Source organism: Somniosus microcephalus, chromosome 7 (assembly GCF_052327205.1).
Source record: "Somniosus microcephalus isolate GS21.2 chromosome 7, FLI_Smic_1.0, whole genome shotgun sequence".
Lineage (NCBI taxonomy): Eukaryota > Metazoa > Chordata > Chondrichthyes > Squaliformes > Somniosidae > Somniosus > Somniosus microcephalus.
The window spans coordinates 32,133,335-32,421,692 of NC_140993.1; the positions used below are offsets into that span (position 1 = coordinate 32,133,335).

Here is a 288,358-nt window from a genome sequence, read left to right on the forward strand (position 1 = left end):
TCCAATCACCTCCAGGGGCGATAAAAGCCAAGTTTGCAGTCGGAGGCGGTAATTAGCGGCAGGCACTAAACTTTGCGCACGGTCAATAATCGCGCCCCAAACGGGGCGATACTGAATTTTTCCCTCTTTGTGTTCTTGGACAGATTTGTGTGCACCTTTGGAAGTGGCTTAGTGAGTTGCAGTGAATGGTGAGACATAACGGTAACCCCCCGCAATGGTGACGAGTGCGAAAGGAATGGCTTGGGCATTGTAGGGATGCTTTATAGTGTTGGTGTGGGGTGGTGCCAACCTGGCGCATCATGTGGTAGCCAGGCTGTACAGCATCAAGTGAAGTAAATCTGGCCATGGTGAGGCCATCCCTGGCCCCCCGGGCAGCAATGTGGTCGAGTGCTGATGCCCTGTGTCCTGTGCAGCATCAGTTGATTGCGGAGAAGGTTGGCGCTCTTGTTGTTGGTGCTGCTGGTGTGCCTGGTGCTGCTGGTGTTGGGGCTGATTGTGGTGGGATTCTGAGGACCATGGTGAAATAGTTTCAAGGGCAATGATGCTGATGTAATAGATGGCAGGTGAGGTTGAGATGACAGAAGCGATCTGTCAATGGTGAGAGAGGTTGTTCCAATGAGGTGACATTGGATAGAGGGTTTACTCCAAACACTTGCAACCTGCATAACGCTCAATCTGTCTTCCAAGTGCAGTAAGCAACAGCTTCTGAGCTTGGAAAGTGAACAGCTGTGAGATGGGAGCTTTTATACCACATTTGCAGCTGTCAAGTAAAGAGATCATTTCATGGTGACACATCTCCCGACCTGCTTACCTGACGTGATCCCCAAGCAGTGTGGAACCTATGGGGCGACCTCATAAAATGTTAAGGTCAGCTCAAAATTCTCTTCAACAGGCTGTTAACAAGCTCTTAATCACCTAAATTGCCTCCCCCGCCACTTGGTGTCGGGTCTGTTCAGTGATGACCCCCCGAACAATTCCCCCCAATTTGTTTACGTCCCTTTGTACTTCCTGCTCCCACCAACACAACTTACTGTGCCTCCTAACCTAGAGTCATCTGCAAACTTAGATATGCAACTCTCTATTCCTTCTGTAGGATTACCCATTAACAGTTCCGTTCAATTTACTGTGGTTAATTTATTTTTCATCCCTTCAAAGTTTGCCTTAATTAAATTTAAAACCTTGGTTTGTGACACTTCTTTCTCCCTCACAAACCTACTATCAAATTCAATCATATTATGGTCACTATTTGCAAGATATACTCTTACTGTCTGATTGTTAGCTAATTCTGGCTCACTACGCATCACCAAATCTTGTATGGCCTGTTCCCTTGTTGATTCTAAAACATATTATTCGAGAAAACTGTCCTGAATACATTCTAGAAATTCATTACCTTTATTACTTGAGCTGTTCTGCTTCTCCCAGTCTATGTGAAAATTAAAATTGTACATTCTAACCAAATTGTTTTTGCTACATGCTTTCCTGATCTCTGTATTTATACATCCCCACTACATCATTACTATCAAGAGGTCTGTAGGCAACTCCTACCAGACTCTTGCCTCCTTTGCTATTCTTTAACTCTATCCATAGTGTTTCCACTGTCTGATCGTCCTGACCGAAATCTCTTTCCTCTACTGCTATAATTGTGTCTTTTATCAATATTGCTAATTCCTCTCCTTTCCCAATGTCCCTGTCCTTTCCAAAGATCCTATAGCCTGCAACATTTACCTCTCAATCGTGCCCAGCTCAGTAGCCAGGTCTCTGTAATGGCTATTACATTAAAACCATTTCAGCTGAATCTGTAGTTCACACTCATGTATCGGGAATGCTGGACGAGAGAGCCAACAACACTTACGGAAGCCTCCATCCTGGCTGCCTTCCTCCTGACATCTATCTTGATGTCACAGCTCAAGTCCTTGGCTGCCTCTACTTCCTTGAGCCAGAGGTAATTGTATTCATTTTCACGTTGATCCATTGATTTATCAGTGACGGATTTCCTGGAGGTAGCTTGAACAATGTGTTTTGTCTTTCTACTCTATGCAGGACCTCAGACTGCTAGTCCGGCTTACATACCTCTGTTTGGGGTTGAGTAGCTGGCCATTCAGCAAGTCCCTGCCCAAAGCACATGTGAAGACTGGTTCTAGATAAGACACTGCATCTAGTAGAAAGAATAGAGGCAATAAATAAATTTTAACTCAATCTTTTTTCTCCTGCTTCCCCTTCCTCTTTCCTGAAAGCACAGAATCCTGCTGGGATACGGGATCATGGTGTAAGGAATGACCCAGATTCTGCCTCGCCTCGCCTCACCACCAGAGGGCTCCATGAACTCTCTTAATTGTGTCCTTCTTTATTCATTATTGTATTCACCTGTGCATTGTTAGATGCCTACTATTTAAGTGGTGTTCACTTTATGTTCATTGCTCAGGCTTGAGTTGCACTGCTTGGTGATACTGCTTGCTGGCCTGCGAGCCTGTATTCTGTGCTATTGTTATTTTGTTTATGTCAAGTAAAGTCTACCTTTGTTTTGCAACCTAACCTCTGCCTCAGTTTGCCTTACTGCAGTTGGGTCCACTGAGTTCCGGTCCTTACACATGGGTGCCAGAACCTTGATGGTACCTCACCCAAGTGGCCTGTCTTCATCCATGATGTAAGCGGTTTTTGATCCTAGCCCAATTGCTTGACAGACGGTTTGAATCGCCCCCGCCTTACGAAAGTTCTATACCCGGGAATTATTATTCAGAGTGTAAATGGAATAAGTCACGGACAGGAATGCTTCAGTGAAAAATCAAACTTATATTTATTTGGTCTAACATACACTGGCTAAAACATGCACGACTAAATGAAATCACTGTCTCTGTGGAGAATAAAATCCAGGTTACAAACAACATACATACAGTAAAAAGCTGGGGACTATAACAAGCAGTAATTCCCTTGTTGCTATGGTGGACTCTAATTCCACCCCGACCAACGAATTACCCAGTCGCATAAACCCCTTCGCCTGTCTGAACCAAACGAAGCTCCCACCCCAGAATAGCCCAAAAACTTCACTTCTGAGAAAACTCTGAGCCCTTACAGCTCACAGGTTACCGGCTTGGGACACTTGAGACTGTGCTTATCCCCACACGCGGTCGGGTTCGATCGCTCCGCTCAGCGGCTTCTCTGGTACCTCTTGTTAGGTCGATCTTGTTGGAGCGGGAGCGAGAGAGAGAGAGAATGGTGGAAAAGAATCTACCTTTATGGGAGTCTGGCTACCCCTATCTTTTCCCGCCAATCTTTAAAATCCTTTTGTTTCTAAGCACTCCGGTGCTTAATCAGTGATGGGTCATCATCGGACCCATGAGTATTCCGTGATTGGATTAATGGCCCTAAGTCTGGGACATATCTTTCGGTCTTTGTGTTGGGAAAAACTGGCTCCTCTTCGGCTGGCAGAGGCTAGTGGGTTCATTGTTCTGCTTCTCTTCTGAGATGGGGGTGAGAAGTGCTTTTGCATGTTAGAGTGGCTTCAAGGCCCCCTTCCTTTTTCCAGGACTGTCGGGCGAACCCATACATTGTGGATGACTGACAGTTCTTTTATCACAGCCAATTGCCATGCGTTCTCTGGAGTTTTAACAAACCAGTCCCCCACCCCCTGCATCTGCACAGGGCGATCCCACCACAGGGAAAATGCCCTCAGAAAAATCCCATAAAGTCCACAAAAATATTCTCGACTGAGTCCATTCTTCAAACAGAGACTTTGCGCTCTCTTCAATGATCACATTGGAAAATATTAATTGTAATGGACAGGAAACCACTACATCTCATTTTCAGGCCCCTCCAACCCCCGCCGACCTCCTACTGAACTCCTCCAACCCGGCGGGGTTCTCCAAGGTAGGGAAGCCTTCACCTGAAAAGGTAAAATGGGACTAATCCTTTTTTCTGCCTGTCAACTATCTGTTAACAGGCAGTTAAAAGGATTTAATCCATTTCCCACCTCGAGGAAATGGGACCCGAAACAGGACATCTTCCCGCCTGCTGGCAAAAGGGCACGGAGGGGGGAATGGGGCGGGTTTGCCATCTGCCCCCACTTTCTGCAACTTTACCGGCAGTCCCGCCTCCATACCTGCCTCCTCGGGGCTGACAAAATCCAGCCCATAGAGTCGTACGGCACAGAAGGAGGCCATTCGGCCCATCGAGTCCATGTAGAGGCCTGAAAGAGTGAAGTGGCTGACTCAGAGACTAGGGTCCTGAATTTAAATAAAGGAAACTACGATGGTATGAGGCGCGAGTTGGCTAGGATGGATTGGGGAGCGTTACTTAAAGGGTTGACAGTGGATAGGCAATGGCAAACATTTAAAGATCGCATGGATGAACTACAGAATTTGTTCATCCCTGTTTGGCATAAAAATAAAACAAAAAAGATGACTCAACCATGGCTAACAAGGGAAATTAGGGATAGCATAAGATCCAAGGAGAGGACATATAAATTGGCCAGAAAAAGCAGCAAACCTGAGGATTGGGAGTAGTTTAGGATTTAGCAAAGGAGGACAAAGGGATTAATTAAGAGGGGGAAAATAGAGTAATAGAGTAAGCTTGCAGGTAAAAACTGACTGTAAAAGCTTCTATAGATATGTGAAGAGAAAAAGATTGGTGAAGTCAAGCATAGGTCCCTTGCAGTCAGAATCGGGAATTTATAATGGGGAACAAAGAAATGGCAGACAAATTAAATACATACTTTGGTTCTGTCTTCACAAAGGAGGACACAAATAACCTCCCAGAGATGTCGGGGAACATTGGGTCTAATGAGAGGGAAGAACTGAATTAAATCAATATTTGTAGGGAAATGGTGTTAGGGAAATTGACGGGATTGAAGGCCAATAAATCCCCAGGGCCTGATAATCTACATCCTAGGGTACTTAAGGAAGTGGCCCTAGAAATAGTAGATGCATTGCTGGTCATCTTCCAAAATTATATAGGCTCTGGAACAGTTCCCATGGATTGGAGGGTAGCTAATGTAACCCCACGATTTAAAAAAGGTGGTTGAGAGAAAACGGGGAATTATAGACCGGTAAGCCTGACATCGGTAGTGGGAAAATGCTAGAGTCCATTATAAAAGATATAATAGCAGAGCACTTGGAAAACAGTGACAGGATCGGACAAAGTCAACATGGATTTACAAAAGGTTAATCATGCTTGACTAATTACTAGAATTTTTTGAGGATGCAACTGGTAGAATAGATAAAGGAAACTAGTGGATGTGGTGTATTTCGACTTTCAGAAGGCTTTCGATAAGGTCCCGCATAAGAGATTAGTGTGTAAAGTTAAGGCACATGGGATTGGGGGTAAGGTACTGACTTGGATAGAGAACTGTTTGGCAGACAGGAAGCAAAGAGTTGGAATAAACGGGTCTTTTTCCGAGTGGCAGGCAGTGACTAGTGGGGTACCGCAGGGATCAGTGCTAGGACCCCAGCTATTCACAATATATATTAATGATCTAGACGAGGGAACTAGATGTAATATCTCCAAGTTTGCAGACGACACAAAGCTGGGTGGGCGTGTGTGCTGCGAGGAGGATGCAGAGAAACTCCAGTATGATTTGGACAGGTTGGGTGATTGCGCAGATGCATGACAGATGCAATATAATGTGGATAAATGCGAGGTTATCCATTTTGGTGACAAAAACAGGAAGACAGATTATTATCTGAACCGCAATAGATTAGGAAAAGGGGAAGTGCAACAAGACCTGGGTGTCCTTGTGCACCAGTCGCTGAAGGTAAGCATGCAGGTGCAGCAGGCGGTTAAGAAGGCAAATGGTATGTTGGCCTTCATAGCGAGAGGATTCGAGTACAAGAGCAAGGATGTCTTGCTGCAGTTGTACAGGGCCTTGGTGAGACCACACCTTGAGTATTGTGTGCAGTTTTGGTCACCTTATCTGAGGAAGGATGTTCTTGCCATAGAGGGAGTGCAGCGAAGATTCACCAGACTGATACCTGGGATGGCAGGAATGACGTTTGAAGAGAGATTGGGTTGATTAGGTTTATATTCGCTAGAGTTTCGAAGAATGAGAGGGGATCGCGTTGAAACTTATAAAATTCTAACAGGACTAGACAGACTAGATCCAGGAAGGATGTTTCCGATGGCGGGGGAGTCCAGAACCAGGGGTCACAGTCTAAGGATAAGGGGTAAGCCATTTAGGACAGAGATGAGGAGGAATTTCTTCACACAGAGAGTGGTGAACCTGTGGAATTCTCTACCACACAAGGCAGTTGAGGCCAATTCATTAAATATATTCAAGAAGGAGTTAGATATATTTCTTAAGGCTAAAGGGATCAACGGATATGGAGAGAAAGCAGGGACATGGTACTGAGTTTGGATGATCAGCCATGATCTCATTAAATGGCGGAACAGGCTCGAGGTGCCGAATGGCCTACTCCTGCTCCTTTCTTCTATGTTTCTATGTTTAATCCAGTCAGTCACATTCCCCCGCTCTATCCCCGTAGCCCTGCAACTTTATTTCCTTCAAGTGCCTATACAGTCTCCTCTTAAAAACATTGAGTGTCTCCGCTTTCTCCATTTCCGTCGGCAGTGAATTTCACGTTCTCACCACTCGCTGCGTAAAAACGTTTTTCCTCACATCCTCCCTGTATCTCTTGCCCAAAACCTTAAATCTGTGTCCCCTAGTCCTTGTACCATCAACTACTGGGAGCAGCCTTTCCCCGTCTAGCCTATCCAAACCCGTCATAATCTTGTACACCTCTATCAAATCACCCCTCAACCTCCTTTGCTCTAATGAAAACAAATCCAGCTTCTCCAACCTGCCCTTGTAGCTAAGATCCCCGGAACCACTCTGGTAAATCTTCCCTGCACCCTCTCAAGGGCCTTCACATCCTTCCTAAAGTGTGGTGACCACAACTGGACGCAATACTCCAGCTGTGGCCTAACCAGCGCTTTATAAAGGTTCAGCATAACCTGTCCTTTTTGCGGGCTGAATTGCTTGATTTTGGCATCACCTTTTTGTCTAGACAACTTCGAACTGCAAAAATTGACTACCTGCAACTTAGCTTCTAGACCCTGGCCTTCCCCTTGCAGTCTCCTGTTTAAAACCTGACTGAATGCCCACGTGTCACTTTTCTCTTTTTCCCTTCCTGCATTCACAGGAAGTAGAAGAGCAGTGACTCCAACTCCTCCCCTATTCGGGGATTCACCAGTAGTCCTGTCAACCAAACTGATTACCGCCTCTCAAGAGCATATTGGGCTCAGATAAATAGAATCCTCCCAACTTTAAAAGATGTGGATGTTTGTTGGGCCACTTGTTATGAGACAATAAATTGTTTATTGCCCCTGGTCATTCTGGAAAACAATATAGATAGTTGACTCAATAACACGCCAAGCCCCTATTCTTCCCTCCGCTATCTCAGTGGCTGCAGACGATGGCTTTTTAAAACTGTGCAAACCCACCTAATTTTAAAACACAACACTTAAACATCATTCATTTCGAAACCCTTTCCATGAAAATAATGATCAAAAAACCTGAAATGTGACAGTCACCTAAAGAAATTTATGTCCGGATTATATATATATATAGAGAGGCTTCGGTCACTTTGTCCCAGGAGGTTGTTTTTGAATGTTGATTTGATCATATTTTAATTTAAAAATGTTTTTTATTCAACAAATTTGCATTTTCTTTGTCATGTCTGAGATAGATAGGTTTTCGGACTCTCGGGGAATCAAGGGACATGGGCGGGAAAGTGGAGTTGAGGTCGATGATCAGCCATGATCTTATTGAATGGCGGAACAGGTTCGAGAGGCTGCATGGCCTACTCCTCTTATTTCTTATGTTCTTATGTATTGTCTTCTGACCTCCTATTGAAATTAAATCAATAAATTAATTAATTTCTTGATAAATTAATTGCATTAAAAGAAAATAAATATTTGAATTTATATAACGCCTTTCATGACCTCAAGACATCCCAAAGCACTTTACAGCAAATGAAGCGCTTTTGAAGTGTAGTCTCTGTTGTAATGTAGGAAACGCGGCAGCCAAATTGCGCACAGCAAGGTCCCACAAACAGCAAAGTGATAATGACCAGATAATCTGTTTTAGTGATGTTGGTTGAGGCATAAATATTGGCCAGGACGCCCCTGCTCTTCTTCGAAATAGTGCCGTAAAATCTTTCACGTCCACCTGAGAGGGAAGACGGGGCCTTGGTTTAACGTCTCATCCAAAGGACAGCACTTCTGAGGGGAAGCACTCCTTCAGTACTGCACTGGAGTATCAGCCAAATTTAGTGCTCAAGTCAGCCGCAGCCCAGTTGATGGCACACTTGCCTTTGAATCAGAAGCTTGTGTGTTTAAGTCCCACTCCAGAGACTTGAGCACCACAGTGACTACACTTAAAAAGTACTTCATTTGCAGTAAAGCGCTTTGGGATGTCCTAAGGACATGAAAGGCACTATATAAATACAAGTCTTTATTTTTTTCTTTTCTTCTACGTCTCTGGAGTGGGACTTGAAGCCACAACCTGCTGACTCAGAGGCGAGACTGAGCTGAATGTTTTGCTTCAATATCAAACGGTAGTTGATAAGTGCACAAAACATGCTTGCACTATCTTCTCTTCTTAGGCAGTCCCTCGGAACCGAGGATGACTTGCTTCCACATTAAAAATGAGTTCTCAGGTGACTGATGAGTCCAATGCGGGACCTACAGTCTCTGTCACAGGCGGGGCAGACGGTGGTTGAAGGGGCGAGTGGGTGGGGTGCTTGGGTTGACGTGCGCTCCTTCTGCTGTTTGCACTTGGCTTCCGCTTGCTCCCGACGAAGAGACTGGAGGTGTTCGGCGCCTTCCCGAATGCTTCTCCTCCACTTTGTGCGGCCTTGGGCCAGGGATTCCCAGGTGTCAGTGGGGATGTTGCACTTTTTCAAGGAAGCTTTGAGGGTGTCCTTGAAGCGTTTCCTCTGCCCACCTGGGACTCTCTTGCCGTGTCAGAGCTCCGAGTAGAGCGCTTGTTTTGGGAGTCTCGTATCGGGCATGCGGATGATGTGACCCGTCCATCGGAGCTGATCGAGCGTGGTCAAAGCTTCGATGCTGGGGATGTTAGCCTGTGAGTGTTGCACTATACTCGTAATGCAGTTCTTCGCATCACTCCAGTCTCACTGTGCTAGTGCACTGTACACAAAGAGTATCACTGTGCTCCTGTGAACATGTGATGCTGTCACTTATGAGTCGCTTCACAGTTTCTTCAAATGCCGACTCAAAATGACAATGATGGAGATTTTCTGTCAAACTATGAAGGTGTTTATACACTGACAGTGTTCTACCGGCATTCGGCCCTCCGTCCTCCTACCACTGATGCCACATTACACTAAAAGGGAGTTGAATGTCTAATGCTTGGCTTTAGGTGGATCCTGATAATGTAGATTAGTGGTGTGTTAGAAGTGTGCCTCTTCCTATTGCTAAACGGGACATATATTTTAGCCCCTCAAACCTTCTCCCTTCCTTCCCCTGCCCTTTTGAAGGTGTTGGCTCCCTCACTGTGAACTGGTTCTACGGGCAGCAGTCATGCTCTGGTACCTCATCCAAATGGCTGTTGTTCATGTGTGAACTTTGACAGTGAATGCCAGCAGGCTATCTGACTATGCAGGAGATCACAACGGAGCCCAACCCTGTCTTCGCTCAGCTTACACATTCACACGGTTCCAGCAGAGGTTACGGTACTGTGATCAGAAATGGGAAGTCTGGTCAACTTTCCCTTCCTTAATTGTGGGCCACCGTGACCAGTAGTGGTACCCTTGCTGCGGACCCAGCTATCTCAGCACTGGTCAGACATCGAAACTGGGACTTTCCTGGTCTGTCAGGCTCACAGACAGGGACTTCACTTCTGAGCCATCGGAGGACGAAATCTCATCTTTTTGAAGGTCTTTGTGAAAAGCAGTGTTTTGCTGTATCACCGTTATTGGTGCTCCAACATGCTGCACCATAGATGGACTAATTGCAGCTTCTCTATATGATGGGTTTACAATCTCAACCATACCATACGGGGAAGCATAGAATGGAGGCTAGATAGTTACCTTGAGCAAGTGGAATTTAAAGGCCCATGGCCCCAAGGGTACTCCTTCCCACCACTGCCTCAAGAGCAGCACTGGCACAGGCTTAAGGCTAGTTTGCCTTTGAAGTAGGGAAAGATGTCATTGAATCATAGAATGATGCAACACAGAAGGAAGCCATTTGGCCCATCGTGCCTGAGCCGGCTCTGTGGTAGAGCTATCCAACTCGTCCCACTCTCCCGCTTTGTCCCCATAGCCCTGCAAATATTTTCCCTTCAAGTATTTATCCAATTCCCTTTTGAAAATGACTATTGAATTTGCTTCCTCCACCCTTTCAGGCAGCGCATTCCAGATCACAACAACTCGCTGTGTAAAAGAATGTTTCCTCGTGTCTCCCCTGATACTTTTGCCAATCATCTTAAATCTGTGTCCTCTGGTTACCAACCCTTCTGCCACTGGAAACAGTTTCTCTTTATTTACCCTATCAAAACTGTTCATGATTTTGAACACCTCTATCAAATCTGCTCTTAACCTTCTCTGCTCAAAGGCGAACAACCCCAACTTTTCCATTCTTTCCATCCCTGGTACCGTTCTGGTAAATCTCTTCAGCACCCTCTCTGTGGCCTTGACATCCTTCCTCAAGTGTGGTGCCCAGAATTGAACACAATACTTCAGTTGAGGCCTAACCAGCGTTTAGAGGTTTAGCATAACTTCCTTGCTTTTGTACTCTATACTTCTATTAATAAAGCCAAGGATCCTGTATGTTTTTTTTAACAGCCGGCTCAACTTGTCCTGCCACCTTCAAAGATTTGTGTACATAGACCCCCAGGTCTCTGTGTTCCCCTTTAAAACTGTATCATTTAGTTTATATTGCCTCGGTTCATTCTTCCGACCAAAATGTATCACTTCACACTTCTCTACTTTAAATTTCATCTGCCATTTGTCTGCCCATTTCACCAGTCTGTCTATGTCCTCCTGAAGTCTGTTACTATCCTCTACATTTCCAAGTTTCGTGTCATCTGCAAACTTTGAAATTATGCCCTGCATACCCAAGTCCAGGTCATGAATATAAATATCAAAAAGAGCAGTGGACCCAATACCGCCCACTGTGGGACACCACTATATACTTCACTGTGGTCTGAAAAACAACCCTTCACCACCACTCTCTGTTTTCTGACCCTCAGCCAATTATGTATCCACAGTGCTGCTGTCTTTTTATTCCTATGGGCTTTAATTTTGCTAACAGGTCTATTATGGGGTACTTTCCTACATTACAACAGTGACTACACTTAATTGGCTGTAAAGTGCTTTTGGGACGTCTGGTGGTCATGAAAGGCGCTATATAAATGCAAGTCTTTTTTTTTCTTTGTCAAACACCTTTTGAAAGTCCATATACACATTAATCGCACGACCCTCATCAACCCTCTCTTGTTACTTCATCAAATTACTCAATTAAGTTAGTCAAACATGATTCTCCTTTAACAAATCCATGCTGACTTTCATTTATTAGCCCATACTTTTCCAAGTGCCAATTCATTTTATCCTGGATTACTGTCTCTGAATGTTTCCCCACCACCGACATTAAGCGGACTGGCCTGTAGTTGCCGGGTTTATCCCTCGCCCCCTTTTCTAAACAGGTGTGTAACATTTGCAATCCTCCAGTCCTCTGGCACCACCCCCAGATCCAAGGAGGATTGGAAGATTGTGGCCAGTGCCTCTGCAATTTCAACCCTTACTTCCCTCAGTAACCTAGGATGCATCCCATTCGGATCCCCCCCCACCCGCCCACCATAGAGAAGACGATCTGGTGGTATTTGTAATGACATCGTAAACCTATTGACTACAACCAATTCTTAGTTTTGTACCATTACATTAAATCAGAATCTATTATTACATTTTTGAACGTTAAAATTCTGCACAGCTGGTTCCCAAAATAAGAACATAAGAACATAAGAAATAGGTGCAGGAGTAGGCCATTCGGCCCTTCGAGCCTGCTCCGCCATTCAATGAGATCATGGCTGGTCTTCTGCCTCAGCTCAATTCACCGGCCCTATCGCCATATCCCTTGATGCCCTTACTAGTCAGAAATCTATCGACTTCTGTTTTGAATATACCCAATGACTGAGCCTCCACAGCCCTCTGGGGTAGAGAATTCCAAAGACTCGCCACCCCCTGAAGAAATTTCTTCACATCTCAGTCCTGAATGGCCTACCCTTCATCCTGAGGCTGTGGCCCCTGGTTCCAGACTCCCCAGCCAAGGGAAACATTCTCCCAGCATCCACCCTATCAAGCCCTGTAATAATTTTGTATGCTTCAGTGAGATCCCTTCTCATTCCTCTGAACTCAAGAAAATACAGGCCTAGTTTACTCAAATAAAATAAATCCTGATCCACTTTAATAAGCGAAAGCTAAAACAATACCTCAACGCTCGTTAGCAGGTGTGTGGGTATTGCCCCGTCAAGCATCATTGAAGAGTGTCAGAATGCTGCACAGGCCATTATTACTCTGATGTGCTGTGCCGCAATGTTCCAGCTGACACGTTTCCAATCTTGGCTATGGTGCTAGCGAGGAGTGAAACCATGAACAGGAGCTTCCTTCGAGGGTTGGAAAATTGGCTGGTTGTGGGGGTTTTTTGGCAGAAGCTTGTGAAAAGGTTTCAGCTTGGAAATAGAGAGTGGCTCATTGAGATCTAAACAGAAGGGGGGGAAGAGAGCAAAATAAAAATATCTACATATGTTTTTAATTTAGTTTTGAACACTTTCTCCCTCTCCCTCCAGTTTTCCCCTTCTAGCCTGAAGGCAACGACTCATGATAGAATTTGGTTCCATGTTCCATGGGCACCCCCGGGACTTCCAATGCTTTGCCCGTTCTTCATGTGTGAACCTCGACCGTGAGTGTTGGTTGCTATTTGACTGTAGGAGGGGGCACTGTCAGGCCTGGTGACAGCCTCGCTCAATATCACATCAATTTCAGAGGACCGGCATCAACAAAGGAATTGATAGACATTCACATGTAGGGGGAAAATGTATAAACATGAGACAGTGCCACAGGCGACTGCTAATTTCCTTCATTACCAGTGATACTGCTAACCAGCAGTTGAGCCCAGCCCTGGAAAATCGCCTGCTGAGGTGGTTCAATACTCCTCCAGCAGCAGTCACACTGCAGCATTTATACTGCAGTGTCGTCATTGAAGTTGGAGCTGCGATTGGTGGCAGTGCTGCAATATAACTTAGAATTATATAAAGTCTACGGCACAGAAACAGGCCATTCGGCCCAACTGGTCTATGCGGGTGTTTATGCTCCACACGAGCCTCCTCCCACCCCTCTTCATTTAACCCAACAACTAGGGTACAATAGCAAAAATACTGTGGATGCTGGAAATCTGAAACAACAACAGAAAATGCTGGAAATACTCAGCAGGTCAGAGAGAGAAACAGAGTTAACGTTTCAGGTCGATGACCCTTGTCAGAACTGGAAAAAGTTGGAGCAGTGGGGCAGGGAAAGGCGGGAGGGGAGGAAAGAACAAAAGGGAAGGTCTGTGATAGGATGGAAGGCAGGAGAGATTAAAAGACAAAAGGGATGATGGTGCAAGGCAAAAGGAGATGTTAATGGGACAAGTTAAGAAACAAATGGTGACTCGAGATGAAGTGTAAATGGCAATGGCAGAATGATCGACAGCTGCCATGTGAGAGAAAAACAAAGGAGCCGAGGTTATGGTCTGAAATTGTTGAACTCGATGTTGAGTCCAGAAGGCTGTAAAGTGCCTAATCGAAAGATAAGGTGCTGTTCCTTGAGCTTACGCTGAGCTTCGTTGGAACAGTGTAAGAGGCCGAGGACAGAGAGAACTGTCCTCGGCCTCTTACCACCCTTAGTGGTAGATCAGAGTGGGAGTGGAGCGGAGAATTAAAGTGACAGGTGACCGGAAGTTTGGGGTCACCCTTACGGACTGAACGGAGGTGTTCTGCATTTACACCTCATCTAGAGTCATTTTTTGTTTCTTAACTTGTCCCATTACCATTTCCTTTTGCCTTGCACCATCATCCCTTTTGTCTTTTAATCTCTCCTGCCTTCCATCCTATCACAGACCTTCCCTTTTGTTCTTTCCTCCCCTCCCCCCTCTCCCTGCCCCTACACTTGCTTAAAAACCTGTTCCATCTCCAACTTTTTCCAGTTCTGACGAAGGGTCATCGACCTGAAACGTTAACTCTGTTTCTCTCTCCACAGATGCTGCCTGGCCTGCTGAGTATTTCCAGCATTTTCTGCTGTTGTTTCCTACAATAAGGGTGTTGGTACAACATTGTTGGTAACTAGCCAACCTAATACCTGACATAAAAAGAGAAAATACTGGAAATTCTCGGCAGGTCAGGCACAAACGGCTTCACACTTGTGGTGGAGGAAAGAAAAAAGACAAATCGGGATAACTCATAGTTGGATGTTGACAAGATAATTCAAAGCTACTTGACACCTCATGCATAACTAATTATATCAGGCACATTAGGCACGCTGTAAAGTATTGCCACTTAGCACCTTGCTTTCCCAGCCAAATCCATTCCTAGAGGTTACTTAACTATTTAACACTTCAAGAGATTAGCATTTTGAAACACGGCATTAATTGTACTGTACATTACATTTATAACAAGCGGTTCCATATAGAAGCAGTTCTGTGGGGTCCCTTGTGCTCCTAGAATGTGCGTCCTTTACATTGCAGGTTGGATTCCAGAATACCTGCAGCAGTAGAAAAAACAACTGCAACAGCCATTACCGTGGCCTTCATTTCTCGATACAGGACCAAAGTTTCCCTGCTGACAGGAGAGGATCCATTAAAAGAGAAAAAAGAAAGTCTTGCATTTAGATAGCACCTTTCACGACCACTGGATGTCCCAAAGCGCTTTACAGACAATGAAGTACTTTTTGAAGTGCAGTCACTGTTGTAATGTAGGAAACGCAGCAGCTAATTTGCGCACAGCAAGCTCCCACAAACAGCAATGTGATAACGACCGGATCATCTGTTTTAGTGATGTTGATTGAGGGATAAATATTGGTTAGGCCACCAGGGATAACTCCCCTGCTCTTCTTCAACATAGTGCCATGGGATCTTTTACGACCACCTGAGAGAGTTTAACGTCTGACAGCACCTCCGACAGTGTAGCACTCCCTCAGTACTGCACTGGAGTGTCAGCCTAGATTTTTGTGCTCAAGTCCCTGGAGTGGGACTTGAACCCACAACCTTTTGTCCCAGAGGCGAGGGTGCTACCCACATTATTGCCAGCAGCATGACACCTATAATTCTGGCCATCTCAGTAAATGTGCTGCACAGATCCACGCATATCCTACAGGTCACTTGTTCTACCTGGAGCCTGGGCTTTGAGCTTGTTTCTCAAATGGTAGCTCAATGGTGCATCCTAAAAACTGGATGGCCCCAGTAATTTCCTATCATCCGAGTCTGGGTTTTTGCATTAGTGCTCTCTCAAGTTCAAAAGTGGTCCGATCTGCTGCAGTATGCCACTTACCTTAAGGCTTAGAGGGTTAAAGTATGAGGGCAGGTTGCATGAACCTGGCTTGTATTCCCTTGAGTACAGGAGATTGAGGGGTGATCTGATCTCAGTGTTTAAAATGTTACAAGGGTTTGATAGGACAGATAGGAAAACACTATTTGCTCTGGTGGGGGGATCAAGAACAAGGGGACATGATCTTAAAATTAGAGCTAGGCCTCTCAGGAGCAAAAACAGGAAACACTTTTTCATGCAAAGGGTGGTAGAAATTTAGAACACTCTCCCCTAAAGGGCTGTGGCTACTAAGGGCTGGATTTTCATTCAGGAGTCGGGTTGGAGGCAGGACCACAACTTTCGGGGTTGTAGTCCCGGCTCCATCGAAATGCGGCCAATCCACGCAATTTTAACTTGATTGACCTTGTTGAGCCCGCCCAGCGGGCTCAGCAGGCCAATTAAGGGCCACCCGGCAACAGGTGACGTCACAGACTAAAATTTCATCTGTCAAGAGGTTTTGACAGATGAAATATCAGCGTTTCACAGCTGTTTGAAGCTGTCAAACACTGACAGTCTGACTTCTAACCTGAGTCCTTCTCCACAGACTCAGTTAGAAATCTCTCCTGCACAGTAAGCTGAAGGCTGTCACTTTTGACAGTTCGCAGCCATTCTGCTTTCAGTGCCGGTGAGATGAGGGACTCCCGGAACCTAAAGGAAGGAAGGCTGAAAAGGTAAGAAAAGGTATGTAAAACTTATTTAATCACTTTAGACACACCAAACACACTTACCTTTGCACTCATGCACACATCACTCACCTGAACACCGACATCTCGACCCCTCCAAGTCCTTCAACCCGACGGCCCGACTCCTCTAACTTGGCGTGGTTTGGAGCCATCGGGAATCCCACACTTCAGCATTAAAAACAGGCAGTTAATTGGCACTAATCCCCTTCCCACCTCGGGTAGGTGGGTCCCAGTGCGGGGCGGGTACCCGCCTCCTTTGAAACTGGCATGGAGGCGGTTTGGGTGCAGGAAGGGGTCGGGACCCCTGATTTCAGGATTTTAATCCCCCACATGCCTCCAATCCCGACTCCACGGCACAATGAAAATCCTGCCCTAAGTCAATTCAGTTTTCAAGACTGAGATAAATATATTTTTATTAGGTAAGCTTATCAAGGGATATGGTGCAAAGGCAGATAAACAAAGTTGAGGTGCACATCAGTCATGATCTAACTGAATGGCGGTCCAGGCTCGGGGGGCTGAATGGCCCACTCCTCTCCCTAATGTTCCCACCAGTCACTCGACTACTTCTGCTACTTCGTCCAGATCGTTTCTTGCGCAATACAGAAGAGCAAGAACTCAGTCTGCTTGTGGCTGTGCGAAATGGCAGTTGTGGGTGGGTGGCCTACACCACCGGGCAGAATGGTTTATGTTATTGGACCAGTTTTACTGCCTCTGACACAGCAGAGAAACAAAAAGCTGCTCTCTAGGTCGTTTTTTTTATCTCAGCTGGAGGCAGCAGTACCATCTCATTTATCAGAAGAAATTGCAATACAGAAATAGATCGTTTGGCCCAACCAGTCTGTGTTGTTTCAAGCAAGTATTCATCCTAATCTCATTTGCCTGTCCTGTTACCAAATCCGTTTCCCCTCCCTATCCTTTACCCACTTATCTAACCTATTGTTAAATGTTGACATGGTCTTGCTTCAAGCACTACCCATTCCACAAACGCACAACCCTCTTTAAAAAAGGTTTCTCGTGCATCCCTGATTATAATCGCTCAACCTTTGGCGGCCGTGCCTCCTGTTGCCTGGGTCCTGAGCTCTGGAATTCCCTGCCTAAACCTCTCTGCCTCGCTACCTCTCTTTCCTCCTTTAAGACGCTCCTTAAAACCTACCTCTTTGACCAAGCTTTTGGTCACCTGCCCTAATTTCTCCTTATATGGCTCAATGCCAAATGCTTTTGTCTTATAATACTCCTGTGAAGCGCTTTGGGACGTTTTACTACGTTACAGGTGCTATATAAATACAAGTTGTTGTTGTTGTTCTTACCCACCAAGCCATCAGAAGTATGAAGGTTCCAGTTAGAATGTTCTTATATTTAACAATTTTTTTCCTACATTTCCTTGTTGGTTTGCCAGTGCACACATTTTTCTGGGTCAAAGAGGTAGGTTTTAAGGAGCATCTTAAAGGAGGAGAGAGAGGTAGCGAGGCGGAGAGGTTTAGGGAAGAAATTCCAGAGCTTCGGGCCGAGGAAGCTGAAGGCACGGTTGCCAATGGTGGAGCGATTAAAATCGGGGATGCTCAAGAGGCCAGAATTAGAGCAATGTTCCCCCGTTTTTTTTTTGGTGCACGGTCCCTTTAAGTGGCTGCGCAGCCGATTCAAATTTTCGCGCCTGCACGATTTCTCCCATGTAAAAACCTTATGCGGCTCGGTGTCAAATCTTTTGTCTTAAAATACTCCTGTGCAGCGCCTCGTGACGTTTTACTATGTTAAAGACGCTATATAAATACAAGTTGTTGTTGTTGTGCTCTCGGTCTTAAATCTCTTACAATTAACTTTATAATCTATGTCCCCCTCATTCTAGACACCACCGGAAATGGTTTGTTTATAGCTGCTCTGTCCCACCCCTTTCATAACTTTAAACACTTTGATCAAATCGCCCTGTAATCTCCTCCAACCAACGAAAAAAAAGCCTCAGTTTTTCAGGTCTTTCTTTTCTTTCTGGCTGGGTTGCTGTTTGTGGAGGATCGAGCTCAGGAGACCAGCATTGTCCAGTTGCCTGCCAGTAATCACCAATACAGTAGGGGAGGGAGGTCGGCATCAAAGCTGAACCTGTCCTTTCCCTCACCTGAATTGCACGCATAACCCGCAAATTTTCAGTCAGGGTGCATTTTCTTCCTACTGGCCTTCATATGATTTATAGTTTCCCTCCAGTATCCCATTCTCTATAGCCGCCGCCTTCTTCTTAGGCAGTCCCTCGGAACCGAGCATGACTTGCTTTCACACTAAAAATGAGTTCCCAGGTGACTGATGAGTCCAATGCGGGACCTACAGTCTCTGTCACAGGTGAGGCAGACGGTGGTTGAAGGGGTGGGTGGGTGGGGTGCTTGGGTTGACGTGCGCTCCTTCCGATGTTTGCGCTTGGCTTCCGCTTGCTCCCGGCGAAGAGACTCGAGGTGTTCGGTGCCTTCCTGGATGCTTCTCCTCCACTTTGGACGGTCTTGGGCCAGGGATTCCCAGGTGTCAGTGGGGATGTTGCACTTTTTCAAGGAGGCTTTGAGGGTGTCCTTGAAAAGTTTCCTCTGCCCACTTGGGGCTCTCTTGCCGTGTCGGAGCTCCGAGTAGAGCGCTTGTTTTGGGAGTCTCGTATCGGGCATGCGGATGATGTGGCCCATCCATCAGAGCTGATCGAGCGTGGTCAAAACTTCGAAGCTGGGGATGTTGGCCTGAGCGAGAACAGACGTTGGTGCGCCTATCCTGCCAATGGATTTGCAGGATCTTGCAGAGGCAGCGTTGGTGGTACCTCTCCAGTGCTACACTTGAGAGAGAGAGAGAGAAAACAACATTAAATTCCAACACCAGCAAATCACACTGGCAGGCCAAGGGATTTCTTTTGGACAAAATCCAGTAAGTACATCAGGTGTCAGTCCGACAACCACCACAACCTGTATTACTGTAGTGCTCCTCATGTGCAGGAAAATATCTCAGAGCATTTTATATTAAAGAAAAAAATAACCAGAGACAGGGATGTGAGGCATAGGTTTTATTTTGCTCGCAGTATACCTGTGCAACCAACCGCCATCCCATGAATCGCACACGATGTTCTAACACTTGCTAAGGCTCCTTACTAGTAACCATATGTGATCATGTTTATGCTTTCACTGCTGGACCACTAGATGGGGCATATCACCATGAGGAAGAAACTTGTCATGTATGTTAAGTTGAAGGTGGAACTGCTTATAACAGCATAAGAATTTGGAGCAGGAGTCGGCCATATGGTCCGTCGCGCCTGCTCCGCCATTCAGTAACATCATGGCTGAACTTCTACCTCAACTCCACTTTCCTGCCCAATCGCCAGATCCCTTGATTCCCTTAGTATCCAAAAGTCTCTCGGTCTCTGCCTTGAATGTACTCAACGACTGAGCCTCCACAGCCCTCTGAGGTAGAGAATTCCAAAGATTCACAACCCTTGGAGAGGAACTTTCCAGATTTTTTTATCCAAATTGGCCTGAGTTTTTAATCTGGTTTTTCGCCTTTCCTGGGAGATCACATGGTTTTTGGGTGCGACAGAGACTGAATATATCGTGATACACAAGGTATCGCAATTGGGTGCGACAGGCTGGATGGACCAGAGGTTCTTTTACTGTCCATCATAGTTCGTATGCTCAAATTCCTGAACGATCGCCTGCCTCTGCCACTGCCTCAGCCCATCATGCCTTTGTTACCTACAGATGTCACAGCGGCCACAGACATGAGTCATAGGCCTAGAAATTCAGTGGCCTGCGCCACCAGTTTGTGCCCAAAGAGGGCTTTTGCGCCTCTGGCCACAACCACCGCGATATTTAGCGGGGCGCTAATGGCGGCGTTAGCCTGTAGCGCTGCGCCGCCACCGATGACGTCATCGGTGTGCGCAGCGCCCCGCTATCGCCCCACTGGCCATATTTGGTCGCTGCCGCCTCCTAGTGGGGCGAGTTAAGGTGGAGGTGTGGCCGGCCGCTTTTTCGGCGGCCGCCTGCCCGCACCTCCGTCCCCGGCCTCCTACACCCGCCCCCCCGCGGCATTGCCGGCTGTTTCCCGAGAGCCCGGCACTTCTCCTTGGTGCCGGGCTCATTTGCCGGCACTCGCGAGCGGGGATCGCGCTGTTGCAGGCACCTCCCCCTTAAGAGTGGGAGGAAGGCCTGCAGTACCGCAGGCTGCCGTGCCGCAGCGGGTGGCGCTGCGGCACTTTGCGCGCCGATATTCAGTTTCAGCGCCCCAAGCGGGGCGCCGAAACCCTTGTTTAGCGGCCGGCTTCCACTTGGGGCGCTGAAACTGAATATCCCGCTGGCGCAAGTGGCTCCGCGCGCAGCGGTAATTCCGGCGCCCAGGCGAGCTGGGCGCCCCAAACTGAATTTTTAGCCCCATAGAGTCATAATGGCACAGAAGGATTTCCATTCGGCCCATCGAGTCCGTGTCTCTAGGATGGTATGTTGCCTCCCTGGTGCCAGGGTCGAGGATGTCACTGAGCGGCTGCAGGACACTCTGAGGGGGGAGGGTGAACAGCCAGAGGTCATTGTCCATATCAGTACCAATGGCATAGGCAGAAAGAGGGATGAGGTCCTGCAGGCAGAGGTTAGGGAGCTAGGAGAGAGTTTAAAAAGCAGGACCTCAAAGGTAGTAATCTCCGGATTACTCCCGGTGCCACGTGCTATGAGTACAGGAATAGGAGGATAGAACAGATGAATGCGTGGCTGGAGAGATGGTGCAGGAGGGAGGGCTTTAGATTCCTGAGGCACTGGGACCATTTCTGGGGAAGGTGGGACCTGTACAAGCCGGACGGGTTACACCTTAACAGAGCCGGGGCCAATATTCTCACAGTGAGATTTGCTAGTGCTGTTGGGGAGGGTTTAAACTAGCTTGGCGGGGGGTGGGCACCTGCATATAGAAGTGGAAAAGAGGAATAAAGTGCATAAAAGAGTGAGTGCATTGGATAGTACTAGAGAAGAAAGTAGTACTAGAGGCAGTAGCAGTACCATATTAGATATGAGCAGTCTAAGAAAAACTACGAAAAATTCAAAAATGGGTTTAGAATGCATGTACGTAAATGCACAAAGTGTGGTGAATAAGGTTGGTGAGCTACAAGCACAATTAGCAGTGTGGCAATATGATGTTGTGGCCATAACGGAAACGTGGCTTAAAAACAGTGAGGAAGACATTGGTTAAGGAAGTGTCGGAAAGGGAGGATGTTCTTGAGGTGACAAGGTTAGAGTTGAGGAGCAAAAAGGGTATGATCACGCTATTGAGTGTATTCTATAGGCCTTCAAATAGTGAGAGGGAGGTAGAGGAGCAAATCTGCAGGGAAATTGCAGAGATACGCAAGAGCTATAGAGTGGTTGAAGGGATTTTTACTAGTCCTAGCCCCTTTAGGGCTACCCCGGATCAGGCGTATTTCTCAAGACGTTCACTTTCAACTAATGTTTGAGGTAGTCAAATCCTAAAGACGCTTAATTGGGTCTAAAGGTCCGGACTATCTCTCCCTAAAGGAAAGGAACAACCTGAAAATGTTACCATCCTCCAGATAACGCTTTTAATAAGTTTAGCTAGACTGTAACGTTCCGGATATTATGAGGGTCCAGAAAACTCCCCAGAATTCTGTAACTTTCCACCAAAGAGTGTACAGAGATTGAGATCGCAAATTTTTGATACAGAAGTCTTATGTGAGACAATTCTAAAAATATATAGATTTATTAAAGAACCGACATGCAATTTACAGTTGGTGAATCAATCGCAACATTAATCATTCTAAAAAGAGAAAAAATGCTATCTTATTATTAACAGAGAATCTTAGTTTTAAATCTTAACTTCACTACAGTATTACAGTTCTTAAAGTGTTCTACAGGATATCCCCCAATATCAAATACCTTTGATCCCCGAGGTTCAAAGAGTTGGAGACTACAGAGCTGCCTCTGAAACCGAGAATCCCTTTGCCCGATTAAAGCGAGTCTGTTATCCCATTTGAGAGTTCAATATTTATACCCCTTTCCAGTGGTATTTCCTTTAAGGTTTTCTGCTGATGCAAGCTAATTATCTCTAGTCCTCTTTCTGCCGACCCCTGCAAATCTTACTGCCGCCTCAGCCAGACTCGTGTCTCATCTCTAGGTGTTCTAAGTTTACCATATAAAAATGGTGTGACGGCAGGTGTTCCTTACTTTGTCAACATTACGAGGGCAGATGTTCCTTATCTTACGTGCTTCTTTACAAAGTGTAAATTAGAACACCTTATCTAGGGTGAACCATTGTTTCGTTCCCAAAAGTTCAGCCTGTCGGAGCCCTTCACCTTCTATTTCAATAAGGTTATTTATTCAGTGTCAACAACTGTCTTATCTCAATAGCCAGAATGCTTTCACAGCTATTTCATAGTTAAGTTTCTAAATTTCCAAACCCAGTTTGTCCTGTTTAAATAAGGCCAGAATTCTTTCATAGGATAGTGTATTTTTCTGAATCGGTTATATGGCTTATTCCTTCACATGGTGATATTGGGGGACTTTAATTACCCAAATATTGATTGGGATAATGCTAGGGTAAAGGGAAAGGAGGGGGAGGAATTTCTGAAATGTGTTCAGGAGAATTTCCTTGACCAATATGTTCTTGGCCCAACTAGGAAGGAGGCATTGCTGAATCTGGTGCTGGGGATTGAGGTGGGCCAGGTCGACCAAGTGTCTGTGGGAGAACACTTGGGTACGAGTGGTCATCGTATCATAAGATTTAGATTAGCAATGGAGAGGAGCAAGGAACAATCTAGAGTGGAACTTCTAAACTGGAATAGGGCTAACTTCAATGGGATGCGAAAGGATCTAGCCAGGGTAAAATGGAACCAAAGACTGACAGGAAAAACTGTAACGGAACAATGGATGATCTTTAAGGAGAAGATGTTCCGAGTACAGGCTAGGTACATTCCAACAAGAGGGAAGGCTAAGGGAACCAAAGCAAGGGCTCCTTGGATGACAAGGGAGATAGAGAAGATGATGAAACAAAAAAGGTGTATTATGCATGTCAGGTGAATTCTTCAAGGGAGAACCAGACCAAATACAATAAGTTGAGAGAGGGTGTGAAGATGAAAATAAGATTGGCAAAGAGAGAATATGAGAGTAGAATGGCGGTTAACATAAAGGAGAACCCAAAAATCTTCTACCGGCATGTAAACAGTAAGCGGGTAGTACGAGGCGGGGGGGCCCTATTAGAGACAAAAAAGGTGATATATGCTTAGAGGCATAGGGCAAGGCTAGAATACTCAATGAGTACTTTGTATCGGTGTTTACTAAGGAGGTGGATGCTGACAAAATATTGGTAGAAGTGGAAAAGTTGAAGCAATGGAAGGGGTGACAATTGATAGACAGGATGTACTAGAAAGGCTGGGTATGCTTAGAGTGGATAAGTCGCCTGGTCCAGATGGCTTGCATCCCAGGTGACTAAGGGAATTGGGGGAGGAGATTTTGCCATAATTTTTCAATTTTCCCTAGATGCGGGGGAGGTGCCTAAAGATTGGGAAGTGGCAAATGTGGCACCATTGTTGAAGAAAGGGTGTAAGGACAATCCTAGTAACGACAGGCTGGTCAGTTTAACATCAGTGGTGGGTAAAGTTTTAGAAACAATAATCAAGGAAAAAATTAACATGCATTTGGAGAGGTTTAAGCTAATTAAGGAGAGCCAACACGGATTTGTAAAAGGCAGATCGTGTTTGACTAATCTAATTGAATTTTTTGATGAAGTACCAGGGAAGATTGATGAAGGGAATGCAATGGATGTTGTCTACATGGATTTTTGGAAGGCATTTGACAAAGTACAGGAAACTCTCTTTTTACCGGCACCTAAATAACCAGGAAATCTCTCTTAACCGGCAAAATTCAGGAGTAAGTTCAGGTAAGTTTTACTTCATATTAGTGGCCCCGGGGTTCCTGGATCTGTGGCCGTGTACGGGGCTCTCGTACCTTAGTAAGTATACCTCTCTGTAATCCGGACTTTTTGATCAACCGGCACCACACCGGTCCCGTCGGTGCCGGATAAAAAGGGTTTCCTGTACCACATAGAAGGCTGGTTAACAAAATTGAGGCTCATGGAATAGGTGGATCAGTGGCAGCTTGGATAAGGAATTGGCTTAAGGACGGAAAACAGTGAGTTGTGGTAAATGGCTATTTTTCAGACTGGAGGATGGTAGACAGTGGTGTTCCCCAAAGGTCAGTGCTGAAGCCACTGCTTTTTTTGATATATATAAATGACCTGGATATTGGAATACAGAGTAAAATTTCTAAATTTGCCAATGACACCAAACTTAGGGGTGTGGCAAACAGTGAGAATGATACCAATCGATTGCAACAGGACATAGAAAGGCTAGCAGAATGGGCAGACAAGTGGCAGATGGAATTTAATACAGAGAAGTGTGAGGTGATGCATTTTGGCAGAAGGAACAGAGAGAGGCAATATACACTTAATGACACAGTTTTAAAGAGTGTGCAGGGACAGAGGGACCTGGGAGTTAATGTGCATAGGTCCCTGAAGGTGGCAGGACATATTGAGAGAGTGGTTAGCAAAGCATATGGGATCTTGGGCTTCATAAATAGAGGTATTGAGTACAAAAGTAGAGAAGTTATGCTGAACTTTTATAAAGCGCTAGTTAGGCCAAACTGGAGTATTGTGTCCAGTTGTGGTCACCACACTTTAGGAAGGATGTAAAGGCCCTTGAGAGGGTGCAGAGGAGATTTACCAGAATGGTTCCTGGATGGAAGATCTTAGCTACAAGGACAGGTTGGAGAAGCTGGATTTGTTTTCATTAGGAGGTTGAGGGGTGATTTGATAGAGGTGTACAAGATTATGACGGATTTGGATAGGCTAGACAGGGAAAGGCTGTTCGCACTAATTGATGGTACAAGGACTAGGGGACACAGATTTAAGGTTTTGGGCAAGAGATACGGGGTGGGCGTGAGGAAAACCTTTTTTACACAGCGAGTGGTGATGACCTGGAATTTGCATCCGATGGAAGTGGTGGAAGCAGAGACACTCAACGTATTCAAGGGGAGACTGGATAGGCACTTGAGGGAAATAAACTTGCAGGGCTATGAGGATAGAGCGGGGGAATGGGACTGACTGGCTTGCTCTACAGAGAGCCAGCACGAACTCGATGGGCCGAATGGCCTCCTTCTGTGCCGTTATGACCCTATGGGGGAAAAATTCAGTATCACCCCTTTTGGGGCGCCATTATCGGCTGTGCGCAAAGGTTAGCGACTGGCGCTAATTATCGCCTCCGACAGCAAACTTGGCTTTTATCGCCCCTGGAGGTAATTGGAGCGCTAAATCAGGCGCTTCACACCTGTCTTAAGGCGCAAAGGCCGAGGAGCGAGGCGCTACCTCAGAGTGCTGGCGAAGCAAGGAAGGGTAAATCAAAATGAACCTGCATAGTGCTGCTCAGTACCCAAAACCCCTTCACACAGCGTTGAATCTCTCCAGAAGGCTCTCTCTCTCTCAAAATGCGTGATGCAAAAATATCACCAACAAAAAAAGGCAGGAAGCAGTCGCCTTTAACTAGCGCTCCCCCAGTCCCTTCCTGACTGCAAACATGTCGTTGCTAGCGGCAGGCGGTAAGGCAGGGGGTGCCACCACTCAATATCCAGTCCGGGGCGCTACCGGGACGTTGCGCACTCGACTGACGTCACGATCTGCCGGCGCAGGAGATCATGGCGGTAGTGTTTAGCGCGCCGCAAAATGTCTAGTTAATTTCGCGAGCCGCGCGAACATCGCTGCGCCCGGGCGCTAGTTGCTTTGTGCCCCATTAGCGCCCTCTTAAGGCACTAATAGGAGGCGCAAACAACTGAATTTTTCCCCCTATGTCTCCTACCTATTCCAGTGGCTCCCGTCGCCACACCATTCTCCACCCTCTGTAAACTTCAAGTCATCCAAAACTCTGCTGCGTGTATCCTATCCCACTCCAAGTCCAGCTCACATATCACCAAGGTTCCCGCGAATTTCTTTTGGGTGCGGGCCCATTCAAATTACCGCACACGCACGGTTTTTCCATTTAAAAGCCACTGAGCGGCCTGCGCGGGATCTTAACGGGAACATTGCCTGTCACCCCTGTCCTTGTTGCTCTGCATTGGCTCCTGGTTCCCCCCAACACCTCAAATTTAAAATTATTATCTAAGGTATTGAGGGATATGGAAAAAGGTAATTAAATGGAGTTGAGATGATAGAATAGAATCTAATATAATGGCAGAACAGGCTCAAGGGGCTGAATGGCCTACTCATGTTCCCACGTGGTGTTTAAATCCCTTCATGGCCATGTCTCGTACTATCTTGGTAACCCCGGCCCTCCCGAAATCACAGTTCCTATGACTCCAGCCTTTTGAGCACCCCTCCCTTCGTGGTGATGCCCTCATCCTTCCAGGTCCCACGCCTCCAAATCGCCTCCTCCTTAAAACCTACCTTTGAGTCATCCCTCCCAAGATTTCCTTCTTTGGCTCAGCATCTATTTTTGGCTAATTACACCTCTGTGAAGTGCCTTGGGACATTATTCTATGCTAAAGAAAGACTTGCATTTATATAGCACCTTTCATGACCAGCAGACATCCCAAAGCACTTTACAGCCAATGAAGTACTATTTGGAGTGTAGTCACTGTTGTAATGTGGGCAACACGGCAGACAATTTGCGCACAGCAAGCTCCCACAAAGAGCAATGTGATAATAACCAGATAATCTGTTTTTGTTATGTTGATTGAGGGATAACGATTGGCCAGGACACCAGGGATAATTCCCCTGCTCTTCTTTGAAATAGTGCCTTGGGATCTTTTACATCCACTTGAAAGAGCAGACAGGGCCTTGGTTCAACGTCTCATCTGAAAGACGGCACCTCCGACAGTGCAGTGCTCCCTCAGTACTGCACTGGAGTGTTAGCCTAGATTTATGCGCTCAAATCTCTGGAGTGGGACTTGAACCCACAACCTTCTGACTCAGAGGCAAGTGTGCCTACACTGAGCCACAGCTGACACACTAGATAAAGGCACTACATACAAGTAAGTTGATGTTGTTGACACTGTTGTCATCACTGCTGATATTGTTCCAGCAGAGTTTAAAAGCAAATTCTAATTTGAACAGTTAGGGGGAGAAATTCGGGATCGCCCCGTTTGGGGCGCTAGTATTGGCGGTGCGCAAAGTTTTGCGCCAGGCACAAATTATCGCCACCTCCAGTGATATTGGGTAGCTGCGCCCCTGAAGGTGATTGCTGCGCTAAATCAGGCACTGCACGACAGTCTTAAGGCGCTAGCCCGGCAGCGCAACGCAATATCTCCGCGGGCGGGCGCAGCACAGGTGCTGTCAATAATCGAGTGCAGCCAGACACGCTGGCGCCGGACAGCTCTTAAAGGGGCGGTTCGATCATCATCTCCAGCCACACCCTGCGCATCGTAGGCCTCAAACTCGGCGGTAATCTACCTGTGGCGTCGACAACTGCCTGAACATGGCGAGGGCCAGGGAGAGAGCGCAGCGCTTCAGCGAGGTGGCATTGGATGCTCTGGTTGGCGCGGTGGAACGCAGGCAATCTGTACTCTACCCAGAGAATGGCAGGAGGCCTCAGCACAGCGACTATCGCAGAGCTTGGAGGGAGGTTTCCAACAGAGTCACCTCCAGCAGCATGGTTCCCAGGACTCCTGTGCAATGCAGGAAGAAGTTCAACGACCTCACTCGGGTCGTCAGGGTGAGTGCCTTTTTCAGAATCATCTTCATCCCTCCATCTGGACCTCACTTTATGGCCAGAGGGTGTGCAAAGCCCCAATGGCCAGCTGTCATCCAGCACCCATGGCCCTTTCTGGAAACACACACGCACATTCAGCTCTGTGCATAATGTAGGGGCTCTTGGACCATGGGAGGCATGTCATCCCAGATCAGGGCAGCATAATGTAAGGGCTAATCGACCATGGGAGGCATGTCATCCCAGATCAGGGCAGCATAATATAAGGGCTCCTGGACCATGGGAGGCATGTCATCCCAGATCAGGGCTGCAGGTTTCCTCACACCCCGTCCTTTCTCTTGCAGGCCAAGCTGGCCCATAATAGAAGGCAACACCATCGGACCAGAGGAGGCCGGCCTCACCTGCAGACCCTCACAGACCTGGAGGAGCGAGCCCATCGGATTGTGGCAAGCCGGATGATTGGACCCGTCGCCTCTGGAGATGCCAACCCCATTGTGGACAGCAATGGTAAGGTCATCACCTTTTTGACCTCTCTCCTTCCACTTGTTCCCCACACCAGCACGCTTTTTCACTCTCGAGCCAACTCAGAGCATTGTAGCACTCATGCATCCCTTGCTGCCACACTGTCCTTTCGCTAAAGCCACTCTTGAACCTCCCTGCTTTCAGATGCTGCATCACCAGCTCGGGAGGCGGGCCCTCAAGCTGCCAGTGCGAGTGACTCTGGAGGCAATGAGGAGGAGGAAGCCGGACCATCCGTGCCACCCTCAGGCGAGCCAGCCCATGTCCAGACTGGGGAGACGCCTTCCCTGAAGGGGAGCGGGGGGAAATGGTCTGAGGAGGGTGCAGCTCCAGGACCCAGCGGCCTGCAGCAACGCGAGGGGGGTAGGGAAGCTCGGGGGCTGTCTCCCCAGAGGGCGAGTCGGGCCGCGAGTGCTGCTGCACAGAGCGCAGAAGAGGTGCGTGCTCTCGCAGAAATGAGCGCTCAGGCTGGGCTGAGGCACACTGAGCTCATGGCTGCAGTGGCAAGGATGCCCGATTCCATTGAGACACGGGCAAGGAGTGTCCAGGACTTCGGCGCAGCACAGGCAAGGAGTGTGCAGGATTTCAGCGCAGCACTGGCAAGGATTGTCCAGGACTTCGGCGAAGCACTGGCACCTGCCACGCAAGTGCTAAGTGCTGCCACACAGTCAGTGGCTGGTCTCATGCAGACGCAGATTGAGGCCACGCGAGCACTGACTGCTGCCACCCTCGCTGGATCGGGCAGGATTCCCCGGGGCCCTCGCCGCACCACAGCAGGCCAGCAATCTGTGCTCCAGCCGATTGCTGCGCATGCTGCGGTGCTGCCCCGTCAGAGTGCCAGTGTGTCGGCCGACCAGGGAGCTGCTGTCCGCTCTCAGGATGACAGCATTCCTGATGCCACCACTGGCACTTCTCCACTGCAGCTGCCACCACCTGTAGGACAGACTGCTGCCGCCCATGCGGAGTTGGAGCAGTCAGCAGCCGGGCCCTCCAGGCCCAGAGCTGGTCCAGGCCGTACCTCAAGGGCATCTGCAGTCTCAGTTTCGGACAGTCAGCAGGCCTCCCCCAGCCTTGCTGCAGCCACTGGGGTCCCATTACGGAGGAGCTGCAGGGGGGGAAGGGGGCAATTCCGCAAGGGAAGCAGATCACCATCGAGGGGCAAAAAGTAGGAGGTGCTGCTAAATTATGTTATTTCTTTCATTCAAGGCCGAGGATGCTGGTCTGAATGTTGGTTATGTTTTGGACATTGTCTCCAGGGTGTGAGAGCCAGTTATGTTTTGGACATCGTCTCCAGGGTGTGAGAGCCAGTTATGTTTTGGACATTGTCTCCAGGGTGTGAGAGCAAGTTATGTGGCAGTCTGTTTGTTTTGCTGTTTGTTTCCATTGCTTTGTCATGCGGGAAGGATACACAGTTTGTTAAATAAAGAAGTTTATTTATTCACAATGTCCATGTCTGTTCTTTGCACAAATTGTTGCCTTGACCGGCTTTGGGGTAGCAGAGCGGTTCCATTCATGTTCTTGGAATGGCAGAAAGCATTCCCTCAGAGGGGCCTAGAAGCGACTTGCTATAAGCCTCTGATGGACGGCCCTTGCAGTTTGTGCCTCCCTCCCATCTTGGTGCTGCTACTCCTCCTCCTCCTCCTCTGCTGGTGCTTCAATGTCTGGTGGCATTGGCTGGGTCCTGAGGATTGCCAGGTTCTGCAGCATGCAACACACAACCACGAAGTGGGAGACTCGCTCAGGTGAGTACTGAAGGGCTCCTCCGGAATGGTCCAGACAGCGGAACTGTTGCTTCAGCATGCCGATTGTGTGCTCCACGATGTTCCTGGTCGCTTGATGGCTCTCGTTGTATCGTTCTTCAGCAGGGGTGCTGGGCGAATGGAGCGGGGTCAGCAGCCAGGGACACAGAGGATAGCCCTTGTCCCCGAGAAGCCAGCCCCCTGGGTGAGCCGGGGCTTCGAAAAGGTCTGCCACAGAAGTCTGGCGCAGGATGAAGGCGTCGTGGCTGCTGCCTGGAAAGTGGGCATTGACAGCAAGTATCAGCTGTCGGTGGTCACAGACCAGCTGCACATTCAAAGAATGGAACCCCTTTCGGTTGCGGAAATCCTCCGCATTCTCTAGAGGCGCCAGCAAAGCCACATGCGTGCAGTCAATGGCACCCTGCACCATGGGGAAGCCCGCTATCCTTGCAAAGCCCTCTGCGTGCTCTCGCTGCTTGTCCGGGGTCATTGGGAAGGAGATGTACTGCCGTCTCCTTTTAAAGAGGGCATTAGTCACTTGACGGATGCAGCAATGCACCGCGAACTGTGAGATGTTGGCAATGTCCCCAGCAGCGGCCTAAAAGGAGCCGCTGGCATAGAAGTTTAGAGCCACAGTGATCTTCACAGCCACCGACAGAGATGTCCTGCACCTTAGTTGAGGCTGCAGATCTGGCTGAAGCAGGTGGCAGAGCTCAGTGACCACCTCCTTACTGAAGCGCAGCCTTCAGAAACACTGCTCCTCCGACATGTTGATATACGAAAACTGTTGGCGGAAAACCCTGGCAGCGTAAGGTCTCGTGTGCCAATGTCTGTTGGCCCTCCTCCGTCTGGCCATGCCTACCACTCTATCCCTGCGTCTCTGTGCCCTGTCAATATGATTGAGAAGGACAACGTTCCCATCCAATGCAGCCCCTATAGTAAGTGCGCACTGAAAGTTATGCCGGTTGAGAAGCTTACCAACTGCAAAGTTATGTTCAGAAGGCTAAAGTTCATCAGCCAGCGCTGGCTCACTGCAGAAATGGATCTCCGTTTGTCTCTGAGCAACTCTTTCTCTCTCTCACAGAAGGTGTGGTCCAAAAATGGCTACCACTAATTATCCAGGAAGAGTCCCCTTTAAATAGCACCCCCCCAGCCCGACAGCGACTGGGAAACGTTCCAGGTAACCTGTCCTTGTTAGCGACAGGCGGAACGGAGGAGGGCACCACTGAATTTCCGGTCAGGGGCGCCCCAAGGGCGTTGCACACTGAAATGATGTCATGATCTGCGTGCGCCGGTGAGCGGGCGCAACGGTTTAGCGCCGGCGCTAAATGTCCGCTCAATTTGGGAGGAGGCGCAGGGTTCACTGCGCCCGGGCGCTAGTTGGTTAGCGCCCCACTTCTCGACCTCTTTAGGCGCTAATGGGTGGCGCAACCAACCGAATTTTTCCCCCTTAAAGTCCATAAAAAAAAGCATATAAAGCATTGGAAAGCATACAGAGAAGAGCAACTCAGGTGTAAAGAGGATGAGCAAGAAGGAAAAGATTAGGGAAATTTAAGCTCTACCATCTAGAAAGGAGATCAAGAAGGTGAGGCTCATTGCAGAAGACAAAGTAATAAAAGGCTTAGATTGGGTAAACGCTATTGTTACTTCAAAATAAACCAGGTAAGCAGGACCGGAAGACACAAAGTTAAATTAGTAAAAAGTATATTTAGAATCAATATGAGGAAGGACATCTTTATTCAAATAGTGGTAAATGTTTGGAACTATCTGGCAGCTTCTGGCAGTGTTAGAGGCAGTACATCAGGAACATTTGAAAAGATGGTATGATAGGCAACACAAACAGAAAATATTGGAAATATACACAATGTCAGTCAGTATCAGTGGAGAGAACCGACAAGCTCGTTTCAGGCTGGGCGCTCCCTCTGACCTATTGCCTTCTCTTGATTTTTTTTGTCCTTCCCCTATCTTCATTTTCCCAACATGCCATCTAAATATATTGTCAGCATGTCCTGGCTAGCAAACTATTCCAAAAAACTGATCATTCATTATCACTCTTTGAGTAAATAAGTTCTTTTTGATATATTTTTTAAATTAACCTTTCACTAATTTTCATTTAAGATTCCTGTTCCTACTTTGTCTGGTTTACTTGGATGTAATAATCTTGGTTTAGCCTATCTATATCATTAAAGGAAGATCTCTGTTGGAACGGCCATGTGTGTGTCAAGGAAGGGTCAAGCTCAGCTGTGATGCCTCCCAGATTGAAAGCCTGCCTTTAATCAGCATCTGGTCTCATGCGCGAAGAATACCAGAGGGTGCCCAGCATTCGTGCAATGATACCGCAGCATGAATCAACCTCTTCAGGAAAGGAAGGGGAGACACTGGAAGGGGAATAGATACTTGAGTTCTGTTGCATTGGAATGCCATGATCAATATGCAGGTACTGGAAGGGTGGTGATGGCAAGGCCTGAGCGCTCTTGAAGGCCAAATTGGTCGGTGTCAAGACCACACCTTGAGTATTGTGTGCAGTTTTGGTCACCTTATCTGAGGAAGGATGTTCTTGACATGGAGGGAGTGCAGCGAAGATTCACCAGACTGATACCTGGGATGGCAGGAATGATGTATGAGGAGAGATTGGGTCGATTGGGCTTATACTCGCTGGAGTTTAGAAGAATGAGAGAGGATCTCATTGAAACTTATAAAATTCTGACAGGACTAGATAGACTAGATGCAAGAAGGATGTTCCCGATGGCGGGGGTATCCAGAACCAGGGGTCACAGCCTAAAGATAAGGGGTAAGCCATTTAGGACTGAGATGAGGAGGAATTTCTTCACCCAGAGAGAGGTGAACCTGTTGAATTCTCTACCACAGAAGGCAGTTGAGGCCAATTCATTAAATATATTCAAGAAGGAGTTGGATATATTTCTTAAGGCTAAAGGGATCAAGGGATATAGGGAGAAGGCAGGGACAGGGTACTGAGTTTGGATGATCAGCCATGATCTCATTGAATGGCGGAACAGGCTTGAGGGGCCAAATGGCCTACTCCTGGTCCTATCTTCTATGTTTCTATGTTTCTATGTACTGAGCCATGACGAACAGGACAGTCCGAGGTTCTGTGACCACTCTACGCTGAGTTAGCTGATCTTAGCACGGGCAGCTTTAGGGCACTAGAATTCGGCCTGGTCGACGGAGGAGAGCCCTTATCCAGGACTTCCATTACTGATTGCTATTCAGATGAGGAAAGGATCATGGCTTGGCTGCGATGCCCCAGGGGCCTCCTGGCCCACAGTGTCAAGGTTTCCACAGGAAGAATTGCCACTTGGGAAAAGATATCTGAGCATCTGGGGAACCAAATCCAAATCCAAATCAACTTTTATTGTCATTGTTAGTGCACAAGTGCAGTACAACAAAATATAGGCTTGCGGCTCCTGAGAGTGTACATTTAGATTAAGACATTTAAACATTCAACATACATTTGGCTTGTAATACATTAACATAAACATAACCATAATAAAGTGCATTGGCAGATGTGCAGGCTTTAGAGTTTATTTGTGGAGTTCAGTAGGATGACAGCCCTGGGAAAGAAGCTGTTCCTAAATCTGGTCGTACGGGTGCGAATGCATCTGTAGCATCTCCCAGATGGCAGGAGGGCGAACAGACTGTGGCTGGGGTGGGTAGGGTCTTTGATGATGGACCGTGACCTCCGTAAACAGCGTTTCTGGTATATGTGCTTCTATGGTTGGTAGCCGGGTGCCGGTAATGCGTTGGGCAGTTTTGACTACCCGCTGCAGGGCTTTCCGGTCACAGCTGCAAGAAGAATTTAAAATGACAACACCGAGGAAGGAAAAAAACAGGTAATACTCAAAATATGATCTGAAAAAAGCAAAGTAGGTTAATGTTTTGGTATAACCTTTCAGGAGTAGAAGGGAGTAAATGGAAAGAAAAACAGAAACAGAAGCCGCCTGCTGACAGTACCGTTCCACTTGTCATGTCAGTGAGGACAAGGTCAAATTGGTTATGTTGTCACCCAAGATTGAAGAGCCTGCCAATATTCACTATCCAAACTCACACATAAAGAATGGGTACTTTGGAAAGGTACAGGTCCAATAACATTTTGATTTAAAACACATGAAATATCTCATCTCAGCAGAGATTCTAAACATGTTTTAAATTATAATATTATATGGGGGAGGAGAGGTGTTTCATTTGATAGTACAGTACTTCTCCCAGAGCACTGGTAAAAAGAGAAAAGGTTTTATTAAAATATTAACCTATCTTTCAGATCTGCAGTGGACCTTGACTATTTATTATCTGTGTTTTTTTCTCCTACAATATTTAAATCCTTCTCACAGAAACCCTTGGAAATTTGATAAGTTCTTGATGATCCTTATGGAGCAATGAAATAATAATTCATTCTGTTCTGTAGACTGTATGTAAGTAAGTATTACCACTCGACTTTCACATTTGCTTACAGTAAATAACCATTGACACAGCCTAGTGTAGAGGATAAGGGGTACTTGTAAGTGAACTATAGCATTCCTGGCTTTTAAGGGCTCAGTACCATATAACATGGTACACTTACTATTCCAACGCACTCCTGGCTGGCCTCCCACGTTCTACCCTACGTAAACTTGAGGTCATCCAAAACTTGGCACCAAGTCCCGTTCACCCCTGTGCTCGCTGACCTACACTGGCTCCCGGTTAAGCAACGCCTCGATTTCAAAATTCTCATCTTTGTTTTCAAATCCCTCCATGGCCTCGCCCCCTCCCTATCTCTGTAATCTGCTCCAGCCCCACAACCCCTCCGAGATATCTGCGCTCCTCTAATTCTGCCCTCTTGAGCATCCCTGATTATAATCGCTCAACCTTTGGTGGCTGTGCCTCCTGTTGCCTGGGCCCTAAGCTCTGGAATTCCCTGCCTAAACATCTCTGCCTCGCTACCTCTCTTTCCTCCTTTAAGACGCTCCTTAAACCCTCTTTGACCATGTGGTAACCTGCCCTAATTGTTCCTTATATGGCTCGGTGTCAAATGTTTTTGTCTTATAACACTCCTGTGAAGTGCCTTGGGACGTTTTACTACGTTACAGGCGCTATATAAATACAAGTTGTTGTTGTTACCCACCGACCCATCAGAAGTATCCTCCCAGTTGGAAGGTTCTTATATTTAACAAGTTGTTTTTCTACATTTTCTTGTTGGTTTGCCAGTACACACATTTTTCTGGGTCAAAGAGGTAGGTTTTACGGAGCATCTTAAAGGAAGAGAGAGAGGTAGAGAGTCGTTGAGGTTTAGGGAGGGAATTCCAGAGCTTAGAGCCCAGGCAGCTGAAGGCACGGTCGTCAATGGTGGAGCGATTAAATTTGGGGATGCTCAAGAGGCCAGAATTAGAGCAATGTTCCCCCCTCTTTTTTTTGGTGCATGGTCCCTTTAAGTGGCTGCGCGGCCGATTCAAATTTTCACGCCTGCACGATTTCTCCCATGTAAAAGCTGGTGAGCGGCCTGCGCAGGACCTCCAGACCGCTGCGTGGCCACGTGGCCTCACAGCTTAGCGGGAACGTTGGAGCGCAGATATCTCGGGGGGCGGGGGTGGGGGGAGTTCTGGGGCTGCAGGAGATGATAGCGATAGGGAGGGGCGAGGCCATGGAGGGATTTGAAAACAAGGATGAGAATTTTAAAATCAAGGCGTTGCTTAACCGGGAGCCAATGTTGGTCAGTGAGCACAGGAGTGATAATGTAATAACCTGTAATTCTGAGAGCTACTGCCGTATTTCTTAAGGAAAAACAATGCTAAATCAAAAAAGGGCCACTGAGAATCTCAGAGTATATGCATTTGAATCACATATCTTCCCAAAGCTTCTTAGCTGCCATTGGAGTTATTCACGGCCATTCTTAAAGCAGTCGCATACATTTTCCAACTCATGTCTTTGCTTAAATCCTGGATTTCCAATGGGCCCAGGAATTCTTACTAATCTTTAAGTACGGTTATGTTCACCAAGGCCGCAAATTTAATTGCGCTGAGGAGGCGGGTTTGGAGGCGGGTCCACTGTCAAAATTGCAAAGATTGACAGCGGGTAGGAAACCCGTTGTCAACCCGCCTCCACACGAGTCTCCCAGGTGTCGGGTCTGTCAGCGCAGAACTGACCCGACACCAAGCGGTGGGGGAGACAATTCACCTACTTAAATGGCATGTTAAGAGCCAATTTAAGAGGATTTTGAGGCTTATTTGTAATTTTACGTTCTCCCCCATGGGTTACCCGCTGTTCGGGGAGCACGCCAGCTCAACCTGGCATGTTGTGAGTCTGCTCTGATGTTTGTGAAAAGCTGACAGCTGCAGAAGTGGTGTCAAGGATGCCATGTTGCAGATGGTGAGTTTCAGAGCACAGAAAATGTTGGTTATTGCATTTTTTATACATATAGAGATTTCTTTAGCTTGCAAGTTTTCAGATCCAACTGTATGTCCAGTGCCACCTCATTGGGAGAACCTCTCTCACCAGTGACAGATCGCTTCTGTCATCTCACCTGCAGCTGCCATCTATTCCAGCAACATCGGAGCCAATGAAACAATCAGACCTTGGTCCTCTGAATCCTTCCACGATCAGCCCCAACACCAACATCACCAACCTCATCACCAACCTTCTCCGCCATCACCTGATTCTGCACTGGACACAGAGCATCAGCCCCTACAATGTTGGCATTACCATGGCCAGATTTTCTTCACTTGACACTGTAAACCCTGGCTGCCACATGATGCGCCAGGCTGACACCATCCCACACCAGTACCATGAAGCATCCCTTTAATGTCCAAGCCATTCCATGCATGCTCATCACTATAGCGTGGCGGGGGGGATGGCCGGGATGGGGGGAAGTTATGACTGAACAATTACTGGAACTCAGTAAGACACTTCTCAAGGTGCACTCAGATCTGTCCAATAAGGGGCACTTTTTGAAAAGAGATTTCACTGTATGACAACACATTACCAGGAAATTCACATAGACATTGGCTAAACCTCTCAAGTGCCTACCCTTGTGTGTTGTTAGTTGGCATGCTTGCAGTAGGATGAGGGTGAGTGCGAGGGGTGGCTAGTGAGATGGGGAAGTGATAAAGTAGATAGAGAGGGTTGGGTGGAGGTGCAAGGTAAGTTGGTCTTCTGGGGAGGTCTCTTCCGCCCTTGGAAGGGAAGAGAAACTCCCTGCATGCTGTGACTCCCTCCATAAGCATATGGAGGGAGTCATTGGAGAGCCTGGGTGCAAGCGTTCACCTTTGTGCAGTGATTGTCAGTGTTTGCAGCACCTCAATGCTGTAGAACACTGACAGAACAACTGTCACACTCCATGTGGACGTGGTCTCTTTAAGGAAACCGGCTGATGAAGCGCGTCATCAAATGACGTCATCAGACCCGCTTCCTGTTAATTGGCCGGGAAGCCCACAGGGCGGGCTTAACAAGGCCAATCAAGAGAAAATGACGTCTGCAGAGCGGACGCAGCTAGGAGTGGGACTGGAACCCAGAAACCAGCTCTCCCGCCCCCATCCCGCCTCCTCAGTTAAATTTGCGGCCCATATTTCCAAATCCTAAAACTGGACTGCGGATTTTTTTTTGAACTGCTGGAGTGTAGTTCATTTACAGCCTTGCAAAACACTCCCACATAAATATTGTCCTTACGAAAGACACTCCCTTATATTGCACACTGCTTTGCCAATAATCTAGTGTTGGGCCAGACAGTCTAGGTTTTATTGGGCACCAAAGGTCTAGTTTCTGAAACACGTTTAGTTTATCCCCACGCACCTCCGTGTTTTATGATGAGTTTTTAAGTTTTCCAATGAATTTTCGTCATCAATACAAAAAATATCAGAATTCAAGTCCAGATCCCACTTCTCTAACCTATCCACTGTTGATGGTAAACCAAGGCCCACTCAGGTGGATGTAAAAGATCCCAAAGTGCAGGTGTCCTGGCTAACATTTTGAGTAGATTTGAGGACTACTTCATGGGTCTGTTCCTGGCCTTGTGCATGCCGGGTGTCCCTCAAGAGGGATAATGCAGTGGTTTTTTTTATTTGTTAATGGGATATGGGCATCGGTGGCAAAGCCAGAATTTATTGCCCATCTCTAATTGCCCTTGAGAAACTGGTGGTGAGCTGCCTTCTTGAACCGTTGCAGTCTGTGAGGTGAACGGAGGGCAGCACGGTGGCCTAGTGGTTAGCACTGTTGCCTCACAGCGCCAGGGACCCAGATTCAAATCCGGCCTCGGGCGACTGTCTGTGTGGAGTTTGCACATTCTCCCCGTGTTTGCGTGGGTTTCCTCCGGGTGCTCCGGTTTCCTCCCACAGTCCAAAGATGTGCGGGTTAGGTTGATTGGCCATGATAAAAAAAAAAATTGGCCCTTAGTGTTAGGGGGGATTAAATACGTGGGGTTACGGGGTAGGGCTTGTGTGGGATGGCTGTCGGTGTAGGGACCGGGTGCTAGGGTTTGGATGATCAGCCATGATCTCGTTGAATGGCGGAGCAGGCTCGAGGGGCCGAATGGCCTACTCCTGCTCCTATCTTCTATGTTTTCTATGTTTCTATGTGAAGGTACTCCCACAGTGCTGTTAGGGAGGGAGATCCAGGAAGTTGATCCAGCGATGATGAAGGAACAGCGATATATTTCCAAGTCAGGATGGTGTGTAACTTGGAGGGGAACTTGCAGGTCATGGTGTTACCATGTGCCTGCTGCCCTTGTCCTTCTAGGTGGTAGAGGTCGCGGATTTCGGAGGTGTTGCCGAAGAAGCCTGGGCGAGTTGCTGCAGTGCATCTTGTAGATGGTACACACTGCAGCCACGGTACGCCGGTGGTGGAGGGAGTGAATGTTTAAGGTGGTGGATGGGGTGCCATTCAAGCAGGCTACTTTGTCCTGGATGGTGTTGAGCTTCTTGAGTGTTGTTGGAGCTACACTCATCCAAGTACTCATCACACTCCTGACTTGTGCCTAGTAGATGGTGGAAAGGCTTTGGAGAGTCAGGAGGTGAGACACTTGCCGCAGAATACCCAGCCTCTGACCTGCTCTTGTTGCTGGTCCAGTTAAATTTCTGGTCAATGGTGACGCACAGGATGTTGATGGTGGGGGATTTGGTGATGGTAATGACTTTGAATGTCAAAGGGAGGTGGTTAAACATTTGCTTATTGGAGATAGTCATTGCCTGGCACTTGTGTGACACCAGTGTTACTTGCCACTTATCAGCCCAAGCCTGAATGTTGTCCAGGTCTTGCTGCATGCGGGCATAGACTACTTCATTATCTGAGGAGCTGCGAATGGAACTGAACACTGTTACACGTGAGGCCTTCCATGACTGCAGTGCACCACTGGGCATTAACTGTATCAATGATGAGGAAACACGATTAAGGTTTATTTTATTTGAACATTTCTTAGATTGATTGGACCGTCTGTTGTACTAGTACTGCCTTCCTCTCGAAGGCGGCACTTGTAGTGCTGTCTTTGTCATCGTGGCACTGGTGTCCAGTCACCCTATAACTCGTAATAAAAATAGCCCCTACTAATGTTCCCTCTAATTTTTTGGGGGTGCTGCACAGCCCCTTTAACGGGCTGTACGGCCCATTCAAAATTCTGCGCGTGCGCGTTTTTTTTCCATTTAAAAGCCGGTGAGTTGGCTGCGAGGGAGCTCCAGAGCGGCCGCACAGCTTAAAGGCAACGTTGGTCCCTACCTGGTCTAGCGTTGCAAACTCTGGTTGAGTGTATTTCTGGAGGCTTCATCACATGACCTCCTGCTGTGAACCACTCCTGCCCCCACACTCCCAACATTGGTTCATCATCCAGGCACACTGCCTGCCCACGCCAATTGGTATGCAACCCAAGGAGCTTAATCTTGACTGTTAGTCAAAACAGCCTTACTTCCCCATCTCCAATATTTTTTATAACCAATAAAAGTAAATGTTCGAAGAAAATTATTAAAACACAATTTTGTTTAATGCCCCAATTATTTTTCTCTTGGGCTGCTTGCAGCAGTGCCTTGAAGATGAATGTTGCCAACCTCACGAGACACTTGCCAAATGATCTGTAAATTATCTCTTAACATACTAAGTATTGCTAATTTGGAGTCAGCTTTGCTTATTTTTGGAGTAAAAATGTGAGGTGATTGGATGTGATTTCATTTTTAAAATAAGCACAGCTCTATATGTATTGAAATGGGATTATGATTTATCTCTTTTCACTAATTCATATCCAAATAGAGGAGGTGGCCTTTTCTACCCTTATTGGTCGAGGAGGCTGACACTGGGGTTGGCCTCAGGTGCCATCAATCAAAATCGAAATGAATAAAAGTTATTACTTTTCTTTTTAAAACAATGAACACCAAATTATAAATAAAAACACAGGAAACTTATCAGATTAAATCAGAATATATTATGTTGGGCGTTGTTGACAACACAGGCCAGTGCCCTGCGGCGCGCAGGCCTTTTCTTCCGGGCAATGGGCACTACCCGGACCAATTCCGGTGGAGACGCACACAATCGCGTCGAGAGCGAGGATTCGGGGAGCGCTTTAAATGTAGGACCAGGGGGGCAAGATGGCGGGTAGGCGAGCGCTGGCTCCGAATTATTTATTTATTTTAACCGCAGCAGTCATTTCCACAAACTCGTTCGTTTTAGTGTTTAAAAAAAAAATCTCAACAACTTTATCTGTAAATGTCTTTTTTTTAATTTGAAAAGTTAAAAGTTTTTTTAAAAAAAAGTTGGTTGTGTCAACACCCTGTCATTTTCAGGAGTTTGGGGGTTTTAATTTAAATTTCGAATTTTTTTTTAATGGATTTTTTTTTGTTATTGCAGATTTGTCGCTGGTACAGGAGGAGCTGCAGGAGGATCTGGACGGATGTGAGTGGGGTCTGGGGTAGGGGCCCGGGCCAGTGTTTCTCCCCTCACTCCCTCTCCTCTCCTCACTCGGGCTTTTAATCCCCCCCCCCTTTTTTTTATTAGGAGTTTATTATGGCGCAGTCCCGAATGGGTCGAGGCCGGAGCGGAAATTAAGCCCCAGACCGTGGCCGAAGCCCAGGAATCGAATCCATAGACCGGGCGCCCGCGGTGATGGGGCTTCGACCCCTCGGCCTCACAGAGACAGACAGAGAAAGGGAGGGGGTGTGGGAACATGTTCGCCTTCCAAAATCTTTTGATTGTGTTGCTTTTTTTTTGAGTTGACAGGAGGAAGGGGGAATTGGGAGGTTAGGCTGGAGGGTTGGAGCGGAAATGAAGAAGCCGAGAAATTGGTTGGGGAAATATTTAAAAAAAGACTTATTTAAAAAAAAAGGAGGTTGGTGTTTTTGGGGGGGGGGAGGGTGGGGTAGTTTCTTAAAAGTAGAGGGAAACGTTTTATTTAAGGGGAGATGGGGACATCCGTGGCATTTTGTGCTCCGAGATAGTGAGGATCCTCTTAATGTTTCATGAAATTCCGTGCTGTCAGTGTGTCTGACACAGCGCCAGTTGAAAATGTTTGGAGGGAGTATTAACGTTTCACATGCTTTGTACAGCAGTAAGTTGGAGTTGAGTGATGTGTAATGAAAGCATCAAATGTAGTTGCCAAACCAATGCAGTCCAGTTGATTTTTTTTTCTCTCTCCCTTTTTTCTGAAGGTGCTTACTCCATGCTGGGTTATGATTTTGTGCGTAAGGGCGCCCTCCAGTACCTAGTCCAAGTGGCCATTTTTCATGTGTGACTTGGATGGTGAGTGGCAGCAGGCTGTTCAACTGCATCACAGCTGAGTCTGATCCTATCCTCATCTGATGTCCAAATGTTAGTCGTTTCCAGTAGGGGTTTTTGATAACCAGAGTAGGCATCCTGTCAGAATTGTTTTTTCCTTCTCTGGCCCAGGAGAGACCAATTGTAGCAACTCTACTGCTGCTGGCCAGACTTGTTAACATAATAAAGACCTGGGACTGTTGTGGTCTGTAAGATTGGGATTTTAACAGGCTTTACAGAAACAATGCAGGAAAACAAAGCAATTGTGAGAGCACCACCAATTCTTTTTTGAATTGTCTTTGGCCTATTCTGTTAAGTGTAGACTGTCAAAAATGCTTTTTTTGACAGTTGCGACAGCAGAGTTTGTGGCCCTCTTGAAAGTTCAAAAATTATTTTGAATGTGGGATATTTTAAAATGAATGACCTGTTTAAATTGAATGAGAAATGGTACAGTTGGACATGAAATCTGAAGCAGAAGGTGCACGACTTGCGTGCATTAGCCACTTGTTTCTGTATTCCTTTCCGATGTACGTTTTTAAGCGGTTGGCATCCAGTTTTGACTGTCCTTTAGACTTTTTGTTCATTTAGCACAATGTCTAAATTAGTAAGATGTGTGTGTATATATACTTGTAGGTCTTAAATTTTATGTGCACTTGTTGTAGATATTTTTTCCAAAGTATACGTTTGTATTGTATTGCTTTGGTGCTGTGATGTCTGCATCTGTAGTGGCTGATGCAATATGTACACAAGCTTTGCCCACATGCGTACACAATGACAGTCCAGTTGATTTTCTTTTCAACTGGACAGGGAATAGCTTTTAATTGGAAAATTCATATCTAGGAGCATAGGAATTGCTAGACTAAGAAAAAAAGACGAAGATCCATCTAGTTCGCCTTCTACCAACCTGGTAGTGACGTGAAAGATGGTGGTATGAATTTGTTTTTTATTTGATGTACAGTGGCGTTATTTGTAACACCGCCTCAGCCGTCAGTTATATCAAGATCATGTTTTAAGTACCCTTTTAATAACTTGCTGAATTTTTTAAAATGTAGGACATTAGAACTTGAGGTTGCACGTAATGAATCACCACTGTGCTATCCCACGGACCAGTACATTACAGATTTGCATCTGATTTCCCGACGTGCTGATTTCCTGGTCCAGTCTAGGCTGCTTGAGGGAGGCACGGAGTGTAAATTGAGGTGCTTCCCCGGTGGGATGGAAAACTAGAGGGTATAGTTAACTTGGTTTTCAAGTGGTATTGGCAGAAGCCTAAAGTAAACCTGTTGGTTCTTGTTTGTGAAATTTGGGTGAGGGAGAAGCGGACAGATAACCGAATTTCTAAGAAAAAGGTGTTTTTTATCCATTATAATTTGAAATATTTTCAAAAATAATAAACATACTTTCAAGATTATTGACTTTAGTGGATATTGCCTATAACGTGGGATTCAACAGTGTAATTGTTAGGGAAGTCTTAACCCTTTAGGTGGGTGAGGAAAAGAAAGGAAGAAATCGGCTCTCATTTTATGGCGTATATGTCTTGCAGAACCACTTCAAGAAGTGGTTCTGTAATCCTACCCGCAACTCCTGGTGTTGTAGCAACTGCCCCCCTATGTGTTCCAGAGTGGTTTCTACATCTCCAGACCCACATGAAAGCAAGCTTTTGCATGAGCACTTGTTTGAAAGTCACTATTTGCAGCCTTTGGTAGATTGCCAAGGAGGGTAATGTATAGGGCAGCAAGAGCATACTGCATGTATGGCTATCTCTGACAGCAAATGCTTTACCTTGTCAGATGGATAGACTAACACCATCTCTCTCGGTTGTACTTTCTCCATCTGTGAGTGCCATCTTGTTTATTGCTGACTGCAAAGTAGTAAAGTAAATGGGTGGTTTCATCGAGTGACATGGACAGCTTGGATTTCAGCATACAGAGGTCTTTCATCACAAGCACCAATACTTGGGTTTCTTATTACCAATTCAAACATCCTTGCTATGGGAGCTATTGGTATCAGTTCAAGTTGAGGTATATAAATAATAACTGAGATGCCAGCAGTGCAGACTACATTTTTTTTTGAACCATTGGCGTGAGGAGAAGAAATAATCCTCAACATTCAATAGCGTTTCCAAATCCCCTGTAGTATAATTGGAAATTGCCTTTCCAAGCCACACAAGGCCCTAGTGAAGTAACTTGAAATATTTTGGCTGATTTAGTTAGTAACTCCTATAGTAAATGACATGTTAGCAAAACAATTTTTTAAGAAATCTTTTTGGATTTTTGCTAGACAGTTGAAAAGAGATCCATGGTTAATGCTTTTAGATTATATAGGCTTCCTACATTCATATTTGGTTGGGTTGTATTTGCAGTACAATCCTACAGATAGATGGGGTCTGCCGGGGACAGGTTTCAAGTAATGAAAGATAATTGAAATAGTTGTGACACCCAGTGTGTGGATTTCTGTAGTCTGGTTTTCATTTCTCACTTGGATGCGTCAGTCCTATTCATCTACGTTAATGCTGCTCTGGTGCAGAGGCCCAGTCTGATGTGAGCGGACTATGATAACTCAAGGGGAGAAAATAAACTGCCAAGAGGTGACACAAAGCTGAAAAAGTAGAACAGGGGAGATCTGTGAATCTTCAGAAGAAAGGCACTGGAAATAGAAGTTTGCAATATAACAAAGATTGAAATTAATCTTTGTACCTAAATCTCAGGACTTTTATTTAAGGGAAAGATAACTAGGAGTAGGAGTTATATAGAAGTGTTTGCCTCTTGATTGAGATTAAAGTGAAACAGAACAAGGAGGCTTCTGCTAAATGTCAGGTTAATAATACAGTAGAGATTCAAGCATAAGAAATGGGAGCAGGAGTAGGTGATTTGGCCGTTCGAGCCTGCTCTACCATTCAATACGATCATGGCTGATCTTCTACCTCAACTCCACCATCCCCATATCCCTTGAATACAGCAAGTGCAGAGGGGAACAGACAAAATAAATAAGAGGGGCAAAGAGAGTGTATGAGAAGATTAATGGTAACAAAAGGGAACACTAAAGTCGTCTCTAAACATAGAGTAAAAGGGTAGACAATGGAAGGGTGGGGCGGATTAGGGACTGTTGTGGAGTATTTTAAACCAACACTCGACACAAGGTTTTAGATCGTTATTCAAGTGGTCTTTATTACACCAGTGGGGAGATAATCTCTACTGGTGCACCAGGAGACTTCTCCAAATTGATAGAGTAAGCGTTACATATTTATGCATTCAAAAGTCATGGTAGCGCCGTACACATTGCCATTACATTGCTTTAATTGGCTTAAAGCACACTTGCTGATAGGGAATTAGCCAATCTCGAGTCACTCAAACTTTCGCCTATATTTTATTGTTACATGATCTTTATGATTTCACCTGTTATATTTTGTAACCTTTAGTAAAACCACATGTCTGCATTTCTGTCTCGCTGTGCCCAGTGTGGTTTTACTTATCTCTAGGTTCCATAGTTTCTGGTTAATCGTAGATGGTGCTTCTGAGCTAATTTCATCTAATCTTGAAAAGCATCAAGACCTTGTGGTCAGCATGTCTGAGCTGTCTCCACTGGTCTCTGTCTCAACTGTTGTTGTTAGTGTGCAAGTGACATTGTTAACCCCTTAATTCCTGAAGGACGCCGATGTCCCACTTCAGGGACCAAAAGGGAAATCGTCTTGTAGATGTAGAGGGCATGGCTAAGGTACTAAATGAGTACTTTGGCAGCGTCATCTTTTGCGAAGACCGATGCAATGTCACATTAAAGAAGATGGGGTAGAGAAATTGGATAGGATAAAATAAAGAGAAGGTACTTAAAGGTTGGCAATGTTCAAAGTAGAAAAGTCATCCCGTCCGGATGGGATGTACCCTAGATTTCTGAGGGAAGTAGGGGTGGAAATAGCGGACGCTCTGGCTTTAATCTTTCAATCCTCCTTGGATATGGGAATGGCGCCAGAGGACTGGAGGGTTGCAAATGTTACACCCCTGTTCAAAAAAGGAGTGAGGAATAAATCGGGTAACGACAGGCCAGTCAGCCCGTGTCTACATTGCTGGAGAAAGTTCTAGAGACAATAATCCGGGAAAAAATTAATTTTCACTTGGAATAACAAGGATTAATAATGACAGCCAGCATGGATTTGTTAAAGACAAATTGTGTCTGACAAACTTGAATTCTTTGAAATAACAGAGTTGATGAAAATAGTGCCGTTGATGTGTACATGAATTTTCAAAAGGCATTTGATAAAGTGCCGTAAAATAGACTTGTAGAAAAATTGAAGCCTTTGCAAGAGGCAGTGGCAACATGGATATAAAATAGAGCACATTGGTGTCCCCAGGGGGTTGCTGTTGGGATTAGTGCTCTTTTTGATATTTTTATTACTGACCTGGACTTTGGTATAGGGGGCATAATAATTTTAATGTTTGTAGATGACATAAAACTTGAGGAGAATAGTAGCAGACTTCAGAACGACAGACAAACTGGTGAAATGGGCAGACACATGGTAGGTGAAATTTTATGCAGAGAATGTGAAATGATGCATTTTGGAACAGAATAAGGAGAGGCAATATGAAACAAATGGTACAATTTTGAAGGGGGTGCAAGGACAGAGACACCTGGGGGTTCACATATGTCTTCAGCTTTTCACTATATAGTTATAAATGACTTGGATGAAGGAATAGAGAGCCGTATATCTTCAGTTTGCTGATGCCATGTTAGGTTAGTAAATAGTGCTGATAGGAACAGAAAGTTGCCAAGGGACACTGATGGATTAAGTGAGTGGGTAAGTGAGAGGTCATCCACTCTGGATCCAAGAAAGACAGATCAGTATTATCTAGGAATTGTGGATGAGCAGAGAGATTTAGGGTTTCCAAGTACAGAATCACTAAAAGCGTGTGGACAGCTACAAACCATAAGGCGAATGGAATGTTGGCCTTTATCTGAAGGAGGCTGGAATACGAAGGGATGGAAGTTGCGTTTCAGCTGTACAGCGCTCTGGTTAGACCCCATCTGGGATACTGTGTTCAGTTCTGGGCACAGCACCTCAGAAAGGAGATAGTGCCCTTAGAGGGGGTGCAGCGCAGATTCACCAGAATGATATTGGAGCTAAAAGGGTTAAATTATGAGGACAGGCTGCGCAGACTAGGCTTGTATTCCCTTGAGTATAGAAGATGAAGGGGTGATCTAATTGAGGTGTTTCAGGTAATTAAAGGATTAGATGGGGAGAAACTTTCCTCCGATGGGAGAGTCCCGAACAAGGGAGCATAACCTTAAAATTAGAGCTAGGCTGTTCAGGGGTGATGTTGGAGAACTGTTATCAGTTATGCTCTGGAATGCACTGCCTGAAAGGGCAGTGGAATTAGATTCAATAGTAACTTTCAAAAGGGAATTGGATGTATACTTGAAGTTTTGAAGGGCTATGGGGAAAAGAGCAGGAGAGAGACGAGTTGGATCGATCTTTCAAGGAGCAGGCACAGTGGGCTGAATGGCCTCCTGTGCTGCATGGCAAAGTGTCCCATTTGCTTAAAAACAAATTATTTTATTCAGTAACACCATGAAAGTTACATTTCCTTTTAAATAATCTAAAATGTTAACTCTTCCCTCTTGTGTACTTTCAACATAATATGATAGTTTGTGATCTTTTAGGAAAGCATCTACCTTGGCTTGTTGGCTTAGCTGCGCAGCTGGTAAAAAGCCTGCTGTTTTGCAGAAGTCTCAAGTCAGCCTGCCACTTGATTTTTTGCAAGCTTCATTCTTCAGTTGGATTAAGTATTCTTTGATAACAATATGTAGACCTAACTAGTAAGAGAAACAATATAGAGAAGGAAAGATCAAATTGAGTTTAAAAAACAAAAAAACAATTAAAATAGGCTGCTTGGCACTCAGCCCTTTGTGATTTTTATAATTGTGACTGAGCTGTGCATACCAGAAAGGTCTTCCGTTCAGTCTTTGACCTAGGCCGAGTTTGGTCATTTCAGCTCGGACTGCAGTTCGCCACAGTGCCCCTGAATTAAGGAGGAAGAAATTAAGCCAGGTTTCCTACTCCCGATTGCCACCCAGCAACCCCTGTTGCAAGTGCGTGGGTGAAGACGGGATCAGGACAGGATCAATGATTTGGACTTGAATGTAGAAAGTATGATTTTAAAAAGTTAGCAGATGATACAAAAATTGGCCATGTGGTTGATCATGAAGAAGAAAGCTGCAGACTGCAGGAAGATATCAATGGACTGGTCAGGTGGGCAGAACAGTGGCAAATGGGATTCAATCTGGAGAAGTGTGAGGTAATGCATTTAGGGAAGGCTAACGAGGCAAGGGAATATACTATAAATGGTAGGACACTGAAGTGCAGAAGATCAGAGGGACCTTGGAGTGCATGTCCACAGATCCCTGAAGGTAGCAGGACAGGTAAATAAGGTGGTTAAGAAGGCATACGGGACACTTGCCTTTCCTTATTAGCCGAGGCATAGAATATGAGAGCAGGGAGGTTATGCTTGAACTGTATAAAACACTAGTTAGGCCGCAGCTAGAGTACTGCGTGCAGTTCTGGTCTAACATTACAGGAAGGATGTGATTGCACTAGAGAGGGGGTGCAGTGGAGATTTACGAGGATGTTGCCTGGGCTGGGGAATTTTAGCTATGAGGAAAAATTGGATAGGCTGGGGTTTTCTTTGGAACAGAGGAGGCTGAGGGGAGACCTAATTGAGGTGTGTAAAATTACGAGGAGCTGGTCAAGCAAGGGGAGGTTGGAAAATGCACTGCTTGGGGTAAAGCTACATTTGTAACAAACTTCAAGCTGCAAACAAAAGATGAGAGCTCGCTTTGTTAACTGAACATCTTTCGGTGGTCATTGTGGAACGTTTCTGCTATTAAATTTTCCTTTTAGACTACTCACTCTAGGTTTATTGAGTGCATTCAAGATAGTTTTCTAAAGCAGCATGTCTCCAAGCCAAGAGCACGAGTGATATTTAATTTAAACAGAAGCAAAATACTGCGGATGCTGGAAATCTGAAATAAAAACAGAAAATGCTGGAAATACTCAGCAGGTCAGGCAACATCTGTAGAGAGAGAAACAGAGTTAATGTTTCAGGTCGATGATGAAGCGTCATCAACCTGAAACGTTAACTCTGTTTCTCTCTACAGATGCTGCCTGACCTGCTGAATATTTCCAGCATTTTCTGATTATTTAATTTAGCTGAGCAAAGAATCAGAAATACTGATCTGGTAATAAGCAAGAATCTGGGGATTAGTGACTACAATGTGTTTGAATTATTGGGCTAGTAAATCAAGAAAGCATGGTACATGAGAAGGTGGCCTTTTATGAACATTGTGTGACGGTAGAGGACAATTTTACTCCGGTGGTCTTGGTGGAAAAGGAGGCTAGAGTTTTTGCAAGATTAGAGAAGGGATGATGCCTATATTCATCATTAGTATAAGAACATTGTACGGAATAAACTAGGGGAATTGAAAAATAGGCGAGAAAATTGAAAATCTTTCGTTCTTTGGCTCGGTGTCAATTTTTGTCTGATTCTGCTCCTGTGAAGCACCTTGGGACATTTTCCTACGTTAAAAGGTGCTAAATAAATGCTAGTTGTTGCATCATCCCAACTGCGCTGGATAATATCGAGGGATTGTAAATGCTACACTATTGCAAAACGGGAGCAAAGGACAATTCAAGTAACTACAGGCCAATGAATTACACATCAGTAGTGTTAAAATTGCTAGAATCCATAATCGGGGATATAGTTGGCATGATTTTGTGAAAGATAGGTCACATTTGTCCAAGCTATTGAAGTCCTTTGGGGAATTTAAATGACAGTGATTCCCTGCATTTCTGATGTGTGCTTCCGACAGGTGAGGCCCCTATCCAGAAGCTTGAAATTATAAAGTTAGCCCTTTAAATCTGTTAGTTCCAGGGTTAATCATGAACTATCTAAGATAATTTGAACAATTTCAAGGTGTTGTAAATTCAGACTCAAACAATTTCAATGCTGTAGATTTTGGTACAACACCAAAATGTGAAGATAGAAATAGGGCTGCATTTGTCGTTCATATTTCCTGCTCATTTCAAAGTGTTGCTTTTAAGATTGTAGCCTTGGGTGCCCTTTTCATAATTTTTCTTCCTCCCTCCCTGAAGGCTCTACACATTCCATGGCTGAGGTCAGATTGGAAGTCTGCTTCCAGGCTTCCTCCTGTGCTGTGTTCTCTCTGGTCATGGGCATTTACCAAGCGCCTGAGCCAAGAGAGGGAGCCCCAGTTGAATTGTGTTATGTAGCCAGCTGGTACTGATTGTCCCTCGAAGATCAATATTGAGGCTGGTCACCAGCGCTTGTTGCTGTGCGGAGTTGGTCACATGCACACGTAAACTGTCAACAGAGCAGCTCCCTGGTTAAAGATTGTGGGTATGGAATAATTAGAACTACATGTTCTACAAATATGTACTTTATAGATGGGCATTTGTGACGAGTGATTTTTGTTATTGCTCGGATCTGCCTAGAAGCTGGTATTTCTTGCTGCCAGTGGGACTTTTTATGCCAAATTGTTGTAGTCGGAGAGCTATATGTGGTAAGTGTAGAAATTTGTACGGTTTGTCATGGGATGTTGTACTAAATTGCTTGGTGTATTTATATTCTGTGTACTCTACCCTGGGCCTCCCAACACTTTTTTTCCACCAATTTTCTTCCACTCCCCATGTCACCTAAAACCCTTGGGACCAAATTTCCGACCACTTGCTCTGGTGGCAGAGTGGGTCGTAAGTCTATGATCCCCAAAGATGCAGACCCTCTCTTTAAATTGTGAGGACAGAGTTACTGGCATTGCCGGGGTGGCTGGCACATGCAAGAGTGCTTCAGTCGCATCTGCCATTTAAAGCTGGAGCAAAGCCTGCTCTGCCTGAGGCCCTTTCTGGGCCCAAGACAAAAGGGAGTTTAGAAATTCTTCAGCTGCTAAAGGAACCAGTTCCTTGAGTAGCATAGATAATTGATACCTTCTGAGAATTGATTATCTTTGAGAGACTATTAGTGGCTTTTCTTGTGCCTCATCGGTACTCTCGTCAGCTCGCCGGGCGTAATGAACGGGATTCCTGTTGTAGCCTGACTACTCCCCAGACGTGTCCTTTTAATGTTGGGCGAGTGGGTTGGAAGATTCGCTCAGGCACCCCCACTCCACTGGAATTTCTTGTAAGGGTGAAAAGGAGGCAGAATCCTGGTGGAACCAACTTCCACCTATTTCCAGTCGCTCGACTGGAGAGCCACTTCACTTGCATCTTGGCCCAGACTGGAATTTCACGCCCCTTGACTCCATCAGACATTGGGAGTCTTTTTGAAGACCCATTCAATTGGTCATTATTCACGTGACCTTTATGATTAATGCTGGCAAGCTATTTAACTGAGGGAATCTTGCCCTATCCTACTCTTACCCGGCATCTATGCACTTCCAGCTGGTGGTGAGAGATAGGAACCTTGGCTGATTTTACTCTCCTTAAGCCAGGGCACTTGGGTCAATTTAGCATCCCTACTGCAAGACCAACTGAGAGCTAACTTTTCCCAGACCAAGGATAAGTCCATGGAGCTGACCGAGGTGGAGCGCTCCCTTTTAAATCAGCTGTCTAATTCTGATACTTACAAAACTACAATAAAATCTTAGTGTTTCTGTCAGGGAAACTTGATGGAAGTGACACTACTGTGTTCAAGTGACATCTGTTCGTTGTCACTTTCCACCTTAAAAAAAAAAAGAGTCAGAGACTAGTAAATCAAATCAAATAGCAATGTGGCTCCACATTACTTTGTGAGCTGTGCTTTTGCAGTGGAATGTTTGGAAGAAAGTCTCATTTAATATCATTTTGCAGTTGGCTTAATGAAGTCCAGTACATCAAAGATGTATTTCAACTAGCTCAACTACAATGTTTATCAAAGCAGCGTTGTCCCGGAAGCAAATACTATTTTGCACCCTAGTGCCTTTAGCTACTGTATCTGCTCTGAACAGGCAGGTGATTTGTGACTTTATAGTACAGTACATCGATTTTCCTATTATGTCAGCACTGTGTATAAGGAGTCGTTCAGATTTATAGTTCAAATAGGTTGCAATTACAAATAACATTTCTGATGTCTCTGCCAGTTGGTGTGGATGACTGCAGCTCAGAGTCTGATGTCCTTATTATACCTTCAGCCTTGGATTTTGTCTCTCAGGACGAGATGCTAACACCGTTGGGCCGACTGGATAAGTACATTGCTAGTGAGAACACGTTTAACAGGTATGATGTGGCAAAGTACACTTATGCAGATAATCCCTGTGAAATAAATATTTATCTCTTCTATTTTAAACTACTAAAGATTAAAGTTTCTGTTTCAATGGTAAGCATATTTCATACCAAAATTTCTGATATACATTCGATGAATATAGTAAATCAGCTTATAAAATCAAACGGGACAATATTAGATTCATCCCATTGTTCTGAGAAAGTACAGCCACAATACATAATATTGCGATTTGATCAGTGCATGGTTAAGATAAAGCTTAATTATAAAGCACTTATTATTTGCATTTAAAACTTTAAAATACAGTATTTTCGCAAGTAGCCTGTATATTAGACTTGGTCTAGTACCATATGAATGTGATTTATAATATGCTCTTTGTTGCTAACTGGAAACATAACTAAAGTTTGCTGTTCCATGTTAAGATGTTTATCTTGTAGGTAACTGTGGGGTGGTACTGAGTCGTGTAAACCAGGCAGGTCCAAGTTTGATTTCTGGTCTATGCTGCGCTAGCTGATCTTGGCTTACGCAGTGGTGGAGCACTGCAATTGGCCTTGTCTTGACATTAAGGGAAGAGCAATCGCCAAATCCTGACCCTGCTGAAAAGTGTAAATGTGCGGACATTGAGTAAAGACGGGCTCAGTCTCGATTATGATGCTTGCCTTGGTCGGGTAACCTAAAGCTCACTGTGGTGGCTGTCATTACCAATGGAGCCTTACTCCAACATTAATTACTGCAATTGGGAGGGGAACTGGGAAAAGATAAAATTGATAGGAAAAGTTAATTGTGGCTTATTTCTGTAATTTTATTTTGACTTAAATTTTCTAGCACTTTGTAATATGGCAAACAACAATTGTAAATGATTGCCACTTTTTCTTGCATTTTTCTCCTCCAAGTGATTGTCACAACCCTTTTCTGGCCAAGAAGTTGGAATAGAGACTAGCTCTTAAGCTTGTGCAAGTGCTGCTTTCTAAACCGCTCTGGGAGGGGTGTGAATACAGACAGCGTTTATCTGCCTCCCTGTAAAGAATCACGTGGCCTACACTCTGAATTGGTAACTTGCTATATGGTGAATCTGTCATTGAGGCTGTATTCTTTCCACTCCACTCCAGATAATTTTGCAAGCCAATGCTTTATAATGGGTAGGAAGACCTAGCTGAATAAATAGAAGTTTACCGAGGCCGTGCATTGGTAATATGAGAGCTTTAGCTAGCTGAACAGCACCTCCTAAGAATGTTGAACTAGCAGGAAGAGGGTGGGGTGGCAGAAGAGAAGAGCGAGAAGAGCCAAGAGCCTTGGCTCTTGCCCAACTACACCTGACTTCTCTGGGTTGGGTAAATAGGATGTGTCTCTGTGGGGAAGTGTGTGCATTTCACATCAGGAGGATAGGAACTCTACTTGCATGATCTCTTGGAAGGTTGGTTAGGAAACGCTTGAGCATAGTAATGGGTTTCTGCCTTTATTAGACGCCCAGCTGACCCTGAGCAAAAATGTGGTGAATCAAGGGTACAAACCCATGTTCTACTGCATTGTGGCATGTAATACTGGCACCATAGTTGCTTGACTATGCAACTTTGTTTTTTTTTTTAAATGATAACTTCCTGAACATTTCTGAAATGAGATTTGAAATGTTCAGATGTACTGTACTTTTTTGCTTAAAAAAAAAAGGTAACCAAGTCTTGAGTATTGTGTGCAGTTTTGGTCGCCTTATCTGAGGAAGGATGCTCTTGCCATGGAAGGAGTTCAGCGAAGATTCACCAGACTGATACCTGGGATGGCAGGAATGATGTATGAGGAGAGATTGGGTCGATTGGGCTTGTACTCGCTGGAGTTTAGAAGAATGAGAGGGGATCTCATTGAAACTTATAAAATTCTGACAGGACTGGACAGACTAGATGCAGGAAGGATGTTCCCGATGGTTGGGGAGTCCAGAACCAGGGGTCACAGTCTAAGGATAAGGGGTATGCCATTTAGGACAGAAATGAGGAGGAATTTCTTCACCCAGAGAGTGGTGAACCTGTGGAATTCTCTACCACAGAAGGCAGTAGAGGCCAATTCATTAAATATATTCAAGAAGGAGTTGGATATATTTCTTAAGGCTAAAGGGATCAAGGGGTATGGGGAGAAAGCAGGGACTGGGTACTGAAATTGGATGATCAGCCATGATCGCATTGAATGGCGGAGCAGGCTCGAGGGGCCGAATGGCCTACTCCTGTTTCTATGGTAGGTGTGACGTTGTGTTTGTGTCTCAGTCGCAGTGATAGAATACAGTCGTACAGAAACCCATGCAAAAGCTGGAAAGCACTTTGTGCCAGCAGTCCTTTGTCCCGAGTTGTACAGAAACAATTCTGGGTGTGTCAGTTCCTGCTACTCTAGCATCTGCCACGTTTACATTGAGAAGCAAATTTCTGAGACAAAAAACAAATGTTCATTAACCCATGTTTAAATGTCAGAACTGCAACTTTTAATTTTTCTGCCTGTGAACTTTCCGCAGTATCGGAAGATCCAGACAGACCTGCAATGGGCTAAGCGCTTATTCTGTCCACGCCACAAATACAAGTGATATGTGGTGGTGTCCCGCACCTCAGCCCAGCAGCCAGTTGCTGGGAGAATACATTTTGAGGTGTTCCTTCGTGCTACCGAATTGCAATGCACCATCTGATTGCAGAGTAACGGCGCTGTCATATAATTGCAACAGAAGCAGCAAGCTTGGGTTCAGATTGCGTGAGAATCCTTCCAAATGTGGCTACATAATTTTTCCACAAAATAAATTCTGTGCTTGTGAAGCAGGAAATGACTTTTTTGTTCCTGGTTAGTTGAGTCAGCAATTGTCCAAATTGGCAGTGGTGTATATGGCTGTAGTGTCGGAGTGATTGAGTAAGATTAAGGGTAGGGTGTAGTGACATGAAGTGTACTTTAAACTAAATAATTTGCGGATCTGAGTATAAAGTGGCTGAGAGGTTATTTTGTGATTTGGTTACATTAAGAAATGTAATAAAATTCTGTATAGGCTTTTTTAAGTACAAATAAGGAAATAGGGCTATTTGCATTCTTTACATCTGCTTTTTCAATTGGGATTTTAAGTGGTATAAAAATATTATGCTGAAGATGAGGTTTGGGTTTTGTGAAAGACTGCTTTAGTAAAAGGTTTTGTTGATTTCTGTAAGGGAATTCCATATTCAGTAGCAGTGTGAAGAATGAGTAGTATAGAAGAAAAAATAGTTTGGTATTGGTTTCTAATTTTTTTGTGAACGTTTAATCAGTTTATTTTCTCAAGGAATTAAAATGTCTGATGTTTGTCAATTCACACAGCTAAGAGTGAAGTGTTGCCCACTAACTCTAAATGAGGGACAGCTTTTCATACTCGATGGGTGCTGGGATCCCCTTTGGCTTCTGTTGACTGGAATGTATCCCCAGGACTAATAAGTGCAGATTAAACAAATGTAATCTTAAATTGACTAACGAGACAGTACAAAGTGAAATAAGTAAGAATAGAAAATTCTCTACAGGATTTAAAAAAAAAAAAAAAAAAAAATTAGAAAGCAGAAGAGTGAAGAAAGATGTAAAAAGAGAGCACAGCTGCACAAGTCAACCAGAACAGAATTTGAGCACATAATCCAGGCTGAAGCTCTAATGCAACGTTGTTGGCTGTGTTGTCTTTTGATAAACCATTGCCTGTTCTGGTGGACAAAAAATATCCCATGAACTACTTCAAAGAAGAGCAGGGAATTCTGGTGTTCTGACCAACATTCTCAACGAACATGACCAAAAAATGGCTATTCATCTTCTTGATGGTGGGAGCTGGCTGCCTTGTTTATGTCTCTTGACTATATGATTTGGGGAGACTAAAGTGAAGGGTGAATGAACTCTCAAAGGATGGAGGAGGTGAGAGAGGATCACCTGCTCGGACACTTTTTTATCATTAGATAATGGAACAGACTACCAAATGAGTAGTTAATTCTGGTTTGAAACTTTAACAAAAAAACTGGATCAATACCTGTTGAAACAGAAACATAGAAGATAGGAGCAGGAGTTGGCCATTCGGCCCCTCGAGCCTGCTCTGCCATTCAATGCAATCGTGGCTGATCATCCAAATTCAGTACCTTGTCCCTGCTTTCTCCCCATATCCCTTTAGCCTTAAGGAATATATCCAACTCCTTCTTGAATATATTTAATGAATTGGCCTCTACTGCCTTCTGTGGTAGAGAATTCCACAGCTTCACCACTCTGGGTGAAGAAATTCCTCCTCATTTCTGTCCTAAATGGCTTACCCCTTATCCTTGGATTGTGACCCCTGGTTCTGGACTCCCCGACCATCTGAAACATCCTTCCTGCATCTAGCCTGTCCAGTCCTGTCAGAATTTTATAAGTTTCAATGAGATCCCCTCTCATTCTTCTAAACTCCAGCGAGTATAAGCCCAATCGACCCAATCTCTCCTCATACGCCATTCCTGCCATCCCAGGTATCAGCCTGGTGAATCTTTGCTGAACTCCTTCCATGGCAAGAACATCCTTCCTCAGATAAGGTGACCAAAACTGCACACAATACTCAAGATGTGGTCTCACCAAGGCCCTGTACAACTGCAGCAAGACATCCTTGTTCCTGTACTCAAACCCTCTTGCTACGAAGGCCAACATACCATTTGCCTTCTTAACCGCCTGCTGCACCTGCATGCTTACCTTCAGCGACTGGTGCACAAGGACACCCAGGTCTCGTTGCACTTCCCCTTCTCCCAATCTATTGCCATTCAGATAATAATCTGCCTTCCTGTTTTTGACAACAAAATGGATAACCTCGCATTTATCCACGTTATATTGCATCGGCCATGCTTCTGCCCAATCACCCAACCTGTCCAAATCATCCTGGAGTTTCTCTGCATCCTCCTCGCAGCACACACACCCACCCAGCTTTGTGTTATCTGCAAACTTGGGAGATATTGGCCCAGAAATTCGGGTCGGGGGCTTCCCGCGGGTGTAAGCCCCCAACCTGCACTTACCTTGCGCGCCGGCAGTTGAGCTGCAGGGCCCTGTGGAATTCCAATCTGGGGCCTGGCCCAGCTGCCGGCGCTCAGTGCTTGCGTATCCCAGGGGTGCAGTTAGTTCGATGCGTCCCCTGGGATCACGTGGGCCCTGGGCAGCCAATCGGAGCAGGGAATGCTCCATTCTTAAGTCTTGGCAGGAAGCGCTGTCAAGACTTGTAAATACTACGGCCCCAAAATAGCACTAAACCTACAAAAAAAAAAATTTTAATCAAATTTTTAAAATAAACTATAAATTACATTAAATAACTATTTTAAACAATTTAAATTTTTGAAGAATATAAAATTTTTTAACGGGGCTGAAAATAAACTTACCTTGCTTTAAAGTATTTAAAAATAATAAACCTGTGGAAAAATGTTTTAATTTTAATAAATTCACCACTTACCTTGTAAAAAGCAGGCCTTACGCCTGCTTTTTACATTTCTAAATTCTAAAGACTTACCCTCCCGGGAAAAACCTGTTTTTAAAAAAAAACCTAAGTTTGATGTGCACGCGCTGACTCCCCCGCGCACGCGTTCGACCTCTGAACCCCTGCTTTCAGAGGAACGTAAGTGCCGGTTTCCCGCGCATGCAGGAAACCAGCACTTCCTACGGGTGAGTACCCCGTGCGTACTTACCCGTGGAGACCCGAATTTCTGGGCCATTACATCTAGTTCCCCTGTCTAGATCATTAATATATATTGTGAATAGCTGGGGTCCAAGGACCGATCCCTGCGGTACCCCACTAGTCACTGCCTGCCACTCAGAAAAAGACCCGTTTATTCCAACTCTTTGCGTGTTTGGAGGTATTAATAGATCTGTTTAATTCACTTTAATTTTGATGCTCAATATCCATGAGCTTGAGGAGCGGAAAGAGTTCTCAGTTGAGATAGTTATGCATGGAAGAAGTGGGCTTGATGAGTTTAGTACACTCTTCTCATTCCAAGATTTGTTAAACACTATGCGGTTGTAGGCTTTCCTTTTGCAGTCTACTTTGCATGCAGCCATAAAACTACAGCACAGCAGAAATATTTTAATCTTGTGATTCCTTTACTTAAGTGTTGACACTTCACATCATCTTGGTTTGCTTAAATAAAATAACTTCTAACTACTCTCGCATCTAACCTTGCAGCCTTTGTAGATTCTGACTGCCGTAGCATTTTATGTTTTTTTTAGAACCATGTCTGTCCCTGAACAGAGGTATTCCCTCATTGTTGTTAATTCTGACCCCAGCACGTGTCATTTCACCAGACGATCCTGGCAAATTCCCCGTTAAGCTCTCATGAATTGGGTCATCTCAACCAGAATACACGATCAATGAAATGTCCAAACTAATCTAATGTGAAGCATGGCAATTCAGACACTGTCTGAATCTTAACTTGCCTCTTTCAGTTATGAAAATTTAACTCCTTGAGCTCCATTTAATTTTAGTAACATTTTAAATATTTATTACACCAAGATCCCCTTGTGGCAGCATAGTCATAAATCCCAAAATGTTAACAGTGGGCAAGGCCATGGTATGATTTATAAAAATCAAGCTTTTAAATTTAAGTTGTTGGAGATTGGGATGCTAATGTAGGTCAGCGAGTACAGGATATGGGCAGCAGTTTTGGACAGGGTGGAAGATGGAAAGCCAGCAACAAGAACATTGGAGTAGTGAAGTGTGGAGCCAAAGAGATGTATAAGCAATGAAGGGGGCAGAATCGGGCAATGTTGTTGTGGAAGTAAGTAGTGAATATGGGGTCTGCAACTGGACTCTGGGGTCCGACCGAATGTGAAGGTTTCAAACAGTCTGAGATTATGGCCCGGTGAGGGGGATGAAATCAGTGGCAAGGCTGTAAAATTTGTGGCAGTCGCTGAACATGTGGGTTTGGTTGAACTGGAGGAAGTTGCAACTCCTCCACAATATAGTGTCACCAAGGGTCATCGGTAGATGACAAAGAAGGAGGCCAAGGATAGAGCTCTGAGACACTCTAGAGATAATAGTGTGGCGGAGGGAAACCGCCATTCCTGTTGTTGCTCAGGCTGTTAAGATAACTAGTAATGAAACCATGCAAGGGCAATCTTCGAGCTAGTTGATGGAGGGGAGGCATTGGAGGAGATAAAGCATAATGAGAAAGTGGGGGGTGGGGGGGGAGATCCAGTAGTGAATCATGGGAGAAATGGGCAGAGAGCTGGGAGGCAGTGACACATTCACTATAAAGAGGAGTGAGGGGTTTGGTGAGGATGAAAAGGATCAAGGTGGGTTTTTGGAGACTGGGATGGTAATGGCAGTTTTGAGGGGAGACGGATGGTGCCTGGGGAAAGGGAGACTTGCACGCATGATCTCTATCTTTGTAATGGTGGCATGGGAGGGTTTAAGGAAGCAGTTGGTCACAGAAAAAAGCCTTGTGCTTTACTACCAGAAATATGTAGACGAAGCCTCCAAGAAGGTTAAGGACATCCTCGTACAGCCTGACGGGGTCTTGCTGGTTGCTGATCCTCGTTGTTGTGAGGCTAACAAATTTGGTGGACCTGGTGCCCATGCGCCTTACCAGAAATCATAACATTAAATGTGACACATGTAACTGTCAAATGAATGACCCTGGAGTGGTAGGTGGTTTTGGTTGAGGTGGGTCAAGTATGGTAATGCTTGACGTGGCCAAACCGGATCTGGAGTTTGCAGGCAAGGCACAGGTATGCTCGTGTTTACACGCCCTCCGATTTGGGGGAGTGAAGATGGGGCTGTACTGAGGGAAATGATGGGTGTGAGGCAGTGATCGTTTTGCTGTGAACAAAGGGATCAAAGATCGAAGTGAGGGATGAGCCCACAACTGCTGGAGAGTAGCGGGTCAACAGCCAGGGATGGAAGAGTGCAGTTTTAAGTGACTTGGCAAGTTTTTTGCATGGGTCAGTTATGAAAGTAGTGAGATAGGGGGGGTAGAGAATGTGAGTACAGGAAACTTTGTGCTATCCGGCACCGACGGGACCGAGCTGTTGCCGTTCCCTCAAAACTGCCGGGCACTCCAGCGCTAATGTTGAAACATACGGAGATTTTCAGCTTCGTGTGAATCAACAAACCCTGTTGCTTAGCAACAGCTTCTAAACAGTCGGCAAGTGTCTCTAGCTGAAGCTGTTGCTTAGCTACAGACCTTGCAGAGCTTGACTGTTGAGGAAAAAAGCAACCAAAAGAAAAACACGGCTCCTGATTTTTGCCGGTGGCTCGAGCTTGCCGGACATTTAGCCTCCGGATAACACAACGTTTCCTGTCGTAAGAGAGACAAGGGAGTGGTCTTTGTCTCTTGTGCATAACTGCAGGCTTTGTAAATCATTTTGATATTGACTTGCTCTCATTTCAAATGAATGGTATTGTGGGGCAGTAATTTAGGAATTTGTTAGTGGAGACGGCTTGCTATTACTTCACACAACCACGCACTGTTAATATTGACACACTCCTAGGAACCTGCTGTATAACTTCTGAAAGACCACGTCCGCACAGTTTCCCTTTGGGTTGCTATCTTTGCAGAAAAATATTTAATTAGTAATATGCAAAAGAAATAAAGTGCCAGGAGGTCAACAATTGTAGGAGAAATAACAGAATCGACATCTTGATGATCATGGCATTAAGTATGCTCAGCCGCAAAAATCTACTGATTTTTGCAGACCCTCTAAGATGTACAAAGCCCAATTTGAAAACTTGTTTAAGGCATAGCGGCACATCTACAACTCCAATTAATAATTACAAAACGTATTATTCAGTGCATCTTACTGAATTACAAGAAAGACAGACTTGCATTATGTTCATGACCTCTGGATGTCCCAAAGTGCTTTACAGCCAATGAAGTACTTTGGAAGTGTCGTCACTGTTGTAGGAAATGTGGCAGCCAATTTGCACATAGCAAGGTCCCAAAAACAACATTATGATAATGACCAGATAATCTGTTTTAGTGATCTTAGTTGATGGATAAATATTGTCTAGGACACTGGGAAGAACTCCACTATTCTTTTCAAAATAATGCCATGGGATCTTTTACATCCACCTGATGGGGCAGGCGGGCCTTCGATTTAACGACTCATCCGGAACATGATCTGAAATTGTTGAGAATGCCATGTTGAGTCTGGAAGGCTGTCAAGTGCCTAATAGAAAGATGAAGTGCTGTTCCTTGAGCTTGCGTTAATGTCTTGTGTGGTTAGCTGAATCCGCACTGTATTGTACTTAAAGTTTCTGTAACAAATTTGTTTCTTGTTGCAAGTAAATTCCCCCAGTGAGTAGTGATTAAACAACTAGAGTTTTTATTAAATGGAAATCCTATGTTAAAGATAGGCATTTGGGGCTCGTATTGCTGTCGTGAAGCAACAAGTGAGCATGTTGCTGATCAATAGCTTTCCTTATTCAAACGATATCAGGTGCACTTTCCTGTACATATTTGAGAAGCTGTAACTCTAGTTTTGGGGTAGCACAGCATGCCTGACTTCAGTGACAGTTTGCTACTGTGTCTCCTGGGCCCCAGAGAGTAGCTAAGTACACATCAGGAAAGACCCAAGTCCAAACCTTGTATGTGCCAAGCTAGCTGATCTCAGCCAGGACTCTGATGGGTGTACAGTTGGGTTCTTGCTCGCTATCCAGCGAGTCCTGTTGGAAGTGGGCTTCTCATGAGCAGTATTGGGCTCAGCTGTAATGCCCAGTACAGTTCAGTTACCTGTACACTCTCTAATGGTCACTTGGATGAGGTGACGAGAGTAAATGATGGCTGTGGAACTGTACCCCAGCAAGGAGTCAATAATACCTGAAGGAGAAAAATTGGCAGTGGGGGGAATAAGTTAGAATAAAATGTAGTTTTCCTGTGTTGACTGTTGAGCAGTCATTTACGAAGCCACATGTCATCTTTTGCATTTTGTTCACCTTTAATTCCAATCCCACCGTCCATCCCCTGGTGTCTGTGTCACGTAACTTCTCCTGCTACAAGGACAGGGTGCAGATCTGCATCTAGGCTTCTGCTAATGCCATTATATTACTGCCAGCGCGGAGGTATGCGAGGGCACTGGGCGACCTTCCCGAGTACAATTTTACACCTCTGGAATAGCACCCAAATGTTGATCTAGATTTCCCTGCATTGGTACAGCTGAGGTAAGTACTCATTGTAGGGGTGGGAGGCTGTGATCCCTTTCCGACCACTCAATGGCACAGCATGTTGGCATTCCAAGGCTGTGACTTATCTACGAGAAAGTAATGTGTGCTCTGTGTACTTCACCTACCAGCACAATACATGTTGACGTTCTTTAATGTTGCCAGGATTCTATGCAGAGTTGGAAGCATTGCCAGCGAAATATTTGTTTTACTCCAGTTTTCAAGGCAGCTGGATTTAAATTTTCCATTTTAATACAGCGCGTCACAATATTTGATTATTTCTGCAACTAAACCACTGAATGCTGATCTGTTGTACAGATTATTTGGGTATAGCTTTCATTTGCTAAAAGGAGAAAATAAATATTGACGGCAAGTATAATGAGTAATGATAATGTGCAAAGGGGTAGGACATTTAGAATCATACAGAGCAGAAGGTGGCCATTCGGCCCTTCGTGCCTGTGCTGGCTCTTTGAAAGAGCTATCCCCTGCGCTTTCCCCATAGTAGTGCACATTTCCCCCTTTCAAGTGTATATATTCCGTTCCCTTTTGAAAGTTATGAAGTTCAGTTTAGTTCCAGACCTTGGCAATGCTGTTGGGAGGTCCAATTCAAACTATTTGCTGCTGCAGCAGCAATGGAAAATAATACCTTGGTGTGATATTGGAAGAGTCTGTTTGCTTGCCCGCCCCCCCCCCCCCCCCCCCCCAGCCAGGGATTGGTGCTGGACATGGACTTTATTCCCCCACCGTGACCTCTTCTACCCTCCCCCAACCCCCGTCCAAAAAAAATTCTGTGATTTGTGGTGACAGCCCTCCAGCATCACTCAAAGTGACCATTCTTCCTTTGCTAGCAAAAATGGTGAGTTGGCACTCGGGCTGGTCAGCTACTGCTACCACCCTGGATCAACCAGCACAGTGCAGGAAACAAACTTTGGTCTTTCCTAGCTTAATCCCACACCGGGTAGTGCAGTTAGCTGCTGAGCTATTGGGGGAGCTTGGGTCAGTCTGGGAGACCTAACTTCAAGGGGAAAGTCAAGATTTTACAAAAGGCAACAAGATTATTGTGGAGAAGAATGAAATGTGTGTTTTGTCCCCTTTACAGTGCAGCCACTGATGCCAGCTGTTTTGGTAACATTGCTGTAAAATACTTGAAGATGTGCTATTGCCTTCTGAGGGACTATGATCCATACAAAGCAGTGGTATTCACCAGTGCCTCTGCCAACCAATACAAATGCTATTGCCAGAGGGGGGGGGGGGGGGCGCGGGGGTGCGTTTTTGGTGTGAGTGAGCTAAATGCTCAGCTTCCCATACAGGCAAGCAGTGTAGTTTCTTGAAGAAGTTGCAGTGACCTGAAAATGAAGTTGCAAAGCGCAGATTTTAAACCCAAGTGCTCAGTTTGCTTGTTGCTCCAGTACAATATAAAAGGGCATATTTTCGTACTCTGGTACCCTTTGTACAATATAAAGAATGCATTAGTGTGGTGCTGATAGTTGGGAGGGGTATTATTCCTAGGTTTCTACCAATGCTGCCATCTAACTAGTTAGCAGAAAGTATGAGCATATAACCTGGGGGTTCTGTCCTTCTAAAGAGACGTCCCTCGACACCTCAAATCAGAGTTTGATGCAATGTTGTGCCACTTATCTAATGTATGATTTTCTGTGACTGACTTTTGGCTAACAAAAACTAAATTTTTCCCTGGGGAGGGAAAGAGAGAATTATGCAGTGGTTGAAGTAACTTCTTCACAGCAGTTTGATGAAATGTTGACGCATTTTGAGTTTTAATTTTTTTTCCTTTTAACAGACAAATGGTAGCACGAGGTTTGCTGGATACGCTGCGGGCAGTCAGCGATGATGAAAAAGACTGCCTCGCAGTGCTCGAGAGAATAAGTAAACTAGCGGAAGATCCAGGTAACAACAAACACTTTTGCAGATCTATCCGTTTTGTATTTAGCCTGTATGAGTAATCTGTAATTTAGTGTGAAGTATTTGAAAATCCAGGATTGGAGGGAGTTGATCCTAACCTGATCTGACTGTTTGTTTGTAACTTCTGATTTTTGCCCTAATTGGCTCCTGGGTATATTTTACATTATTTGCTACATTTCTGACATTACATCTCACTCCTCCTTCTGCTGTGTGAAGTCCCAGCCTTACCCCTTCCAATTTGTGTAGGAAAATCAGAATTGGAAAAATTGTTGTTTGTCTTTGTAGATTTGCTGTCTACAATGGGGCTTTTTTCCCCTCCTTCCTTGTGCCTCAAACCAGAGTTCTACTGGTTAGATCAGTTTCTCTTTGTTTAAACTACTTATCCCTGCATGCTCTTGGGTTGACTACTGCAATGTTCTGCAGTGGAAAAGAACAATATTGGACTGCCTAAAGAACTTTGAAGTGCCCTCACAGTGGCTTGACTAGAGGTGAATGTGCAAAAGACAAGTAACTGGGATGGTGAGGATTGTCTGCCCACATCCCAAGAACAAATGAGGGGAAAAAGTACACCTACAAGTTGGTGTTAGAAACATTTATCTCGGTCGCTTTATTTCCCTTGCTTAATTTGCAGATCCCATAAAATTGGGAGAGGAGATGTAATTGCTTTTGCAGTTCAAACCTGTTGATTCTGATTTGACCATTGCACTTTTGATCAAAAGGGCTTCCTGATGGTAGTTCATAGGAGATAGCACTGTTTCTGGGGGAAATCATTGTAACATTTCATAAGCACATAAGAAATAGGGGCAGGAGTAGGCCATTTGGCCTTTTGAGCCTGCTTCGCCATTCAATAAGATCATGGCTGATCTTCTACCTCATCTCCACTTTCCTGCACTATCCCCATATCCCTTGATTCCCTTAATATTCAAAAATCTAATGATCTCTGTCTTGAATATACTCAACGACTGAGCCTCCACAGCTCTATGGGGTAGAGAATTCCAAAGATTCACCACCCTCTGAGTGAAGAAATATCTCCTCATCTCAGTCCTAAATGGTCGACCCCTTATTCTGAGACTGTGATCCCTGGTTCTAGACTCCCTGCATCTACCCTGTCACGCCCTGTAAGAATTTTGTATGTTTCAGTGAGATCACCTCTCATCTAAACTCTAGAGAATGTAGGCCTAGTCTACTCAATCTGTCCTCATAGGACAATTCCCCCATCCCAGGAACCAGTCTGGTGAACCTTCGGCTGTAAAGGAGCGAAAGATTGCAATTTACTTATTCATTCGATTATCTTTTTGAGCAGAAATGCACAGTAGCTAACTACTGACTTAGCCAATTCCATAAAAGATGGTAGAACAATATATTTGAGAAGGAGATAGTTAGATTTCTAGACACAAAAGGCATCAAGGGGTATGGGGAGAGAGCGGGAATATTGTATTGAGATGGTGGAGCAGGCTCGAGAATGGCCTACTCCTGCTCCTATTTTTCTATGTTTCTAATAATCACTCGTGAAGCAGCGGGATAGATTGAATTCTGCATTTTTATTCTTGAAGTTCATGTGATGAGGTTTCTTCTTGGGCAGTCCCTCGAAACCGAGGATGACTTGCTTCCACATTAAAAATGAGTTCGCAGGTGACTGAGTCCAATGCAGGACCTACAGACTCTGTCACAGGTGGGACAGACGGTGGTTGAAGGGGCGGGTGGGTGGGGTGCTTGGGTTGACGTGCGCTGCCTGCGCTTGGCTTCCGCTTGCTCCCGGCGAAGAGACTCGAGGTGTTCGGCGCCTTCCCGGATGCTTCTCCTCCACTTTGTGCGGTCTTGGGCCAGGGATTCCCAGGTGTCGATGGGGATGTTACACTTTTTCAAGGAGGCTTTGAGGGTGTCCTTGAAGCGTTTCCTCTGCCCACCTGGGGCTCTCTTGCTGTGCCGGAGCTCCGAGTAGAGCGCTTGTTTTGGGAGTCTCGTATCGGGCATGTGGACAATGTGACCCCGTCCATCGGAGCTGACTGAGCGTGGTCAAAGCTTCGATGCTGGGGATGTTGGCCTGAGCAAGAACACTGATGTTGGTGCGCCTATTCTGCCAATGGATTTGCAGGATCTTGCGGAGGCAGCGTTGGTGGTACCTCTCCAGTGCTTTGAGGTGCTTGCTGTACATGGTCCATGTCTCTGAGGCATACAGCAGGGCGGGTATCACTGCTGCTCTGTAGGCCATGAGCTTAGTGCCGGGTTTGAGGTCCTGGTCTTCAAACACTCTCTTCCTCAGGCGACCAAAAGCTGCACTGGCACACTGAAGGCGGTGTTGGACTTCGTTGTTGACAGTAGGCTCCCGAGGTATGGAAAGTGGTCCACGTTGTCCAAGGCCTTGTCGTGGATTTTGATAATTGGGGGACAGTACTGTGTGGTGGGGGCAGGTTGGCAGAGGACCTTTGTCTTACGGATGTTTAGTGTAAGGCCCATGCTCTCGTACGCTTCGGTGAAGGTGTTGACGATGGTTTGGTGTTTGATCTCCGAGTGAGCACAGACACAAGCATCGTCTGCACACTAATTCTGTTTGGCCTCCAAATTGGTGAACAGTGTCTCTGTGGAGAACAAGTCTTCAAAATATTTTGGTTAATAATTTAGTAACTGCTTCATTGACTTTTGTTTTAACTTCAGTGTATATTTAAGATCTTGAAATGGCAAATGCATGAGGCATTTGGGCTATAATGTAGTTGCCGTCCTACATTATATTTTGCTTTAGAAGTAGCAAAAAGCATGAATAAAATTTGTGTAGAGATTGGTGTTTGCGATAGTCTTAGACTGTGCTAACTGGAGTTAAGGATGTTGATTGGAAAAGTTGTCTGTCCAATAAGATGTTTTTGACTATCCATTGCAATGTGGGCCTATTCCATTTGAAGTGTGATCTAGAATGCTATAAAATTAGTGTCCAGCAACAAGTCATGAAGTGCCAGAGTTTCCTTTTGGGTCTGTGTATTATATACTTACCACTGCTCCAAGTTGGTATTCACTTGTACTACATTTAAATGTTACTTTACTGCATGAAATTGCTGATGGCTGATTCAATCCATTGTCATGATGGGACTCTTTGCAGGTTACAAGTATCCTGCACACTACAATTTTCTGTACGTTGCACTGCAGGTTTTGTACCTTGTTTCAAGAGTTGGAAGTGGATTTGGATAGTCAAATAACCGGAGGATGATGCCTGCATTTGTGACTGTTGCTAGGTGTGCGAATTTGTTTCTGGCCAAAGGGCTGGATCTCGGATGACTTTATCGGAGTGCCCATACACTCATTTTTGTATGTAATTTAAAAAAACAAACAAACATGACAATGAGTAAAAGTGAAACCCAGGAGAGTTGTGTTTTAAAAGCCACATAATGAGGGGACACTTTCCTCTTGCTAAAATAACTTAAAAGAGCTTAGAAGTATTTAAGAGCAGGAGATCCAAGAGACAATTGACTTATGTTAATGAGTAATTCATATTTTCAGCCTTGCCCTGCCTGTTAAATAAACAAACCTCATTTGGGTAGTGCAACTTGTGCTGCGATTGCCCCGTAAAGTAGAAATCTAATTGACAAGACTGGAAGTACATTGTGAAGATGCCAATTAAAAAAAATATTGTCAACTGTTGTAGATTGTGGGCAGCACGGTGGCATAGTGGTTAGCACTGCCTCACAGCGCCAGGGACCCGGGTTCGAATCCGGCCTCGGGCGACTGTCTGTGTGGAGTTTGCACATTCTCCCTGTGTTTGCGTGGGTTTTCTCCTGGTGCTCCGGTTTCCTCCCACAGTCCAAAGATGTGCGGGTTAGGTTGATTGGCTATGATAAATTGACCCTTAGTGTTAGGGGGATTAAATACGTGGGGTTACAGGGATAGGGTGGGATATGTGTTGGTGTAGGGGTTACGGGGATCGGGTGGAATATGTGTCGGTGCAGGCTCGATGGGCCGAAATGGCCTCTATCTGCACTCTGGGGTTTCTGTGATTTATTCAGTATACACGACCAGTTAAATCCTTTAATTTTTTAGAGTGAAATATAATGAAATTTGTAACATAGTCAGAGTTGCTTGTCACTGTTTTAATGGTGTAGTCTCTGTGTAGACAGTCTGTGCAATTAATACCTTGAAGTTCTGAACTGGTCCGAATGGAGATTTCCGTTAACCGGCAATCGAATGTAAATTCAAATGCCAAAAGCCCAAAGCTGATACGCATGAGGAAGTTGAGGAAAATAACTTCCAACGTTTTGCCATTTTCTCAACTTAAGTGCATTTATGGAGTTGGTGATGCAATGTAGGCCATATCGAAATGACTCAGTGCAGTTAGTTGTCCTTTTTTCTGGGCAGTGAAAAATCACTATTTCCTCCACAGTATCCAAAATGATGGCAAATGGCCACAATGTAAACTACTCTAGGCAAAATAGGTTTTGGTAGTTTTTCCTGTTTATTGCTAGTTACATAAAGCAGGCCATTTTCTTTACAGAACCGACAGTCCGTGCAGAGTTGATGGAACAGGTGCCTCATATTGCCATATTCTGCCAAGAGAACAGGCCTTCTATTCCTTACGCTTTCTCCAAATACTTGTTGCCCTTTATGGTTAGATGCCTTGCAGACCCCAACAACCAGGTCAGTTTTTTTCCTTTAAAGGAGTCTATCAATACTTTAGATTGGTTTTAGTTGAGAATATTTAATGATATTTTCCATTTGATTGTAAACGTAGGAAAATATATTTTATTTTGAAAACTTTGCTTGCTTGCTTGCTTGCTTTCTTTCTCAAACCAAACTGACTTGTGCTGAGACCCAGTTTGATGACTGCCAGCAGCCATCCAATACCTTCCACCTCTGGCCAATTTTTTCTAAAGTGAGCATTAATCTTGTTTCTGGAGGGCATCACAACCAAGCCTATTCCTGTTGCCAAAAGCATACTTTGTAGCAGGAGTCACTGACTGACTATCTCTCTAGGGCAGGAATTTGGGGGATTTCACTGCCCACCCCCCCCCCCCCCCCTTCCTTCCTTCCCTCCACTAGCACAGAACACTGAGGCCAGTTGCCACCCAAGCTAAGATTAGCTAACTCTGTACTGACTTGAGGATTGAACCTGAGACTTTGTTTTCTATGGCTTAACCTCGACCACTTGTTGACTTCAGCCACTGGGGCCAGAGTTGTCCAACCTGTAGCTCAGTGGTCACATGCAGCTCTTGAGCCCTAGTAATCTGGCCCTCAAAGCATAGGAAACTCGGTCTTACTTACATTTAGATTTCTTATTCGATGGTTTGCCCAGTTTGAATTTGGTGAGCCTGGAGGTTTGGAAAGAGCTGTTCTTCGGATTTATCCAAGATACCAGTGCTAACACCAAGATCTATTGGTTTTAGCAACTTGATATATATTTTAGTTAATGGGAAAATTATTTAAACTTCCCGCTCCCACATCATTGCCTCTGGTGTTCTCCAAGGATCTATCCTTGGCCCCCCCTCCTATTTCTCATTTACATGCTGCCCCTTGGCAACATTATCTGAAAACACAGCATCAGTTTCCACATGTACGCTGACGACACCCAGCTCTACCTCGCCCCCACCTCACTCGACCCCTCCATGGTCTCTAAATTGTCAGACTGCTTGTCCGACATCCAGTTCTGGATGAGCAGAGATTTTTTCCGATTAAATATTGGGAAGACCGAAGCCATTATTTTTCATCCCTGCCACAAACTCCGTTCCCTGGCCACCAACTCCATCCCTCTCCCTAGCATCTGTCTGAGGCTGAATCAGACTACAGGAAACTTTGTGAAATCCGGCACCGACGGGACCGAGCTGTTGCCGTCCCATCAAAACTGCCGGACAAACCAGCGCTAATGTTAAAACATACGGCGCTTTTGAGCTCCGTATCTAGCAACAAACCCTGTTGCTTACAGCTTCTGAACAGTCGGCCGTACCTTGCAAGCGTCTCTGTAGCTTAGCAACAGCTTCAGCTAGACCTTGCAGAGCCTGACTGGTGGGGAAAAAAAGCAACGAAAAGAAAAAAAACTTACTGAACTGACTCCTGAATTTTGCCGGTGGATCGAGCATTCCGGACAGTTAACCTCCGGATAAACCAAAGTTTCATGTATTTGCAACCTTGGTGTCATATTTGATCCTGAAATGAGATTCCGACCACATATCCGTGGCATAACTAAGACCACCTATTTCCATCTCTGTCTCCGCCCTGCCTCAGTTCATCTTTTGAAACCCTCATCCATGCCTTTGTTACCTCTAGACTTGACTATTCCAACGCACTCCTGGCTGGCCTCCCATATTCTACCCTATGTAAACTTGAGGTCATTCAAAACTCGGCTGCCCGTGTCCTAACTTGCACCAAGTCCCATTCACCTATCACCTCTGGGCTCGCTGAACTACATTGGCTCCCAGTTAAGCAACGCCTCGATTTTTAAAATTCTCGTACTTGACTTCAAATCCCTCCATGGCCTTGCCCTATCTATTTCTGTAATTTTTCTCCAGCCCCACAACCCCCTGAGATTTCTGCGCTCCTCCAGTTCTGCCCTCTTGAACATCGCTGATTATAATCGCTAAACCATTGGAGGCCGTGCCTTCAGCTGCCTAGGCCCTAAGCTCTGGAATTCCCTCCATAAACCTCTCTGCCTCTTTCTTTCTTTTTTGGAACTCTCCTTAAAACCTACTTCTTTGACCAAGCTTTTGGTCACCTGCCCTAATTTCTCCTTGTGTGGCTCAATGTCATTTTTTTTGTCTTATAACACTCCTGTGAAGCGCCTTGGGATGTTTTACTATATTAAAGGTGCTATATAAATACAAGTTAAAATATCCTCTCAAGGCTACATGACCTCCTTTGCACCCTCCCCTGCCAAGGCTCGACGGTATGCACCTATGTGACTATTAGACAGAAGCTTGGCCACCCCTAGATTAGGCCATTAGAGAGCTTCTGGATGGATTTTAACCAGTTCAAATTGGAATCGCAGGGAAAACTAAAATGTGAGCTGTCAAATCAAAAGCAGAGTGCTTTGCTGGGGAGCTACTAAGCAATTTTCATTCAATATAGAATCATACAATGGTTACAGCACAGAAGGAGGTCATTCGGCCCGTCGAGCCCGTGCTGGCTCTCTGCAAGAGCACTTCAGCTAGTCCCTTTCCCCGTAGCCCTGCAATTTTTTTCCCTTCAGATACTTATCCAATTCCCTTTTGAAAGCCACGATTGAATCTGCCTCTACCACCCTTTCAGGCAGTGCATTCCAGATCCTAACCACTCGCTGCATAAAAAAGTTTTTCCTCCTGTCGCCTTTGGTTCTTCTGCCAATCACCTTAAATCTGTGTCCTCTGGTTTGTATTTGTTTAAATGTTCAGACAGAATTTTCCTTGCAGTCCTCATAATTAAATTGATAGAATTTGCTTAACTGGGCACTAAACGTATGATTTTTTTTTTGGTAATAGTGCACAATACTTAGATGTTGAGTTCGGGTCACCATGCAGCGCTTCCTGCTAACTAAGACTTGAGTTTCTGGATTGAAAACTATGCTCGTCAAGTTTGATAAATGAGTAATTGAACCATGCAGAGCAGGAAAGTGAGGTTTGTGTCGCCATCTCTACTGACTTTGCTGATGTCAACTGAGTCAGCAGGCACTGCAGTTGACAGTAGTCTCTGGGTTAGGGAGGGGAAAATAGGTCTGGATACCTGTTTGTTTTTGGGATCCAGTGACTCCTGCTACAAGTTTGCCCGTGTTGACATCAGGTGAGGACAAGATCAGGCTTTGTGTGACATCCCTTGCTGTTGAATAGCCTGCTGAGACTTCACTTGCTTTCAGTCATGACCCTGGAGAAGGAGATAAGGGAAACTACATTTCTTCAATTCAGTCATATCTTGTAGCAGAAAAAGAGTCAGCATAGTGGAGGTCTCAAGGGAGCACACAAAAATGCAGCAACCAGAGTAATCAAAGAAAAATGGTTAAAGCACTAGTTTAGATTACCCATGAACTGTTTGTGTCCAATTTTATTTGAATCTCATCAATTTCTATACAATATTCATTTAACAATTGACTATTTGCTGTTTAACATTCTACTAATCCAGTAAATTGGATGGGTATTTCTTAACTTGGTGATAGAATCGTGGGATTGGCGTTTCCACCAAATGAAATAATTGTTAAGACATGAAATCCCTCCGGCCAGTTTAAAAAGTTAGTGAATGACTCGACAAACGCAGCTTTTATTAAAAAGCGTTTGATTTGAAGCAGTGGAAAGAAACCTAAAACTATCAGTTAATGAAATAACAACTTTGTAATGCATATACAGGAAACTTTGGTTTATCCGAGGAAACCTCGATCTAACGGCAGAAATCAGCAGCCGTTTTGGTTAGGTTTTTTTTCTTCTAGCTTTTTTTTTTAAACAGTCAGGCTCTGGAAAGCGTCTCTGTAGCTTAGCAACAGCTTCAGAGACACTTCCAAGGTACGGGCCGAGTGTTTACAAGCTGTTGCTAAGCAACAGTGTTTGTTGTCAGATACGGAGATGAAAACCCCCGTATCCTTCAACATTAGCGCTGGTCTATCCGGAAGTTTTGATAGATCGGCAGCAGCTCGGTCCTGTCGGTGCCGGACATCGCGAAGTTTCCTGTATTCTATTTTAAGCTCTTTCTGTTGAGTTGATTGGTTACAGACTATTTCACACCTTCATTTACTACTTGTAGGTGAGGAAGACAAGCCAGGCAGCGTTACTGGTGGTGTTGGAACAAGAGATAATAGAAAGATATGATGTGGAGACCAAAGTATGTCCTGTTCTACTAGATCTAACTGCTCCTGAAAGCAATGATGATCTGAAAACAGAAGCTGTAGCAGTAAGTGAATTACATATTTTTTAATTAAATGTACAGGAAACTTTGGTTTATCCGGAGGTTAACTGTCCGGAATGCTCGAGCCGCCGGCAAAATTCAGGAGTCGGTTCAGTAAGTTTTTTTTCTTTGTTTTTTTTTCACCAGTCAGGCTCTGCAAGGTCTAGCTAAAGCTGTTGCTTAGCTACAGAGACGCTTGTAAGCTACAGCCGACTGTTTAGAAGCTGCAGGGTTTGTTGCTAGATACGGAGCTCAAAAGCTTCCGTATGTTTTAACGTTAGCGCTGGTTTGTCCGGCAGTTTTGATGGGACGGCAACAGTTCAGTCCTGTCGGTGCCGGATAGCACAAAGTTTCCTGTAGTTGTACAGAGACTAATGAAGATTGCTAACGTTCAGTAGGATCTGGATACATTGAGTTCAGGCTAAAAGATGGCAACTGAAGTTTCATGTACAATGTAGATAAGGTAATGTGGGTAGTGTAGGAAATGTGTACATAATGAAAGTATATTAATAGGTGGAAAAGGAAAATGTTTAGCTGGTGGTAGAAATGGAGTAAATGTGTGTTCTTAAAATTTACTCTTCAAATCAATAGGATTCACAACATTGAATGTCAGATGTCACAGATTTATTAAGCCTGCAATAATTAAACACACACTTAACAGCAGTACCTAGGACAAAACCTTGAGCTTTAGCCGGAGAACTCAAACGTGTTAACTGTTCTGAGCTCAGTATATAGGTTGATCAGACCTTAATCGATTTCTAAAGCATCTGTTTCAACGCCCACTTTTTAATCCCTTTTTCTCACCCCTTCTACATGACAATTTGCAGTTTCTTGTGTATCATTCAGCACTGCTTTGATTACATTCTGCCCTTGCAGCCACAGATCCGTAACTCCCTTTTACTTGACTCTCATTCCCTAACTTTCAAGCTGCCGTCTTTTTCAGGAAGCAAAGGGAGTTTTTCCTGCCTATCCTGTTTGTGCTGAACCCTTTCTTACTCATTGCTCCTATTATCTTTTCTAATTAAGTCGGTGGTTACAACCTTGGACTAGTTGTATACTTCTCACTATTATTTCCCTACTTTGTTATCTTATTGATAGTTTCACTCTTGATACTATTCTACCAAATGAAACTTCTAATTATAAATCAGTGCCATTCCATAACAATCTTCTTCTGAAAAGGATGATGTAGTCACAGATGTTCCCTTCTGCAAAACTTGCTATCAACTAATTAAAGGTCTCTGCAGTATGCACAGGGATGTATTTTAATTAGGTTTATGGTCGAAGCTGACTATTGCTTTATGGTCAGTCTTCATTCAACAGTTTGAGAGGGCCATGAAGGCTCCAGCAATGATGGTCACTTTGTGTGTGCCAGGAGGAGTGTTAATGCTCCCTAGTCCCACAAAAATAGTTTACAAACCTTTTTTTCATTTTTTGAGAAATCTGCAGACCTCCCTTTTTATTTAAAAAAAAAAAAAAAAAACGCTGATAGACCGCTAAATGCCAGTTACCAATGGGCAGAGCATGTGATGTGCGCACTCTGCTCATTGGTACCTCCAAACTGCCCGAGTCCTGTTGACGTCCTAGAACCCCTATTCGGAAGGGCCAATGAGGCTCCCGTCCGTTTCTGCTGGCCACTTGGGCCTTCCATTTCAAGGCCCACCACCAAAATCATGGAGACCCGGGCATCAGTAGGAACAGTACAGCAAGTGCTGTGCTGTTTTTTTAATTGCACTGCCACCCCATACCCAGCCGGTGGAGGGAATGAAAGTTAGCCCCAGTGTATGTAAACTGGCTGTCCCCACTTTCAGGATCTGGATGAATTGGAGATAATTCAGGTCAAAAATGGTTTGCAGACTTGAAACTCTTAGTTTTCTAAGGAGTTGCAGAACTAAAAGGTTAAGAGGGGACATGTCTTAAATGTAGAAAGGCATGAATAGCACAAATGTAAACGGGTTATTTATATAAAATGGTGACCGTGGAGGATACAAGTGTAATCTTGAGCGTCAAGTAAGGATAGAAGTATTCCTTCCTGTACACCAAGCAGCAGGCATGTGGAATAGACAAAAAGTGGTTATTTCTGCATTGATACTTTTAAAGGAAAAGCTGAAGGGTAACTCCCCTGATCTTTTGGTGGGTACAGATAATAACTGATGCAGCATTAAACCATACTGATCAGGTATTCCAGGTTCCACTTACTGGCCTTTGCTGAGTTAGCTGTTCTTGAACAAGAAGCTTTGGTGCTACAGTTGGTCTCAGCCCTTGACGACTAAGAAGAAAAATCAGCCAGGTTTTGAGCTCCAGATGCACTGCCCAGTGACACTTAGGGAAACTGTGAATATGGACACTGGACGAGAATAGGTTTGGGCTCACCGTAATGCCTTCCATGGTGGAATAGGCTGCCGATACAGTGCTTAAGCGCAACATGAAGAATGGCCACCTCTTGGATGAGGTTCCAGAGAACCACTTGCACCCACCAAATCGTACCCCAGTATGCATATCAACTTCGAGGGTGAAAAGCTTTCTAGGACATGGAAACGGGAGTCCATATGTGGCACAGCCTCTCTGATGCCTTGAGTTTTTTTTATACCAATACCAATTGCGTTATGCTTTACTCATCTCGTGTGGAGGATGCATGTTATTTTAAGATTGAAGAGGACCAGATCAATACTTTAAAATAATCTTGAAGATTTTAACTGCTTTTTCTTCAAGCTAGTTGAGAATAGGACTTTATGTGTCAGTAGTGGGGGGTAAGTGCTTGTAGGTTTTGTGTTGTATGTCCTTAAATAGGTTGAGTGTAGTTTTTAATCACAGCAATTGCATGTGTGCCCAAAAGGGACATAACTCCTGTTTCTCAGAAGTTAGAAAAACTTGCTGCAGTAGTTTGGATTTCTATTTTACAGGTGATTTTTGGAAAAGTAATTTGACTGAGAAATTTATATGAAAGAAAATCCTTTTGTTCTGCCATTACTTCCATTGTTTGCTTTTGCCTTCATTGTAGATAATGTGTAAAATGGCTCCCATGGTGGGAAAGGCTATCACAGAAAGATATATACTGCGCCGATTCTGTGAGATGTGCTGTGATTGCCGAATGTTCCACGTTCGCAAGGTTAGTTTGTGATTATCACCTGTTGGTTTCTCCCCTCCCCACCCTGCTGTTTTTTCCTTATAATTTTGTAAGAAACATGACTTTCTTCTTCCAGGTGTGTGCTGCCAATATTGGAGATATCTCCAGTGTCGTTGGTCGTGAGGCTACTGAAGAATTGCTGGTAGGTATGCATAAAATGGTAATCAGCACTCCAGAGCAAATCTTGTCTTTGGCTATCGAGGGCTGCAAAGAGGGGGGGAAAAAAATCCTCATGTTTTGTTTATACGTTTGTTATCTTGCCATGGCGCATTCTTCTGAACAAGTAACATGGTTAATAGTTTTGCTAAACTTGTCAAGTACTGTACAGCAGTTGATCCTACCCCAAGAATAATAATTTGATCAGAACTTGGTTAATGAAAAAAGTGAGCAAGTGTATACATGTGCATTTAATAAATACCATTTTGTTTTCTGGAATTGGAATGCGATTAGCAATGCTTTATTGTACATCAACATGTGTTGAAATAAGTCTGTTGACAAACCACATCAAAACGGCAGGCACTCTCACTCACTCATGATGAGTGCATGACTCCATTAATATTGGGTCTGTTGACATTTGTTGCTTTGCTGCTCTCAAGGATTTCTTTCTATTTGTTGGTTGGCAATAAAGCTATATATTTCAACAAGTAGAACTGAGTAGGTCTCAGTGTTGTTTCCTATTATTTGTTTCCTATTTCCTTCTTTTCCTCCCTTTCCCTAGAAGGCTCATCCTGGGGTAAGGTTCGACAGGTGCCGGCAGCCTTCTGGTAATTCACCAAGAACCATTCTTAATGTATGAACCTTGACAGTGAGTGTCAGCAGGCTATTTGACCACGGCATCGCGGGGTGGTGGGCGGGGAAAGGTTATTAAAGCTGAGTCTGATCCTATCCCGACACATTCACTTTCCGGCGGGTGGGGGGGTCACTGGATACAAATCAGTGTAGGGACCCTTCCTGCCCAAGTCTAGAGTCACCTGAGACCAATTGTAACTGCAACTACTGTACTTGAATCAAAAAACTCAGACCAGGGTTTGAGTCATGGATCACTTAAATGTATAAAGCTCAGTATCGCAGCAGGCGGTGCATTTACTCACTTAAGCATCAGGGGAATTTGTATTTTGCTTTTCACCTATTGCTTCCAGTTCTTCTGAAAAAGAGTTCTTAATCTAAAGTAATTTAATGTTGAATTTTGAAGCAACAACAGTTGAAAGGTGATAAAATGTGGAATTGTATTTGATTTATGTTCAGTGTACTTCTCATTGTTCAGTTTTTTTCATTTTATGTTTTGGTTTCTGAAGATCCCATGATTGAAATACAAATGGAAAAAAAATCGCCTCAGGCACTTTACATTGAAATTAGTTTTCAATCCTGTGACTCTTCTGAACATTCCTGCTTGTGTTCTGACTTTCATTTTGTGAAGTGCCTTGAGACATTTTGCTGCATTAAATACAAATGCAAGTACTTGAAATTTTATTCACTACTTGGAATAAAATTAAAAATATTGTAAATACTGCTTTGAATTAATATATTTTTGTGTGTTTGTTGCAAAGGCCCAAGAATGCCACAATCCACATAAAAAAAAAAACCACTCCAGTCTGAAATGAAGTGTCAGCTATAATTGAAAATCCCATTTTCTTCGTTTTTTTTTGTGTAGTTACCCAGGTTCTTCCAGCTCTGCTCTGATAATGTATGGGGAGTGCGGAAAGCATGTGCCGAATGCTTTATGGGCATTTCTTGTGCAACCTCTCAGGAACTTCGGAGAACAAAACTGTCTTCACTGTTCATTAATCTAATCAGCGACCCTTCACGATGGGTGAGTTGCCATGTCTTTTCTATGTGTATGTTCTGAATCTTCAGTAGATGAGCAATGAAATTACCACGTTTGTATTGCTACCATAATTCTCTGTAGTGAATTGCACATACATCTAATGCCTGAGTTTCTAATTGGCACCAAAAAATGTAATTTTTCTTCCTAACTGGTGCCAGACATTGTCACACTTTTTCAGTGAACCATCAGGCCTCGTTATAGTTGCCAAGATATTTCCTACCCCCCAACCTCCATCCCAGTCTCTCCCATCATGATCGCACCTCCCACTAGCCTCCTGTTTTCTCAGAGCTCAGTCTGGCATCTGCATCTCTTGCTTTATCACAGAGTCCAGCTTCCTTTTTAGATTGACCACTGATTCCTCAGGCCTCCAGCTTGCTTTTCCTTTTCGGCTCATTGCCCTGGTCTCTAAATCCAGCATTCTGTATTCTACTTAAACATTGTCCTTAGCCTGTGCGCATCACTGGAGGAGATGTATGTAATCTAGTTCATTTCCTGTGAAGCTTCTCGCAGGCTGCAAGAGTGGGACTATGCGAGAAGATGCCGATAGTCCGATACAATTGTGCATATGGGATTAGGCAGAATTTCAAACAGTAACCGGGAGAGAGCAAAGGGTTCCAGTAACGGAGAGGAGAGAGTGAAGCATTCCAGTAACCGAGAGGCGCTCGACAAGCATATGAGGGAGAAGGGAATAGAGGGTTATGCTGATGGATTTACATGAGGAAAGACGAGAGGAGGGGAGCATAAATGCCGGCATGGACTGGTTGGGCCAAATGGCCTGTTTCTGTGCCGTATATCCTATGTTAAAAAAAAAATCTAATTTATGTGGCAAAGATGAAGAGAACAAGCCAAGAACAGGAAATAAATAAATTGGCATGTAAGGATAGTAGTTTTCCAAGATGTGTCCCAGTGTGCAGTACCACAAATGCAAATGGATGGGCAATGTTATCTATTTTAGGGCAAATTAACTTTTAAAAAAAAATGAACTTGTGTTTATACAGCTGTGTATATTCAGCTGGGACAAATAAAATGATGACTGCAACCACTTTGATCAAATAATTGTACCAATTTTGATTTGTTAAAATTGCAGCCTTTAAGTGTCCACTTTCCTGATCTATTTCAGCAAATCGGTATACAAGTTGCTTATTTGAGCTTGTGTTAAGTTGGCTTCTATTCTGCTACAGACAAATTTAATATGCTACCTTTAATATTGAATATTTGACATATGGGCCCAGAAATTTGGGTCGGGGGCTTCCCGCGGGCCTCCAACCTGCACTTAACTTGCGCGCCGGCCATTGAGCTGTGGGCCCACATGGGATTCCAATCCTGGGCCTGCTCCAACTGCCAGCGCGCAGTGCTTGTGTATCCCAGGGGCGCAGTTAATTCGATGCATCCCCTGGGATCACATGGGCCATGAAGAGCCAATGGTAGCAGGGAATGCTTCATTCATAAGTTTGACAGGAAGAGCTGTCAAACCTATAAATACTATAAGCCCCAAAACATCACTAAAACTTCAAATAAATGTTTTAAAAAATCACATTTTTAAAATAACTAAATTACATGAAATAACTTTTAAACAATAATTTAGATTTTTGAAAATTAATTACATTTTCTAACAGGGCTAAAAAATAAACTTAACTTTCTTTAAAATATTTAAAAATAATAAACCTGTGCAAAAAATGTTTTAATTTTACTTAATTCACCACTTACCTTGTCAAAAGCAGGCCTTGCGCCTGCTTTTTATAAGTGTAACTGCTGGAGACTTACCCTCCCAGAAAAACCTGGGAAAAAAAGTACGTTCGATGCTCACGAGCCGCCTCTCCGGCGCACGCGTTCCACCTCTGAACCCCTTCTTTCAGGGGAACGGAAGTGCCGGTTTCATGCGCAGTGCATGCACGAAACTGGCACTTTCGTTGGGCCGACGCGTGAGTAACCCCGTGCGTACTCGCGCGTTGGGACCCGAATTTCTGGGCCATTATGCACAAAATTTCAAATTACAGGAAACTTTGTGCTATCCGGCACCCATGGGACCGAGCTGCTGCTGTTGCCTGAAAACTGCCGTACTCTCCAGAGTTAATGTTGAGAGATACGGAGATTCTTATCTCCGTATTTGACAACAAACACTGTTGCTTAGCAACAGCTTCTAAACACTCGGGTGTGGCCTGCAAGCTCTGTATATGAAGCTGTTGCTATAGCTACAGACCTTGCACAGCTTGACTGTTCAAACCAAGCAAAAAAAACAAACAAAGAATAAAAAACGGCGGCTGATTTTTGCCGGTGGCTCCAGATTGCTGGATAGCTCACCTCCGGATAGCACAAAGTTTCCTGTATAGACATTGGTATCTTCTGTCTTATTTATACAGGAAACTTTGTGATATCCGGCACCGACGGGACTGGCGTGTTGCCAATCTATCAAAACTGCCGGACGTACAAAGTTAATGTTGTAGCATACGGAGGTTTTCATCTCCGTATCTGACAACAAACACTGTTGCTTAGCAACAGCTTCTAAAGAGGCAGCTGCAAGCGTCTCTAGCTGAAGCTGTTGCTATAGCTACAGACCTTGCAGTGCCTGACTGGGGGAGAAAAAAAGAACGAGATCTAAAAAAACGTAGAAAACGGCTCCTGATTTTTGCCGTTAGATCACGTTTTCTGGACATACAACCTCCCGGATAAACCAAAGTTTCCTGTATATAGCTCAATTCTGATGTGTGTCTGTGTGTAGATTTTTATATGTACTAGTCAATCTCCTCCCAAGGCATTTTAAACAGTAATTCAGAAAATATGGTCTCTTTGCTGTCTCCGTTTTCATTTTGCTGCCTTGTCCCTTTTTTTCTCCCTCGCCTTTTCTCTTTCTCTTTCTCGAGCTTAATCTGTCATTTTCTCTTGTTTTGGATAGTGTGGTGAGGAAAGAAGTCAGCAAGTGCAAGTTGTATTTGTGGTGGGGGTTGTAAGGAAAATGCAGTCCTCGGTGTCTCCCTTTCCGACCCCTCCTCCAATCACTCATGCTTTCTGCCCCCACTACCATCGTATTTACCATCCCTTGCACCTGTTACAATCCCTATCTCTTCCCCTTCGAACTATCTGCTAAGCCCTTGTATCTTCCTGCTACCCATAGGTTTTCATCCGCTTCCCCCAAGGGAGGGTGGAAAGGGGCCTGAGGCTGGCTTGCCCGTGATCTTTTTTCCTCCTATCCTTTTCCTTTTGGATGATTTGTTTGCTTTCAAATCTCAACTTGGGATTTTAACCAGCAATCAAATTAGAATGAGGGAAGTCTCTTCCTTGACCCCATAACTCCTTTGAAAGAACTATTGTTGTGACCAGTCTCCAATACTCCCAAACCCCATCATTCAAAACTCCCCTCTGATTACCCCTAGTTTAATTAATCAATGCTTGATGTCCCACACCTACCACCATGTCTCACTGCTTTCAGAACGCTGGATCATCAATACTGTTAATCTCTTTCCCCCCCACCCCTGGCCGCAAAACCCTTTCCCAGTACTGCTGCTTTTGTCCTAACTACAGAGATATGCAATGCTAGGACAAATATTTTGTGCAAATGCATGGATGTGTATATATTATACCTTCAGCTCCCACATTTCTGTCTTTATTACTCCCTGGCCACCTGGTTACACAATCATTTTAGAATTGTTTTGAAAGTTTCAACTAAGTAAGCATTGTTGAGAATAATGCACAACATCAGTAATGCAGATTCTGCTAACATTCATAAACTGTTTGAACTTCGCTCTTATTTATAGACCAAAAAACTGCTTTTAAACATTGTGAACTTTTAGCTATTCCACACTTGGTTACTAGGATTAGTTTACTTTCCACCTGTAAGAATTACTGCAGATTGTGGTGGAAAACTGTATTTAGAGGGTAGCATTTTAACATTGAAGTGTTCTGTTGTTTGCAGGTTCGTCAAGCTGCCTTCCAGTCATTAGGTCCTTTTATCTCAACCTTTGCTAGCTCTTCCGGTGCTGGTCATTACTTCAAAGAGGAAGACGTGCTTTCTTCCAAGAATGTATTGGCGAGTAAAGAGACAGAAAACAATAACAGGTGCGCTTTGTAGTCAATGGTTAATAGTACCTGCATACTTTTTTTGGACCATGCCATTTTATTATAAATTTTCGGGGTGTGGGCAAAGCTAGCTTTCATTATCCATCCCTAATTTCCCTGCACCACTGAGTGGCTTGCTAGGCCACTTCAGAGGGCAGTTAAGAGTCGATCATTTTGGTGTGGGACTGGAGTGACACATAGGCCAGGGTGGGCAACGACAGCATGTTTCTTTTCCTAAAGGACATAAGTGAACCACTTACGACCATTCAAATTCTAAAAGTGCAATAGTGTGATTTAAGCTTACGTTCTCTGGCTCATTAGTCCAGTCCTCTAGCTTGCTAGTTCAGTAGCATGACCATTACACTGCCATACCCCTGTCTATTTTGTTGCTGCAGTGTAATAATTTGGTCTGCACATGTTAAATTTGTTTCTCACCATTTTCCCCTCTGCTGCCTTTCTATGACACTTTCCCTTGCTAGCTGAGATCAGTTTCAGACCTTTTGCAATTAAACTGTAGCCAGCCATGAATGTGAATTTTTTTTTTTTTTTACAGTAATTAAAAGCATTCTTCATAAACCAATATGCTATTCATTAAACAATCCATGATAATTCTCTAGAATGGCCTTGTCCTTGGGAATCATTTTCACTAGTATTGTTACGTGTTCCTCGGTGATATCCATGCTGGGCAATGGGACACTAGCGCTTTGAAAATCGAGTATTTGGATTAAGCACTTCCAGGCTAGGTAGAATGAGTTAGATGCAGATTTTAAAACCTCCATCTCTTCCCAATATTCTGTTGCAACCTTAGCATTGGATATGATAGTATGATCAATACACTGCATATACAGGAAACTTTGTGCTATCCGCCACCTACGGGACCGAGCTGCTGCCGTTGCCTCAAAACTGCCGTACTCTCCAGAGTTAATGTTGAGAGATACGGAGATTCTTATCCGTATTTGACAACAAACACTGTTGCTTAGCAACAGCTTCTAAACACTCGGGTGTGGCCCTAAAGCTCTGTAGTTGAAGCTGTTGCTATAGCTACAGACCTTGCACAGCTTGACTGTTCAAACAAAGCAAAAAAAACAAACAAAGAATAAAAAACGGCTGATTTTTGCTGGTGGCTCCAGATTGCCGGATAGCTCACCTCCGGATAGCACAACGTTTCCTGTACCCTGTGTTTATATTTAAGCTTTGTAATAAAAACAAAAGCAATATTTTTAATCATTACAGCTACGATTTCTGTGGTGTCTGTGTATCCCAATGTCCACAGCATCCTGCTATGTTCAGTGAAACGACTTTCTAGTATTGATTGATGGCTTCAAAATGTTAAAACCATCACATTTGTTATGTAATCCTTGAAATGAGGATCCCTCTAATTGCACACGGTTTTAAAAAGTTGTCCTGTATTGAATATCAATGCTGTGCAGCATATATATATTCAGCATTGACGCAGTGCTTGGGTATTAAAACATGCTTCATCACTCTGAGCCTAATGAAATCAGGGAAATGGTGTCCAAGTGGCAGATCCAATTGAGATCTAATTTTATTATAAAAGAACTGTAGTGCTATGATTTTACAAGGAATACCCTTGGTTAATACCATTACAGGAAAAGTTGTGGAGTATTAAGAAAAACAACTTTAATTTATGTTGCCTTAAGTCTTCATGATGTCCTGAACACTTTACAATTGCTGGATTACTTTGGAAATAGAGTAAAAATATGTAAACAAACACGGCAGCCCGTTTTGTGCCCAGCAAGGTCCTACAGACAGTGAATAGTCTGTCTTTGGTGGTGTTGGGTGAGGAAGAACCTTGTCCTCTACTTTGAATAGTATTATGCGATTTCTTGAGTACATCTGAGCAGACAACTGGTGCTTCAGTTTACTAATGTCTCATCCAAACGACAGCATCTCCAACAGTACAGCACTCCCTTAATACTGCACTCGACAACAACTTGCGTGTCTGTAGCACCTTTTTAAATGTAGGAAGCGCTTCCTATAGGCCTAATCAAAAAATGGACGATTAGCTAAAGAAGTTTATTAGGAAGGGTGGTCAGAGGTGGAGTTTTAAAGAGGGTCTTAAAGGGGGAGAGGGAGGTTTTAAGGCAGAAATTCCAGAGCGTCAAACCTAGGCAGCTGAAGGCACGGCTGCCAATCGTGGGACAAAAGGAGGAATGCACAGAGTTAGAGGAGCGTAGAAATGGGGGAGGGTAGTTCTAGGACTGTAGAAAGTTGCAGGGGGGTTGTGGCGCGGCCATGAGGAGTTAAGAGTCAGTCAAAACGACACAGAAGGAGGCCATTTGGCCCATCGAGTCCGTGCCAGCTCTCTCGAGCAATCCAGTCAGTCCCATTCCCCTGCTTTATCCCCATAGCCCTGCAAGTTTATTTCCCTCAAGTGCCTATCCAGTCTCCCCTTGAAAACATTGAGTGTCTCCGCTTCCACCACTTCCGTTGGCAGCGAGTTCCAGGTCCTCACCACTCGCTGCGTAAAAAAGTTTCCCCTCACATCCCCCCTGTATCTCTTGCCCAAATCTGTGTCCTAGTCCTTGTACCATCAACTAGTGGGTACAGCCTTTCCCCATCTAGCCTATCCAAACCCGTCATAATCTTGTACACCTCTATCAAATCACCCCTCGACCTCCTTTGCTCTAAATGAAAACCAATCCAGCTTCTCCAATCTGTCCTTGTAGCTAAGATCTCCCATCCCCGGAACCACTCTGGTAAATCTCCTCTGCACCCTCTAGGGCTTTCACATCCTTCCTAAAGTGTGGTGACGACAACTGGACACCATTTGGCCTAACTAGTGCTTTATAAAGGTTCAGCATAACTTCTCTACTTTTGTACTCAATACCTCTATTTATGAAGCCCAAGATCCCATATGCTTTGCTAACCACTCTCTCAATATGTCCTGCCACCTTCAGGGACCTATGCACATTAACTCCCAGGTCCCTCTGTCCCTGCACACTCTTTAAAACTGTGCCATTAAGTGTATATTGCCTCTCCCTGTTCCTTCTGCCAAAATGCATCACCTCACATTGCCCTGTATTAAATTCCATCTGCCACTTGTCTGCCCATTCTGCTAGCATTTCTATGATCTGTTGCAGTCGATTGATATCATCCTCACTGTTTGACACACTCCCAAGTTTTGGTATCATCGGCAAATTTAGAAATTCTACTGTGTTCCAAAATCCAGGTCATTTATTTATATACAGGTAGACTATCCTTTATCCGAACTTCCAAAAACCGAAAGTTTTTTCATTCAGTGTAAGTTGTGCGCACGACATGACCAGAGTAGCGCACGACTTACGCTGAGCAGGGCAGAGGGTCACAGTTCCCTCCTGGGTAGGAAATTGCAGGCCGAGCTGGGTAGTGTGAAGGAGGTACCGGGAGAGTGAACCCAACAATACAGCGGCCCGTCCGATAGCTGCAGCGGCCCGTCCGATATTCTTTTCTCTCTCTTTCTTCCCCCCCCCCCCCCCCCCGACCCGACCCGCGGCCCGTCCGATATTCTTTTCTCTCCCCGACCCGACCTGACCCCCAACCCGTCAGATATTCTTTTCACCCGACCCGAACCACGGCCCGTCCGATATTCTTTTCACCCGACCCGAACCACGGCCCGTCCGATATTCTTCCCCCCCCCCCCCCCCCCACCGACTTCGGACCCCGTCACCCCGACCTGAACCGCGGTCTGTCCGATATTCTTTTCTCCACCGCGCCCCCCCCCCCCCCCCCCCCCACCCGACCTGATTTGCGGGCCAGCTTAGTAGGAGTCAGCCGATATCCGGCTTTCCAGAGAAGCGGGAAGGGGAATGAGACACGGAACAGTTGCAAGAGGTAGCCTGAACTTTTAAAATTTATATTAAATACAAATTTCCCAGTCTTATAATAATACCTTCTGAAATCTGAAAAATTCCAAAAACCGAAACTCAGCTGGTCCCAAGGCTTTTGGATAAGGGATAGTGTACCTGTATATCAAAAAAAGCAGTGGCCCCAGCACTGACTCTTGGGGAACACAACTGTCTACCATCCTCCAGTCTGGAAAAACAGCCATTTACCACAACTCGCTGTTTGTCGTTAAGCCAATTCCTTATCCAAGCTGCCACTGACCGACCTATTCCATGAGCCTCAGGATGAGAATTTTAAATTTGGGGAACCGGGAGCCAGTGACGACATGGGTAATGGACAAGTGCAGGAAAGGAAACTGGCACAAGAGTTGTGGATGAGCTAAAGTTAGAAGGTGGAGGATGAAAAGCCAGCCAGAAGAGCATTGGATTAGTTGAGTCTGGAGGTGCCCAAGTCATGGATGAGGTTTTCTGCATTGTTGGAAGAAGTAGGTGCTGTTTATGAAGGCGAGAGCTGGACTTGAAACTGAAGATGTGTGATGAGTGAATTTGGCCTTTCACCACATGACTTTCCAAGGCTTTCACCCCCAAAAAAGCCAAAACAAAACGAGAAAAGCCTGCCTCGCTCCATGATCACAAACCTTTGTTTATGGATAGCTGTAGTGACTAACACAGAATTGTGTAGTGTTAGCTAGGTGCAATAATGTACCCACTCATTTCAAACTAAAGCAGTGTGGCCCTCAATCCATTGCACAAACAAGAGTATCATGATTAAATAAGCCAGTGTGCAGTGCCACTCAACAGTAGACTGTGGGTTTACACCCATATTTCCTTGCTCGGAGTTAATTATTGAAGCAGTGCTGTCTTGGCTGCAGGAGCAAAAAACTCATGGGTAAAATGTCCCAGATTGCTTTAAGAAATTTGGCCTCTTAATCAAAACTAGTGTATTGCTTGAAAAAACCTAAACTGAAGGAAGACTGGCAATACAAAAAATGCATGTCAACTACAGATACTTAATAACTTCATTACTCATTCTACAAGAAACTAAGTGGTGAGCACATCTTCACTGACTGTTTGTTTGTTTCAAATGGCGGATTTAAATTCCAGGACTGGAAGGAGTACTTTTGCCTCAAATTTTGACTCTTAGGCTAGAAGTTCAATTTAATCTCTCAGCAGCCAGCGTTATCCGTGAGTTGATTTGTAAATCTGAAAGTTTTTTCCCCTACAATGACTTTTTGATTTATTTAATGTTTAAACTGGCCTTAAACTTAAAAGCTTAAAATTCTAGGGTGTGCTGCATTGAATTTTTTTTTGAAGGATTTAAGCATTGAATTAACACTTCTATATTTGACTTACTTAGGTTTTGGCTATTGTTGATGAAATAAAATAGCTGTTATGTTTCATCTTAGTGCAAAATGTGCAGCAGAACCAGAAAAAGTGGCAGATGGAGTTGTGGAACTTGTTGAAATGGAACAACAAACTACAGGCTTTAGCTGTTGTACTATGGAATCAGTAAATGCAGCCGCTGAACTCTCTCCAAAAGATGAACTAAACCATGACAATGAATGTAGAAGTGATGCCAGTTATGCCCAAGCAACATCATTACAGTCACACTCTGATTCTTATGTATGTACTAAATCTGGATCATCTGAAGCAAACACAGTTTTTAGTGAAAGTCAGTTGCCAAATTCAGACCGCACAAATACACCACCGTCTTCACAAGAATCTGGGTCCAGTTCAGAAAAGGCTGCCATTCCGGAGGACATGTACAACTCATTCCATTACTGGAGGACTCCTATTCCTACAATAGATCTTGATTTGGAACTGGAGCAGCCACAATATCCAGATAAGCAAGGAAGCAAAGATCTGACGCAGGCAGAAGCGCCATCAGGCTGCCCAAGCATTAGCACAGCTACCAGAAGAGAACTGGAAGAGATGCTGGAAAACTTAGAACCGCACATAGATGACCCGGATGTAAAAGGTACAGTGACTTTGTTCAACATCAGTCCTTTCAAACCTCTAGTGATACAACAACTTGGAACATTTCTGCTCCAGTCTTTTACCAACTTATGTGGTAAACATAAAATCGTAGGTGAAGTTAGTTTGTTGAACTTGTTGTTTTCTTAAATAAAATTATTAGCCAGCTCGCCCCAGTTAAAAATCCAGTTTGAAATTGAAGTTTGCAATGTAATATGATGGGGAGAAATGTTACAAGATGTTGGCATGCAACCAAAACAGTTTAACCAAAACAAAACCCCCCTTCTCACCTGCAAAACAACTTAAATATCTGATGCAACATAGAAGATAGGAGCAGGAGTAGGCCATTCGGCCCCTCGAGCCTGTTCACAAGTTCACCACTCTGGGTGAAGAAATTCCTCCTCATCTCTGTCCTAAATGGCTTACCCCTTATCCTTAGACTGTGACCCCTGGTTCTGGTCTCCCCTGCCATCGGGAACATCCTTCCTGCATCTTGTCTGTCTAGTCTTGTCAGAATTTTATAAGTTTCAATGAGATCCCCTCTCATTCTTCTAAACTCCAGTGAGTATAAGCCCAATCGACCAAATCTCTCCTCATACGTCATTCCTGCCATCCCAGGTATCAGTCTGGTGAATCTTCGCTGCACTCCCTCCATGGCAAGAACATCCTTCCTCAGATAAGGCGACCAAAACTGCACACTATACTCAAGATGTGGTCTCACCAAGGCCCTGTACAACTGCAGCAAGTCATCCTTGTTCTGTTACTCGAACCCTCTTACTACGAAGGCCAACATACCATTTGCCTTCTTAACCGCCTGCTGCACCTGCATGCTTACCTTCAGTGACTGGTGCACAAGGACACCCAGGTCTCGTTGCACTTCCCCTTCTCCCAATCTATTGCCATTCAGATAATAATCTGCCTTCCTGTTTTTGCCACCAAAGTGGATAACCTTGCATTTATCCACATTGGGCAGAAGCATGGCAGATGCAATATAATCACCCAACCTGTCCAAATCCTACTGGAGTTTCTCGGCATCCTCCTCATAGCACACGCGCCCACCCAGCTTTGTGTCGTCTGCAAACTTGGAGATATTACATCTAGTTCCCTCGTCTAGATCATTAATATATATTGTGATGAATAGCTGGGGTCCTAGGACCGATCCCTGCGGTACTCCACTAATCACTGCCTGCCACTCGGAAAAAGAGCCGTTTATTCCAACTCTTTGCTTCCTGTCTGCCAACCAGTTCTTTATCCAAGTCAGTACCTTGCCCCCAATCCCATGTGCCTTAACTTTACATGCTAATCTCTTATGCGGGACCTTATCGAAAGCCTTCTGAAATTCCAAATACACCACATCCACTGGTTCTCCCTTATCTATTCTACCAGTTACATCCTGAAAAAATTCCAGTAGATTAGTCGAGCACGATTTACCTTTTGTAAATCCATGTTGACTTTGTCCGATCCGGTCACTGTCTGCCAAGCCTTTTTATTTGCCAGCCATATATATATAGTTACCAAGGTGGCCTTCTAGTGCTTTTTGCAGCATGATCTATTAGAAGCCACTTCTAAAAGAAAGGGCAAACCTTTGTAGTGAAAAGTTGCAGTTTAGCTGTGATCAGTTACTAGTACAGGAAACTTTCTGGTATCTGGCACCGACGGGACCGAGCTGGTGCCGTTCGATCAAAACTGCCATAGAAACCAGCGCTAATGTTAAAACATACGGAGCTGAGCGCTCCGTGTGAAGCAACAAACCCTGTTGCTTAGCAACAGCTTCAAAACAGTCGGCGCAGCTTGCAAGCGTCTAGCTGAAGCTGTTGCTTAGCTACAGAGACGCTTGCAGAGCCAGGACTGGAGAAAAGAAGCAACGAAAAGAAAAAAAATTATCTGAACCGACTCCTGAATTTAACCTCCGGATAAAAAAAAGTTTCCTGTATATTAAAGCTTGTTTTTTATTTTACTTAACACCTTGCCTCCACCCAAAACTATTTGAAAATTATTTCATTTGGGTAGAATATAAAAATTGTGACATTTAATGGGAGTCAAGCAATTGACTTTTTTTAACTAATTGACTTGCAACAAATTTTAAATGAAAGATGGTAAATTTATGCATCTCATTCTGTGAAATCTTGAGTCCGGAGGTCTGACCTGCAATATTTGCCACTATAGTAATGTGTTGTGATTAACAGTTAGAAATGATGAATAGAGGAGGACAATGAGGGTCATGCATGTAGATTTTTAAATGTATTTACTAAGGTGCTGCATAAGCGATTGAGGGGTGTGGAGATGCAGCTAGGCTTGTGCCGTAGATATATTCACAAACTAAACTAGAAGGCAAGAATATGCATTTATATCATGCTTTATTGCATTCTCAGGATGTCTTGAGTGCTTCACAACCAATAGAAGTTCAGTCACTGTTATGTAGGCAAACATAGCATGGTCCCACAAGTGGCGAATCATAGAAATTTACAGCAGAGAAGGACGCCATTCAGCCCGTTGTGTCTGTGCCGGTCAAGAGAGCCATCCAGTCTAATCCCACTTTCCAGCTCCTGGTCCATAGCCCTGTAGGTTGTGGCATTTCAAGTACCTTTTAAATGCAATGAGGGTTTCCGCCTCTACCACCCTTCCAGGCAGTGAGTTCCAGACCCCCACCACCCTCTGGGTGAAAGGTTCTCCTCGACGACTCTCTAATCCTTCTACCAATTACTTTAAATCTATGTCCCCTGGTTGTTGACCCCTCTGCTAAGGGAAATAGGTCCTTCCTATCCACTCTATCTAGGCCCCTCATAATTTTATGCACCTCCAATTGGGTCTCCCCTTGGCCTTCTCTGTTCCAAAGAAAACAACCCCAGCCTATCCAATCTTTCCTCATAGCTAAAATTCTCCAGTCCTGGCAACATCCTCGTAAAGCTCCTCTTTACCCTCTCTAGTGCAATCACATCCTTCCTGTAATGTGGTGACCAGAACTGTACGCAGGACTCTAGCTGTGGCCTAACGAGTGTTTTATACCATTCAAGCATAACCTCCCTGCTCTTACTTTCTTTTATTAGCTGAGGCATAGAATATATCCCGTATGCCGCCTTAACCACCTTATCTACCTGCCCTGCTGCCTTCAGGGATCTGTGGGCATGCACTCCAAGGTCCCTCTGTTCCTCTACATTTCTCAGTGTCCTACCCTTTAATGTCAGAGTTTTACAGCACAGAAAGAGGCCCTTCGGCCCATCGTGTCTGCGCCACCCATCCATCCCTGTCCAGTCTAATCCCATTTTCCAGCATTTGGTCCATAGCCTTGTATGCAATGGCATTTCAAGTGCTCATCCAAATGCTTCTTGAATGTTGTGAGGGTTCCTGCCTCCACCACCCTTTCAGGCATTGAGTTCCACATTCCAACCACCCTCTGGGTGAAAAAGTTCCTCCTCAAATCCCCTCTAAATCTCCTGCCCCTTACCCTGAATCTATGCCCCCTTGTTATTGACCCCCCCACTAAGGGGAAAAGTTCCTCTTTATCTACCCTATCTATGCCCCTCATTATTTTGTACACCTCAATCAGGTCCCCCCTCAGCCTTCTCTGCTCCAAGGAAAACAACCCCAGCCTGTCCAGCCTCTCTTCATAGCTGAGGCGCTCCATCCCAGGTAACATCCTGGTGAATCTTCTCTGCACCCTCTCCAAAGCAATCACATCCTTCCTATAGTGAGGCGACCAGAACTGCACACAGTACTCCAGCTGTGGCCTCACCAGCGTTTTGTACAGCTCCATCATAACCTCCCTGCTCTTATATTCTATGCCTCGGCTAATGAAGGCAAGTATCCCATATGCCTTTTTAACCACCTTATCTACCTGCTCCGCTGCCTTCAGGGATCTATGTACATGTACACCAAGGTCCCTCTGACCCTCTGTACTTCCTAGGGTCCTACCACTCATTGTGTATTCCCTTGCCTTATTTGTCTGTCCAAAATGCATCACCTCGCACTTTTCAGGGTTAAATTCCATTTGCCACTTTTCCGCCCATCTGACCAACCCGTTTATATCGTCCTGTAGCCGGAGGCTTTCCTCCTCGCAATTTACCACCCCACCAATTTTCGTGTCATCTGCGAACTTACTGATCATACCTTTTACATTCTCATCCAAATCATTTATGTAGATCACAAACAATAAGGGACCCAGCACCGATCCCTGAGGTACCCCACTGGACACAGGCTTCCAGTCACAAAAGCAACCTTCGACCATCACCCTCTGCCTCCTGCCACTCAGCCAGTTTAGGATCCAACACGCCAAGGCACCCTGGATCCCATGGGCTCTTACCTTCTTGACCAGTCTCCTATGCGGGACTTTGTCAAAAGCTTTACTGAAGTCCATGTAAACCACATCCACAGCATTTCCCTCATCCACCCCACTAGTCACCCCCTCGAAAAATTCGATCAGATTTGTTAGACATGATTTACCCTTGACAAAGCCATGCTGACTATCCCCGATTAATCCTTGCCCCTCCAAGTGGAGATTAATTTTGTCCCTCAGAATTTTTTCCAATAATATCCCCACCACAGATGTTAGACTCACTGGCCTGTAATTCCCTGGTTTATCCCTGCTACCCTTCTTGAATAATGGTACTACGTTAGCTGTTCTCCAGTCCTCTGGTACATCCCCTGTGGCCAGAGAGGTTCTGAAAATTAGTGTCAGAGCCCCTGCAATCTCCTCCCTTGCCTCCCACAGCAGCCTGGGATACATCTCGTCCGGGCCTGGGGATTTATCCACTTTTTGGCCTGCTAAAACCGCTAGCACCTCCCTCTCGATGCTAATATGTTCAAGTATGTCACAGTCCCCTTGCCCGATTTCTATGTCTGCATCGTCTTTCTCCATAGTGAACACAGATGCAAAAAATTCATTTAAAACCCCGCCTACATCCTCTGGCTCTACACACAGATTGCCACTTTGGTCCCTAATGGGCCCTACCCTTTCCCTGGTTATCCTCTTGCCCTTAATATACTTATAAAACATCTTAGGATTTTCCTTTATTTTGCTCGCCAGTGTTATTTCATGGCCCCTCCTCGCCCTCCTAATTTCTTTTTTAAGTATGCCCCTGCACTTTTTATACTCCTCTAGGGCTTCTTCCGTCTTTAGTCTTTTGTAACTGCCAAAAGCCCCCCTTTTATTTCTAATGCATTTTTGTATATCCCTTGTCATCCAAGGTTCCCTTTGCTTGTTGGTCCCACCCTTGACCTTTACAGGAACATGTTGGCGTTGTACTCTCTCTATTTCCCTTCTGAAAGTCTCCCACTGTTTTGATGTGGATTTTCCTATAAGCAGCTGCTCCCAGTCCACTTTGGCCAGATCCTGCCTTATCATATTAAAATCGGCCTTCCCCCAATTTAGAACCCTTATTTCCGGGCCGTCTTTGTCTTTTTCCATGACCACCTTAAATCTCACCGAATTATGGTCACTGTCGCCAAAATGCTCTCCTACTGACACTTCCACCACTTGCCCGGCTACATTCCCCAGAATTAGGTCCAGTACCGCCCCCTCTCTTGTAGGACTTTCTACATGTTGGCTCAAAAAGCTCTCCTGGATGCACTTTAAGAATTCTGCACCCTCTAAGCCTTTCACACTCTGACTATCCCAATTTATATTGGGGAAGTTGAAATCCCCCACTATTATTACCCTATTATTTTCGCACTTCTCTGAGATTTGCCTACATATCTGTTCCTCTATCTCCCCCTGACTGTTTGGGGGCCTATAGTACACTCCCAGCAAAGTGCTTGCCCCCTGTTTGTTTTTAAGTTCTACCCATATGGCCTCATTAGAGGAACCCGCTAATATATCATCCCTCCTTACAGCAGTAATTGACTCCTTAATTAATATTGCAACACCCCCTCCCCTTTTACACCCCCCTCTGTCTCGCCTGAAGATTCTATACCCCGGAATATTGAGCTGCCAGTCCTGACCCTCCCTCAACCATGTCTCCGTGATAGCAACAATATCGTACTCCCATGTGTTCAACAACAACTTCAGTTCATCCACCTTATTTGCAAGACTCCTTGCATTAAAATAAATGCCTTCCAGCCCTGCCATATTCTCTTTTGCCTTCACATATTTGCTCTGCCTTCCCAGCTGACTTGTTTTTCCCTCTGTATTTGGCCGTAAATCACCCCCTACTATAGCTCCACTCTGTACCCCCAACCCCCTGCCAAGTTAGTTTAAACCCTCCCCAGCAGTGCTAGCAAACCTCCCCGCAAGGATATTGGTTCCCCCCTGGTTCAGGTGTAAACCGTCCGACTTGTACAAGTCCCACCTTTCCCAGAAGCAGACCCAGTGATCCAGGAAACTAAAGCCCTCCCCCTTGCACCATCCCTTTAGCCACGCATTCATCTGTTCTATCTTCCTATTCCTATACTCACTAGCACGTGGCACCGGGAGTAATCCAGAGATTACAACCTTTGAGGTCCTGCTCCTTAATCCTTCACCTAGCTCCCTAAATTCTTGCTGCAGGACCTCATCCCTCTTTTTACCTATGTCGTTGGTACCAATGTGGACCACGACCACTGGCTGTTCTCCCTCCCCCTCCAGAATGCCCTGCAGCCGCTCAGTGACATCCTTGACCCTGGCACCAGGGAGGCAACGAACCATCCTGGATTCACGTCTACGGCCACAGAAACACCTATCTGTTCCCCTTACTATAGAGTCCCCTACCACTATTGCTCTCCCACTCTTTTTCCCCCCTTCCTGGGCAGCAGGAGCACCCCCAGTGCCAGGAAGTTGGCCGCTGCTGCCTTCCCCTGGTGAGTCATCCCCCTCAACAGTATCCAAAGCGGTATACTTGTTTGAAAGGGGGATGTCCGCAGGGGTTCCCTGCACTACCTGCCTGCCTTTGTTGCTCCGCCTGATGGTCACCCCCTGTGCTGCCCTACCCTGAGGCGTGCACAACTCGCTAAACGTGTTATCCACGAGCCTTTCAGCATCGCGCACGCTCCAAAATTCATCCACCCACAGCTCGAGCGCCGCAATGCGGTCTACAAGTAGCTGCAGCTGGATGCATTTCCCGCACACATGGTCATCAGGGACACTGGCAGCATCCCTGACTTCCCACATAGAGCAGGAGGAGCAAAGCAAGGGTCTGAACTCTCCTGCCATGACTTACCCCTTTAATTACTTAAAAAATTTATTCAATACCCCAGTTACAGGTATGCTCTAGGGCGCTTTATTTACCAACTATCCCCACTACACCACAGAAATTTAACACCACAGAATTCAAGCTTGTATTGAAAAAAGAGAAATACTCACCAACCAATCACCTACCTGCTCCCTGGTGACGTCACACACTGATTACTTTTTACCTCCCCGCTGCTGAGTTGGTATGCCTCGCCTCTCTCCGGTTTTTATACCGGTCTCACCACACTGCTCCCGACTGGTCTCGGGCCTCGCTGGTCGCCGGGTTTTCTCCCGAGCTCCTCCTCACTGCTCCCGCTGGTCCCGACTGGTCTCGGGCCTCGCCTCTCTCCGGTTTTTATACCGGTCTCACCACACTGCTCCCGACTGGTCTCGGGCCTCGTTGGTCGCCGGGTTTTCTCCCGAGCTCCTCCTCGCTGCTCCCGACTGTGTATTCCCTTGCCTTGTTAGCCTTCCCCAAATGCATTACCTCACACTTCACCAGATTGAATTCCATTTGCCACTTTTCTGCCCACCTGACCAGCCCATTGATATCGTCCTGCAGTCTAAAGCTTTCTTCCTCGCTATCAACCACACGGCCAATTTTTTGTATCGTCTGCAAACTTCCTAATCATGCCCCCTACATTGAAGTCTGAATCTGATGTATACCACGAGAAGCAAGGGACCTAGTACTGAGCCCTAGGGAATGCCACTTGAAACTGCCTTCCAGTCTCTCAAACATTTGTTGACTATTACCCTTTGCTTCCTGCCACTGAGCTAATTTTGGATCCAACTTGCCACTTTCCCTTGGATCCCATGGGCTCTTACTTTTCTGACCAGTCTGCCATGTCAGAACTTGTCAAAAGCCTTGCTAAAATCCATGTTGACTACATTAAACGTGTTGCCCTCATTGACCCTCCTTGTTAGCTCCTCAAACAATTGATGAAATGAGTGACCGATTATTTTATCATTTTTGACGATGTTGACTTGAGGAAGGAATGTGTTTTTTATTCATTCATGGGATGTGGCCATCGCTGGTAAGGCCAGCATTTTTGCCCATCCCCAAGTGCCCTTGAGAAGGTTGTGCTGGGTCACCATTTCAGAGGGCAGTTAAGAGTCAACCAGATTGCTGTGGGTCTGGAGTCACATATAGGCCAGACCGGGTAAGGACGGTAGATTTCCTTCCCTAAGGACATTAGTCAACCAGCTGGGTCTTTACGACAATCTGGTAGTTTCATGGTCACCATTACTGATGCTAGCTCTTTATTCCAGATTTATTAGTTAACTAAATTGAAATTCCCCAGCTGATTTGAACTCCAAGTCTCTGGATCGTTAGTTCAGGCTTCTGGATCACTAGTCCAGTAACACAACAGCAATGCTACTGTACCCCCTAGGACTCCAGGAGAATCACAGAATGATATAGCACAGAAGGAAGTTATTCGACCCACTGTGCCTCTGCTGGCTCCCCCCCCCTCTTTTGAATAGTGGCCTGGATCTTACATAGGAACAGGAGTAGGCCATTTAGCCCCTCGAGCCTGCTCCGCCATTCAGTGAGATCATGATTGATCTACGACTTAACTCCATATAACTGCCTTTGGCCCCTATCCCTTAATACCTTTGTTTAACAAAAATCTATCGATCTAAATTTAAAATGAACAATTGATCTAGCATCAATTGCCGGTTGCGGAAGAGAGTTCCAAACCTCTACCACCCTTTTGTGTGTAGAAGTGTTTCCTAATTTCACTCCTGAAAGGCCTGGCTCTAATTTTTAGACTCTGCCCCTTAGTCCTAGAATCCCCAACCAGCGGAAATAGGGTAGATTGGGAAAAACTATCTGTTCCCCTTAATATCTTGAAAATGTCAATCAGATCACCTCTTAATCTTCTCAATTCTAGGAAATACATCCTAAATTGTGTAATCTCTCCTCGTAAATTAACCCTTGGAGTCTGGGTATCATTCTGGTAAACCTACGCTGCACTCCCTCCAAGGCCAATATATCCTTCCCATGGTGTGGTGCCCAAAACTGCTCACAGTACTCCAGGTGTGGTCTAACCAGGACTTTGTATAGCTGCAGCATAACTTCGACCCCTTTATATTTTACTCCTCTAGATATGAAGGCCAGCAATCCATTAGTCTTTTTGATTATTTTCTGTACATGTTCATGACATTTTACTGATCTATGTACTTGGACCTCCACTGTTTTTAGCCTTTCACCATTTAGAAAGCACCCTGTTCTATTCCTTTTTAGGTCCAAAGTGGATGCCCTCATATTTGCCACCATTTTGCCCATTCACTTAATCTATCAATATCTCTTTGTAATTTTATGCTTTCATCTACACTGCCTACAATGCTGCCTATCTTTGTGTTATCGACAAATTTGGATATGTGGCTTTCTATCCCATCTAAGTCGTTAACAAATAGTTGAGGCCCAACATAGATCCTTCAGGGGCACCACTCGTCACATCCTGCCAATTTGAGGACCTGCCCATTATCCCTACTCTCTGTTTCCTGCCACTCAGCCAATTTCCGAACCAGATCAATAATTTGCCTTCAATTCCATAGACTTCTTCAACCTTAATTGACAGTCTCTTATGAGGGACTTTATCAAATGCCTTCTGGAAGTCCATATAAATAATATCCATCACTTTAGTCACCTCTTCAAAAACTGCAATCAGTTTCGTCAGGCATGACAAACCTGCCCAGCTGATCAAGTAAACGGCACCACTTTAACATCTTGTCCTGCAGAGAAACCTGCAAGCAGTGCAGCAGTCCCTCGCCTGAAGGTGTAATGAATTCTGAAAGCAGAAAATTCAAAAGTTGAAGCAAACGAGTGGAACGATGATGGCCTATGCAGATCAACATGTGTACGATAGTATACTTTGAACATAAGAATTGCAGTTGGTAGTTTAATCTAAATGACAATCCCAGAGGGGATGGATGAACAAAATTATTATGGTTCAAGGTAGATAAGTCATGAAAATCAAACTCCTCGGAACAGGATTAGGCCATTCAGTCCCGCGATCCTGTTCCACCATTCAATGAAATCATGGCTGATCTGTGGCCTAACTCCATATACCCACCATTGCCCCATATCACTTAATACCTCGTGCAGAAAGTGGTGAAAAAGGCTAATGGGATGTTGTACTCTTATATTTTAGAATATATCAGCAAGGAGGAGTGTTGCAGTTATGTAAAGTGCCAGTGAGACAGCATTTGGAATATTCAGTTTTGATACCTTGGAAGATGGGACTGAGTTATGATAAATTGGGTAAACTTGAGTTGTATTCCCTTGAGTAGAGCGGGTTAAGGGGTGATTTGATTGCAGTGTTTAATGAAGGGATTTGCTTGGGTAGAGTGCGAACAGCACTTCCCTTTTTAGTAGGGGAATTCAGAACAAGGGGATGAAATCTTGGAATTTGAGCTAATGACAAATCCAGGGGAAACTTGTTTAAGGGTGGAAGTATATGGAATGCAGTGCCTCAAAGCCACGAATGCAAAGGCCACTGAAGTGTTTAAGAGCGAGATGGATACTCAACTGAACAAAAATTTAAACGTGCACTAAATAGTGTATATGCAATGTTCAAATTTATGTATTTTTATTGACACTAGGAAAAATTGCATCTTCAAATTGTGTTGTTTGTTCCTTAAAAGGTGTGCCTTGAACTGTTAAAGATTAAATTGTAAGCATGCACGTGCTGTACATGAACTTTGAAGTTTGACCTATGCTTTCAAAGTGCAGTGTCCCATAAATACGTGCCCTAACCAAGCTGTTCCCGTACAATTGCAACACTGGCATGTACTGGAAAATGTGGAAAATTGCCCAGATATGTCCTGTCTGCAAAAAAAAAAAAAAAGTCAAATCCAACCAGGCCAATTAGCAGCCTACTCTCAATCATCAGCAGTGTAATGGAAGGAGTCATCAACAGTGCTATCAGCAGCACTTATTCACCCATAGTTGCTTCATCAATGCTCTTTGGGTTCTGCCAGAACCTCTAAAGACCTCCTTACAGCCTTATTCCAAACATGGACAAAAGAGCTGAATTCCAGAGGTGACTACATTTGACATCAGGGCAGCATTCAACTGAGTGTGGCACCAAGGAGCAGTAGTATAGCTGAAATAATGGGGATCAGGGGCAAAACTCTCCAGTGCCTCGCACAAAGGAAGATGGTTATGACTATTGGAGGTCAGTCATCACAGCCCCAAGATGTTGCTGCAGGAATTTCTCAGCGCAGTTTCCTAGTGTTCCATTATCTTCAGCTGCTTCATGAATTACCTTCCTCCACCATAAGGTTAGGAGCGGAGTGTTTGCTGATTGCGCAGTGTTCGGCTTCATTCATAATTCCTCCGCTAATGAAGCAGTCTATGCCCGCATGCAGCAAGACCTGGACAACCTGCAGACTTGGGCTTATCTATAGCGAGTAACGTTCATGGCACATGAGTGCCAGGCAATGACCATCTCCAACAAGAGAGAGCCGAACCACCTCCCCCTGACATTCAATGGCATTACCATTGCCGAGTCCCCCAGCATCAACATCCTGGGCATCACCATTGACCAGAATCTCAACTGGACCAGCCACATAAATATCGTGGCTACTAGACAAGGTCATAGCCTAGATATTATAGGCGAGTGGCTCACCCTGCCTCACCAAAGCCTCACCTCAACAAGGCACAAGTTAGGAGTATAATGGAATGCTCTCCACTTGCTTGGATGGGTGCAGCTCCAACAACACAAGAAGCTGGACAGCATCCAGGGCATAGCAGTCTGCTTGATCTGCACCGCACCCACTAATCTAAATGTCCACCATCATTGTACCTTGGCCGCAGTGTGTACTATTTACAGGATGCACTGCAGCAACTCGCCAAGGCTTCTTTAGCACCTCCCAAAACCATAACATGGTTAGCAGGTGTATGGGAACATCATATTTTCCAGTTCACACACCATCCTGATGCAGACATGTGTATCGCGATTCCTTTAACATCACTGTGACAAAATCCTGGAGCTCCTAACAGCATTGCTTTTTAAAATTTGTTTATGGGGTGTGGGCGTTGCTGGCAAGGCTTGAGAAGGTGGTGGTGAGCTGCTGCCTTGAACCGCTGCAGTCCGTCTGCTGAAGCTACTCCCACAGTGCTGTTAGGGAGGGAGTTCCAGGATTTTGACTCTGCGACGATGAAGGATCGACGGTATACTCCTAAGTCGGGATGGTGTGTAACTTGGAGGGGAACTTGGAGGTGGTGGTGTTCCCATGCGCCTGCTGCCCTTGTCCTTCTAGGTGGAAGAGGTCACGGGTTTGGGAGGTGCTGCTGAAGAAGCCTTGGCGAGTTGCTGCAGTGCATCTTGTAGATGGTACACAATGTAGCCATGGTATGCCAGTGGTGGATGGGGTGCCAATCAAGTGGGCTGCTTTGTCCTGGATGGTCTCGAGCTTCTTGCGTGTTGTTGGAGCTGCACTCATCCAGGCAAGTGGAGAGTATTCCATCACACTCCTTACTTGTGCCTTGTAGATGGTAGAAAGGCTTTGGGGAGTCAGGAGGTGAGGCACTCGCTGCTGAATACCTAGCCTCTGACCTCTTGCCACAGTATTTATGTGGCTGGTCCAGTTAAGTTTCTGGTCAATGGTGACCCCCAGGATGTTGATGGTGTGGGATTCGGCAATGGTAATACCGTTGAATGTCGAGGGGTGGTGGTTAGACTCTTGCTTGTTGGAAATAGTCATTGCCTGGCACTTCTGTGGCACGAATGTTACCTGCCACTTATCAGCCCAAGCCTGAACGTCGTCCAGGCCTTGTTGCATGCGGGCATAGACTGCTTCATTATCTGAGAGTTGTGAATGGCGCTTAACACTGCAGTCATCAGCGAACATCCCCATTTCTGACCATATGTTGGAGGGAAGGTCATTGATGAAGCAGCTGAAGATGGTTGGGTCTAGGACACTGCCCTGAGGAACTGCTGCAATGATGTCCTGGTGCTGTGATGATTGACCTTCAACCACCATAACCATCTTCCTTTGTGCTAGGTATGACTCCAGCCAGTGGAGAGTTTTCCCCCCGATTCCCATTGACTTCAGTTTTACGATTGTTGGAGCTCCTTTACCACATGAACTGCAGCAGTTCAAGAAGGCAGCCGACCAGCAACTTCTTGGGTGAACTTGGGATGGGCAACAAATGCCAGCCTTGCTAGTGATACCCACATCCTGAGAATGAATTGGAAAAGAAAGGCCCACGCCTATGCTTTTTGTGGGATGTCACTCAATACTAGACAATATAGTGAATATTTGAATTTTTGCAGCTGAGATTTTCTTCCTTTTGGAACTGCAGCTTCCAATTATATAGTGCCTTTGAGTTGTATTAAAAAGCACAGCCCAAGGTGCTTCACTGAAGTATGGGAAGTGGATACTAAGCCAGAAAGGAGAGGTGACCAAAAGCTTGAACAAATACAGGAAACTTTGGTTTATCCGGAGGTTGTATGTCCGGAATACTCGATCTAATGGCAAAAATCAGGAGCCGTTTTTTTTTAGATCTCGTTTTTTTTTTCCCCAGTCAGCCACTGCAAGGTCTGTAGCTATAGCAACAGCTTCAGCTACAGATGCTTGCAGCTGCAGCCGACTCTTTAGAAGCTGTTGCTAAGCAACAGTGTTTGTTGTCAGATACGGAGATGAAAACCTCCGTATGCTTCAACATTAACTTTGTATGTCCGGCAGTTTTGATAGATCGGCAACACGCCGGTCCCGTCAGTGCCGGATATCACAAAGTTTCCTGTAATTGGGTTTTGAGGTTTCTAAAGAAGAGAGACTTTTTTTAAGGAGAGGGTAAAAGGCAGAGATTTAAGGAGGCAATTCCAGAGAGCAAGGCGGCTGAAGGTTGTGATGGGATGAAAGGAAGAGAGGCTGTACAAGACACGAGTCCGAGAAATAGGTATAGAGTTGGAGAAGAGTCTGGCGATGGGGTGTGTTGAGGCCAAAGAGGGATTAAAAGATTTTAAAGTTGAGTTATTGGGGGTATCCAATGTAGCAGATATGTGCAGCAGAGTTTTGAACAAGTTGGAGTTTATGAAGGGGAGAGGATGGGTACCAGCAAGTTGAGCATTTGAATAGTCAAGTCTGGAGGTGACAAAGGCATGTATAAGGGTTTGTTGTGGAGGTGAAAGTCAGTGGTCCTGGTGATGCAGTGTATATGGAGACTAAAGTTCAGCTCAGGATCGGAACAGGACATCAAGGTTGTGAATATTCTGGTTGAGCCTGAGCGTGTGCTGAGTTAGGAAGGTGGTCAATTATGGAATCATACTTTGAGATCACAGACCAGAATGTAAAAAAAAGTTGTCGCACTGTCGTGCACCTCCTAGCAGCTTGTTACAGAGCAGTACCATGGGAGCAAGTCACCTGCCTGCCTTTAATATGTCACAGGAACAGGAGTGGGCCATTATGCCCCTCGAGCCTGTTTAGCCATTCAATTAGATCATGGCCGATCTGTATCTTAACTCCATCTACCTGCTTTGATCCTGTATCCCTTAATACCCTTGCCTATCTATCAACAATACCTTTGAACTTGTATTTCACAAATATTTGTCAGTAAATATATTTTTACGGATTATGAAATTAACACAACCATTGACTTAAATTCAGCAGTTCAGTCTTTCTAAAGATTATGTAGACATGAATCTTTTAATCACAAATTATTTCGAAAGTGGGAAAGTGACCTGTATTGTTTTGTCCAACAGCACAAGTGGATGTTCTAACTGCTGCTCTCAGAGCTTCCACTCTTGAATTTGAGGAAGAAACATCTGTGGAACCGCTGTATGACCGAACAGAGTCACAAGCAGATCCTGTGATAGTTGACCCCATCAATGTTGAGCAAGACAGTGTTCCTTTAACGGCTGAAATTTCAGCTACTCTTGAGGTAGGCTCGCCTAGGACTTTATACGCTTCGTCAGTGATTTAAAAGAATGCTATTGGCTAAATCTACCAGTTGACCAAAGCTTAATTGCCATTAGTATGCAGCTGTTTTGTGTGTTAAGTAAAAAGAAATAAACAAAGAGAACATTTAAGAATTTGCTTATTAAAACTGGCATTAAATCTGACTCGGTTTGGGAGCATGCAATAAACAATAAATTCACAGGTAATCACAAGATAAATATGCATGAGGGAGGCCGCTCTTCGATTATCCATCCAGAACCAACCTGCAGTTCCCTCCAGAAACCCATTTCACCTGTTGATCAGAGTGTGAAGAACTTCCAGATATCTGTAACAATAACAGGAAATGCTGGAGGTATACAAATCCCGCCGCATCTGAAAAGAGGGGGTACTGTTTTGGGTTCAGATCCTTCGTCTGACTGATTCAGATGAGTTCTAACACCGTGCTTACGCCCAAAATCGCAACCCCTCCTCCTGATACTGATGGACCTGCTGTGTATGTCCAACATTTTTCTGTTTTTATTAACAAATTTCCAGCATTTGTGGGTTTCTTTTCTCATCATTTGACATCAATCCCAAATTTGTCTTTCACTCATTTGACCCTGTGTCCCCTTGTCCTACTGTTGCAGGTTAACCAAGTATTGTTCTGTACTTTTCTATAATGATTACCAAGTCTCATACACGTGGGGATTCCTCTTGGAACTCCTCAAGGAGAGCAGCCAGGTTTCTTCAGTCCTTCCTCCTAAATGAGTCCTGTGATGCTAAGAGTCAGCCTTCTCTGAGCCACTTCCAGTGCTTGAATGTTTTCTTTGTGTCTGTGACCAAAATTGGATGCAGTACTTGAGCTGCTGTCTGCAGAGCACTGTGTAATTTTAGCATGACATTCTCTGCCTAATGTTCTGGGTATGCAGTTTAAAATTTGTTTTGGTTGCTGTTTCGCAGTGACTGAATATGTTGAACGCCAAGTCTAGTGTATTTGCGCACCCATTTTGATGTGGTTCATATGGTGCCTGTTTTCCTTTGTGTGCAGTAGTTTACACTAGTCTACCTTGAATTTCAGTTGAAAGGAGCCTGGTTGAGAAACTAATTCAGAATATCGGGTGTTTTTTTTAGATCACAATTCGAAATGCAGTATTGTGATCTAGACTTGTCAAAGCGCTCAGTGATTTGCACTCATCATTTTGGATGAGACTGCTTTACTAGAAGTTAAAAATGTTCTGGATCTTGCAGTAAGCTGATTCAGCATCGGTTTCAAATAAGGATGCACTGATCAATTTTTCTGTAATCTGTTCTTTCTCCTCGGTCTGCACCTCCCCATCAAAAAAAATGTATTGGGTACTTTGCAAGACTTACACCAATTTGAATACTTGAATAGACTTGAGTTTTGTAAGTTTAGAAATGGTTATTAAGGCCTCTTTATCACACTTGTTGGATATTTCCCTGTACTTGCAGGAAGACTGTGAGAGTGATGCAGTGTATGATACCAACCAATCACAGAATGCATCTCCCTTTTCAACAATGGTACCAGATGACCGGGTGTTCACTTATTTTGAGACGGTGAGGTTATGAAAAATGGTTCTAAGTGCGGGGCGGTTTATGAAAGCTTTGAAGTATATATGTTGAAGGAAAGGATTTTTAAGTAAGTGCCACATTGACAACTTGGTAACCCAGTAGCAAGTCATGCTTGAGTTCAATTTACCAAAGTCATATATATTGCTCAAATCCAGGTGCTCAGTGAGATTGGTAGTTCCCTCTCGGCACCTAATGGAGTACCTTGCTAAATCAAACTGCATCATATTGAAGTGAGAAAGAATTGTCTTCAGCAGCCAGAGGAGCATCAGTGTGGGTAGGCAGTTAATATCTGCAAGTGGATGAAATTGGGCTGATCCTGTGGCACTCGGTGATACTGTCAGGACATACTGCCAGGACTGATCCTGTCACTCCAGCCTCGAACAATCCCTGTCCCGAGTCCCAATGGGCGACAAGCTGATCCTCCTTGGTGACTAACGCCAGAGTTGGAAAGGACACCGACCTCTGGGGAGGTGTGATCAGCAGAGAGGGGGTAGGGAAAGCCAACTCCAACGGTACCCTCCTGATGAAATGCTTAGAACATGGCCTTGTCATAACCAACACCTTGTTCCGTCAGAGACAAGTGCAAGGCTTCATGGCAGCACTCTCTCTCTCTCCAAGCACTGCCATCTGCTGGACTACGTCATAGTTCGAGTGAAGGACAGCAAGGATGTCCGCATCACCCGCGCCATGACAGGAGCTGACAACTGCTGGACAGACCACCGCCTAATCCGCTCTGTCATCTCCATCAATGTAGTCCCAAGACAGCGGCGGCAACAGAAACAATGCCGCAGGAAAATCAACACTGGAGTACTCCAAGACCCCGCTAAGAGAGCCTGCGCCTCGCAAACAACCTGACAACTCCCAGTGATGCAGAGACACATAGTGTCCACAGCACCTGGCCTGCACTCAAGGCCTCCATAATCAGCACCTGCGAAGATACGCTCGGTCATTCGACCAGGAAACGCCAAGACTGGTTCGACGAGAGCGTCCAAGAGCTAATCTGCAACCGCAAGGCATTCCTGATCTGGAAACAGCAACACAACTTGAGAGCAAGAAAGCAGCTCTACAGATGCCTGAAGGCAGAGGTCCAACAAAAAACTCGCGACCTAAAGATAAGATGGTGGGTGAAGAAAGCGCAGGAGATCCAGCAGCTAGCCGACAACCACGACGTGCGTGGTTTCTTTAGCGCAGTCAAGACCACCTACAGCCCAAGCACCCAAGGTCCTACCCCACTGCGGGCCAAGAGGTACTCGAGGACAGGGAGGCAGTCAGTGCCTGCTGGAAGGAGCACTTTGAAGAGCTCCTTAACTGAGACTCTGTCTTCACGAGTGTCCTCCACTCCATCCCGCAGCATGCTACCCACCACAACCCCAGCCCAGCAAGAGGTTGAAAAGGCCATCCGATAACTGAAGAACAATAAGGCCTCGGGAGCAGATGGAATCCCTGCTGAGGCACTAAAGCATGGTGGAGAAGCACTACTGGCACGAATTCAAGAACTCATTTCTCTTATTTGGAAGGAGGAGAGCATGCCAGGGGATCTCGGACGCCATAATTGTGACCATCTTCAAGAAAGGTGACGAGTCCGATTGTGGTAATTAGAGGAGTTTCCCTGCTGTCTGCCGCAGGGAAAGTCATCGCAAGAATCCCCCTCAATCGCCTTCTCCCAGTGGCCGAAGAGCTCCTCCCAGAGTCGCAATGCAGATTCCGCCCACTAAGGGGCACAATGGACATGATTTTCACCGCGCGTCAATCACAAGAGAAATGCAGGGAACAGCGCCACAACCGCTGTACATGGCCGCCTTTGACCTCACAAAGGCCTTCGACAATGTCAACCGTGAGGGATTATGGAGTGTCCTCCTCAAATTCGGCTGCCCACAAGTGTGTCACCATCCTCTGCCTGCTTCACGACGACATGCAAGCCGTGATCCTGACCAACAGTTCCACCACAGACCCAATTCACATATGGACCGGGGTCAAGCAAGGCTGTGTCATCACACCAACGCTCTTCTTGATCTTCCTTGCTGCAATGCTCCATCTCGCCCTCAGTAAGCTCCCTGCTGGAATGGAGCTAGTTTACAGAACAAACGGGAAACTGTTCAACCTCTGTCGCCTCCAGTCCAGATCCAAGGTCGTCCCATCCTCTGTCGTCGAATTACAGTATGTAGACGACGCTTGCGTCTGCGCTCACTCGGAGGTCGAACTCCAAACCATCGTCAACACCTTCACCGACGCGTACGAGAGCATAGGCCTTGCACTAAACATCCGTAAGACAAAGGTCCTCTACCAACCTGCCCCCGCCACACAGTGCTGTTCGCCCCCCCCCACCCACCCACCCAAGATTATCACAATCCACAACAAAACCTTGGACAACCTGGACCACTTTCCATACCTCGGGAGCCTACTCTTAAGGGCAGATGTCGATGACTAAGTCCAACACTGCCTACAGTATGCCAGTGCAGCCTTTGGTCACCTGAGGAAGAAAGTGTTAAGACCAGGGCCTCAAACCCAGAACCAAGCTCATGGTCTACAGAGCAGTAGTGATACCCGCCCTCCTGTGTGCCTCAGAGACATGGACCATTTACAGCAGGCACCTCAAAGCACTGGAGAGGTACCACCAATGTTGCCTCCGCAAGATTCTCCAGATCCATTGGCAGGATAGGCGCACCAACGTCTGTGTTCTCACTCAGGCCAACATCCCGATCATCGAGCGTGGCCAAAGCTTCGATCAGCTCCGATGGACGGGTCACATCGTCCGCATGCCCGATACGAGACTCCCAAAACCAGCGCTCTACTCGGAGCTCCAACATGGCAAGAGAGGCCCAGGTGGGCAGAGAAAACGCTTCAAGGACACCCTCCAAGCCTTGCAAAAAGTGCAACATCCCCACCGACACCTGGGAATCCCTGGCCCAAGACCGCACAAAGTGGAGGAAGGCGCTGAACACCTCGAGTCTCTTCGCGAGCAAGCGCAAGGAGCGCATGTCACCCAAGCTCCCCACCCACCCGTCCCTTCAACCACCGTCTGCCCCACCTGTGACCGAGACTGTAGGTTCCGCATTGGACTCATCAGACAGCTGAGAACTCCTTTTTTAATGTGGAGGCAAGTCATCCTCGGTTCCGAGAGACTGCCTAAGAGAGTTGCCTACCATTCTTCATCCGGTGTTGCTGCAAGGAATGTAAAGTGCAGTGAAAAGTAATGAAGAAACTCTTCTTTATAGTTATCCTTTTACTAGAGACTATAGCTTTCACTTTTTTTTAATGCATCTTATTGAATGTTTAAAGCTTGTAATTTAAGGTTCATAAAATGCAGAGGTATTGAATTTATTCTAATCTATATTGTATGCGGACCACATCTGAGAAACACCCCTTAACCTACAGTTTTAAAATCAGGCAAAATGCAGCCATCTTGTTGTGGAACGCTTGCTTGCAACATTTATTTAACTTTTTAAAATCCTGATTTTTGTGCAACATTGAGTCACTCCTCACTTTGGTAAATGTGTAGCTGTGGTCTTACTGAGAGCCAAGAATGGGATAGTGCTGTGGTTTGAGTGGTTCTATGAAACTAATTTCAAACTAATCTGCTTGGTGTAGTACCTGCAGACTTTTTTTATAATGTCCTATCCTTTTGTGCTAATGTGTACAGCATGTTGAATCCTGCTTCAAATTCAGATTTGTTTCACTGTTGCTTCCCTCAACAGAACCTGGAGGGCAGGCTTCAGTTCATCCAAGATAATTCGTGTCGGAGGCAAAGCAGTTTTGATGACGATAAAAAATCTAAACTTCAGGTAATTAAAAGCAACAGGTTAACCAATTCCTAACTAACGCTGAATGAGATACTAAATCAGTGTAATTTATTTTCATTCACCTAGTCTGGCATATTAGACCCCTGTTTTACAATGGGCATATTCAGTATTCAAAGGTTGCAACTTGTTCCCTTCTTGGGGTGTATATGACCACAAACTGTGTAGTTGTGACCTGTGCAGCAGCTGTTGCAGCAATACATAGAAGGTACAACATGGAAACAGACCATTTGGCCCAACCATATTGGATTTTATACTAGGCCAGGCCAAGTACTCCAGCTCCTACTCCTTATTTCTTATCCTTTATTTAAGTAACCGATTTGAAAACCCATGAGATAACTATGTATCTGACATATTTATTAGTTTAAAGAGAGCGCACTGAGTAGAACAGGAGTAGGTCATTCAGCCCCTCGAGCCTGTTCCACCATTCAATGAGATCATGGCTGATCTGTGACCTCACTCCATATGCCTACCTTTGGCCCATATCACTTAGCTTTTTGTTAACCAAAGGTATTATCAATCTCCGATTTAAAATTAACAATTGATCCAGCATCAATGGATATTTTCAGAAGAGTTCCTGAAAGGTCTGGCTCTAATTTTTAGACTCTGCCCCCTAGTCCTAGAATCCCCAACCAGTGGAAATAGTTTCTCTCTCTCTACCCTATCTGTTCCCCTTAATATCGTGAAAACTTTGATCAGATCACCCCTTAACCTTCTAAATTCATGGGAATACAACCCTAATTTGTGCAATCTCTCCTTGTAACTTAACACTCGAAGACTGGGTATCATTCTGGTAAACCTACGCTGCACTCCCTCCAAGGCCAATATATCCTTCCTAAAGTATGGTGCCCAGACCGGCTCACAGTACTCCAGGTGTGGGCTAACCAGGGTTTTGTACAGCTGCAGCATAACTTCTACCCTCTTGTATTCTAGTCCTCTAGATATAAAGGCCAGTATTCCATTAGCCTTTTTGATTATTTTCTGTACCTGTTCTGACATTTTAATCTATGTACCTGGAACCCCGAGTCTCTTTGGACCTCCACTGTTTTTAGCCTTTCACCATTTAGAAAGTACCCTGTTCTATCCTTTTTAGGTCCAAAGTGGATGACCTCACATTTGCTGACATTCAAATCCATTTGTCATAGATTAAGTGAATGGGCAAAACTATCAATATCTTTATGTAATGTTATGCTTTTATCTAAACTGCCTACAATGCCGCCTATCTTTATGTCATCGGCAAATTTGGATATATGACTTTCTATGCCATCATCTAAGTTAATAAATACTGTGAATAGTTGAGGCCCCAACACCGATCCCTGCAGGACACCACTATTCACATCCTGCCAATTTGAGTACCTACCCTTTATACCTGCTTTCTGTCTCCTGCTGCTCATTAATTTGCCCTCCAATTCCATGGGTTTCTACCTTAGTCCCACATAAGAGACAATTAACTATCAAATGCATCTAAGTCTATACTTACATGTAGTACACCTCAAGCTCACGTGTGTGGGTGGGCGTCTTGCTTTGAACCTATTAATTCTAAGACTTGTCATGTCATTCTGTGTGTCATGTGCTACTACACCAGTAGGTGACAATGTTGCACCACATTTACAGGAAACTCTTTTTTTATCCGGCACCAACGGGACTGGCGTGGTGCTGGTTTATCAAAAAGTCCGGATTACAGAGAGGTGTAGTAAAAGGTACGAGAGCTCCGTACACAGCAACAAATCCAGGCTTCCCTGTTGCTTAGCAACAGGTGCAAGAACCCCGGCCACAGACCAAGCATCCCTGTTGCTTAGCAACAAGTGCAGGAACCCCAGTTACACAGCCACAGATCCAGGAACAGCCACTAATATGCAGTAAAACTTACCTGAACCTACTCCTGAATTTTGCCGGTTAACAGAGATTTCCGGTTATTTAGGTGCCGGTAAATCGAGAGTTTCCTGTACTTCATTCTCACTGTAATATAAATAGCTCCATCTCTCATCAGATTGACTTGCATGATTGTAAACACCTGTACTTCCAGAATATTAGCAACCCAGTCCAGATCTACTGTCTCTAAAGAAAGCCATAATTTTTCTCGCTGTTTTGTACCTATTCCTGGTTGTTGGACCTATTCTATTATTCACTATCCCACAAACCAGTCAGTGTTGGAACTTCCCCTCCACGCGGGCTAATAGTTCGAATCACCTGCCCTGGTGCCATATCCCTTCAACCCCTTTTCCTTCATCCACCTATCCATTCTAATCTTGAATGTTGACCTGGTTTCTGCCCCAACCACCAACATTGGAAGTGAATTCCACAGCCTCACAACTCGGTTTATATATTTTTTAAAGTTTCCCTCTGTTATAAATCTCTTGCACTTAATCTTGTATCAAGACCCCTTCAACTATTGGAAACGGTCCTCTTCTCACTACCCACCTTTCATAATTTTAAATGCTTCTATCGTATATTCACTATAATCTGGTCTAACGAGAAAAGCCCCAATTTTTCAAGACTTCCTTAATATCAGGCAGCATCTTCATGTAGCTGTGTTAAACCCTCTGTAAAGCCTCAATGTTCTTATAGTGTAGAGCTCAATATTGCACACAATACTTTAACTGATGTCCTATTAAGGTTTTACATAGAATTTAATTAGCTTTGTTTTTACAGCCTCATCGCTGCCTTTAATATCCTGTGAACCCATAGTCCTAAATACCTCCTTTCTTCCACAGCATTGAACCTATTCCAGTGTATAGTTACTGCTATTTTTTAAAACTAAAATGCATTGCCCTTCACTTACTGACATCTGCCACTTTTTAGCCATTCCTCCCCATCTTAGCAATATCCCTTTGCTGTTTCCTTTGTTGTAAAGAATTAACTACACCTCCTATTTTGGTATTATCTGCAAATTTTAACATTTCTTCCTCGAAGACCTACATTCAAATTATTAACAGTGAACAGAAGTGGCCCCAGAATTGAACCCTAAGTGACGCCACTTCCCACTTTCAACCACTCTGAAAATGTCCATTAACTCCAACTCTGTTTTCTCCCTTCTAACCAATTTTAATCCAGTTGCTATTCTCCCCCTAATTACACAGTGAATGATCAGAGTCACAAGGAAACTTGTACAGGCAGAGAGCTATGCCAAGTCAGTGCAATTTTGCTAATTTCTCAAACTCTTAATAAAATGATAAACCACAAAAGCCCAGATAAACTTGAAGTATTTCTCATCTGACTCCTTTTTGGTAAAGTCAGCAATGTCTCTTCCAGTGTTGTGCAGCACACCGTGCAATTGGAACAATGCTGCGTCTCTTGCATGTTAACCGTTTTGATCACTGCCCTCCTGTCAGAAGTTGGTGCCTTCCTGATACTAATCTGAAAATCTCTTTCTCTGTCACGCTCCTGATGCAATTTATAATCACAAAATAATTGTGGATGTGAGAGGCTATTTGGTCCATCTTAATTCATCTATCCAGAAATTAGCCCAGTTACTGGTGTGATGTGGCTTGTGGGGGATACCAATCTTTTATTCACTTTTCTCCCCTAATCTCCAGAAGGCAGTTATGGTAGGTTAATGGCCCACAGGTGCTGACAGTCTTCTGGTGTCTCGTCCAAGTGACCATTCTTAATGTATGAGCCAGCAATGAAGGAATCACATCTGAAACCAGCACGCTCAAAGAATATCAATACAGAATTCATGCAGCATACCCAAGACTATGTCGACGGACTCTCATCTAGAATGGGAGTACCCGAGTACTCTGTGCAGTTTTAAATGTGCATGCTGGGACAGAAGTGCTGCACTCGTGCATGTTGCTACTATCAAAGAAAATTCTAATGAAGGAAGAAGTTCTGTTTTGATGAACTTCTGCTAACTATAGATTTTAATTTCTAATTCACTTTTTTTTTTGGAAAGGTCCTAATTCTGGGCTTCCCTGATGGCTCTGCAAGTTGATTCAGTGAATAGCTCAGCCATACAGACCAGTGAGGTCCCAGATTCGCTTCCTGGTCTGTGCTGAGTCAGCTGGAGTAGAGATGGGGACGCTACAATCTTAAGTCCCTGGATAAGGGAGTGAAAATCAGCAATTCCTGTCCAGCAATCCCTGCTGAAGGTGTATGTGGCCACTTGGGTGAGGTACTAAAGGGAGCTCATAGACCCAGCAAAGCAGTCGCTGCTTTCAGGAAGGAAAGGGCGAAATTGGCAAATAAACATTTTTCAATTCTTTTGAACAGATCCCTGTTAATGAGAATCTTCTTTGGAGTAAGCCCTATTCTGTTTTTGTTCTCGCCTGGCTTTTTTATTGGTTTAATAAGTTTGGCAATGCACATAAGGTTATTTAAAAAAATAATGTCTAGCCTCCATCCAGCACCGGATATTATTTCTACAAAATTGAGCGCATTTCTGATACTGTGAACATTTTACATCCACGAGAGGTGATGAACCACCTATTTTAGTTATTTTGACATGCTCATTACCTTTCAAAAGGCAAGTTAGGAACTGTTAACAAGTTGGGTGGTAAGCCCTGAAACAACAAATTTTTGAATAGTAGTTGCTGAGTTTTTAAATTAAAACTGGAAATTTTCCATTGTACACATGCATTCATTTAAAGTTAGTAATCATGTATTTTTCACCAAGTTAGCACATCAGCAAGCATGCCAAAAACAAGGTAGAATAATTTCCGTACACTAAAGTGATCCAAAAATAGTGGCATTTATTTGTTTTCATCATGTAACACTTTTTTTCTCTTTCCATATCGTGCATCACTCCCTGCTCTGAGCAGTTTGCCAATGCCCTCGTGGAGGTGGTTGCAGGAGCATCCCAGCATGATTTGCCTCCCTAGTGTTTATCTCCTAGTAATGGCAAGCTGATGTCCGAAACGTGTTGTGTGCAACATTGTGGTTCATGTGACAATTTGACTCTGATTTCTAGCCATGGCTTTCACAGTGGAATCATTGTGAGCATAGTGCTCATTTCCTGCTAATTGACTGTTTTTGAATTACAGAGACTGGATTTAATACTTGCTCTGGTTTTCTAATGCTCTACTTAACATTTTGAGCAAATTCAGTTTGTTTATAAAGGTAGCTTTTGTTGAATATACTGCCATGTTCACCCTACCTACATAAGCTCTCTCCTTTTTAAATAAAACAATTCTACTCTGTTAGCTCTTCTAGGTATCAAAGACCGAAGGAAACGTGAATGCCAATCAAAAAGTCAAACCTTCTGTAGCGACTTGAAATTTGTCCAATATTTCTGCACTGGTGCTTTGCAATACTGCCTTGCTTCTGTAAAAAGGAACTTTTATATGTTTAACAGAGAGGTAGTCCAGTAGCAGTGTTTCACATGTTTTGAAAGTAGTCCAGGAACAGTGCTTTGTGCATTTAAATATCTGTGTAGTCTCTGGGTGGTAGTTTTGCAAAGAGATGCGGTCATATCCACTGTCTAAGGTTTTTGTGGTAGAAAGCTATGGAGTGGGTACAGTAAATAATTCGCTGCATCCCTTTTAAAATGGAAATTTCATTCCAAATAAAAATTCTGTGGTGAGGAGAATAGATGTTTCAACTAATTCAGAAAACATTTTAATATAAAGTTAGCTTTTATTGTGGATCATGAAGGCCCTGGGTTTTGTTTCTTGTCTCTGCTGAGTTAGTCAGTGTCCTTGGCTTGGATAGTGATTAGGGACTGCTGGTACCATCAATACCTCATGCTGAAAGTGCGCATGTGAAGATAAGATCAAGTTTAGCTGTGATGCCACTACAATCAAATAGCCCACTAATGCTCACCATCTGGCCTCGTATATGAACTATGGCCAATCTGGTAAAGTACCAGGAAGCTAACGGGTACCTGTGGAACTGTACACCAGCATGGGGAACTGCCTTCAAGAAAGGAATGGTGAAGGGAGATTTGGGAGGGTAGGAAGAGGCTAAAATTGGAAATGAGGCATAAATGTTGAGTGTTTAAAAAATCTGTCTTGAGCTTTATTGCACAATAACTTTCTTTATTATTGTATTAAAAGATTTTTGATTTTTTTAAATTTCTGTTCCTCAATACTTTCAGGACGTTGTCCCTCAAGCATTGCTGGATCAATACCTTTCCATGACTGATCCTTCACGTGCCCAGACTGTTGATACAGAGATCGCAAAGCACTGTGCTTACAGTCTCCCTGGTGTGGCCTTCACTTTGGGCAGGCAAAACTGGCACTGCCTGAAAAATACGTATGAGACATTAGCCTCAGATATGCAGGTATGCATTCCTGAAAAGAGATGATTATATATGCTTCTACATTCACAGCTGTTTTGATAGAATAGAAACTTGCAATCAAAGTTACAGTATTTCTATTCGACTCTTAATGAGCTCGCCAGTAACAGGACCATCCTGAAGGTCTGTGCTGATAGATAATTTCATCTGGGTATTTGCAGCTTTAGGGCATTGCACTTGGCCTCAGTGACCTGGGCTAGAGATGTGAAAAGTACAAATGTGGACATTGGGTGAGAGCAGGATTGAGTTTGGCTATGATATCCTCCACAGCGCAGTACCCAGCTGCAGTGTTTCCCCCTAAGCTGCGCGACCACGCAGTAATCTCAAAGGTCCCCGCGCAGGCCGCTCACCGGCTTTTACATTGTAAATATCACACATGCACAGAAATTTAAAGGGACCACGCATTAAAAGAAACAGGCTGCGCAGAACAAAGCACAGCTTACAGGGAACATTGCCCAGCTGATGCTCACTGGCTGAACTCGCACATGAAGAAGGCCAAAAGTGGATAAGTATCAGCGGGCTGCTAGTGCCTTTGGAACCATATCCCAGAACGCATCCCCTTTACTTGTGGTTGCTTACTCCATGCATTACATTGAGTGTTCAGGTGTATCATTAAAGAAAATTGGAAATGGTGTTTGTTTATAAAGGTGGTTTATTTTACATTTAAACTGAAACTTGGGCTTTTCTTTTCATTGAACGTGTATGATTTGAGCTTAGAATCTGTCGTAGCATTAAGGAAAATATTTGATATTGGGCTGGCTGGCGCAGTGAGTTAGACACTTGCTTTTCGCTTCTGGGGCCTGGGTTTGGATACAAGGTCAGATTGGTGGGCTGAAGTTTCCCTTTTCTGCTGCCTGTATATAAAAAATAATATTCAGGCTGTTTCAAATTGGTTTCTAGTGTTTGTGAACCCTCAGCCCCAAATTTTGGCATTAATTTGCAATGTAAAGAAATAGTAAGTGTTGGAAAATTCTAAAATGTGCAACATTGTAGTTTTGAATCTCGGGCGAAAGTATTTTGTTAGGGAAGAGTAAAAGCTGACTTGTGTGCAGTTCTGTGCGGTGTACCTGATATGAAATACTTGATCCTGATACCAGGTTAGAAAATTGGCATCGTGTTTCAATCTCTAGTATTGATATCTTTCACTGCGAATGAGAACAAAATTCATCTGTTTAATTGTTCCAACTTTGATTTAAGTGCATAAGGATTTACTTTTTAAACATCCAAATTGATCACTTTTTTGAGGAAAACCAAATGCAGAAAGGTGGTTTTTGTACTGTGTATAGAAGTGATCATCTTTGAGAAACAGAACCTTGTGTGTCAAGGAGTAGTCTCGTGCATTGTTCGGCTCCTCTGGTTTCAACGTCCCCCGCCTTAGTTTTGGAAGAGAAACAGTAAATTTAGCAATACATCTGATATGGGGGGGGAAAAAACTGGAAATGCACGCCAGGTTGATTAGCATCTGGAAGAATTGTGTAGTGAGTTAAATATACATATGTTGATGTTTAGTACTGTGTTCAGTGTCTGCTTGCTTTGCTTCAAGTATTCCTGCTTTACTTTTTCCAGTGGAAAGTTCGAAGGACTCTTGCATTCTCCATTCATGAGCTGGCAGTCATTCTTGGAGACCAGCTGACTGCAGCAGATCTGGTTCCTGTTTTTAATGGTTTTTTAAAAGATCTTGATGAAGTAAGGATAGGAGTCCTGAAACACTTGTATGACTTCTTAAAGGTAATTTCTGAATTGGAGTGATCTCAACCTGTTAAACTCACAGGAACTAGAAAGTGACTGCAAGGTTTTAGCACCCTGTCCTTATACATCTGGGACTTGGATTCAAATACAACCTATATGGATGGGATGGAAGTCTCCTCTTTATGGCTGCAGGGATCCTTCCTGAAATTAGTTTGTACAGTGTCTTTCTCGTGGGTACAAGACCACAGTACAAAACTGACCATAATTTGACACTGAATTGACAATCTCAAGTCAAAGGCCAGAAGACGAGCTCAGTGAATTTAGAGTAAGTAGCTGAGTATTAAAGACCAGGAAGGTCGTAGGTTTGATCCTTGGTCTACTGAATTAGTGAGCTTCACCTGGGGTGGCAGTAGGGGCATTGCAATCTGTCTCGGTGCCTGTGGTTTAAAGAAGGGAATATCAGCCATGGTTCCTGCTTCTAATGTCTGTCGAGCCCCATGTACAGTCCCAAGGTTAGAATCCCCATGTACAGTCCCAGGGTTAGAATCCCCCCCCCCCGGTTTATATTGTGCATATGTGAACAGCGAGTGATGATAGTAGTGTTGCCTACTATGTCGAGCAGCCTCCCAACACTAACTAACTGAGAAGGCCCACACATGATTGCTGGCCAGAGTTCCCAAAGCTTTGGGAACTGTACCCCCCCACCCCCCCCTACCCAGCAAGGAGCCAATCCCTTCAAAAGATGGGAAGAGAAAACTTGTGTAAAAATTGGCCATGGGTGGAAAAAGAAACCATAAGGACAGAGGTGTAGGATGTGAAAAAATTGAAACAACTGAAGTACGGGGGTGTTTTTTCTCCGACCTTGTGTCAAAGCCATACTGGAGTATCTTGGAAGGAGCTTTACTCCATATTTGGCTCATGTACCTGACCTGGAAGTGCTTGCCATGGGCACTGGGTCACCAAGGTGGAAAAGTATTCCACTCTCCAGCGAACTGATTGCACAAAAGCTCACTAAATATTTAAGTAGACATCAGTAAGTATAGAAAGTAGGAAAAGTCAGCTTAGAAACCGTAATTAACTATTTTGAACTAGGACACTGATGTGGTTGTGAACTTTGATATCTGACATTAAATTCTAAAAGTTAATTCTAAAAACTTTATTACAGCTTAATCTAGTCTGCAGTAGTCAAATTTGTGCCAATTGCTTTTTTAAAAAATGTTCCTTTATACCCACAATGCAATTTAGATCGTCCTTTTTAGAAGTATGTTTGCCTTCAGATCATGTTTGTTTTTTCCACAGTTGCTTCAAACAGAAAAGAGAAGGGAGTACCTCTCTCAGCTCCAAGAATTTATGGTAACAGATAACAGCAGGAATTGGCGCTTCAGAGCTGAGCTTTCTGAGTATGTGCTTGAACCAGCAAATATTTGAACATTCAGTAGCTTTGTTCAAGACCCATATTTTCCTTTTTTGTTGGCTTGAGTGGACTGATTTTAAAAAAACATCAATAACTTTCCCATATAATTAATTCATCCCTCAAATTATTCTAGGATCTACCTCTGGACTAACTTTCAGCAGCCTTATTTTTCTTTACTATTCAGTTAAAATAGCAACTTAATTGCTTGATGCTTAAAGAAACTTGAAGGAACGATTGCATTTTTTTGATCATGTAAGTGATGCTAATCCGCAATACTTGGCTGTTTAAGAACATAAACCTCAACTCTGATTTCCCCTAGAGTCCAAAAATCAATCTATCTCAGCCTTGAATATAATCGACGACTCGGCATCCGCAGCCCTCTGGGGAATTCCAAAGATTCACAACCCTCAGTGAAGAAATTCCTCCTCATCTCAGTCAAAGTTAGCCGACCCCTTATCTTGAGACTATGCCCCCTAGTTTTAGACTATCCAGCCAAAGAAAACGTTACGGGATCTACCTCCTTAATTCCTCCCTCAGGATCTTATGTTTTAATGAGATCACCTCTCATTCTTCTAAACTCCATATATGGAGTATAGGCTCATTCTCTCCTCATAGGTCAACCCTTTCATCCCAGGAATCAATCTAGTGAGCCTTCATTGCACCGCCTCTTATGCTCCAGCCTTGTCTTTCTCTTTAAGCTTGTTTTCTCCCCAGACCCCACACCATCTGAAGCTTGAACAACAGGTGAGAGACCCTCTCACGGGCCCCTTCCAATGTCACTTTGTGTTGGTCACTAGCTGCTGTGCAGGAGCAGCCCAGTGAAGCGTGCGTCATCTCTCCCTTCCTGATACTTAAATTATTCCAGTTATTTGAGATTTTATAATTGGAAACTGATCCCAAATTCTCTTGCCAGTTGTGGTCTGAATGATGTGAACTGTTGCTCAGAGTTTGTACCGCGAGCAACCTCTGGGTGATGCAGTGCTTGCCTGAATTGTGGACTGATTGTTCTCCAAGTTAAATCTAGTATGTAAGCTTCACATCAGACTGTTTTACACAAGCCTGATATGCACAGAGGACAGAACATTATAGTTTTTAACTTTGCCCATAAGTGAGTAACACAGGATGATTTGAGGCTACATTGGCTGCAAATTTACAGCTGTAGTAAAAAATTACAGCACAGAATTTGGCCAATCATGCTGGTGCTAGTTCTTTAACAGGAACTATATTTTAATCCCATTTCCCTGCTCTTTTTCCATAACCTTTTTTATATTTGTCTCGTCACATACTTTTAGGGAATTCTGGTCTTTCTCAATCGTTCGTGGTAAAGCATTCAGTATTCTAATAACGCTTTGAAATAAATTCTAATTTCCCCTTCATTCTTCTACTGAGAATCCTGGGTTTATGCCCCCTTATTGCCAATTTATCCTTTCATAATTTTGAAAACGTTTTTTGGATTGCCCCTTAACCGTTTCAGTTTCAGTGGGGGAGAAAGTTTATTTGAGCTTTTCTTTGTAATAACTTTTCAAACCTATACAATTCTACTGAATCTTCACTGTACCTTTTCCATGGCTTTAATATTCTTACTATGATGGTATTCCCAGAGCTGCATGCAATACACCCAACTGCTGTCTAATGAATTTCAAAATAAGTTCCTTGCTTTTGTATTCAGTGTTGTCAGACACACACACACACACACACACACACACACACACACACACACACACACACACACACACACACACACACACACTTGCATTTGTGTTTTCACGGTCTTTTTTAAAGATCGATATATCTGCACCACTAGATCTCTCTCTCCTCATTCTTGCTGTTTAGGGTATACTGCCTTTCACTTTTATTTCTCAAGTAATTAGTTCACAGTTCACAAGTAATTTATCTGCATTCAACTGTTTCTGCCCACTCTGCTGACCTAGCCTAGTCTACTGGGCCCCCCAAACTCTCAGAATCCATAACTTTATATTATTTCTGTTGTGCCTATGTTCAAATCCAGAAGGATAAACTGGATAACTACAGAGCAGTGAGCCTAACAGTTTAACATCAGTTGTTGGTTAACTCTTCGAGTCCATAATATAAAATAAAACTTAAAAATGCATGTGTTAATCAATGGCATCCAGCACATATTTGTTAAAAGCAAGTCTGTTTGACAAATTTAATAGTTTTTGACGAAGGGACTAGAATGTTGGAATGCCATAGATGATGTGTATGGGTTTTTAGAATGTGATGAGCTGTCTGAAGAGGTTTGTTAGGAAAAATTCAGGTATATGTAGCAGTATGGATAGAAAGTTGGTTGACTGACAGGACACAGCTAACGACATAAAATTAGGGGTCTGGCAAACTTCCTGGAGGGTTGTAAAAGACTTCAAGATGTAGAAAGGGACTGACTGGATTGCTCTACAGAGAGCTGGCACGGGCCGAATGGCGGCGTCCTGTGCCGTATGTCTCTGACTATATGACTCTACGAAAGGTTAGCAGAATGGACTGAAAGGTGGAAGATACATTTTAATGTTGATAAATGTGAGGTAATACATTTTGAGAGGAAAAGCAAGAAATGGGAGTATACGCCTAATGAGAAGATTGAACTGAGACCTAAGGGTTCAAATACACAATTCCCTGAAAAGTATGAGTGCAAGTAGATAAAGATATTTTAAAAAGGCAACCAGCATTTTGGGATTTATAAATAGGGGAATAAAGTAATAAATTTGAACCGAACATTGTACGGCCACGACTAGACTAGAGTACTTTTATGCAGCTTTGGCCATCCATTATAGAAAGGACATTAAAACTATAGAGAGCATGCAGAGTAGATTGACCATGATATTGTGGGGCTAGCAAACTACAATTATGAAGAGAGGCTTAAGGTACTGAGATTTCTGCTGGACCATAGAAACATAGAAGATAGGAGCAGGAGTAGGCCATTCGGCCCCTCAAGCCTGCTCTGCCATTCAATGAGATCATGGCTGATCATCCAAATTCAGTACCCTGTCCCTGCCTTCTCCCCATATCCCTTGATCCCTTTAGCCTTAAGAAATATATCCAACTCCTTCTTGAATATATTTAATGAATGAATTGGCCTGTACTGCCTTCTGTGGTAGAGAATTCCACAGGTTCACCACTCTCTGGGTGAAGAAATTCCTCCTCATCTCTGTCCTAAATGGCTTACCCCTTATCCTTATACTGTGACCCCTGGTTCTGGACTCCCCGACCATCGGGAACATCCTTCCTGCATCTAGTCTGTCTAGTCCTGTTAGAATTTTATAAGTTTCAATGAGATCCCCTCTCATTCTTCTAAACTCCAGCGAGTATAAGCCCAATCGACCTCTAAAAGGAGATTTGAGGTTTTTAAAATTATGAAGGGTTTTAATCAAATAAATACAGAAAAACTATTTCCTCTGGCTAGGATTCTGGGCAGAGATTATCGGACACCATGGGTCGAAGAGGAATTTTCCAGATTATATTCCCCTTAATGGTCTGGGTTTTTATCTGGTATTTTGCATCTCTGAGGGTATCACATGGCTCTGGATGGGGTAGGTGTGTATACATTGATGCACAGGGCATCACAAATGTATGGGATAGGCTGGATGGACCAGTAGGTCTCTTCCTGACTCATTTTCTATATGGGTTGCACATTAGTTCTGAGAGTAAGGAGAGGTTAGAAGAAATGTCTTCATACAGAGAACTGTTGAGCAGAAAATCCTTTGGCATACAGGAACAGGAGTAGGCCATTCAGCCTCTCAAGCCTGTTCCGCCATTCAAATGAGCTCATGGCTGATCTGTGACCTAACATTAGTTCTGAGAGTAAGGAGAGGTTAGAAGAAATGTCTTCATACAGAGAACTGTTGAGCAGAAAATCCTTTGGCATACAGGAACAGGAGTAGGCCATTCAGCCTCTCAAGCCTGTTCCGCCATTCAAATGAGCTCATGGCTGATCTGTGACCTAACTCCATATACCCACCTTTGGCCCATATCCCCGAATACCTTTGGTTAACAAGCTATCCATCTCGCATTTAAAATTAACAATTGATCTAGCATCAATTGCCTTCTGTGCAAGAGAATGCCAAACTTCCACCACCTTTTGTGTGTAGAGGTGTTTCCTAATGTCACTCCTGAAAGATCTGGTTCTCATTTTTAGACTATGCCTCCTAGTCCTAGAATCCCCAACCAGCAGAAATAGTTTCTCTCTACCCTATCTGTTCCCCTTACTATCTTGAAAACTTTGATCAGATCACCCCAAGGCCACTATATCCTTCCTAAAGTGTGGTGCCCAGAACTGCGCTCAGTACTCCAGGTGTGGTCTAACTAGGGTTTTGTATTCAGCCCCTGCAGCTTATCTTTTATACCCTTGACCAGCAAAAAATCTATTGATCTTCAATTTAAAATGACTGAGCTAGTATCTACTGTTTTTTGTGAGTGCCACCCTTTGTGTGAAGTAGTGTTTCCTAACCCCTCTTCTGAATGGCCTGGCTCTGATTTTAACATGATGTCCTAGACTCCCTCACCAGCAGAAAAAAATTATCTCTATCTACCCTATCAATTCCTTTGAAAATCCTAAAAACCTCAGTCAAATCACCCCTTAACCTTCTATATTCCAGGGAATGCTAGCCTAGTTTATGTAAACTCTCCTAATAAGCTAACCCTTGGAGCCCTGGTAACATTCTGCCATAGGGAATGGTTGAGGTTGAAATAACTACATCTTTTAAGGGAAAATTGGATAAATATTTGTAACAGAGGAAGATGCAGGATTAGGGAGAGCAGAGTAATAGCGTTAATTATGGATTGCTTTAGCAAAGAGTCAGCACAGACATGGTGGGAAGAATGACTGGCTTGTGCTGCAAATGTCTATGGTTCTATGTACCTAGTGTAGGTTTTGGTATTCATATTGATCTCCCTAATTAGTCTACATGGTGTGGGTGGGTGAAGGCGAAGTCATTGTAAAGCAGTTCTGCCTCTTACTTGATTTCAGTATTGAATTTAAATTAAAGGTCATTTGAGAGATGGAAAGCCAATCTTTTGGAAGAATTTTGCTGACATTAGATCAGGAATAGATTTAGAGGAAATAAGCCTGGGAACTCTTGTAAGTTTTAAATGTTATGTTGCAAGTAAACTGCCTCATGGCAGTATTGCAACTATAAATATGACGCTTCATATCTGGGTGATTAAAAGTGTTGGGTTTAGTTAAATAATAGTATTGAAGTGTAAATTGTAGCAGTAGAATTACATAGCCTCAAATTTAAGTATCCTCCTTGTCCCTAATAAAAGCACCGAGTCAATGGGTAGTCTAAAAAGCTAACCTTTGTTGCATTTTTGGAGACTCTAAAGAATGTGCTGTTAATTAAACAAAAGCAAAATCCTGCAGATGCTGGAAATCTGAAATAAAAACAGAAAATGCTGGAAATACTGAGCGGGTCAGGCAGCATCTGTGGTGAGAAACAAAGTTAATGTTTCTGGTCGATGATCTGACCGGTTGTTAATTGGCCTGTCTTGGTAATTTGTATACACCTTGTATCTAATGTGTTGATTGTAGTTGTGAAACGAGAGTGATTAAAAACACGTTCAGTCAGGTGATCAAACATTGCGAGAGCGAGCATTGTCTAAGCTCAGAAGTTTAACATGCAGGAGGATAGTTTGGAATCATAGAATGGTTACAGCACGGAAGAAGGCCCTTCAGCCCATTGAGCCCGTGCCAGCTCTCTGCAAGAGCACTTCAGCTAATCCCACTCCCCTGCCCTTTCCCTGTAGCCCTGTAAATTTTTTTCTTTCACGTATTTATCCAACTTCCTTTTGAAAGCCGTGATTGAGTCTGCCTCCACCACCCTTTCAGGCAGTGCATTCCAGATCCTAACCACTCGCTGCATAAAGTATTTTCTTGTCGCCTTTGGTTCTTTTGCCAATCACATTAAATCTGTGTCCTCTGGTTCTCGACCCCTCTGCAATGGGAACAGTTTGGCGCTCTCTACTCTGTCCAGACCCCTCATGATTTTGAACACCTCTATCAGATCTCCCCTCCACCTTCTCTGCTCTAAGGAGAACAACTCCAGCTTCTCCAGCCTTTCCACATAACTGAATTCCCTCATCCCTGGAATTATTCTTGTAAATCTTTTCTGCACCCTCTCTACGGCCGTCACATCCTTCCTAAAGTGCGGTGCCCAGAATTGGACAAAATACTCCAGTTGAGGCCGAACCAGTGTTTTATACAGGTGGTTTATCATTTCCATGCTTTTGTACTCTATATATACTCCTATTCATGAAGCTCAGGATCCCGTAAGCTTTTTTAACTGCTTTCTCAGCCTGCTCTGCCACCTTCAACGATTTGTGCATATATACCCCCAGGACACTCTGTTCATGCACCCCCTTTAGGATTGTACCCTTTAGTTTAGCTTTCCTCTCCTCAGTCTTTCTACCATAATGTATGACTTCACATTTTTCTGCGTTAAATTTCATCTGCCACGTGTCCACCCATTCCACCAGCCCTGTCTATGTCCTCCTTGTAGTCTATCACTCTCCTCCTCACTGTTCACTATACTTCCAAGTTTTGTGTCATCTGCAAATTTGGAAATTGTGCCCTGTACATCCAAGTCATTAATATATATCAAGAAAAGCAGTGGTCCTAGAACCTACCCCTGGGGAACACCACTGTATACCTTCCTCCAGTCCGAAAAAGAACGGTTCACCACTACTGTTTCCTGACACTTAGCCAATTTCATATCCATGCTGCCACTGTCCCTTTTATTCCATGGGTTTCAACTTTGCTGACGAGCCTATTATGTGGTACTTTGTCGAACCCTCTCTTACCTCATCAAAAAAACTTGATCAAGTTGGTTAAACATGATTTGCCTTTAACAAATCCGTGCTGGCTTTCCTTAATTAATCTACACTTGTCCAAGTGACTGTTAATTTTGTCCCTGATTATTGTTTCTAAAAGTGTCCCCACTACTGAGATTAAACTGACTGGTCTATAGTTGCTGGGTTTATCTTTACACACTTTTTTGAACAAGGGTGTAACATTTGCAGTTCTCCAGTCCTCTGGCACCACCCCCGTTTCCAACGAGGATTAGAAGATTATGGCCAGTACCTCCGTGATTTCTTCTTTCACTTCCCTCCGCAGCCTAGGATGCATCATATCCGGTCCTGGTGACTTATCTACTTTAAGTACAGCCAACCTTTCTATACCTCATCTTTATCAATTTTTATCTCATCCAGTATCTCCTCTACCTCCTCCTTCACTATGTCTATGGCAGCATCTTTTTCCTTGGTGAAGACAGATGCAAAGTACAGGAAACTTTGGTTTATCCGGAGGTAAACTGTCCAGAATGCTCGATCCACCGGCAAAATTCAGGAGTCGGATCAGTAAGTTTTTTTTCTTTTTGTTGCTTTTTTTTCACCAGTCAGGCTCTGCAAGGTCTAGCTAAAGCTGTTGCTTAGCTACAGAGACACTTGCAAGCTACTGTTGACTGTTTAGAAGCTGTAAGCAACAGGGTTTGTTGCTAGATAGAGCTCCGTATGTTTTAACATTGGCGCTGGTTTGTCCGGCAGTTTTGATGGGACGGCAACAGCTCGGTCCCATCGGTGCCAGATATCACAGTTTCCTGTACTCATTTAGTTCCTCCGCCATACCCTCTGCCTCCATGCGTAGGTCTTTTTGGTCCCTAATTGGCCTCCCCCCCCCCCCCCCCCTCCCTCTTACTATCTGTTTACTATGTATATGTCTATATAAGACTTTTGGATTACCTTTTATGTTAGCTGCCATTCTACCCTCTCTTTGCCCCTCTTTTTCACTTTTCTCTTCTAAATGTGAAGTTATCCACTTTGGTAGAAAAAACAGAAAGGCAGAGTATTTCCTAAATGGTGAAAGATTGGGGAATGCAGATGCTCAAAGGGACCTGAGTGTCCTTGTACATGAGTCACTGAAAGTGAATGTGCAGGTGCAGCAAGCCATTAGGAAAGCAAATGGTATGCTGGCCTTCATTACAAGACGATTTGAGTACAGGAGTAAAGAAGTCTTACTCCAATTATATAGGGCCTTGGTGAGACCACACCTGGAGTACTGTGTACAAATTTGGTCTCCTTACCTAAGGAAGGATATACTTGCCATAGAAGGAGTGCAGCAAAGGTTCACGAGATTGATTCCTGGGATGACGAGACTGTCGTATGAGAAGAGATTGAGTAAACTAGGCCTGTATTCTCTTGAATTCAGAAGAATGAGAGGGGATCTCATTGAAGCATACAAAATTACCTAAATGTTCACCTACTGACACCTGCTCCACTTGACCTACCTCATTCCCCAGGACCAGATCCAACAATGCCTCCTTCCTTGTTAGGACGGAAACATACTGATCCAGAAAGTTCTCCTGAACACACCAGAAATTCTTCTCCCTCTTTGCCCTTTATATTATTACTATCCCAGTCTATAAGGATAGTTGAAGTCCCCCATTATCACTACTCTGTAGTTCTTGCATCTCTCTGTAATTTCTCTGCAAATTTGCCCCTCCATATTTTTCCCACTAGTTGGTGGCCTATAGAATGCACCTAGCAGTGTAATGGCACCTCCTATTATTTCTCAACTCTAGCCATATAGATTCTGTCCTTGACCCCTCCAGGACATCCTCTCTCTCCAGCACTGTAACATTCTCCTTAACCAATACTGCCACACCACCACCTATCTTTCCTGAACACCCTATATCCAGGATTATCTAATATGCAATGCTGTCCTTTTTTGAGCCAGGTCTCCGTTATTGCCACAACGTCATATTCCCATGTGGCTATTTGTGCCTGCAGCTCACCAACCTTGTTTACTACGTTAATCTAAACCATAGGAATTGTTTTTTCAAGTAACATAACCCACTGATGTAGGGAATTGTTGTATATTCCTTATTTTGTGTTGAAGTGAAGAAAAACTGTTTGTATGATGTGAAACCAATCTTAACTGTTCACTTGCTGTGCAGTAAAACAGCCAAATGATTTGTAACTGGCCTCATCTCTGTGTTTTCTTGTCTGCCTTCAAAGAAATTGAAGATGCACATATGCAAGTCATATCCAGTTCAGATCCTGAGTTCTGCTAGAATAGCTGTGCAGCATTTGTCATCCTCCACGCCTTTAGCATAATTCCTATTGTACAGAGTTTTGGGGAAAATCATGCTTTGTGCCTCTATCTCCTCCCCCCCCCCCCCCCCCCCCCCTGCTGAGATTAATCCAATCTGAGTGTTGGGGTTTTTTTAAATCGCATTAACTTTTGTAATACAATTGAATATTTATCTCCAGTGGTGGCTTATCCACGTCCCCTTCAGTCACTTCTATTGTCCCCTCTGTAAAACGAAGGAAAAATACTTACACAACGCCTCGACCTTTTCTCACTGAAGTGCAAGGTGGCACCTTTCTTCTCCAAGTGGTCCCACCTCTTTTTTTGACTCTCCTTTTACTGGCGAGATGTTAAACAAAGGCCCCGTCTGTTTGTTCAGGTGGATGTAAAGAATCCCACAGCGCTATCCAGTGATGAGTAGGGAGGTTTCCCAGTGTGATGCCCAACATTTTTCCCTGAACCACCAACACCATAAAATGATCTAATCAGTCTTTTATGTTTGTCGGGTCTTGATCTGCGCAAATTAGCTGCTGCATTTGCCTACATAAAAGCAGTAACTACAGTTCAACAAAAAAAATCCATTGATTGTAAAGCGTTTTGGGCAATCCTGAAGGTGTGATAAGGCACTATGAGTGCAAGTTCTTACAATGTACTTCCAATATGGTTTATCCCTTTACTATGAAAGGGCGGTAGAGGCAGAAACCCTCATTGTATACAAAAAGTACTTGGCTATGCACTTGAAGTGTTGTAACCTACAACGCTACGGACCAAGAGCTGGAAAGTGGGATTAGGCTGGATAGCTCTTTAGCACCGACACGATGGGCCGAATGGCTTCCTTCTGTGCTGTAAATTTCTATGATTTCTTAATTTGACCCCATCAGACTGAGCATATCCATCATTTTTAAAACATTTCTGTCTGAAGTTGTAATTTAATAATGCACCTTTCATCTTTTTTAACTGCTTTCCTGAATTTTATAGCAGAGAATATTTAGTTTCTAATCTTGGCCCAGCTGAAGCAAGGTTTTTGTCTAGAACTTGTCCGTAGCAGCCTGCAAGTCTCCTTTTTTACACTATCTGTCAAACCATGATGTGTCTAATCTGCTTCTCCATTACTGGCCAAGTACATGGCACTGGGAGTAATTCCATGAAAATTAAGTCTTTGATATTGCAACTTACATTGTTGATTTGATTCTATAAAATGAATAAAATATCAAAGTGAAGCTGCTCCACCCTTCGAGTGGCAGGTTGGTACTCCCTTAGTGAGTTTCTCATTTTGTTCATATCAGTCAAAGGTGATGGCTGGGTGTTTCCCCTAGCGAGAGGTGAATCTTGTTATGGGTGAGGCACAGCTGATCATGTATCTCCTTGTGGTCACAGAACAGCTTTGGCAGAGAGCGTATTGTCTGTTTGCACAACCTGTTGGTCAAGGTGCGGCTCATGGTAGAGGGGGGAAAACATTTCGAAATGGATCTCATTGAAGAATGAATGTGGCCTAAAACAATACGTAATTGCATTCTCATTTTTCTCTTCTATCCCTTACTGTCTTTCTCCTGTTAGTTCTCTCGCTCCCTCGTATGTCACTCGCGTGCCATTCATTCTTATTTGTTCACATTTTATTGCCGACATTCATTTTCTTCTTGCCTCCTGTCTCATCTCTCCCCTCCCCACTAGATTAGCATGCAGTGGAACAAATGTTTTGCATAACTAGTGTAGGTTTTGACTCTTTCCAATCTCTTTATTTTAGGCAACTGATTTTGCTGTTAGTACTGTACAACCCCAAAGATGTGTATGACTACCTACGACCCATATCACTCAGTCTCTGTGCCGATAAGGTTTCTTCGGTCCGATGGATTGCCTACCGACTGGTAAGCTTAACAATTGCTGATGGAAATAACTGTGAGGGTCTCCTTGGCAATGCAGTGAGTAAATGCACTTCCTCGTGTGCGCACAGGCTGGGAAGGCACCAGGTTTCATTCCTGGTCTTTGCTGAGCGCAGTGATTCATGTTGGAGAGGGTTCATGTGCGAGCATGAAACGAAGACTGAATCGGACCCAGCACTGATGATTCCTCCCCCCCCCCCCCCCCCCCATAGAAACATAGAAATTTATGGCACAGAAGGAGGCCATTCAGCCCATCGTGTCTGCGCCAGCCGAAAGATCCACCCTAATCCCACTTTCCAGCTCTTGGTCCGTAGCCTTGTAGGCTACGGCACTTCAAGTACTTTTTAAATGTGATGAGGGTTTCTGCCTCTACCACCCTTTCAGGCTGAGTTCCAGACCCCCACAAAAGTTGTGTAAAAACCCCCACGAAAGGGTGAAAAAAGTTGTCTTCAACTTCCCTCTAATCCTTCTACCAATTACTTTAAATCTCTGACCCCTGCTTACTGACCTCTGCTAAGAGAAATAGGTCCTTCCTATCCACTCTATCTCGGCCCCTCATAACTTTATACACCTCAAATTAAGTCTCCCCTCAGCCTCCTCTGTTCCAAAGAAAACAACCCCAGTCTCTCCAATCTTTCCTCATAGCTAAAATTCTCCAGCCCAGGCAACATCCTCATAAATCTCCTCTCTCTTTCCTGTAATGGAGCACTCGCTGTTTAGACTCTCTCACAGGAAGAGTGGCCACGTGAGTGATGCTGTAGAGCAGCCAGTGGAACCACATTCTAGCATGGGGGAAAAGAAAGGCCTTGCACCTGGTTGTGACCTCGGGATGTCCCAGTGTGCTTCACTTACAATGAACCACTTTTGAAGTTTTCGTTATTATGTTGGCAAACACTGCTACCATTTGCACACAGCTAGATCCCACAAACAGTAAAGGTGACTGCCCGGAATAATTTTGGTTTTGGTAGTGTCAGTTGAGGTAAAAATGTTAACCAGGACTCCAAAAGAACTCGCTGCTCCTTTTTTGAATAGTGCTATGGGATCTTTTTATGTCCATCAGAACTGCCAGTAACAGTCTCAGTTTAACATCTCATCCAAAAGATTGCACCTCTGATAATGCTGCATTCGCTCAGTATTGCACTGAAGTGTCAGCCTAGTTTATGTGCTCAAGTGTTGGACCAGGGTTTGAACTCACGACCCTCTGACTCCGAGGTAAGTGCTGCCAACTGAGACTAACTCGAGGGGCAGAAATGAAGGGAGGGATAGAGCAATAAATAAGTCGAGCCGCAGCGGCGAGGCAGCCTAAACGGGCTCCACAGGCAACATTCCAAGGGGAGGTCAGAATTCAAAAGTGACATCACAGCCAAGCTGGTAGGTGATTGGCTGGTTGGTGAGTACTTTTCCTTCCCTTTTAAGCCTTTATAAGTTGGTAAGTTCAATTAAATAGAGGTGTGATATTCATCATCTAGAATCGGGGCAGAGGGTATTTAAAAATAATAATTTTAATTAATTACATAGAATGGGAGAGCAGGTGATGTGTTATTGCTGCAATATGTGGGAGCTGGTGGACACAATTGATGTTCACTGATCACGTGCAGTAAGTGCTGGATGCTCGAGGAACTCTGGCTCTGTGTTGATGAGCTGGAATCCGAGCTTCAAACACTGCGACACATCAGGGAGGGGGAGAGTTACCTGGACTCTGTGTTCCAGGAAGTAGTCACATCAATTAGATTAACTAATTCCGATGTAGTCCGTGGTCAGGGACAGGAGGGTGTGACTATGAGTGAGGCAGGTACGGGGATCCAGGAGGTAGTGCTGGAGGAACCGCAGCCCTTGCTCTTGTCCAACAGATTCGAGGCTCTTGCTCCCTGTGAGGACGGGAATGGGGACTGCAGGGAGGATGAGCAACCTGGCCACAGCACTGTGGAATGAGGGGCCATTCAAGTGGGGGGAGTAAAAAGAAATGCTGTAGTGGTAGGGGATAGTATCATTAGGGGGATAGATAGGGTTCTTTGCAGCCGAGAGCGAGAGTCCCAAAGGTTGTGTTGCCTGCCCGGTGCCAGGGTTAAGGACATCTCCTCTGGGCTGGAGAGAAACTTGGAGGGGGAGGATCCAGTTGTCGTGGTCCATGTTGGTACCAACGACATAGATAGGACAAGGAAAGAGGTTCTGCTGAGGGAGTATGAGCAGCTAGGGGTCAAATTAAAAAGCAGAACCACAAGGGTAATAATCTCTGGATTACTACCTGAGCCACGAGCAAATTTGGCTAGGGTAAATAAAATCAGAGTTAAATGCGTGGCTCAAAGACTGGTGTGGGAGAAATGGGTTTTGCTTCTTGGGACACTGGCACCAGTACTGGGACAGGAGAGAGCTGTTCCGTTGGGACGGACTTCACTTGGCCAGTGTTGGGACTAGAATCCTGGCGAATCGAATAACTAGGGTGGTAGAGAGGGCTTTAAACGAATTAGTGAGGGGGAGGTTTCAAGAGAGCGAAAAATAAAAATGTCAGCGGAGAAGGCAATAGAGCAAGGTAGCAGTGGGGGAATTAAAAACCACTGTCAGGAAGGGACAGAATATATAAAGGTAAAGGGAGTAAAAGCAGGAATAAATTGTCACAAAACATATTTAAAAGTTCTTTATCTGAATGCATGCAGCATTCGTAACAAAATAGACAAGTTGACAGTACAAATAACTACACATGGGTATGATCTGGTGGCCATTACGGAGACATGGCTGCAGGGTGACCATGACTGGGAACTAAACACCCAGGGGTATTTGACTATTAAGAAGGACAGATAGGGAGGTGGGGTGGCTGTGTTAATAAAGGATGGAATCACTGCAATAGTGAGAAATTATATTGGGTCAAAGGATCAGGATAGTGAAACGGTTTGGGTGGAGATAAGGAATAATAAGGGGAATAAGTCACTAGTGGGCGTAGTCTATTGGCCTCCTAACAGTTGCAACTCTATTGGTCGGAGTATAAATCAGGAAATCGTTGGGGCTTGTAATAAGGGAACAGCATGGGCAATTTTAACTTTCATATTGACTGGACAAATCAAATTGGGCAGGGCAGCCTTGAGGAAGAGTTCATAGAGTGCATTAGGGATGGGTTCCTTGAGCAGTATGTTACTGAACCAACCAGGGGGCAGGCAATCTTGGATCTGGTCCTGTGTAATGAGACCGGATTAATTTTTTTTAAATGTCCTAGTAAAGGATCCCTTTGGAATGAGTGACCATAATATGGTTGAATTCCAAATTCAGTTGGAGGGTGAGAGAATTGGATCTCAAACCAGCGTAGTAAGCTTAAATAAAGGAGACTATGAAGGTATGAGAGTAGAATTGACTAAAGTGGACTGGGAAAATAGATTAAAGTGTAAGACGGTACATGAGCAGTGGTGTACATTCAAGGAGATATTTCACAATTTTCAAGAAAAATATATTCCACTGAGGAAAAAGGGATGTAAAAGAAAAGACAGCCATCCGTGGCTAAGTAAAGTAATAAAGGATAGTATCCGACTGAAAACAAGGGCATATAAAGTAGCCAAATCTAGTGGGAGGATAGAAGATTGGGAAGCATTTAAAAGCCAGCAAAGAATAACTAAAAGATTAAGAAAGGGAAGATTATGAAAGTAAACTAGCAAAAAATATAAAAACAGATAGCAAAAGTTTCTACAGTTATATAAAAAGAAAAAGGGTGGCTAAAGTGAATGTTGGTCCCTTAGAGGACGAGACCGGGAAATTAGTGGTGGGGAACATGGAGTTGGCAGAAACGCTGAACAAATATTTTGTATCAGTCTTTACAGTAGAGGACACAAAATATCCCAACACTGGACAAACGGGGAGCTATGGGGGGGAGGAGCTAATCACGATTAAAATCACTAAGGAGATGGTACTCGGTAAGATAATGGGACTTAAGGCGGATAAATCCCCTGGACCTGATGGCTTACATCCTAGGGTCTTGAGAGAAGTAGCGGTAGGGATTGCGGATGCATTGGTAATTTTCCAAAACTCCCTGGATTCAGGAAAGGTCCCAGCAGATTGGAAAACTACTAGTGTAACGCCCTTATTTAAAAAGGGAGGTAGACAAAAGGCTGGAAACTATAGACCAGTTAGCCTAACATCTGTGGTTGGTAAAATGTTGGAGTCCATTATTAAGGAAGCAGTAACAGGACATTTGGATAAGCATAATTTAATCGGACAGAGTCAGCATGGTTTTATGAAGGGGAAGTCACTTCCAAAAGGCATTTGACAAGGTGCCACACAAGATTACTGTACAAGATAAAAAAATCACGGGATTGGGGGTAATATACTGGCATGGGTGGAAGATTGGCTATCTAACAGAAAACAAAGAGTTGGGATAAATGGTTCATTCTCGGGTTGGCAGTCAGTGACTAGTGGTGTTCCGCAGGGGTCAGTGCTGGGACTCCAACTCTTTACAATCCATATTAACGATTTGGAGGAGGGGACCAAGTGCTACGTATCCAAGTTTGCCGACGATACAAAGATGGGAGGGAAAGCAGTGAGTGAGGAGGACATAAAAAACCTGCAAAAGGACATAGACAGGCTAAGTGAGTGGGCAGAAATTTGGCAGATGGAATATAATGTTGGAAAGTGTGAGGTTATGCACTTTGGCAGAAAAAAATCAAAGAGCAAGTTATTATCTAAATGGAGAGAAACTGCAAAGTGCTACAGTACAAAGGGATCTGGGGGCCCTGGTGCATGAAACACAGAAGGTTAGTATGCAGGTACAGCAGGTGATCAGGAAGGCCAATGGAATCTTGGCTTTTATTGCAAAGGGGATGGAGTATAAAAGCAGGGAAGTCTTGCTTCAGTTATACAAGGTACTGGTGAAGCCACACCTGGAATACTGCGTACAGTTTTGGTTTCCATATTTAAGAAAAGATATACTTGCTCTCGAGGCAGTTCCGAGAAGGTTCACTCGGTTGATTCTGGAGATGAGGGGGTTGACTTATGAGGAAAGGTTGAGTAGGTTGGGCCTCTACTCATTGGAGTTCAGAAGAATGAGAGGCGATCTTATCGAAACATATAAGATTGTGAGGGGGCTTGATCGGGTGGATGCGGGGAGGATGTTTCCACTGATGGGTGAGACTAGAACTAGGGAGCATAATCTTAGAATAAGGGGCTGCCCTTTCAAAACTGAGATGAGGAGAAACTTCTTCACTCAGAGGGTAGTAAATCTATGGAATTTGCTACCCCAGAGAGCTGTGGAAGCTGCAACATTAAATAAATTTAAAACAGAGATAGACAGTTTCCTAGCTGATAAGGGAATTAGGGGTTACGGGGAGCGGGCAGGGAAGTGGATGTGAGTCTAGGTTCGGATCAGCCATGATCCTATTGAATGGCGGAACAGGCCCGAGGGGCCGTATGGCCTACTCTTGCTCCTACTTCTTATGTTCTTAATTTGCCCTGCTGTGAAACTGTTCCATTTGTTGCACAGTTGAAGGTTTTAGAGTGTCGAGGCTGCCTGAATCTCAAATGTACCAATCGTACTTGCTGCTAGTTTAAGCAGTGCATCACCCAGTGGCTAGACGCCTAATAGACGCAAAATCTCTCGTACTGAGAAATGGAAACCGAATCTGTGCAGTAAATATGCATCACTCTCTGGGTGGGGGCCACCTCCTCTCGCTGTCGCCTTGCCAATGCTCCCTAGTTTCCAGGGAACCCATGCAGCCAGCTTTTCAATACAAAAACCACGCATGCGGGGTATTTTGAATGGCCCATGTAGCCCCTTTAAAGGGGCCGCACGGCGCCAAACACAAAAGGAACATTGCTCCTCACCCCGCCGCCTCGTCTAGTGTGTTTGCAACCCCATGGCTTTAGAAAACGTTTGAAATAATATTTGCTGCTTGCAAGAAAAGTGACACTAATAATTGAGTATACCTGTGTTCTTTGCAGGTGGGTGAGATGATTAGAAAATTCTATGCAGCTTCAACTCCTGCATTAGCAGTGGACTTTATTAACGAGCTTGTTGCTAAGTTTTGCCATTGTGCAAAATGGTCAGGTCGTCAAGCCTTTATCTTTGTCTGTCAGGTAAGAGACTCCAGAAACGACCTGCATAGTACTGTTACTGTAAACTGAGCCCCACCCTGATCGCCTGCTATTTCTCTTATCTGTGTGTATGGCATATGTAGTGCAGCCTCCGCACAATTATTTGTAATCACTATATAAATATACAGTTGAGATTTTGCCCTTGTATTCATAGCATTTTGCAGCGCAGAAGAATGGCATTTGGCCCATCATGCCTGTGCAGAATCTTTGAAAGTGCTATCCAGTTAGTATTGGGAGCTTATACAAAGCTAGTTTCAAACGTGAGCAGAGTGTCACTATAAAGATTTTCTAAAATCCTCCTGTTACTGAAACCTGGCAGTACAGGTAGACTACCCTTTATCCGGACTTCCGAAAACCGAAACCCTCTAAAAACCGAAGGTTTTTTCGTTCAGCGTAAGTCGTGCGTACGAACGAAAAAACCTTCGGTTTTTAGAGGGTTCCGGTTTCGGAAGTTCGGATAAAGGGCAAGTCGTGCGCACGGCCCCGACAACCGCGGACCCCACCGGCCCCGACAACCGCCGGTCCCGACAACCGCGGACCCCGCCGGTCCCGACAACCGCCGACCCCGCCAGCCCCGACAACCGCCGACCCCCCCCCCCCCCCTGCGGACCCCACCGGCCCCGACAACCGCCGGTCCCGACAACCGCGGACCCCACCGGCCCCGACAACCGCCGGTCCCGACAACCGCCGACCCCCCCCCCCCCCCCCCCCCCCCCCCCCCCGCGGACCCCACCGGCCCCGACAACCGCCGACCCCCCCCCCCCCCCCCCCCCCCGCCGGCCCCGACAACCGCCGACCCCCCCCCCCCCGCCGGCCCCGACCCCCGCCGACCCCGACTGACTTACGCTGAGCGTCAGCGTAAGTCGTGCGCACGACCCCCTGCCGACCCACCTTCCGAAATCCGAAATTCTCCTTTATCCGAAACTCGGCTGGTCCCGAGGTTTTCGGATAAAGGATAGTCTACCTGTACCATTTTCCAGGTACAAGGAGTGTTTTCTGTAATTTACACGCTACCCACACTGAGCATGTATGAGAGGGGTAAGTGCCCCTAAGTGCAGTTGTAAAATTATAATTCGGTGCTATTTCCTATAGAACTAGAAAGCTTTCAGCTGTTAATTGTCAGTTTTGCTTTGTGCACATAAACATTGCATATTAAAGGATCCATTTTTCTACATATAATTCTCTTTTTAAATACAGGCTGTGATTGAAGATGATTATATCCCGATAGAGCAGTTTGCTGAGCACTTGATGCCACACTTGCTACAGTTGGCATCTGATCCTGTTCCAAACGTCAGAGTGTTACTAGCAAAAACTTTAAGACAAACACTATTGGAAAAAGGTGAGGTCTTTTGGTGTCTGTTTCTATGCCAGTAGCATCAGTATTCTCACTAGTTGCATTTCTCTTTTTTTCAAATGGAAGATTTTATTCATAATACTTGCTTTGGTATTAGAAACACTTGAGGTTGACCTGAACATTATAATCTTGATGGATTAATCATGATGTGTCAGCTGTGGCTCTGTTGGTAGCACCCTCGCTTCGGAGGTTGTGGGTTCAAATCCCACTCGAGACTTGAGCGCACAAATGTAGGCTGACCCTCCAGTGGAGTGCTGCACTGTTGGAGGTGCCGTCTTTCAGATACAACCTTCAACAGAGGTCCCGTCTGCGCTCTCAGGTGGGCATAAAAGATCCTATGGCACTATTTCGAAGAAGAGCAGGGTATTTATCCCCAGTATCTGAGCCAATGTTTGTCCCTCAATCCATCCATATCAATAAAACAGATTATCGTATTGCTGGTTTGTGGGAGCTTGCTGTCTGCAAATTGGCTGCCAAGTTTCCTACATTACAACAGTGACTGCACTTCAAAAAGTACTTCATTGGCTGTAAAGCGCTTTGGGATGTCCGGTGGTCATGAAAGGTGCTATATAAATGCAAGTCTTTTTTCTTAATTTGTTTTTGCATTTTGGTAACCATGACTGAGTAACCATCTCCTAGCTTGATCAGCCTCAAATGTTGTCTCTTTTTGTCAAATTTTGTCCCCTCTTGCCAATCCTTCAGATAATTCAGATAAATAAATCCATCTCAATAGACATTGAGCTTAGATGGAATGACAGTGTACATAAGAACATGGAGCAGGAGTAGGCCATTCGGCCCTTCGGGCCTGCTCCGCCATTCAATGAGATCATGGCTGATCTTCTGCCTCAACTCCATTCACCGGCCCTATCGTCATATCCTAATCAGAAATCTATCGACTTCTGTTTTAAATATACCCAATGACTGAGCCTCCACAGCCCTCTGGGGTAGAGAATTCCAAAGATTCACCACCCTCTATGAAGAAATTTCTTTTCCTCTCAGTCCTGAATGGCCTACCCTTTTATCCTGAGGCTGTGGCCCCTGGTTCTAGACTCCCCAGCCAAGGGAAACATTCTCCCAGCATCCACCATCAAGCCCTGTAATAATTTTGTATGCTTCAATGAGATCCCTTCTCATTCATCTGAATTCAAGAGAATACAGGCCTAGTTTACTCAATCTCTTCTCATACGACAGTCCCGCCATCCCAGGAATCAATCTTGTGAACCTTCATTGCACTCCCTCTATGGCAAGTATATCCTTCCTTAGGTAAGGAGACCAAAATTGTACACAGTACTCCAGGTGTGGCCTCACCAAGGCCCTATATAATTGGAGTAAGACTTCTTGACTCCTGTACTCAAATCCTTATAATGAAGGCCAGCATATCATTTACCTTCCTAATGGCTTGCTGCACCTGCACATTCACTTTCAGTGACTCATGTACAAGGACACCCAGGTTCCTTTGAGCATCTGCATTCCCCAATCTTTCACCATTTAGGAAATACTCTGCCTTTCTGTTTTTTCTACCAAAGTGGATAACTTCACATTATAATCCATTTGCCATGTTCTTGCCCACTCACTGAGCCTGTCGAGATCCCCTTGAAGCTTCTTCACAACTGCCACTGCCACCTAGCTTTGTGTCATCAGCAAATTTGGAAATGTTACATTTAGTCCCCTCATTCAAATCATTGATGTAGATTGTGAATAGCTGGGGCCCAAGTACCGATCCTTGTGGTACCACACTAGTCACAGCCTGCCATCCTGAAAAAGACCCGTTTATCCCTACTCTTTGTTTTCTGTCTGTTAAGCAAATCTCAATCCATGCTAGCATATTACCCCCAATTCCATGTGCCCTAATTTTGTTCACCAACCTCTTGTGTGGGACCTTATCAAAGGCCTTCTGAAAATCCAAATACACCACATCTACCAGTACCCCTTTGCCTACTCCACTAGTTACATCCTCAAAGAACTCCAGTAGGTTTGTCAAACAGGACTTCCCTTCCATAAATCCATGTTGACTCTACCCAATCTTACAATTAGTTTCTCAGTGCCCAGTTATTGCATCCTTTTTAATAGATTCCAGCATTTTCCCAACTACTGATGTGAGGCTAACAGGTCTGTAGTTCCCCGTTTTCTCTCTCTCCTTTCTTAAATAGCGGGGTTACATTTGCTATCCTCCAATCTGCAGAATCGTTCCAGAATCTATAGAATTTTGGAAGATGACAACCAATGCGTCCACTATCCCAATGGCCACCTCTTTCAAAACCCTAGGATGTAGGTCATCCGGTCCTTGGGATTTATTGACTTTTAGTCCCATTAATTTTGCTAGTACAGGAAACTTTGTGCTATCCGGCACCGACGGGACCGAGCTGGTGCCGTCCCATCAAAACTGCCGGACAAACCAGCGCTAATGTTGAAACATACGGAGCTTTGAGCTCCATATCTGGCAACAAACCCTGTTGCCTTCTAAACAGTCGGCCGCACCTTGCAAGCGTCTCTGTAGCTTAGCAACAGCTTCAGCGAGACCTTGCAGAGCCTGACTTGGTGGGGGGGGAAAAAAAGCAACGAAAAGAAAAAAAACCTAACGAAACGGCTCCTGATTTTTGCCGGTGGATCGAGCATTCCGGACAGTTAACCTCCGGATAAACCAAAGTTTCCTGTGTTTTTTTACTAATAATTTCTTTAAGTTCCTCATTTTCACCACACCCTTGGTTTTCTCGTATTTCTGGGAAATTTTTTGTGTCTCCTCCGTGAAGTCAGAAACAAAGTATTTATTTAATTTCTCTTCCATTTCCTCATTCCCCATTATAAATTCTCCCGTCTCTGACTGTAAAGGACCTACATTTACCTTCGCCAGTCTTTTCCTTTTCACATACCTATAAAGGGTTTTTGCAATCCGTTTTTATATTTTTCGCTAGTTTGTGCTCATATTACATTTTCCCTTTCTTTATCAATTTCTTGGTCCCCCTTTGCTGATTTCTAAAAAGATCCAATCCTCAGGCTAACTACTTTTTCTGGCAACTTTATAAGCTTCCTCCTTTGACTTAATACTAGTTTTAATTTCTTTTGTTAGCCATGGTTGGATCACTTTTTTCCTTTTGGGTTTTTATGCCCTAGAGGAATATATGTTTGTTGCAAATTATGCATTATTTCCTTGAATGTTAGCCATTGTATGTCCACCTTCATACCTTTTTAGTGTAGTCTCCCAATCTACCATGGCCAACTTGTCCCTCATACCCTTGTAGTTTCCTCTGTTTAGATTGAAGACCTTAGTTTCAGATTGGACTACATCACTCTCGAACTTTATGTAAAATTCAATCATGTTATGGTCACTTGTCCCTAAAGGCCCCTTTACCACAAGATTATTGATTAGCCCTTTCTCATTACACAATACCAGATCCAGAATCGCCTGTTCCCTGGTTGGTTCCTCCACATACTGATCCAGGAGACCATCTCGCATGCATTCCAAGAATTCGTCCCCCCACACCCTTAGTGGTAATTTGATTTGCCCAGTCAATATGTAGATTAAAGTTCCCCATGATTACTGTATTGCCCTTGTTACATGCACTTCTAATCTCTTGATTGATGCTGTGCCCTACATTACCACTACTGTTTGGTGGCCTATACACAACTCCCACCAATGTTTTCCGCCCTTTGCTGTTTCTTGGCTCCACCCAAACTGATTCCAGTTCTACATCACGATCTGCCAAGCCAAGATGTTTTATCTCTACAGTACCGATCTCCTCCCTTATTAACAGCGCTACGCCACCTCTTTTTCCTTTTCCTTATTGTCTGTCCTTCCTAAATGTTGAGTACCCTGGAACATTCAGTTCCCAGCTTTGGTTACCCTGCAACCATGTCTCTGTAATGGCAATTACGTCAGACCCATTTATTTCTATTAGTGCCATTAATTCATCCACCTTGTTGCGAATGCTACGTCTATTTAGATAAAGTGCCTTCAACTTTGCCTGTTTAATATTTTTCTGCACTTTGACCCTCTTTACTGTTGGCCTTTGTTTCTGCTCCCTACTAGTTTTGCTGACTACTTTTCTAACTTGCACTTCCAGCTTTGTTTCTCTCCATTCTGGGCCCACACTTAGGTTTCCAGCCCCCTGACAAACTAGTTTAAATCCTTCCCAACAGCACTAGCAAACCCCCCTGTGAGGATATTGGTCCCGGTTCTGCCGAGGTGTAACCCGTCCAGCTTGTACAGGTCCCACCTTCCCCAGAATCGGTCCCAATGCCTCAGGAATTTAAATCCCTCCCTCCTACACCATCTCTCCAGCCACGCATTCATCTGGTCTATTCTTCTATTTCTGCTCTCGCTAACACGTAGCACTGGGAGTAATCTTGAGATTACTACCTTTTTGAGGTCCTGCTTTTTAATTTATTTCCTAGCTCCTTATATTCTGCTTGCAAGGAAAGCAAGATAGATTGCCAGTACTACATATTGATGCCTGTTTCATCCACAGCAACAAGGGACAACTACGAATAGACCTTTTTTGTAAACATTTGGTGTTCTCCTAAATTTTAAACGGAGATACTCTTATTAAAAACTGCTTTTCCAAAGGCCGGTGTGTTGGTCCAGCATGTTGGTATGCACAGTGCATGTTTTTCATTCGTCAGTTTGCAGGCCTTGGCTGAGAAATGGTGATTTGGGGATGGGGAGAAAAAAACATTAAGAGGCGAGAACAGTGAGTGTTATCCTACCAAACGAGCAGTTTATCTCCTTTATTTTCTTGCAGAATACTTTGTGAACTCGGGCAGCTCTCACCAGGAAGCCATAGAGCAAATCACTCTGGCACTGCAGGCTGATCAAGACCGGGATGTCCGATACTTTGCCAGCATATACCCCAGTAGCACAAAGCTCGGTGACGATGCCATGAGCACGGCTTCTTCCACTTATTGAAATGGGCTGACGTTCTTCGCACCATTGGACTGATCAAACTTTAAGTCACTGAGTGCTTTAAATGTGTGTCAGCTGGAATGTACTGGGTGAGTGCTCCAGAATACGGCGAGATATCTGTTCTGTAGACTGAACGATGGGGTTTTGCGAATGTGGTGACCTGCCGAGTGGCCCTTGATTACACTGAGATTCAGTTAGACCATTACTAGTCGTGTGGCCGTGACTCTTGTTTTTTGTATTTTGACCACTTAAAATTTCTCAGAGGATCTTACCACCGAAGCCTTAAACTCCTGTATTCTAAAACTAACAAACTTGAACACCTGGAGCCTTCTTAATGGAGGAGGGATTATCCATTTCGAACCTAATCATTCCTTCCAGAAAAAGTTAAAAAGAATGTTACCGACAATTCTTGTCTATAAGCAACAATTAACTGCATTTGCAAAGAATAAGAACTAGTAAAGTTAACGTGTATTTATCTTAATGCTGTACAAGAAGTTTCATGTACTGATTCAGAAAAGTTCTTTTTCAACTGTGCTAGTTATGTAAAGGAGTTTTACCTAAATGGATTAGTTATACCTCATTTAGTTTGAACATGGACAGTGGAGTTGCTTTGGATCATTGAAGCTACCCCATTCATACTACAGCAAATTTCAGTCTTGCGGGTATGCAAAATGGCTGCCACTGTCCCGCTTTGACTCCCTTGTTTACCCAACTCATTCATCCCTTCCTGTGGGTTTTGTTCTACCTACCTTGGCTGTTGCACAGGAATTGACAAGAAATATGGAAGGTAAAGGGGGAAAAAAAAGAAAAACACGCATACATACGAAATGCTCGTGCTTTTCAGTCTTTTTCTTTTTACAAATTCCTCATAACTGCTCAGAGGCGATAATCTGCTGTGTAAGGGGTAGTGGTAGCTGTTTTTTATAGTTGTGCGCGCCCTGCCAAATTGATCTAGATTTCATACCTCAGACTGAGATGGATCTGATTAAATTCAGATGTATGGAATTTTGCACTGTTTGGTGTGAAAATCCGGTGTTAGACCTATCTAAATTTACATAAAAATCTGACTCCCCTTGTAAATCAAACAAGATAATTCACTCGCTCTACATAAACTGGTTTATCCACCATATTGCTTGGGATGGGGGGGTGGGGAAAGAGGCTGGATAATTAGCATAGGACAGCTGGCCTTCAAAGATCTTTGTCATGTGAGGCCATTTTGATCACCTGACTTTCTACCATTTATAAGGCCTTGTTCTTCTGAGTTCACACTCCCACCATTGTGTTCAAGCTGATGGTCTTTGTGCCTTAGTGGCAGCCTACCAAGGTCTGTCTCAGTTGACTTAGTTCTTTGACCTCTGGTCATTGTCGGTTCGGTTTTAAAGCCTGCAATGAATATCATGGATGGCTTCCAGTAACTAGCATGCGTGGCACCTGTCTTCCATCATTGCATGTATGTCTTTTCACAGATTCAGGCCTGTTCTAAATTCAACATAATGAAACCACCATATTCATTGAAAGGTTATCCTGACTACAAGCTGTAGATGGGCCGATAGATTCTTGTCAGTCCAGGAAATTAGACTATTGGTTAAACAAGTTTCTGAAGAGAGTGTGGCAAATTATGCAGTGGGTTTTGTCATTTTGAACTACTCCTTGGTGAAGTGGGAGCTGAATTCTACTTGTACAGTGGCCATCTCATGAGCTATCATAGGGCAGGTTCTCTACTGTCTACCTGAAGAATTAACATGTTTACCCCCCCCCCCCCCCCCCCCCCCAAAGCATTACTGTTATGACCTGAAAGTGTAATATGGTAAGTGATCTGGCATTGCTGTGCTCCAGATCGGCCTACAGTTGTAAGTCTTCAGAGTCCCACTGTCAGTACTAGCACTAGTGGTGTATTTCTGTTTGTGGAGGTTGAATATATAAAGACAAATGATGGATTACCTCTGGTCTCCCTTATTCTTTGAAAGAAGTTCAACCTCCACCTATAAATCTCCTACCTAGCCTACCCAGTCTCTCTTTTTCTTTAACCTCATGTTGATTATGCTGCTTATTTTCTGTTTATGGGTCTTGCCGCATTTTAGTTAATGAAGTCTCCTTACTGTCTCGGACAAACAGATCTCATTCCAGGCGATAGTTTTGTATGTATGGCAGAGTAGGGAGTGTTTCCCTGGTTAACTCCACACCATTAACAATCTTACTTAGACTAGTTGACTTGCTTTCTCCCCCACCTCCCACTCCCCCTTTCCACCACCAAGATAAAATGAGATGATCCATTGCATATGTGGACTTTGGACTTTTTTCAGAAAATGAGGAGGTGTTGCCTATGGCAGGTAATATTAAACGCTGCAAAGTGCAGAAAAATAGTCGGATTTCTGTGTGAGTTTAAATGTGTGCAGTGGGAACTCTCGAGGGCTCAGGCTCAGCACTAACACTACAAAGTAGTCAAATGATTTTAAAGTACAGCACATTTCTGTGTTTGTTATGCAGAATTCTGCGCTGTCTGTTTCATGCTGGTCATGTCCTGCGGAGTAAGTTTGAATTGGATTAGCACACTAGCTTTAAGTCTGAAAATTCAGGTATTTTAACTTTTTATCATGATCGGCTGAATGCTGCACCTTTTTTATATGTACATATCTGTGAGCACTCTGAGTGCCCGTTGTTGATCATGTCATAAAAAGCAGTTGTGATACAAGTTGTCCAGTACTTGTCCAAATAAAAATAAATATGCAACTATATTTCTTCCTGTATAGAGCTTCCTGCTATTCAAGTTTTATTTCAAGTATGTTATTTTGAATCGTCTCCATACAGAGATGAACGCAAGCAAACCATCTGGGATTTTAGTACCTATCTGGCAACTCAAATTTAGTGCATGTTGGTCAGTGGTCACTGTCGAGGCTCGAGCTCCTGATTGTGAAACTAGTGCTGAGTTTGAGCATTAGTGGAATTAGTGGATTCAAGTTAGGGTGGGGTATCATCCACATAATACTGATTCATCTGAGGTTGGGTTTAAGGTGTGTTGGGCATGTAACCTGCACTGTCGCTAAGCCAGGTGTACTGGTGATACCACTGAATGTAACAAGTAGAAGGTCTATTGTTAAGCCCTGATGTGACTCAATTTGATGTGGATGAAAATCTAACCACCACCACACTCCAAACAAAAAAAAAAGGTGCCAAAGCAATAGTTTGTGGTTTGATATCGCCCCTCAGATTGTACCAGTAATCAATGAGCTCCTGCAAAATGTAAAAATAAAAACTTGAGGTGCATCCACTTATGTACCGTTTCTGGTATCGAGGTAATCTTTTAACCATAGAAGTGTACAATACAAAGTGGCCTTGATCCTGTTGTCTGTGCTGGCTTTTTGCTGGAGCAACTGAAAATTAATCTCTCTTTTTCTGCTGTGTTCTCATTGATGTATCTTGCGCTCCTTCAATAATTTATCCTACCCCATGTAATAATGGAAACCTTTGTTGTTTTGGAGCAAAATATAATTTTGTTTTAAAGATTTTACATAATCTATGATGCAGAGAAAAAGGCTACTTATGAAAGCCAGAAGAGCCCATGGGGAATGTTTAAACCGTTGATTTCTTCTGCACGTTCCATCGGAACAGAAGTAGGCCATTCAGCCTCTGCCATTTAATTAAATTATGGGTGATCTGTACCTCACTCCATTTACCCACCTTTGATCCATATCCCTTGATATTTTTTCTAACAAAAATCTATCTTCAAAATTTCAATTGACCCTGAATTCACAATGTTTTGGGGAAGAGTTCCAGAAATCCGCTACCCTTTTTGTGAACAAGTGCTTCCTGATTTCACTCCTAATAAATGGCCTAGCTCGAATTTTAAAATTGTGCCCCTTCTACTGGATTCTCCCAACCGAGGAAATCGTTTCTCTGTATCTACTCTTATCGAATCTCTTTAGCATTTTAAACACCTCAATTAGACCACCCCTCAATCTTTTAAACTCAAAGGAATGCATGCCAAATTATGCAGCCTGTCCTCAATTTAACCCCTTTAGTCTTGGTATCATTCTGGTGGGTCTGCGCTGTACCCATCCAAGGCCAATATACCTTTCCTAAGGTGCGATGACAAAAACTGAACGCAGTACTCGAGATGGAATCTACAAATGAAGTGTAATTCCCCCCACCGTATTCCAGCCCCCTTGAGATGAGGGCTAACGTTCAATTAGCCTTTTTGATTATATTTTGTACCCGTGCACTAACTTTATAAAGATTTCTATATGATGCCCAAATCACTTTTTTGCTCCACAGTTCCTTGTCTCTTTCCATTAAGAAAATATTCCAATTTGTCTTTCTTGGATCCAGAGTAGATGGCCTCTGACTTCTCGACGTTGAACTCCATCTGCCATTGTTTTGCCCATTCTTAATCTTTTTGTCCATTTGTAACTTCCTGATTTGCTGAGGCCCCAGTACAGATACCTGGAGAATACCAGGCCACATCCTGCCAAACAGAGTGTGTGCCATTTATCTCTACTCCTTGTCTCCTACCTCCCAATCAATTGCCAACCCATGTTACAAGCTTACCTCCAATTCCACAGACTCTTATTTTCACAAACTCTTGTGTGGAACATTACCAAATGCCTTCTGAAAGTCCATTATAGGCAACATCCAGTGACCTCAACAACTTCCAACTAGATTAGTCCAACATACTTTCATCTCGGACATGTTTCCTAAAACAGACCATTGTTCACTCGATCAGTAAATGTGATTGTCTTTTAAATTCTTCAACCAAGTGTGTGTTTACTGCACTAGGTGGCAGTGTTTCATAAGTCAGCCGCTCGAAGCAGTAAGTTACTTATTTAATTTACCTTGTGGCTTTCTGAGCTTATGCTCTCTTTAAATTCATGAGAAGCTAAATTTTTGGTAATGACAATAGATCCAGATCCCTTGTGTTGTCTTATTGCGGTATCTTTAACATCTGTTATCCTCTGAATCTATTCCAGTGGTTCTGTCTTTAGGTCATCCCAGTTTGGCATAAAAATAAAACAAAAAAGGTGACCCAACCATGGCTAACAAGGGAAATTAGGGATAGCATAAGATCCAAGGAGAGGGCATATAAATTGGCCAGAAAAAGCAATAATCCTGAGGATTGGGAGCAGTTTAGGATTCAACAAAGGAGGACAAAGGGATTGATTAAGAAAGGGAAAATAGAATATGAGAGTAAGCTTGCAGAGAACATAAAAACTGACTGTAAAAACTTTTATAGATATGTGAAGAGAAAAAGATTGGTGAAGCCAAGCGTAGGTCCCTTACAGTCAGAATCAGGGGAATTTATAATGGGGAACAAAGAAATGGCAGCCCAACTAAATACATATTTTGGTTCTGTCTTCACAAAGGAGGACACAAATAACCTCCCAGAGATGCCGGGGAACATAGGGTCTAATGAAAGGGTGGAACTGAAAGAAATCAGTATTTGTAGGGAAATGGTGTTAGGCTGATAAATCCCCAGGGCCTGATAATCTACATCCCAGGGTACTTAAGGAAGTGGCCCTAGAAATAGTAGATGCATTGCTGGTCATCTTCCAGAACTCGATAGACTCTGGAATGGTACCCATGGATTGGCGGGTAGCTAATGTTACCCCACTATTCAAAAAAGGTGGTAGAGAAAAGGCGGGGAATTATAGACCGGTAAGCTTGACATCGGTAGTGGGGGAAAATGCTAGAGTCCATTATAAAAGATGTAATAGCAGAGCACTTGGAAAGCAGTGACTGGATCGGACAAAGTCAACATGGATTTACAAAAGGTAAATCGTGCTTGACTAATCTACTGGAATTTTTTGAGGATGTAACTGGTAGAATAGATAAGGGAGAACCAGTGGATGTGGTGTATTTGGACTTTCAGAAGGCTTTCGATAAGGTCCCGCATAAGAGATTAGCGTGCAAAATTAAGGCACATGGGATTGGGGGCAAGGTATTGACTTGGATAGAGAACTGGTTGGCGGACAGAAAGCAAAGAGTTGGAATAAACTGGTCGTTTTCCAAGTGGCAGGCAGTGACTAGTGGGGTACTGCAAGGATCGGTCCTAGGACCCCAGCTGTTCACTATATATTAATGATCTGGACGAGGGAATTGGATGTAATATCTCCAAATTTGCAGACGACACAAAGCTGGGTGGGAGGGTATGCTGTGAGGAGGATGTCGTGAAACTCCAGTACGATTTGGACAGGTTGGGTGATTGGGCAGAAACATGGCAAATGCACTATAATGTGGATAAATGTGAGGTTATCCACTTTGGTGGCAAAAACAGGAAGGCAGATTATTATTTGAATGGCAATAGATTGGGAGAAGGGGAAGTGCAAAGAGACCTTGGTGTTCTTGTACACCAGTCGCTGAAGGTAAGCATGCAGGTGCAGCAGGCGGTTAAGAAGGCAAATGGTAGCAAGAGGGTTCGAGTACAAGAACAAGGATGTCTTGCTGCAGTTGTACAGAGCCTTGGTGAGACCACACCTTGAGTATTGTGTGCAGTTTTGGTCGCCTTACCTGAGGAAGGACGTACTTGCCATGGAAGGAGTGCAGCGAAGATTCACCAGGCTGATACCTGGGATGGCAGGAATGACGTATGAGGAGAGATTGTGTCGATTGGGCTTATACTCACTGGAGTTTAGAAGATTGAGAGGGGATCTCATCGAAACCTATAAAATTCTGTCGGGCCTGGACAGACTAGATGCAGGAAGGATGTTTCTGATGGCCGGGGAGTCCAGAACCAGGGGTCATAGTCTAAGGATAAGGGGTAAGCCATTTAGGACTGAAATGAGGAGGAATTTCTTCACCCAGAGAAGAGAACCTGTGGAATTCTCAGCCACATAGGGTGGTGGAGGCCAGTTCATTAAGTATATTCAAGAAAGAGTTGGATATATTTCTTAAGGCTAAAGGGATCAAGGGATATGGGGAGAAGGCAGGGACAGGGTACTGAATTTGGATGATCAGCCATGATCTCATTGAATGGCGGAGCAGGCTCGAAGGGCCGAGTGGCCTACTCCTATCTTCTATGTTTCTATGTAAATACAGAGAAAGTATACAATAAGCTGTCAGTTTGCACCCACTTAGGATGATGCAGTGTTCCAAGTAAAAATGCACCTTTTCTGGGGAGCAACCTCCATGCACTGCTCTCCCATTTTTATATAATGACCCACAGAAAACAACATAACTAAAACTGGTTTCCTTATCCCAGTGATGCAATTCTAGAGGTATATTTTTATGGGTCTCCAATGCCATCAGGTCCTGGAATCTGGGCTTGTTTCTACTTTGGAGTATCCTTGGCCTGGCTTTGTTATTAAAGGTAAATGTCTGACTTTGAAGTGCAGCACTAATGGTGAACTTGCCCAATTTCCCTGGTTCCTTCTGACCCAGTGCTGGAAAGCAGCAGTGCTCCCAAAGTGTGCTACATCTCTTCAAGCCCAGCGGTGCTGTTATTTCTAGCTCTGGACCTTTTTTAATATGGCCTAAGGGATTCCATTGAGGGCCCATGCCCTGCAGAGGCCTAATATTAGCAAAGGGGTAGGAAAGTTTCCAGCAACCAGCATCAGGGCCTCCTGGCTGCTGCCCTGAAGCCCAAAGATTAGCCAAGGTGGGAGACGTGGAACATTGAAGTAAATAAAAGAACTGGCTTCCACGCAAGGTGCATGTTACGATCAGTCGCAAGCCAATTTCTCAGAGGCCTGAAATTGGAGTTAGGCCCAATGCATGTGCAAATTAGGAGCCTAACTCCAATTTCAGGCAAGCGCCCTGGGTGCCTCAGCTCAATAGGGTAAGCGGTGTAATTCCAGCACCGAATGAGTGCGCGCACACACCCCTGCCATATTGGGCCCTTTGGTTCCCATTTTATGCCTGTAAAATTAGTGCAGTGAAATCCAATTTCTAGGCCGAGACCTTTTTAAATATGCTGAGTCTGTCGCCATTGTTCTGGCCTTGACATGAAGCGCAAGACATTATAAACAGCTGTTATTGACATTGTGATGTTCTGTCACCTGTGCAGTGTTCAGTATCGGTCATCTGTGCATGCATTGGGTTTCAGATGTAGAAGTAGGCCTACATGGAGAGAGGCTGTACTTCTCCACATAAATATAGGAAAATAGCATGTTTGGGTTGCTATACAACCGTCTGCATATAATGTTAAGCCTGCCGAAGGTTGCTTTCTTCATCTTGTGTTCTAAAGACCTACTTATATATTTTATTTTACTTTACAGCTTGCAAGGGCTATGGATGGAATGAAGATTTCAGAGAAACTTAACGCATTCCTTTCTTGAATCCCTTCCAGTGCCTTAAATTTTACATTGCTGCTTGAAGTCAACTTCATTCCACCACTGAACCTCGGACTTCAACTTGACTCTCTCATCTTGTCTCCTCTCCTCCCTGTCATCGCTCTTTGACCAAGACATGTCTTTCCGAATTTGCTGCTCTGCACCCTAAGCCCGTTACTTCTATCTGAATTTTTTCCCCTCTTGCACTTTACCCCCAATCCCCTTCCCAACCCATCACTACTTCTCTACTACTGTCCCAGGCTTGAGCCCACTGCGACTCTCTGTGCCTCTTTTGGCATTATCCTCCGCTCCCAACAAGGCGATTCCTTTGAGCAGCAATCCCAACTGCCTCATCTTACCAGCCTTCCTGTGCATGTACTGGAGGCTTACCTTACCAACTTTCTTCCTATCCCATTCACCCCACCCACTCATACCCGCTAAGCCTCTGCCAGATCAGCAATCACCACCCCCTCAACATTTCCCTCAGAATATCAGTTTGCTCACAAACAAGGCCCTTGCCATTCCACAACTTTATTCTGGAAGATTGTTATGACATCATTCATTTGAGTGAAACTTGATTCACAGCTAGGGCCACCTTGCTGCTTATTAAAGCCTTCTAACCTGATAATAGTTTCCACCAACTGCCCAAAGTATGTCCTAGCAGAAGGATCTCAAAACCACCTGACTCACTGATTTTATTTAGTTGGTCCATGGTAAATGTCAGTTTACTGAGCAGCAGGTGGCGCTGTGACCCTTAACACCAGCTCACACCTCGATCTCACCACTGCTCCTTCCCCTTTGATGCTCTTTTACCCAGTAAAACCTTTACTCTCTCCTGTCTGGTCGATCACGCTTACATTGCCTGCCCTCCCCCCCCCCCCCCCCCCCCAGCTCCCTCAAGTCCAAAGGGTATTGGGAACAAATTTGCTTTAGCCATCCATCATCAGATCTGGCTGGACCTCTCTCTTTGCCAAAGCTGCCCATTCCTCCAGGATCATGGGGGAGAGAAAACATCATCTCCTTAGACCACTTGGCTTTCCACCCTCACCTCTAACAAATGCAAGGAGCTCATGCACGCCTTTGTCATTAAGATTGAGACCATCCATTTAACAGCTCCTGCTGTTTTCCCCCTTTTTTAATTATTCGTTTTATGGGATCTGGGTGTCGCTGGCAAGGCCAGCATTTATTGCCCATCCCTAGTTGCTTTGGAGAAGGTGGTGGTGTGCTGCCGCCTTGAACTGCTGCAGTCTGTGTGGTGAAGGTACTCCCACTGTGCTGTTAGGGAGGGAGTTCCAGGATTTTGACCCAGTGACTATGAAGGATTGGCGATATACTTCTAAGTCAGGATGGTGTGAAACTTGGAGGTGGTGGTGTTCCCCATGCGCCTGCTGCCTTTGTCCTTCTAGGTGGAAGAGGTCACGCGTTTGGGAGGTGCTGCCGAAGAAGCCTTGGCGAGTTGCTGCAGTGCATCTTGTCGATGGTACACTGCAGCCACGGTACGCTGGTGGTGGAGGGAGTGAATGTTGAAGGTGGTGGATGGGGTGCCAATCAAGCGGGCTGCTTTGTCCTGGATGGTCTCGAGCTTCTTGAGTGTTGTTGGAGTTGCACTCATCCAGGCAAGTGGAGAGTATTCCATCACACTCCTTACTTGTGCCTTGTAGATGGTGGAAAGGCTTTGGGGAGTCGGGAGGTGAGACACTCGCCGCAGAATACCTAGCCTCTGACCTGCTCTTGTTGCCACAGTATTTATGTGGCTGGTCCAGTTAAGTTTCTGTTTAATGGTGACCCCCCCCTCCCCCGGGATGTTGATAGTGGGGGATTCGGTGATAGTAATGCCATTGAATTATCTAGGGGAGGTGGTTAGACTCTCGCTTGTTGGAGATGGTCATTGCCGGGCACTTCTGTGTCGCAAATGTTACCTGCCACTTATCAGCCGAAGCCTGAATGTCATCCAGGTCTTGGTGCATGCGGCATGGACTGCTTCATTATCTGAGGCGTTGTAGTCATCAGCGAACATCCCCATTTCTGACCTTATGTTGGAGGGAAGGTCTTTGATGAAGCAGCTGAAGATGGTTGGGTCTAGGACACTGCCCTGAGGAACTCCTGCAGCGATGTCTTGGGGCTGTGATGATTGACCTTCAACCACCTTCCTTTGGGTTAGGTATGACTCCAGCCCGTGGAGCCTTTTTCCCATTGACTTCAGTTTTACTAGGGCTCCTTGATGCCAGACTCGGTCAAATGCTGCCTTGATGCCAAGGGCAGTCACACTCGCCTCACCTCTGGAATTCAGCTCCTTTGTCCATGTTTGGACCAAGGCTGTAATGAGGTCGGGAGCCGAGTGGTCTTGGCGGAACCCAAACTGGGCAGCGGTGAGCAGGTTATTGGTAAGTGCCACTTCATAGCACTGTTGATAACACCTTCCATCAATCAGCAAATTGAGAGTAGACTGATGGGGTGGTAATTGGCCAGGTTGGATTTGTCCTGGTTTTTGTGGACAGGACATGCCTGGGTAGTTTTCCACGTTGTCGGATAGATGCCAGTGTTGTCACTGTACTGAAACAGCTTGGCCAGTTCTGGAGCACAAGTCTTCAGCACGATAGCTGGGATGTTGTCGGGGCCCATAGCCTTTGCTGTATCCAGTGCGCTCAGCTGTTTCTTGATATCACGTGGAGTGAATCGAATTGGCTGAAGACTGGCTTCTGTGAGGGTGGGGACCTCAGCAGGAGGCCGATATGGATCATCCACTCTGCCCTTCTGGCTGAAGATGGTTGCAAACGCTTCAGCCTTGCCTTTTGCACTGATGTGCTGGGCTCCACCATCATTGAGGATGGGGATGTTATTGGAGTCCTCCCCCTGCTAGTTGTTTAATGGTCCACCACCATTCATGACTGGATGTGGCAGAACTTTGATCTGAACGGTTGATGGTGGGATCGCTTAGCCCTGGCTATAGCATGGTGCTTTCACTTTTTAGCATGCATGTAGTCTTGTGTTGCAGCTTCCCCAGGTTGGCACCTTTTTAGGTACGCCTGGTGCTGCTCCAGACATGCTCTTCTACACTCCTTGTTGAACTAGGGTTGGTCCCCTGGCTTAGTGGTAATGGTAGAGTGAGGGATATGCAGGACCATTAGGTTACAGATTGTTTTGGAATACAATTCTGCTGCTGCTGATGGCCCACAGTGCCTCACAGATGCCCAGTTTTGAGCTGCTAGATCTAATCTGAATCCATCCCATTTAGCACGCTGGTAGTGCCACGCAACACCATGGAGTCCTGTCACATCCAGTAGATTTTTCCCCTAGTGTTGGTTCACTCCCCACCTGTCGCAGGCCCAGACGGGCAGTTATGTCTTTCAGAACTCAGCCAGCTTGGTCACTAGTGGTGCTACCAAGCCACTCTTGGTGATGGACATTGAAGTCCCCCACCCAGAGTACATTTTGTGCCCTTGCTATTCTCAGTGCTTCTTCCAAGTGGTGTTCGACATGGTGGAGTACTGATTCATCAGCTAAGGGAGGGCGGTAGGTGGTAATCAGCAGGAGGTTTCCTTGCCTATGCTTGACCTGAAGCCATGAGACTTCATGGGGTCCGGAGTCAATGTTGAGTACTCCCAGGGCCGCTCCTTCCCCACTGTATACCACTGTGCCACCACCCCTAGTAGATCTATCCTGCCTGTGGGACAGGACATACCCCAGGGATGGTGGAAGAGGAGTTTGGGACATTGGCTGAAAGGTATGATTCTGTGAGTATGACTATGTCAGGCTGTTGCTTGACTAGGCTGTGGGACAGCTCTCCCAATTCTGGCACAAGTCCTCAGATGTTGGTGAGGAGGACTTTGCAGGGTCAACTGGACTGGGTGTGCCGTTGCAGTGTCCGTAGCTGGGGCGGAGTGGTCTGTCCGGTTTCATTCTTATTGGTTGTAACTAATTGCTACGAAACAAGTGGCTTACTAGGCCATTTCAGAGGGCAGTTAAAAGTCAACCACATTGTTGTGGGTCTGGAGTCACATAGGCCAGACCAGGTAAGGACGATATCCTTCCCTAAAGGACACCAGATGGGTTTTTACGACAATCTGATAGTAATGGTAACCGTGAAACTAATACTAGCTTTTTATTCCAGATTTATCTAACTGAATTTAAATTCCTCAGCTGCCATGGTGGGATGTGAACTCTCGTCTCTGGATCATTAGCCCAGTGACATTACCACTACGCTACCGTTCCCTCTTCATTGCCCACCAAGCCAAATGTCCTTTCAGGCTCTCCCTGCCCAAGCTCTGAACCCATGTCAGTCTCTAGTTTCTCTCCTATCTCTTTTCGTGCCCTCCTGGTTCCTTGATCGCATTCTTGGCTAAAACATAGAAGATAGGAGTAGGCCATTCGGCCCCTCAAGCCTGCTCTGCCATTTAATGAGATCATGGCTGATCATCCAAATTCAGTACCTTGTCCCTGCTTTCTGCCCATAGCCCTTTAGCCTTAAGAAATATATCTTAACTCCTTCTTGAATATATTTAATGTATTGGCCTCTACTGCCTTCTGTGGTAGAGAATTCCACAGGTTCACCACTCTCTGCATGAAGAAATTCCTCCTCATCTCAGTCCTAAATGGCTTACCCCTTATCCTTAGACTGTGACCCCTGGTTCTGGACGCTCCCGCCATCAGGAACATCCTTCCTGCATCTAGTCTGTCTAGTCTTGTTAGAATTTTATAAGTTTCAATGAGATCCCCTCATTCTTCTAAACTCCAGCGAATATAAGCCCAATTGACCCAATCTCTCCTCTTGTCATTCCTGCCATCCCAGGTATCAGTCTGGTGAATCTTTGCTGCACTCCCTCCATGGCAAGAACATCCTTCCTCAGATAAGGTAACTAAAACTGCACACAATACTCAAGGTGTGGTCTCACCCAGGCCCTGTACAACTGCAGCAAGACATCCTTGCTCCTTTACTCAAATCCTCTCGCTATGAAGGCCAACATACCATTTGCCACCTTAACCGTCTGCTGCACCTGCATTAAGACACAAAGCCTTCAGACTTTTTTTTTAACTCTTAGAATTATTATTTACTGTGGCCATGTTTGATTTACACCCTTGATTTCTCTGCCACTCTTGCTTTTCTCCTTCCTGTCTTTTGTTTCTATCTTTGCTTCCCTTTCCTGTCTCCCTGCACAGGTTCCCAACCCCCTGACATTTTAGTTTAAACCCTCCCCAACAGCACTAGCAAACACTCCCCTTAGGACATCGGTCCCGGTCCTTCCCAGGTGCAAACCATCCAGTTTGTACTGGTCCCACCTCCCCCAGAACTGGTTCCAATGTTCCAGGAATTTGAATCCCTCCCCCTTGCACCATTCCTCTAGCCACGTATTCATCTGAAATATTCGTCTATTTCTACTCTGACTAGCACGTGGTACTGGTAGCAATCCTGAAATTACTACCTTTTTGAGGTCCTATTTTTTTAAATTTACCTCCCGACTCCCTATATTCAGCTTTTAGGACCTCATCCTAGTTTTTAACCTACATCGTTGGTACCTCACGACAACTGGCTGTTCACCCTCCAGCCTCTCAGACATCCTTGACCCTGGGAGGCAACATACCATCCTGGAGTCTCGTTTGCAGCCGCAGAAACACCTATCTATTCCCCTTACAATAGAATCCCCTATCACTATAGCTCTCCCGTCCTGTGCAGCAGAACCACCCATGGTGCCAGGAAGTTGGCTGCTGCTGCCTTCCCCCGATAAGTCATCTCCCTCAACAATATCCAAAGCGGTATATCTGTTTGAGAGGGGGATGGCCACAGGGGCCGCTTACTACTCTGCCTGGCGGTCACCCATTCCCTTCCTGCCTGTGCAGCCTTTACCTGCGGTGTGACCAAGTGATCAAACGTGCTATCCACGACGTCCTCAGCATCGCGAATGCTCCGGTATGTATCCATTTGCAGCTCCAGTGCCACAATGCAGTGCAGTCTGCAAGTAGCTGCAGCTGGATACACTTCCTGCATACATGGTCGTCAGGGACACAGGAAGTGTCCCGTGTCCCTGATTTCCCACATTGTGCAGAAGGAGCATGCCACGGGGTCAAGCTGTGCTGCCATGACTTACCCTTTAATTAATTTAAATTAAATCAAATCAATACCACTAATTACACTACAATTAAATGATATATTCAAGAGCCCTTGTTTACTAGCACTCCCTGCAAGAGACCTTAGAAACTATTAACTACAAAAATTAAGACCTTCTAAACTTTATAAACTATTAACCTTAACTGTAAAACTATATAGTATAAATACTCACGTGGCTGTACTCACCCCCTCAGCTGCTTCCTCTTGCCCACGTCACTTTGAAGCGTGATGTGGCTCTGGAACACCGCCACCGGTCTGCGAGATTGGCAAGCCTCTGAAAAAACCCGCGAAAGTGAGTTTAAATACTCACTGTACTCTCCTGCTGCTCCCGACACTGGCCTCTTCCTACAGGGTGAAAGGTTAGGAAAAACAGGCGAAGCAAGGGAGCTCCTCCTTCCATTCCTCACCTAACACTGACTCACCCAACTCGCAGCATTCTGTTGAAACCGCACTCAGGATGAGTTGTATATCCAAGTTTGCAGATGACACTAAGCCAGAGGCACAGTCAGCAGGACACAGGCAGATTAAGGGAATGGACAAAACTGTGGCAAATGGAGTTCAAGGGGGGAAAAGTTTGGATCCAAGAAAGACAAAGTGGAGTATTTTCTTAATAGTGAGAAACTGGGAAGTGGAGGCGCCTTGGTCCGACCCTTTCTGGAGTACTGCATTCTGTTCTTGGCACTGCATCTCACAAAGGATGTACTGACCCTGGAGGGGATGCAGCACAAGCTAATCTGATACTGGGGCTTAACAGGTGAAATAAACAAGCATTGAAAGTTGGAAAGGGTGATGTCATTGAGGTATTTAAAATGACAAAAGGATTAGATGGGGTAGATACAATTTCCTCTGGTGGCATCCAGAACAAGGGAGCACAATCTTAAAATTAGAGGCAGGCAAGTTCAGAGTGAAGTCAAGAAGGGCAATGGAAATGTGCTCTTCCCCAACCCCCCAAATAGGCTGTGGCTGCAGGGTCAATTCAAATTTAAGATCGAGATCAACAGACTTTTGTTAGGTAAGGATATCGAGGGATATGGGTCAACAGTCAAAGGGGATGTAATCCAATTGTCTCCAGGTTTCTGACCCTGCTACAGCACCGAAGTATCCTAACACTCATGACATCCACTGACTGACTGTGATGCATTTTACCTCCTCTACTGTGCAGGCTTTGATGTGGCCAGCCACACCATCCTCCAAACGCCTCTCCTGTTTCCCACTCTGAGTCTCCAACGCCCTTGGTTTCACTCTTGCCTAACAAATTGTAGCCGGAACATCTCCAGCGGTGGCGTCTTGCTCCCGCAATGTTACCTCAAGTCCCCCAAGGATCAATACTCGCTCCCTCTGCCTCATTTAAATACAGCCCCATGATGACATCATCCAAAGACATGTGGGTCAGCTTCCACATGTATACCGACAACAGCCAGCTCTATCCACCACCTCTCTTGACCTCTGTCCAGTCCTGGATGAGCTACAATTTCCTCCATTTAAACATTGGGAAGACTGAAGGACTCATCTTCGGCCCTCACCCCAAACTCCGTACACTTGCCACCAATTTAATTACTCGCCCTGGCCAGTTTCAGGTTGAGCCAGACTTTGCAACCTCAGCATCTTTCCAAACGCATAACCGCCTGCTTCCACCTCGAACATTGCCCACCTCCACCTTGCCCGAGCTTGTCTGCTACTGAAACTCGCCTATGCATTTGTCACCTCCAGACTCAACTATTCCAAAAATCTCCTGGCCACCCTACCAACCCCCACTCTCTAAACGTCAGCTCATCCAAAACTCTGCCTGTATCCTATACCACAGCAAGTCCTGCTCACCCATCACTCCTGTACTCACTTAAACTACATTGGCTCCTGCTCCCTCCGATTTAAAATGGTCATCCTCATGTTTAAATCCCTTCTTGGCCTTGCCCCTCTCCGTGTAGCGTCTTCCAGCCCTACAACCAGAAGGCTATGAAAAGATTTAAACAGGAGGATGATTTTTGTTTCTCCAGCACTCGGTTTCTCTAATTCTTGCCTTCAGCCATTCCGTCCCTAAACCTCTCGGTTGTCTTCTTTAAGGCTCTCGTTAAAACCCATCCTTGACTAAAGTTTTGGCCATCTCTCCGAATAACACTTTTATTTTCTGATTACAGCTCTGTGAAGGGCCTTGGGATGTTTTTCTTATTGAAATTGTCTTTAGGTTAAAACCTGCTTGGCTCCCTCAGCACCCCAGCAGGTTGAACCAGTACAGACCAGGGAAGATTCCAGTTCAATCTGTGCCAAGTTTGCTGATCTCAGTGGCAGTGCTGAAAAAAATGTTACAATTGGTATCAGTGCCTTGGATTAGAGGTGGAAATCTGTCAGGATTTGTACTTCTTAATGATCTCTTAACAGCCCCCACTGCAATTGCACGTTGGGTGAGAACCGGTTTGGGCAGTGTGCACTATCTACAGGATACAGCGTAGAAAGTCACCAAGGCTTCTTCAGCAGCACTTCCCAAACCCGTGACTTCCACCACCTAGAAGGACAGGGGCAGCAGGTGTATGCGACACCATGACCTGCAAGTTCCCCTTCCAGTCACCCACCATTGAGACCTGGTATTTATTGCCATCCCTTCATCGTCACTGGGTCAAAGTCCTGGAGCTCCCTACCTAACATCATTGTGGGAGTACCTCCACCATTACTGTTGTGCTGTTAGTGGGTCAAGGAGGCCCACCACCACCACCTTCTCAAGGGCAACTAGGGGTGGACAATAAGTGCCAGCCTTTCCAGTGACACCCACATCCTGAAGAATTATTTCATCTTTTCACAAACTAAATACACAGGAAAGACAAGGGGTCAACCAATAGGGTGACACTTTGTGCTGTTAAAATCTGACCCTGGGGATATTGCCGACATCAGATCAGTACCCATATTCTATGGAGAACAAATGAAGTAAAAAGGCTTTTTATTCAGCAGGTAACGAACTGATTACACAAAGAATCTATTTTTTGAAGGCAGATTCCCAGAGTTCTAACAGCAGATAGACTATAACTAGCTAATTAACGATGAAAGGTTAAACTATCATGGCATTTGCACCAGGCACTCTGTCATTAGTGGCAATAATTTGCAAAATAATGGCACTTGAACGATTGAGCGGAGATTATTTGCGTTAATAAAAAATCTCGGCACTCTGGAGCTGAAATATGCTTCACAAAAGCCTCAGGTGGCGCCAGAATGTTCTCAACACATGCATGTGCGCATATGGGCATTTTGTTATTTTTATTTTAAATTATGGATCAGTGCAAACAACTGTACAAAAGCAGGAGTTTTCAGGTTGGTCTTACGGTGAAATCTATGCAGATATCCAACCATTTTAATTAATTAATGATAAATACTGACAGTTTTATAAAATAAAAAAAGCCAACGAAAGAGACAGGTTACTGACAACCACACAACATTTATCAACTTTGCTCACAGGGTGACGAGTCCGTTAATCACTCTTCTGTATTTATTATTAATGTTTACTTAAAGGCCTCTACCCTGAACATTCCTGGCACTGACTGATCCTCAGCTAGAAATATAGATTTTTTTTTTTTTTAATAGGGAAAATTCAATTTAAAATAAAGTACTTTCCACATGCATAATTACAAAACAAAAAGTGGCCTGGAGACTTTTCACAGTCCTTTGTAACGAAACAAAAACCCATATTTCCATTTTTAAAAAAACTCAAAAGATTTGTCTTCTATGTGCTTACCAACACCATTTCACCTCATGGCTTTTAACTTTATACTTGGGATATTGTAACTTTTATTCACCAAAAATGAACTGTAGAAAAGGATTATAACAATTGTTACAGTTCACGGCTTGTACAGCTTTCTGGTCAGAGTTTTGTTAAGTGCAGCTGCAAAGCAACAAATCGCGCAGAGCTCTTCAGATCGAGGTCTCCTTGCGATCTTTGCTTGGAGAGGGTTTCAGTGTTTCCTTCACAGATTTGGGCTGCTCCTGTGCAATTCTTGTATCGCCCACAACATCCCTGTGCTGCTGAGCACCAGTGGCATTCTCTCCGAGTTCTTCTGCATCTTCCTGAGTCTCTTGCTCTTGTTTCAGTCTTTGCACCTGTAACAGTCGAAGCTGCACTCGCAGCTCAATGATGGCCTCTCGTTCGTCATGGATTGCTTGATTCAGGTGGTTGTTCTTCACCTGACACAGGAAGAAACAGCGAGCGTTAAACTGCATTAGCCACTACAGGTGGAATTAATAATTTTAGAACATAATCCTTTTAGTTTCTTTTTAAGCAAGGTTCTCTGGCATTACAGATTGTAACTATGCAAAAATAACTTGAAACCAATTGCAAAAAAATATATACAGCCTGTGTGGGTAAAGCACGGCTGTCACTGAAGATTTGGCTACCAGATTTGCCAATTTACATCTGGGAAGTGCTAGATTATGGTTATAAATTCACTACATATTTAGAGAATCCTGTACATCTACCATTTTCAGCAGTTAAACAATGGAATGGATATTAAAGCCTGAAGTATTCAGTGGTAACAAAATTAAAAGGCCACAATTAGTCTGAACACACACGCCACTGACTGCAATGTTCAGAAGCAGCCACATTCTGAGAGACACCCACTCGCTAATGTCACTCCAGTGTGCCCTTCATGGCTGCTGAAATGGAAAATATATAAAACACTACAAAGCAGTGTTATGAATATTTGAAACACTAATGGTCTTAACTGGAAAAAAAAGTGCATGGAAGTTGTCCAATTGCAAGAATTTAACCATAGTAACTCGTCATTAGTTATGTTGTCCAGAAGATTAAGTGGCTCCTGTTAGAGCAATTATGAATCTAATGATGTAATTTACCTCCAACTCTTCATTCTGACGCTGAAGGTCTTCTAGGATAAGCTGCAGCTCTTCCTCATCCTCACTCTCGCTCTCACTTTCAGAGGAGTATTCCTCAGTTTCACTGCGACCATGCTGTTGTTGGCGACTATGAAGCAAGCAGAACAAAAATATTTTAAATGTCTCGTCTCATCTCATGTGGAGGTGAGCCACATTTGAAGTAACTTTACCTTTATATATATATATTAATTAATATTTTAAATGGATTTAATTTTTCTGGTTCCCATTTCACATATTTTAGTGAGACAATTATGCTACCAACTGATACCGGGCCCACACAGCTGAAGCAGTTAAAAGTGAATTGGTTTGATTTCCTAATTTAGCAGGGACGTGGGTTTGCAGTAGGAAAGGATTCCAGCTCAGAATGTCAAACAGGTGCAGGAAGGACTCATTGGCTCGCTCTTAGCATTGTATTATGTTCCTATATTTTCTTGAATCACAATTACTTGGTGTAATCTTAGTTGGAAGAGTAAACACAGAACAACTATTGGATTTTACTAAAGAGGTAACACTGGATGCTGTCACTGGGTGAACCAAAAAGCAATAGAAACATAGAATGTTTAGCATAGAAGGACGCCGTACAACACTTCTTGTTTAGGCCCTTCTTGGGGTCTGATTTCACAGTCCCATTTTCTGCTTTCTCTACACTCATCCCATTTTCTTGCTCTCCCTTTATACCCTTTAATTATCGAGTAGCCTTTTGAATAGTGTAATCAATTTTGCATCAACCACTGTGCCAACATATTCCACATTCAGCTAACTTTCTTTATGAAAGTGTTTCTTCTAAACTCCCCCATTTAGTATTCCGTGCTCATCTTAAGATCATGGCCTCTTGTTTTCAATTTACCTACTAATAGAAATAGTCTGTGCTTACCTTAATGAACACCATTAGTAAAATCCCCCCTCAATCTTCTCAGTTCAAGAGAATACAGCTAAAGTTGCTCTAGCCATTCCTCATAACTCAGGTCCATCATCCTGGCAAATCTGTGTTGTACTTTCTCCAGGGCTAGTAGATCCCTCCCTCCTATAGTGAGGAGCCCAAAACTGCATAGTATTCCAGATCTTGCATTTCACTATGTAGAATCATGACTTCTGTTTTCATATTCCTCTGAATATAATCCCTAAAGTTCCATTTATCATCTTACAGGAAACTTCGTGATATCCGGCACTGACGGGACCGAGCTGATGCCGATCTATGAAAACTTCCGGACAGACCAGCGCTAATGTTGAAGGATACGGAGGTTTTCATCTCCGTATCGGACAACAAACACTGTTGCTTAGAAACAGCTTGTAAACAGTCGGCCCGTACCTTAGAAGCGTCTCTGTAGCTTAGCAACAGCTTCAGAGAGGCTTTCCAGAGACTGACTGTTTAAAAAAAAAACTAACAAAACGGCTGCTGATTTCTGCCGTTAGATCGAGGTTTCCGGCCATACAACCTCCGGATAAACCAAAGTTTCCTGTAATAGGTTTTTTAAAATCAGTCTACCCATGTTTAAGGATTTGTGTACCTGCACACCTGTTTATTGATCCTCTACTGCACTGAGAAACTTATTTAAGGTAGACTTCCATTATTTATTCTAGTTAGTTGAGGGATAAACATTGGTCAGGACTGACTACAAGCACCTTGTCCTGGACATCAATTTTTAGCACCCTCAGCCCTCAAGAACCATTTCTTTATTGATACGTATTGGTTGCCCAATACAGGAAACTTTGTGATATCCGGCACCGACGGGACCGAGCTGTTGCCGATCTATCAAAACTGCCGGACATACCAGCGTTAATGTTGAAGCATACGGAGGTTTTCATCTCCGTATCTGACAACAAACACTGTTGCTTAGCAACAGCTTCTAAACAGTCGGCCCGTACCTTGGAAGCGTCTCTGTAGCTTAGCAACAGCTTCAGAGAGACTTTCCAGAGCCTGACTGTTGAAAAAAAAAGCCACGAGAAGAAAAAACCAACAAAACGGCTCCTGGTTTCTGCCGGTAGATCGAGGTTTCCGGACATACAACCTCCAGATAAACCAAAGTTTCCTGTACTACTGCATAATAAGCATACGGCTTCTTTCACTCTAGTATTCTAGGAACTGCTATTTTCTTATCTAAAATGCTCATTTGAGTGGTCTCATTGTCTCCTTAACAGTTCTTTTTTCCCTAAAACTGTTACAAAGTAAAAAAGGGACTCATTGAGGAAAGGGTTTCTGCAAATGTTTTAGCAATAATGTTGTCCACTTTTCTTGAAATGAAATGAGGGGACTGTACTTCAAAAGTAGTCCATAATTTGGGACGTCTCAATGTCATCAGGAACTATATAAACGCAATGTGTTTATATATTATCATTCACTAGAAATAAAGGACATATCATTGATTGGGTATACTTCATTAAATCAGGACAATCTGGACTGGCTAATCTCCTGAGATGGAAGCCACAATGCTACAAGGCAATCACATCATAAACTTAACCAAGAGCTGTCTAAACTCAGGCAACCAATGTAAGCTCAATAGATAATATTGGGGCTTGAATTCAAAAGCTTTTTTTTTTTTTTGGAAGTGTTTTTAATAATACTCCTAACCCATACAAAATGTTCTCAAGTGATGTTCTCTTTACAAACTTTAGCACATTTACTCACCTCTGAATTTCGGCAATCTCGGCTCTAAGGCGTTCAATTTCCTCTTTTTCAGATGCAATCTGTCGCCGTAAATACTGCTCCATGGCCAGCAGTTCCTCCTGTTCTGTCAGGATTTCATTCTCCTTTAAAACAACCTTTCCATGTGAGAACTAAAGCAACTCTTGAGCCATGTCAAAACAGTGACACCAAGAAGGACGGTTCTTAATCTGTACTCTCATTGGATAAGTACCTTGAATACAATGTATCACACTAGACTAGAGAGTGACAAACCCTGTATGATTAAACCATTGGAACTATAGTCATTAATAAGCTGAAACCACAGCATTTCCTCCCCACTTGTCTACCCCTTTCTCAGTTCTTGAAGGCAATAATGTATGGTGAAGTACAGTTCTATAGGCACTGGGGGTTCGCCAGTATCTCATCCAAGTGGTTGCTCTCCATATGTAAACCTATATGCAGCAGATAATGCAACTGTGTAGAGTATCGCAGCCAAGCCCATCCTATCCTCGTATCAAATCCACACACATTCCAGCAGGGGTCAGTGGACAAGAACCAGGAGAGGAAACGCATGGGCTGATTTTACCCCTCCTTCGCCACAGTTCACTGACCGCCCAGCTCAGCTGTGATGCCCTTCATAATTGAATACACTACTGATACTGTCTAGGCTCATATATGATTGGGTACTGGAAGGCGACAGACACCTGCCGCACCCTATCCCATCACAAGTCATCTTCAAGAGAGGGGAGGAAAGGTTAAATTTGATTTAAAAAAAGTAAATCTCTGAATATATCTGAAGATCATGCTGTTAAATAGCCATGGATGAAGTTGGAAAAAGACCTAGAAGTCTTAGTAGATTCATCACTCGATATCTCTAACCAATACAGAGAAGCAATTACTAAAGCAGATCGTGTTGAACTACATAGACAAAACCGAGGAAATCATGATCAAACCGTACGGTGCTCTGGTCAGACAGCAACTTGAGTACTGCATCCAGTTCTGGTCAAAGATACAAAGGAGACATTTACAGGGGTGGCTATAGAGATGCATTGGTCGTCATTTTCCAAAATTCCATAGATTCTAGAACAGTTCCTGCGGATTGGAAGGTAGCAAATGTATCCCCACTATTTTAGAAAGGAGGGAAGAGAGAAAACAGGGAACTACAGACCAGTTAGCCTGATATCAGTCGTAGGCAAAATGCTAGAATCTATTATTAAGGATGTGGTAACAGGGCACTTAGAAAAAGGATTGGGCAGAGTCAACACGGATTTATGAAAGGGAAATCGTGTTTGACAAATCTGTTAAGAGTTTTTTGAGGTTGTAACTGGCAGAATAGATAAGGGGGAACCAGTGGATGTGGTGTATTTGGATTTTCAGAAGGCATTCGATAAGGTGCCACACGAGGTTATTACACAAAATTAGGGCTCATGGGATTGGGGGTAATATACTAGCATGGATTGAGGATTGGGTTAACGGGCAGAAAACAGAGAGTAGGAATAAACGGGTCATTTTTGGGTTGGCAGGCTGTAACTAGTGGAATACTGCAGGGATCAGTGCTTGGGCCTCGGCTATTCACAATCTACATCAATGATTTGGATGAGGGAACCAACTGTAATATATCCAAGTTTGTTACAAGTTGGGTGGAAATGTAAGTTGTGAGGAGGATGCAAGGAGGTTTCAAGGGGATATAGACAGGCTAAGTGAGTGGGCAAGAACATGGCAAATGGAATATAATGTGGAGAAATGTGAAGTTGTCCACTTTGGTAGGAAAAATAGAAAAGCAGAGTATTTTTTTTTTAAATGGTGAGAGATTGGGAAATGTTGGTGTTCAGAGGGACCTTGGTGTCCTTTTACACAAATCAGAAAGTTAACATGCAGGTACAGCAAGCAATTAGGAAAGCAAATGGTATGTTGGCCTTTATTACAAGAGGATTGAAGTACAAGAGTAAAGACATCTTACTGCAATTATATAGGACCCTGGTGAGACCACACCTGGAGTACTGCGTACAATTTTGGTCTCCTTATTTAAGGAAGGATATACTTGCATTGGAGGCAGTTCAGAGAAGGTTCACGAGGTTGATTCTTGGGATGAAGGGGTTGTCTTATGAAGAAAGGTTGAGCAGGTTGGGCCTATACTCATTTTGTTTAGAAGAATGAGGGGTGATCTTATTGAAACATATAAGATTCTGAGGGGGCTTGACAGGGTGGATGCAGGGAGGATGTTTCCCCTCGTGGGGGAATCTAGAACTAGGGGGCATAGTTTCAGAATAAGGGGTCGCCCATTTAAAACGGAAATGAGGAGGAATTTCTGCTCTCGGAGGGTCGTGAATCTTTAGAATTCTCTACCCCAGAGAGCTGTGGAGGCGGAGTCATTGAATATATTTAAGGTGGAGATAGACAGATTTTTGAAAGGTAAGGGAGTCGAGGGTTATGGGGAGCGGGCAGGGAAGTGGAGTTGAGGCCAAGATCACATCAGCCATGATCTTATTGAATGGCGGAGCAGGCTCGAGGGGCCAAATGACCTACTCCTGCTCCTACGTCTTATGTTCTTATGAGTGCAACAAAGGTTCACCAGACTGGTTCCTGGGATGGGGGGATTGTCCTATGAGGAGAAATTGAGTAGACTAGGCCTATATTCTCTAGCGTTTAGAAGAATGAGAGGCGATCTCATTGGAACATACAAAATTCTTACAGGGCTTGACGGCAGATGCAGGGAGGATGTTTCCCCTGGCTGGGGAGTCTAGAACCAGGGGTCAGTGTCTCAGAATAAGGGGTCGGCCATTTAGGACTGAGATGAGGAGACATTTCTTCACTCAGAGGGTGGTGAATCTTTGGAATTCTCTACCCCAGAGGGCTGTGGAGTATATTCAAGACAGAGATGGATAGATTTTTGAATATTAAGGGAATCAAGGGATATGGGGATAGTTGAGGAAAGTGGAGATGAGGTAGATCATCAACCAGGAATGGCGGAGCAGGCTCGAAAGGCCAAATAGCTTACTCTTGCTCCTATTTCTAGGTTCTTATGGGTTAGAAGTAGTGCAAAGAGCCACAAGGCGGATCCCTAGTCTTAAATCTGAGTTACGAGGAAAGACTGGATAAACTTGAGGGAAGGCAACTGACAGATGATCTTAGAGGTATACTTGATTGCAAAAAGGGTAAGGTAAATTCAGAAAATTAACACAACATGCAAGTGCAAGTCAAGGGGCCCCAGGTTCAAACTAGTAAAAGGCAATTCAGGACTAATATCAGCAAGGTTTTCATAGAGTCATAGTCATAGAGTTATACAGCACAGAAAGAGGCCCTTCGGTCCATCGTGTCCGCGCCGGCCATCAAGCCCCGTCTATTTTAATCCCATTTTCCAGCACTTGGTCCGTAGCCTTGTATGCTATGCGGTTCAAGTGCTCATCTAAATACTTCTTGAATGTTGTGAGGGTTCCTGCCTCTACCACCCTTTCAGGCAGTGAGTTCCAGATTCCAACCACCCTCTGGGTGAAAAGGTTTTTCCTCAAATCCCCTCTAAACCTCCTGCCCCTTACCTTGAAACTATGCCCCCTGGTTATTGACCCCTCTACTAAGGGGAAAAGTTCCTTTCTATCTACCCTATCTATGCCCCTCATAATTTTGTACACCTCAATCAGGTCCCCCCTCAGCCTTCTCTGCTCTAAGGAAAACAATCCCAGCCTGTCCAATCTCTCTTCATAGCTGAAGCGCTCCAGCCCAGGTAACATCCTGGTGAATCTCCTCTGCACCCTCTCCAATGCAATCACATCCTTCCTATAGTGTGGCGACCAGAACTGCACACAGTATTCCAGCTGTGGCCTAACTAGCGTTTTGTACAGCTCCATCATAACCACCTTGCTCTTATATTCTATGCCTCGGCTAATGAAGGCAAGTATCCCATATGCCTTTTTAACCACCTTATCTACCTGTCCTGCTGCCTTCAGGGATCTATGTACATGCACACCAAGGTCCCTCTGATAATCTGTCTTTCCTAGGGTCCTACCATTCATTGTGTATTCCCTTGCCTTGTTAGTCCTCCCAAAATGCATCACCTCACACTTTTCAGGGTTAAATTCCATTTGCCACTGTTCTGCCCATCTGACCAACCCATCTATATCATCCTGTAGCCTGAGGCTTTCCTCCTCGCTATTTACCACTCCACCAATTTTCGTGTCATCTGCGAACTTACTAATCATACCTCCTACATTCATATCTAAATCATCATTAATGTACACTACAAACAGCAAAGGACCCAGCACCGATCCCTGCGGTACACCACTGGACACAGGCTTCCAGTCAGAAAAACAACCTTCGACCATCTGCCAGGGTGGGTTTTTTCACAGCTAGATTGCATATCAATGATCTCCTCAAAAAACTAACCCTTGAGCCCTCCATCCTTGCAAACTACCGCTACATCTCCAACCTCCCTTTCCTCTCCAAAGTCTCTGAACGTGTTGTCACCTCCCAAATCCGTGCCCATCATTCCTGCAACCCCATGTGTGAATCCCTCCATTAGGTTTCCGCCCTGCCACTGTACTGAAACGGCTCTTATCAAAGTCACAAATTACATCCTTTATGACTGTGACAAAGGTAAATGACCCTAACCAAAGTCACAAACAACATCCTCTGGCTGTGGTGCATTATATTGTATCCTTCCTTGTCCTTTCTGCAGACTTTGACATGTCTATTACACCACCTTCCTCCAACACCTCTCCTCCATTGGCCAGCTCAGTGAAACTGCACTCATTTGGTTCCATTGTTACCTCTCTGTTCGTAGCCAGAGAATCTCCAGCAATGAATTATCTTCTCACTGTTACCACTGGCCCCCTTCTTCCTCATCCACAAGCTGTCTATTGATGTAATCATCTGCATATACGGGGTCAGAGTTCACATGCATGCTGATGATATCCAGCATTGAAAGTGATTGGCAGAAGAACCAAAGGCAACATGAGGAAAAACTTTTTTACGCAGCGTGTGGTTAGGATCTGGAATGGACTGCCTGAAAGGGTGGTGGAGGCAGATTCAATCGTGGCTTTCAAAACGGAATTGGATAAGTATCTGAAGGAAAAAAATTTGCAGGGCTACGGGGCAAAGGAGGGGGAGTGGGCATAGCTGGAGCGCTCTTGCAGAGAGCCTGCACGGGCTCGACGGGCCAAATGGCCGCCTTCTGTGCTGTAACCATTCTATGATTCTATTTACCCCTCCCACCACCTCTCTTAACCCCTCTACTGCCTGTGTTGTCAGATGTTTGTTCGGCACCCAGTCTTGGGTGAGCTGCAATTTCCTCTAGCTAACCACTGTAAAGACCAAAGCCGTTGCCTTTGACACCACCTTAAAACTCGGCTCCTTTGACACCAATTACAATCCCCTCCCCGGCCAGTCACAGGTTGAAACAACTTCAGTGTCCTATTCGACCTCGAGCTAAGTTTACGATCCCATTTCCTCTCCAGCACAAAGACCGCTTCCATCCCGACCCCAGTCCATCTGCTGCTGAAATCCTCATCCATGCTTTTGCCACCTCCAGACTCGACTACCCTCCCATCTCACCCTCCTTAAACGTCAACTCATCCAAAATTATGCTACCTGTGTCCTATACCACCCCAGTCCTCGCTGACCTACATTGACTCCCAGTCCCCCAACAGCTCAAATTAAAAATTCTCATCCTCATGTTTAAATCCCTTCATGGCCTCTTCCCTCTCCGTAACCTCCTACAACCCCACCCAAACTCTCCGTTGTTTCAACTCTAGCTTCTGATGTTCCTCCACCTGCAACGCCCGCCCCACCCGCTTTCCATTTGCCTCATCACTGGCAGCCATGCCTTCCACCACCTCGGTCTCATGCTGTAGAATTCCCTGCCTAAGCCCTTAATGCCTATCTACCTTCCTCACATCATTTAAGACCCTCTAATACTTTTACCAAGCTTTTGTTCATCTCTGAACATTTCCTTATTTGGCTCGACATCCATTCATTTCGGATTACATGTCTGCGAAGTGCCTTGGGGGCATTTTTCTAAATTAAAAGTGCTGCATAAATGTTGTTGCCGGATAAGGGAATGCCTTGCACTTCTTTAAAAGCGTAGAGAACAGGTTATTTTGTTCCTAGGAAGGCACCAAATAACTTAATTCCAATAAGTATATAGTTGATTTGCAGCCCTATTTGAGATTGCAAAGTATTTCTTTAACTTCCTTTGTTCTGATCAATCCTTAAAGGATTTTAAAAAGCATCTCTCAGAGGATCAGCGGTCACTTTGACTATCCTTCTAAAGCTATGAGAAAGAGAGATCTGGGTATAGGTTAACAGTGAACCACCACATAAGGTTATAGACTTGACTCCATGGCCTTGCCCTTCCCTATCTCTATAATCTCCTCCAGCTCTATAACCCTCCGAGATATCTCTGCTTCTCCAATTCTGGCCTCGAGCATCCCCGGCTTTATTTGCTCCAACATTAGTGGCCGTGCCTTCAGCTGCCGAGGCTCTAAGCTCTGAAATTCCCTCCCTAAACCTCTCCGCCTCTCTTTCCTGCTTTAAGACGCTCCTTAAAAACTACCTCTTTGAGCAAGCTTTTGGTCATCTGCCCCAATACAGGAAACTTTCTGATATCCGGCACTGACGGGACCGAGCTGGTGCCGTAACATCAAAAGTGCCGGACATACCAGAGTTAATGTTTAAACATACGGAATGGAGAAGCTCCGTGTGAATCAACAAACCCTGTTGCTTAGCAACAGCTTCAAAATAGTCGGCTGCAGTTGCAAGCGTCTGTAGCTGAAGCTGTTGCTATAGCTACAGACTTTGCAGTGCTTGACCGGGGGGAAAAAAAGCAACAAGAACTTAAAAAAAACATATAGAAAACGGCTCCTGATTTTTGCCGTTAGATCGAGTATTCCGGACATATAACCTCCGGATAAACCAAAGTTTCCTGTATCTCCTTATGTGGCTTGGTGTTAAATCTTGTCCAATGACGCTCCTGTGCAGCACCTTGGGACGTTTTACTACGTTAAAGGTGCTATATAAACACAAGTAGTAGTTGTTGTTTTTACACGGCGTGCTAGATCAGAAGACATACTTATTTTTCTACATTCCAAGGAAGAATTTTTACTGTTTAATAAATCTGTTCAATCATTGATAGCCTAAGCCAGAGTCGGCTAGAGGGTTAATCTACCGGCTTCCGAAGTAAGAGATAGGCTGGGGACATGCGCTATCCTATAGGCAAATACAGAGGCCGGGGTTTCAGTTCAATGCCGGGGCATACTGTAATTACCTAGATATCGAGCACACTCCAATCTGTAGGGAACGAGGGCTCACTTGTGAGTTTGGTCTGGTGTTGAACCCAAGGAAAATATGAGTAAAAGCCTGAAAATTGTAACTGCCATAACAAATTTAAAAGACCTGAATATTTGCTCAGAGTTCACAGTCCTGGTAGCAATAGCAGTGTTGACCTTCCAAATTGAGAATTCCTGTCTCAATTAATATTTGTACTTGTGCTTGCTTCAAAAGGTGGAATTTTACTTCGGGTGATTGACAGGTGAACCACCATCCCATCTTCCAGACAATCGCCTAAGTTCAAGCACACATCCTGATTGTTGTCTTTGAAGATGCTCAGAAGCTGGAATATCCTGGAGTCAGGTCATCGTAAATGTGGCATCCCAGAGGAGGGAAATTAAGCATCAAGTTTAATATGTGGTGTCAAAGTGTTGGAAATCATGTCACCACATCTTCAACAGATACTCCTTTGCCACTACCAACCCTGTTACAGCACCTGCCAGTGTGCTGCAACACTTTTCCAGGAGTCAACTCATTTTCTTAACTTGTGGTTAAATGATGCTACAGTAGCCCTTTTAATCAACAATTTCACACTTGCTCCACAATTCACTGAAATCTACATTACACTAGACAGGCAAAACAACATTTACTTGAGTTTAGGATAGTCTTAGATAGCAGTCAACATTAACTAAGTTTTAATAAAATCTTGTAAAACGATGGTTAGTTCAATACTGTTTTATAGTAATAAAAGAATCATAGAAGTTTACAGCATAGAACAAGGCCATTCGGATCATTGTATCTCTGTCAGATCTTTGCTGCACCAATCCAAAACTAATCATACTGCCCAGTGTTGATATCTTCCTGCTTTGAAAATTTATCCAACTTTCCCTTAAAAGATGCCTCAACCACTCCTGTGGCAAAGCATTCCATCCTTCAACAATCCTCTGCGGAAAGAAATTTCTAGTGTCATTCCTCACTCTCTTAGTGACGAGTTTAAATTGATGACCCTCTCCTATTCACTGCCTCCCCAGCTAGAAGAAAATAGTTTTCCCTATTCACTATCAAAATCTTCCATCATTTTAACCTCAATTAAGACTTCTCTAAGCCTTCTCTGCTCCAGTGGAAATAGTTCCAGAATCTCAAGTCTGTCCTCATAAATATAGTTTTCCATCCCTGGGATCATCCTAGTAAGTTTACACTGTATGCTTTCCATGGCTTTAATGTTCTTTCTATAATGGGGCACCTAAAACTACAAACAGTACTCTAACAATAGTCTCATTGAGATTCAACGGGACTACTATCACCGAATCCCTCACTATCAACATCCTGGGGGTCACCATTGATCAGAAACTTAACTGGACCAGCCACATAAATATTGTGGCTACAAGAGCAGGTCAGAGGCTGGGTATTCTGCAGCAAGTGACTCACCAAGGCCTTTCCACCATCTACAAGGCACAAGTCAGGAGTGTGATGGAATACCCTCCACTTGCCCTGGATGGGTGCAGCTCCAATAACACTCAAGAAGCTCGACACCATCCAGGGCAAAGCAGCCCGCTTGATTGGCACCCCATCCACCACCTTAAACATTCACTCCCTCCACTACCCGCGCACCGTGGCTGCACTGCAGCAACACGCCAAGGCTTCTTTGACAGCACCTCCCAAACCCGCGACCTCTTCCACCTAGAAGGACAAGGGCAGCAGGCGCACGGGAACACCACCACCTCCAAGTTCCCCTCCAAGTCATACACCGTCCTGACTTGGAATATTAATCCCCGTTCCTTCATCGTCGTTGGGTTAAAATCCTGGAACTCCCTCCCTAACAGCACTGTGGGAGTACCTTCGCCACACGGACTGCAGCGGTTCAAGGCAGCGGCTTACCACCACCTTCTCAAGGGCAGTTAGGGATGGGCAATAAATGCTGGCCTTGCCAGCGACGCTCAGATCCCATGAATGAATTTAAAAAAAGAGACTGTGGCCTAACAATGTTTTGTGCAAGTTAATCATTACTTATTTACTCATATTACACTATGCCTCCATTGATAAAACCCAAAATGCTGTTTTTATGGCTTTATCTACCAGCACACTTACTTTCAGGGAATTATGAATTCGAATTTCTAGGGCTCACTGTTCATCCACACTCTTGTGTCTTTCCATCAAGTGTATACTCCCATTTCTTGTTTTCCCTCCCAAAATTTATTACTTCCCACTTATCCATGTTAAATTGCATCCATCATCCTTAAAAAAATACCTTCCAAAATCCATTCACTACATCTACTGCATTCCCTTTATGTAATCAAATACTTACTTAAAAAAAAACCTTAAAATGTCAAACACAACTTGCCTTTAACAATCTGTGCTGGCTATCCTTGATTAACCCATGCATTTCTAAACACCTACGAATATTCTCAAATTCTGGATTCCAAGAGGTTGAACTGACTGATCTATAGTTAGCCAATTCTATCTCCTTTCTGACTTCATTCAACAGTCTAGGGTACAAGCCATCAGGGCCCAGTGACGTATCCATCCTGAGTTTTTAAAAAATATTTTAAACCAATTCCTTTTCTATAGCATCTCTTAATAATTGTTTCATAACCTCCTCTAGTACACTTACATTCTTACTTTAACCATTTGCAAAATCCAACATACAATTTTAATTTAATCTCTCTGCCATACCTTTATCCTCCATAATTAGACTATCTACTGCCTTAGGTAAGGAGACCAAAATTGTACGCAGTACTCCAAATGTGGTCTCACCGGGGCCTTATATAATTGCAGTAGGACTTCTTTACTCTTATACTCCAATCCTTTTGTAACAAAGGCTAACATACCATTTGCTTTCCTAATTGGTTGCTGTACCTGCATGTTAACTTTCAGTGATTCGTGTACAAGGACACCCAGGTCCCTCTGAACACCAACATTTCCCAATCTCTCTCCATTTAAAAATTATTCTGCTTTTCTATTTTTCCTAACAAAGTGGATAACTTCACATTTCTCCACATTATATTCCATCTGCCATGTTCTTGCCCACTCACTTTATCTGTATCCCTTGGCAGTCTCTTTGCATCCTCCTCACAGCTTACTTTCCCACCTAGCTTTGTATCGTCATCAAACTTGAATACATTACACTCGGACCCTTCATCTAAGTCACTGATATAGACTGTGAATAGCTGAGGCCCAAGCACTGATCCTTGCGGTACCCCACTAGTTACAGCCTGCCAACCCGAAAATGACCCGTTTTTTCCTACTCTGTTTTCTGTCCGTTAACCAACCCCCAATCCCATGAGCCTTAATTTTGTGTAATAACCTCTTGTGTGGCACCTTATCGAATGCTTTCTGAAAATCCAAATACACCACATCCACTGATTCCCCCTTATCTACCCTGCTAGTTACAACCTCAAAAAACTCTATCAGGTTTGTCAAACGCAGTTTCCCTTTCATAAATCCTTGTTGACTCTGCCCAATCATATGATGATTTTCTAAGTGCCCTGTTACCACATCTCTAATAATAGATTCTAGCATTTTCCCTAATACTGATGTCAGGCTAACTGGTCTATAGTTCCCGGTTTTCTCTCTCCCTGCTTTCTTGAATAGCGGGGTAACATTTGCTACCTTCTAAACCACTGGGACGGTACTAGAATCTAGGCTAAAAGAGTTGAGACTCCATACTTTAGAGAAGCATAGACTTAGGGGTGATCTGATTGAGGTTTAGAAGATAATGATGGGAATAGATTGCATTCCAAATACAGGAAACTTTGGTTTATCCGGAGGTTGTATGTCCGGAATACTCGATCTAACGGCAAAAATCAGGAGCCGTTTTCTAAGTTTTTTTAGTTCTCATTCTTTTTTTTTCCCCAGTCAGGCACTGCAAGGTCTGTAGCTATAGCAACAGCTTCAGCTAGAGACGCTTGCAGCTGCCTCTTTAGAAGCTGTTGCTAAGCAACAGTGTTTGTTGTCAGATACGGAGATGAAAACCTCCGTATGCTTCAACATTAACTTTGTATGTCCGGCAGTTTTGATAGATCGGCAACACGCCGGTCCCGTATATCACAAAGTTTCCTGTAAATAGGTTAGGGAGGACCGGGGTCACAAATTTAAGTTGTACAGGAAACTCTTTGGTACCCGGCACCAACGGGTCCGGGATGGTGCCGGTTGATTAAAAATTCCGGATGACGGAGAGGGTTATCTACCAAGGCTATTTTTAACAAAGAGTCAGACTCCTGTTATTGAGGTGTTCGGACTTCCGACAGCGCCAAGAAGCCGAGTAGTGGCAGTTTGGGGAACTACCCCCACTGACTAAGTCGGCCACCGCGGGAGACTCGGACTCAGCAACATTTCCGGTTATTGAGGTGTTGCTTTTGGAGTATGAATTTTGCCGGTTAATAGAGAATTCCGGATATTTAGGTGCCGCTTAAGTGAGAGTTTCCTGTACATGGCTGGATCTAGGTTAGATGTCAGGAGGTGGTTCTTTTCCCGGAGAATAGTGGGCCTCTGGAACCGGCTGCCGTCTCGTGCGGTGGACACTGATTCACGGAATTCCTTCAAGCGAGAGCTGGACCTGTTTCTGACTGGGGCGGAGATCACCTCTTACAAAAGGTAGGTACGGCAGGGAATTCAGGGCCAGAGTGATCTCCTGCTTTAGTTTCGATTGCCTAGATGGGTCGGAGAGGAATTTCCCAGATTTCCCCCCCCCCCCCCCCCAAATTGGCCTGGGTTTTTAATCTAGTTTTTCGCCTCTCCCTGGAGATCACATAGTTTCGGGTGGGGTGGGGAGTATATATATATTGTGATGCACAAGGTATCACAATTGTGGGACAGACTGGATGGACCAAAGGGTCGTTAACCTGTCCGTTATTGTTCATATGTTTGTACTCCTGGTATCGTTCTAGTAAATCTCTGCTGCACCCTCTCCGAGGCCTTGACAGCCTTCTTAAAATGTGGTGCCCAGAATTGGATACAATACTCCAGCTGCGGCCTAACCAGCGATTTATAAAGGTTTAGCATGACTTGCTCTTATTCACGATGGCTCCATTTATAAAGCCAAAAATCCCATATGCTTTTTGAACAGCCTTATCAACTTGTCCTGTCACCTTCAAAAATGTGTATGTGAACCCCCAGATCTCTGTTCCTGTACCCCCTTTAAAATTGTACTATTTAATTTATATTGCCTCGCTTCATGTTTCCTTCCAAAATGCATCACTTCACTGCATTAAATTTCATCTGCCGTGTCTATCCATTTCACCAGTCTGTCTATGCCCCCCTGAAGTCTGTCCCTATCCTCCTCACTGTTTACTACATTTCCAAGCTTTGCATCATCTGCAAACTTTGAAATGATGCCCCCTATATCAAAGTCCAGGTCATTAATATATATCAAAAGAGCAGTGGTTCTAACACCGACCCCTGGGGCATCACTGCACACTTCTCTCCAGTCTGATAAACCACCGTTCACCACTACTCTGCTTTCTGTCTCTTAGTCAATGTCATATCCACACTCCTACTGCCCCTTTAATCCAATGGACTTCAATTTTGCTAACAAGTCTATTATGTGGCACTTTTATCAAACGCCTTTTGAAAGTCCATATACATAACATCAACCACAGTATCTTCATCAGCCCTCTGTTATTTAATTGAAAAACTCAAGCAAGTTTCTCAGACACAATATGCGTTTAACAAATCTATGTTGGCTGTTATTTATTGAAGCATGTTTTTCCAAGTGACAATTAATTTTGTAAAAGGTTTAATTGTCCACCCTGTGTCCTGTTATCCCAGATTACTTAATATACAAGATCACCTTTCCGTTCTTTGGGAATGTTGGAATGCTTGTGGAAGCGTACCTTTGCACTGAGCGCGAGAAAAAATATATATTTAGAGTGCACCTGAATTGTAACAGAGATTAAATTTCTTTATTTTGTATGAGCCACTTTTAAATGAGGATTTTTTTTCCCCTTTTTAGTGAATTAATAGCTATTTGAAAATAACAAACTCGGGTAGTACAACAACAACTTGAATTTATATAGCACTTTTAACGTAGCAAAATGTCCCAAGGCACGTCACAGGAGCAATTATCAAACAAAGTGTGACAGAGCCACATAAGGAGATATTAGGGCAGGTGAGAGGTAGGTTTTAAGAAGCGTTTTAAAAGGAGGCGAGAGAGGCTGAGAGCTTTAGGAGTGAATTTCAGAGCTTAGAACCTTGGCAGCCAATGATATATGCGCACAAAATATATGCAGAACCAAAAAGACAAATTGATTTTTGAGCACTGAATATAATTACATTATTCTGCTATTGAGCATACCTGAGCTAGTAGAATATTGATAACTTCTTCTTCATTCTCATTCATTTCTTCTTTAGAAACATCCTCCTTGGATAGGCTGGCAATTTCCTGGGCAATCTTAGTTTCACATTCCTGTAATTGCATAAAAATAAATTGATAAAATCAATGACATGCATTGGGTATCATTTCTAACAAGACATGGAACTCTCCTGCTTATTTCGGATTCCAATTAGGTATTCTCCAATTATAATTATACAGGCAAATGAGAGATCATTGTCCAGCCAGGCAAAACGGAATGCTTTCAAGGAAGTCTTGAGAAAATAGAGGGTAAGAAACATTGGTCATCTTATAGCTGTTACATTCAGACTTCAACTAGGTTACAAGCAACACAATCCAATAGGGCAACACATTTATGTAGACTGCACCAGAGAGTGAAAAGCTCTCATTTAGCTCTCAGACTCAGCCAGCATTCACAAATAATCACGCTCAACTAGCAGAGGAGAGTGAAGGGGGTGTGTAAACTACAAGGAACACAATTCTATTTAAACCTATACCTCAGGTCTTGCGCAACATATGCTTGAGAAAAAGATTCCTCAGCTACAATTTCTCTCATCTACCCGTACATGGATCTTGGAGCTGAATAGATCAGGATATGCAACAGTTAGCAAGGATGTGCAAAATACGAGATGGCCTATGAATAAAGGGCATAATCATGGCAGCAACAAAAAGAGTTATAAATGAGTGCTACCATCAGGGGGAATGAATAAGATTGGGGGTAATATACTGGCATGGGTGTGAGATTGGCTATCTAACAGAAAACAAAGAGTTGGGATAAATGGTACATTCTCGGGTTGGCAATCAGTAACTAGTGGTGTTCCGCAGGGGTCAGTGCTGGGACCCCAACTCTTTACAATCTATATTAACTATTTGGAAGAAGGGACCGAGTGCAACGTATCCAAGTTTGCCGATGATACAAAGATGGGAGGTAAAGCAGTGAGTGAGGAGGACATAAAAAACCTGCAAAAGGATATAGACAGGCTAAGTGAGTGGGCAGAGATTTGGCAGATGGAATATAATATTGGGAAGTGTGAGGTTATGCACTTCGGCAGAAAAAATCAAAGAGCAAGTTATTATCTAAATGGAGAGAAACTGCAAAGTGCTACATTACAAAGGGATCTGGGGGTCCTGGTGCATGAAACACAAAAAGTTAGTATGCAGGTGCAGCAGGTGATCAGGAAGGCCAATGGAATCTTGGCTTTTATTGCAAGGGGGATGGAGTATAAAAACAGGGAGGTCTTGCTGCAGTTATACAGGGTATTGGTGAGGCCACACCTGGAATACTGCGTGCAGTTTTGGTTTCCATATTTAAGAAAAGATATACTTGCTCTCGAGGCGGTTCAGAGAAGGTTCACTCGGTTGATTCCAGAGATGAGGGGGTTGACGTATGAGGAAAGGTTGAGTAGGTTGGGACTCTACTCATTGGAGTTCAGAAGAATGAGAGGCGATCTTATCGAAACATAAGATTGTGAGGGGGCTTGATCGGGTGGATGCGGTGAGGATGTTTCCACTGATGGGTGAGACTAGAACTAGGGGGCATAATCTTAGAATAAGGGGCTGCCCTTTCAAAACTGAGATGAGGAGAAACTTCTTCATTCAGAGGGTAGTAAATCTATGGAATTTGCTACCCCAGAGAGCTGTGGAAGCTGCAACATTAAATAAATTTAAAACAGAGATAGACAGTTTCCTAGCAGACAAGGGAATTAGGGGTTATGGGGAGAGGGCAGGGAAGTGGACGTGAGTCTAGATTCGGATCAGCCATGATCCTATTGAATGGCGGAGCAGGCCCAAGGAGCCGTATGACCTACTCCTGCTCCTCCTACTTATGTTATGAAACTGAAAAAGGTGCAAAACGTTGGTAGGAATATTTTACAGAACACCCAACAGATAACTTAACAGAAGAATATATACAAGTTTGGGATTAAAGGCATTAAGGGGAAACAAGTGTTCAGCACAGAAGAGGAATCAAAGTTTCTCAGAAGCAACATTGGCAATGGAGATGTGGGGATTCCATTTGGGTCAGAAGAGATAGTGATAGATTAAGGATAAAGTTATTGTCAAAGGTGCTACATAGCAGCTGAGCAGCTGTTAATTAGACTTGAGAGACAAAGGAGCTGTGTATTTGAAGTCAAAGAAAGGATTTTGTGGTGCAGTTTGATGTTGGTCATCAAAGGTTAACTAGAATGGAGTAACAGATACGTTTGCAGTTGCATACCTAGAATCACAGCCAGAGCTGAGGGTAGACAGTCCAGAAAACTAAGTTGAAAATAATAGATGGGGAAATTTAATTTTTCTGCAGCTTTAGGCAAGTTTAGTCAGTTCTCAGTTAGGCTGTTATGTGTGAAAGATTAGCTCCATCTGCTGTTTTTGGAGAAGGGGTAACGGGAGGAGGGGAGCAGGGCAACAAGACCTAGGATTCTGACTCGGCGCACTCAATCATATAGCAGTTGGACGACAGACACAGAAGTGTACTGTTGTGACTGCCCTTCCCTGCCAGCTGGAGACTGCATGGGGGCATGTCAGAACTAATGAGAAAAATCATGTGATGGAGAAGGAGGAAAGAAGACAGGGAGGGAGCGAGAGAGAGGAGAAAGGTAATCCCACATCACAACAGTGACTACACTCCAAAACTATTTCATTGGCTGTAAAGTGCTTTGAGACGTCCGGTGGTCGTGAAAGGCGCTGTATAAATGCAAATCTTTCACAGAATTTCACACAGACTGAGCTATTTAAATATTTTATGCATACCTAACATTTTGCAATTAAAAATGCAATATTCAGAACATAACTGGACATTTCAATGATTACAATGATCCACAAAAAGTACAGTATTACCATAAAAAAGTGCTTTAGGTTTACTGGAACAATGTCCAAAGTACAGCCTATGAGCCCTGGCAAACTGACCCACAAAAACCAAGCAATTCAGATTTATTTGCACCTATATTTCTTATGCACTTGTATGTCCTATTCAAGCTACACAGGTCTGGGGGTTTGCAACAGTCTGGTTGTTTTTATTGCTGGTGTCCCATTAGTGGATAAATCTTAAATCAGAACGCCAAGATCTGTCCACATCAGCAGTTTGTTATGTGTGCAAATTAATGGGAACACTGATTTGCGGCAACATATTACAAAACACAGAGAATATCCTTTACCCTCAATATATGAAACTGCCTCTTGATGTTTATTACTGGCCACGCCACTGAAGAAAGGGCAGTTCCACTAAAACTCACCTGCCTTTTTGCTTCACGCAGTTTGCGCTTTAGTGCTGTTAAAATTCGCTGCACCTCCCACAACCTCTCTTCTTTGGATAAGTCCTTTATGCCAGCTTGCAGGTCTCTGTGCAAGCAATTCAACAGAAATTCCTGATGGGACAGAGTGAAAACTCAATCACATGAATCCACGAAGAGATTTTAAAAATTCACAGTACAAACCAAATGACCGGTGTCCTTTAAAGTTCATTTCCTTTTAATTGCTCCTCCACGAGCACAAGTTCCCCAATCAAGGGAAACAAGAGGTTCCTGTCACTCTGTTAATGTCATTTAGAACTGACCACTAAGAAATGTGAGTATTAAAACCATGGGAATAACTATACTTTCCTCTACCTGGCTCCGGGGAAGCCAAAAGGGTTTAAAAAAGTATAGAAAATGCTGGAAATATGCAGGTCAGGCAGTATCTGTGGAGAGCGAAACAGAGTTAATGGCCGTGATTTTGCTGACCTCGGCGGGTCCGTGGCAGGCGATCCAGACTCCGCTGCTGTCTCCATCCGGCCTCCGAAATGAATTTCCCTTGATTGGGCTTGTTAAGCCCGCCCAGCACGTTTGCCAGCCAATTAGAGGAAGCAGGTCTGATGACATAATTTCATGACGCGTCATCAGCCGGTTTCCTTAAAGGGACCGTGGCCAACTTTATTTTGGCATTTGTGCTCTCAGTGTTCTACAGCATTGAGGTGCTGCAAACACTGACAAGCACGGCACAGAGGTGCACGGCTGCACCCAGGCTCTCCCATGACTCCCTCCATATGCCTATGGAGAAAGTCACAGCAGGCAGGGAGGTTCTCTTCCCTTCCCATGGGCGGAAGAGACCTCCACAGGAGATCAACACAGCCTGGTTGCGCATTGCACAAGAGGGCACAAGCAGGGATGTGGTCAGGAGGACCAGGGTGCAGTGCTGCAAACGTTTCAATGATCTCAGTAGATCACAAAACGTTAGTACAAAGCCACACAAACTCATCCTGCTGTGTCTCTCATCACATTCTCATCACTCTGCCTTCCCTACCCTACTCCTGCACATCCTTACTCACACCAACTTACCTTGCGCTTCCACCCATCCCTCTCTATCTACATTATCACATCCCCATCTCACTAGCCACCCCTCACACTCATCCTAGTCCAAGCATACCAACGAACACCACACAAGGGTAGCCACTTGGGTGTTTTATCCAATGTTCATGTAAAGTTTCTGTTAATGTGGTGTCAAACATAAAAATCTTTATTTTCAACACTTTCTGGTCTTGGACAGATTTATGTGCACCTTTGGAAGTGGCTTAGTGAGTTGCAGTGAATGGTGAGACATAACAGTACCCCCTGCAATGGTGAGGAGTGTGAAAGGAATGTCTTGGTCATTATAGGGATGCTTTATGGTGTTGGTGTGTGGTGGTGCTAACCTGGTGCATCATGTGGCAGCCATATGGGCGGGACAGCATCAAGTGAAGTAAATCAGGTCATGGTGAGGCTTTGGTTCTTTTGCCAATCACATTAAATCTGTGTCCTCTGGTTCGCGACCCCTCTGCAATGGGAACAGTTTCGCTCTCTCTATTCTGTCCAGACCCCTCATGATTTTGAACACCTCTATCAGATCTCCTCTCAACCTTCTCTGCTCTAAGGAGAACAGCCCCAGCTTCTCCAGTCTTTCCACGTAACTGAATTCCCTCATCTCTGGAATCATTCTTGTAAATCTTTTTTACACCCTCTCTAAAGCCTTCACATTCTTCCTAAAGTGCGGTGCCCAGAATTGGACACAATACTCCAGTTGAAGCCGAACCAGTGTTTTATACAAGTTGATCATAATTTCCACAATTTTGTACTCTATGCCTCTATTCATGAAGCCCTGGATCCCGTAAGCTTTTTTAACCGTTTTCTCAACCTGCAAATTTTGAAATATTGCCCTGTACACCCACATCCAAGTCATTAATATATATCAAGAAATGCAGTGGTCCTAGAACCGATCCCTGGGGAACACTACCGTGTACCTTCCTCCAGTCCGAAAAACAACCGTTCACCACTACTCTCTGCTTCCAGTCACTTAGCCAATTTCGTATCTATGCTGCCACTGTCCCTTTTATCCCATGGGCTTAAACAATGCTGGCAAGCCTACTATGTGGCATTTTGTTGAACGCCTTTTGGAAATTTATGTACACGTCAACCGCATTGCCCTCATGAACCCTCTCTGTTGCCTCATCAAAAAACTCAATCAAGTGGGTTAAACATGATTCGCCTTTAACAAATCCGTGCTGGCTTTCCTTAATTAATCCACACTTGTCCAAGTGATTGTTAATTTTGTCCCTGATTATTGTTTCTAAAAGCTTCCCCACTACCGAGGTTAAACTGACTGGGCCTGTAGTTACTGGGTTTATCCTTACACCCTTTTTTGAACAAGGGTGTAACATTTGCAATTCTCCAGTCCTCTGGCACCACCCCCATTTCTAAGGAGGATTGGAAGATTATGGCCAGTACCTCTACGATTTCTTCCTTCAGCGTCCTAGGATGCATCCCATCTGGTCCTGGTGACTTATCTACTTTAAGTACAGCCAGCCTTTCTAATACCTCCTCTAATCATAATTCTATAGATTATGGAACAGTTCCTGCAGATTGGAGGATGGCAAGTGTAACCGCACTATTTAAAAAAGGAGGGAGAGAGAAAACAGGGAACTACAGGCCGGTTAGCCAAACATCAGTAGTAGGAAAAATGCGAGAGTCTATTATAAAGGATGTGATAACAGGACACTTAAAAAAATATCAATGGGATTAGACAAAGTCAACATGGATTTATGAAAGGGAAATTGTGTTTGACAAACCTACTGGAGTTTTTTGAGGATGTAACTGGTAGTATAGCTAAGGGAGAACTAGTGTATTTGGATTTTCAGAAGGCCTTTGATAAAGTCCCACATAAGAGGTTAGTAAGCAAAATTAAAGCACATGGGATTGGGGGTAATATACTGGCATGGATTGAAAATTGGTTAACAGGCAGGAAACAGAGAATACGAATAAATGGGTTTTTTCAGGGTGGCAGGTGGTGACTAGTGGGGTACCACAGGGATCAGTGCTTGGGCCCCAGCTATTCATAATATATATCAATGATTTGGAGGAGGGGACCAAATGTAATATTTCCAAGTTTGCTGACAATACAAAACTAGGTGGGATTGTGAGTTGTGAGGAGGATGCAAAGAAGCTACAAGGTGATTTAGACAAGTTGAGTGAGTGGGCAAATACATGGCAGGTGCAGTATAACGTGGATAAATGTGAAGTTATCCACTTTGGTAGGAAAAACAGAAAGGCAGAGTATTACTTAAATGGTGACAGATTGGGAAATGCTGATGTACAGAGGGACCTGGGTGTCATTGTACACCAGTCACTGAAAGCAAACATGCAGGTGCAGCAAGCAGTTAGGAAGGCAAATGGTATGTTGGCCTTCATTGCAAGAGGATGAGTGTACAGGAGCAAGGATGTCTTACTACAGTTGTACAGGGCCTTGGTGAGACCACACCTGGAGTACTGTGTGCAGTTTTGGTCTCCTTACCTAAGAAAAGATATACTTGCCATAGAGGGAGTGCAGCAAAGGTTCACCAGACAGGGATGGCAGGGCTGTCATATGAGGAGAGATTGGGTCGACTAGGCCTGTATTCACTAGAGTTTAGAAGAATGAGAGGGGATCTCATTTAAACGTATAAAATTCTGACAGGGCTAGACAGACTGGATGCAGGGAGGATGTTTCCCCTGGCTGGGGGTGTCTAGAACAAGGGGTCACAGTCTCAGGATATGGGGTAGGACATTTAGAACTGAGATGAGGAGAAATTTCTTCACTCAGTGGGTGGTGAACCTGTGGAATTCTCTACCACAGAAGGCTGTGGAGGCCAAGTCACTGAATATATTTAAGAAGGAGATACAGCAGATAGATTTCTAGACACAAAAGGCATCAAGGGGTATGGGGAGAGAGCGGGAATATGGTATTGAGATAGAGGATCAGCCATGATCATATTGAATGGCGGAGCAGGCTCAAAGGGCCGAATGTCCTACTCCTGCTCCTATTTTTCTATGTTTCTATCAATTTTTATCCCATCCAATATCTCCTCCAACTCCTCCTTCATTATGTCTATGGCAGCATCATCTTCCTTGGTGAAGACAGATGCAAAGTACTCATTTAGCACATCAGCCATACCCTCTGCCTCCATGCGCAGGTCTCCTTTTTGGTCCCTAATCGGCCCCACCCCTCCTCTTACTACCTGTTTACTATTTATATGCCTATGGAAGACTTTTGATGGAATAGATGGCAGGTGAAGTAGAGATGACAGAAGTGATCTGTCAATGGTGAGAAAGGTAATGAGGTCAGACTGGATGGAGACTTGTGTAAAGACTTGCAGCATGGTGAATCTGTTGTGGAAATGCTGTGAGGAAGAGCTTGTGGCTGAGGGAAGATATCTCCAAGGTCAGAGCTTTTACTGTACATTTGAAGCTATCAACTCAACAGCTGAATCAATGGCCACTGAACTCCCGCCTCAGCTTAGCAGACGTGGTCCACGGCCAGTATGGACCCCATGGACCAGCTGTCAAATGCAGGCAGTGAGCTGAAATTCATTCTTAAATAGATCTAAACAAGCCACTAATTACCTGAATTGGGACCCCGCTGTGAACCCGCCGCTGCGTGTTGGGTCTGCTCAGCGACATCAGGGAAAGGCGCGTGGCAGCGGGGTCCCGGCCCACTGAGGGGAAAAATAAACTTTCCCACCCGACCCGCCACCGATCACGCCCGCCAACCCTCCAGAAAATCCAGCCCAATGTTTCAGGTCAATGACCTTTCATCATCGACCTGAAACATTAACACTATTTCTCTCTCCACAGATGTTTCCTGACCTGCTGAGTATTTCCAGCATTTTCTGTTTTTATTTCAGATTTACAGCATCTGCAGTATTTTGCTTTTGTTTTGAAAAAAAAGCCTTCCTCCACAAACCTAACTAAAACCGGGAATTTGATGATGTGATGATTTATGACGGAAACCCGTATCCGACGTGATGCTGAGCATTTGTACACCATTGGGCAATTCTGCCTGCTCAAAGCAGTGACTAACTATCAGTTAAAGACAATTTGTCTTTTTTAAAGATATACTTTCTTACTCCTTCCCCCTAAGTTATTATTCTCTGTTGGAAGGATGGATGTTCCTAGGTCTGTGCCTATGTTACCCTTGAACTGAATGCTAGGAAATTCATCAAAACTGCCTAGGTTGGCTCACAGTCCTATTTTCCCTCCGTTTCCAAGGGAACATGCGCTTTAGCACTGGTGCAATACACCTTAACTGTGGAGCCATATGGCGAGCTCTGCCTCATTAACTCACAATCCGCAGAGATAGCAAGAGAGACAAAAAGGAAAATAAAATCGGAAAAATAATGGGAAAGAAAAACATAAAAGTGAAACAAGGAAGTCAGCAAGCTCAGATAGTAATGCCCACCATTAAGCTTTATTGACATCCCAGTAACAAGCCTCGCTAGAAACACCTGCAAGGCACAGCCATAGCACAGATGGCAGTGTCAAGGTCAGAAAATCACAGGCAAATCTGCTTCCTGCTGTGAAACCCTGCTTATTATTTCATTTAACACTTTAGTATTCAGGACCGTGCTTAGTACTGAATATTGAAATAAAAAAATGTATATTTTTCAATGCTGAAAATACTGAAGCTCACATTGTAAGATTCATAAATGTATTCTGTTTAATTATTTACACGTTTGCATCTACAGATTCAAGTACGGATTAGAATTTTTTTCCCCCTGCTTCAGTTTTTTCCCTCCCACTTCTGCTGTCCGAGAAACAGGCACTCGTGACAGCATACAGTTCAATAGGGGGCATCAGCCTTCCAGTACCATTGCCAAGTGCTAGCCTGGATAGCAAGAGTCAGCAGGCTAGTCAATCATAAGGGCCGCCACCAATGTAATTTTCTTTTTGGTGCGCGGTCCCTTTAACGGGCTGCGCGGCCCATTCAAATTTCCACGCATGCGCTATTTCTTGCATTGAAACATAGAAGATAGGAGCAGGAGTAGGCCATTCGTCCCCTCGAGCCTGCTTCGCCATTCAATGCGATCATGGCTGATCATCCAAGTTCAGTACCCGGTCCCTGCTTTCTCCCCATACCCCTTGATCCCTTTAGCCTTAAGAAATATATCCAACTCCTTCTTGAATATATTTAATGAATTGGCCTCTACTGCCTTCTGTGGTAGAGAATTCCACAGGTTCACCACTCTCTGGGTGAAGAAATTCCTCCTCATTTCTGTCCTAAATGGCCTACCCCTTATCCTTAGACTGTGACCCCTGGTTCTGGACTCCCCGACCATCGGGAACATCCTCCCTGCATCTAGTCTGTCCAGTCCTGCCAGAATTTTATACGTTTCAATGAGATCCCCTCTCATTCTTCTAAACTCCATCGAGTACAAGCCCAATCGACCCAATCTCTCCTCATACGTCATTCCTGCCATCCCAGGTATCAGCCTGGTGAATCTTCGCTGAACTCCTTCCATGGCAAGAATATCCTTCCTCAGATAAGGCGACCAAAACGGCACACAATACTCAAGATGTGGTCTCACCAAGGCCCTGCACAACTGCAGCAAGACATCCTTGTTCCTGTACTCAAACCCTCTCGCTACGAAGGCCAACATACCATTTGCCTTCTTAACCGCCTGCTGCACCTGCATGCTTACCTTCAGTGATTGGTGCACAAGGACACCCAGGTCTCGTTGCACTTCCCCTTCTCCCAATCTATTGCCATTCAGATAATAATCTGCCTTCCTGTTGTTGACACCAAAGTGGATAACCTCACATTTATCACCACATCTGCCATGCTTCTGCCCAATCACCCAACCTGTCCAAATCATCCTGTAGTTTCTCGGCATCCTCCTCACAGCACACACGCCCACCCAGCTTTGTGTCGTCTGCAAATTTGGAGATCTTACATCTAGTTCCCTTGTCTAGCCAGTGAGCAGCCTGCACGGGACCCCTTGACCCCTGCGCGGCCGCACAGCTTAGCAGGAGCACTGACCACCACAGCTGATGCCAGAAGTACCCTGACTAAAATCCAGTCCCCGCCACTTACACCGTCCACACTCATCATGAGCAGCCACCTATATTGGACAAATAGCGCGAATCATTTGTCATTAACATAGGAGTTAATTACAAAGATGCCACTTAAGCGCACCGACTAACTTGGGCAGTTCAAGCAGCTTCAATCAACTGTTCGCACCTCATTAAAGTGAGATTACATTAATGAGGTGTCTACAGGAGACTCTGGTTTATCTGGAGGTTGTATGTCCGGAAACCTCGATCTACCGGCAGAAATCAGGAGCCGTTTTGTTAGGTTTTTTTCCTTCTCGTGGCTTTTTTTGTCAACAGTCAGGCTCTGGAAAGTCTCTCTGCAGCTGTTGCTAAGCTACAGAGACTCTTCCAAGGTACGGGCCGACTGTTTGAAGCTGTTGCTAAGCAACAGTGTTTGTTGTCAGATACGGAGATGAAAACCTCCGTATGCTTCAACATTAACGTTGGTATGTCCGGCAGTTTTGATAGATCGGCAACAGCTCGGTCCCGTCGGTGCCAGATATAACAAAGTTTCCTGTATATGTAAATTGTGACTTTCTTTTTGCTTATTATCCTTTCATGATTTCTGCGACGTGGATCAGGTAGCCCTGCAGCCTCCAAAACGCCAGTGAGCCCTTCTTGCCGGCTGATTTGCCACCACTGGTGACCAGGTTAGAGCTGGATTTCTTGGGTCAGAGTATGGCCTGGACACTTCCCGGGTCGATGGCGACACCACCCAGCAGCCTGTCGAGCTTCTCGCTGTTGCGGATGGCGGGCTGCAGGTGGCAGGGGATGAAGTGCGATATCTCGTTGTCCCGCACCACATTGCCCACCAGCTCCAGGATCTCGGCCGTCAGGCACTCGAAGACAGCGGCCCCGATGCAGCCGGTGTAGTTAACTTTGCAAAGCAGGCAGTGGATATAGCCGACCGGGAACCGAAGGCTGGCCCGAGACGAATGTTGTCTTGGCTTTCGCATGGGCTTTACCTTTGCCAAGTACTCTTTAATTTTTTGGTTACACCGTCCACCGCCTATAGCAGGTAAATTGAATTAACACCAACGCACCCACTATAAGCAGTGGGGACTGTAATAACCACTTGCCAGCAGTGATCACTGGATACTGATCAGGAACACAAGCCAATTTTTCTCTCCTTATCCTGGAAATACTGAAACCCATTTCAGCAACCTCCACTGTACCCAGTCTTAAGACTTGCTAAATCAGCACAGATTAGGATCAAACCTAGGAATTTTCTGGCCTGTAAAGCTCAGTACAGCAACAAACTGTGCATTTACCCACAGATGCACTGGGAGAGCTTAAATTCCAACATGCCAAGTTTTGTAACCAACATACTGAGATGGTATTTCACTATACAGGAAACTTTCTGGTATCCGGCACTGACGGGACCGAGTTGGTGCCGTCCCATCAAAACTGCCGTATAAACCAGCCCTAATGTTAAAACATATAGAGCTTTTCAGCTCCGTGTGAATCAACAAACCCTGTTGCTTAGCAACAGCTTCAAAACAGTCGGCTGCAGCTGCAAGCGTCTCTAGCTGAAGCTGTTGCTTAGCTACAGACCTTGCAGAGCCTGACTGGGGAAAAAAAAGCAACGAGAAGTAAAAAAAACTTATAGGAAACGGCTCCTGAATTTTGCCGGTAGATAGAGCTTTCCGGACTTTTAACCTCCAGTTAAACGAAAGTTTCCTGTACATTCCTTCAAACAAATCCCAGAAAACTAGGCACAGAATTTAAATAACATGTTGCTTTTCTCCAGACTAAAGCACCAAATAAAAAAGGGACAAGGTGATGTATAACTTTCATGCAACTTTTTTTTGATTTCCTCTATTCTGCTCACAAAATGCTCCTAAACATACCTGCCGCCGAATTTCTTCCTTAATGCTCTCTTGTGTCTCAGGCAAGGCAGGCATTGTTGCCACATTAGACCAGCGAAGTGGTTTCACAACTGGTTTCAGCTCTATTTCCCCAAACAGCTCTTTGACATGAGTGAAAAACAGGTATAGTACACGATTGCTGATCTGGAGAAGAAAGGACAGCAATTAGTTCATGTTCTCAATGTGCTTGTTTTTTTTCCCCCTCCTCTCCTGAAGATACAGGCTGACACTTAGATTTGGTTCCACAAGCACCAGTCATCCTCGGGTACCTCGCCAAGTGGCCACCCCTACATCTGCACCTAAATGGAAAATGCCCCAAGTTTCCATCTCCATAAAGACAGCACCTAGTAAATGACATTTTGCTGTCAGTTGTGGACAAAATGACAAAGCACTATAAGGTCGTGTATAGAATGCATGTCAATAATAATTAGCAGGCTCATAAACCTCCACACAATGCCTTTTCCATGATAAAGTAGTTGTGCTTCACAGACGTTCTGTCTTCTGTAATAAAGGCTAATGAAAATGTGTAATTCACACACAGTTCAAAACTGAGAGCAAACTCCTATCTTCACAGCAAATCCAGTTCCACCAAGTCACTCCAAGGGTCCTGATAAATAGATGATATCCATCAGGGGAAACTGTACTGCCCTTACCAGGATTGAATGTCCACACTGATAACTGTGCTGTGAGCAGTGGGACGAAAACAAACCCGTGGTGGGTCCTCCATAACGTCCCTGGACTACAACCATCAAAAGACCAGACAGTATTCTGCAAACCGAAGAACAACTCAACAACAGGCCATTCAAAAATGTCAATGTCACTGTACAGTCTGGTAACACCCAGGTGCACAGTGATGTACAGTGTGAAATCTGGCTGGGTGTAGCTGGTTTTCTAGTGAGATCTGGACCCTGTAGATAATTCTTTGAATAATAGACATTTGTCCAGTTTAAGAATCAGCGCCTCCAGGATGGGGACAAGAAAATAAATTGTGCTGGCATTGTTAAAACCTGCTCCTATTGTGACGCAACACTGATGCCCATGCACCATTTGAAGCTCAGAATGTGCCTTACTTCAGTTATTATGATCTTTTAGTTCAATTTTGGTAGCCAGACATTGTGAACGATGGTGCCGATTCCTTCTCTCTCACCAAAACCTCCCCATCTGGCGATACCTTCCACTACTTTTATCTATTACCAGAATTGGCTCAGCTGCATCATAACCACTGCTCCCATTTTTTCCCCCAGACAGCAGGTGCTGGTAATGGTTCTGCTGTTGCCATTTATACCTCCTCTAGATCCATCTTTTGTTTCTTCACTTGTTCCATTACCACCCACTTTTGCCTTGCACCATCCTCCCTTTTGTCATTTATTTTCTCCTGCCTTCCACCCCATCCCTTTTGTTCTTTCCTTCCCGCCGCCCCCGTCTTTCTCCGCCTCTGCACTTGCTTAAAAACTGTTACATCTCTAACTTTTCCCACTTCTGGTGAAAAGTAATCAACCAGAAATGTGAACTGTTTCACTCTCCACAGATGCTGCCTGACCTGCTCAGTATTTCCAGCATTTTCTGTTTTTATTTCAGATTTCCAGTATCCGCAGTATTTTGCTTTTGCATGTCAAGATTACTTTGCCTAACTTACTCCAGCCTAATGACAATCCAAAGTTCCTTCCATCTGTGACTAACCACTTCCCTCAAACCCATTTCCCTTACACTTTTCACCTCACACCAAGTGCAAAAATCTCAGATTTTTGTCTCTTAAGATGGAGGCAATCAGTGCAGCTGTTGCTACTGTTACCTCCCTTTCTTTCCCTGCCACTCCTGACTGCTCCACAACCCCACCCACTCTAGCTCAGATCCCATTGTGCTCTGTTTCTTTGCCACGAGACACACCCCCTGGAGTAGGATAGCTTTGTCCACTGTATCAAACACTGAAGAGGTAGAGAGAGGACAAGGAGGAAAAATCCATGGTCAGTCATAGAGAATGTCAATTGTGACTTTGGCCAAGGCCATCTCAGTACTGTGAGCACAGTAGAAGCTAGATTGAAAGAATTTCAATAAAGAGCTTTGACAGAGATAAACATGTTCTCCAACTGCTGCCCCACCTCTAACTTCCTTTTCCTCTGTAAAGTCATCAAATACACTTTTGCCTCCCAGCTCTGAGCCCATCTCACTCAAAATTCACAATTTAAATCCCTCCAGTCTGGCTTCTCTCCTGTGCACAGCACTGAAATGGTACTGGCACAAATGACATCCTCTATGACAATGACCGCGGTCCATTATCACGACGTATCTTCCTCCAACCTTTCATATCATGGATGATGCCACCCTCCTTCACCGCTTCTCCTCCATTGCCCGATTCCACAGAACTGCCCTTGAGTGGTTCAATCTTATCTATCCAAGAGCATCCAGAAATGGTTTCCATCACCCCTGGAGGGTCATCCCTAGATAGTACAGGGAGTTCGCTCCCTGTCCTCCAGCATATTAAATTTAAACTCATCTTCAAATCTCTCCACAATCTTATCCCACTGTATCTCTGCAACCACCTCCAGGCCTCAGATCCCCTCTGACACCCTTTAGTTCTCAATTTCTGGCCTTTTGTGCAATTTCTCTCCCATCCTAACCACTCCCCAATTGGTGGCAGAGCCTTCAGTCACCTTGAACCTACTCCCTCCCTAAACCTCCATCTCGCCACTTCTCGCTCCTCCTTTAAAAGCCTTCTGACTAATTTTTCAACCAAGCTCATCATACCTCTTGATCTATCCCTCCATGGTGTCCTTAGTCCCTATCTTTCTCCACTTGTAAAGCACCTTAGGATGTTTGATGTTAAAGGCACTATGCAAATGTAAGCTGTGTGCCGTGTCCAGTGAAACTTAATGAGTAAAGCATTCTAACTGCCCTTAACACTCAGATCATAACCCACTTATAACTAAAATAATCACATGCACCAAAAGTTCCTCTTAAATCCCCAGTGCCCTGGCCAATATTTATGAGCAGCAGGACTCATCAAGTGTATGAGTGCATTGTTATCATTTACCTGAACACAGCATACCCAATGAATTCAAGGGATTAAAAGTGGGAGATAAACAAGTGTAAAACTTGTAATCCCACAAAGGTGGTGCTGAGTAGTGGCACTTCCCCCACGGGCAAATAAACCACAGTCCGATGTCATGTATTTTGCTACTATTGGATGAAGTTTGCAGATGATACGAAAATTGGTGGAGTGGTAAATAGCGAGGAGAGAAGCCTCAGGCTACAGGACGATATAGACGGGATGGTTAGATGGGCAGAACAGTGGCAAATGGAATTTAACCCTGAAAAGTGTGTGGTGATGCATTTTGGGAGGACTAACAAGGGAATACACAATGAATGGTAGGACCCCAGGAAGGACAGAGGATCAGAGTGACCTTGGTGTACATGTACATAGATCCCTGAAGGCAGCAGGTCAAGTAGATAAGGTGGTTAAAAAGGCATAAGGGATGCTTGCCTTCATTAGCCGAGGCATAGAATATAAGAGCAGGGAGGTTATGATGGAGCTGTACAAAACGCTGGTTAGGCCGCAGCTGGAATACTGTGTGCAGTTCTGGTCACCACACTATAGGAGGGATGTGATTGCATTGGCGAGGGTACAGAGGAGATTCACCAGGATGTTACCTGGGCTGGAGCACTTCGGCTATGGAGAGAGATTGGACAGGCTGGGGTTGTTTTCCTTAGAGCAGAGAAGGCTGAGGGGGGACCTGATTGAGGTATACAAAATTATGAGGGGCATAGATAGGGTAGATAGAAAGGAACTTTTCCCCTTAGTAGAGGGGTCAATAACCAGGGGGCATAGTTTCAAGGTAAGGGGCAGGAGGTTTAGAGGGGATTTGAGGAAAAACTTTTTCACCCAGAGGGTGGTTGGAATCTGGAACTCACTGCCTGAAAGGGTGGTAGAGGCAGGAACCCTCACAACATTCAAGAAGCATCTGGATGAGCACTTGAAACGCCATAGCATACAAGGCTACGGACCAAGTGCTGGAAAATGGGATTAAAATAGACGGGGCTTGATGGCCGGCGCGGACACGATGGGCCGAAGGGCCTCTTTCTGTGCTGTATAACTCTATGACTCTAAGAGCGGCTCCCCAACCCAATTATTTCCCTGGGGACTGTGGTACAGATAGACCAAACAGGGAGAATACACAAAATTGGGCAATAGGAGGAAGAAAAGGAAAAATACCAACATGACCGAGTGGAACTACACATTTCTTAATTCAGAGTATAGTCTGTAACAATTTTAATAACTGACTGAAATATACTTGTGCCACTATCAGTACCTGAACAGTAGGGCTAAGAACAATAGAAATATTCTGGATGTTCATTTTTGTTTCACTTTCTTTTTCAATCACATGGTCCATATGGATGACAAGCCAAGAAAAGAGGAGGTAATTGGATGCAGGCAGTTCCTTTAGGAGACGCTGGCACTCCTGGACTTTTTCACTATCCGTGCCTTTCCCGCATGCATCCTCAAACCGCATCATGAGTTCCTTGGTAAGAACATTTTCAGGAAGCTCACGGAGGTATTGTTTCAGTAGGCTGGCCACAGTGTTTGCATCATATTCCTCCAGATTTGGAGACTCTTCACGATCATACACAACTTTCAGCTCATCGACTTTTGATTTGGTACCTATGTGAGGGATAGCAAATGAGAACAGAATATTCACTCAATTATTTTAACAAAAGTTAACTCCACACACTGGTAAAATGTAGTAACCTAATAAACAGAAGTCTATCATAACTTTTTGTTAACAGATTCTCTTATTGAGGTGAGTAATACAAAATGTTCCTGAAGGACTACACGGCATAATAGATGGGAACATTGCCTTTCACCTCAGACAAGTTAGAATCCAGTCCAGACTGATGGAATGAAAGTCTCCGGTTTACAGGCTGCAAAGGTCCAACATGAGAGTTTGAACGGCATCAATTAATGCTCTTAATAGTTATAATACAGCACAAAACAGCCCCAATCACATTCAAAGAGGCACAAGCATGCTTATTGTGGAAAATTGAGTTACACGTGTTAAAGTAGGGAGCCTTACTGAGGTGGGGAAACAAAACAAATTGTTGGGGCAGAGAAGAGAAACTGCAATTTATCATGAAATGTGAACTAAAAACAGAAAACTACTCGGAATTCTTGGAAATAGATGGTGTATCTGAGCTGGGAGCTGATGTGGACACGGTTTGCCTGATATTTCACAATATTGGCAATCGCATCAGATACCTATAAAAATCTGGGGAAACAGGAAAAAAAAAACTCCCTGGATAATTTAAGGGAAAATGGTTTGCAAATTTACTGTCCTGTAGATCTCCCTCATTTTGGCACGGCTTTCCTTCCACACCGGTGGTAGCAGACTGTGCGAGGAGGCTGCAGTAACAACAGTTAAAGGAGCATCGGCAATGGCTCCGTAAGGAATCCCACACATTAGCCTCCTTTCCAGTTCTGGAGAATGATTAACTTCAGAGAAATCCAATTGGGAAGCAAAAAAAATAACTTGCAAAAGAACTAATGAATAAATAATGTTAGGTTACGTAAGTAACTTAAAATTTATACAATATACCTTTTGAAAAAAAGAGTACTTTTAGATTAGAAAATTGCACATCTCACTCCGCTATTTAAAAATGGAGGGGGGAAACCAGGGAATCACAGACCAGTTAGCCTAACGTCTGTTGTCGGGAAACTGCTTGTCTATAATTAAGGATGGGGTGACTGAACACCTCGAAAACTTTCAGTTGATCAGAGAGAGCCGGCATGGATTTGTGAAAGGTGGGTCATGCCTGACAAACGTGACTGAATTTTTTTTGAAGAGGTGACTAAAATAATGGACAGGGGAATGTCTATGGATGTTATTTATATGGACTTCCAAAAGGCACTGGATAAAGTCCCACACGAGAGAGAACTAAGGTAGAAGCCCATGGAGTTGAGGGAAAATTATTGACCTGGTTAGGCAGGAGACAGGCAGTCGGGATAATGGGTAGGTACTCAAATTGGCAGGAGGTGACTAGTGGTGTCCCGCAGGGATCTATTTTGGGGCCTCAACTATTCACAATATTTATTGACTTAGATGATGGCATAGAAAGTCATATATCCAAATGTGCCGATGACACAAAGATAGGTGGAATTGTAGGCAGTGTAGATGGAAGCATAAAATTACAAAGGGATAGCGACAGATTAAGTGAATGGGCAAAACTGTGGCAAATGGATTTGAATGTCAGCAAATGTGAGGTCATCCACTTCGGACCTAAAAAGGATAGAACAGGGTACTTTCTAAATGGTGAAAGGCTAAAAACAGTGGATGTCCAAAGAGACTCGGGGTTCCAGGTACATAGATCATTAAAATGTCAGAACAGGTACAGAAAATAATCAAAAAGGCTAATGGAATGCTGGCCTTTATATCTAGAGGACTAGAATACAAGGGGGTAGAAGTTATGCTGCAGCTATACAAAACCCTGGTTAGACCACACCTGGAGCACTGTGAGCAGTTCTGGGCACCACACCTTAGGAAGGATATATTGGCCTTAGAGGGTGTGCAGTGTAGGTTTACCAGAATAATACCCGGACTGCAAGGGTTAAGTTATGAGGAGGGATAGGGTAGAGAGAGAGAAACTATTTCCGCTGATTGGGGAGTCTCGGACTAGGAGGCAGTGTCTAAAAATTAGAGCCAGGCCTTTCAGGAGTGAAATTATGAAACACTTCTACACACAAAGGGTGGTAGAAGTTTGGAACTCTCTTCTGCAAATGGCAATTGATGCTAAATCAATTGTTAATTTTAAATTGGAGATTGATAGCTTTCTGTTAACCAAAGGTATTCAGGAATAGGAGCCAAAGGCAGGTATATGGAGTTAGGTCAGCCATAATCTCATTGAATGGCGGGGCAGGCTCGAGGGGCTCAATGGCCTACTCCTGTTCCTATGTGAGGCAGAAAAAGGGAGACATTTACAGACTCTTTCCCCAGGTTGAGTAAAGCTCATGAAGCAGACAATTGTACATAATGTGGAAAACCCCTTCCAGACCATAACCTCTGCCCCTATTTTTTCCAGATGGTAGCTGTTGATGATTCTGCAGTCCCATTTACACCTCTTCTCGACTCAACTTTTGTTTCTTTACTTGTCCCATTACCATCTCCTTTTGTCATTCAATCTCTCCTGCCTTCCAACCTATCACAGACCTTAACTTTTGTTTCCTCCCCTCCCCATCTTTCCCTGCCCCTGCACTTACTTAAAACCTGTTAAATCTCCGACGAAAGGTCATCGACCTGAAACTCACTCTCTGCACAGATGCTGTCTCACCTGCTGAGTATTCCCCGCATTTTTGTTTTTAATCCCCTTTCTTATTGCATGCTTTTGTGTGCTCTTAAAGGCACATGTTCTCCTTCTTCCTAGCAAGTTGAGTAGTTAACAGTGATATGCTCGAGTCAACCTCAATTGTTTGCAAAAATCAAAAGAACCCCAACACTCAGTTACGCAGAAAAATCAGTGTTATTTTATATTTGTTATAGAATCATAGAATCTTACAGCACAGAAGGAGCTCATTCAGCCCATCGTGCCTGTGCCGGCTCTTTGAAAGGGCTATCCAATTAGTCCCACTCCCCCACTCCTTTCCCCATAGCACTGCAAATTTTTCCTTTCCAGTGTTAGCTGTGGCTTAAGTGGGTTGCACACTCGTCTCCGAGTCAGAAGGTTGTGGGTTCAAGTCCCACTCCAGGGGCTTCAGCACATAAAGCTAGGCTGACACTCCAGTGCAGAACTGAGGGAGTGCTGCCCTGTCGGAGGTGCCGTCTTTCGGATGAGATGTTAAACCGAGGCCCCGTCTGCTCTCTCAGGTGGACGCAAAAGATCCCACGGCACTATTTCGAAGAGCAGGGGAGTTATCCCCGGTGTCCTGGGGCCAATATTTATCCCTCAATCAACATCACTGAAACAGATTATCTGGTCATTATCACATTGCTGTCTGTGGGAGCTTGCTGTGTGCAAATTGGCTGCCGCGTTTCCCACATTACAAGTGACTACACTCCAATTCATTGGCTGTAAGGCGCTTTGAGACGTCCGGTGGTCGTGAAAGGCGCTATATAAATGCAAGTCTTTCTTTTCAAGTATCTATCCAATTCCCTTTTGAAAGTTACTCGTGAATCCCCTTCAGGCAGTGCATTCCAGATCAAAGCAACTCACTGTGAAAGAAATTCTCATCTCCCCCTGGCTTTTTGCCAATTGTCTTAAATCTGTGTCCTCTGGTTCCCAATTCTCCTGCCAATGGAAACTGTTTCTCCCTAGCTCTCAAAACCCCTCATAATTTTGAGCACAACTATTAGATCTCCCCTTAACCTTCTCTGCGCCAAGACAGAGTCAATAGCAGATGCAGACACAGACACACAATAATCTAGATTTGTACCTCAGACTATGCTATAGATTGTCACAATCGATCAGTGCAGCTCAAGATGGCTTCTTTGACACTGGGCATTACTTTCTCCAAATCCCCCTTTCCCCGGGTCCACAGGTTTTCCTTCCCACACAGAATAACTAAGATGCTAGTCTGGCACCTCTAAAGAAAGGTTTGAAGTTTAGTTCACATTACCTAATAGGGAGCCATTAGACTGCCCTACTTCCTCATAATAGTCTCAATTAGATTGCACTGAATGTTTTTTTTTGTTACAACAATCTTACACATGCTATATGGAAATAGGTCATAGTCAGCCATGAAATAGAATTTGTCTTGGACAGGTGATGAAGAACAAAATCAGGACACATTCTTCATTCAGGTCAACGAGAAAGAATACAAGCACAACTTCAAATCAGAAATCTCTCAGCTCTGCCTCATGGTTGATGCAGAATAAATGACTCGGAATGCTAGAAATGCGCAGCAGGTCACTCAGCATCTGCCAGGTCTGGGCGGATTGAACCTAGCTGTTAATTTTAGGACTAAGTATGTTGTCAGTTTGAGGGTGTAAAGTTTCACCTTACATAATAAGCACACTCCTTTATTCCTTCAACACTGCCCAGTTCTCCTTTTTCAAAAGTTTTGAGAGTACTAACGGCTTGGTTTTCTCACAGCTAATTGAACTCTTCAAAAGAAAGTACTGAACAGTCCAAAACAAGTGGAAACTGTACCTGATACCCTATAAATGCCTTCACTCTTCATGCCATAGCTCTCAATGTAGTCAATGCACTCTCGAAAAACTGCTGGCAGCTGGAGCCCATCATACAGCATAGTCCTCTCAGCAGCCTCGGCTAATGGAACACCAAAGATTGGCCTGAGGGAAGAGGGAGTATCCACCGGAACTGCTTCCTGCTCTGGTGCCGGCTTCTTCTTTTTCTTTTTCTCTTTCCACTGCTTAACAACATCTGCTGCGGTTATATCTTTGGACTTTTTCTCCTTGTGTTTTTCCTCTTTATGTTTTTCCTCTTTGTGCTTTTCTTCCTTTGGCTTCTCTTTGACCTTAAAGTCTTTTTCTTTCTTCTTGGAGAAACTAGGCTTTTTGAAGACATGGATACCCTTTGGCCTTTTCATCTTTGATGGGCTCTCTGCTTCATCACCTGAGCTGTCCTCTTGGAAAGCCGCATACCCCTCGGCTGCAAGAAAAAGAAGAAAAATAAGCTTTGTGTTGATTCTTCTGCCCCGTCCCCAACCAATTTATTCTGCTTCTCTCCAGAAGACACTGCAAGGTAGTTGGATTCCCCAGCACCAGAAGCATATCTGCACCATACTCATCTCCATGCAAGAGCCTAAAGGTGGCTATTTGGACAGTGGAGGGCAACAGAACCAAGACCACACCCACCATCCATATATACAGCAGGGAGTCACTAGAGAGCAATCAGAAGGGAGAATCCTGGATGATCTTTTCCCCTCCCTAGTCCAGTGGCCAACTGCATTGCCTCCACTACAGCTCCACGGAGTCCAGCTAACAGCATACAAGGAATCAAACTTGGGTCCTTGCCACTCTGTATGACTAAGTATCATACCACACAATACATCTAACCCATCAGTGGAGCACCAAATTGTGAAATGTGCAGCATGGAAAATGTTAAGCTTGCCGATTTTCTCCAGCTTTAATTTAAATGCAATTCCAAAGAATCATAACTACCTCACAGGGTGCGTGGCCGTAATTCCACATCTCTACAGCATAACAAGTTAAAGAATAGTTTCACTCTCACTGAGTAGTGTACATAAGCCCTACTTCCATCAATAGAAAGCTAGTTTTCGCAACCTCCAATACAAAAGCAAGGAACCTCCAAACCCACGACCTCTACCACCTAGAAGGACAAGGACAGCAGGCGCATGGGAACACCACCACCTCCAAGTCACACACCATCCTGACTTGGAAGTACAGTATATCGCCGTTCCTTCATCGTCGCTGGGTCAAAATCCTGGAACTCCCTCCCTAACAGCACTGTGGGAGTGCCTTCACCACATGGACTGCAGCGGTTCAACAAGGCGGCTCACCACCACCTGCTCGAGGGCAATTAGGGATGGGCAATAAATGCTGGTCTTGCCAGTGATGCCCACATCCCATGAACAAATAAAAAAGACAGGAATTAAATAGTGAGATAAATAAAGCAAGCAAAAAAAAGGGCAAGAACAAAAATAAAGAAAGACTTGCATTTATATAGCGCCTTTCACGACCACCAGACGTCTCAACGCGCTTTACAGCCAATGAAGTACTTTTGAAGTGGAGTCACTGTTGTAATGTGGGAAACTTCAATAAAGTAAAAGGGAATAAAACAAGTATTTTATATGCAGATAGTGACTCTCACATTTTTCTGCTCATCTAGATGAGGAATGTTAATGCTGAGGAATGGAATGCTTTCCATTTCAGGCACCCAGTCAGCATCAAACGCTCCTAGGTCAGGTATTGCACAACCAGAGGCAGAGTAAAACTCCCTCTATCATGCCTGAGCCCTAATCGGAAAAGAGCACCCCCTACAGTACCAGTGCAAATTATTTTCTATTCCCACACCAGCCTCTCAGTGAGATTTCCAATTAGGGACAGTTTTGTGTTGTCAGCACATTGCCCTATAGGAACTGGATTGAGACTGACCAAACTCATTTCACACAGAGCCTCTACACAGGCAACAAACAGAGACTTCCCTCTCATCATTCGGAGCAGAAAGTGAATCCAGGTCTCGGAGGTGAAAAGGGCAGTTTAACCCGTCGTGCCATCCACTACATCCCCTATCACTATTATCAAGATTATAGCAACAACCTGATGTGCTTTCACCTGCAGAGCTTCCACACACATTGTACAGTTAACATGCTATAATCCTGAAAAACCATGAACTATTACTTACTTCTCTTTTCTTTCTTTTTAAATTTGCCTTTTTTCTTTGCATGTTCCTTTTCATCGTCGGACACTATGTCAACAGGCTCATGGAGGCCTTCGTGAGGTGGCGAAGGCTCGCCAGTACGATACAGTCCGGGGAATTTTGTAGGACTAATCTCCTCTGAGCTTGGTGTGCGAGTCAGGCCACTGCCGTGCTCGGCCCTGCGGTGTTCACTGGGACTGCTCGTTGGTGGCAGGAAGCATTCCGTCATTGTTGCTCCTGGGAATTCTTCTCTTTCATTACCTGCCCATAACACCTAATATTGAAAGAATGGGATTAATAAAACTCAAAAAAAAAAAATCCTTCTATAACATACAAGTAAACTTACAATTTGACAGTCTGTGCTGTCACAAGAACCTTTACATTTGGCCCAGGTGCTGGTTACGGAAATTATACTAAAAAATTCACCAAACCTTTTAACCCCATCCCCTCCTGCAGGCAGCAAGTAACGACAGAAAGAAAAAAGACTTACATTTATATAGCGCCTTTCACGACCACCGGACGTCTCAAAGCGCTTTACAGCCAATGAAGTACTTTTGGAGTGTAGTCACTGTTGTAATGTGGGAAACGCTTTACAGCCAATTTGCACACAGCAAGCTCCCACAAACAGCAATGTGATAATGACCAGATAAACTATTTTTATTATGTTGATTGAGGGATAAATATTGGCCAGGACACCGGGGAGAACTCCCCTGCTCTTCGAAATAGTGCCATGGGATCTTTTCCGTCCACCTGAGAGAGCAGACGAGGCCTCGGTTTAACGTCTCATCCGAAAGACGGCACCTCTGACCGTGCAGCACTCCCCCAGTACTACAGTGTCAGCCTAGATTTATGTGCTGAAGTCCCTGGAGAGGGACTTGAACCCACGACCTTCTGACTCAGAGGCGAGAGTGCTAAAAACTGAGCCACAGCTGACACTTGACATAGGATAAAGTTACACAATCTGTAGTTGAATTCACACCAATTGGCCATTCTTTACAAGCCAGGCTCGATGGCAAGCATTAGACTAGTTGAGTCTAGGCAATCAGGATCCTGTCCTCAGAAATTCCATTCCAGCAAGGTTCTCGAATAGTGGCTGAAGAGGGTTTAACCTATTTAAAAATGACAAATACATAGGAAACATCTAGCTTTCCAAATATGAAAGGACATGGTTTATATCCTTTTTGTGACCGTCAGCGCTGATGTTTCCCAACAAAGAGGAAATTTATTTGAAGCATTGGGCAAGGTAGTCCACTGCTCCCACCATCCAGCTAAAGAGGGCCAATGACAGTAGACACAGAGGAACAGATCACATCCCTACTGTCTTATGTTATGACATTGCTAATAAGAGAGGTTTAAAAAAATGTTTTTTAAAGCATTTCCACAATATCAGTTTTATTAAACTAAAGTGCTCAATAAACCACCTGAACAGTTAAAAGACTGTAGAAAATATATGGAACCACAAAACATTACAATATGTTAAGTGGCCACTTTTTATACATCAGCTTAAGTGTCTAGGCCTTGGAGTGAAAGTCAACAGACCATGGAGAACATCGCAGCGGAGCACAATCCTGTTCTCCGTAGATGTCCACACAAATTTTTCAACAGATTTCACTTAATGATTAGAATGGGAACTCGGGTCCATTTACTCTGTCCCTGGCAAAGCAGCAACGAGACCAAACTGCTGCCCTGCTGACATCAGCTAACTCAGCAGAGAATCAAACCGGAGACGTGCAGGCTTATATATATCGCTTATATATTAAACAGTGCTTTTACCCAAACCATCAGGGAGATTCATGTTTTTATGACAGTAAATACACCAAATTAAATTCTAAGTGAATGCATGATTTTAATACAAAAAGAAAATACTGCACATGCTGGAAATCTGAAATAAAAACTGAAAATGCTGGAAATACTCAGCGGGTCAGGCGGAATCGGTGATGAGAGAAACAGAGTTAACGTTTCAGGTCGATGACCTTTCGTCAGAACCTAATTTAACTTCAACTTCCCTGAAAACCCCAGAACTCATTCAGGTCTGCAAATGAGGATCTGTGCTAGCCACAGGTTAATTTCTATTACACACTGCATCAGTAATTAAGTCAAATCTTGGAAACTGTTCATGTAATAACACTGAGGAATGCAATTTGCTTCAACTCCAAATGTTTTAATTTGAGACATCCGTTGGTCATGAAAGGTGCTATATACAGGAAACTCTTTTATCCGGTACCGACGGGACCGGCGTGGTGCCGGTTGATCAAAAAGTCCGGATTACAGAGAGGTATACTTACCAAGGTACGAAAGCCCCGTACACGGCCACAGGTGCAGGAGCCCCGGTTACACGGCACTTGTGCAGGAGTCCCGGTTACACGGCCACAGATCCAGGAGTCCCTGTTGCACGGCCACAGGTGCAGGAACCCCGGTTACACGACGGCACTTGTGCAGGAGTCCCGGTTACACGGCCACAGATCCAGGAACCCCGGTTACACGGCCACAGGTGCAGGAACCCCGGTTACACGGCACTTGTGCAGGAGTCCCGGTTACACGGCCACAGATCCAGGAACCCCGGTTACACGGCCACAGGTGCAGGAACCCCGGTTACACGGCACGTGCAGGAGTCCCGGTTACACGGCCACAGATCCAGGAACCCCGGTTACACGGCCACAGATCCAGGAACCCCGGTTACACGGCACTTGTGCAGGACTCCCGGTTACACGGCCACAGATGCAGGAGTCCTGGTTACACGGCCACAGATCCAGGAACCCCGGTTACACGGCCACAGATCCAGGAACCCCGGTTACACGGTCACAGATCCAGGAACCCCGGTTACACGGCCACTAATATATAGTAAAACTTACCTGAACCTACTCCTGAATTTTGCCGGTTAAGAGAGATTTCCAGATATTTAGATGCCAGTTAAAAAAGAGAGTTTCCTGTAAATACAAGTCTGTCTTTCTTTTTACGAAGGGTGGAAATATACTCGTTGTACAGAGCTCTGGTTCAGACCGCATCTGGAGCACTCCATTCAGTTCTGAGCAGCGCATCTCAGGAAGGATATATTGGCCTTGGGAGGGGGCGCAGCGCAGATTCACCAGAATGACACTGGGGTAAAAGGGTTAAATGATGAGGAACGGTTGCATGGACTCGGCTTGTATTCTCTCGAGTATAGAAGATTAAGGGGTGATATAATTGAGATGTTTAAGATGATGAAAGGATTTGATGGGATAGATACAGAGAAACTATTTCCTCTGGTAGGGAGTCCAGAACAAGGTGGCATAAACTAGAATGTTCAGAGTGATGTCAGGAACCACTTCTTCACACAAAGAATAGTGGAAATCGGGAACTCTCTCCCTCAAAAAGCTGTCAGTTATATCCTTCTAATCCTTTCTTCCTCGTGTGTTTATCTAGCTTCCCCTTAAATGCATCTACGTTAGTCACCTCAACCACTCCTTGTGGTAGTGAGTTCCACATTCTAACCACACTCTGGGTAAAGAAGTTTCCCCTGAATTCCCTATTGGATTTATTAGTGACTATCTTATATTTATAGCCCCTAGTTCTGATCGCCCCCACAAGTGGAACCATCTTCTCTACGTCTACCCCATCAAACCCTTTCATAATCTTAAAAACCTCAATCAGGTCACCCTTAAGTTTTCTCTTTTCTAGAGAAAAGAGCCCCAGCCTGTTCATTCCCTCAGCACAGCACGGTTGTGTCAGTCGAGATTATATGCTCCAATTTTATGTTTAAATCACTAGAGTGGGAGTTGAACCCACAACCTTGTGACTCAGATGCGAAAGTGCTGCCCACTGAGCCAAGGTTGACACACTTTCTGCATATATCATGCAGAATAATCCACTTTAAAGTGCATTCCAGAGTTTGAGGGCAATTATCCAGAATATATTATTCCCCAGTAAAGTAAATTTAAGATAATTAGCTGTTTACAACCTGGGAAAGAGGGATTGAGAAGATAGGAATCTAAATGGCAAAGCTTGAGAGACCATTCTATAGATTAGTTCTGTCGGTCAAATCTTCGACACACTGCTGGAGTGGATCAGCACCAGGACACAACATCCTGGGAAACAAATCATGTAAAGGGGGTGATCTCCCTTTAAGATGTTTGACAGATAACATTATATCAGAAGGACCTCTCATAATTGACCCCTCCCCCACAAAGTACAAAATGGCACGCTTTGCCCTAACGCACCAGTTCATTTTCCCTATCCTGCAATAACGTTTACCTCCCTTCCACTGTCAATTTCAAAGACGAATATGGAACAAGTTATAGTTCTGCATTTACAGAAACAGTTGTCGTGTAGTTTAAAGATAAACACGAGTCAAGGTTTACTGGGGTCTTTCTGCTGGAAAGTTCTGGCATTGCTTCAGGCTAATTGGTTCCCATCAGACAGTACACTTTAGGACACCCCATCCGAGGCTTCAAACAATTCCCTTAGATAGTCTTGCTTTGAGGGCAAGTGCATCCTGTGCACAATAGACCCACCAATTCGACATGTGCCTCCTTCAGTCCACTCCTACTGATTCTCTCGGGGCCCTCAAAGCATTTACCCAGAAAAAGTGCGGACTCACTGGTTCCTCTACCCGAACACCAGAGGGTCTTTTGAGAGACACTGGATATCCTTATATCATCTATCTGGGCTCATTCAACTTGCCTAGCCAAATCCAGTTCTGAAATGCAAACGCCTACTCAGTCTTTTCTGCTGCTTCCATCTGCAAAAATAGGCACACATCTCACCTCTCCTCCAGTAGACAACCAGAATCGAGTCTTCACCATGATGAAGAGGATGTTACGGAAAACAAGACACCAACTTCATCTGACCAGATTCCACAGTCGTCATCAATACATTCAACTCAAAGCCAGCCCAAGGTCTGGGCATGTTAGCTGTAAAGGTTCCTGAACCAGGGATTGAGCTGTTACTCAAGATCCCCCAAAAGACAGCACACACCATTTGTGCAGTTCATCCTACCCTCTTTCCCAAATGACCATAATACAGGGAAACGAGAGGACAGATGTAAGCAGTACCCAGTAATGACCAAGGTGGATAAAACTTATTGGGCCCACTGTGCCAATACCACCTTGCTTCACATCCCATCAACCACTCTTATGTGCCAGGCATTGAGCCACTAAAGCAAACAGTCCGTGTCGGGTTTGGAGCCTCTTTCGACAAAGTCCAAACAGATGGATTTATGCACTAGGTGGACAGTTGTGCTGTGGTTCTGTCTTCACAAAGGAGGACACAAATAACCTCCCAGAGATGTCAGGGAACATAGGGTCTAATGAGAGGGAGGAACTGAAAGAAATCAGTATTTGTAGGGAAATGGTGTTAGGGAAATTGATGGGATTGAAGGCCGATAAATCCCCAGGGCCTGATAATCTACATCCTAGGGTACTTAAGGAAGTGGCCCGAGAAACAGTAGATGCATTGCTGGTCATCTTCCAAAATTCGATAGACTCTGGAACAGTTCCCATGGATTGGAGGGTAGCTAATGTTACCCCACTGTTCAAAAAAGGTGGTAGAGAGAAAACGGGGAATTACAGACCGGTATGCCTGACATCGGTAGTGGGGAAAATGCTAGAGTCCATTTACAAAAGATGCAATAGCAGAGCACTTGGAAAACAGTGACAGGATCGGACAAAGTCAACATGGATTTACAAAAGGTAAATCGTGCTTGACTAATCTACTGGAATTTTTTGAGGATGTAACTGGTAGATAGATAAGGGGAACCAGTGGATGTGGTGTATTTGGACTTTCAGAAGGCTTTCGATAAGGTCCCACATAAGAGATTAGCATGTAAAGTTAAGGCACATGGGATTGGGGGCAAGGTACTGACTTGGATAGAGAACTGGTTGGCAGACAGGAAGCAAAGAGTTGGAATAAACGGGTCTTTTTCCGAGTGGCAGGCAGTGACTACTGGGGTACCGCAGGGATCGTTCCTAGGACCCCAGCTATTCACAATATATATAAATGATCTAGACGAGGGAACTAGATGTAATATCTCCAAGTTTGCAGACGACACAAAGCTGGGTGGGCGTGTGTGCTGTGAGGAGGTTGCAGAGATGCAGTATAATGTGGATAAATGCGAGGTTATCCACTTTGGTAGCAAAAACAGGAAGGCAGATTATCTGAACGGCAATAGATTGGGAGAAGGGGAAGTGCAACGTGACCTGGGTGTCCTTGTGCACCAGTCGCTGAAGGTAAGCATGTAGGTGCAGCAGGCGGTTAAGGTGGCAAATGGTATGTTGGCCTTCGTAGCGAGAGGGTTCGAGTACAGGAACAAGGATATCTTGCTGCAGTTGTACAGGGCCTTGGTGAGACCACACCTTGAGCATTGTGTGCAGTTTTGGTCGCCTTATCTGAGGAAGGATGTTCTTGCCATGGAGGGAGTGCAGCGAAGATTCACCAGACTGATACCTGGGATGGCAGGAATGACGTATGAGGAGATTGGGTTTATACTCGCTGGAGTTTAGAAGAATGAGAGGGGATCTCATTGAAACTTATAAAATTCTAACAGGACTAGACAGACTAGATGCAGGAAGGATGTTCCCGATGGCGGGGGAGTCCAGAACCAGGGAACACAGTCTAAGGATAAGGGGTAAGCCATTTAGGACAGAGATGAGGAGGAATTTCTTCACCCAGAGAGTGGTGAACCTGTGGAATTCTCTACCACAGAAGGCAGTGGAGGCCAATTCATTAAATATATTCAAGAAGGAGTTAGATATATTTCTTAAGGCTAAAGGGATTAAGGGATATGGGGAGAAGGCAGGGACAGGGTACTGAATTTGGATGATCAGCCATGATCTCATTGGATGGCGGAGCAGGCTCGAGGGGCCGAATGGCCTACTCCTGCTCTTATCTTCTATGTTTCTATGAGTGCAACTCAGATCATCATAGACTGGGGGGAGGGGGAGAGATAAGGTAAGGAAATAAGGGAGGGAAAGGTTACACTTTATTTGAGAGAATACAGATGGCAGCTGTGTGAGGGAGTCCACCGGGGCGAGGAAGAGGAGCAGAGTTGGGGGAGGGAGAGGAGGGTTTACTCAGGGCCTCGCCTCCCCAATAAAAGAGGAATTATTCAGAAGGGAAGAGCCACTTTAACGCGCCCCGGACCAAAAGGCAGCGCCGCCCGCCTCCCGGGGGAGGGAGGGGGACGGATTGACTGGAGATAAATCGAAGGCCGCGGGAGGGGGGGTTGGCCGTCACCTCAGCCTACTGTGCGGCGGGTGCAAGGCCTCCCTCACCCCCCGGGCTGGGCCGAACGCGGTGTCGGTATCGGTTTCTTTTCAAATCCAGTCCGGTTGCGCGATGTCGGAGAGCGCGGCCTGTGTAACCGCCGCCGCCTCACCTCTGGCTCCCAGGTACTGTGGCGTAGGAGGGGTTTTTTTAATTGCCCACCTCCTCATAACATTTAAAGCCGCCATCTTACCTTCTTTATAGCGACCCCGGTTTGGGAGCCGCGGCGGCCTCTTCCCACATACCGAGCCCTCCGGACGGTCGCCCTGTCACCAGCGCTGCTGCTGTCGTCGGCGGCGGCCCGCGGCCTGGTCCGGGGAGGTGGGGGAGGGGCTTCACTCGTTCCTCACTGCGCAGTCGCGGCAACCCGGCTCACGTGACCCGACGCCGACGCCCGTGACGTCAGCCAGTGGCTAGGTGGGCTGAGTCATGAAGGTTGTGGGTTCGAGACCCAATCCAGGGACTTCTCGAGTAGAGGCTGAAAGTGAGGGAATGTTGCTGTCTTTCGGATGAGACGTTAAACCGAGGTCCCACCTGCTCTTTCAGGTGGCTGTTAAAGATACCGCGGCACTATTTCGAAGAAGAGCAGGGGGAGTTATCGCCGGTGTCCTGGCCAATATTCATTCCTCACATTGAAACATACAAGATTCTGATGGGGATTGACAGGGTGGATGCTGAGAGGTTGTTTCCCCCTGGCTGGAGTGTCTAGGACTAAGGGGCGTAGTCTCAGGATAAGGGGTCGGCCATTTAAGACTGAGATGAGGAAGAATTACTTCACTCAGAGGGTTGTGAATCTTTGGAATTCTCTGCCCCAGAGGGCTGTGAATGCTGTGTCTTTGAGTATATTCAAGGCTGAGATGGTCAGATTTTTGGACTCTAAGGGAATCAAGGGATATGGAGATCGGGCAGGAAAATGGAGTTGAGGTCGATGATCAGCCATGATCTTATTGAATGGCGGAGCAGGCTCACGGGACCGTATGGCCTACTCCTGCTCTTACTTCTTATGCTCTTATATTACAACAGTGACTACACTTGAAAAAGTACTTCATTGGCTGTAAAGTGCTTTGGGACGTCCGGTGGTCATGAAAGGCATTATAGAAATGCAAATCTTTCTTTCTATATACACACCATACACAATCATAACAACAGCAGCTACTTAAGAATCCTTAAAACCTACCTCTTTGCCCAAGCTTTTGGTCACTGGTCCTAATATCTCCTTATAAAAAGAAAAGAAAGTGTGGCATCAAAGAGCCCTAGCAAAACTGAAGTCAATGGGGATCAAGGGATGAACTCTCCAGTGGCTGGGGTAATACTTGGCACAAAGGAAGATGGCTGTGATCGTTGGAGGCCAATCATCTCAGCCACAGGACATCACTGCAGGAGTTCCTCAGGGCAGCTGCCTAGACCCAACTATCTTCAGCTGCTCCATCAATGACCTACCTTCATCATAAGGTTAGAAGTGGGGACTGTTCGCTGATGATTGCACAGTTTTCAGTTCCATTAGCAATTCCTCAGATAATAAAGCAGTCCATGCCTGCATGCAGCATGACCTGGACAAAATCTAGGCTTGGGCTGATAAGTGTCAAGAAACATTTGCGCCACACAAGTACCAGGCAATGACTATCTCTAACAAAAGAAAGACTTGCATTTCTATAGCGCTTTTCACGACCGCCGGACGTCCCATTACAGCCAATTAAGTACTTTTTGAAGTGTCGTCACTGTTGTAATGTAGCAAAATGTGCTATTCAATTTGCTCACAGCATAGTCCCACAAAAGCAATGAGATAAATGACCAGATTATTATTAAGCCTGTGACGTAACATGAACACCCGTGACGTCATGACACACCCCCTATATACACACACACCACACACAATCTTAACAACAGCTACTTAAGAATCCTAAAAACCTACCTCTTTGACCAAGCTTTTGGTCACTTGTCCTAATATCTCCTTATGTGGCTCAGTGTCAAAGTATATCCGATTAACACCTCTGTGAAGCGCTTTCCGACCAATGTTCCCACTAATTATTTTGGGATGTGCGGCCCCCTTTAACGGGCAGCGCAGCCCATTCAAATTATTGCGTATGCATGCGTGGTTTTTTTCCATTTAAAAGCCGGGAAGCGGCCAGGACGGGATCGCCAGGCAGTCGTGCAGCTTAACAGGAGCAATGTGTGGAACGTTTTATGTTAAAGGCACTATATAAATGCAAGTTGTTGTTCTATGAGACAAACAATTCTGATGAACAGCCCTACTTGAAATGTTAGCCTGTCTTTCTCATTCAAATGCCAACCTGCCTGATTTCCAACATGGTTGTTATTTGGAAGGAAGGAACTTGTATTTTATATAGTGTCTTTCACCTCATCAGGAAGTCTGTAAGTGCTTCAAAGCCAATGAATTGCTTTTTTGAAGTGTAGTCACTGATCTAATGTAGCAAAATGTGCCATTCAATTTGCTCACAGCATGATACCACAAAAGCAATGAGATAAATGACCAGATAATATGTTTTTAGTGATGCTGGGTGAGGGATATATGTCGGCCAGGACACCGGGAGAACTCCTATCCTCTTCGAATAGTGCCATAGAATCTCTCATGTATATCTGAGAAGGTGGACGGTGATACTGAGTCGGGGCGAGGATGGGAAAACTTCTGGTGACCAGGACATGGAAGGCACAGAACTAGTTATCATTTCTGGATGAGCTAAGAAAGGCAATTGCAATGATGCAAAACTTCACACAGTCATTACCTGGAACTGGGGATTTTTTTGGACCAGTTAACAAGATAATAAACAGTGTGTATTGAGAAAAGCACAAATAATATGAAGTAATCTGAGCTGTTGGTATTTTTAACAGAATAAAATTATGATCAATTCAAATTGGCCATTTCTTCATTTTTCTTATGCAGCAAATCGCCAAACCCTACTGTTGTGAACAGCCTGACATAACAATCTTTTCTGGCAGTCCCGAAGGGATTCGTTATAGTGAAGATCAACTGTAGTATGAGATCAGAAAAAGGCATATGATGCAGCCTATCAAATGTAAAAAAATGCATGTAGATTAGTCACAGTAACAGCGACTTGCCGTTATGTAGCCCTTTAACATAGAAATATATCATAAGGAGAGTAGTGACAATGGGGGGGGAGTTTGTTGCCTCATGGGTTTGTGTTGGAACCCTTCCTGCTCCTTGTATATATAAATGATCTGGAATCGCACTGTCAGGAGACGTCAAGACTGAGTCTGATTCTGTCCTCACCCCACACACACAGCAGGATGGTGATCAGGAGCTAGAACCCTGGCTAATTGCCCTCCCTATCTCAAGGGCACTCAGGTTCATTGTAGCTGTTTTATTACTATCCCAGTTGAAATGAGGTACCTCAGCACGCACTAGGGAATCAACCTAGGACCTTTCAAGCAAGCAATTAGGAAAGCAAATGGTATGTTGGCCTTTATTACAAGATGATTTGAGTACAGGTAGACTACCCTTTATCCGGACTTCCGAAAACCGAAACCCTCTAAAAACCAAAGGTTTTTTCGTTCAGCGTAAGTCGTGCGTACGACTTACGCTGAATGAAAAAACCTTCGGTTTTTAGAGGGTTCCGGTTGCGGAAGTTCGGATAAAGGGTAAGTCGTGCGCACGACCCCCCGCCGACCCCCCTGCGGACCCCGCCGGCCCCGACAACCGCCGACCCCGCCAGGCCCGACAACCGCCGACCCCGCCAGTCCCGACAACCGCCGACCCCCCCGCGGACCCCGCCGGCCCCGACAACCGCCGACCCCGCCAGCCCCGACAACCGCCGACCCCCCCCCGCGGACCCCGCCGGCCCCCCCGCGGACCCCGCCGGCCCCGACAACCGCCAGCCCCGACAACGGCCGACCCCCCCGCGTACCCCGCCGGACCCGACCCCCGCCGACCCCGACTGACTTACGCTGAGCGTCAGCGTAAGTCGTGCACACGACCCCCCCGCCGACCCCCCCGCCGACCCACCTTCCGAAATCCGAAATTCTCCCTTATCCGAAACTTGGCTGGTCCCGAGGTTTTCGGATAAAGGATAGTCTACCTGTATAAGAGTAAAGATGTCTTACTACAATTAAAAAGGGCTCTGGTGAGACCACACAGTCTTGGTCTCCTTACCTAAGAAAGGATATATTTGCCATAGAGGGAGTGCAACGAAGGTTCACCAGACTGATTCCTGGGATGGGGGAATTGTCCTATGAGGAGAGATTGAGTAGACTAGGCCTATATTCTGTAGAGTTTAGAAGAAAGAGAGGTGATCTCCTTGAAACATACAAAATTCTTGCAGGGCTTGACAGGGTAGATGCAGGGAGGATGTTTCCCCTGGCTGGGGAGTCTAGAACCAGGGGTCACAGTCTCAGAATAAGGGGTCGGCCATTTAGGACTGAGATGAGGAGAAATTTCTTCACTCAGAGGGTGGTGAATCTTTGGAATTCTCTACCCCAGAGGGCTGTGGAGGCTCAGTCATGGAGTATATTCAAGACAGACATCGATAGATTTTTGAATATTATTAAGGGAATCAAGGGATATGGGGAGTGCAGGAAAGTGGAGTTGAGGTAGAACATAATAAGAACATACGAAATAGGAGCAGGAGTGTTGCGTCCGTGTATAATAATACACAGACTGCGGAGAACGGTACAACAGGTTTACTCAACGTGGCTCACACTGCAACTGATCTGTACAGATTACTACTCAGGGCTATATACAGGTGTGGTCACTGCCGGTACTGCAGTATACATGAGCTGTAAAACATAGTTCCCCCCTTAAAGGTATATACATTACAATTCCTCCCCTTTTAGATTAACAGTACCATAACACTCATTTAACAATTAAATATCAAACTAATTACAATTAACACTTTTAACATGCAACATTAGCTGAAAATAGTCTATTTATATATTCAGTCTTTGGGGAGGCTTCCTGATCCTTTCTGGATAGCGCCTTTCCCCGAGTGTCTTGCTCTTGGTGCGGAGGCAATTCTGGCCCCCTGTCGTCGGTTGGTTCATCAGCTTCCGATGCTACTGTTTCTGGGGTAGATGCGACCTGTACGTCGGGTTCATCACCAGGTACGTATGGGCGAGGCATGGGGTTGACTTGTTCCTGTGACTCTAGGATCTGGTCAGCATGGCGTCTCACGATGCTCTCCCCAACGTCCACTGTGTACATTAGTGGGCCCTGCCGTGTGCATATCGTTCCTGGCTGCCATTTTTCTGTTCGGTAGTCGCGGGCCAAGACTGGTTGCCCTACATTGAAGCTCCTTGTTGGCTTCTCATGGATGTGCTGGAATTGCTTACTCTCAACATCTCTTCATACGTTTGGTCTGAGCAAATCCAGGCGAGATCTTAACCTTCGGTTAAAGAACATCATGGCTGGGGCCTGGTTGGTGACTGCGTGTGTTGCATTCCGGTAGGCGAACAGGAAATTGTCCACCTTGTGCTGCAGCGGAATGTTGTCATTGTACATAGCCTTTATTGCCTTCTTAAAGGTTTGTACGAACCTCTCAGCCAATCCATTTGTGGCTGGATGATACGGGGCGGATGTGTAATGCCTTACCCCATTCTTTTTCAAGAACCTCCGGAACTCTTCGGACACAAACTGTGGTCCGTTGTCAGAGCAAATCTGTTCTGGCAAGCCATTCCTGGCAAAAATGGTCCGTAGGACTGCAATCGTTTTCTCCGTGGTGGTGGAGGACATTTTGATGACCTCAGGCCATTTCGAGTGCGCATCCACGGCTATTAAAAACATTGAGTCCATGAATGGACCAGCAAAATCAATATGCACCCGTTGCCATGGAGATGAGGGCCACTCCCATGGGTGTAGAGGGGCCTGTGGTGGTGCATTTTGGACTTTCTGGCATCCTGAGCAGCTCTTGGTCAGGTCCTCGATTTGTTTATCGATTCCTGGCCACCACACATAAGCCCTGGCTAGGCTTTTCATTTTTACCCCTCCCAGATGACCCTCATGAAGCTCATTGAGCACTCTATCCCTTAACTTGGGTGGAATTACCACTCAGGATCCACACATCAAGGTCCCCCGGCACACTGACAGCTGTTCTCTCCTTGTCGAGAATGCTGGCAACAGTGAGTCGCCATGTGCTGGCCATCCCTTCACCGTCAAATCATATACCTGAGAAAGTGTCGGGTCATTTCGGGTTTCCTTTTCGATACAAGCGTTAGTTACTGGTAGGTATTCAACTATAGTCGAATGGAATATTTCGACAGGATCCACTGCTGGTGCTTCCTCCGCAGTAGGCAGTGGTAGGCGTGATAGCCCATCAGCATTTCCATGCTGTTTCGTGCCCTTATATTCAATCTCATAGTGGTGCGCTCCTAGAAAAAGTGACCATCTTTGTAGTCGTTGCGCAGTCATCACCGGAACACCCTTCTTCGGATTAAAAATGGAGACAAGAGGCTGGTGATCAGTCAGCAAGGTGAATTTCTGCCCGTGCAGATAGTGATTGAACTTTTTCACTCCCCACACTAGGCTGAGGGCCTCCCTGTCAATCTGGGCGTAGTTACGCTCGGCTGAGGTTAGTGATCATGACGCAAAGGCTATTGGCCTCTCTGAGCTGTCCGAGAATTTGTGCGACAGCACCGCTCCAATGCCATAGGGTGACGCATCACATGCCAACCGAATTGGTAATGCTGGGTTGTAATGGGCCAATACCTCTTTCGATGTGATTAGTGTTTTGCTCTTCTGGAAAGCTCATCTACATTCATCACTCCACTTCCATGGCACCCCAGTTTGCAGTAGGGTGTTCAGTAGGTGTAGTATTGTAGACAAATTTGGCAAGAACTTATGGTAGTAGTTTACCAGCCCGAGGAACGACCTCAGTTGTGACACATTTTCCAGTGCTGGAGCCTTGACTACTGCCTCAATCTTCTCTGGGGACTTATGTAACCCCTCTTTATCGATAACATAAGAACATAAGAAATAGGAGCAGGAGTAGGCCAATCGGCCCCTCGAGCCTGCTCCGCCATTCAATAAGATCATGGCTGATCTGATCCTAACCGCCAATCCACGATCACAGAACCATCTCCTGAATCGAACAGAATTAGACACACGAAATAGGAGCAGGATCAGGCTACACGGCCCCTGGGCCCGCTCCGCTACCCACAGGGCCATGACCGATCCGAACCTAGACTCATGTCCAAATTCCTGCCTGCTCCCCGTCTATTTCTGTTTTAAATTTATGTAATGATGTAGCTTCTACAGCTTTTTGGGGCAGCATATTCCATGGACCTACCACCCTCTGAGTGAAGTAGTTCCTCCTTGTGGTAAACCACTGTTATACCTGTCTGTATGTGTATGTGTATTCCACTAGGTACAGGTCTGGACATGCCTCGGCTGACTCCTCCCACTATTCCAGGTATATAAGTGACTACCTCCCAGTCCCTTAGTATTCTGGACGGGTCGACCACTCGAGACTAGACCTTCATTCTTTAGTTAATAAAAGCCTGGTTGTTACTCGCTTAACCTCAGTCTTTTGAGTAATTGATGGCGCATCAATTTTATTAACTAAATTTTTATAATGGAGAAGATCCTCACACCAGCATGCCTGGACCTGGACAGTCGGGAAGCGGACGCTTCCACCAAGTTTGCTCACTGGCTCATGTGCTTCGAGGCATTCCTGACTGCCTCCACTGCGGTCGTAACGGATGCGAACAAACTGTCTGTCCTGATCTCCAAGGTGAACCACCGAGTGTACTCAGTCATCCGGGACGCGACCTCGTACACAGCCGCCCTCCAGCTCCTCAAGACCCAGTACACGCGCCCTGTGAACGAAGTTTACGCCAGGCACCTCCTGGGGAGTCGCAAGCAACAACCTGGGGAATCGACTGAGGAATACCTCCAAGCACTGTCCGTGCTTGGCCGGGCCTGTGGGTGTAAGGCGGTAACGCCCACTAAGTACACGGAGGAACTGATCCGGGATGCCTTCGTAGCGGGCCACAGGTCCAACTACACCCGACAGCGACTGCTGGAGCAGAGTGACCTCACCCTCGACAAAGCCTCCGAAATCGCACTAATGCTGGATGCAGCCTACCGGGGCATGGATGCCTACTCCTCTGCGCCGTGGACGCCGCGGGGAACGACAACCTGGGACACGGTAGGACAGCCCCATAGCACCGTGCCACCCCAGCCACAGCCCAACAACGGCCCAACCACCGCAGCAGTGTCCCAAAGCCAGACAGCAGTATCCCAAGGCCAGAAATGCTACTTCTGTGGCCAGGCCAAACACCCCAGAGCACGCTGCCCAGCGAAGAATGCGACCTGCTCGGGCTGCAGGAAAAAGGGACACTACGCTAGCGTCTGCAAGGCCAAAGCCACCCCGAACGCCAGCAGCGCCACGTGTGGGCAGTGCGAGCCGCCATCTTGGGCCCCCAACAGCGCCGCGTGTGGGCCGTGCGGGCCGCCATCTTGGGCCTCCCCAGCCATGTGCGAACCACCGCAGCAGCAGCCATCTTGGACGACTCCAGCCACATGGGAATCATGGACGCCGCCATCTTGGACACCAGCCGGGACGCAGCAGGCCGCCAACCTCCCCCCCCATCTGATACCCGCAGCGACACACCGACCCCTACGCTGGCCTCTGTTACGCTGGACCAAACGAGACCGCACCAACTAGCTCGGTCCAAAATGGACGTTAAGGTAAACAGCCATGCAATAAACTGCCTTTTTGACTCCGGGAGCACAGAGAGCTTCATCCACCCCGACACGGTGCGGTGTTGCTCTCTCCCAGTCCTGCCTGCGCACCAGCGGATTTCTATGGCCGCCGAGTCCCAGTCAGCGGACATTGGCGGCTACTGCATGGTGACACTAGTAGTAGACGGGACTGTGTTCAATAATTTTAAACTCCTGGTCCTGCCCCAACTTTGCGCTGCCGTTCTACTGGGGTTGGATTTCCAGTGCCACCTCAAAAGCATTACGATGGCGTACGGTGGCCCCCTCCCCCCACTCACAGTCCGCAGCCAGCAGCCTCCAAATTGCCCGCCGCGCACCAGATGCAACCTCTCCACACTCAGAGTCCCACCCCCCCCACTGTTTGCTAACCTCACCCCCGACTGTAAGCCCATCGCCACAAAGAGCAGGCGATACAGTGCCGGGGACAGGGTTTTCATCAAAACCGAAGTGGAGCGGCTCCTGAAGGAGGGGATTATTGAGGGCAGCTCCAGCCCCTGGTGAGCCCAGGTTGTGGTCGTTAAGACCGGCGAGAAACAACGCCTGGTCATCGACTACAACCAAACAATAAACCGCTACACCCTGTTGGACGCCTACCCACTCCCCCGCATAGCTGACATGGTCAACCAGATCGCGCAGTACCGCGTCTTTTCGACCATTGACCTGAAATCAGCGTACCACCAGCTCCCCATCCGCCCCGAAGACCGCCAGTATACTGCTTTTGAGGCAAACGGCCGCCTCTATCACTTCCTTAGGGTTCCCTTTGGCGTCACCAACGGGGTCTCCGTCTTCCAAAGGGAGAGGGACCGGATGGTCGATCAAAACGTGCTGCAGGCCACTTTCCCTTACCTAGACAATGTGACCATCTGCGGCCATGACTTGCAGGACCATGACGCAAACCTCGAGAAATTCCTCCGCACCGCCCAACTCCTGAACCTGACATATAACAAGGAGAAGTGTATATTCCGCACAGACCGCCTCGCCATCCTTGGCTGTGTTGTGGAACACGGGGTCATCGGTCCCGACCCGGACCGGATGCGTCCCCTTATGGAACTCCCACTGCCCCACTGTCTAAAAGCTCTGAAGAGGTGCCTAGGGTTTTTTTCCTACTACGCCCAGTGGGTCCCCTACTATGCAGACAAAGCCCGTCCGCTGATCAAATCCACCTCTTTTCCCCTGATGGCAGAGGCCCGCTCGGCCTTCCACCGTATCAAGGAGGTCATTGCCAAAGCCACCATGCATGCAGTGGACGAACCCATCCCCTTCCAGGTGGAAAGCGATGCGTCCGACTTCGCTCTGGCCGCCACCCTTAATCAGGCGGGGAGACCTGTGGCATTCTTCTCACGAACCCTCCAGGGCCCGGAGACCAGACACTCCGTGGTCGAGAAGGAGGCCCAGGCTATTGTGGAGGCTGTGCGTCATTGGAGGCACTACCTGGCCGGAAAATGATTTACCCTGCTCACTGACCAGCGTTCAGTTGCTTTTATGTTCAACAACAAGCAGAGGGGCAAAATCAAAAATGACAAGATCTTGAGGTGGAGAATCGAACTTTCCACCTACAATTACGAGATCTTGTACCGGCCTAGGAAGCTGAATGAACCCCCAGATGCCCTATCGCGTGGCACCTGCACCAGTGCGCAGATCGATAGGCTGAGGGCCCTCCACAACGACCTCTGCCACCCGGGGGTCACCAGGTTCTTCCACTTCATCAAGGCCCGCAACCTGCCTTACTCCATTGAGGAGGTCAGGACCATGACCAAGAACTGCCAAGTCTGCGCTGAGTGCAAACCGCACTTTGATAGACCAGACAGAGCTCACCTGATAAAAGCCACTCGCCCTTTCGAACGCCTGAGCGTCGATTTTAAAGGGCCTCTCCCCTCCTCCGACCGCAATGTGTACTTCCTCAACATCATTGACGAGTACTCCCGTTTCCCGTTCGCTATCCCCTGCCCGGACATGACCAGTGCCATGGTCATTAAATGTCTGAACAGCCTCTTCACCCTGTTCGGTTTCCCCAGCTATATCCATAGCGACCGGGGCTCATCGTTTATGAGCGACGAACTCCGTCAGTACCTGCTCGCTAGGGGTATAGCCACAAGCAGGACCACCAGTTACAACCCCCGGGGGAACGGACAGGTGGAAAGAGAGAATGCAACAGTTTGGAAGGCCGCCCTACTAGCCTTAAAGTCTAGGGGCCTTCCGGCCTCCCGCTGGCAGGAGGTACTCCCCGATGCGCTCCACTCGATTCGGTCACTGCTCTGCACTGCCACCAATGCCACCCCTCACGAGAAAATGTTTGTCTTCCCAAGGAAGTCCACATCGGGGACAGCGTTACCGCCATGGCTGACGTCCCCAGGGCCGGTACTACTGAGAAGACACGTGAGGACCAATAAAACAGACCCCCTGGTCGAGAGGGTCGACCTCCTCCATGCCAACCCCCAGTATGCTTACATTGCGTACCCAGACGGGCGGGAGGACACAGTCTCCATATGAGACCTCGCACCCTCGGGGACCGCTGTAACACACTACCCATTACCAGCGCCCCCCCACGACACCCTCGGGGACCGCTGTAACCCACTACCTATTACCACCCCCCCCCCCACGACCCGATATCCAACCCCAGCAGCCGGCTCGCCTTGGACCGTCACCCACGAGGACTACACTCCAGTGCCCCAGCCTACACGGGACGCGACGCCGGAAGCTGCACCACCCCTGCCGTCGCCACGTCGATCACAGCGGCAGACAAGACCTCCGGAGAGACTCCAATACACGAACTTTTAAATACACTTCACCCCGCCGGACTCATTTTTAAACAAGGGGTGAATGTGGTAAACCACTGTTATACCTGTCTGTATGTGTATGTGTATTCCACTAGGTACAGGTCTGGACATACCTCGGCTGACTCCTCCCACTATTCCAGGTATATAAGTGACTACCTCCCAGTCCCTTAGTATTCTGGACGGGTCGACCACTCGAGACTAGACCTTCATTCTTTAGTTAATAAAAGCCTGGTTGTTACTCGCTTAACCTCAGTCTTTTGAGTAATTGATGGCGCATCACTCCTCATCTCAGTTTTGAAAGAGCAGCCCCTTATTCTAAGACTATGCCCCCTAGTTCTAGTTTCACCCATCATCGGGAACATCCTCCCCGCATCCACCCAATCCAACCCCTTCACAATCTTATATGTTTCAATAAGATCGCCTCTCATTCTTCTGAACTCCAATGAGTAGAGTCCCAATCTACTCAACCTCTCCTCATATGTCCATCCCCTCATCCCCGGGATTAACCGAGTGAACCTTCTTTGTACTGACTCGAGAGCAAGTATGTCCTTTCTTAAGTATGGACACCAAAACTGTACGCAGTATTCCAGGTGCGGTCTCACCAATACCTTGTACAACTGAAGCAATACCTCCCTATTTTTATATTCTATCCCCCTAGCAATGAAAGCCAACATTCCATTGGCCTTCTTAATCACTTGCTGCACCTGCATACTAACCTTTTGAGTTTCGTGCACCAGGACCCCCAGATCCCTTTGTACTTCAGTACTTTCCAGTTTCTTGCCATTAAGATAATAACTTGCTCTACGATTTTTCCTGCCAAAGTGCATAACCTCACACTTTCCAGTATTGTATTCCATCTGCCAAATCTCTGCCCACTTACTTAGCCTGTCTATGTCCCCTTGAAGGTTTTTTATGTCCTCCTCACTCACTACTTTCCCTCCCATCTTAGTATCATCTGCAAACTTTGATATGTTACACTCGGTCTCCCCTCCTCCAAATCGTTAATATAGATTGTAAAGAGTTGGGGACCCAGCACTGACCCCTGCGGAACACCACTAGTTACTGATTGCCAGTCTGAGAATGAACCATTTATCCCAACTCTCTGCCTTCTGTTAGATAGCCAATCCTCTATCCATGCCAGAATATTACCCCCAATCCCGTGATTTTTTATCTTAAGCAATAATCTTTTGTGTGGCACCTTGTCAAATGCCTTTTGGAAGTCTAAATACACTACGTCCACTGGTTCCCCTTTATCCACCCTATATGTTACTTCCTCAAAGAACTCCAGCAAATTTGTCAAACATGACTTCCCCTTCATAAAACCATGCTAACTTTGTCCTATTAAATTATTATCCAAATGTCCTGTTACTGTCTCCTTAATAATGGACTCCAAAATTTTACCTACCACAGAGGTTAGGCTAACCGGTCTATAGTTTCCAGCCTTCTGTCTACTGCCCTTTTTAAATAAGGGTGTTACATTAGCAGTTTTCCAGTCTGCCGGGACCTTTGCCGAGTCCAGGGAGTTTTGGAAAATTATTACCAATGCATCCACAATCCCTACCGCCACGTCCCTCAAGACCCTAGGATGTAAGCCATCAGGTCCAGGTGATTTATCCGCCTTGAGTCCCATTATTTTACCGAGTACCACTTCCTTAGTGATTTTGATCGTGTTTAGCTCCTCCCCCCCTTTAGCCCCCTGTTTGTCTAGTGTTGGGATATTCTTAGTGTCTTCTACTGTAAAGACTGATATAAAATATTCATTCAGTGTTTTTGCCAACTCCATATTTCCCACCATTAATTTCCCGGTCTCATCCTCTAACGTGGCCACAATACGAGATCTGTTTTCTAAAAAACTCGCACTTGGGGCGGTTAGCTCGGAGCCCATATTCTTGCAATCTAGTGAGCACCTGCTCCAGGTTGGCAAGGTGATCACTGTCATTTTCGCCCGTGACCAGGATGTCGTCCAAACAACACTGGGTCCCTGGGATCCCTTGCAGGACTTGTTCCATTGCCCTCTGCCAAATAGCCGGAGCTGATGCTACCCCGAATACCAGCCCGTTGTATTGGTAGAGACCTTTATGGGTGTTGATTGTGAGGTATTTTTTTGATGCTTCTTCTACCTCCATTTGCAGACACGCCTGGGCCAGATCAATCTTAGTGACGCGTTTCCCTCCAGATAGCAAGGCGAAAATATCTTCAATCCGCGGAAGTGGACATTGTACGGTGTGAAGGACCGGGTTCACTGTTACCTTAAAGTCCCCACAGATGCGAACCTTCCTTGGTTCCCCAGGCGTGCTGCTCAATGACTTTTTCATCACAGGGACGATGGGTGTAGCCCACTCACTCCAGTCTACTTTGGACAGTACACCTGAAAGTTCCAGACTCTCCAGCTCTGCTTCGACGGCTGGACGGATCGCATAACGTACCGGTCTGGCCTTAAAAAATTTTGGGCTTGCGTTTTCTTCAATTTTAATCATCGCTGTCATGCCTTTTAGTGTTCCGAGTCCTTGCTGGAACACTTCTTTTGCATCAGTTAGAATCTTTGACAGTCGCCCAGGTGTGACGTCGTCATCCTTTTTGTCAGCCACAGTCAGTGCCTGTATGGAATGCCAATCCAGTTGTATTTTCCGGATCCATTCATAGAAACATAGAAGATAGGAGCAGGAGTAGGCCATTCGGCCCTTCGAGCCTGCTTCGCCATTCAATGAGATCATGGCTGATCATCCAAATTCAGTACCCTGTCCCTGCCTTCTCCCCATATCCCTTGATCGCTTTAGCCTCAAGAAATATATCCAACTCTTTTTTGAATATATTTAATGAACTGGCCTCCACCACCCTCTGTGGCAGAGAATTCCACAGGTTCACCACTCTCTGGGTGAAGAAGTTCCTCCTCATTTCAGTCCTAAATGGCTTACCCCTTATCCTTAGACTATGACCCCTGGTTCTGGACTCCCCGGCCATCGGGAACATCCTTCCAGCATCTAGTCTATCCAGGCCTGACAGAATTTTATAGGTTTTGATGAGATCCCCTCTCAATCTTCTAAACTCCAGTGAGTATAAGCCCAATCGACACAATCTCTCCTCATACGTCATTCCTGCCATCCCAAGTATCAGCCTGGTGAATCTTCGCTGCACTCCTTCCATGGCAAGAACGTCCTTCCTCAGGTAAGGCGACCAAAACTGCACACAATACTCAAGGTGTGGTCTCACCAAGGCCCTGTACAACTGTAGCAAGACATCCTTGTTCCTGTACTCGAACCCTCTTGCTACGAAGGCCAACATACCATTTGCCTTCTTAACCACCTGCTGCACCTGCATGCTTACCTTCAGTAACTGGTGCACAATAACACCCAGGTCTCTTTGCACTTCCCCTTCTCCCAATCTATTGCCATTCAAATAATAATCTGCCTTCCTGTTTTTGCCACCAAAGTGGACAACCTCACATTTATCCACATTATAGTGCATTTGCCATGTTTCTGCCCAATCACCCAACCTGTCCAAATCATACTGGAGTTTCACGACATCCTCCTCACAGCTTACCCTCCCACCCAGCTTTGTGTCGTCTGCAAATTCGGAGATATTACATCCAATTCCCTCGTCCAGATCATTAATATATATTGTGAACAGCTGGGGTCCTAGGACTGATCCTTGCGGTACCCCACTAGTCACTGCCTGCCACTCGGAAAATGACCCGTTTATTCCAACTCTTTGCTTTCTGTCCGCCAACCAGTTCTCTATCCAAGTCAATACCTTGCCCCCAATCCCATGTGCCTTAATTTTGCATGCCAATCTCTTATGTGGGACCTTATCGAAAGCCTTCTGAATGTCCAAATACACCACATCCACTGGTTCTCCCTTATCTATTTTACCAGTTACATCCTGAAAAAATTCCAGTGGATTAGTCAAGCATGATTTACCTTTTGTAAATCCCTGTTGGCTTTGTCCGATCTTGTCACTGCTTTCCAAGTGCTCTGCTATTACATCTTTTATAATAGACTCCAGCATTTTCCCCACTACTGATGTCAGGCTTACCGGTCTATAATTCCCCACTTTTTCTCTACCACCTTTTTTGAATAGTGGGGTAACATTAGCTACCCTCCAATCCATGGGTACCGTTCCAGAGTCTATTGAGTTCTGGAAGATGACCAGCAATGCATCTACTATCTCTAGGGCCACTTCCTTAAGTACCCTGGGATGTAGACCATCAGGCCCTGGGGATTTATCGGCCTTCAGTCCCATCAATTTTCCTAACACCATTTCCCTACAAATACTGATTTCTTTCAGTTCCTCCCTTTCATCAGACCCTATGTTCCCCGACATCTCTGGGAGGTTATTTGTGTCCTCCTTTGTGAAGACAGAACCAAAGTATGTATTTAGTTGGTCTGCCATTTCCTTGTTTCCCATTATAAATTCCCCTGATTCTGACTGTAAGGGACCTATGCTTGACTTCACCAATCTTTTTCTCTTCACATATCTATAAAAGCTTTTAGTCAGTTTTTATGTTCCCTGCAAGCTTACTCTCATATTCTATTTTCCCTTTCTTAATTAATCCCTTTGTCCTCCTTTGTTGACTCCTAAACTGCTCCCAATCCTCAGGATTATTGCTTTTTCTAGCCAATTTATATGTCCTCTCCTTGGATCTTATGCTATCCCTAATTTCCCTTGTTAGCCACGGTTGAGTCACCTTTTTTGTTTTATTTTTATGCCAAACTGGGATGAACAAATTCTGTAGCTGATCCATTTGGTCTTTGAATGTTTGCCATTGCCTATCCACTGTCAACCCTTTGAGTGCCATTCCCCAATCAATCCTACCCAACTCGGTCCTCAGACCATCATAGTTTCCTTTATTTAAATTGAGGACCCTTGTCTCTGAGTCAACTACTTCATTCTCCATCTTAATGAAGTCCCAGTAATGGTGGTCCTCCATCTTGCAATACATACAGGTCTAGTTTTGGTGTTTCCTTACCGTTATATATAACGGTCACCCTTATTTTTCCTTTGGGGTAGACTTTTTGCCCCGTGTACGTCTTCAAAATAATTTTTGTGTCTCTCAAGTGTATGTGTGAGAATAGCCGCTCGTAGTCCCGTCGGTTTATGACTGTTAGGACTGATCCTGTGTCTAATTCCATCTTTACCTGGACTCCTGCTATCTTGAGAGTGAACCAAATGGTTCGATGATCCTCCGTTGTGATCACATTATATAGTTTCAGACAACTCAGTTCCCTGCTTTCGGAGTCGTTGTCACTCTTTTGTTCGTCTGAACTATTCTCCGTCATCTTATGTACCTTCTTGTACTTTTCTTTGATAGGTTTCTTATTGCTGGTTTTCTTTCCTGACCTGCTGACTCGTGCTATGTGTCCTACTTTTCCACACTGTCTGCACACTTTGTCTTTGAACCAGCAATCATTCTGGTCGTGTGTTGTTCTGCCGCAGCGATAGCACTTCTTTGTTCCATATGACATTTCATTTGTGCCATATTCTTGCGGTCTCTGGAGCGCCCTATGCTGCTGCTTCATATGATACCGCAATGCTGAAAGCCTTTTCCAGCGTAAGGTCCTTTTCAGATAAAAGCCGTTTCTGGGTTCCTTCACTTTGAAGCCCACACACAAACTTGTCCCTTAAGGTATCTGCCAGTCCCGCTCCAAACTGGCAGTGTTTCGATAGTTTGCGCAGTTCTGTTAAATAATCAGCATTGCTTTCATCCTTATGCTGGTTCCGTTTGTGAAACTTGAATCTTTCTGCTATCAGCAGCGGTGTGGGGTTTAAATGTTCCTTTAGTATCGTTACTCTTATGTTCATTAATAACTAGACATTCTTATTATGAACACAGCTAGCTTCTAGCTAGTCATTTATTCAGTACACGTTCTCTAGGTATAGTATCTGTAGAGATGCAGCATGTGTGCTCCTGTGTGCAGGCTGCCATCTTGACTGTTGCCTTGTGGGTAGCCTAGTGCCTCATGGGTAATGTAGTCTTAATATCTATACAGCTGGGTAGTGTAGTCTTATATACATACAGCTATATACGGCTCCACCTAGTGTCCACTATAGAATGACATGTTATTGATCATTACATCCCCCTTTATTTGAGGTTTAACAAAATCAATAATCAATCAACTTTCAAGAAAACAGTAAAGATAATATCAGTAACACTTTTGTTAGTCCTCTATAAACAAACATTTTCAAAACAGTCGTCAACACATTTTCAAAGCTTTACATTGTACTCAAAGATTAAGTCTATCAGGCTCTTTTACTTCACGTGTGGATCTTCTCAACACGGGTAAGTCTGATGTGTCTTCATGAGATTGTTCTGGCGGTGAATGACAAGATGCAGTTGCGGCATTGTAATCAATCTGCTCTTGTATAGATCGAGGTCTCCTTGTGATCTTTGCTTGGAGAGGGTTTCAGTGTTTCCTTCACTCAGATTATTATTTGAATGGCAATAGATTGGGAGAAGGGGAAGTGCAAAGAGACCTGGGTGTCCTTGTGCACCAGTCACTGAAGGTAAGCATGCAGGCACAGCAGGCGGTTAAGAAGGCAAATGGTATGTTGGCCTTCGTAGCAAGAGGGTTCGAGTACAGGAACAAGGATTGGTGAGGCCGCACCTCGAGTATTGTGTGCAGTTTTGGTCACCTTACCCGAGGAGGGACGTTCTCGCCATGGAGGGAGTGCAGCGAAGATTCACCAGGCTGATACCTGGGATGGCAGGAATGACGTATGAGGAGAGATTGTGTCGATTGGGCTTATACTCACTGGAGTTTAGAAGATTGAGAGGGGATCTCATCGAAACCTATAAAATTCTGTCAGGTCTGGACAGACTAGATGCAGGAAGGATGTTTCTGATGGCCGGGGAGTCCAGAACCAGGGGTCATAGTCTAAGGATAAGGGGTAAGCCATTTAGGACTGAAATGAGGAGGAATTTCTTCACCCAGAGAGTGGTGAACCTGTGGAATTCTCTGCCACAGAGGGCGGTGGAGGCCAGTTCATTAAATATATTCAAGAAAGAGTTGGATATATTTCTTGAGGCTAAAGGGATCAAGGGATATGGGGAAAAGGTAGGGACAGGGTACTGAATTTGGATGATCAGCCATGATCACATTGAATGGCGGAGCAGGCTCGAAGGGCCGAATGGCCTACTCCTGCTCCTATCTTCTATGTTTCTATGTTTCATGCCATAACTCTCAATGTAGTCAATGCACTCTCGAAAAAACTGCTGGCAGCTGGATCCCATCATACAGCATAGTCCTCTCAGCAGCCTCGGCTAATGGAACACCAAAGATTGGCCTGAGGGAAGAAGGAGTATCCACCGGAACTGCTTCCTGCTCTGGTGCAGGCTTCTTCTTTTTCTTTTTCTCTTTCCACTGATTAATAACATCTGCTGCGGTTATATCTTTGGACTTTTTCTCCTTGTGTTTTTCCTCTTTGTGCTTTTCTTTGACCTTGAAGTCTTTTTCTTTCTTCTTGGAGAAACTAGGCTTTTTGAAGACATGGATACCCTTTGGCCTTTTCATCCTTGATGGGCTCTCTGCTTCATCACCTGAGTCATCTGGTCTGCTTATGGCACAGTTTATACGGTAGACTCTCTTGACCAGTTCTAAGTCTTCACAAGCTTTGTCACCTAGTATCGAATCAAGTCTTTCAGCCACAACAGAAAACATGAGATGATGCACTTTGTCTTTGACTGTCACTTTGAGTCTGCATACACCTAAGCTATCTATTTTCTGTCCATTATAGTCCTTCAGTAGTACTGACTTTTTCTGTATTTTGGGCTTTTCTTTCATATTGTTAATGTCACTCATACTGATTAAGTTTGCTTTTGCCCCAGTGTCCAGTTTCAATGTAACTAATGCTCCATTTGTCTGCAGTGGGATCATGCATTTGTCCACTTTTACTGCATTGACTTTATGTTCAGCATTGTCCATTTCTGAGGGCTGCACATTTTCTGTATCTTTTTTGATATCGTCACATGACACCATTCCTACAAAAAATGTCTCACTTAAATCAGTGTCCTCAATCACATTAACTTGTTGCCCTTTCGTTGTTTTTACTTTTGAAAAGCATTGTTTGGCAAAGTGATTCTTTCCATTACACTTTGTGCACATTTTTCCAAACGCTGGGCATTGTCTTAACTGGTGTTTGTAACCACAGCGTTTACAATTAAAAATTTCATCCTCCGATTGCTTTTCATTTCTGTTCTGCCCACGTTTCTTCCCCTTGTAGGACACAGCACCGACAGCAGCATTATCACTCATTACAATCGCATCATTATTGATTTCACTGAAAGTCTTTGCGTGCTTTCGAGCTAGCTCGCTGGCTTGGCATATTTTCACCGCATTTTCCAAATTTAGTTCGGTTTCTCTCAACAGACGTTCCCTGACTTTTTTATCATGAATACCAAACACAATCTGGTCACGAATCATGGATGCTTTGAGCTCAGAGAAATTACATGTCTGTGCTTTCAGTTTCAGATCAGTTATAAAGCTATCAAAAGTCTCATTTTGTTGCTGTGTCCAAGAACGGAAGATGTAGCTTTCCTACGTCTCATTCTTTTTGGGAGAGCAATGTGCATCAAATTTTTTAGCACATCTTCTAATTTTCCTCTGTTCTCCTCTGGATTAAATACAAATGTATTAAATACCTCTATCGCCTGTGGGCCTGCAACCGTAAGCATCAACGCTATCCTCCTTGCGTCTGGCTTCGTACCGAATCCGATGGCTGCAATGTAGAGTTCGAATTGTTGTTTAAAAGTCTGCCAATTGTAGTCGATTTTTTCTGTGAGATTCAAACGCTCTGGTGGCTTCAAATTCTCCATGTCGCTTTTCACAATTTTCAGCAGATCTTCACCACCCTGGTACCATCTTATGTTCATTAATAACTAGACATTCTTATTATGAACACAGCTAGCTTCTAGCTAGTCATTTATTCAGTACACGTTCTCTAGGTACAGTATCTGTAGAGATGCAGCATGTGTGCTCCTGTGTGCAGGCTGCCATCTTGACTGTTGCCTTGTGGGTAGCCTAGTGCCTCATGGGTAATGTAGTCTTAATATCTATACAGCTGGGTAGTGTAGTCTTATATACATACAGCTATATACAGCTCTACGGCTCCACCTAGTGTCCACTATAGAATGACATGTTATTGATCATTACAGTTACTATGTCTTCAAAACTCTTTTCCATTGGCTTCGTTGGGATTACTAGATTTCGTAATAAACCATACGTCTTTGCACCCATTAAATTTAACAATACCGACGCTTTCTTGTCATCTGACACCTCATTTGCCTTGCAATACACCTCTATTCGTTCGACATATGTAGTCCAATCTTCGACTTCATTGTCAAATGCGGTGATACTGCCACTCTTCAGCATTTTGGGTGTGGTTTAAAATGGCGTCTCCCAATGGCTTAAAATGGCGTCTCCCGTGCTTTCCTTCCTCCCCCGCTGCTGCCAACGCCGCTCCCAGCGGTTCTCGTGGCAATGGCGGCGCCCTGTAGGTTTCGCGTGCTTCTCCTGCGCTGCTGCCAACGCCGCTCTCGGCGGTCCTCGTGGCAATGGTGGCGCCTCGCGGGTTTATGCGCGTCTCTCTCTCCGACGCTGCTCGGCCCCGCCCTGTGCGCTCTGCCCTCTCTCTCTCTCTCCCCTGTCGACGCTGCTCGGCCCTTTGCTGTGCCGCTCGGTTGGGCTCTAGCCCGCCGCTGTCTGGGAAGGGTCTGCGCACTACCTGTTGCCAGCCCGTTTCGCTGGACCACCTCGACTGGAAAGCCAAGCCTGGCTCTCAACAGCCTCCCCCGCAATTCTCGAGTCTCTGCTGGATGACTGGGCGGTTGCCCGTGGTCGACGCCCGAGTCTCTGGCCTTGGCCTCCAATCCACTGATCTCCAGGAACGAATCCCCGGGAGGTGATGCAGAGTTGCAGGTAGGTTCGAACCTGCCTCGTCGCCAATGTTGCGTCCGTGTATAATAAGTCACAGACTGCGGAGAACGGTACAACAGGTGTTTACTCAATGTGGCTCACACTGCAACTGATCTGTACAGATTACTACTCAGGGCTATATACAGGTGTGGTCACTGCCGGTACTGCAGTATACATGAGCTGTAAAAGATAGTTCCCCACTTAAAGGTATATACATTACAAGGAGTAGACTATTTGGCCCCTCGAGCTTGCTCTGCCATTCACTAAGATCATGGCTGATCTTCTCCCTCATCTCCACTTTCCTGCCCGCTCCCCATAACCCTTGACTCCCTTATCGTTCCAAAAGTTCAGCCATGATCACACTAAATGGCGGAGCAGGCTCGAGGGGCCAAATGGCCTACTCCTGCTCCTATTTCTAATGTTCTTATATCCTTTCTGATCTGTATGGCTCAGCTACAAATTGGGCAAACCCACAGAGCCATTGAGAGTTCACATGTGCTTATAATAAATTGAAAGTTGTTTCCCTGGGACATTACTAAGCCTCAGCGAATTTACCGAGAGAGTAGCATCGCCATGCAGAGCGGGGAGGTTAGCTGGAAAGTATGCTGCAGGGGGTTGAAAAATCTGGATTTCCACAAGAAATCTGTTGGGCCATTGCACCACATGAACAGAACTGAAATTATGATGAACCAAATAGCTGGTATTTAATCACTTTGCAGCTGACAGTTGACACAATTCTATTGTTTCTGCGGTCTACGTATTGACCAACAAGGAAAAGTACAACATGCTCCTTTGCTAGCATGAATGGTAACAAAGGTATCATAATGAACTGGATACATTGAAGGTGCAGCTTTAACAATTCATTAGATTGGACACCCTGCATATCCACTGCTACCATGTGTCCCACTTATCAGACACTGGCAATTTAAATCTAGGGGAAAAAGTACCTTAACAGGCTTCCTGTAAACAATCAATGTCTTAGAGATTACTGGCATTGTTTTTTTAAAATTCCTTCAACAATTTTCCTCCCTCCCTTTGCCCATTCCTAAAGGCATTGACTCTGTGTTCCTCCAATTCTGGTCTCCAGTGCATCCCCAATTTCCTTCGCCCCACATTGGCGGCCATGACTTCACCCTAGGCCCCAAGCTCTGGAATTCCCTCCCTAAACCTCTCCGACTCCCTACCTCTCCCTCTTCCTTCAAGGCGCTCCTTAAAACCTACCTCTTTGACCAAGCTTTTGGTCACCTGTCCTAACATCTCTGTATGTGGCTGGGTGTCAAATTTTCACTGAAAACGTGCTGTGAAGCTCCTTGGGACGTTTTGCTACCTTACCACATGAAGTGGATGCGGCAATTAGCATAGATGCATTCATGGGGAAGGTAGATAAGTATATGAGGGAGAAAGGAATAGAATGATATGTTGATAGGGTTAGATGGGAAGTAAGGTGGGAGGAGGCTCGTGTGGAGCATAAACAATGGTCTGTTTCTGTGCTGTAAAATTAGAATCATAGAACCGTAGAAATTTACGGCACAGAAGTAGGCCATTCGTGTGTATATGTCTGTGTCTGTGTAACTCTATGATAAAGGCGCATAAGTCATTGCCTTTGGGAGAGGAGGGAAGGTAAGAAAACCAGGAAGAAAAAAACAATGGAAATCGTGCTCCAGAATCCCAAGTACAACCATCAGAGGCCAAAGTGCAAGAAAGAAAGAACTTGCATTTCTATAGCGCCTTTCACGACCACCGGACACCCCAACGTGCTTTACAGCCAATAAAGTACTTTTCAAAGTGTAGTCACTGTTGTAATGTAGGAAATGCGGCAGCCAATTTGCGCACGGCAAGCTGCCACAAACAGCAATGGCAATTAGGGGTGGGCAATAAATGCTGGCCTTGCCAGCGACACCCACATCCCATAAAAACGAATTTTAAAAAAGTGATAATGACCAGGTCATCTGTTTTAGTGATGTTACTTGAGGGATAAATATTGGCCAAGACATTGGGGATAACTCCCCTGTTCTTCTTTGAAATAGTGCCAAGGGATCTTTTACGTCCACCCGAGAAAGCAGACAGGGGCTCGGTTTAACGTCTCATCCGAAAAACGGCACCTCCGGCAGTGCAGCACTCCCTCAGCACTACACTGGGAGTGTCAGCCTAGATTTGTGCTCAAGTCTTGAGTGAAACTTGAACCCACGACCTTCTGACTCGGAGGCAAGGATGTTACCAACTGAGCCACAGCTGACAAGCTGGAAAAGCCAGACAAAATCCATAATGCAGTCACAATATACTTCACTCACAGTCAGCCTCGTAAATGCATTAATAAACATGCTTGTGTTTGTATTGATTCCTAAATGGCTAATTTGGTAACAATGACATTATGTTTCACCTTGAAAAAAATGTACTGCTTACAATCGGTTTACCATATCAAGCAGGATTTCATTACATTGTGAAATAAAAACAGAAAATGCTGGAAATACTCAGCAGGTCAGGCAGCATCTGTAGAGAGAGAAACAGAGTTAACGTTTCAGGTCAATGACCCTTCGTCACTCCTGAGGGAGTGCTGCACTGTCGGTATTCTGTCCGTGTATAATTGAGACACGGACTGCAGGAGTTGGTTATAACAAGTCTTTACTGAATGGAGGCAACCTGGAACTACTATGCAAATGTTACTACTGTAGTGTATGTACCCGTCTACATTTAAGGAAACTATTGTATGTAACCGTTCACCTTTAAGAGAACTACTTTAGGTGTGGCACTACTTGTTTGGCTTCTGTATACTGTAATACTGACAGTGACCACACCAGTATATAAGCGTTGTGGTAGGATTCCTTGGGCAGATTCGCCCTGACCTTCGAATAGTAAAGTCCTGTTTGTTTGTTACTCCTGAAGTCTGTGTCGTTATTAACTGCACAACCCACAGACTTTACAGTGGCGACAAGTCCGATCGTACCCTGCGGCAAGACTACCAAAGCAACTAAAGAGCGTCGAAGAGAGGCAACCGCCCTCGTCGTTCTGCTGGGAGAAAACACGAGGCTGCAGCAATAGAAAGGAGGAAGACTTTAGCAACAAAAGCTTCCATCAGCAACAGGCACTGACTGTCCCTTCTGCCACGGTGCGGAGTGAGCCGATCAGCAGGAAGCAAGGCGGCCACGGAGACTGTGAGTAAGGGAAAGTGTAAAGAATATCCGGAGGATAAGGGCTGTGCACTCGACCACGGTCGAGGGGGAAAGGAGCCGGACGGAAAGTCGGGTCCAACGGCATCGTGAGACAGCCAGACCGCGATCGGCGGGAAAGCCGGGCAGCAACCGAAGCCACGAAGCGCTGAGACCGGGAGCGTAGGCGCGGGAAGAGAGAAACTCAGCCGCAGCCGGGGAGGGAAGCACCGGACTGCGAGAGGGCTGGGAGGCGAATGGGAACCGAGCGTGCGGGAGAAACAGAGCCGACCAAGGGAGACTGCGCGAGAGCCAGTCCAGCGGCTGAACTGTTCTCCGCCAACGGGGGTACCCAGCGCCGGTAGAGCCGAGCGGGCGGGAGAGAGAGAGACAGAGCCGAGCAAGGGGAGAGAGACTGAGCGAGAGCCAGCCCAGCGGCTGAACCTGTCCGCTGTGGGGAAAGCGTACCCCTCCCACCAGGGAAGAAACGCGGGAAGCCGCCATTAGGCGGAGAAGACGACAGACACGGGAAACCGCCATTGAAGGGGCGGGGAGAGAAGGAAAGAGTGGGAAACCGCCATTTTCGCGGGAAAAGCCGCCATCTTAGAAAAAAAAAATAATAATAATTTAAAGAAATACTTGTGTTGTTCCCAAGGAAAGGAAGATGCCTGAGCGTGGGGACATCAACGATTTTAATTCTGAGATAGAAGACTGGACCACGTACGTGGAACGTATTGAGATACATTGTAAGGCTAATAAAATAGCAAAGGATGAAAAAGCTTTAACCTTACTTAACATAATGGGTGCGAAAACATTCGGGTTGTTGAAGCATCTTCTCTCACCAGCTAAACCGGCGGATCAGACTTTCGATGATATTGTAGCAGTGCTGAAGGATCACTTGAACCCCGCACCGTTGATGTTGGCTGAACGATTCAAATTCTATGCAAGAACGCAACGGAAAGACAAAAGCAACGCGGAATACTTGGTCGAACTGCGTAGGCTAGCGAAACACTGCCAGTTCGGAGGGAATCTGACAGAGGCACTGCGAGACAAGTTCGTATGCGGATTGTCCAAGGAAGGGACGCAAAAGTGACTACTCGAAGAGAACGATCTTCCACTGGATAAGGCTGTCCTTATCGCAGCATCAAACGAAGCCGCAGCGAAAGGAACTGCGGAAATGCAGCGGCACTCAGGGTACAACAAATTACTTCGGGTACAACGAAATGCTATCGTTGTGGGAAGACAACACACGACCAGAACCAATGCTGGTTTAAAAAACAAGAATGTAGGAAATGTGGCAAGCTCGGTCACATGGCTAAGGTATGCCGGTCAGGAACGACGTACAACAATAATGAGTCACCACAAAAATGGTACAGAAAGGTACAAGAGGTGACTAGGAAGAGTCTGAAGGAACAGAAGTCGGACTCACACTCCAACTGCAAAGGACTGGACAGTCTAAGAATTCACAATGTGAGTAATGAAGCTGACCGACAGACTATCTGGATCACGCTACAGATTGCCAAAGTCCAAGTAAAAATGGAAGTGGACACCGGATCGGCGTTGACGGTCATGAATAAGCATGACTATAAAAAGTTATTCAAGCATATTCCACTACGGGATACGGAACTAGTACTGCAGACATACACGGGGCACAAAGTATTCCCCATCGGAAAGATAGAAGTCAAGGTGAGATACAAGGATAAAGATCACCACCGGTTGGACCTGTATGTGTTGCCTGAGGGGAGGTCCACCACTTCTGGGACGGGAGTGGATCCGAAAAATAAAGATGGACTGGCATTCACTAAACACCATGACGGTGGATTCCGGAAAAGAGGATGTCAAACCTGAACGGTTGTCCAGAATATTGGACGAAGCTAAAGAGGTATTCCAGCAAGGACTGGGAAGACTGCGAGGAATTAAAGCAAAGGTTAAGATTGCAGAACATGCAAGCCCAAAGTTTTTTAAGGCCAGATCGGTACCTTACGCAATACGACCAGCTGTGGAGGCAGAACTGGAAGAACTTGAACGATCAGGGGTCCTGTCAAAAGTGGACTGGAGTGAGTGGGCCACGCCCATTGTTCCCGTCATGAAGTCCTCACCAAGTAATAAGCCAGGGGGACCGGGGAAGGTCCGTATCTGCGGAGATTTCAAGATCACAGTGAATCCGGTGCTTCACGCAGTACAATACCCGCTTCTGCGGATTGAAGATATCTTTGCTTCGTTGGCTGGAGGGAAGCACTTCACCAAGATAGACCTGGCTCAGGCATATTTACAGATGGAGGTCGAGGAAGAGTCACGCCAGTACCTCACCATCAACACACACAGAGGCTTGTATCGCTATAATAGACTGGTCTTTGGGGTAGCTTCGGCGCCAGCAATTTGGCAGAGGGCCATGGAGCAGGTATTACAAGGAATTCCAAGCACGCAGTGCTACTTAGATGATATTCTGATCACGGGAAAAAACGAGGAAGAACACCTCACAAATTTGAAACTGGTACTCACCAGGTTGAAGGAGTATGGCCTTCGGGTTAATCGCAAGAAGTGCGAGTTCTTCCAAAAACGGATCTCATACTGCGGTCATGTCATTGACCGAGAGGGACTGCACAAGTCACCTGAAAAGATAGAAGCGGTCGTGAAGGCCCCCGCTCCAGGAAACGTATCACAGTTAAGATCATTCTTGGGGTTGATTAATTACTATCACAAGTTTCTGCCAAATTTATCCACGGTGCTGCATCCGCTGAATGCTCTGTTGCGGAAAGATACACCATGGAAGTGGAGTGAGGAATGCAGAAAGGCTTTTTGCAGAAGCAAGGAGTTGATTACCTCTGAAGAAGTGTTGGCTCATTTCAACCCAACGTTACCCCTTCGTCTAGCTTGTGATGCTTCCCCGTACGGAATTGGAGCAGTACTGTCGCACAGGCTACCAAATGGCTCGGAAAGGCCAGTGGCATTCGCGTCCCGATCGTTGACCCCCGCAGAGCGAAATTATGCTCAAATAGATAGGGAGGCCCTCAGTCTGGTGTGGGGCGTGAAGAAATTCAATCATTACCTGCAATGTAAGAAGTTCACATTACTGACAGACCACCAGCCGTTGGTGTCCATATTCAACCCAAACAAGGCCGTTTCCACCATGACAGCACAAAGGTTACAAAGGTGGTCCGTGTTACTTGGGGCACACCAATATGACATCGAATACAAAAGGTCCAAACAGCATGGAAATGCTGATGGGTTATCGCGCTTGCCATTACCGATGGTAGAAGAAGCGAGTACAGTGGACCCAGTAGAGATGTTCCACTCATCCATAGTGGAGTGCTTACCGATAACAAACTCAATGATTGAGAATGAGACAAGGAATGACCCGACTCTTTCACGAGTCTATGATTTAACGGTGGAGGGATGGCCAGCACAGAGCGAACCAACACTGCAAGCATTTTCACAGAGGAAAGAACAACTGTCAGTGTGTCGAGGAACCCTGATGTGTGGATCTAGAGTGGTGATTCCACCCAAACTCCAAAAGAAGGTGCTAAAGGAGCTGCACGAAGGACATCTGGGTGGAGTGAAGATGAAGAACCTAACAAGAGCGTTTGTGTGGTGGCCAGGCATTGATGGAGACATCGAAGAGATCACTAAGAACTGCCTAGGATGTCAGAGGGTTCAGAACGCGCCACCACAGGCTCCTCTGCATCCATGGGAGTGGCCCTCATCTCCTTGGCAAAGAGTACACATCGACTTTGCTGGTCCATTTATGGACTTGATGTTTCTAATAGCGGTGGATGCCCACTCCAAGTGGCCGGAAGTAATTAAGATGACCACCACCACCACGGAAAAAACCATCACAGTGTTAAGGACTATGTTTACTAGGAATGGCCTGCCGGAACAGATCTGTTCTGATAATGGACCGCAATTTGTGTCCGAAGAATTCAAGAAATTCTTAAAGAGCAATGGGGTTAAGCACTGCACGTCAGCCCCATACCACCCCGCCTCCAATGGATTGGCTGAAAGGTTTGTCCAGACCTTCAAGAAGGCCATAAAGGCCATGGGTAATGAAGACATAAATCTACAACATAAGGTGGATAGCTTTTTGTTGACCTACCGGAATGCAACACATGCGGTCACAAATCAAACTCCCGCCATGATGTTTTTTAATAGACGCCTAAGATGCCGGCTGGATTTACTCAAACCAAACGTCAGAAGGGACGTAGAGAACCGGCAATTCCAAGGCATGAATGAAAGGGCCACTAGATCTTTCCAGATCGGTCAATGAGTTTTGGCCCGGGACTACCGTACCGAGAAATGGCAGCCTGGAACTATTGGAAAAAGGCTAGGGCCGTTGATGTATACGGTGGACATTGGGGACAATATAATAAGGTGCCATGTGGACCAGATCATAGGGTCCGCCACAAATGGGCAACCGACTTCACCACCTTACCCGGGTAATGTTGAAACTGAGATACCCAGAACACCTACTTCCGATCTGGTAATACTGGAATCAGATGAACCTGACACTGTTTTTCAAGCCGAATCGACTTTGCCAGAAGCACATACTAGCCCGCCGGGAATGACGACACCACTGCGGCGTTATCCGGACAGAATCCGGAAACCTCCAGAAAGACTGAATCTATGAACTGTCTTACATAAGCTGTATATATGTTATAATGTATGTTTACTAAGGAATCAGTATGTTGTAAGCTAAAAAGGGAGGATTGTAGTGTATGTACCCGTCTACCTTTAAGGAAACTATTGTATGTAACCGTTCACCTTTAAGAGAACTACTTTAGGTGTGGCACTACTTGTTTGGCTTCTGTATACTGTAATACTGACAGTGACCACACCAGTATATAAGCGTTGTGGTAGGATTCCTTGGGCAGATTCGCCCTGACCTTCGAATAGTAAAGTCCTGTTTGTTTGTTACTCCTGAAGTCTGTGTCGTTATTAACTGCACAACCCACAGGCTTTACAACTACACAGGCTTATATACAGGGGTGGTCACTACTGGTACTGCAGTATACAGGGGCTGCAGAATATAGTTCCTTCTGCAAAGTACATACACTACAATTCCTCCCCTTTTAGCTAAACTGTACATAACATTCGATTAACAATGAAATAACATATTTACAATTACAGTTGCTAGATACATTAGTTGAAGTTAAGCAATTATAAGTTCAGTCTTTGAGGAGGCTTCCTGATTCTGTCTGGATAACGCCTCTTTGGGGTATCAGGTTCTTCTGGCAAAGTTGAGTCGGGATCAATGTCGTTGCTTGGTTCGTCTGCTTCCAATATCACCGATTCTAAGGTAGATGCAATTGGTACTTTGTTTTCATCGCCAGGTGTATCAGATCGTGGTGTGGAGTTGACGTTTCCCAGTGACTCTAGAATCTGGTCAGCATGGCGTCTTACAATGCTCTCTCCAACGTCCACGGTATACATTAGAGGTCCTTACCATGTACAGATCGTTCCTGGCTGCCATTTCTCTGTGCGGTAGTCCCGGGCCAAAACTGGTCGACCTATCTTCAAACTCCTGGTCGGCCTTTCATTCATATTCTGAAACTGCCTGTTCTCCACATCTCTTCTGATGTTTGGCTTAACCAAATCCAAGCAGCATCGTAGTCTTCGATTGAAGAACATCATGGCTGGAGTTTGGTTGGTAACCGCATGTGTCGCATTCCGGTAGGCAAACAAGAAGTTATCCACCTTGTGCTGTAGGGGTATATCTTCATTACACATTGCCTTGATAGCCTTCTTGAATGTTTGAACGAACCTCTCGGCCAATCCATTAGTGGCTGGATGATATGGGGCGGATGTGTAATGCTTAACACCATTGTTCTTTAAGAACCTCTGGAACTCTTCAGACACAAACTGTGGTCCATTGTCGGAGCAAATCTGTTCAGGCAGCCCATTCCTGACGAATATGGTTCGCAAGACTGCGACAGTTTTCTCTGTGGTGGTTGAGGACATTTTTATTACCTCTGGCCACTTTGAATGTGCATCCACCGCAAGTAAAAACATCGAGTCCATAAGTGGACCAGCAAAATCAATGTGCACCCTTTGCCATGGAGATGAGGGCCACTCCCATGGATGTAGAGGGGCTTGTGGTGGGGCGTTTTGGACCTTCTGGCATCCTGTACAGCTCTTGGTCATCTCTTCGATTTCTCTATCGATTCCCGGCCACCACACAAACGCTCTGGCTAAGTTCTTCATTTTTACCCCTCCCAGATGACCCTCATGAAGCTCATTGAGCACTCTATCCTTCAATTTGGGTGGAATTACTACTCTGGATCCACACATCAAGGTTCCTCTGCACACTGACAGCTGTTCTCTTCTCGGCAAGAATGCTGGCAGCAGAGGTTCGCCATGTGCTGGCCATCCCTTCACCGTTAAATCATAGACCCAGGAGAGTGTCGGGTCATTTCGTGTTTCCTTTTCTATGTTTGCATTCGTCACAGGGAGATATTCGACTATGGTCGAGTAGAATATCTCCACTGGATCCACTACAAGTTCTTCTTCCACCGTCGGCAACGGTAGACGCGACAATCCATCAACATTCCCATGCTGTTTAATTCCTTTGTACTCGATGTCATATTGGTGTGCCCCTAGGAAAAGGGACCACCTCTGTAGCCGTTGTGCTGTCATTATCGGTACGCCCTTCTGAGGGTTGAAAATGGAGACAAGAGGTTGATGATCAGTAAGTAGAGTAAATTTCTGACCGTGCAGGTAGTGATTGAACTTCTTCACCCCCCACACCAGGCCGAGGGCCTCTCTGTCAATCTGGGCGTAGTTACGCTCGGCTGAAGTTAACGAGCGTGATGCAAAAGCTATCGGCCTCTCTGAACCATCAAGGAATTTATGTGACAGTACCGCCCCAATGCCGTAGGGAGACGCATCACACGCCAGTCTTATCGGTAGTGATGGGTTGTAGTGAGCCAATACTTCTCTTGAAGTGATTAGGTCCTTACTCTTCTGAAAGGCCCGCTTACATTCATCGCTCCATTTCCATGCTACTCCCGTTTGTAGTAGGGCGTTCAGTGGGTGCAGAATTGTGGACAAATTCGGCAAAAACTTATGGTAGTAATTCACCAATCCGAGGAATGACCTCAGTTGCGACACATTTTCAGGCGCTGGAGCCTTAACTACCGCTTCAATTTTGTCAGGGGACTTATGTAACCCCTCTTCATCAATCACGCGGCCACAATACGATATCTGTTTCTTAAAAAACTCACACTTGGGGCGATTGGCCCATAGCCCATGTTCACATAGTCTAGTGAGCACCTGCTCTAGGTTGGCAAGGTGTTCACTGTCATCTTCACCTGTCACTAGGATGTCGTCCAAGTAACACTGAGTCCCCGGAATTCCTTGCAGGACTTGTTCCATCGCTCTTTGCCATATCGCCGGAGCTGATGCTACTCCGAATACCAGTCGATTATACTGGTAAAGACCTTTGTGAGTGTTTATCGTGAGATACTTCCTAGAGGATTCTTCAACCTCCATCTGCAAATATGCTTGTGCTAGGTCAATTTTTGTAAAACGCTTCCCTCCAGATAGTGAGGCGAAGATATCTTCTATCCTTGGAAGAGGATATTGTACTGTGAAGGAATGGGTTCACCGTCACCTTGAAGTCCCCACAGATGCGAACCTTCCTTGGCTCCTCAGACTTATTGTTTAACGTTTTCTTCATGACAGGAACGATGGGTGTCGCCCACTCGCTCCAGTCTACCTTAGATAACACGCCTGCATTCTCCAGATTCTCCAGCTCTGCCTCGACGGCTGGGTGAATTGCATATGGTACCAGTCTTGCTTTGAAAAACTTGGGAATTGCATTCTCTTCTATTTTTATCGAGGCGGTTACGCCTTTAAGAGTTCCCAGTTCTTGTTGAAATACCTCTTTGGCGTTAGCTAAGATTGTTGACAATCGTCCAGGAGTGACGTCGTCATCCTTTTTACCAGCCACCGTCAGTGCCTGAATGGAGTGCCAGTCTAAACTTATCTTTCTGATCCATTCACGTCCCAATAACGGTGGTCCACCATCTTGCAGTATGTACAGATACAATTTCTGTATTTCCTTGCCGTTGTATTTGACAGGCACCCTTATTTTTCCTCTGGGGTATACTTTTTGCCCCGTATACGTCTTCAAGACAATGGATGTCTCTTTCAAGGGTATGTGTGAGAATAGCCGCTCGTAGTCTCGTCGATTCATGACGGTTAGAGCTGATCCTGTATCCAATTCCATTTTGACTTGGGACCCTGCTATCGTGAGGGTGACCCAAATGGTTCGGTGATCTTCTTTTGCGATTATGTTGTGAAGTTTGAGACAGCTTAGTCTCTTGTTCCCGGATTCACTATCGCTCATCTGGTCTTCGGAACTACTGTCCATCATCTTTTGTACTTTCCTGTATGGTTCCTTAGTAGCCTTTTTGTTGTCGTTGGTCTTCTTCCCAGACCTGCAAACTCATGCAATGTGTCCCATCTTTCCGCATTGCCTGCATATTTTGTCCTTGGACCAGCAGTCCTTCTGGTCATGGGTTGTTCTGCCGCAGCGATAACATTTTGCAAATCCCCGTGTCATTTCGTGGGTGCCATATTCCTGTGGCTTTTGCTGTATTTCCGCAGCTCCCCTTGCTGCTGCTTCGTACGATATTGCCACGCTGAAAGCCTTATCTAGCGTCAGCTCTTTCTCCGAGAGTAACCTCTTCTGGGTTCCTTCACTCAGGAGTCCACAGACAAATTTGTCCCGTAAGGTATCTGCCAGTCCTGCTCCGAACTGGCAGTGCTTTGATAGCTTGCATAGTTCTGTAAGGTAATCAGCATTGCTTTCATCTTTATGCTGATTTCTCCTGTGGAATTTAAATCTTTCTGCTATCAGCAGCGGTGTAGGATTTAGGTGTTCCTGTAGGATAGCAACAATTTCGTTAAAACTCTTCGCCTTCGGTTTGGCTGGAGTAATCAGGTCCCGCAATAGGCCGTACGTTCTTGCGCCCATTAAGTTTAGCAGTACCGATGCCTTTTTTTCATCGGCTACTTCGTTTGCCTCGCAATATACCTCGACTCTTTCCACATACGTGGCCCAGTCTTCTATTGCATTATCGAAGGCAGTGATATTGCCAGTCTTTGGCATCTTGGAAATCTAAGATGGCGCCTCCCACGCTTTGCCTTCTTCCCTGATTTAACAAAATGGCGCCTCCTGCGCTTTGCCTTCTTCCCCGCTGGATTAAGATGGCGCCTCCCGTGCTTTCTGTCTTCTCCGCTGTTGCTAGCGCTGTTGATGGCGTTTTATGCCTTGATGGTGACGCCCTATGGTCTTCGCGCAGTTCCCCCCACGCTGCTGCTAATGCCGCTCTCCGCGGTTCCCGTGGCAAACTGCAGCTCCTCGCAGCTTTCTGTGCATTTAATTTTTATTATTTCCCCGTCGTCGGAACAACCCTGCGGGACACTTGCCTCCCTCTTCTCGGGTCTGTACGCTGCCTGGCTTCGTAGCACCGGCCGCGCCCTGTGTGCTCCACCCTCTCTCTCCTCTTCCCGACAACGCTGCTCGGCTCCGTTGCAAAGCCACCCGCTCGAACTCTAGACCGCCGCAGCCCAGGAAGGATCAGTGTACTACCTGCCACCAGCCCGATTAGCTGAAGCACCATCGACAGGATAACCAAGCCCCGCTCTCGACAGCCTCTCCTGCAAATCTTCAACTCCGCTGACTCAGAGGCGGATGCCCACGGTTGACGCCCGTTTCTTCTGTTTCTTTCTTCCTTCTGGCCTCGACCTCTGATAACTTCGATTCAGGGATGGATCCCCATGAGGTGGTGCAGACTGTAGGTAAGTTCGTATCTGCTCGTCGCCAGTATTATGTCCGTGTATAATTGAGACACGGACTGCAGGAGTTGGTTATAACAGGTCTTTACTGAATGGAGGCAACCTGGAACTACTATGCAAATGTTACTACACAGGCTTATATACAGGGGTGGTCACTACTGGTACTGCAGTATACAGGGGCTGCAGAATATAGTTCCTTCTGCAAAGTACATACACTACAGTCGGAGGTGCCGTTTTTCGGATGAGACGTTAAACCGAGGCCCCGCCTGCCTCTCAGCTGGACGTAAAAGATCCCATGGCACTGTTTCGAAGAAGGTCCTGATGAAGGGTCATCGACCTGAAACGTTAACTCTGTTTCTCTCTCCACAGATGCTGCCTGACCTGCTGAGTATTTCCAGCATTTTCTGTTTTTATTTCAGATTTCCAGCATCCGCAGTATTTTGCTTTTGTTTCATTACATTGTGTGTCTGTTAGAATAATACTTGTATTTTAAAAATTGTCGTCGCATTGAAATATCCCAGAGCACTTCACACAATGAATTTGTTTTCACAGTGCAAGAATTCTTATTATGTAGTCAGATACAACAGCCATCCATTAATATCCCCAAAAACTGCTATGAAATGGTCTTTTTTTCATGGTATTAAGTGAGGAATATATGTGGACCAGTTGCTGCTAATCTTCATTTAATGCTCTTTAACATTCACTCCTTCACTACTACATGGAAAACCAGCCTTGATTTTAAACTCAAATTTGACAACCTTGTGACTCAGAGGCTACTAAGTGGCCCCAAAATGACAGACCAATCATTATTCAATTCATGACAAAATGCAATTCAAATAACACAGAAAAAGCATCTCATTGTTGACAGTTTAATCTTTCAAAGTGTACAGAAAGGCACAGGCACGATGGGCCGATTGGCCTCCTGCTGTGCCATAACTTTCTATGATTCTAAGGAAACTGCACCTAATTTCGGGATTTACAGATTTCATGGCTACGGTGCTTCCACGAACATAACAGTGTTCAGTCATCAAATGAATGATGATTTCGGCAAGAGAGCCCCAGGTGGGCAGAGGAAACGCTTCAAGGACACCCTCAAAGCCTCCTTGAAAAAGTTCAACATCCCCACTGACACCTGGGAATCCCTGGCCCAAGACCGCACAAAGTGGAGGAGAAGCATCCGGGAAGGCGCCGAACACCCCGAGTCTCTTCGCCGGGAGCAAGCGGAAGCCAAGCGCAAGCAGCACACGTCAACCCAAGCACCCCACCCACCCGCCCCTTCAACCACCGTCTGCCCCACCTGTGACAGAGACTGTAGGTCCCGCATTGGACTCATCAGTCACCTGAGAACTCATTTTTAGTGTGGAAGAAGAGAAGATGAGAAGGTAAGATATTCTCCAGACATGGTCTCCAGATCTCTAACTGAGTTTAAGCATCTTAGGAGTCAACCTGGCAAGACAAAGACACAAGCTTTAAGTCCATGAAAATGGGATCTGTAACATGGATACAAAATAATTAGAAGGAAGTCTCATGAGAGGAATCAACAGTGGAGAAATGGACAGCAATATGGAAACAGTAAACTGCACTTTTGTCTGTAGTATGATACGGGAGGGAAGGTCAAAAGATTGCAGCTCCCAAACTTCCACTGCAAGATCCCAGCAGAATGCCAGAGGAAATGTGGGATGAAGGGTGATATGTTCTGTATATATAAGACCTGGCCAACTAGATCATAATTTTAAAAAGGAATCAAAGTAAATACTCACATCAAAATAGAGCAAGATCCCAAGCACTGTCTCCTTCGTTTCCAAAAAGATACAATTGGAGCTGTCTCGGTGACTTAGTAGGTAAAAGCACGACCTGGTTTGGTACTGAGCCATACCAGTTTGAAAGAAAGACTTGCATTTATATAGCGCCTTTCACAAACTCAGGACATCCCAAAGCGCTTTATAGCCTACTAGCTGAAGTGCCCAGCGGTGCCGAGGGTCTTTTGAGGGCATGTTGTTGTTGGAAGAGAGCGACTGGGGGGAAGAGAGAGAGCGACTGGGGGGGAAGAGAGAGAACGACTGGGGGGAAGAGAGAGAGTGACTGGGGGGAAGGGGGAGGCGGGGGAGGAAAGGAGGAGTGGGGGAGGAAAGGGGGTGGGGGAGGGGAGGGGGGGCGGAAAGGTGGAGGGGGGAGGGGGAGGAAAGGGGGAGGGGAGGAGGGGGGAGGAAAGGCGGAGGGGTGGAGGGGGAGGAAAGGGGGGAAGAAGGGGGAGGGGGAAGAAGGGGGAGCGGGGAGGGGGGAAGAAGGGGGAGGGGGAGGAAAGAGGGAGGGGGGAGGAAAAGGGGGATGGGGGGAGGGGGAGAGGGGGAGGGGGAGGAGGAAAGGGGGGAAGAAGGGGAGGGAGGGAAGAAGGGGGGAGGGGGGGGAAGGGGGGAGGGGGGAAGAGGGGGGAGGGGGGAAGAGGGGGGAGGGGGAAGAAGTGGGGGAGGGGGAAAGAAGGGGGAGGGGGAAGAAGGGGGAGCGGGGAGGGGGGAAGAAGAAGGGGGAGGGGGAAGAAGGGGAGAAGGGGAGGGGGGGAGAAGGGGAGGGGGGAAGGGGAGGAAGGGGGGAAGGAGGGGGGAAGGGCCCCGCCCTCCCGAGGCCCAATCTCCCAAGCCCTGCCCCGCCCCCCCACCCTCCCGATCTCCCGAGGCCCGAACTCCTGAGCCCCGCCCCCCCGAGGCCCGATCTCCCGAGCCCCGCCCCCGATCTCCCGAGCCCCGCCCCCCGATCTCCCGAGCCCCGCCCCACCCAATCTCCCGAGGCCCGATCTCCCGAGCCCCGATCTGCTGAACACCGATCTCCCGAGCCCCGCCCCCCGCCCAAGCCGGCTTCAAGAGCAGAGAGAGAGATGCCGCCGCGCAACCTACCGCGTGAGGCCCGGCCGGACTCAAGTCGCGCGTGCTGACTCCTGCCCCACCCGCCTTTACTAAGATGGTGGCGGTGGCGACGCTCGGCTCAGGCCCACCCCCTCCAGCCTTCACAAAGATGGCGGCGATCGCGAACCGCTTGTTGAGCGCGGCGGGAGGTGCCTAGCTCGGGTGTGGCTGGGCAACAGAGCCCCAGGCTTCCAGGCCTGGAAAAACGGTGAAAGGTAGGAAAATTCTAGATGTTAGAGAAAAGATTTACAAATTAATTAACTTTTTTAAAAAACAATTTGTGTTTTAAAAGCAACTTTTTTTTTGCTGGAAATGTAGATTTGAAAAGAAACACGCAGAAAGTGGGAAAAAGAAATAAACAGTTTGGAATCAAGGTGGCGGCCACTCACCTCGGTTCAGAATGATAAGGCCCGCCCACACACGCACCGATTGGTCAACCGTCAGGTCACTGAACTGTAGGATTGGTCAATCATCATGTCACTCAACTGTAGGATGGCCCGCCCGCACACACAATGAACCCGCCCCCACTCGATGCAAATGAGCGGATAATGAGCGGAATGTTGAAAGTTTTTTGGATACCGTCGGCACAATTTTTGTCCGAGCAAAAAGTAAATGCACCTACAAGAGTCCCCTAATGATGAGCTTTCTTTTGATATAAAATATGTGTAGTTACGCTCTATAACTTTTGATTGTATAGCCGGACAGAGAGACAGACAGAGAGACAGACAGAGACACATACCATTTTATATATATAGACTAGCTGGGGAGCCCCGCGTTGCGAGGGCAATTTTGGGGCGCGAGGGCAATTTTGGGGCGTTTGGTCTCCCTGCCCGTGTCCCCCCCCTCTCCCTGTCATGTCCTCTCCCTGTCCTATCCCTCCCTCCCCTCTCTCCCTCCCCTCCCCTCTCTCCCTCCCCCCCACCCCTCCCCCACTCCCCTCTGTCCCTCTCTCCGGCCCCTCCCCCTGCCTAGCGCCTGAGGTCCGGTGCCGTTGCTGAGGTCCCCCGCGTATCGCGCGGCTGATGGACGGCCGCTGCGGGCGGGCGGGCGGTGCATGCGCGGTGAGTGTGGGCGGCGCATGCGCGGTGAGTGCGGGCGGCGCATGCACGGTCAGTGCGAGCGGCCCGCGGGAGCCGGCAAGGCCGTTAGCGAGCGGGAAACTTCGGGCGGCGCGCCCGCGCGCCGTCCGCGACACCTGAGAGGGGGAAGTAGAGAGAGACAGAGAGGGAAGAGGAGAAGGAGAGAGAGGGAAGAGGAGAAGGAGAGAGAGAGAGAGAGAGGGAAGAAAGAGAGAGAGAGATAAATTTTTTCAGCTTCAGGCCCCGAGTCCCCCCTGCGCGAGAGTGAGGAGGGGGGGGGTTGTTAAACACAATATAAAACTCAAATAAATTGTTAATTAATTGCCTAACACATAATTGAAATATTTACCTTAGTTCCCTAACACACAGAAAGTGTGGGGGAAAAAATCGTGGAAAATCAAGATGGCGGCCACTCACCTCGGTTCAGAAGGATAAGGCCCGCCCACACACGCACCGATTGGTCGACCGGTCAGGTCACCGAAGCGTAGGATTGGTCAATCATCGAGTCACTCGACACTCAACTGTAGGAAGACCTCGACGTCACACGGTCGCTAATGAGATGCTAATGAGCGGAACGCTGAACGTTTTTGGGATACCGCGGGCGGGATTTTTGTCCGGCCGAAACGTAAATACGCCTATGACCGGTCCGGAATCGCAAGCTTTCTTTTGAGGCGACGCGCGCGTCGGTACGCTCTGTAACTTCCAAACGTATAGAGACCAGGCGGACAGACAGACAGACATCGGGACAGACAGAAGAGCCGCTTTATATATATAGATGAAGTACTTTTGAAGTGGAGTCACTGTTGTAATGTAGGAAATGCGGCAGCCAATTTACACACAGCAAGCTCCCACAAACAGCAATGTGATAATGATCAGATAATCTGTTTTAGTGATTGATTGAACGATAAATATTGGCCCCAGGACACCGGGGATAACTCCCCAGCTCTTCTTCGAAATAGTGCTGTGGGATCTTTTATGTCCACCTGAGAGAGCAGACGGGGCCTCCGTTTAACGTCTCATCCAAAAGATGGCACTACCCTTAGCACTGCACTGGAGTGTCAGTCTAGATTTTTGTGCTCAAGTCTCTGGAGTGGGACTTGAACCCACAACCTTCTGATGCAGAAGTGAGAATGCTGCCAACTGAGCCACAGCTGGAGCCTATTCCGGGGTAGCTGGTCTCACCTGAACTGGTACAATTGTCTTCAGTGCCAATGAGATAGAAGGGGTGGGGGGGGGGGGCGGGGGATCAGCTCTTGATAACTGTACAGTGAGCCCAGCTCGATAAGTTGGGGGTGAATTTCCACGAGGGTTCTCCCGCTCATCTGTCCTAACTTCAGTGAAAGAGCTGATTCTCTGGGGTTTCCGCGAGTCTTCCACTGGAGGTACGGCGGGCGAGCAGGGGTACCGCTGTGGAAATCCACCCCCATTGTGTGTGTGTGTATATGTCGGGTGACCATAGGATGAGCTTGGCTGTGATCTCCTATCCAGCCTGATGATAGATCAGCACTCATTTGACAGTGTTTTCCAATTGTCACTAAGTTCCTTTTTTCAAATTCTGTTGCCATCCAAGTATCTTGGAGGCTGTTTTCTTTTGCTTGATCATTTGGTTTTGGACTCACCGTCCCCCCCAACAGTCTGGTTTGTTTCTCATGAAATTATTTTCTTTGTTTCTTCGACATCTGCTCTGCCCGCAGTTCAGCAGCAGTCCACCTACTCCCGATACGCCTGCTACAGATGAACTCTGCAGCCTAGCACTTGGATCTCTCTGCACACTCTTCCCCATCTCCCCACTCCAAGCTCGTGTCATGTATGAGACTCACCTTCTGCTCCCTCGATTCCCTTCCCACTGAACCCCTGACCACTGAACTCCTATTCCAGGCAGAGCCAGATTAAGAATTCTTGGAGCATTCGGGGTCCCTCATCAACCCTGCACAACAGCCCCTCGCCCCGATCCATTAAAACACAAATGTGTAGGAAGATGCAAGGAGAAATGTAGAATATTTACAACAGAAAACGCTGGAAAAACTCAGCAAGCCAGGCAACATCCGTGGAGAGAGAAATAGAGTCAACGTTTCAGGTCGAAACCCTTCGTCAGGACTGAGAGAAAAAGGCAGGAAATGAAACAAAAGGCAGTTTGTGGGCTGGGAAATGGGGGAGGGGATGAAAGAAGAGACATTAAGAGATATTCAAGGTGAGACGAGATAGTAATAGAACAGGTAAAGAAACAGACAATGGCTCGAGATGAAGTGTGAAATGCGCTGGCAGAGTGAGAGACAGCTGCCATGTGGGAGAGAGGGGAAAAAGGAAAAGGCACAAACCAAAAGTGTGGATAAAAAATATAAAAATATAATAGGGGCCGAGGTTATGATCTGAAATTGTTGAACTCGATATTGAGTCCGGAAGACTGTAAAGTGCCTAATCATAAAATATTTACATACTGCTGCCAGTACTTACATTGTAAACAATCTCGCGACTGTGCCTTGTCCCGTCTGACAGGATTTTTAAATGCTAGAATATTTTGATCCAGCGATTGTATGTCGTTTTTCAGCATTATCGTGGGTTTCACTGAGGCTCCATATCAGGCTGGGAACTTTGAGCGTGGGTCCCGTAGTCCCATGCGTTAATCTGCCCGTTTGCTGGCACCCGTGCTCTCAGTGGTTCACTCGCCTCGGGCAGTGTCTCGCTCCCCTTCAAAACCGCCATTATGACTCCTATCCTCAAAAAAATTCCTCAAGTCTTTCATCCTCGCCAGTTACTGCTCCATCTCCAATCTCTCATTGAAATTTCTATATCAATACCTTGGTTAGACAACACTTGGAGTACTGCGCACAGTTCTGGTGATTTTACAAAATGGATATAAAGGCACTGGAGAAGGTGCAAAAAAGATTTACAAGGATGATACCAGAACCGAGAGGTTATAACTATCAGGAAATACTGAACAGGCTGGGGCTCTTTTCTCTAGAAAAGAGAAGGCTGAAGGGTGACCTGATTGAGGTCTTTAAAATTATGAAAGGGTTTGATAGGGTAGATGTAGAGAAACATAGAAGATAGGAGCAGGAGTAGGCCATTCGGCCCCTCGAGCCTGCTCCGCCATTCAATGCGATCATGGCTGATCATCCAAATTCAGTACCCGGTCCCTGCTTTCTCCCCATACCCCTTGATCCCTTTAGCCTTAAGAAATATATCCAACTCCTTCTTGAATATATTTAATGAATTGGCCTCTACTGCCTTCTGTGATAGAGAATTCCACAGGTTCACCACTCTCTGGGTGAAGAAATTCCTCATTTCTGTCCTAAATGGCTTACCCCTTATCCTTAGACTGTGACCCCTGGTTCTGGACTCCCCGACCATCGGGAACATTCTCCCTGCATCTAGTCTGTCCAGTCCTGTCAGAATTTTATAAGTTTCAATCAGATCTCCTCTCATTCTTCTAAACTCCAGCGAGTACAAGCCCAATCAACCCAATCTCTCCTCATACATCATTCCTGCCATCCCAGGTATCAGCCTGGTGAATCTTCGCTGAACTCCTTCCATGGCAAGAACATCCTTCCTCAGATAAGGCGACCAAAACTGCACACAATACTCAAGTTGTGGTCTCACCAAGCCCCTGTACAACTGCAGCAAGACATCCCTGTTCCTGTACTCAAACCCTCTCGCTACGAAGGCCTTCTTAACCGCTTGCTGCACCTGCATGCTTACCTTCAGCGACTGGTGCACAAGGACACCCAGGTCTCGTTGCACTTTCCCTTCTCCCAATCTATTGCCATTCAGATAATAATCTGCCTTCCTGTTTTTGCTACCAAAGTGGATAACCTCACATTTATCCACGTTATATTGCATCTGCCATGCTTCTGCACAATCACCCAACCTGTCCAAATCATCCTGGAGTTTCTCGGCATCCTCCTCACAGCACACGTGCCCACCCAGCTTTGTGTCATCTGCAAATTTGGAGATATTACATCTAGTTCCCTTATCTAGATCATTAATATATATTGTGAATAGCTGGGGTCCAAGGACCGATCCCTGCGGTGCCCCACTAGTCACTGCCTGCCACTCGGAAAAAGACCCGTTTATTCCAACTCTTTGATTTCTGTCTGCCAACCAGTTCTCTATCCAAGTCAGTACCTTGCCCCGAATCCCATGTGCCTTAACTTTACACACTAATCTCTTATGAGGGACCTTATCGAAAGCCTTCTGAAAGTCCAAATACACCACATCCACTGGTTCTCCCTTATCTACTTTACCAGTTACATCCTCAAAACATTCCAGTAGATTAGTCAAGCATGATTTACCCTTTGTAAATCCATGTTGACTTTGTCCGATCCTGTCACTGTTTTCCAAGTGCTCTGTTATTACATCTTTTATGATGGACTCTAGCATTTTCCCCACTACCGATGTCAGGCTTACCAGTCTGTAATTCCCCGTTTTCTCTCTACCACCTTTTTTGAATAGTGGGGTAACATTAGCTACCCTCCAATCCATGGGTACTGTTCCAGATTCCATCGAATGTTGGAAGATGATCAGCAATGCATCTACTATTTCTAGGGCCACTTCCTTAAGTACCCTAGGATGTAGATTATCAGGCCCTGGGGATTTATCAGCCTTCAATCCCATCAGTTTCCTTAACACCATTTCCCTACAAATACTGATTTCTTTCAGTTCCTCCCTTTCATCAGACCCCATGTTCCCCGACATCTCTGGGAGGTTATTTGTGTCCTCCTTTGTGAAGACAGAACCAAAGTATGTATTTAATTGGTCTGCCATTTCTTTGTTCCCCATTATAAATTCCCCTGATTCTGACTGCAAGGGACCTATGCTTGACTTCACCAATCTTTTTCTCTTCACATATCTATAAAAGCTTTTACAGTCAGTTTTTATGTTCCCTGCAAGCTTACTCTCACATTCTATTTTCCCCTTCTTAATTAATCCCTTTGTCCTCCTTTGTTGAATCCTAAACTGCTCCCAATCCTCAGGTTTATTGCTTTTTCTGGCCAATTTATATGTCCTCTCCTTGGATCTTATGCTATCCCTAATTTCCCTTGTTAGCCACGGTTGAGTCACCTTTTTTGTTTTATTTTTTATTATTGTTTCCACTGGTGGGGGGAGTGCAAAACTAGGGGTCATAAGTATAAGATGGTCACCAATAAATCCAATAAGGAATTCAGGAGAAACTTCTTTAAAAAGAAAGACTTGCATTTCTATAGCGCCTTTCACAACCTCAGGACATTCCAGAACACTTTACAGCCAATAAAGTACTTTCGAAGTGTAGGAAACGTGGCAGCCAATTTGCACACAGCAAGGTCCCACAAACAGCAATGTGATAATGTGTTTTAGTGAGGGATAAATATTGGCCAGGACACCAGGGCTCACTCCTCTGCTCTTCTTTGATATAGTGCCATGGGATCTTTCACAGCCACCCGAGAGAGCAGATAGGACCTCAGTTTAACATCTCATCTAAAAGACAGCACCTCTGACAGTGCAGCACTCCCTTAGCAATGCATTGGAGTGTCAGACCTAGATTTTTTACACTCAAGTCTCTGGAGTGGGACTTGAACCCACAACCTTCTGAATCAGAGGCAAGAGTGCTACCCACTGAGCCACGGCTGGGAGTGGTTAGGGTGTGGAACTCGCTACCACAAGGAGTAGTTGAGACATAAGAACATAAAAAATAGGAGCAGGAGTAGGCCAATCGGCCCCTCGAGCCTGCTCCGCCATTCAATAAGATCATGGCTGATCTGATCCTAACCGCCAATCTACTATCACAGAACCATCTCCTGCATCTAACAGAATTAGACACACGAAATAGGAGCAGGATCAGGCTACACGGCCCCTGGGCCCGCTCCGCTACCCACAGGGCCATGTCCGATCCGAACCTAGACTCATGTCCAAATTCCTGCCCGCTCCCCGTAACCCTTAATTCCCTTTACTTCTAGGAAACTGTCTATTTCTGTTTTAAATTTATGTAATGATGTAGCTTCTACAGCTCTTTGGGGCAGCATATTCCATGGACCTACCACCCTCTGAGTGAAGTAGTTCCTCCTCATCTCAGTTTTGAAAGAGCAGCCCCTTATTCTAAGACTATGCCCCCTAGTTCTAGTTTCACCCATCATCGGGAACATCTTCCCTGCATCCACCCGATCCAACCCCTTCACAATCTTATATGTTTCAATAAGATCGCCTCTCATTCTTCTGAACTCCAATGAGTAGAGTCCCAATCTACTCAACCTCTCCTCATATGTCCATCCCCTCATCCCCGGGATTAACCGAGTGAACCTTCTTTGTACTGACTCGAGAGCAAGTATGTCCTTTCTTAAGTATGGACACCAAAACTGTACGCAGTATTCCAGGTGCGGTCTCACCAATACCTTGTACAACTGAAGCAATACCTCCCTATTTTTATATTCTATCCCCCTAGCAATGAAAGCCAACATTCCATTGGCCTTCTTAATCACTTGCTGCACCTGCATACTAACCTTTTGAGTTTCGTGCACCAGGACCCCCAGATCCCTTTGTACTTCAGTACTTTCCAGTTTCTTGCCATTAAGATAATAACTTGCTCTACGATTTTTCCTGCCAAAGTGCATAACCTCACACTTTCCAGTATTGTATTCCATCTGCCAAATCTCTGCCCACTTACTTAGCCTGTCTATGTCCCCTTGAAGGTTTTTTATGTCCTCCTCACTCACTACTTTCCCCCCATCTTAGTATCATCTGCAAACTTTGATATGTTACACTCGGTCTCCCCTCCTCCAAATCGTTAATATAGATTGTAAAGAGTTGGGGACCCAGCACTGACCCCTGCGGAACACCACTGGTTACTGATTGCCAGTCTGAGAATGAACCATTTATCCCAACTCTCTGCCTTCTGTTAGATAGCCAATCCTCTATCCATGCCAGAATATTACCCCCAATCCCGTGATTTTTTATCTTAAGCAATAATCTTTTGTGTGGCACCTTGTCAAATGCCTTTTGGAAGTCTAAATACACTACGTCCACTGGTTCCCCTTTATCCACCCTATACGTTACTTCCTCAAAGAACTCCAGCAAATTTGTCAAACATGACTTCCCCTTCATAAAACCATGCTGACTTTGTCCTATTAAATTATGATTATCCAAATGTCCTGTTACTGTCTCCTTAATAATGGACTCCAACATTTTACCTACCACAGATGTTAGGCTAACCGGTCGATAGTTTCCAGCCTTCTGTCTACTGCCTTTTTTAAATAAGGGTGTTACATTAGCAGTTTTCCAGTCTGCCGGGACCATTGCCGAGTCCAGGGAGTTTTGGAAAATTATTACCAATGCATCCACAATCCCTACCGCCACTTCCCTCAAGACCCTAGGATGTAAGCCATCAGGTCCAGGTGATTTATCCGCCTCGAGTCCCATTATTTTACCGAGTACCACTTCCTTAGTGATTTTGATCGTGTTTAGCTCCTCCCCCCCTTTAGCCCCCTGTTTGTCCAGTGTTGGGATATTCTTAGTGTCTTCTACTGTAAAGACTGATGTAAAATATTCATTCAGTGTTTTTGCCATCTCCATATTTCCCACCATTAATTTCCCGGTCTCATCCTCTAAGGGACCAACATTTACTTTAGCGACCCTTTTTCTTTTTATATAACTATAAAAACTCTTACTATCTGTTTTTATATTTTTTGCTAATTTACTTTCATAATCTATCTTCCCTTTCTTAATCAATCTTTTTGTTATTTTTTGCTGTCTTTTAAAGTTTTCCCAATCCTCTATCCTCCCACTAGATTTGGCTACCTTATATGCCCTTGTTTTTTGTCGAATACTATCCTTAATTTCTTTACTTAGCCATGGATGGCTGTCTTTTCTTTTACACCCTTTTCTTCTCAGTGGAATATATATTTTTTGGAAGTTGTAAAATAACTCCTTAAATGTGCACCACTGATCATGTATCGTCTTACCCTTTAATCTATTTTCCCGATCCACTCTACTCAATTCCGCTCTCATACCTTCATAGTCTCCTTTATTCAAGCTTAGCACACTTGTTTGAGATCCAACCTTCTCACCCTCTAATTGAATATGGAATTCAACCATGTTATGGTCACTCATTCCAAGGGGATCCTTTACTAGGACATTTTTAATTAATCCTGTCTCGTTACACAGGACCAGATCTAAGGTTGCCTGCCCCCTGGTTGGTTCAGTTACATACTGCTCAAGAAACCCATCCCTAATACACTCAATGAACTCATCCTCAAGGCAGCCCTGCCCAATTTGATTTGTCCAATTAATATGATAGTTAAAATCCCCCATAATTATAGATGTTCCCTTATTACAAGCCTCAACTATTTCCTGATTGATACTCCGTCCAACAGAGTTGCCATAGTTCGGAGGCCTATAGACTACGCCCACTAGTGTTTTTTTCCCCTTATTATTCCTTACCTCCACCCAAACTGTTTCATTGTCCTGATCTTTTGACCCAATATCATTTCTCTGTATTACAGTGATTCCTTCCTTTATTAACATAGCCACCCCACCTCCCCTTCCTTCCTGCCTGTCCTTCCTGATCGTTAAATAACCTGGTATGTTTAATTCCCAGGCATTGTCACCCTGCAGCCATGTTTCTGTAATGGCCACAAGATCATACCCATATGTAGTTATTTGTGCCATTAACTCGTCTATTTTGTTACGAATGCTACGTGCATTCTGATAGAGAACTTTCAAAGATGTTTTGTGACACTTAGTTCCTGCTTTTGCCCTTTTTATTACTTTACCTTTTACTCCATACCTTCTGCCCCTTCCTGACATGCTCTGGTTTTTAATTTCCCCACTGCTACCTAAGTCTGTGACCTTCTCTGTTGTCATTTGTATTATTTGCTCTCTAGGAACCTCCCCCCCACTAGTTAGTTTAAAGCCCTCTCTACAGCCCTAGTTATATGATCCGCCAGGACTCTAGTCCCAGCACTGGCCAAGTGAAGCCCGTCCCAACGGAACAGCTCCCTCCTGCCCCAGTACTGGTGCCAGTGTCCCAGGAAGCAAAACCCATTTCTCCCACACCAGTCTTTGAGCCACGCATTTTACTCTCTAATTTTATTTGTCCTAGCCAAATTCGCTCGTGGCTCAGGTAATAATCCAGAGATTATTACCCTTGTGGTTCTGCTTTTTAATTTGGCCCCTAGCTGCTCAAACTCCCTCAGCAGAACCTCCTTCCTTGTCCTATCTATGTCGTTGGTACCAACATGGACCACGACAACTGGATCCTCCCCCTCCCACTCCAAGTTTCTCTCCAGTCCAGAGGAGATGTCCTTAACCCAGCGAGAGTCCCGAAGGCAACACAGCCTTCGGGACTCTCGCTCTTGGCGAGACGAATAGCATAGATGCATTTAAGGAAAAGTACGTAAGGGAGAAATAGAAGGATACGCTGATAGGGTTAGATGAAGTAAGGTGGGAGGAGGCGCGTGTGGAGCATAATCACCGGCATAGACTAGTTGGGCCGAATGGCCTGTTTCTGCGCTGTAAATTCTATGCAATTCTCCTTCATCATTAAGGCCCTTGAAGAGAAGTTCCAAAAACTGGGGCTTTTTTCATTGGAACTATGCAGATTAAGGGAGGATCCAATAGAAAATGTCAAAATAATGAAAGACTTTGAGAAGCTAAACAGTGAACGATTTTCCCCACGAGTTGGCAAATCAGGTAAGAAGGGAGCATAGAGGCAGGAGTATCAGTAGAACAACAAAAGGGGGATGTTAGAAGAATTTCTTTTCCCTACAGAAGATTATCAGAACACAGAATATTTGATCACAACTTCCTAGTGAGACAGAGGCCGTTATTTTCTGGGTGGTAGTGGGCGTGATCGGTGGCGGGTCGGATGGGAAAGTTGTTATTTTTGACAGCGGGTTGCAGAGCTGACCCAACCGGGAGCGGTGGGTGACCTAATTGAAATCGTTATCAGGTAGTTTACAGGCACTCAAGAGCCTTTTGTCACTTACTTTTTAAATTTCCCTGCATGGCCACGGGATTCACGCAGCTCGGGAACCATTTCCGTCATCCTGAGGCGGGAAGTTCAGTGGTCATTGCTCCAGCTGATTACTTGACAGCATCAAATGTACAGTAAAGGCTCCCACCTGACAGATGATCACTTTCCTCAGGCAGAAGCTGTTCCTCAGTCCATTCCCAGCACAGATTCTGCAGGCTGCAAGTGTTTCCAGCAAAGTCTCCATCCAGTGTCACCTCATTGGAAGAACTCTCTCAGCATTGACAGAATGTTTGTCATTTGTACTTCACCTGCCATCTATTCCATCAACATGGGTGCCGTTTATACTGTCTCATCTTGGTCCTCAGAATCGGACCTCGATGAGCCCCAACACCAGCATCGCCAGACACACCAGCAGCACCAACACCAATCTTCTCTGCAATCATCTGATGCTGCACAGGACAGAGGGCATCAGCACCCGACCACATTGCTGTCCGGGAGGCCAGGGATGGCCTCACCATGACCAGATTTACTTCACTTGATGCTGTCCACCCATATGGCTGCCACATGATGCACCAGGTTAGCACCACCATACACCAACACCATAAAGCATCCATATAATGACCAAGACATTCCTTTCACACTCATCACCATTGCAGGGGGTACTGTTATGTCTCATCATTCACTGCAACTCACTAAGCCACTTCTAAAGGTGCACATAAATCTGTCCACGTATTGAAAATAAAGATTTTTATGTTTGACACCACATTAACAGAAACTTTACATGAACATTGGATAAAACACCCAAGTGGCTACCCTTGTGTGTTGTTAGTTGGTATGATTGTAATAGGATGAGGGTGAGTGTGAGGGGTGGCTAGTGAGATGGGGAAGTGATAATGTAGAGAGAGAGGGATGGGTGGAGGTGCAAGGTAAGTTGGTGTGAGTAAGGATGTGCAGGAGTAGGGTAGGGAAGAGGACCTCCCTGCGTGCTCTGACTCCCTCCATAAGCATATGGAGGGAGTCATTGGAGAACCTGGGTGCAGCCCTCTGCCCCTGTGCAGTCACTGTAGTGTATGTATCCGTCTACCTTTAAGAAAACCATTGTATGTAACCGTTCACCTTTAAGAGAACTATTTTAGGTGTGGCACTACTTTGTTGGCTTCTGTATACTGTAATACCGACGGTGACCACACCGGTATATAAGTGCTGTGTCAGGATTTATTTGGCAGATTCGCCCTGACCTTCAAATAGTAAAGTCCTGTTTTAAGTTACTCTGGTAGTCTGTGTATTAATTAACTAAACAACTCACAGACTTTACAGTGGCGACGAGTCCGATCGTACCCTGCGGCAACAATACTTCCGAAGCAGTTAACGAGCGTCGAGAAGAGGCAACCGCCCTCGTCATTCTGCTGGGAGAAAACTCGAGTCTGCAGAGCTGGAAAGGAGGAAGAATTCAGAGACAAAGACTTCCATCAGCAACAGGCACTGACTGTCCCTTCTGCCACGGTGAGGAGTGAGCCGATCAGCACGAGAAGCAAGCCGGCCACGGTGACTGTGAGTAAGGGAAAAGTAAAAAGAATAACCGGAGGATAAGGGCGGTGCACTCGACCACAGTCGAGGGGGAAAGGAGCTGGACAGAAGTCGGGCCCAGAGGCGCTGAGACTGGGGCAGCGTGGAGCAAGGAAGCCGCGGTACAGACAGGCTGGGGACGCAACGGCGTCGTGAGACAGCTAGACCGCGACCGGCGAAAAAGGCCGGGCAGCGACCGAAGCCACGAAGCACTGCGACCGGGAGCGTAGGCGCGGGAAGATATAAAAACTCAGCCGCAGCCGGGGAGGGAAGCACCGGACTGCGAGAGGGCTGGGAGGCGCCATTGGGAGCCGAGCGAGCGGGAGAGGCAGAGCCGACCAAGGGAGACTGAGCGAGAGCCAGTCCAGCGGCTGAAACTGTTCGCCGTCAACGGGGTGTACCCAGCGCCGGTAGAGCCGAGCGAGCGGGAGAGAGACAGAGCCCGAGCAAGGGGAACTGAGCGAGAGCCAGCCCAGCGGCTGAAACTGTTCGCCGTCAACGGGATGTACCCAGCGCCGGTTGCCCTGCCGAGAAAAGGGAAAGCACTGAAGCCGACGCGCAGGCTGTGAACCTGAAAGCCAGCGGCCGTCGCCCGTGGGGAAAGTGTACCCCTCCCGCCAGGGGAAGAAACGCGGGAAGCCGCCATTAGGCGGGGAAGAAGACAGAAGCGGGAAACCGCCATTGAAGTGGGTGGGGAGAGAAGATAAGCGCGGGAAACCGCCATTTTCGCGGGAACCGCCATCTTGGAAAAAAATAAATAAAAGAAAATTTAAAGAAATAATTCGTGGTAACATCAACGATTTTAATTCCGAGGTAGAAGACTGGGCCACGTATGTGGAACGCATTGAGATCTATTGTGAGGCCAATAAAATAGAAGATGATGACAAAGCTATAACCTTGCTAAACTCGATGGGCGCGAAGACATACGGGCTCTTGAAGCATCTACTAGCACCAGCTAAACCGGCGGATCAGACTTTCGATGATATTGTGACTGTTCTGAAGGATCACTTGAACCCCACACCGTTGATGTTGGCGGAACGATTCAAATTCTATGCGAGAACGCAAAGGAAAGACGAAAGCAACGCAGAATACTTGGTCGAACTGCGTAGACTAGCGAAACACTGCCAGTTTGGAGGGAATCTGACAGAGGCATTGCGAGACAAGTTCGTGTGCGGGTTGTCAAAGGAAGGAACACAAAAGCGACTACTCGAAGAGAACGACCTTACACTTGACAGGGCTGTCCTTATTGCAGCATCGCACGAAGCCGCAGCGAAAGGAACTGCGGAAATGCAGCTAAAGGCAGCGGCACTCAGTGTGGATCAAATTACCTCGAGTACAACAAAATGCTATCGTTGTGGGAAGACAACACACGACCAGAACCAATGCTGGTTTAAGAACCAGGAATGTAGGAAATGTGGCAAACTGGGTCACATAGCTAAGGTATGCCGGTCAGGGAAGAAGACCAACAACCAAAGGAAGCCATCACAGGAAAAGTACAACAAGGTACACAAGGTGGCTGAGAAGAGTTCAGACGAACAGAATTCGGACTCAGACCCAAACGGCCAGGAGCTGGGCAGTCTGAGAATTCACAATGTGAGTAAGGAAGCTGACCTACAAACTATCTGGGTCATGCTAAAAATAGCTGGAGTCCAAGTGAAAATGGAGTTGGACACTGGATCAGCTCTATCAGTCATAAATCGAAGGGATTACCACCGGCTATTCTCACATATACCCTTAAGAGATACCAAGTTCATATTGCAGACATACACGGGGCATAAAGTATACCCCATGGGGAAGATAAGAGTCAAGGTGAGAGATGGGGGTAAAGAACACCCAAGAATGAACTTATACGTACTACCTGAGGGAGGACCACCACTTCTGGGACGGGAGTGGATCAAGAAAATAGACATGGAATGGCACTATCTAAATGCCATAACGAGTGAGGACTCGGTGCAGACAATCAGCTCAGATTCTGAAACGGATGACGATAAGACCAACCCAAATATGAAAGACAAGGCTAAAATGGACTTGCCGACTAAGGTTGGAAGAACGAAGGCATGCATAAAGGCTTATGCTCCAGAGAAGAACAAAGTTTCAGAACAGAACTCCACCGAACAACGACAACATAGTTTGACAGAGAATTCTGAGTCTGTTCAGTTTACGGACATATCCATGACTGACGAACACCGAGCTCGGACTCAACTTTATTTCAAATTACGACAGCAAGTAGAACAAGTGAGTTACCGTCTCGAACAAGAGATGAAAACAATGAAAAAGTTCTATGACACCGAATGGGAGAATCTGGAAAGACAACAGAAGCAGCTAGCTCAAGCAGAGAGCGACCATAGAGCCACTGTGACCAATTACCGATCACATCTCCCTTATGCTGTTCAGGAGTTAGAATATTTGCAGGAAGGAGCAAATGAAGAGGAATCTTCAGGAAGCCAGGATTTTATTCCCGTTCTTCTCTACGACTCCTTACAAGCAGAGTTTGAGAAGTTGAAGGAACAGTATGAACAGGCCCAGGCTACAATCCTGGAGGGGATTAACTCAGCAACCTCCGAAAAGCTAGTTTCAGTAGAAGCATATGAGCAACTAAAGGTTGAACATGAGCAAGAAGTCCAAAGGCTGCAGGAAATTCTTGATGAGCTCAAGGCCAAGACAGACTCATCGGTAGAAGTTCCATCCATAGATGAGAAATTAGAGGTGAAAGACATGGCAGAACATGAAAGACAAGATGTCCAAGAACTCATAAAAATATTGAAGGAAACCCAAGACAAATATGAGGCGGCAATGACCGAGGTTCAACAACTTGAAGAACAGATTCAACTGGGAATCCTTTCAGTGGAAGAAAAGGAAACTGTAAGAAACACAGAGACTGTAAGAATGGCCCCTGAACATGAGCTAGAGAGCATCAAGGCGCAACTTCTCCGAGCGCTGAAAGCCAAAGTACAAGAGGAAAAGAAGGTGAAAGCATTGGAGGAAAAGGTGGATGAAATGGAGAAGACTCTGATCCACAGTGTTCCCGTGGAAGAGTTAACGGTCAGCCAACTCCTTCATATGCTGAGGGACAAGACTCTGCAATGGGAACAATCTGAACACGAGCTTCAATCTTCAAAGGGAAGGAGTTCGGAGCTCTCAAAAGTTATGGAAATAGCTGAGGTTGCAACACAGATTTTACTGGGATGCCAAAAGTACGCTGAATCACGTCTATGTGAACAACAGAATGTTGAAACAGCTGCTCCAGTAGAAGGATTGAATAGCCCGATCAATCAATCCCCGATGGAAGGGGAAGTATTGAAATCACAAATGAGGTCATTAGTGAAGGATTTGCAGGAAACCCAGGAAGAGCGGGATGAATATGAACGCATGAAGAAGTCTCTTCAGGAAAGATGTCTAGGGAGGGAACAACAGTCGGCTAACGTCCAGTTGGGTAAGGAAGAAGTAGCAGGCCCTCTCGCTAGACTAGTTCAGGACGACACCGAATATTACCATGACCAGTTGAGTGACACGGAATATTACGAGGACTTGGTCTGCCCAGCTTGTGATGAAAACTCCCAAAGTGCAGAAATCAGGATGAAGCACTTAAAGTCTAAGGAACATAGGGAGATGGTGGCGCTACAGCTGGCAGCTGATAAGGGAGCCCTGAGAGTCTCCAAGAAGCAGAAAAGAAAAAGACGAAGCAGAAGGTGATAACCATCTAAATCATTATCACTTCTACCAGATCATGTACGTGGGCCCTACGAAGGGAGCCAAATCAGTTGGCAAGTAGGAAAAATTACCAAGGCAGTCCAGCTGTTTGTAAAAGTCAGCACTGCTGGTTCAGCAGGACGGAAGTTCAAGCTGTTAAGTCAAGGGAAAGACTATTGGATGAGTCACGCTAGCAATGTGAACCGGCTACACCACAGAGATGTTGTTCGGACCGAGTCAAGACCAGAGACTGAATCTGTGAACTGTTCCCGCAGAGACTGAATCTGTAAACTGTTTCCCGCATAGATTATACCTGTGAATTGTTTTACATGAAGTTGAATATATGTTATGTTTAATGGGGGACTAAGTATGTTGTAAGCTAAAAAGGGAGGATTGTAGTGTATGTATCCGTCTACCTTTAAGAAAACCATTGTATGTAACCGTTCACCTTTAAGAGAACTATTTTAGGTGTGGCACTACTTTGTTGGCTTCTGTATACTGTAATACCGACAGTGACCACACCGGTATATAAGTGCTGTGTCAGGATTTATTTGGCAGATTCGCCCTGACCTTCGAATAGTAAAGTCCTGTTTTAAGTTACTCTGGTAGTCTGTGTATTAATTAACTAAACAACTCACAGACTTTACAGTCACTGTCAGTGTTTGCAGCACTCCAATGCTGTAGTGCACCGACAGCACTATGTTACATTAAACTTTAAATCTAATGTGGCCATGGTCCCTTTAAATATCCCGGCTGAAAACGCGTCATGAATGACGTCACCAGACCCGCTCCATCTCATTGGGCTGGGTTGCGCGCTGGGCAGACTTAGTAGGCCCCATTAAGGTACGTTCATTTTCAACAGCGAGATGGAGCCAGCAGCGGGGTCACAACCCGCCATGGACACCGCCCGCATCGGACCCGCCCAGGTAGGCAAAGTTTCTGCCAGAGATTAGATCATCATTTAAAAATGGAAGTGTATAAATAAGGATCTTATAGTTGGTTTTATTGCCAATTTAAAAACATTTTGGGGGGTTGGTGAGGGTGAAGGGTCAAACACCAAGAGGAAATGATAATAAAAGTTGAACCACAAAAAACCCAGGTAAATTAGTAAAAATCAGTTCTTATTTGGAACATCACTAGAAGTCAAGAAAGCAAGCAAGGGACTTAAAAAAAGATACAATCAAGCTAATGACAACCCATAATTAGTTACACAGTTCATGGGATGCAGGTTTATGGGACTAAATGACAGTTCCAAAAGTTCTGGCAAGTGAATGCACAGATTAAAGCAAGCTTTTGATACTGTATAATGTAAATAGTATTTGTTTTAACAAAGTTATCGTCCTACAAGACTATTTCTGGGCACTCTTTGTTCTTCAGATTTGTTCTGTAGTTTGATACCAGAAGCCTCATTGTTATCCACCAGGCATTGTGGCTCCTCACTCTTACACAGAAATGCATCTCTGCACCCAGTGGATGCTTCAGACACATTGAAGCTCCATCTGATCAGAACCATCCTCCTGGCCCCTCAAAAATAAAAGTTAAACATTAAAAGTTAGCATAGAATAGAAGAGCAGGGAGGCTATGCTTGTACTGAACAAAACACTAGTTAGGCCACAGCTCGAGTACTGCGTGCAGTTCTGGTCACCACATTACAGGAAAGATGTGATTGCACTAGAGAGGGTACAGAGGAGATTTACGAGGATGTTGCCAGAACTGGAGAATTGTAGCTATGAGGAAAGATTGGATAGGCTGGGGTTGTTTTCTTTGGAACAGAGGAGGCTGAGGTGTATAAAATTTTGAGAGGCCTAGATAGAGTGGATAGGAAGGACCCATTTCCTTTAGCAGAAAGGTCAATAACCAGGGGCCATAGATTTAAAGTAATTGGTAGAAGGATTCGAGGGGAGTTGAGGAGAACTTTTTCCACCCAGAGGGTTGTGGGGGTCTGGAACTCACTGCCTGAAAGGGTGGTACAGGCAGAAACACTCATCACATTTAAAAAGTACTTGGATATGCACTTGAAGTGTCATAACCTGCAGGGCTGCAGACCAAGAGCTGGAAAGTGGGATTAGGCGGGATAGCTCTTTTTTGGCCAGCACAGACACGATGGGCCGAATGGCCTCCTTCTGTGCCGTAAATTTCTATGATTTCTTTGGACTGTCTTTTGAGCGACCTCCATCGGTCCCTTTAAGAACTGCTGGTTTAGACCGCTCAACGTTGGTTACAAATGCGTGGAGAGTTGGGGCCACACCTCTGCCTATTATCATCTCAAAATTGCCATTAGGATCCTATGTAGGTCTGAGCACCCCAATTTGCATATTACAAGTGGCTTCCCACCAGAAACAACCATCATTCTCAGGATCTACCCAAGGTAGTAATGGCTGGAGCCCCAGCACCAATGGGACGATGAGTGACCTAAGGCCCTTTTCAGGCAGCTACTGCTTTGTTTACAACAGGCAGAGGGAGTTAAAATTGACCCCAAAGAGAACAGTCATTCCTCACTCAGCCAATCTCAATTCTCCGTTGATTTTTGCGCTGAAATGTTGGGTGCCCAGATGTACACAATGTATGCGTGACATCATCACACATCCACGGGATGCATGTTCTGTACTTGGTACTACATCACAACGGTGACTACACTTCCAAAGTACTTCATTGGCTATAGAGCGCTTTGGGATGTCCTGAGGTCGTGAAAGGAGCTACATAAATGCAAGTCTTTCTTTTACAAAATTTTTAATGCCAAGATCCAGAGGGAATTCTTTGTCACTAATCCACTGACTGGAAAAAAATTGGGAATTCAGGGTTCAAATTGGTAAAAATCACTTTAATGATCCCTACGGATCACGAATATATAAGAACACAAGGAAAGGGGATTAGAAAGAAAAGATCTAGCTGAACAGCTAGCACTGACACAGGCACACAAGGGGTCAAATGGCCTCCTGTGCTGTAATTTCCATGATTCTATCTTTGGTGCTCTAATTTAGGATTTCCCCATCAAATGAGGGAACACAGTGTTAAGAACAAGACAAGCCAGCGAATAAGAAATATAAACAGAAATAGAACCGAGTTGCCAGGGCCTGGATGCCGCACATGACCAGCAGAGACAGCTTGGGCATTCCGGTCTTCCTTGTCTATGTCGCCATCCAAATTGTTAATATTATAGTTAGCAACATGCGCACATCTAGCACTGCATCGACAGTCTAATCACAATAGAGCCCCCACCCACCCCCCACACCACCCGTGGTGCCAGCAGGACCTCAGATCGGAATGCTGCCGAGGAGCCAAATACTGGAGGAAATAGTAATGTTTTAATGTTCTTCCCCAGGGGGAAGGGAAGGGCTGTTTGAAAACGATCGATCACTGTTATACCGTGCATTGTTAGGATGATCTGGAATGCACTGCCTGGAAGATTGTTGAAGCAGAATCAATTGTAACTTTCAAAAGGGAATTGGATATATATTTTTTTAAAGGAAAAATTTGCTGGGCTATTGGGAAAGAGCAGGGGGGAGTGGGACTAATTGGATAGCTCTTTCAAAGAGCCGGCACAGGCACGATGGGCCGAATGGCCTCCTTCTGTGCAGTACGATTCTATTGGGCCAGTAATTCCGGTCCCAACGCGTGAGTACGGACGGGGTACTCACGCGTGGGCCCGTTGGAAGTGCCGGATTTCAGCATGCACGGCGCATGCGCGGGAAACCGGCATTTCCTCCAAGGGTTTCAGAGGTCCAACGCGTGCGCGCAGGACTCTGCGCGCACGCGTTGAACTTCCTTCTTTTTGACAGGTTTGCCCGTGTGCAAGGGCCTGAACTTTTTACACATATAAAAAGGAGGCGTTAGGACTGGATTCTTGAAGGTAAGTGGTCTATTATTTAAAATTATTACATTTTTTCCACAGCTTCATTGTTTTTAAGGACTTTACAGTAAGGTAAGTTTATTTTTAGACCCGATTTCTTAAAAAATTATTTTTTTCAAAAATTTTATTAATTGTAAAATAGTTTTTTAAAAGTTATTTATAGTTTATTTAACTATTGGGATTTTTTTTTAATTTTATTTAAAGTTAAACTAGTCTTTTGGGCACCCGTACTTTTCATGAGTTTGACAGTTCTTACTGTCAAACTCATGAATGAAGTTTCCCCTCCCTTGACTGGCTGTACAGTGCTCACCTGATCCCAGCCGGCACATCGCACTAACTACGCCGCTGGATCAGGTAAGCACATCGCGCCGACATCTGAACCGGGCCAGTGACAGGAATTCCAAGCAGGCCCAGGCTTCAGATGTCGGCGCACCGGGTGAGTGCACATCGGGGGCTTGCACACGCGGCAAGCACCCGATCCTAATTTCTGGCCCATTAAAACATCAAAGTACAAATCATTTAATTTGGACCAACTATCGATTGCAAGGAATATATATAAAAAATTAAAATAGAAGTTTAATTCCCTGATAAAGTCAGTCCAGGCCACACAGGCCAGAAGGTAAAGGTTTGATGTCCAGTCTATGCTGAGCTAGCTGCTCTCAGTCAATAGGCCTCAGTGCTGCTCGATTTGGGGCAGGGGTTCCTGTCACTAAGCAGTGGCTCTTGCTGAAAAGTGCACGATTGGATATTGGGTGAGGGCAGTGGCTGTGATGCTTCTGCCCCAGTAAATAGTTTGCCAACATTCACTGTCTCGCGAAATCCAGTGAGATACCAGACAGCTTCCACCCACGTGCGGTACCGTACCCCAGCACGATTCAGCTTTTTTTCAGGAGAGAAGTCAACAATAAGATTTAAAAGAATTGAGATTTAGTATCTCAAACACAAACACATTACAGACACAGTGATAAAGTCTATCATAGGATTACAGATAAATAGCCTTTGTCGTGACTGTCAGCTTTTCCTGAGTAATATTTTACTCAGAAGTAGCTTGAAAAAAATCAACTATTCCAAAGGAGATTTGCATAATTTTGAAAATGACTGGGACATAGTTGCCCCAAACACTAGGTTTGTTGGAACTGAGCATATAGACCTGCAAGATCCCACATCTAAACCCACTGGGCCATTGGAGAATAGAGACATGTGGTGATCCAGAGAGAAGAGACTTCAAACTTGCAAGTTAAGAAGTTCATTGGAGGCTCACTAATGGCACAGTAAGTTTTTCTGGTGAGCAGCTGAGCCATACACAAGAACATAAGAAATAGGAGCAGGAGTAGGCCATATGGCTCCTCGAGCCTGCTCTGCCATTCAGTAAGATCATGGCTGATCTTTTACATCAACTCCACTTTCCCGTCCTATCCCCATATCCCTTGATTCCCTTAGAGCCCAAAAATCTATCGATCTCAGCCTTGAATATACTCAACGACTGAGCATCCAACAGCCCTCTGGGGTAGAGAATTCCAAAGATTCACAACCCTCTGAGTGAAGAAATTCCTCCTCATCTCAGTCTTAAATGACCGACCCCTTATCCTGAGGCTATGACCACTAGTTCTAGACTCTCCAGCCAGGGGAAACAGCCTCTCAGCATCATACAGACCCGCAAGTTCCCAGGTTCAATCGGTGGTCTGTGATGAGTTATCTGATCTTAGCCGGGGTCGTCATCTTCTTCTTAGGCAGTCCCTCGGAACCGAGGATGACTTGCTTCCACATTAAAAATGAGTTCGCAGGTGACTGATGGGTCCAATACGGGACCTACAGTCTCTGTCACAGGTGGGGCAGACGGTGGTTGAAGGGGTGGGTGGGTGGGGTGCTTGGGTTGACGTGCGCTCCTTGCGCTGCCTGCGCTTGGCTTCCGCTTGCTCCCGGCGAAGAGACTCGAGCTGTTCGGCGCCTTCCCGGATGCTTCTCCTCCACTTTGTGCGGTCTTGGGCCAGGGATTCCCAGGTGTCGATGGGGATGTTACACTTTTTCAAGGGGGCTTTGAGGGTGTCCTTGAAGCGTTTCCTCTGCCCACCTGGGGCTCTCTTGCCATGCCGGAGCTCCGAGTAGAGCGCACGTTTTGGAAGTCTCGTATCGAGCATGCGGACAATGTGACCAGTCCATCGGAGCTGATTGAGCGTGGTCAAAGCTTTGATGCTGGCCTGAGCAAGAACACTGACGTTGGTGCGCCTATCCTGCCAGTGGATTTGCAGGATCTTGCGGAGGCAGCGTTGGTGGTACCTCTCCAGTGCTTTGAGGTGCCTGCTGTACATGGTCCATGTCTCTGAGGCATACAGCAGGGCGGGTATCACTGCTGCTCTGTAGACCATGAGCTTAGTGCCGGGTTTGAAGTCCTGGTCTTCAAACACTCTCTTCCTCAGGCGACCGAAGGCTGCACTGGCACACTGAAGGCAGTGTTGGACTTCGTCATCGATGTCTGCCTTTGTTGACAGTAGGCTCCAGAGGTATGGAAAGTGGTACAAATTGTCCAAGACCTTGTCGTGGATTTTGATAATCGGGGAGCAGTACTGTATGGCGGGGACAGGGTGGTAGAGGACCTTTGTCTTACTGATGTTTAGTGTAAGGCCTATGCTCTCGTACGCTTCGGTGAAGGTGTTGACGATGGTTTGGAGTTCGACCTCCGAGTGAGCGCAGACGCAAGCGTCGTCTGCATATTGTAATTCGACGACAGAGGATGGGACGACCTTGGATCTGGACTGGAGGCGACGGAGGTTGAACAGTTTCCCGTTTGTTCTGTAAATTAGCTCCACTCCGGCAGGGAGCTTACTGAGGGTGAGATGGAGCATTGCCGCAGGGAAGATCGAGAAGAGCGTTGGTGCGATGACACAGCCTTGCTTGACCCCAGTTCGTACATGAATTGGGTCTGTGGTAGTGTTTTGGGCACTACAATTAGCCTCGCCTAGGTTAATGTGAAGACTTATCAACGAGAGTTCTTGCTTTTGATTGCTGCCAGTGACCCATACTGTGTGGGTATGGAGTAAATGTCAAGTGAGGATAGGATCAAACTTGGCTGTAATGTCCCTAATGGTTAAAATAACCTACCAACACTCACTGTCATAATAGACAGTTGGGTGAGGTACCACGTCTGTGGAACTCAAGGAGTCAATGCTTTCAGGAGAGGGGAAGGGAGAAAAGTGACGAGGCAAAATAAATAATTTTGTAAGAGAATTCAAGTAAGTAAGGAGGTTCTCGTGATAGCATATAAAAATAATCCTAGACCACTCAGAGTCCTAATGCACAGTTTGGCAGCCTGCCATTGTAATGTGAAATTACATGATGCTCAATGTTTCTCACAGGCATTCTTTTCAAAGAGATCATTGGATTTTTCACTACAAGTAAAAATTTGCACAAACAAATATGCTTTTGGATAGAGACAGCAGTGTGCATTTTGTAAAACAATCTAGTTCTAGTGCCGGCGCGGACACGATGGGCCGAAATGGCCTCCTTCCGTGCTGTAACTTTCTATGATTCTCGATCACTTCAGAGTTCCCGTCCCCACTGTAGAGGCTGCAGAAGAATGCAGCCCTTCCGTTGAAAGCATCAGTAGATACCATCTGGGCAACTGAGGGATGTAACAAAACCGTAGGATTGTAATGAGAATTTTCTATCAACGCCAACTTTCCTTTTTAAAATTTCTGTGCGTTTGGGTTCTGGCGAAATGACAAGAATTTTTTTCTATGTCTGCAAAAGCATATTTACTTCCCGATGCCAGCTCTCAGCGGACTATTCTGTTCAGTAACTGTGTGTTTGACTTTGAGGAGGTACATCACTCCCACACCAACAAACTGAAATGCAGATTAACATCTGTTCCTTTTTATGTCTTCTAGATCAAGCTGCTAGAACATATAAAGCTTTTAAAAAAATTCTTAGTAAATACATTATTGCCTTTCCTGGTCACTTTTCAATAATGGGTCAACACGGTAATGTAGTGGTTTATGGAATTGGACTAGTCAACCTAGAATCATCAATTCAAAATCCCACCACGGCAACTTGTGAAATTGAATTGAATAAATCTGGTAACTTATGGGCTAGCGCCAGAAAACATAACCATGGAAACTGCCAGATTGTCATAAAAACCCAACTAGTTCACTAATGTCTTAGAGGGATGGGGACCTGCCACCCATTCCTGATCTGGCCTCCACTGACTCTATGTGACATGGTTGACTCTTAGGCCACGATTTTGTAAATGGATGTGGGTTGGGAGCGGGTCGGGTCGTTTCCGGCTTCCAGGCCTGCCCCCAACTACATCCGGCCCACGGAAGTGATTTTACGCTGATTGACCTTGTTAAGCCCACCCTGCGGGCTTGCCGGCCAATTAAGAGGAAGCCAGTTAGATGACGTCATTTGATGACGCGCTGCCAGTTTTCTTAAAGGGACCACGCGCAATTTTTCTTTGACAGCTCATTTCTCGGTGTTTGACAGCATTGTGATGCTGCAAACACTGACAAATCACTGTTCAAAGGTGAACTCCTGCACTCAGGCTCTCCAGTGACTCGTTCCATAGGCTGGCACAGATGGTAGCTGCAGGTGAGGTGACAGAAGCAATCTGTCACTGGTGAGAGAGGTTGTCCCAATGCGGTGGGACTAGACATTGATTTCAAAACGTTTTACAGAAAAGTGTAAAAGCATTAAAAATGATTTTCACAACATTTCCTTACCTCAAACTCACTAGTGCACCATTGGATTCCTCACCCCACTTCTGCAGCTGTCATCAATGCAGAAACACTACAGCAGATTCACAACATGCCACACTTACCTGGCATGGTGTCCGGACGTCGGGAACCCCGAGGCAGAAGCAGCAAAATTGAAAAAGAGCCTGTCAACTACTATCAACTACTTGTTAACAGGAAGGTAAGTGGCTTTAATTTTCTTCCTGCCGCTAGGTGTCGGGTCCATGTGCAAATCGGGGACCCGACACTTTGGAAAATTGTTTAGAGGCGGGTTGACGGCGGGATCGAAACCCACCGTGAATCAAAACTATTTTGACCCTTGACCTGCTTCCAAACCCGCCCTCAGTGCCAATAAAATCACAGCCTTAATGTCCCCTCAATTGACTAGAATCACCACCTACTCAGGGCACTAAATGCGGCCTGAGAATATGTTTAAAAATCAAGACAAAACATGGTCCCATGAATATATTTAAAAGGGAAAGTAACTCTCAGTACATACAATGAATCACTTCTGAATTGTTCTACATTTGCCTTTTCTCTCTCTTGTTCCTTCCTCTTCTGAAAGCATCAGCTCCAACCAGGCTAGGGGGTATGGTTCCATGGAAGCCAGTAGCCCCCCAGTACCCATTCTTCCTGTGTGAGCACACACAATGGCTTAGATTTTCAGTGTGCCGTGAGGCAGGCTTTTAGGCGTGCGGGGGCTAAAATCCCGAATTCGGTAACAGGTAGTTAACAGGCAGTTTTTAGCCTAATCCCTATTTTGAGGGGTGTCGTGTGGGATTCCCGACGGCTCCAAACCACGCCAGGTTAGAGCAGGCAGGCCGTCGGGTTGAAGGACTTGGAGGGGTCGCGATGTTGGTGTTCAGGTGAGTGATGGGTGCATGAGTGCAAAGGTAAGTGTGTTTGGTGTGTCTAAAGAAGTTTACATTACCTGTACTTACCTTAACAGCCTTTCTTCCTCTAGGCGTCGGGAGTCCATCACTCAGCCGGCACTGAAAGCAGAATGGCTGCGATCTGTCAAAAGTGACAGCCTGCAGCTTTCAGTGCCGGTGAGAGTTCTAACCGAGTCTACATAGAAGGACTCAGGTTAGAAGTCAGACTGTCAGTGTTTGACAGCTTCAAACAGCTGTGAAACATTGATATTTCATCTGTCAACACGTCTTGACAGATGAAATTTCAGTCTGTGACGTCACCTGTTGCCGGGTGGCCCTTAATTGGCCTGCTGAGCGGGCTCAACAAGGTCAATCAAGGGAAAATCGCGTGGATTGGCCAGACGTCGATGGAGGCGGGACTAAAACCCGAAAGTTGTAGTCCCGCCTCCTTCCCGACTGCTGAATGAAAATGCAGCCCAATGAGTCTCAGTAGTCTATTATGAATGCAAGTTGTTGTTGTTGTTGCTATTTGGAGTGTCTGCAAATTATCTTAAAAATAACTTTTCCCCCTTCCTTGCTTCAGGACTTTTTGACTTGTGCGCTAAACTCTGTCTGAGTGGGTTATTGGGGCTCCTTGGTGTCACTCAGTTGAATGAGGCCTTAATGGTCCTGGCAGAACCTTAAGAGTGATTGTGACCAGGAAGATGCCTGGTCTCAGGCCTCTGCCACTCACATCATATGTAATGATGTGCAAGGTGACTCGTCCTCTGATGTTGGATCCTCTCCCTTTCCCAGTCAGGAAACATCTGACTTCCATTCCTTACCTCCCTCCGAGATCAGGGCTGAGGCCAAGAACTCAGGTGGGGTTGGGGGTATCATCCCACATCCTTACCACAACTACAAAGCCTTTGGAGCAGCAATCTACTGCATCACCGCACTGCCCATTAACAATTAGTTGCTTTGATATCCTGTTGACCGGTATCTTCCAATGAAATCCTGTTTACTTTCCGTCGCAGCAGCTAATCAGTGAGCTGGATGTATCGGGTTCATATAAAGGAACAGGGACCATATCATTGCCTATCTTTACTCTACAAGGGCTCAGCTCCTTGATTTGGGAGTCATGTTTCAGTTATGAGAGGGGAGAAAATGGCTGTAAAAATTGATAGAAAAGCAGTATTCCTCAAGAAAGCATGGATCTATTAGCAAAACCAGAGTTCGACAACCCCTTAAATTGATGACTAATGAAGTATTGTATCTCTGCGCCCCTGCTGCCCAGGTGAGCTATTGCAGCATGTGGTGTGGGACTGGGCCACATAGAAAAGGAAGATGGCAGGCTCAATCTCTAGCCTGAGCTAGTTGGCCTATTTCAGCTGGGGTGGTGATGATGGAGGTTGTGCAATTTACCCCAGCATCCCTAAGCTAGGAAGGAGAAAATCAGAGAGAGTTCATATGACTGATCACTTTATCTGGCTTTCTGGTGCAGGGCAAGTACAGCATCATGCTCAGTTGTGATGTCCTCCGCAAATAGCTTGCTGCCATTCTCTTAGAAACAGCAAAGACTATGAGCCTGGCAACATCACAGCTGTAGCACTGAAGGCCTGTGCTTCAGCACTAGCCTCACCCTTGTAAGATTCGAAATTTTCATTAATAATCACGCAGTAAAATAGGGTTAATAAGACAGTTTTATTGACCAAAAGAAGCTTGTACAGAGAAGCCTTTGATAAAAGGGCACACAAAATGGCCGCCGGACCGCGTGACCAGCTTCTGGGACCATTTGAATTTCTGTTACTGCAAGTCAGACAGGCTTGTGGATTGAGGACATTAAGCCCGCGAAAACCAGTTTCGGGAAACCGAAACTCAGGGAACTGAGCATACATATTGATTAGATTATAAGTACAGGGCAGTTTTGGGTAGCAGGATGAGGCCCATCAAGAAATGGGCGGACAATTGAACGAACACTTAAACCCATTTACTGTACAAAGAAAAGCCGTTTAACAGCCATCAAGGGCAATCTCCAGACCGATCAATATACAAACCAAGTTACGGTGACAAAGCAAAGACATTATTGGCCCAGGAAGGCCAGTTAAGCTATCACCAGCTCCCGTTACGAAGACAAAACGCCCCTGCAGAGAATTCTGCCCGCCAAAAATATTACAAAGACAGGACTATGATTTGGCGGGAGATAAGAATGTCCCAAAAAGGTATAACTGTGGATTGAAAGGTCCATCAGTAGCTTCACTTCGGTTTTCATTTCTTCAACGCTTCGGGACAGACTCTTGGGTTAAGGCAGAACTTCGGTTTCGGAACGTGTTCGGTGTTCGGCCAGGCAAGGCTCGGCCACGACGGGAAGACGACGAGGGTGGCCCGGGTACTTTTGTCGGGAGATCGACGACGACCCAGGCCGAAGGAGAAGACACCCTCGGGAAAAACGACGATCCAGGCCGGAGAAAAAGGACACTCCAGGCCCAGCACTCCAGTGCCTCAACATCCCATCGGTAACGGATTCTCACAGGTGCATTCAGTGCTTCAACATCACGTCGGTAACGGATTCATCTGTGGCGAGTGCTCACCAAGGCTGTATCAGCAGCCTCATCGCGGGAGAACCAAGAGGAAAACAAGCTGCGCCAGAAGTTTCCAAATCCACGTGACGACGGAAAGCTGTGCCAAAAAGGCTGCGAACCCCTTTTCGCAATTCTGAAAGTGGTGAGCATGATCCCGAGTTCCTCAAGTCAAAACTTAGTTAGGTCTAGGGGAGGGGGTTAAGGGTAGTTGTAATGTGTCACCCCTTTTACGATGTGCCGTGTGTTCCCCATTTCCATAGAGTTAAGTTCATAGATGTGTGCATGCTTGTAGTAGCTTTAATCTGTGCTTATGACATGTATTTTATAATGCTGCAAACTGTTTAATAAAAGCATCCATTTCGTGCTATTCAACCTGGTCTATTGAGTTTTCTCTGCACTACAGTTCCCTGCACCTAAGTCCAAGGTCTAGAACCGTAGGGAAGAGTGGGTCGAACCACTCAAGGGTAATTATTGCAAGAAGCCTGGCAGGAGGCCAGAGCAAGCAAGAGAAACCCCCTACACCCTTGGCCAAGCTGGTCTAGTACAGTGACAACACTGGCATGTACCCGACATTGTGGAAAATTGCCCAGGTATGTCCCGTCAGGGCTAATCAAAGCTGGACAATTAATGCCTACAAACCTACTCGCAACCGTCAGCAATGTGATCAAAGTAGTCATCAACAGTGCTAGCCAGCGGCACTTACTCACCAATAATCTGCTCAGAGATGCTCAGTTTGGGTTCTACCAGAACCACTCGGCTCCAGACCTCATTACAGCCTTAGTCCAAACATTAACACAAACTGAATTCCATAGGTGAGATGAGAGTGACTGCCCTTGACATTAAAGAAAAACTTGCATTTATATAGCGCCTTTCATGACCACAGGACATCCCAAAGCTCTTTACAGGCAATGAAGTACTTCTTGAAATGTAGTCACTGTTGTAATGTAGGAAACGCGGCAGCCAATTTGCGCACAGCAAGCTCCCACAAACAGCAATGTGATAATGACCAGATCATCTGTTTTTTAGTGATGTTGATTGAGGGACACCAGGGATGACTCCCCTGCCCTTCTTCGAAATAGTGCCATGGGATCTGTTATGTTCAGCTGAGAGAGCAGACAGTGCCTCGGTTTTACATCTCATCCAAAAGATGGCACCTCCGACAGTGCAGCACTCCCTCAGTACTGCACTAGGGTGTCAGCCGAGAGTTTTGTGCTCAAGTCCCTGGAGCAGGACTTGAACCCACAACCTCCAACTCAGAGATGAGGGTGCTACCAACTCAGCACAGCTAACCCTCTTAAGGTTCTGCCAGGACTATTAAGGCAGCATTCAACTGAGTGACACCAAGGAGCCCCAATAACACATCAATGGGGATCAGGAGGAAAACTCTCCAGTGGCTGGAGTCAGGCCTGGCACAAAGGATGATGTTATGGTTGTTGGAGGCCAATCATCTCAGCTCCAGGACATTACTGCAGCAATTCCTCAGGGCAGTGTCCTTGACCCCACTATCGCCAACTGCTTCACCAATGACCTTTCCTCCATCATAAGGTCAGAAACAGCGCGGTTTGCCGATTGCTAGTGTTTGGCTCCATTCATAATTCCTCAGATAATGAAGCAGTCCGTGCCCACATGCAACAAGACCGGGACAATGTGCAGTCTTGGGTTGATCTGCGATAAATAACATTCGTGTCGCACCATTGCCAGGCAATAACCGTCTCCAACAAGAGAGTCCAACCAGCTCCCATTTGTATTCAAATAGCATTACCATCACCAAATCTCCCACCATTAACATCCTGGGGATCACTATTGACCAGTAACTGAACTGGACCAGCCACATAAATGCCGTAGCTACTAGAATAGGTCAAAGATGGGTTATTCTGCGGCGAGTGGCTCACCTTCTGACTCCCCAAAGCCTCCCATCAACTGCAAGGCACAAGTCAGCTGTGTGATGGAATACTCTCCACTTGCTTAGATGGATGCAGCTGCAAAACACTCATGAAGGTCGACACCATCCAAGACAAAGCAGTCTGCTTGATCGGTACCTCATCCACTAGTTTAAATGTTCATCCACTCCACCCATCACCGGCGTACTACAGCATGCAATGTGTACTATCTACAGGATGCACTGCAGCAACTCACCAAGCCTTCTTCAGCAGCAACTCACCAAGCCTTCTTCAGCAGCACCTCCCAAGCCCGTGACCTCCACCACCCAAATGGACAAGGACAGCAGTTGCATGAGAACACCATCACCTCCAAGTCTCACACCATGCTGACGTGGACATACATTGCCATGCGTTCATGGTCGCGGGGGTCAAAATCCTGGAATTCCCCAACATTACTGAAGCACTTTCACCACATGGACTGCAGTGGTTCAAGAAGGCAGCCCACCATTACCTTCTCAAGGGCAACTAGGGTGGGTTTAAAAAAAAGCTAGCCTTGCCAGCAATACCCACATCCTGAAAATGAATACATTAAAAGTATCTAGTTCGATAGTTATCTCTTCTAAAAGAATTCAATCTCATGGTTTAATAAAAAGCTATCCACGATCTATTCACATATTTTCATCAAATCTAGCTAGAATGTTGGCAAACCTTGAGGTGGTACACTGAAGAAATTTCATATGCATGTTTTGCAAAAGTTCTCTTATGTAATGCCATGATAATAGTGCACAGGCAACAATCACAATGGTGGACAGTGCATTAAACTATATAAATATAAGTTTCAGAAAACAAATATTCTGCCCTGCAGCCACTAACTTCCACATGTGGTGGGATCGTTCAGTCACAGCGGATGATCCTCTCAACTGCTGCTTCAACTACCTCCACCCCCCGCCCAGCAAGGTATTTGCAAAGTTCAATCTCTCGCTCGTTTTAAAAAATCAGGATCCAGTTTTAGAAATAACAACAGAAAATGCTGGAAAAACTCAGCAGGCCAGGCAACATCCATGGAGAGAAAAATAGAGTCAAGGTTTCGGGTGAAAACCCTTTGTCAAGACCAAAGAAGCACAGGAAATGAAATGGATTAAGAGGCCAGGCTGGGAGAGAGCAAGAGAAGAGACATTAAGAGGTATTCAAAACGAGACGAGATTGTGATAGGACTAGTGGAGACAAAAGACGGCTCTAGATTAGGTGTGAAATGCACTGGCAGGATGGGAGACAGCTGCCTTGTGGGAGAGAGAGAAAAAAAAAGGGGGGAGAAAGCCAAAACAGAGGTGTGGATAAAAAATATAAGTGAAAATGTAATGGGGGCCGAGGTTATGATCTGAAATTGTTGAACTCGATATTGAGTCCGGAAGGCTGTAAAGTGCCTAATCGGAAGATGAGGTGCTGTTCCTCGAGCTTACGGTGAGCTTCCGTGGAACAATTTTAGAACTGGGTCAATGAAGGAAGTTGTTTTGGAGATATTTTCAAACTCATTGTGCACAGAAATATTATCGGCGGTCTTTGCCACACAAGGAGCATTTTGTCCCACACCAAAAATAATGGACAATTTAAATTTCTCGCAGAACTCTTGGGAGCGCACAGAACCTTCAAATGGACGGTCAATAGAATGTGCCCAAGACCTGAAAACCTTGTGTTCTCCCCTTACATAGCACTGTGAAACTGTGCAGAAGAAACTCATCAGCAATAATGCACACCCCTAGCAGGTAGCCATGATCAAAGGAAGGATTACCCCATGCAGCACCGATTCTTCCTTTGAGCATGTGAACATTAAATTTACCCTTTGAAATTCATAATGTTCTGCACGGAATTAATGTTTAATGCATTTGAACACAAATTTTTTTTACAGATACATTAGTCCTAGAGACACATAATAATAGATACCGTAGCCTTGTTATCCCAAAGTGTCCATTCTTCACATTTAAGTATAGACACTGAACACCAGTGGTTATTCAACTACAGGAAACATCACCGCCAAGTATTATCCTCGCCCTCACCCAACATTGATGCAGCGCACTTTTCAGTAAAGGTCGCTGGATAGTGATGCCGAGTGAGAACCTTATATGTGTGAGGTTTTTAAAAAAAAATGTTTAATCCATGGATATTCATGTGGATTGTAAATGAGAAAATCTTTTTGGAACTCAAGGGGCCAGCCCAATAGCAAATAAGGCAATGTGGAAGATTAGTTCAAGGCAGTGTCACGTTCTAGGTTAAAATAGCAAGAGCTGGAGTGATTATTACTTGATGATCCTTTATGCTGTGTAAAGGGCTGAGACAAACTAGGCGCAGACCATCCATTGGCAAATCGAGCTCACTACCTTCACCGCAGTCTCCTTGCGAGAGTGGGCACTGGGGTATCGAGGTCAATCATGCTGACCATGGTTTATAAGGCGGCAAGTGCAACCATTTGCAAAAACAGATGTGCAGTATTACCAAATCATAATTTGTTAACCTGGGCAATACGTAGAATTTTTGTTTGTGTGAGTATTTGCCTATTTCCTGGTTAGATGGTATCACGTTTATTGTGCAAATGATTGGACTGTACAGTTGCTTGCGTTCTACCTTTAGTGGTTTAAATTGTTTCCATCTACACGCTTTAATAAAATGACCATTATCACTGTGACTGTGTCACTATTTGAACTTGCTAATGCTGCATATTTTAAGGCATGTGATGTTGATTCACAGATTAGATTACAGCTAATAGTACGGTCACAGTGACAACAGAGGTCACCTAAAAGCACAGAGCAGTGGAATTCTTTAGAATATATATTCATTGATTTGGCATTGCTGGTAGAAAAATTCTAATATGGCAATTCTATCACCAGAATAAATTTTAAGAAACCTTACAATTTTTTTTTAATGCAAGCAGAGGAGGAATACAACAGAGAGCTTTTAGAAGCTGTGGAAAACTGGGCTCACAAGTAAAGGGAAGAGAGATGAACCCAAAGCCCAAGCGTAGCCATCAACTGAGCAAACCAGGATCACTGGGGAGTTTTCCCAGTTCTGAACCAAACCGCATGACCAGAAAAGTACTCCTCCTTGGGGGGGGGGGGGGGGGGGGGTGGGGGGGGCGGTCGGAAGCAGGAGGAACTGGTAGGACCAGTCTTGCCCGTGAAAAGAAACGAGAGCAGAATTACTGCATTGGATTGCTGCAGGAGTTCCAACTCCCGACTGTCCTGCCTCAATTTGGAGGTTTAGCAAGAGTGTGTGGGGGGAATCCGGTCTTGATAAAAAAAAAAGTACAATCCTCTACAACCAAAAGTGCCAGACAGCCTTCAATCTTGCTGCAGGTTTGTTTGCTCAGGAGTGCTGTAGTGAAGCAGGCGAATCCCTCTTTCTCTTTTGGGCCTAGTCACTCGCTCTTCACTTGGTGCAGGCACTACGCCTGCCGAGCAAGGGGAGGGAAGGAAATGGTTAGGCAAGGGTATCAAGGAACATGGAGCGACAGCGGGTAAATGGAGTTGAGGTGCAGGTTAGCCATGACCTAATTGATGGGTGGAGCAGGCTCGAGGGGCTGAATGGCCGACTCCTGTTCCCAACATTCCTGTAAATCACACAGACTAACATAGCAACCTGGGTTACCCAAACCAACAGAACACATTGCACAACAGTGGTGTTTCTACTTTATCGTCCGGTTACCTAGATCTGGAAGAAAAGACTTGCATTATTATAGCACCGTTCATGACCACCGGACGTCTCAAAGTGCTTTACAGCCAACGAAGTACTGTTTTTGGAGTGTAGTCACTGTTGTAATGTAGGAAACGCAGCAACCAATTTGCACACAGCAATGTGATAATGACCAGATAATCTGTTTTAGTGATGTTGATTGAGGGATAAATATTGGCCAGGACACCGGGGATAACTCCCCTGCTCTTCTTCGAAATAGGGCCTTGGGATCTTTTACGTCCACCTGAGAGAGCAGACGGGGCCTCGGTTTAATGTCTCATCCGAAAGACGGCACCTCCAGCAGTGCAGCACTCCCTCAGCACTGCACTGGAGTGAAAGCCTAGCTTTATGTGCTCAAGTCTCTGGAGTGGGACTGTGAACCCACAACCTTCTGACTCAGAGGCGAGGGTGCTGCCCACTGAGCCACGGCTGACACCGGAGATAGACTTTCCGATTGAAAGTGCTCGCCTGGAAAAATTATAGTTAAAATCTGTACACAAAGCTTTAACTGTTGTGCATCAAAATACATATAAGCTCGATAGAAAAATACCACCTACCTCAGTTCCGAGGGACTGCCTAAGAAGCCCACCTACTACACCTCCCTAGTCACAATAGAAGATCAGATTATTCATCGCAAAATGATGTTCGAGTAGCAGGCATAATGCATAAGGGACAATACATCATCAATTGAAAGACAGAAAAGCTACAACTGGTTTATTCTGAATATCTACATAGGTCAGGACAATTTTAAAAGAATGTGTTTTTTTTTAAATTACAAACATCAGCAGTAAATTACACCATTAAAAAAAAAACAATCTGCAGTTTCAAATTTCACATCAGCTTCCATGATTTATGTATACATTCTTAAGCATGAAGTGCAGAAATTGAACAAAAATTTTTAAAAAACAGCAAAAACAAAATAAAAAACCTCGCTTAACAAGATCACCATCTTTAGCTCTACGGCTGATGCACGCTACAGGAAACTTTGTGTTATCCGGAGGCTAAATGTCCGGCAAGCTCGAGCCACCGGCAAAAACCAGGAGCCGTTTTGTTAGTTTTTTTTTCTTCTCGTGGCTTTTTTTTTCAAACAGTCAGGCTCTGTAAAGTCTCTCTGAAGCTGTTGCTAAGCGACAGAGGCGCTTCCAAGGTACGGCCGACTGTTTAGAAACTGTTGCTAAGCAACAGTGTTTGCTGCCAGATACGGAGAGCTCCGTATGCTTCAACATTAACGCTGGTGTGTCCGGCAGTTTTGAGGGAACGGCAACAGCTCGGTCCCGTCGGTGCCGGATAGCACAAAGTTTCCTGTACCTTCACGTCTTTGCGGTTCTCGTCTTCAAAAGGTGCAGTTCATACATTTGACCACTTTGTTGCCATAATCAATACAGTCTGGGCCTATACATTCGCAGCAGGCATTGTGAAACCATCTGTATTTTGAGGCTCCCATGGACTCGCAGGAATTTTTACACTGATGGATAGACATGCAGTCATCAAAGTAGACCACTGTGCAGTGAGGTTCTGTAATTAAAATTAAAAATGTCTTTAAAAATCTTAAAACATTAACATGCATTTTATATAGTGCCTTTAACGAGGCAAAACAGCCTAAGGCGCTCCACGGGAGTGTTATCAGACAAAATTTTACACCGAGCCACAACAACTTGCATTTATATAGCGCCTAGTAAAACGTCCGAAGGCACTTCACAGGAGCGTTATCAAACAAAATTTGACTTTGAGCCACATATTAGGGCAGACGACCCAAAGCTTGGTTAGAGGTAGGTTTTAAAGCAGCGTCTTAAAGGACGAGCGGAGGCAGGGCCGGAGTCGGGTGGTGTTACGGAGGTGGAAATAGGCGGTCTTGGCGATGGAGCAGATGTGGAGGGGGTGAAGCCTCCCACCGAGGCCAAGCTGTTAAAAGGTTTTCTTTCCCTGCCGTCCTCACTACTCGAGACTTTGGCTTCCGACCCCTCGTCCATGAAGACACAGTCTCCAGGCCCAGTCTCTACACCCCCCGCCCCCCCACCCCGCCCCGCCTGCCCCGGACAGTCGGTAGTGGCAGGATATTCAGCCACATCACAGCTGATATTAATCCTCTTCTCAGCCAATGTTCACATACACACACCAGCATGTGGGGGGTGGTCGGTCCCACCCTTACCCAATGTACCGAGACCAACTGAAGCAGCTCGGTCACAGGGGTGCCAGGCTAAGATCAGCTAACCAATCAGAGACCAGGGATCAAGTCTGTACGAAAGGCTGATATTTAAAGATATTTAGTAGATGAGAATCATGTATGTATAACTTCAAGTGTAGCCATTGACCAAATAATATTACCCATAATTACTCCTGGGTAACTAGAAAACTTGTTCAAAATGTAGTTGCACAGTCTAAGTTTTGATAACAAACAGCCACAGACGGCGAGTGAAGGTTAAATCATTAAATAACATATTATAATGCTGTATAGAACTTAGAATTCGCTTAACAAAACTATAAACAAGGTAACACTGAACATGGCAAAGTTGGTGGAAAAATACTGGAAAGACGGGATGCTACCTTAGTCTGAGTGACAATGGTATTTTGACCATTAGAACCAATTAAAAAAGGTGATTTTGTTAAAGACCATATATGGACACTGGCCAAACCAACTTTTGATAAGAAAAGGTTTAAAACCTCGATACCTAAAGAACAGTTTCACACAGACGTACTGCGAGGACAAAGGAACAGACTTAAGACGACATCATCTGTGTCCGAGAGGTTCCAGAGACCTAGGACTGCGAGCTACTCGTTAAACTATCGCCTAATATTAAGTATATTACGCTGTATGCTTAATAAATCTTGATCTATTGCTCAAACTTACTGGCTGCTGCCTATTGGTGTCTTGTCCAAGAGCTCAGAGATCTATAAGATCTTACAAGTCTGCAGCACTCGATACAAAGTATTAACGACACTACATGAAAAAATAAAACTGGCATTTCATTCCCAATGCACCACGACCATATAGTTCTGTTGTAAATTTTATTACACCTACCTTTTGATCCAAAAAAAAATTCTGTTCTCAAAAGAAACCCAGGCAAAACTTGAAACTTAATCTGATCTGCCCTTTTTAAAAAAAAAAAGTGACCACCCCCGGAGTTAGAGCAGCAAAAAAATTGCAGGCTGTGATCCAAGGTTTCATTGCAATAACTATGATTTTATTATGGTGCTATGTTAACAAAACGTGACAACTATTTTACACACCACGTTGACCTGAGTGATCAGTTAATTGGTTTCTGGTGGTATTGGTTGAGTGTTGGCCTTGACAATTCCTTTCCTTCGAATAGTGCCACATGAATGTATAACTGGGACCTCACCCAAAGGACAGCAACCTTTGACAACACAACATTCCTGCACTACAATCAGCCGAGGGCAGGGTAGTCCTGGCATTTCTTCATGTGCGACACAAGCGCATACCGTGGTTTCTCGGGGGCCACATTTAAAGCTTAAGTCAACATTCATGTTAATTTACATGCATCTAAAGTTGCGATATGAATAAATCTTGGCATTCAGATTTAGGATTCACCTGCCAATGAGCTACCAGCACTAAGAACCGCCCTTTCCAAACTTCTGGGCTAATGAAATTCAACCAAGATAAATCAAATAAAAATACAAGTGCAAACAGAGCCGAGTCACCCAGGCTTTGATGGCCAGAATGTCACGGCTCGTGGTCACATGGCCCATCGGCTGCATTTTGAACAGCCCCGACATAAAATAGTTATCAAGGCACAAGCTTTAAAAGAAAAAAAAGACTTGCATTTATATAGCGCCTTTCCCGACCTCAGGACTTCATTGGCTGTAAAGCACTTTGGGAAATACTTTTGAAATGTAGTCACTGTTGTAATGTAGGAAACGCGGCAGCCAATTGCGCACAGCAAGCTCCCACAAACAGCAAAATGATAATGACCAGATAATCTGTTTTTGTGATGTTGCTTGAGGATCCGATTATAAAATCGCTCAACCTTTGGCGGCCGTGCCTTCAGCTAACTAGGCCCTAAGCGCTGGAATTTCCTGCCTAAATCTCTCCGCCTCGCTACCTCTCTTTCCTCCTTTAAAACCCTCCTTAAAACCTACCTCTTTGACCAAGCTTTTGGTCACCTGCACTAATTTATCTTTATGTGGATCGGTGTCAAATTTTGTGTCTTAAAATACTCCCGTGCAGCGCCTTGGGATGTTTTACTACGTTAAAGGCGCTATATAAATACAAGTAGTTGTTGATGATGGAGAGATAAATATTGACCAGGATACCGGGGATAACTCCCCATCTCTTCTTTTAAATAGTGGCCATGGGATCGTTTACATCCACCTTGGAAAGCAGACGGGGCCTCGGTTTAACGTCTCATCTGAAAGTCCACACCTCCGACAGTGCAGCACTCCCTCAGCACTGCACTGGAGTGTCAGCTTAGATTTTTGTGCTCAAGTCTCTGGAGTGGGACTTGAACCCACAACCTTCTGACTCAGAGGCGAGGGTGCTACCCACTGAGCCACAGCTGACACTCAAAATAAATAAAAAATAAATGGCAGTTGATATTCTAAGTTGTTAGACTACACTGCCTATATAAGAGTCACTGCACTTCAAAAGTAATTCATTGTGTGTGAAGTGCTTTGAGACATTTGATGATAATATGCAAATCTTGCATCCTGTAAAATGCTTTTCTCCTCTTCCAGTAAATCACTAGATGCCTTTATTTTATGTTGATTCAAAAGCAAGCTTATTTTAGCCCTTTTATGTACGATCATCTAGTTAATAATGCAAGCATAATTAACTCGTCCATAACATAAGCACCAATGCATTATGCTATTTTCCTGCTGCGTAGAGATTTAAATTTTTCATTACAAAAATCTTACTGAAGTACTATTCCACCCTCCCACCTCCCCCCCATAACACTTAACATATTAAACAAAACAGTTCTTGCTTGAGCCATACACTGTAATTAAGCAACAGGGAATCATCCTTCAGGAGAACAGGCTGTTACAGAAAACAGCGCTGTTACAACCATGGTTTCAATTACTAACAGCAAAATGAGATTATAAACTGAAACAATCTACAGGAAACTTTGGTTTATCCGGAGGTTGTATGTCCGGAAACCTCGATCTAACGGCAGAAATCAGCAGCCGTTTTGGTTAGGTTTTTTTTCCTTCTCCTAGCATTTTTTTTTTTAAAACAGTCAGGCTCTGGAAAGCATCTCTGTAGCTTAGCAACAGCTTCAGAGACGCTTCCAAGGTACAGGCCGAGTGTTTACAAGCTGTTGCTAAGCAACAGTGTTTGTTGTCAGATACAGAGATGAAAACCTCCGTATCCTTCAACATTAGCGCTGGTCTATCCAGAAGTTTTGATAGATCGGCAGCAGCTCGGTCCCGTCGGTGCCGGATATCGCAAAGTTTCCTGTACCCACTGATGCTTATATATTTACTGATACTGTTGCTCAGCTCATAGGACATTCAATCTCTGGCTGCCCGTGAAAACGTGGGTCCTTGGTCCTGCCGTCACGACGGGCGACATTTTAAGCAAGTCAAATGCGTGGACTTTGTTATATCCGAAACTACAGAAACACCAAATGTAAAAGCACCCTAGGGTGCAGGAGAACACCGTTCAGAATCCGGACTTGGAAATATATCACTGTTCCGTCAAAATCCTGGAACTCCCTCCCTAACAGCACTGCGGGAGTACCTTCGCCACACGGACTGCAGCGGTTCAAGAAGGCAGCTCACCACCACCTTCTCGAGAGCAATTAGGGATGGGCAATAAATGCTGGCCTTGCCAGCAACGCCCACATCCCAAGAACAAATAAAAAATAAAATGGTGCTTACGTAACACTGAATATTTTTTGCAGCTGGTATAGTTATATTGATGCATTAGAATATAGTGGGTTCTCCAAATGCTTTTGTTTTATGTATTTTCCACCTCCACTCGACAATGGTTTTCTTTAGCCTCCTGAGGTTTTATCACGCTTACAGCATTTCCTGATTAAGTGCCGGCAGAGGCAACATGTTCCAAGAGGATTTTCAATTGAGAATTGACTTGGACATTAGAAGGAATACAAGACTTAACTAAGTTGTCATCTAATTTTCCTATTTTTTTTTCCCCCTCACACTCAGGGCCTCTCCAAACTGAGATCTTAATTGCCCGTGAGGGAAGTTATGTAGTGCAGATACGGTCCAACTATTCCACTCCACAGCACATACCAGGAACACTGACCACACTGGAATTCCATTGCAAACTTTAGGCTTCTGTTAGAAGATCTGCTTTTTTGAGACAGAAAGATGTGTTGTTGCCTCTAATATTTATCGAGATTGTAGCTCCTTGCGAAGAACTAAAATTGCAAGTCGTGCAAGAAGAAAATTTACACCAGCCCAAGTTGAGGTCGCAGAATCAACCACAAATGTTCATTATAAATACTTACATCATTGCTAACTAATGAAGAGTGACTTATGCCAATGAACCAAAAGGTCCAAAAAATAGGACTATACAAAAAGAAGAAAAATAGATCATGCGTATTTTAAAGTGGCTGCACATTCTTAAACTGGTAATCCGATACACCATTCAATGACGCCCTCTGTGCCGTCACTATGCCTGAGCAACATTAAGTCATTGATGGATAAAGGTCTCCTCCAAATGAGCACTGGGAAGACTGAAGCATAAAACTCCATTCCTCTAACGCCAACTCTATTCCCCTATCTGGCCACCTGCGCAGGCTGAACTAGACCATGTAAAACTACATTCCCTAGAGTTTGGAAGAACGAGAGATGATCTCATTGAAACATATAACATTCTTACAGGGTTTGACAGAGTAGACGCAGGGAGGATGTTTCCCCCCTGGCTGGCGAGTCTAAAACTTGGGGTCACAGTCTCAGAATAAAGGGTCGGCCATTTTGGACTGAGATGAGGAGAAATTTTTTCACTCAGGAGGTTGTGAATCTTTTGGAATTCTCTACCCCAGAGAGCCATGGATGCTCAGTCGTTGAGCATATTCAAGACAGAGATCGATAGATTTTTAGATACTAAGAGAATCAAGGGATATGGGGAAAGTGCGGGAAGGTGGAGTGGTGTTAGAAGATCAGCCATGATCTTATTGAATGGCGGAGCAGACTCAAAGGGCTGTACGGCCTACTCCTGCCCCTATTTCTTATGTTCTTAACTAGGCACTTTGTTCGTCCCAGAGCCGAGTTTTAAAATCCCACATTGTACTTACTTCCTCATCTAGACCTCTACCTCACCCCCACTAAAACCTTTACGCATGGTTTTTATCACCTCGAGACTCGACTTCTTCAATATCCTCCTGGCAGCCTTCCATCCTCCACCCACTAAGCCGAGACTTGATTGAAACCCAGCTCTCGGTATCCTATCCCACACCAAGTCCCACTCAACAACAACAACTTGCTTTTATATAGCGCCTTTAACTTAAGAAAACGTCCCAAGGTGCTTCACAGGAGCATAACCAGACAGATTGACACCGATCCAAAGAGAGATATTGGGGCAAGTGACTAAAAGCTTGGTTAAAGAGGGAGGTTTTAAGGAGGAGAGGTGAAAAAGTTTAGAGGGAATTCCAAAGCCTAGGGCCAAGCTGGCTGAAAGCACAGCCACCAATGGTGGAGTAAAGGGCATGGTGGATGCGCAAGAGGCCAGAATTGGAGGAATGCAGAGTTCTTGGCGGGCAGGAGGAGGCATCTGACATAGGGAGGGGGATGGAGGGATTTGAACACGAGGATGAGAATTTTAATTTCGAGGCATTGGAGGGCTGGGAGCCAATGTAGGTCACTCAGCACAGGGGTGATGGGTGAAAGAGAATTGATGCAGGTTGGAATACGGGCAGAAGCGTTTCGGATGAGCTCAAGTTTATGTTAGTGCCTATCCTGGGATCTTGTACAGATTTATCATCACCGCCTTTTGTTTTAAATGTCCCTATATATACACATTCCAGAATCCCATTTTCCCCATTTACTTGTTGATGAATTGACCAGCCACCATGGCTCATTCATGGGAGCTGAGCTTTCTTCTTCCACTCATCTCCAGATAACCCTGCAAACCATGGGTATGATGGTCACTGCTTGGCAAGAAGCAAGAGGTTTATCTGTGTCATGTGCTAGTAAATTGCACAGTTTTACTTGGTTTAAGGCTAGCGATTCTCTTATGCACAACTAGGGATGCCTAAGCATCTATTCTTGGCAACCACCAGCACCTAAGTTTTAGGTAAGTGGGGTTAGTTCCTATGGGAAGAAAAGTTCCACTCTGTATCAAGCGAACAGAAACTCTACTTATGTGCATTTCTCAGTAGCTTGGTTTAGAGATTCTTAAGCATGGCCATATGTTTCTACGCACGACAGCCACCTGGCTGACCAAAAACAGCACAGTCTTTCATTGACCTATCCACTTTTTAAGTGTTAGCCCTGGAGGCAAGTGCAATGTCTACCTCCCCGCTTTATACTTTGGCTCTATTCTGATTCTTGGACATTGACTATCTGGAACCTTCAGATCCTTTCCCCTCTTCCTCAAGTCCTCTTTTTCCTCCTCTTCAGGGAAGATAATGATTCATCTCATAAGGAGTCATCCATTGCTTGGAATGTAGGTACATCATTTGTCTACTTGCTGGAGTCAGCCATACATATAAAAATTGGACAGAACCTGGTTGTTCAGAAATACTTACTTATCTTGAACCAGGCAATGGGTCATGTAGAGCCCTGAATCATTTTTTAATTCACGCCTGTGTTTTTGAAGAGGGATTTAGCAGACTACCTACCTGCTACAGAGTTAAACATCATTGCACCTGTTAATATTCTTTTACCACTACAGGCCAATAGAGAGATAGAGCGCAGCACCAGAATGGAAAACAAGTTTGCCAATACACCTGCAGGATACTCAACCACCTCAAATTTCTCCCACCAAAGACAGACCTGTAACCAAACTTTATTATACAGCTCAAAATATTTCCTATATAATTTGGAAGGACAACATTTACAATTGTACCAGGTATTTTTCCACAGTTCAACTGGACTTAAGAGAAAATGCCATTATGCTTTACTGAAATCCCAGCAACAGTTAATGGGCTTACCTCATGAGAATGATAATTTTTTAAAATTTAGCTCAACACAAAATAATACCAAATGGTAACCCGTTTACCTTTCTCACTCTCAAGTTGTACATGGGGACTGTCTTCAGGCAGCGAGACATTTTGGAGTGGAGACATATCAAGGGATTCCAAAAACGAGACCAGGTTTTCATGGTAGGTGAGCTCTTCAGAGACCGGGAACGATACAATGTTCCAGTGCAGGTGAGTTTCGCCTTCTGTCAGAGCACGGAACAGCGATGGGATGGGTTCATGAAGCTCCTCCACTGTACTCTTCGATGTCGGTGGTGTATCGCTGTAGTTCCTGGGATTGCACATTCCTAGGAATTTTTAAAAAAAACATTAATATCACACTGCTTTTCTATTAGATTTCACGTTTCTTGACGATGCTAACTCATGATGTAGAATAGTTCCGCTGGTATCAGTATTCTTCCAGTACATCAACCAGGTAGCCATTCTTCATTTGTGGGCCAAGACAGCGAGTGTTCAAGTACATCAATGTCCTTCAGAATCAAGGTTGGCCATAATATTCCAAATATGGCCTTATTCATGTAGAGTTTAACTAAACCTAATTTGGCTTAAATAAAAGCCAGTGCTATGCATCTCTGTATTTGATTAGTTTTTAATTCTACAGCACAGGAGTAGGCCATTCAGCCCCCTGAGCCTGTTCCGCCATTCAATGAGATCCACTCCCCTTGGCTTCATATCCCTCAACACACTTGGCTAGCAAAAATCTATTGATCGCAGGTTAAAAATTATTAATGGAGCTCACATCTGTTGCTTCTTGTAGGAGAGATTTCCACACTTCTACCACCCTTTGCATGAAGAAGTGTTTCCTAACTTCACTCCTGAATGGCCTGGGCTATGATTTTAAAATTATGTCCCCTCTCCTAGACTCCCCCACCTAAAGCCCTCCTACTGAGCGGGCTACTAGGAGGCGGAAGTTCCTTCTTGTGATGCCCACAGCCCCCCCATTCCTCAAGCTACCTCCAGACAGTCACTCTCTCTCTCACACACACTCAATCTCTCACACTC

The 288,358-nt window shown here is 45.1% G+C and overlaps 3 protein-coding genes across 13 annotated transcripts in view; 1 reads left to right on the forward strand and 2 right to left on the reverse strand.

Moving 5' to 3' along the window:
* The first annotated feature begins 40,674 nt into the window (after positions 1 to 40,674).
* Positions 40,675 to 143,632, forward strand: ppp4r1 (protein phosphatase 4, regulatory subunit 1). 9 transcript variants are annotated; one of them, XM_085992361.1, is made up of 21 exons: positions 40,682 to 40,755; positions 41,008 to 41,052; positions 52,030 to 52,165; positions 64,091 to 64,197; positions 68,690 to 68,832; positions 72,889 to 73,035; positions 76,028 to 76,135; positions 76,230 to 76,295; positions 77,805 to 77,963; positions 81,889 to 82,031; positions 87,283 to 87,854; positions 102,704 to 102,882; positions 104,349 to 104,453; positions 108,164 to 108,250; positions 114,300 to 114,485; positions 116,067 to 116,228; positions 117,489 to 117,589; positions 128,439 to 128,559; positions 134,491 to 134,625; positions 135,841 to 135,982; positions 140,737 to 143,632. In XM_085992361.1, exons 1-21 carry the CDS (start codon positions 40,749 to 40,751, stop codon positions 140,898 to 140,900), a joined length of 3,015 nt encoding a protein of 1,004 aa, XP_085848487.1. In that variant the 5' UTR covers positions 40,682 to 40,748; the 3' UTR covers positions 140,901 to 143,632. The 9 variants fall into 9 exon arrangements, 7 of the variants coding, with proteins under 7 accessions (XP_085848491.1, XP_085848493.1, XP_085848487.1 ...); XM_085992363.1 differs by having other exon boundaries at positions 52,081 to 52,165; XM_085992362.1 differs by lacking the exon at positions 40,682 to 40,755 and adding an exon at positions 41,805 to 41,895 and having other exon boundaries at positions 41,013 to 41,052.
* Positions 143,633 to 158,173: 14,541 nt separating this feature from the next.
* ralbp1 (ralA binding protein 1) lies at positions 158,174 to 207,466 on the reverse strand. Of its 3 annotated transcripts, none has more exons than XM_085992369.1 (10): positions 207,316 to 207,466; positions 199,869 to 200,157; positions 197,691 to 198,152; positions 192,866 to 193,215; positions 188,541 to 188,702; positions 179,572 to 179,703; positions 176,306 to 176,416; positions 162,757 to 162,878; positions 160,092 to 160,218; positions 158,174 to 159,425 (listed from the first exon to the last, which is right to left on the reverse strand). In XM_085992369.1, exons 2-10 carry the CDS (start codon positions 200,110 to 200,112, stop codon positions 159,156 to 159,158), a joined length of 1,980 nt encoding a protein of 659 aa, XP_085848495.1. In that variant the 5' UTR covers positions 200,113 to 200,157; positions 207,316 to 207,466; the 3' UTR covers positions 158,174 to 159,155. The 3 variants fall into 3 exon arrangements, with proteins under 3 accessions (XP_085848495.1, XP_085848494.1, XP_085848496.1); XM_085992368.1 differs by lacking the exon at positions 207,316 to 207,466 and adding an exon at positions 199,181 to 199,276 and having other exon boundaries at positions 199,869 to 199,945; XM_085992370.1 differs by lacking the exon at positions 197,691 to 198,152 and having other exon boundaries at positions 207,316 to 207,464.
* A 71,455-nt stretch (positions 207,467 to 278,921) lies between these two features.
* The window catches only part of LOC147114593 (twisted gastrulation protein homolog 1-like), an 81,007-nt gene continuing 71,570 nt past the window's right edge, over positions 278,922 to 288,358 (reverse strand). The window contains exons 4-5 of the mRNA XM_085992372.1: positions 287,377 to 287,643; positions 278,922 to 279,749 (exon numbers count right to left, since the gene is read on the reverse strand). Coding sequence (XP_085848498.1) covers positions 279,568 to 279,749; positions 287,377 to 287,643 — 449 coding nt within the window. The 3' untranslated portion in view covers positions 278,922 to 279,567. The remainder of the gene's footprint in view (positions 279,750 to 287,376; positions 287,644 to 288,358) is intronic.

Bases quoted from the DNA above. Each gene is read 5' to 3' on its own strand.
- ppp4r1 (XM_085992361.1), top strand. The intron at 76,136-76,229 runs GTTAGTTTGTGA...TTCTTCTTCCAG, and splicing joins GAATGTTCCACGTTCGCAAG to GTGTGTGCTGCCAATATTGG. The intron at 102,883-104,348 runs GTAGGCTCGCCT...CTGTACTTGCAG, and splicing joins AAATTTCAGCTACTCTTGAG to GAAGACTGTGAGAGTGATGC.
- ralbp1 (XM_085992369.1), bottom strand. From the start codon at position 200,112: ATGACGGAATGCTTCCTGCCACCAACGAGCAGTCCCAGTGAACACCGC. The intron at 176,417-179,571 runs GTGAGTTTTAGT...ATGCAATTACAG, and splicing joins TGCGTGAAGCAAAAAGGCAG to GAATGTGAAACTAAGATTGC. The intron at 159,426-160,091 runs GTAAATTACATC...TTCCTGTGTCAG, and splicing joins GTCAGAATGAAGAGTTGGAG to GTGAAGAACAACCACCTGAA.